Source organism: Denticeps clupeoides, chromosome 14 (genome assembly GCF_900700375.1).
Source record: "Denticeps clupeoides chromosome 14, fDenClu1.1, whole genome shotgun sequence".
Classification (NCBI taxonomy): Eukaryota; Metazoa; Chordata; class Actinopteri; order Clupeiformes; family Denticipitidae; genus Denticeps; species Denticeps clupeoides.
Genome location: NC_041720.1, coordinates 11163335 through 11451692, shown reverse-complemented (window position 1 = coordinate 11451692; position 288358 = coordinate 11163335). Strand labels below are relative to the sequence as shown.

Here is a 288358-nt window from a genome sequence, read left to right as displayed (position 1 = left end):
TCTCTGATAACAGGCGCAGTCCGCCGCCGACGGTCAGCTTGGACTTTGAAGCGCTGAACCGCTGACCGCAAGGCAGTATGTGCTCCTTCCCAGACCTGCTCAGCCCGCCGAAACCACTCATCCACTCGAGCCACCCCAGACTGTTCCCCATCCCAGGGACACAGAGGAGGCTGGTGCCCAAGCAGGCACTGGAAAGGAGTCAGGCCCGTGGCTGAGTGACGCAGGGAGTTCTGGGCGTATTCTGCCCACACGAGGTACTCTGCCCAATCGTGTTGGTTGTACTGGCAGTACGCCCTTAAAAACCTGCTTAACTCCTGCACCATCCTCTCTGCCTGTCCGTTGGACTGTGGGTGATACCCCGAGGTGAGGCTCACCGCAACCCCCAGCCTCCTAAAGAATGCCTTCCACACCCGGGAGGTGAATTGGGGGCCTCGGTCAGAGAGGATGTCCTCCGGGATGCCATAGACTCGAAAGAGATGTTCGAAAAGAGCCTCGGCCACCTGGAGGGCAGAAGGGAGGGATTGAAATGGTATAAATTTACACCCCTTCGAGAATCGATCCACGACCACCAGAACCGTAGTGTAGCCTTTCGAAACCGGCAGATCCGTCACGAAATCCACTGCTATGTGGGACCACGGTCTTTCCGGTATGGGAAGAGGCACTAATTTCCCGGCGGGTAGGCTACGTGGACTCTTTGTGGTGGCACAAACAGTACAGGAGGAGACACTGGTCTGCACATCTTTCTGTAACGAGGGCCACCAATACTTCCTGGCCACCACTTCTCCCGTTCTGCGAATGCCCGGATGGCCAGTAGCTGGTGTCGTATGGGCCCATTCTATCACCCTCCCACGAAAGTGCTCCGGTACATATGTTCGCTCTGGAGGACATCCAGGAGGAGCCGGGTGATTCCGGGTCTCCCGAATGATCTCCTCGTCAAGGTCCCACATGACCGGGGCAACAATCATGGAAGGGGGCAGAATGGGGGCAGGTTCTTTAGGGACCTCGCCTGCAGAATACTGCCGGGAGAGTGCGTCCGCTCTCCCGTTTAGCTTCCCGGGCCGGTAGGTAATTTTAAATGAGAAACGGGAGAAAAACAAAGTCCACCGAGCCTGACGAGAGTTCATGCGTTTCGCCTGCCGGATGTATTCCAGGTTCCGGTGATCAGTAATAACTTCGAAGGGATGTTGCGCTCCTTCAAGCAGGTGGCGCCACTCCCCCAACGCTGCCCGTACGGCCAACAGTTCCCGGATTCCCACATCATAGTTAATTTCGTCCTCCGTCAATCTTCGCGAATAGAAGGCGCACGGGTGAAGCTTCCCGGGGTTACCATGATACTGTGACAGTACCGCCCCCAATCCCACCTCCGAGGCATCCACCTCCACGACGAATGGCTTCGTCGGGTCGGGAATTTGTAGAACCGGTGCTGTGACGAACCGCTCCTTCAGGGCGCAGAACGCCTCTTTTGCAGCACCGGTCCACTGTAGCGTCTTTGGATGCCCCTGGAGGAGGGATGTGAGCGGCGCTGCCACAGTACTGTAATTTCTGATGAATCGACGATAGTAATTGGCAAACCCCAGAAAGCGCTGCAGCCCTTTGATAGACGTGGGCTCCGACCACTCAGTCACCGCCGTTACCTTAGGTTCCTCCATAGCGATTCCCGCTGAGCTTATGTGATACCCCAGAAATGTCACCTCCTTCATGAAGAAGGAGCATTTCTCAGCCTTCACATACAACTGATGCGTACGCAAGCGGGAGAGGACCGCCCTCACATGCTGGAGGTGTTCCTTACGGGTTTTGGAGAACACCAAGATGTCATCAATATACACTACTACAAACCTATCCAGCATGTCTCGGAGGACGTCGTTCACGAACCCCTGGAAAACGGCCGGAGCATTCGCAAGTCCGTAGGGCATCACCCTATACTCGTAATGCCCCGACGTGGTGCTGAATGCCGTTTTCCATTCGTCTCCCGCTCGAACACGCACCAGATTGTAGGCACTCCGGAGGTCGAGCTTCGTGAAGAAGGTCGCCCCCCCGGAGCCGCTCGATGGTAACGGGGATCAGTGGAAGAGGGTAAGAATACATACTTGTGATCTCATTAAGCCCCCGGTAGTCAATGCATGGGCGCAGACCCCCGTCCTTCTTCTTCACAAAAAAGAAACTGGCGGAGGCGGGAGAGCGTGAACGCCTAATATAACCCTGACGCAGGGCCTCGGCAACATATTCCTCCATTGCCCGCTGCTCAGGTTCAGACAATGAGTAAATACGGGACCGAGGAGGGTTTTTCCCTGGCAGGAGGTCGATTGCGCAATCCCACGGACGGTGCGGCGGTAGACACATCGCCTTATCAACAGAGAAGGCCTCGTGCAAATCCTGAAATTCGGGGGGAATGGCGTGCGCTTCCTGTGCCCGCGGGCTTTCGACCGTCGTCGCGTGCACAGGTGTGGGTGGAACAAAACACCGGGACGTACATGTAGGGGACCATGACAAAATGGTGTGAGTGTTCCAGTGTTACGTCCCCGGTCTAGGGTCAGGGACATAACAAATGGGACATATGAGTATAAACTCCAAAACGACGCAACAACACTTAACGCTAATCTTTTATTACAAACGAAGACATTTAAACAACAACAGAAACACAAAACAGGTCTGGGCAGTCTAAGGCCTATCTTCTCGTCCTGATACTTCACTTCACCAACAACAGTCTATCTTCCTCAAACACTCTCCTCCTCTTTTCACCAACTCTCCTCTTCTTCACCAAAGCAGCCACCATTTTGAATCCTCTTCCCGATTACAGCCCACCAATCACAGCAGGAAGTGGGAGGAGTCCAATCATGGGCTGATGAGGAGCCACCCTGCAACATTACACAGAAAGAAAGAGAGAGACACACACACACAAACACAACAGAAAACACCCATAGTCTGTCACGGGACATCACACCCCCACCACCAAAAATCAACGTACTATGTTGATTCACCCCAAAAAAAAACTAAAAGGCCCGTGACAAGGCATCAGCCAAAACGTTGTCCGTCCCACGTTTGTATTTAATTTCTAAATTGAACCCGTGCAAAACCAAGGACCAGCGCATAATACGCTGATTTGTGTTTTTCATCCGAGATAAAAACACCAGGGGATTGTGGTCAGTAAAAACTAAAACAGGTTGTGCGGTAGACCCAATGTATACTTCGAAATGTTGCAATGCTAAAATCAGTGCTAGCGCCTCCTTTTCAATGGTGCTGTAGTTCACCTGATGTTTTAAGAACTTTTTTGAGAAGAAGCAGATGGGATGATCAACTCCATCCGCATCTTCCTGTAACAGCACAGCCCCAGCTCCAACCGCACTGGCATCCACCTCCAGTTTGAAAGGGCGCTGGAAGTCAGGAGCAGCAAGAACAGGGGTACTGCAAAGAAGGGTTTTCACAGACATAAAAGCATTCTGGCATTCATCGTTCCAACTAAACTGTACTCTGCCTCGCAGCAGTTCAGTCAACGGACACACTACCTCCGAAAAGTTTTTACAAAAAGCCCGGTAGTATCCAGCCATTCCCAAAAATCGGCGCAGTTCCCTTTTCGATGTGGGAACTGGGAAGGCAAGAATGACCTGAATCTTAGCAATCACAGGTTTTACCTGGCCTTGACCCACCTCTTTACCTAGGTAAGTCACAGTGGCTTTGCCGAACTCACACTTTGCCAAGTTCAAAGTCAGCGATGCATCCTGCAGCCGCTTGAACACAGCTGTCAGAGTGTGGATATGCTCGGACCAAGTGGACGAATAGACAATAATGTCATCTAAATAAGCGTCGCAGTTTTTAATTCCACAAAGCACTTTAGCCATTAGACGCTGAAAAGTCGCTGGTGCATTACGTAACCCAAAAGGCATAACCTTATATTCTAAGAAATTATCCGGTGTGACGAAAGCAGAAATTTCAGAAGCTCGGGGAGTCAACGGAACTTGCCAATAACCACGAAGCAAGTCTAATTTACTGACAATACGAGCCGAACCAACCCTATCAACACAATCTTCCATTCGGGGCAATGGAAATGAATCGGGTCTAGTTACTGCATTTACTTTTCTGTAATCAGTACAGAAACGAACTGTACCATCAGGCTTAGGTACTAACAGACAGGGACTACTCCATGGACTACAGCTTGGCACGGAGAACCCATGTTCCAACAAATAATCAACCTCAGACTGCATTACCGTACGCTTAGTGGGATTTAGTCTGTACGGGTGCTGTCTGATTGGGGCATGTTCACCAACATCAATGTCATGCTTTAATACTGTAGTACATGACGGAACATCACCAAACAATGTCTTATATGTCCGAATTAAAATCATAACCTGCTCCCGTTCGTTAAGAGGCAAATGTGACAGATGTGCATCTAAGTTTTGTAAGATCACACTGTTGTGTAATCTGGGCGAAGACACAGGAACATTTCCTAGATGTAACCCATCCTCCTCGGGAGAATATGCATCCAGCACGGGCATAGAAGCCACGGACAACACAGCAGCTCCTTTACCTGGTGGATCTACATTGTCCTGTGTTGCATCACTGTCTCTCATAACGTATTTCTTGAGCATGTTCACATGACATACACGCATTTTACGTTTACGGTCAGGAGTGCGAACAACGTAATCAGTGTCACTTAACTGGGACTCAACCACATAAGGACCTGAGAATTTTGCTTGGAGAGCAGACCCCATTAGTGGTAATAAAACCAGAACTCTGTCACCCGGCTGAAAAGATCGAGAGACTGCTTTCTGATCATATCGGGCTTTCATAGACCCTTGTGCATGTTGTAAGGAAGCTCGAGCAGTAGCACAAGCATTATGAAGCCGTTCCCGAAAGGAACTGACATGATCCAGCACATTAGTCTCTGTCAATGGTTCAGCTACCCAGGCTTCTTTAAGAAGCTTGAGTGGACCACGCACGGTGTGACCGAATACAAGGTCAGCAGGACTGAATCCCAAAGACTCCTGAACAGTTTCACGAATGGCAAACAACAATAGTGGGAGACCCTCATCCCACTCTTTAGCCGAGGCTAAGCAATAAGTACGGAGCATGGACTTCAGAGTTTGGTGAAAACGTTCCAATGCTCCTTGCGACTGGGGATGGTAAGCACTTGATACCAGATGCTTTATTTGTAATTCCTCCAAAACTTGCTTAAAAAGGCGAGACAGGAAATTCGAACCTTGGTCCGTTTGGACCAATTTTGGAAGTCCAAAAGTAGAAAAGAACTTCACTAAGGCTCTCACTATATTCTTAGCCTTTAGTGAGCGTAACGGAACTGCTTCCGGGAAACGTGTGGCACTACACATTATCGTCAGCAAGTATTTAAAACCTGTTTTGGTACGAGGAAGTGGACCAACACAATCTAAAATTATCTTCGAAAATGGTTCGGTGAGGACAGGCACAGGACAGAGTGGCGCGGGTGGAATTGACTGGTTCGGTTTACCAGCCAACTGACAAACGTGACACGATCGACAATATTGAGCAACATCGGATTTCAACCCAGGCCAAAAGAAATGGCGCAAAATCCTGTTATATGTTTTTGTTACTCCCAAGTGTCCAGACATCACGTTGTCATGCCCTAAACACAGCACCTGAGACCGAAATTTAAGAGGAACCACCACTTGATATACTGAATTCCAACCTACGTCATCAGCAGTTGGAGGATTCCACTTCCTCATCAAGATCCCTTTATCCCAGAAAAAGGCTACCGAATTTGCAGTTATGTTGGCCTTGTCAACAACAGCCGAACGACACTGCGTTAAAGTAGAGTCTTTTCGCTGCTCCTGGGATATAAGCGTTTTACTTACAGGCAGCGACATTGTCTCATCACCATGGACATTAACAGCACGCATCCGCGGCGCTCCCTCTACCACTCCGCCGTCTGATGGCGCTGCACGGGAGACCAGAGGGTCAGAAACAGCCATAAACGTATCATACAAATCATCCGTACTCTGCCGGCGTGCCTGCGCTCGGGTGACTGCACAAGCAGGGAAAACTGACTCATAACCCGGCACCACTGAAGAGGGTGGAACCGCAGGGTTATCAATGACCTCCGGAAGGGGAAGAACTTTCCCTCCAGCCAAATCGTTCCCAAGAATAAAATCGATTCCCTGCATAGGCAGTTCGGGGCGCACTGCGACTTTGCACGAACCTGAAAATAAAGCACAGTGCAGGTTTACAACGTGCAGTGGCACTTTAACGATGCCTAATTCAATACCCCGCACCAGTACATAAGAGCCACAGAACGTGTCATCAGAAAAGGGCCAGACATTCGCTAAAACAAAAGACTGCGCAGCACCGGTGTCTCGTAAAATGCGCACTGGCACTGTACTACTGTTTCCAGCAGCTGCGGAAACTGTACCAGCAAGCACAAAAGGTTCATAGACAGGATCAATAATAGTGGGGACACTCACAGCAGACTGAACAAACCCAACCCCTTTTGGTGAGGATTTAGGAGGTGAACCGTGCTTCTTTAAGAGTTTTGGGCATTTAGCGATGAGGTGGCCGGTCTCGTGACAATAAAAACATGCGCGACCATCACTAAAGGAAACGGGCGAAGATCGAAATACGTTCCGATCCCGTCGGAAACTCACATCCCGATCTGGTTTTCGTGAGACTGAATAAAACACAACTTTATGAGTAAGCACGAATTCATCTGCGCAGACGGCTGCCTGCGCCAGCGTTGACACTTTCTGGTCGTTCAGATGAGTGGCAACAGCTTCCGGGACGCAGTTTTTAAATTCCTCCAAAAGGATTAATTCACGAAGCTGTTCCCACGTACTGACCTTACTGGAAACACACCACCGGTTAAACAAAGCTTCTTTCTCTCTGGCAAACTCCACATACGTAAGTTGCTCACCCTTCCTAGACTTCCGGAATCTTTGACGGTACGCTTCCGGGACAAGTTCGTACGCGTTCAGAATTGAAGTCTTTACCACATCATAGTCAGAACTCTGCTGCAAAGAAAGTGAAGAGTAAACTTCCTGAGCCTTGCCCACAAGAACACACTGCAGTAGCAGCGTCCAAACAACTTTAGGCCACTGTAAAGTTGTTGCTACTCGTTCAAAGTGACTAAAATATTTTTCCACCTCGTCCTCAGAAAATGGAGGCACCAGTCTAATATGTCGGCTGACATCGAAAACAGGGGTTTGCAACTCGACAGACAGGCCAGACTTGGAAGCTAATTCAAGTTCGAGACGCTTTAATTCTAGGTCTCGTTCTTGACGTTCACGCTCAAACTGGCGTTCGCGATCACGTTCTTCCAACTCCATTTGCTTAAGGTGCAACTGGCGTTCGCGATCATGTTCTTCCAGTTCCAATTGCTTGAGTTGTAGCTGATGCGCTAGCTCCTTTTCACGCAGCCCACGAGCTTCTCGGTCAGCCCGCAGTTTTGCTGCTTCAAGCTGCATCTGCTTCTCTTGCAGTGACATTTCCTTTAACCGAATTTCACTAGAGAAACTCTCGCCGGACTCTTCCAAGCCCTCAGCAGAAAGTGGACTACCAGATTTAACACATGGTACCCCCTTTTCCACCAACCCGACTTTTAACGCTGTTACTAATAAGTCTTTCAACTTTCTATCGGCGCTGGCAATGGGTATGCCATAAAAGTCAGCTACACCCAATAGCTGCTCCTTGGTTAACTCTGCTAACATCTCATCGGAAGGGAACTCAACAAAACCCTCAAAACCTTTTTCCATAGTGACCTGTAATTCTAATCTCACAACAAAATATAAATTGAATTACTTGGTGAACCCACCAAAACAAGGAGAAACTACACAGACCCAACCACGGCTCACTGGGATGTATACCAGAGTCAGTCTGCTCCTGTGGGATTCTAGGAACTCCAGCTCCTAATCTACCTAACCAGCCAGCTACCTAAGATCTAGCTAGTCTTCAGGGAAGTTACCAGTTTTAGGCACCTTTAAACGCAAGCTCGCAACATTTCCAGTCTCTGACTGAGACAGAAATGCTCGACGCGTACCTCCCCCTGGATTTTTCCCCAAAAATAATAAACCAAAACAACAAACAAACATAACAAACAGCGTCCGTTGGAAGGACCCGCTCAAGGCAGAACCCAGCTGGACAGCTCTACCTATCCAGAGTTCACCAGAAAACCCACATAAACAGAAAAAACTCAAACTTACCCAGATGAGAACAGTTGCCAAGGTCCACACAATATCCTACCTACGCGATAGGAAATCCCGGACGAGCCCCCAAAATTTGTTACGTCCCCGGTCTAGGGTCAGGGACATAACAAATGGGACATATGAGTATAAACTCCAAAACGACGCAACAACACTTAACGCTAATCTTTTATTACAAACGAAGACATTTAAACAACAACAGAAACACAAAACAGGTCTGGGCAGTCTAAGGCCTATCTTCTCGTCCTGATACTTCACTTCACCAACAACAGTCTATCTTCCTCAAACACTCTCCTCCTCTTTTCACCAACTCTCCTCTTCTTCACCAAAGCAGCCACCATTTTGAATCCTCTTCCCGATTACAGCCCACCAATCACAGCAGGAAGTGGGAGGAGTCCAATCATGGGCTGATGAGGAGCCACCCTGCAACATTACACAGAAAGAAAGAGAGAGACACACACACACAAACACAACAGAAAACACCCATAGTCTGTCACGGGACGTCACATCCAGTTTATGTGAGGGTTGTGTGTACGTAACCAGGGCAGACCTAATATTAGTTGGTGGGGGGACTGGGGTAGAACCATAAATGACATTTTCTCTAAATGAAACGGGGGAATGGAAACAAAAAGGGGGTCAGTCGCTATGGATAAGGGTTCGTCCCCTAACGGTCGCCCGTCCAGGGCTTGTACCGAAACAGGGGACTGCAGAGGATGGGTAGGGATATGACAAGTAGACACAACAGACCGTGCGATGAAATTACCCGCTGATCCGGAGTCTACAAGAGCAGGGAGAGAAACACAAGGATGGTCAGGAACACACACAGACACTTGTATAAGAAATTGTCCATTGTCATTGGGGGAGAGAACCTTTCTTGCTTGCCCCTCTGATCGGGGGCGCTGTGGGCAGCTGTCCCTCCAGTGAGCTGGACTCCCCCCTGACACGCCCCTGTCCAGAGACGCCGCCTCCTCTCCTCCCGCTCCACACTGGCCGTGGCGACCTGCATCGCCTCCGGGGATGGTGAACGCCTGTCACCCCTTGTCGCTCCGACCCGGAGCCTGACTGTGCCCTCCTCCCGGACCACTGCAGTCCTTGGAGCACGCTGGGGGGAGCGCCTTGGGCGCCTCTCACAAAGGTGGGCGTCCAGGTTGATGGCGAGGTCTATAACTTCATCCAGGCCCCGCCCAGCGTCCCGACACGCCATCTCTAGTTGGATCTCGGGCGCCAGGCCGGCCCGGAACATGGTCAGCAGCGCGTCCTCCCCCCAACCACTCTCTGCTGCCAGGACCCGGAATCGGAGAGCATATTCTCTCGCGGTAGACCTGCCCTGCTGGATGGTGTGGAGGCGCTGTCCCACGGACCGCCCCTGCTCCGACTGATCAAACACCACCTTAAAGTGGTGTATAAAATTTGCATAAGTCCTCACCTCTTCGCCCCCCTTTCTCCAGAGGGCCCCGCCCCAATCCAGAGCCGGTCCGGATAGTCTTTGCAGCATGGTACTAATCTTTTGTTGGTCCGTGAGCCCGGTGACGTCCGCAAAGTATAAATCACACCCCAATAAAAAGTTCTTACACTCTGCGGGGTCACCGGAGTATCGCTCTGGAAGACTAGCGACCCGGCGAAGGGGGGGCTCTGGAACCCGAGGGCCTTCTCCTGGAAGGTGGGGGGTGGGAGCTAAGGGGGGGGCCGCTCCGCTGGGGGGCTGGGCCAGCAGCTGCTGGACTGCTGTGGTGAGCGCCGCGATCTGATCCCGCTGTGCCACCACTTCTGCCAGGGAGTGGGTTAGCCTACCCAACTGGTGGTGATGTGCGGCCACCACTTCCTCCAGGGTGGTGGGGGGGTGATCCGGGGGCAGGGGCACTGATGAGCCATCCATCAAGAGAGAGAGAGAGCGATTCTTCTGTCACGCCGGAGTCTTGTTTGGGAAAAATGACGGATGGCAGGGTGACAAGGGGAAAACAGTTTATTTACAAAAACTAAAATACGTCAGGGAAAAAGAAAGGTCAAAAGTCCAAAGAACAAAACCACGGCGCCTTGCGCTGAACCGGGGGAAGGGGCGGAGTCCCACTCGACCCTCAGGCTGGTGCGGTGCTCGCCGGCGGGGTCCTCCTCACGAGCGCTCCTGCACAAACGACCAGGAAGGTTCGTGAGACTGGCACCCGCGGCTACACGACATGACACGGACACACAGTCTAATACTCTGGGGAGGGTGAGCGTGTTGGGGGGGGCGGAGCCGGCACGGACGTGACACAGGGCTTTATGACAGAGTGGCCCGACGGAAGTCTATCCTCAGTGGAAGACACATGAAAGCCTACATGGAGTTTGCTAAAAACACCTGAAGGACTCCAAGATGGGAAAAATAAAAATCTCTGGTCTGATGAGACCAAGATGTAACTGTTTGGCATTCATTCTAAGCGGTATGTGTGGAGAAAACCAGGTACTACTCATCACCTGTCCAATCTGAGTCCCAACAGAAAAGCATGGTGGTCGCAGCATCATGCGGTGGGGGTGTTTTGCAGCTGCAGGGACAGAACGACTAGTTGCAATTGGTCAAAGTTTCCAACCAGAGCTCATATATATGATTATTGGTTTATTGTGATTGACAAAAGGATCCACAAAACTAGCAGATCTGTATTGCACAGCCATCATTGGTGCTGCTGGGATACAAAGCGTTTCCTGTCTCCTGGCAGAAACCCCAGTTTCAGGCACATCACTTAAGTGTTTTGAATTTGTGCATGTTTTACTTGAATTGAGCTGAATTGAAGGCTGACTCTTGAATTCCTCATGGATTCTGTTTTTATTACCTACTAAAACATTTTTTAATTCTTTGCATCAGTGGCAAGTGTTTTGGTTACTGTGTGGTGCTGCAGTCATTCGTGCTATCAGTCTGCATGGCCTGAGAGGTATAAAGAACTTCCTCATCTGAATCTTGACTTGATATGACCTGATTAATTTGTGAATCAAACTGCTGAACTTTGGAGATGGTTTTTTGATTTTTCCTCCTGCAGCCAGTGAGTAAACTGCTCCACACTGTTCTCCTGCTGCTCGTTGAGTGATGTTTTTAGACAATTCAGGGCTTCATTGATCTTAGATGTCTTCATCTTATTTTTTCGGAGAACTTTTTGCATTTTACAATTCCACCCTCTCTCTTGCTTACATAGCTACTTCTGGAGACATAGCAACTCTTCTTTATATGTTCTCTGTGTTGTGTGCCTTGTGTGTGATGAAGGTGCTATTGGCAAATATTGGCGATTCTGATTATAATACACTTGTTACACTTGACACCGTTAATCTGTCCAGCGAATTTCAGATCAAATTCTTGTATTCAAAACCAGGCTGTCTGTGTTGACGTGACCAATGGACGGCACTTGTGTACCTGTGCTGCCTTCTAAGGCATCCTTTGAGTGCAACTTTATTTTGAAAGGTTCAAAGTTAGAGACTTTTAGCGAGTGCTTTTATTTTGTACAGGAAGTTGTTATGGGTCATATCCTGTTTCCTTATAATTCGTCAAGACCACACTAGAATTCAGTTGTGTGTAATCTGGGTCCATCGCATGTAATCCACACTGTAATCACCACAGATGCAATGTTGTGAGTACATAATTTCATAAATTAAAGTGTTAGGTTAATGTTAAAGGCATTATTTGTTTAAGAAAAGAAACGTAAATGTATGTTACAAAGACAATTTATTTATGATTGTTAAACACATACAGGATGGTTAATTTATGTTTTCCTGTGTTATAGTTTTCACTCTGTCTCTGTAAATAAATGAAGAGTCACAGTAAATGGCTTAAAAGAAAACTTACGACGACTCAAGCCATTATTGGCTCCACCTACTGGTCCCAGATGTCTGAAGCGTCAACGGCTCCCAGATGTCTTGCGACAACGGCTCACCACAATCCTATTAAATCGGCATGCAAAGTTAGTTACAATCTCTTGGTTGAAATCATACTTATCTTACGCATTCACTTTGTATGACTGAGCGATGACTACTCTGCCAAAACCAAAGTGAAATACAGGATTCAGTACCGGACCGCTTGTTATTTGTTTCATAGGCGAGCACCTCTCCGTCAGCTGGAAAACTGTGTAACGGATGACCCGCAACTTCCTTATGCTCAACTCGGATAAAACTGAGGTTTTGGTCATCGGTCTTAAATGTGCAAAAACAGAATATAGATTGGAGTGTGCTGGTTTCTCGAGTGTTACTATTTTATCACTGAAATATTTGGGTTTGACCAGTGATTTTTGACCATTATATTCAAAATAATTCCAGAAGCGTGTACTTCCACCTTAGAAATATTGCTAGGGTTAGGATGTTTCTATCCAACGCTGATGCATAGTACATTAGTACATTTATGACATCTAGAGTAGAATACTTGAACTCTGTTTTCTGGCTGCTCTGCTGTTTCCCTAAATAAGCTCAAACTTGTGCAAAACCCTGCAGCCAGGGTTCTTACATGCAGAGCTGGCCCGTGCCATTAGGCAGCAGAGGCAAATGCTAAGGACTGCATACATCCAGGCAAACAAACAAAACATTCCATTATTCTTAGAACTAACTAGTATTAATGTGTCTTAATATGAAAAGAACATGCTAACATGAATTTACCGGGTTAGCAAAGCCTATTAAAAAATAGAAGTAATAAATAATGATGCCTAACTTTCATATCAGGCCACCGCAGTCCACACCAACCCCCTCCTCTGTAAACAGGGCTCTCTTTACTCTGAAATAAGTGCGCCTAAAGCCTGCCCCTACTGGCCTAGACAACTGGCAATCAGAAAAATAGCAGTATGATATCTAAAATGCAACACATCACCATCAACCAACAATGAAAAGGCCTACTGAATTCTTTGCCTTATTCTGCTACTTCTAACGAACATTCCAAAACTTTTGTTGACCCCATTCATAGGAGCTTCAAGAGAAGATTCAAGCACAGAGTACGTCATTTTCTGTTTTAATGTTTCAACATATTCACAACTTGTTTGACACAAATAATGTTAACTTGACTGGTGTTGGAGAATGTTGCCCAGATAATTAGCATCAATTGTCAGTGTCTGTTGCCTAAACTTTTACAGTCATTGTCCTTTACTCAAAAATGCTACATCACTTCACAATACACAACAGGACTGCAATAACCTTTATATGCCATATTTCCTGGTAATCTAGTGCTGACCAGAGGACAATGGGTTCTGATAGAAAAGTTATGTATCATCATTATTATTATTATTACTACTTGTAAAGGAAAAAAAATCCATTAATGCAATTCTGCCCACCAGAAATGTCACAGCAATCCAGTGCTCCATATATAGTCTGCACTCCCAAGCCCTCCCCAAAAATCAGGAGCTACCAGCCTCAGCCAGGGCTTCACAAATGGCAATTGCGACCTGCGGGGTTTTTTTATGTTCTTTCCTTTTGTTTCTCCTGTTTTCGGCCCTCACGCCGGTTTGGTTATTGTTATCTTATAGTAATAAATCTTGTTTCCATTATGTCCTGCCTCTGCGCTTCTTTCCCCCCGTCAGTTCTCGGACGTGACAGAATGTCGCAGCCCAAACCTAAAGTGCAGAGTGAAAAGGCAGAGGACAACTATGAGGAAGAACTCAGACAGGTGGTAAGTGGTAGTAGCCTAGTGGGTAAGATACTCACCTATGAACCAGAAGACCCGGGTTCAAATCCCACTTACTACCATTGTGTCCCTGAGCAAGACTCTTAACCTTAAGTTGCTCCAGGGGGACTGTCCCTGTAAATACTGATTGTAAGTCGCTCTGGATAAGGGCGTCTGATAAATAGTGTAAATGTAAAATGTAAAAGACAGGGTGTCAGCGGGGGGTGCTGGAGGATTGCCCGTGGGGTCTGGGAGTTCCGTGGGGAGACGCGCCAGGACCGGGATTTCTATGTACAATCACCCCTCCCCTCTCCATAAAAGGTGATTATGTGGAGAGAGTGTCCTCCTTCAAGTTCCTCGGGATCTCCGAGGATCTTTCTTGGTCTACAAACACAACCACCCTAGTGAAGAAAGCCCAGCAGCTTGGAAAAGGGATGGAACAGGGTGCAAACCGACCTGTGTCCTTCTACGGAGTCACAATCGAGAGTGTGCTGGTGCACGGTATCCCCGTGTGGTACGCTGGTTGTACATTAGAAGAGACTCCAGAGGGTCACCAGAACAGCAGAGAAGGTGATCGGCTGCCCACTCCCCTCCCTGGTCTCCATTGCCAGCTCTTGATGTCTCTCCAGAGACCATCTCCATCCTAACCACCACCTATTCAACATACTGCCCTCTGGTAAAAGGTTCAGATCCATCAAGTGCTAAACCAACAGACAAAAGAATAGCTCCTACACAAGGGCAGTCAGAACTCTCACAGTGTGTGTGTGTGTGTGTGTGTGTGTGCAGATTTCTTCTGTACAGTCGTCTCACTGCTGCTATTGACTATGGCCCTGCGCAATATCTTGGCAATGTGCAATTACCAATTTACCCAATAGTTTCACTTATTTCTACTGACCAAAGCCATTATAGAAATTTGACTTTATGAGATTTAACATTAATACAGGTTCCCCTAGCCTGTCTATGATCCTGCAGTGGCTTGAAATAGTGATACAGAGAAATAATGATAGTGAGTACAGAGAGAAACAGTGGGTACAGAGAGTATTCAGGCCAAACTGAGCTGTTGGGGGAGAAGAGCCTTGGTGAGAGACGTAAAGAAGAACCAGAAGATCACTGTGGCTTAGCTCCAGTGATACAGTCAGGAGATGGGAGTAAGTTGTAGAAAGTCAACCATCACTGCTGCCCCCCGCCAGTCAGGGCTTTATGACAGAGTGGCCCAACGGAAGTCTATCCTCAGTGGAAGACACATGAAAGCCTACATGGAGTTTGCTAAAAACACCTGAAGGACTCCCAAGATGGGAAAAATAAAAATCTCTGATTTGATGAGACCAAGATGTAACTGTTTGCCATTCATTCTAAGCGGTATGTGTGGAGAAAACCAGGTACTACTCATCACCTGTCCATTAGAGTCCCAACAGAAAAGCATGGTGGTCGCAGCATCATGCGGTGGGGGTGTTTTGCAGCTGCAGGGACAGAACGACTAGTTGCAATTGGTCAAAGTTTCCAACCAGAGCTCATATATATGATTATTGGTTTATTGTGATTGACAAAAGGATCCACAAAACTAGCAGATCTGTATTGCACAGCCATCATTGGTGCTGCTGAGATACAAAGCGTTTCCTGTCTCCACAGTCATAATAGTTTTGGATTTCTCATTAGTTTATAGTTTTTATTTCGTTTAGATTTTTTTTTTTAAATTCAGTTAGTTTTAATTAGTTTTTAGAGGCAGATTTACTAGTTTTTATTAGTTTTGATATTTTGAAATTGCTTAGTTTTAGTTTAGTTTTTATTAGTTACAGTGTTAGTGTTATTTTTTTTTTTTTGTAAATTAGGATATTTGTCAGGTGCATGAATCAAAATCACCAGAATAGCCTTATCCATCTTAGCTCCGATAAGGTTCCTTTCCCATGATACCTGGCCTGGCTATCGCTTCTCTTTCGGGGGAGGGCGGGCGAGAGGCTAGCTTGTTCAGGTACTCTTGGTTCGCCTTTTTGTGTGAGCTTTTCAAATGGACTTTCAGATTCGTGGGGTTTTTCCCCTTGAGAAGTATTCCACATATTGTATCACCTGCTTCTACAACAAGGCACTTACTTTTATTTTTGCCACTGTCATAATCAAAGAAATCCCAAATAGGACTTTTTCTTCCGCTTTCTTCCGACTTTCGCTGCAGCCATCACGCTAGCCGGCGGCGTCACGGACAGACTATGGACACGTGACGTCACACACCACGTGTTACCATAATGGTCAAAAACCTGGCTTAAAACTGGCAGCGTGAAGTAAATAGATTTTAATTCATCCCTAAAGGCTTATTACAAAGACGAAAACGAAGGGCGTTTTTGCTATAATATTAGTTCGTTTAAGTTCGTTTTGTATACACACAAAACAGTTTCAGTTAGTTTTCGTATTTTTTTTCGTCTTTATTTCAGTTAACGAAAATGCTTTTTCAATTCTAGTTTTAGTTTTATCGTTCGTTTTCGTTAACTATAATAACCTTGCCTGTCTCCTGGCAGAAACCCCAGTTTCAGGCACATCACTTAAGTGTTTTGAATTTGTGCATGTTTTACTTGAATTGAGCTGAATTGAAGGCTGACTCTTGAATTCCTCATGGATTCTGTTTTTATTACCTACTAAAACATTTTTTAATTCTTTGCATCAGTGGCAAGTGTTTTGGTTACTGTGTGGTGCTGCAGTCATTCGTGCTATCAGTCTGCATGGCCTGAGAGGTATAAAGAACTTCCTCATCTGAATCTTGACTTGATATGACCTGATTAATTTGTGAATCAATCTGCTGAACTTTGGAGATGGTTTTTTGATTTTTCTCCTGCAGCCAGTGAGTAAACTGCTCCACACTGTTCTCCTGCTGCTCGTTGAGTGATGTTTTTAGACAATTCAGGGCTTCATTGATCTTAGATGTCTTCATCTTATATTTTCGGAGAACTTTTTGCATTTTACAATTCCACCCTCTCTCTTGCTTACATAGCTACTTCTGGAGACATAGCAACTCTTCTTTATATGTTGTTTCCATAGCTTCTTGTTGCTTTATCCTTGAGAGCAAACTATGATTCTGCATTTGAGTTATTCTCTTTTTCTTTGTTAACCAGGCAATCTCTTCTATAAGCATGTCATTGTTCTCCAAAGCTTTTATCTTCTTCTCATAATCCTCCACTTGCTCTTTTGCAAGGGACATCACTGTTTGAAGGTTCTCAATCACTTTCATCACCATGTTTCCGTCCTGCTCAGCTTGGTCGAGTTGCTTATTCAAGCTTGCAATTTTGTTTTTGTGACACTGTGACATTTCTTTCTGGTAGCTGCAACTTGGGGTTTCATCAGTTACCTCTTTTAGACAGTTTAGCTCCTCTCTCAATTTCTTTTTTTTATTTGTTGTAGCCTCCTTGAACAATTGCTTTTGATCTTCCGTTGTTTCTTCCAGTTTGCTAATCTGTTTCTTTAGAGATGTAATGACAGCCTGACCTTTCAACTCATCTCTGAGGTCTTCTAATGATTTTGTTTGGTGCTCCTAAAGTGACCTCAATTTGTTGTTCAGAAAGTATGTTTTATGGTGCAGGTATTCCGCTGTGAGCTGGGCCATCCTGAATGCATTAACGAACCCATTATCTAGGGGTTTGAAACAAAGTCCGCACAATTCACCTTCCATTTAGCAGTATGTTACCATATTAAAATGCTCCATAAGAGCTTTAATGTCCTTTTCAGACGCTATACAGTTTACATTCAGACATGTGAATTTACATTTATCAAACATCTCAGAACGTGGCTTAAAAATGGATACTGGAAGATCTAATACTTCTGCCCAATCAGTACACCATGATGTGGATGGCTGGTCCTCCATGTCAGATGAATCATTTCCATTGGAAATCATTTCCATTACTCTTTACTCGTACTGTGCATAGTCTTAAATAGTTTTTTTTTCTTTAAGAATAATTTAATGATTTAATCTGTTCTTTAGTATACAGAAACTTTTTTTGCTTTTGCATTAGACTATGCTAATCATCTGTAAGAAACATTTCTGTGGTGTAATGGAATGATTTGTTTGAATATTGTTCAATAATTCTACAGTTGTGGTGTGATTCATTCTGATTGCCTGCTGAATGGATGTACTTGCATGGGACGCACAGTAAAAACACATATAAAAAGTACATTTTGATTTCTAACTTATAATTTTGGAACATGTTCGCGTACAAAGAATTTCCTGAGGTTTGGGGCCAGTGAGTCAGTCTCAGGGCTGATAGCATTGAGGGAGCCACGCCGGATCTCCGGCGTTCTGACATGGCTGCAAAAATAAATCAATGAAACACAGGTTGGCCACCTGATCTGACAGCTTTCACTTTAAACCACACCAACAATAGACATGGCAGCCCGGGAATGGTTAAACTTTTTAGCTCAGAAGTCACAGTCATGGATAGATGTCCTAAACGGCAAAGTAATCATCTTTTTGTACTTCATTGTTCACACTGGAATAAAATGTTTGAGATACTGTATCTACGTTTTGTGTATTTGAAGTACGAACGTTTAATGATTTCATTGATTTTATATGTTTTAGTTAGTGGTGGGCGTTATCGGCGTTAACGTGCTGCATTAACGCGAGACTCTTATTGCGCAATTAAAAACGTGCTGCGTTAATGTGAGACTTTTTTATCGGCGATAAAATAATATCGGCGTTAATCTATTCACAAAGTTGGGTTGGGAGCTGGGTCTATACTACGCAAGCTATTATGCCGGAGTTAAATAGTTACATTAGATTAATAAGTATATTTCTTCTTTCTTGTGTCTTTTAGTTTCTTATTTCCTAAAGACTTTTATTTTGTTTTTGAGACCCGGTTCAGGTCTCTTGGACACATGGCGTTATTTCATTATTTCTTTCATTTTAATTTATGTACATATTAGGAATATTTTGTATCTTTGCGGGTGCCGCGCTGCTGCCGGGTGTCGACCAATCGGTGATGATAAATGATCCCTCGTGCCAAACCCAGACCAATCACTGTTCCGTTCACGCCCCCCTCCCCTTCCCTTCTGTTCTCTGTGTTGTGTGCCTTGTGTGTGATGAAGGTGCTATTGGCAAATGTAACGCAAGTAACTAGCTCGGGAAAACTGTAATAATATTACAATTTTCAGACGAGTAATGCCTTACACTACTAGTTACTGAAAAAAAAAATATTATTACAGCGTTACACCCAACACTGGTTATTGGGTCTGTCAGGAAGACAGACCATTTATTATTGTGCTATTAATGGCAAAAAAGAACATGTCTCACGTTAAAGACCGCCACGCGAAGACCGTCAAACGTAAAGAAACAACGGAGTGGTCAGGCCGAAGGCCTGACCACTCCGCACACGATGATATATTTTTTGCTTTGGTAGGTCGTACGGCCCGGCCACAAATCGGGTTAAAACGTGTAAAAAGTACCGTTTACCATCGTGCCGGGAACGCGTTTTTGGCTCCCTGAGGCTAACCGTTGAAGCTAGCGACCCGAAAATCGAGGCGGGGCCGAAGGCCTCGCCGAGTCTTACGATCCGACGTATGGGACGAGTCGGTGGCACCAACGGGGGTTTGGAAAACCCGGAAAAAGCCGGAAAACCGGGAAAAAGGCAATAAAAGGACACGTCTTACGTCCAAGGCCGCCACGATAAGACCGTGAAACGCACAGAAACAACGGAGTGGTCAGGCCGAAGGCCTATTGGTTGCTTCTTTGGGGATTACAGGAGGGCCACAAATCACGTCCAAAACATTAAAAGTGTGAAAAAATCTGGTTTCCAAGAATTTGCGATGAAACGCTTCACAGCACACACACGACTCTGATATCAAATCGTGCGGCTTGTCGTTACGCACGGTTTGACGTATGGCTCGGCTCGGCCGGATTTACGGTCCGCGCGCAATTAGCCAAAAAGCGTTTTCGGAACGCGTTTATTATTCTAGCCCAAAATTGGACTTTTTTGGAGTTTGTGTCCAGACGGTTTGACATACAAAGAAGATATTGATGTCGTCTCGTAGATCTCGCCAAGGCCGACGATTTGACGTATGGTTTATCGCCGTCTGACTTACGGATCATGCACAAATTTGGGAAAACAAAAAAGTGTAAATGGGCGAAAAAAAATTATTTATTTATTATTTATTATTTCAGCCTTTTTTCGGCAATTAATGCGGGTCGTACCGAAGCACGCACACCCGCGTGTTATATATCAAAAATTAGAGCTTTGTTGTGTGAGGTGTGCTATTACTTTTATAAGCGATCGGACTGGGCCTGGCCGAGCTATTAACGCTGAAACAGGGTCATTTCCCATTGGAATGTATTGATCGCTAGTTTTAGCATTGGTAGCATTTGTAAAAAAAAACTTCTTTGAAGTGATACTGCAGTACCACTGTAAAGAATTCCCATTTTACAAATTACATGCCCGCAGCTGTGACCAATGCCCGGACAGACCCATCAAAATTTCCCCTGGGGATTTTTGTTTCTAGTTATGTATGTTGTAGTAGCATGTAGTGTGTAATGGTATGGTATGTTATTAGCAACTTTCTCATGTCTTTTCGCAGTGGCAGTTTTTTATAGTTTCCCCCTAACCTCTGGTTCGGGATCATAATGATTCAAAAATCTTGCGTAGCTGTAACTGAATTACACTATCAGTTTGAGTTATCAGTGTATTTATGCTGTGAGCTGTAAAAGAGGCGAAACCTTCTGATGTGTATTTTAGTTCCTAGCCAGTTAAATTAAGCGTTTCAGGCGCTCATCTCAACGTCAGCGCATGCGGGATAGCAGTATAGAAGATAATTGGTAATGCAGTATTCAATCAGAGCATGCAATGGTCAATTCAATATTTAATCTGAGCATGTAATTTGATATTACATTTTGCAATTAGCAATTCAATGTGCAAAGTGCTGATGCAATCCTTAGTTCATTCCAAAGTATTTTGAATAAAAAAATAGAACAACAATTCACTGAATTGCATTGTTTGTTTTGCGAATTGTTTTGCAAAGTGTCAGAATCAAGGCGAGCCATTATTAACAACAGTAAAACTGTGGAAATTAATAAAAAAAACTCTCTCTCTGGAAGTTGCCACAGACCAATCAGAATTTGTTTGGCAGACAGACAAAGGCAGGGTGGGGATCTCAAAACAAATGGCTGGCATTTCACACCCCTTGCCATTTGAAAAGATATGGAAAACGGAGTTGATGAACCTCTACGCAAAACAAAGGTGCAGAAACGTCATGGCCCTGCAACGTCCCATCTTACACAACGTTACTTCCTTCCTGATCAAGGGAGCAGAAGTGAATTTGTTAGTGACAGCCCGCCTTGATGAGCGGTCTGACAGTTTGCAAAAGGAATTGCAATTCAGTGATTTGTTTATCTATTTATTATTTTAAAACAATACATAGATAATATTAGATAAATAATAAATAGATATAAATAGATATTATTTTGAACATTAAAATCTTCCATTGGGAGCAGAGCCATTATTACAAGTAGTGCAAGAAATTCAGCTTTGTTTTGTATAAACAGGTATGTTGTCTTAAGATACTGTTTTTATGCATTAATATGTGTTGTGTCATATTATTTTACCTGCTGGACCTTTATGTCAGCCTGCATGTCCTGAGACATAAATTTCTGAATCTGAATCTACACTTGATATGTCCAGATTAAATTCTGAATCACTTCGGGGCGTGGCTTTTAAATTTTGCTCTTGCAGCAAGTGTGTAAAATCTTCCACATTCTTGTTGTGCTCCTCGTTGATTGAAATTTGTAGACTCTCCAGGGCTTTACTAATATTAGATTTATTAATCTCATATTTCTTCAGAACCTTTTGCATTTTACACCTCGACATGATCTGTTCTTCCTGCAGCTGCTTCTGGAGACATATGACCTCTTGCTTGTATGTCCTCTCCATATCCTCTTTTTCCTTTATCTGCAAGAGCAAACTATTAACCTCGTGCTGATACTTCTTATTAAGGTCTTTAGTCAAACTGTTTTCCTTTGTTAAACTGTCAATTGTTTCCATCAGAATGGAATTGTTTTTTAAAGCTTTGTCCAGAGATTCCCACTTTTCTTTAGCATTTTTCTCATTCTCTACCATCAGCATTTTGTTGTTTTTTTCAGATTGTTGGAGTGTATTTTTCAAACTTGCATTTGTCTGTTGGAGAGAGAGTATTTCTTGTTATTTGCTGCTTTCTGTTTCATCAATCAGTTCTTTCATGTGATTTTTATCTTCTCTCCATTTTGTTCGCTTTCTTACAAAATTTTTAGTGGACCATTCTTCCTTTTCGGCATGTTTTCTAAGGTAATCATCCAATTTAACTGAGTGGTCAAGTTTCAGCTCTTCAGTCTTTTCCTCTATTGCCTTGATCTGCTTTTTCAAAGATGTAAGGACATCCAAATTTTATGTCAGCTCAGTTCTGAGGCCTTCATTCTATATTTCTTGGCACTCCTTAGCCAACTCAGTTAAACTCAATTTGTTGTTCAGGAATTGTGTTACATGGAGCAGATATTCCAGGGTGAGCTGGGCCATTCTGAATGCATTGATCAACCCAACATCTATAGGGCGATAGCAATTTTTGCACCATTCACCTTACAGGTGGCAGTAAGTTACCATGTTAAAATGCTCCACAAGTGCTGAAATGTCCTTTTCCTATTCTATATGGTTTACATCAAGCTGTGCGAATCTAGACCTTTCAAACTCTTTATAACGTGGCTGAAAAATGGATGCGGGAAGATCTATTTCTGCTACATCAGGTATAGGCCATGATGTTAACCCTGTGGTATACTTGTCCTCGATTCCGGTGTAATTATGTGTCGTGTACATTTCAGGATGGGATGAACCAAAATTTCCTAAAGACCTATTATATTCCATTATAAATTACTTAAGATTTTTTTTTATTGACTTTAAATAGTTGTGTTTTGGTTATTGGCAAGAATAATTTAATGATAATGATGTCAACAATTTCAGGGCAGGGTGGTTGATCACAATAGTGATATTGATAGTGTTACAACTACCTGGCTAATGGTGGCTGCAACATAAAATAGGGTTTGCAGTTATTCTGCAATAACGAAATATGACTTAGACTACTTGTTCTGAACAGGTGTTTTCAGTGAGCAGTCTGTAAAAGTTGTTTCATTTTGAGACACTGTTGTAAGGCGGTCTGAGAAATATTGGGCATGACACTTGAAAGTGTGAAGGAGGATTCCAGCAGTGACTTTGTAAAACTCAACGTCAGAATTAATTAATGAACTCATTACAGAAATGTTTATAGGCATTCTCTGTCTCACAGAAACACACCTATATAACTGCGGACAGCCTCTTTAACTGGTTCTAAATGTTGCCATTGTAACTGAAAACCAGATTGTCCATCCTCCTGTTCCAGTTGTCTCAGACCACCTCTTAATTACACTTAATGTGAGCATTTTAATGTTGTCCATGGTTTAACAACCATATTAGCCAACTGAAGCAGGACAGGCGCAGATTCGAACGGAAATTGCGTAGCCCGAAACTGGAAATATTCAGACAAGCCTGGAAGGACAGTCTTGTCAGATATTGAAAAGCTCTTTCCTCTGCTAAGTCTGCATATCTGTCTTACATTTACAGCATTTATCAGACGCCCTTATCCAGAGCGACTTGCAATCAGAAGTTACAGGGACAGTCCCCCTGGAGTTACAGGGACAGTCCCCCTGGAGCAACATAGGGTTAAGTGTCTTGCTCAGGGACACAATGGCAGTAAGCGGGATTTGAACCTGGGTCTTCTGGTTCATAGGCGAGTGTGTTACCCCTACTACCACCCCTGTCTTTTTTGATAGAAGAAAAAGATCACAATCCTTGGTGTTTATTTGACACCATTGCTAAATTTACCAGAACTAATGATAGTTCCAAAGAGCCTACAAATGTACTAAGGAGCAGCACTTACATTGGTTACTTCGACACTAAGATAAATCAGATGTGACAGAGCATTTTAGTAAATACCCATGCTGATGAAGATGACTATACTTATGTTTTTGAAAGCGTAACCGATGACTCTGTAACATTTGATTTATTTTCTCCAATTACACTTTCTGAACTTTCCTCAGCTAAGCCATCAACCTATATCCTCGACCCAGTACCTGCTAAAATACTCAAAGAGGTGTTATGAACATAGCTATGAGCAATGGATGAGTGAACTAAGCCCAAAAGCTCTGTGCTAGTTCTCTAAGACCGTAACATCTACTTCTAACAAACATTCCAAAAATTGTTGACCCCATTCATAGGAGCTTCAAGAGAAGATTCAAGCACAGAGTACGTCATTTTCTTTTTTAATGTTACAACATATTCACAACTTGTTTGACACAAATAATGCTAACTTGACTGGTGTTAGAGAATGTTGCCCAGATAATTAGCGTCAATGGTCAGTGTCTGTTGCCTAAACTTTTACAGCCACAGGATGACTGACATATTCTCACATTATAATCATGTTTCTCTCCAAAGCTGGATATGTCTATTTATCTGATCGCTTTAGATAACTTAATACTAACACCCTTCTCTCTTCATTATCACTCACTTCTATAATCTATAAATCCTTTAATAAATGTGAAGTGATCACATGGCATCGCCGACCCTTGTGAATTTCCCATCTGCCATCTGCTGATCCCTCCTGATAGTGGCACAAGCCCTAAGGACAGCGTGTGTGCACAGGTCTTACAAATATGACTGTTGACATGTGTATGTGGGTTGTGGACATGTAAATAGGGGAATTTACATTTAGTGTGTGTGGGAACCATGGAGACACCACAGGACACCATGGAGTAGATGTGCAGAACCCACTTCCCTGCATTCCCATTGTCTGTTGGCTCCACCTACTGGTCCCAGATGTCTGAAGCGTCAACGGCTCCCAGATGTCTTGCGACAACGGCTCACCACAATCCTATTAAATCGGCATGCAAAGTCTCACAGTCTCTTGGTTGAAATCATACTTATCTTACACATTCACTTTGTATGACTGAGAGATGACTACTCTGTCAAAACCAAAGTGAAATACAGGATTCAGTACCGGACCGCTTGTTATTTGTTTCATAGGCGAGCACCTCTCCGTCAGCTGGAAAACTGTAACGGATGACCCGCAACTTCCTTATGCTCAACTCGGATAAAACTGAGGTTTTGGTCATCGGTCTTAAATGTGCAAAAACAGAATATAGATTGGAGTGTGCTGGTTTCTCGAGTGTTACTATTTTATCACTGAAATATTTGGGTTTGACAAGTGATTTTTGACCATTATATTCAAAATATTTCCAGAAGCGTGTACTTCCACCTTAGAAATATTGCTAGGGTTAGGATGTTTCTATCCATCGCTGATGCATAGTACTCTGAAATAAGTGCGCCTAAAGCCTGCCCCTACTGGCCTAGACAACTGGCAATCAGAAAAATAGCAGTATGATATCTAAAATGCAACACATCACCATCAACCAACAATGAAAAGGCCTACTGAATTCTTTGCCTTATTCTGCTACTTCTAACGAACATTCCAAAACCTTTGTTGACCCCATTCATAGGAGCTTCAAAAGAAGATTCAAGCACAGAGTACGTCATTTTCTGTTTTAATGTTTCAACATATTCACAACTTGTTTGACACAAATAATGTTAACTTGACTGGTGTTGGAGAATGTTGCCCAGATAATTAGCATCAATTGTCAGTGTCTGTTGCCTAAACTTTTACAGTCATTGTCCTTAACTCAAAAATGCTACATGACTTCACAGTACACAACAGGACTGCAATAACCTTTATATGCCATATTTCCTGGTAATCTAGTGCTGACCAGAGGACAATGGGTTCTGATAGAAAAGTTATGTATCATTATTATTATTATTATTACTACTTGTAAAGGAAAAAAAATCCATTAATGCAATTCTGCCCACCAGAAATGTCACAGCAATCCAGTGCTCCATATATAGTCTGCACTCCCAAGCCCTCCCCAAAAATCAGGAGCTACCAGCCTCAGCCAGGGCTTCACAAATGGCAATTGTGAAGTCGCTCTGGATAAGGGCGTCTGATAAATACTGTAAATGTAAATGTAAAAGACAGGGTGTCAGCGGGGGGTGCTGGAGGATTGCCCGTGGGGTCTGGGAGTTCCGTGGGGAGACGCGCCAGGACCGGGATTTCTATGTACAATCACCCCTCCCCTCTCCATAAAAGGTGATTATTTACTTTACTTTACTTTACTTTATTTGGCAGACGCTTTTATCTAAAGCGACTTGGGAAGACACCAGCAATTCTCGTTCGATTTCTATAGAATATCAAGTATACAAACTAAGAGCCCTGATAAGGCTTAGACTTGTCATTGAAGAACATGCTCGGAGAGTGTTGGGTGCTAGACTAAGAAAAATTATAATGTATTTATACATTTTGTATTTGTTTGTTCAATGTGTATGCATGTGTATGTGTTAAATTTGTCTGTAATATTTTTGGAATAAGAGGGTTTTCACCTTCTTCTTAAAAGTGGTGATAGTCTCGGCTAGTCGTGTGGAGGAGGGCAGGTTGTTCCACCAGCCAGGGACAACAACGGAGAACAGACATGATTGGAATCGGAGACCCCGTGAAGAAGGAATTTTTAGTCTCCTTTCGTTTGCCGATCTGAGAGAGCGTGTAGGAGTGTATCTAGGTAGTAGTGTGTTGATGTAGGAGGGCGCAGTTCCATTTACAGCCCTGTAGGCAAGCATCAAGGATTTGAACTCAATGCGAGCAGCTACCGGGAGCCAGTGGAGGGAGGTAAGAAGAGGTGTAACATGGGTGTATTTTGGCTGATTGAAAATGAGACGGGCTGCCATATTTTGGATCATCTGGAGTGGTTTTATGGTGACTGCAGAGGCTCCAGCCAGGAGAGAGTTACAGTAGTCGAGTTTGGAGATGAAGAGAGAGTTGGAGAGTTTGGAGAGAGTGTCCTCCCTCAAGTTCCTCGGGATCTCCGAGGATCTTTCTTGGTCTACAAACACAACCACCCTAGTGAAGAAAGCCCAGCAGCTTGGAACAGGGATGGAACAGGGTGCAAACCGACCTGTGTCCTTCTACGGAGTAACAATCGAGAGTGTGCTGGTGCACGGTATCCCTGTGTGGTACGCTGGTTGTACATTAGAAGAGACTCCAGAGGGTCACCAGAACAGCAGAGAAGGTGATCGGCTGCCCACTCCCCTCCCTGGTCTCCATTGCCAGCTCTTGATGTCTCTCCAGAGCCAGGGCGATCATAAAAGACCATCTCCATCCTAACCACCACCTATTCAACATACTGCCCTCTGGTAAAAGGTTCAGATCCATCAAGTGCTAAACCAACAGACAAAAGAATAGCTTCTACACAAGGGCAGTCAGAACTCTCACAGTGTGTGTGTGTGTGTGTGTGTGTGTGTGTGTGTGTGTGTGTGCGTGCGTGCGTGCGTGCGTGCAGATTTCTTCTGTACAGTCGTCTCACTGCTGCTATTGACTATGGCCCTGCGCAATATCTTGGCAATGTGCAATTACCAATTTACCCAGTAGTTTCACTTATTTCTACTGACCAAAGCCATTATAGAAATTTGACTGTATGAGATTTAACATTAATACAGGTTCCCCTAGCCTGTCTATGATCCTGCAGTGGCTTGAAATAGTGATACAGAGAAATAATGATAGTGAGTACAGAGAGAAACAGTGGGTACAGAGAGTATTCAGGCCAAATTGAGCTGTTGGGGGAGAAGAGCCTTGGTGAGAGACGTAAAGAAGAACCAGAAGATCACTGTGGCTTAGCTCCAGTGATACAGTCAGGAGATGGGAGTAAGTTGTAGAAAGTCAACCATCACTGCAGCCCCCCGCCAGTCAGGGCTTTATGACAGAGTGGCCCGACGGAAGTCTATCCTCAGTGGAAGACACATGAAAGCCTACATGGAGTTTGCTAAAAACTCCAAGATGGGAAAAATAAAAATCTCTGGTTTGATGAGACCAAGATGTAACTGTTTGGCATTCATTCTAAGCGGTATGTGTGGAGAAAACCAGGTACTACTCATCACCTGTCCATTAGAGTCCCAACAGAAAAGCATGGTGGTCGCAGCATCATGCGGTGGGGGTGTTTTGCAGCTGCAGGGACAGAACGACTAGTTGCAATTGGTCAAAGTTTCCAACCAGAGCTCATATATATGATTATTGGTTTATTGTGATTGACAAAAGGATCCACAAAACAAAGCGTTTCCTGTCTCCACAGTCATAATAGTTTTGGATTTCTCATTAGTTTTAGTTTTTATTTCGTTTAGATTTTTTTTTTCAAATTCAGTTAGTTTTAATTAGTTTTTAGAGGCAGATTTACTAGTTTTTATTAGTTTTGATATTTTGAAATTGCTTAGTTTTAGTTTAGTTTTTATTAGTTACAGTGTTAGCTTTAGTTTTTTTTTTTTGTAAATTAGGATATTTGTCAGGTGCATGAATCAAAATCACCAGAATAGCCTTATCCATCTTAGCTCCGATAAGGTTATTGACTCTTGCAGCTCCGGGTGTTTTGAATTTTGGTTCGAGTGAAGTGGTGAACTTTTTGAAGGTAATCGAGTCACACAGTCGTGTAGACATTCCAGTCTTAATAAACATATTTACCAATGCTTCTTCTCATTTGTGGTGTTCCTGCATATTTACTAGCCAGCAGCTACTTGGTCGGCGGTGGAAGCAGTCCATTATGGATGCTGTCGTATCACGTTCCTTTCCCATGTTACCTGGCCTGGCTACCGCTTCTCTTTCGGGGGAGGGCGGGTGAGAGGCTCGCTTGTTCAGGTACTCTTGGTTCGCCTTTTTGTGTGAGCTTTTCAAATGGACTTTCAGATTCGTGGGGTTTTTCCCCTTGAGAAGTATTCCACATATTGTATCACCTGCTTCTACAACAAGGCACTTACTTTTATTTTTGCCACTGTCATAATCAAAGAAATCCCAAATAGGACTTTTTCTTCCGCTTTCTTCCGACTTTCGCTGCAGCCATCACGCTAGCCGGCGGCGTCACGGACAGACTATGGACACGTGACGTCACAGACCACGTGTTACCATAATGGTCAAAAACCTGGCTTAAAACTGGCAGCGTGAAGTAAATAGATTTTAATTCAACCCAAAAGGCTTATTACAAAGACGAAAACGAAGGACGTTTTTGCTATAATATTAGTTCGTTTAAGTTCGTTTTGTATACACACAAAACAGTTTCAGTTAATTTTCGTTTTTTTTTTTAACTCTTTATTTCAGTTAACGAAAATGCTTTTTCAATTCTAGTTTTAGTTTTATCGTTCGTTTTCGTTAACTATAATAACCTTGCCTGTCTCCTGGCAGAAACCCCAGTTTCAGGCACATCACTTAAGTGTTTTGAATTTGTGCAAGTTTTACTTGAATTGAGCTGAATTGAAGGCTGACTCTTGAATTCCTCATGCATTCTGTTTTTATTACCTACTAAAACATTTTTTAATTCTTTGCATCAGTGGCAAGTGTTTTGGTTACTGTGTGGTGCTGCAGTCATTCGTGCTATCAGTCTGCATGGCCTGAGAGGTATAAAGAACTTCCTCATCTGAATCTTGACTTGATATGACCTGATTAATTTGTGAATCAATCTGCTGAACTTTGGAGATGGTTTTTTGATTTTTCTCCTGCAGCCAGTGAGTAAACTGCTCCACACTGTTCTCCTGCTGCTCGTTGAGTGATGTTTTTAGACAATTCAGGGCTTCATTGATCTTTGATGTCTTCATCTTATATTTTCGGAGAACTTTTTGCATTTTACAATTCCACCCTCTCTCTTGCTTACATAGCTACTTCTGGAGACATAGCAACTCTTCTTTATATGTTGTTTCCATAGCTTCTTGTTGCTTTATCCTTGAGAGCAAACTATGATTCTGCATTTGAGTTATTCTCTTTTTCTTTGTTAACCAGGCAATCTCTTCTATAAGCATGTCATTGTTCTCCAAAGCTTTTATCTTCTTCTCATAATCCTCCACTTGCTCTTTTGCAAGGGACATCACTGTTTGAAGGTTCTCAATCACTTTCATCACCATGATTCCGTCCTGCTCAGCTTGGTCGAGTTGCTTATTCAAGCTTGCAATTTAGTTTTTGTGACACTGTGACATTTCTTTCTGGTAGCTGCAACTTGGGGTTTCATCAGTTACCTCTTTTAGACAATTTAGCTCCTCTCTCAATTTCTTTTTTTTATTTGTTGTAGCCTCCTTGAACAATTGCTTTTGATCTTCCGTTGTTTCTTCCAGTTTGCTAATCTGTTTCTTTAGAGATGTAATGACGGCCTGACCTTTCAACTCATCTCTGAGGTCTTCTAATGATTTTGTTTGGTGCTCCTAAAGTGACCTCAATTTGTTGTTCAGAAAGTATGTTTTATGGTGCAGGTATTCCGCTGTGAGCTGGGCCATCCTGAATGCATTAACGAACCCATTATCTAGGGGTTTGAAACAAAGTCCGCACAATTCACCTTCCATTTAGCAGTATGTTACCATATTAAAATGCTCCATAAGAGCTTTAATGTCCTTTTCAGACGCTATACAGTTTACATTCAGACGTGTGAATTTACATTTATCAAACATCTCAGAACGTGGCTTAAAAATGGATACTGGAAGATCTAATACTTCTGCCCAATCAGTACACCATGATGTGGATGGCTGGTCCTCCATGTCAGATGAATCATGTCCATTGCAAGTTTCTTGACCATATTACATCATAGAATTGTTTCTGTTTACTCTTTACTCGTATTGTGCATAGTCTTAAATAGTTTTTTTTTCTTTAAGAATAATTTAATGATTTAATCTGTTCTTTAGTATACAGAAACTTTTTTTGCTTTTGCATTAGACTATGCTAATCATCTGTAAGAAACATTTCTATGGTGTAATGGAATTTTTTGTTTGAATATTGTTCAATAATTCTACAGTTGTGGTGTGATTCATTCTGATTGCCTGCTGGATGGATGTACTTGCATGGGACACACAGTAAAAACACATATAAAAAGTACATTTTGATTTCTAACTTATAATTTTGGAACATGTTCGCATACAAAGAATTTCCTGAGGTTTGGGGCCAGTGAGTCAGTCTCAGGGCTGATAGCATTGAGGGAGCCACGCCGGATCTCCGGCGTTCTGACATGGCTGCAAAAATAAATCAATGAAACACAGGTTGGCCACCTGATCTGACAGCTTTCACTTTAAACCACACCAACAATAGACATGGCAGCCCGGGAATGGTTAAACTTTTTAGCTCAGAAGTCACAGTCATCGATAGATGTCCTAAACGGCAAAGTAATCATCTTTTTGTACTTCATTGTTCACACTGGAATAAAATGTTTGAGATACTGTATCTACGTTTTGTGTATTTGAAGTACGAACGTTTAATGATTTCATTGATTTTATATTTTTTAGTTAGTGGTGGGCCGTTATCGGCGTTAACGTGCTGCATTAACGCGAGACTCTTATCGCGCAATTAAAAACGTGCTGCGCTAATGTGAGACTTTTATCGGCGATAAAAAAAATATCGCCGTTAATCTATTCACAAAGTTGGGTTGGGAGCTGGGTCTATACTACGCAAGCTATTGTGCCGGCGTTAAATGGTTACACTAGATTAATAAGTATATTTCTTCTTTCTTGTGTCTTTTAGTTTCTTATTTCCTAAAGACTTTTATTTTGTTTTCGAGACCCGGTTCAGGTCTCTTGGACACATGGCGTGAGTTGTGAGAGGTGCGTGGGGTTTGTGTGCAAAACGTTATTTCTTTCATTTTAATTTATGTACATATTAGGTATATTTTGCATGTGTGTTTTTTTGTGAATATTTTTTTGTTCTCTTAATACTGTATATTGTAGACAGAGGTGCAGAAAGACGCAATGTGTGACGCGATGCTCTGACGCGACCTTGCTTTTTGTACAGAATACACTTTGCACAGAAAATCTCTTGGGTGTCAGCTCATCATTTGTGGTTCAAGAAACGAAATCAAAAAGTTACACAACGCAGAAGAAGAACTGCTACACTATGATGACTTTCACCTTGATATTTTAGCGCGGATGTATACCTAGCCGAATTGCACTGTAGGGGGCGAGAATGAGTCTTCGAACTGTGAAATTACCACATCAAACGTGACGTGGTAATATGGATGCAGCTATATAACTGAATAAACAGTTGGTAAACACAAGTCTTATTGAACATAATTTATTTTCATCACCAATTATCATAGTAGAACAGCTTTCTCAAGCAGTTTGTGATGCACTTTGGAAACAGGAGATGAGCCCCTGGTCTAATGCGCCACCCGGCTTGAGAAACCCGTTCTCAAAGACTTACTTTTAGTCATTATTTGGGTAGCGCACATATTCTGAATGCCTTCGGCAGAATTCAAATGAGCCATTTTAATCTAGATTAATGTAGATTAATTTAAAATATAGATTCATCTAGATTAATTTAGATTACTGTGAGATTAATCTAGATTAATTCCAAGATTACAGTAATATTAATCTAGATTAAGAAAATTAATCTATGCCAACCTCTAGTTTTAGTACAATGGAATGAAAATGCATGTATAAAATAGAGACTTTTTCCATCACAAAATAAGTATATGTACCACCTAGTGAACGTCACTAAAGGTGAAAAGAACTAAAAAAAAAATTTCATGATATTGACTAATTTCTGGATTGTTAAAGAGAAGAAATCATGTGTATCCCTTTGTTCAGGCAACCGCTTAAAAACAGGACTATTGTATCAGCTGGGTGCAGTCAGTGGCAGCAGTCCTTGACTGGTGTGGCAACCTATAAAAATGCATAATTTACCTGGATATTATTGGCCCTGACTGCTTGCCATACATGACTGCTCATTTACCGCGCAAGTAAAAACCTGTTTGGTTCAGGCAAAGATCTTCAGCCCTATCTGTGGTTAATGGGTCACCTGGTTTAACTCTAGGCATTACAGGAAAACTCTTCTCCTTGAACAGTCACCTTATCGTGGTGGAGGAGATTGAGAGCCTTATTGATCCTAGGAGCTATGTTGTCTGTGGCACGTGGTGCCCCTGGTAGGGTCTCCCATGACAAATTGGTCTTAGGTAAAGGGCGAGGCGGGAGCTTTGGTGGTCCGATCCCCGTACCAGCAAACTGGCTATTGGGACATGGAATGTCTCCCCTCTGGTGGGGAAGGAGCTGGATCTTGTGGAAGAGTTTGAGCGGTACCGGCTAGATATAGTCAGACTCACCACGACACATAGCATTGGCTCTGGAACCAAAGTCCTTGAGAGAGGTTGGACACTCTCCTTTGCTGGAGTTGCTCCGAGTGCGAGGCGGAGGGCTGGGGTTGGCTTTTTTTTAGCCCCAAGACTCTCAGCTTGTTTGTCAAAGGCACTACCTCCAACGGTCCATGAAAGGGGGGAGGAAGTCCATAAGGACGAGTGGCAGTTGTCCTGCACTGGCGGCATCAGGCCCGGGCCAAAGCACGGCTTGTCTGTGGGGGACCGGCATCCTGTCCGCCGTCCGCAGGTACCCGTCACTCCGGTCCGTCTCCGGCAAGCCCCGCTAGAAAGTTCGCTGCCTCCCTCATCTTGGTTAACGCCGGGAGCACCTGAACTGCGCTACCAGTCTCCTCGACAAGGATTCGTCGGTACTACCCGCCTACGGAATCGCCAGGGGGAACATGGACAGCGTGACAGATCCTCTCGACCCCATGGTAGTTTTGTAGGCTGCCGAGAGTCTGTCACGCTTGGGGAACCGATTAAAAACATGACTTGGATCATGGCGGGGAACTGGCGATTACCAGGTGCTTCGCTGAAATCCGGACGAGACGGCGGCGTCGGGGGACGTCCATACATGGAACCTTGAACATGAAACTGTGGAGCAGACGTCCTCCCGACCAACCACGGATCCCTGGATCTCAGCGGGGCATAGATCGTCTGCGTCCACATGGTCAGGTCATTCTGTCACGGGTGGGCTGGACATGGCGATGAAGGAGGACGCATTCGCACGATTTCACACAAAAGGGGTTTAATACAAACTGCATGAGACAAGGGAACATAAACGCACAATGAACCGACGGCGAACAGACATGAACAGGATAGTTTTATACAATTATACGAATATACACCAGGTGAACACGATCAGGGAACATTACACAAGACGAACATGAAACTCCGGTCCGGACTCCGGATCCGGAGTAACCCCTGCCGGTCCGGATCATGACAAGCTCAAAATACCCACCCTTTTTGGAGTCCCTGGGACGAGTGCTAGATAGTGCTCCAACTGGGGACTGCATTGTCCTGCTGGGGGACTTCAACGCTCACGTGGTCAATGTATAACCTGGAGGGGCGTGATATGGAGGAACGGCCTGTCTGATCTGAACTCGAGTGGTGTGTCATTATTGGACTTCTGTGCAAGCCGCAGTTTGGCCATAACAAACACCATGTTCAAACATAAGGATGCCCATCTGTAAATTTGGTTTTCGCCCATGGGGCCCGGCCGGGCCCGGCTGAACTGGATACATGGGCTCATCCAACTGTGGACCCACCACCCAAAGAAGGGTGTAATGTGGATCAGGTGGCGGTTTTCAAGAAAGGACAGAGTCGGCTTTTCCTGCTGAGGCGGCCCAGGTCTTTCAACGTTAGTAGGAAAATGCTGACCATGTTCTATCACTCTGTGGTAGAGAGTGCTGTGCTCTTTGCAGCTGTGTGCTGGGGCAGTGGGGTGAAGACAGCTGATGCAAATAGGCTGAACAAGCTGATTAAAAAGGCTGGTTCTGTCCTGGGTGTCAGACTGGAGACCCTGATTAAAGTATATGAGACAAGAATGCTGAAAAAGCTTCTCGTTATCATGGACACTCACACTCACCCCATGCATGCCTCCACGATGGCCCATCGGAGCACAAGAAGCAAAAGACTCATAGCCACTAAATGCAGAACTGACCGCCACAGGAAATTCTTCCTACCTGTAGCTATCAGATTGTATAACTCTTCCTTGCTCTGTAGGTGATTTTTTAGGCTATTCAAACACAAATGTTTTTTCACTCAGATGGTGCAATACTGCTCACCTGTATGTCTTTGAATGTTGCTGCTACTACCTTTTACTCTTACTCATTGCATAATCATTGTCACTTAGCACTATCTCTGGCATTTCACTGGATATAGTAATATCATTATTGTTATTGAGTCTTAAGCTATTTTTGATATTTGCACTATTGTACTATTTTTTGTACATATAATTTATTCCTCTTGTTCCTCCTACTGCATTGAGCATGTTGTCGACCAAAGAATTTCCCTCAGGATAAATAAAGTTCTTCTTATCTTATCTTATCTTATGTTATAGTCTTATCATCTGACCTGCTGCCATATGTTTTGGACACTCGGGTGAAGAGAGGAGCGGAGCTGTCAACTGATCACCAACTGGTGGTGAGTTGGATCAAATGGCAGGAGAAGATGCCACGGAGACTGGAAAACCCAAACGTATAGTGAGGTTCTGCTGGGAACACCTGGCAGAAGAATCTGTCAAGATGGTCTTTAATTCAAACCTCTGGCAGAGCTTTGACCACGTCCTGAGACCAGTGGGGGACACTCAGTCTGAATGTGTTGTGGCGGCTGTTGCTAGCTGTGGTCGCAAGGTGGCTGGTGCCAGTCGTGCTGGTAACCCCCGGACCCGTTGGTGGACACCAGAGGTTAGGAGTGTCGTCAGGTGGAAGAAGGAGGCCTATGGGGCATGGCTGGTCTGTGGGTCTCCAGAAGTAGCAGCCAGGTACTGGATGGCCAAGTGGGGTGCAGAAGTGGCATTGGAGGGGTTTGGTGAGGCCAGGGAGAAAGTCTACCGATTGGCTCCAAAGAGGTTCTGGCAAACATCGGCGCCTCAGTAGAGGAAGGCAGCAACTCGCTCATACAGTTTACAGTGGGGATGGGGAGCTGCTGACATCAACTGGGGCTATTGTTGGGCCGTGCAAGAAATACTTTGAGGAGTTTCTCAATCCCACCGACTCTCATTCCGATGAGGAACCTGAGCTGGGATGCCTGGGTATGGACTGTCCAATCTCAGGGGCAGAAGTTGCTGATGTAGTTAAAAAGCCCCGGGGGTGGATAAGATCCGTCCTGGGTATCTCATGGCTATGGATGTTGTAGGGCTGTCATGGTTGACACGTCTCTGCAATATTGCATGGACATCGGGGCATCCGGTGGAGTGGCTGACTGGGGTGGTGGTCCCTGTTTTTAAGAAGGGGGACCAGAGGGTGTGTTCCACTTCTCAGTCTACCTGGAAAGGTCTACTCCAAGGTAGTAGTAGAGTAGTAGAGAGGAGGGTACGGTCGATAGTTGAGTCTCGGATTGAGGAGGAGCAATGTGGTTTTTATCCTGGCTGTGGAACTGTCAGGACTAACTCTTTACCCATGCTAGGGTGATGGAGGGGGCCTGGGAGTTTGCCCAACCAATCCACATGTGTTTTGGAGAAGGCTTATGACTGTGTCCCCAGGGGCACCCTATGGTGGGGGGGCGCTCCAGGAGTATGAGGTGGATGGCCATTTGTTAAGGGCCATTCAGTCCCTGTACCAGAGGAGCGTTAGTTTGGTCTGCATATAGCTGGCAGTAAATCGGACCTGTTCTCGGTGAGGGTTGGACTCCACCAGGGCTGCCCTTTGTCACCGTTTCTGTTCATAACCTATATGGACAGAATATCTAGGCGCAGCCGTGGTGTGGAGCGTGTTGAGTTTGGAGCATCTTGTCTCTGCTTTTTGCAGATGATGTGGTCCTCCTAGTTTCATCAGGCTCTGACCTTCAGCTCTTGCTGGGTATGTTTGCAGCTGAGTGTGAAGCAGCTGGGATGAGGATCAGCACCTACAAATCTGAGACCATGGTTCTCGACCGGAAAAGGGTGGCTTGCCAACTCCGGGTCGGGAGAGAGGTCCTGCCTCAAGTGGAGGAGTTTAAGTATCTCTGGGTCTTGTTCATGAGTGAGGAAGAAGGGTGCAGGAGATCAACAGGCGGATTGGGGCATCACTGCGGACGCTGAACTGATCTGTCGTGGTGAAGAGGGAGCTGAGCCAGTCGATCTACATCCCAATCCTCACCTATTGTCATGAGCTTTGGGTATAGACCGAAAGAACGAGATCGCAGATACAAGCGGCCGAAATGAGTTTCCTCTTTAGGGCGTTTGGAGCTCAGACATTCGGGAGGGACTCAAGTGTAGAACCGCTTCTCCTCCACATCGAAAGGAGCCAGTTGAGGTTGTCTACTACTTGGGATGCTACCACCGCGAACCGGACCCTGATAAGTGGAGGAAGACGAGGATTACAGGAAAACTAATTATTTTTTAATTATGGGCAATAATTTGAGAAATTCAGATCCAATCTACGGCGGGCCAGATTAAAAAGGCCAATGGTCCAGATGTGGCCTGTAGGATGTAGTTTGCCCACCCCTGTACTAGCCAATAAGCCAATCAGACATAGGCAAGGCTGGACCTTTGGTCTTGACCAAACAGACTGACCAAACAGACCTAGTGGTTAAGGAAGCAACCTTCTGATTACGGGGCTGCAGGTTCGACTTCTGTTCCACCAGGGTGCAACTGAGCAAAGCACCATCCCCACAAACTGCCCCCCCGGGTGCCTGTCATGACTGCCCACTGCTCACTAAGGGTGATGTTTAAAAGCAGAGGACACATTTCGTTGTGTCACCGTGTGCTCTGCTGCAGTGTTTCACAATGACAATTACTTCAATTTCACTTCAATTCACTTTCACTTAAAGATTCAGTAGCCAATCCATGTCCGAATCTGTTTTGCATGCTGGCAACACAAACTGTAAGTCATGGACAGCACGGTTATAAAGCCAGAGGAGGAGACTAAATATGTCAATAAAGGTTGCAGCCAGTGGTGGTGGCCTAGTGGTTAAGGAAGCGGCCCCGTAATCAGAAGGTTGCTGGTTCTAATCCCGATCTGCCAAGGTACCACTGAGGTGCCACTGAGCAAAGCACCGTCCCCACACACTGCTCCCCGGGTGCCTGTCATGGCTGCCCACTGCTCACTCAGGGTGATGGGTTAAATGCAGAGGACAAATTTCACTGTGTGCACTGTGTGCTGTGCTGCTGTGTATCACGTGTGACAATCACTTCACTTTCACTTCAAAAGCTACCAGGAGGATGCTTTTGCACTTTTTGCTCAAAGAAGCTCCTATATGGAACCTTTGATGTTGTGGAAATGAGACAAGATGTCATGTAAATGTTTGTTATGTGACGGTAACTATAACATAATATATCATGTAGTATTGTTGACAAATAAAAAGTAGACTAAATATGGCTTACAAAATGAAGCACGTTAACCAGTTTTGTCGAAAATTTGACAATTTACTTTTTTTTTTAAGATGAGTTCGCAGCAACATGAGCACGTTAACCAGTGTATTTAAAGAACCATCTTGTCTTCAGATGAGCAAAGAGGACCCTCAACCTCAGGGAAGGGGATCTTTAAACCCAGGGCCTTAAAGTCAATACTTTATGTACAGTGTAGGCTGGATACTGGTCAAGACCTCCACAAACTTGTGCTTAGCCCAGGGTAAATAATAGTTCATTTTTTATTGTATTTTTTTTTTGCCTGTGTTTTTTTTTCTTCTTCTGCTTGCTTTGTTATTTATTGTGCAATTACAATAAATTTGTTTATGTAGTGAGATGATGTTCAAGCACTATTTTTTATTTTAAAAAAAAGAGGTGGAAAGTAACAAATTACATTTACTCACATTACTGTAATTGAGTAGTTTTGTAAGTAATTTGTTTTTAAAATAGGTAATTTTACCTTTACTCAAGTACATTTTTACCCAAGTATTTTACTTCACTACATAGCATGCTGATGGTCTTTCTCCAGAGACCTTCAATCGGATTCAAGTCTGGGCACTTACTGAGTCATGTAAAACTGTGGAGAACAGAGTAAAAACTCTCGACACACAAAAGTATTGTATTCAAACCACTTCAACTTGATGTTACCTGGCAGAAAGAGGCATGGCACAATAGAGGTTAAAAGGATGAACAGTTTCTTAATTTATTAACACCTCATTATTATTGCAGTTACATGTGAATATTGTATGTAAAAGGGTACCAATGTTACACAGAAAACCAAAATGAAAAGAAAGAGAAAAGGGAGAGAAAGAGAGAGAAAAGCCATGAGAAAAATAGATAAAATAGGAAAGACTCAGGTACTGTTCCCCTCAGCTCCCGATGGAAAACAAAATGGAAGATCCCCCAAAACACAAGTGAACATTCTTTATACATTTGACTCACAGGAAGTTGCTACAGACCAATCGGAATTTGTTGTTTCTGTCGTCACGCCCTCAGAGTCTCCCATCTGGGGAAGACAAAGAGAGCAGGCGATCTCAGAAAACATGGCTGGCGCTTCACACCTATTATTTACCAAATGGTCGCAAGAACAAAGCACAGGAGACCGACCCCCACGGACCATCACCACAAAGAGGTGTTTGCCTCTTCAAAAGGCAAAGTTGCATAAGTATCGTGGTCCTGCAGAATGCCCATCTTACAGACGGCCATTTGATCCCCTGCGACACTGATGAAACACTAATCAGGGTCCATGGGGATCACGATTGGTTCATGATTGTGCATCTGCTTGTTCGTTCTGCTCCTTCCTGGTCAGTTGGGAATTCAAATGTAGCCAGTGGTGGTGGTTCTGTGTCCTTTACGATCTTCAGGCATCTGAGATCACACTTGCAGGGAAACCTGCCTTCTTGACGGAGATCAAAAACAGCAGCAACAGTGGTTGGAAAAATAAATACAAATAAAAAGTCCCGCTTGTTGCCATGTGATTAGAGAATTACACCTTTATCACTAAACGTTACTATTTGAGATTATAGCATTGTTGAGGTGTTCAGAGGGAAAAACAGTTTCACATAAATATACATTCTGATCCTAAACATGATCATACTGAACATGAACATGAATATTTTAACTGTGCAATTTCCAATCCCTGATCAGTTATTATCAAATTGTTCACCGTGGGACATGTTCAATGTAATACCGGTAATCTAAAATGTTACAAATCTTGGTTATTACTGCTTACAGTTTGGTTTGTGAGTTCCTATATTGTGCCAGCTATATCTAAATGCCACATTGTAAGTGATACAGTCTTTAGTCCATGTTCATTTTATACCTTGTCGGAGTGGCTCTGGATTTAGAAATGCCTTGGTTTCTATGGTCCCGGGCGTTTTAGGATATGTAGATTCTTTTTATTTAAATGAAAGAACAGAGATTCTATTCTTCGCTATACAGTAAAATTCAGATAAAAAAAGAATTACGGTCGCAGATCCACATCCGAACAAAGGTATCACGTCGGGGTCACCATTTGTAAAACTGTGAAGAATAGAGTAAAAACTCTCTACACACAAAAGCACTGTTGTCAAACCACTTCAACTTGATGTTGATGAACATTTTACATTTGACTCACAGGAAGTTAAGAATTTGTTGTTTCTGTCATCACACCCTCAGAGTCTCTCATCTGGGGAAGACAAAGAGAGCAGGCAATCTCAAAAAACATGGCTGGCGGTTCACACCTATTATTTACCAAATGGTTGCAAGAACAAAGAGGTGTTTGCCTCTCCACAAGGCAAAGTTGCAGAAGTATCATGGTCCTGCAGAATGCCCCATCTTACAGTCACTCAAGGACATTCACAGAGTTATTCTGAAGTCACTCATTTGAGATCTTGGCTGTGTGCTTAGGGTCGTTGTCCTGATGAAAGATGAACTGTCGCCCCAGCCTCAGTTCAAGAGCGCTGTGGATTAGGTTTTCATCCAGGATGTCTCTGTACATTGCTGCAGCAATCTTTCCTTCTATCCTGACTAGTCGCCCAGTTTCTGTAGGTGAAAAACATCAGCAATGATGCTGCCACTACCATTCTTCACTCTAGAGATGGTATTGGCCTGATGTTGAGTGGTGCCTGGTTTCCTTGACCTGATGCCTGGCATTCATACCAAATACCAGAGAATTTTTGGTCTGAGAGTCCATTCAGGTGGCTTTTGGAAAACTCCAGGCAGGCTTCCATGTGCCTTTTATTAATGTCCCCATATTATAAAAATTTGACTTTGTGAGATTTAACATTAATACAAGTTCCCCTAGCCTGTCTATGATCCTGCAGCGGCTTGAAATGATGATACAGTACGTACAGAAAATATTCAGACCCACTTAAAATTTTCACTGTTTGTTATATTGTAGCCATTTGCTAAAATCATTCAAATCAATGTACACACAACACCCGATATTGACAGATTTTTTTTGTTGCAGATAGAAAAACTGAAATATCACTAAGAATTCCTAAGAATCCTAGGAATTCAAGCCACACGACTGTCTATATAAGACTTTACAGCTCACAATGCAGGTCAGAGCAAATGAGAATCATGGAACTGCCCAGAATCAAGGAACTGCCCAAAGAGCTCGGAGACAGAATTGGGGCCAGGCACAGATCTGGCCAAAGGAACAAAAAAATGATTCTGATGAGCACAGTGGCCTCCATAATCCTTAAATGGAAGATGTTTGGGATGACCAGAACCCTTCCTAGAGCTGGCAGTCCAGCTAAACTGAAATATCAGGCGAGAAGAGCCTTGGTGAGAGATGAAAAGAAGATCCCAAAGCTCAAGAGATGCAGTTGGGAGTCAACCATCACTGCAGCCCTCCATTTGCCAAAACCTCAAGTAAACTCTTTTTTTTTTCCACATTGTCATTATGGGGTGTTGTGTATAGAAATCTGAGGGAAAAAATGAATGTAATCAATTTTGGAATAAGGCTGCAACTTAACAAAATGTGGAAAACGTGATGTGCTGTCAATACTTTCTGAGTGAACTGTATATGCTTTTTGCCTGTGTATTCCATACACTGCATTGCTGAAACTGAACAAGAGCTTTATAGTCTAATTCCGTAGCATTCTGTGGGGCAGGACGCCTTTATTTCATTTCTTATATCAGCAGTCAGTGTGCTCATCTGTCAGTTTAGACAACTGATATATTTATGTTTACTATAGAAAGCACAAAAAGAACAGTTTGTTAATAAGGAATTGTTGAACATTTTCATAGTTTTGGATACTTAGATTTTGGCTTTATTTTCTATTTTTTAATGTTTGATTTGGACCTCAGTAAATTCTGCACTCACCGACAGTGTCAAGTCTCGAGGTCAGAAGGGCAAAGAGACGCAGATATGGGACATTTTGGGAACAAAAGGAATTTACTATAAATACATTTACATTTTACATTTACAGCATTTATCAGACGCCCTTATCCAGAGCGACTTACAATCAGTATTACAGGGACAGTCTCCCTGGAGCAATTTAGGGTTAAGTGTCTTGCTCAGGGACACAATGGTAGTAAGTGGGATTCGAACCTGGGTCTTCTGGTTCATAGGCGAGTGTGTTACCCACTAGGCTACTACCACCCCGGGTTCAAAACCGGCATTAGGGCCAAAACAAAAGGGAACAAAGGATAAAGAAACTGGGTGCTGCCTCACGGTTCTTGTTCATCAACCCTAAGTGGTTTCAGTTGAGACTGATCAGGACTCCAAAGTCAGAACCTGCTGTGATTGCCACATTGGCCCCTGGCCAATACAGGCGGACTTGTTCTCCTGTTATTATAAAAAAAATTTTTATGATATTATTGGAATAATTAGGAGGGTGAAAAGTAAGTTCCTGCATCAATTATTTTCAATTAACCTTCAATCTATCAGTAATCCATCTATTAGAATATATTTTATGAAAAATAAAATTCTTGGCTCTCAATGGTTTACCAAAAATTGTTTTGGATGTAGATTATTGGGATAGGGATTTATCACACCATTTTATTCTGCATTTTAAGATGCACAATTTTATTCCTCTCAATTTGAATTTATTAAGATTTTATTATTTATTGGGCTTTTTTATTCTCTGCCTCGGTTGTAATGATGTTGATTTCCATCCCTGAAGATTTTTTTTTTTTTTTTTTACAACATGCTCTCTAGACTTTAAATGGAAGAAATAGATAACACACCTTTTGGTTCGCAGTCATGGTCAATGATCATTTAAAATCCCTGCTTTTGTAAATTACCTGTGGGTCTGATAAAGCTTCTTATCTTACGACAAATGACATGCTCAGAAACATTTCTGAATTTTAAGACACTTTATTTACAACCTAATAATTAAGATACATTACACATACACATTTTTACAGGATCCAAATATATAGTTCACTTTTGGATGCACAGTCAAAGGCAAGCTAACTGAACATCATCCATCAAAACCCACTTGACATAAATCCCTGGTTGTCACTCTCTCCTGCATTCTGAAGATTTTTAAAACACTTTTTACTTAACAGCGTTGAGGCATGAAAAAGTACAATCTATTGCTGGATATTTTAGAAGGATTTTTCACTTAAATAAAATTAGAGCATTTTTGCCCAAAATACATAGGGTAACGTAGGGTTTGAACCCACGACCCTGAGATTAAGAGTCTCATGCTCTACTGACTGAACGTGCTGGGTGCACTTCCATTTACAGCCCTATAGGCGAGCATCAAGTTTTAAACTCAATCCGAGCAGCTACCAATAGAGCCAGTGGAGGTAGGGGAGAAGAGGCTTGACATGGGTGTGTTTCGGCTGATTGAAATTGAAAATGGAAAGATCAGAATCTCAGTTTTGGATAAGTTCAATTGGAGGTGTTGCTCAGACATCCATGCCGATATGTCCGCGAGACATTTTTGCTGCAATAGTGGTATCGTCTGGTGGGAAAGACAAATAGAGCTGGGTGTCATCAGCGTAGGAGTGATAGGAAAAGCCGTATGTTTGCATGATGTGACCAGGTGAGCGAGTGTATATTGAGAATAGAAGGGGGCCAAGGACAGAACCTTGTGGAACCTCCCCATGTTACCATGAAGGACCTGTCTTGAATATTAAAGGTGAACCAATTTAGTGCAGCTCTTTCAATAATTTTTTTAAAGAAAAGGAAGGTTGGAGACTGGGTGGTAGCTGTCCAGTACAGATGGGTTTAGTGTGGGTTTTTTGAGCAGGGGAGCAATGACAGCCTTTTTGAAAGCAGTGGGAAATGTTCCTGTTGTGAGTGAAGAATTTAAGACGTGTGTCAGAGCAGGTTATATGGACTGTAGGTCATATAGACTGAAGGAGGTGTGAGGGGATGGGATCCAGGGAGCAGGTGGTGGGGTGACTTGACTGGAGAAGTTTAGACACGTCCGATTCAGAGAGCGGAGTGAAGGAAGACAGTGTTCTGGTTTCAGAGGCAATGGCGGGATGAGGTCTGGGGTTAGGGGGTGAGATTTGTTTGCTAATGGCAGCCACCTTCCCTGTGAAGAAGGTAGCAAAGTCTTCAGATGAGAGAGAAGTGAAGGGGGGAGGTGGTGGAGGATTCAGGAGGTGGTTAATAGTAGAGAATAGTTTGCGAGAGTCTTTGCAGTTACTTACCTTGTCCTGGAAGTATCTAGTGTTTGCTGTAGTGACAGCAGCAGAGAAGAATGTTAGGAGAGATTGATACCTAAGTTGAACCAGGCACTTGGATTTCTTCCACTGCCTGTCAGCTGCTCTAAGATGAGTCCTGTGGCAGCGAACCTCATCAGGGATCCACAGCGAGAGTGGAGTCGCAAGTGTCGGTTTTGAGGTGAGAGGGCAGAGTCTCTCAAGGCAAGAGGTTAGTGTGGAGCAGAGGATGTCTGTGGCACAGTTAGGGTCCTGAATAGAGAGGACGTCTAGGGGGGGGAAAGCTCAGAGGAAACAACATTTGTTAAGTGTGATGTGGGTGGGGTGCATGCCAGGGGGGATAGTCTGAAATTAATAAAAGAGTGATCAGATACATGTAGAGGAATGACAAGTGTGTTGACTGTGGAGCAGTTGCATGTAAGTATGAGATCTAGTTCCAGCTCTGTGTGTTGCTGGCATGCTGAGAAGTGTGAGGTTTTCCTTGGAAATGAGCAAGTCTGTGCCCCCTCCCCTACCAGTGGGGCGGGGGGTATGAGAGAAGTAGAAGTCTGTGGAAAGGGCTGAGTCGTGGAGGTGGTACTTGGAGTTTGCATTCTGTTGTAAAAGCGTTAATGAAGTCAGCTTTGTTCTGTTGTATTCTGTTGGTTTTGTGCAATATCAAAGTGGCACCTCCTAATTTTTCTACATACCAAAAACCAAAGCATGATGCAGATCCTTCTTTCACGATAACCTTTTTACATTTACGGCATTTGGCAGACGCCCTTATCCAGAGCGACTTACAACGTGCTTCAGTTACCATCGATGAAGAGATCAATTCCGGTTCACTAGGACCCCAACTATGAATAAATCAATTTTTTATTCACTGTTGTAGATTCTGTACGCAAGTTCGACAACAAGAAAATTACAATTTAATCTAAATATTCTTTAAAGAGGAAGGTCTTGAGCTGTCGTTTGAAGGTGCTCAGTGACTGAGCTGTTCTGACCTTGAGGGGAAGTTCATTCCACCACCGAAGGGCCAAGACAGAGAAGAGTCTAGATGAATGTTTTCCTTTTACCTTCAGAGATGGACCAGGCAAGCTTGGAGTATACGAGGTGTAGTGTGAGGTGTAATAAGGGCTGTGAGGTAGGATGGTGCTACTCCATGTTTGGCTTTGTAGGCCAGCATCAGTATTTTGAACCTGATGCGTGCAGCTACTGGGAGCCAGTGGAGGGAACGTAGCAGAGGGGTGGTATGGGAGAATTTGGGAAGGTTGAAGATCAGTCGTGCTGCTGCATTTTGTATGAGTTGTAGAGGTCGGATGGTACATAGAGGTAGACCAGCTAGAAGGGAGTTGCAGTAGTCCAGTTGTGAGATTACTAAGGACTGAACCAGTAGTTGGGTGGCCTGGGTTGACAGATAAGGGCGGATTTGTCTGATATTGTAGAGAAGGAATCTACATGAGCAGGAAAGATTGCAGATGTGAGTTGAGAAGGAGAGTTGGTTGTCTATTGTTACTCCAAGGTTGCAGGCTGTTGCAGAAGGAGAGAGCTGCGAGTTGTCTAGGTAAATAGCAAGATCCCGATGTGGTGAAGAATCTGCTGGAATGAATATTAGTTCAGTTTTGGTGGGATTGAGTTTGAGGTGATGGGCTGCCATCCAAGATGAGATGTCGGTTAGACATGCAGAGATTTTAGAAGCAGCATGTAGATCAGAGGAAAGGAGAAGAGGAGTTGTGTGTCGTCAGCATAGCAATGGTATAATAATCCATGTGAGGAAATTACCTCACCAAGTGATCTCGTGTAGAGGGAGAAAACGTGAGGTAGAGGTGGATCCTTTCCAAGTCACTTGGTAAGATCGCTCATCAAGGTAGGAAGCAAACCACTGCCATGCTGAGCCCTGAATTCCAAGCCTCTTCAGGATTGACAAGAGAGTCTTGTGGTTAACTGTGTCAAATGCTGCAGAGAGGTCGAGGAGAATAAGCACAGATGACAGTTTTGCCAGAAGGGCCGTCTCAGTAGAATGAGCTGTTCTGAAGCCAGACTGGTTAGGATCCAGGAGGTTGTTCTGTGTTAGATGGAGTGATAGCTGGTTGTAGACACAGCGCTCATGCATTAGTACTGTAAACAGTCCAAGGGTAAGTACATGGGTCCATGAAATTAATTTTCAAATTTAAATGTGGCCCATACGGGGGTCAAACTTGCAACCTTGGCGTTATTAGCACCACACTCTTAACCAGCTGAGCTAACCAGCCTTGACCGTACTGTAAAGATTGAGCCTCTTTAAGGATATGTGTTAGAAATTAAGTTTCTATTTGGTTAAATTGAAATGTTTAAAGTGCGCTGTCCAGATGTTTGAGAATTATACACAATGAAAATCACTTTACAGCACTCCTTTCAGTTTTCAGCTGAGACAAGATCAAAGCACATGAGATTTCACGTTCAGATGATGTTCTTAGCTGTTTCACAGTGCTGCAATGTGATATGCTCATGGGAAAAGTGTTGCTTTAGAGAAATTTATTGTTGTCACATCTGTTACAGATAATTAATTTTTATTAATGTTGATTGAAAAAAATATATATTCAAGTAAGATTTTTATATCACCCAGTCCTACATATACATACTTTTCATGTTCATATGAATTGCAATGTAAGCGTTGTGTTCATGTTTGAAATAAATAACCAGGCACTGATTATTATCATTAGATCATTCATTAATTCATGACAGCAAAGTGGCCCTTGCAAAGGTAAATACTTAAAATACAGTTAATACTTACCATTTTAAAAAACGTTTTGATCGCAGAGGAATTATGAACTGGGTACATTTACATAGCTCAGAAGTGAATCAGGAACATTTTATGCATATACGCTCAGTTTTTTTTATGGGCCAAGCATTGCACAGATCAAGTTCAACAGCTTGTCCTGACGTTCACGTCACATGCATATGCCCTGGTTTACATCATCCTTTTATACAGATATGATAAATTGGAAGCATGGTTTAAAAAATACACTTTATTACAGATTTTTTTTCCAGAAAATGTTCCTGAGAACACAAAGATCACAGTAGATGCTTGACTTGCTTTGGAGTGGAGATTTGTGCATACAGGGGCAAGAGAGTAATCATCTCGGGCCCCCCTTTCCCTGTAAGGCCTAAAAGCTTGATCAGCATTGAAGTCACTTACATGAACAGCCACTTACATAAACTCCACAAAGAGGTTTATTTGTCCTTTGATCTTCCCTCATAGGAGTTACTCTCATCAGGTTTTGTGTCAGTAGTACTTCTCACAATGGCTTACAATAGCATATCCACACAGATTACTGATTGTTTAAATGGTTTCCACAACTATTGTTGTGATCTTCTTTTTCCTCAAAAAGGTATAACTAACACAAAATAAGTCGCAAATTCTACGCCAACATTGTTCCTAATCAAAATTTTGTTTTCTGATGACAAATAATTTGTTTTCCTGTAAGCCACCAGATAATAAGATACCCACAGCCATACATACTACATGTTTTGAAATTCTGGGTCAGAAAAAACATTTCTGAACCATGTTCATTGGGCTCCAAAAAAACAACATGCTAAATCGCACAACTGTCTGTTGTGCACACGTGAAGTGTGGGTGCAAACCCTGCCACGCAGCTTGAAACCCCTTTAGTGCTTTGCACGCTGAATAGCAGCCCACAGGCACAAACTGGCTCCTCCATTATGCAGAATGGAGAACGGGTTCACAAAGAACAGTAGATCACAAAGAAAATCAACATTTGTTCATCAACAACTTTGTATATTATGGAATGACAAATACATATACCTAGGCTATATCTCTACAACTGGCTACATGTATTGCAAGTAGCAATATACAAAGTTTTTTTTTTCTGATAAAAATATTCTTTGTAAATATAAGACTGTATATAAAATTAGAAAGGCTTATCAAAACAAAAAAAATAAGGGCTTTAAGCACAAATTCAAGCAAATGATCAATTGGCAGATTAACATGGTAAAAGAAACTCCCTTCATAATATACACAATTAAAAGTTATATCAACAGGATAGGAACAACGACATATGCACACATAGTAACAGTTCAGTTCAATCCAACAGTATTAAAACAACAACAAATGGCACAGCTGTAAACATGTCTGTTGAAACAAAATAATAAAAAAATTAAAAGGCAAAATTATTCCTGCTCTCGTCTAGAGGTGTCTGTTGTATAAAACACATTTTTTACCCACCTATACAACTAATATTGTAACAGTGTTCGAGAAGTTAATTGGCATCAAAAACTAAATTACTAGATCAGTATAGCTGTGTGTTTGCATAGTTTAAAGAATTTGCATTAAAATTGAAGGATTGTTAATTTAGGCTTAATTATACGAGTCTTCCTCAGAAATTTACATTTGTTTTTCTAACACATGTACATAATAGCACGAAACTGTTGAATAAAATTTTGCTCTTACTCAGAGCGCCCTCTAGGACACGACACGCGGTGTATATTCATTAAATAGTACAAGCACGTCCCTCCTATCAGAAACACTGAACAGGAAACTAATAGCTCTGGTCGTCTGTCCAGGGTAATGGTTGTACCTCACATCTCTACGACCATAAGGCATGTCTGCCTCTTATCTGAGATGGGACCTTTTTTTTTTTTTTTCCCCACCTCAACTTCCTCTTCCTGTCTTGATCTGCCGTTTAAAAGGAAAAAGGACCTCAACCGCAATATACGGAGGGACGAAAAAAAAAAACAAAAAAAAAAAAAAAAACAGACAAACAATACTTTAAGGTCTGAAGCACACTTTACATGTGCATCTGGATGGTTGGTTCAGGCAGAACATTTTTCAGTCTGTTCCGAGCTCAATTTCCCTGTTTCTGCCTTGCAAGAGTGCATAAATAACAATAAAAAAAAAAAAAAAAAAAAAAAAAACCTACAAAATATTCCTGCCTACTTATGCATCTCTCTAACATTTCTTTATAGCTTACACTACAGAACATAATTTACAAAAAAAGGTCTTCGCACTAGTCTACTAAGACCTCTTCAGTTTTAATGGATGTGATCATAGGGCCACCGCTGGATGAATCAGAGCCCTCATCCTTGCCCAGCTCGTCCCCATGTAGCCTGGGAATGCCCACTCCTAGCACCCCTACTGCAGAGTATGCGCCCTGGGTAAAACAGAGGTGCTTGATGACCTCGTTGGGGGTGGAAAAGGTCATCTCGCACACGTTGCACTTGTAAGGTCGCCCCGAGGGGCCCATGAACAAGGAATCTAAATGGCTGCCATCTTCAGCTGCGCAAAGTTCCATGCTCTGGCGATCCACCATGGTGTACGAGGCCTCGGCACCCTGGCTCACGCAGACGTGCCGGGCTGCTTGGTTGGCTCGGCAGAAGCTCTTGCCACATGCGCTGCAGCGGTAGGGTTTGCCCGTGTGGATGTACATGTGCTCGCGCCAGTGGCTCTTCTGGATGAACTTGCGGCCGCACGTGGAGCATTCATACTTGCGTCTCTTCACCTCGCGCTCCACGTCAACCACACCTTCTAGGTTGTCGATGTCTGCAATGTCCGACGGGGGAGGCGTATCGGCCTGGGACTGCCCAAGACTCGCTGATGTATTTCCTGGCATTATCAATTCGGAGTTGGGTGATTCTTTGGCTTTTTGCTGCTCTCCATCACTAAGTTCCACTAGCAAGGAAGAAGAAGCTGTGGCAGCAGACCCTGTTCCACTTCCGCCTCTTAGCACTTCTTCACCTTCTGACGTGGAAGGTTCAGCAGGGATCATGGGAGAAGATGTGCCACTGGACTCCCCCACCAACGGGAGGAGTGCTTGAGTATGATGGAGCAGGTGCTCCCGCAGTGCGGCCCTCTGAATGAAATGGCTGCCGCATATGTGGCACGAGTAGTGCTTCCGGAAGGAGTTCCTCTTTCTCATAATGCTTGGCTTGACGTGGAGGATGGTGGTGGCATTGACTGAATACGGAGACGTGTCGACTAGGGCCGCATCCATTTGGGAGTCCTCTACACTTGGAAGTATGCAACTGGTTGAGGCCTCAGCCTCTGTGTCCAAAAGCAACTGAGCGCTTTTAGATCTCTGGCCTCGGGGAGATTTAGCATCAGAGCCAACCACGTCCGAATCAAAAGTTGGCGTCGGCTGCCTTGGAGCTGAGAGGCACCCAGAGAGAGTGCCTTGCTGGTCAGATATCTGAATGCCATAGAGCGAGTTTGACAGGGCCAGGCTGGGCTCGGACTGGCCGTAGGTGGGCTGGCTGGCGAGGCTGGCCTCTTGAATGAGAGGGTAGGCGTGCAGGAACTTCACACCTTGCTCCAGTCGGGCCGGGTCTATGAGCTGTGGCGCCAGTTTCCCAGTGTACATCATGTTGAGGAGGTAGCTGAAGATATCCGGCTGAATGTCCACAGGCTTCAATCGAACACAGTCACTACGACACAGGAGTACATCAATTATAAGAGCATGTCTCATGACATCTAGACTGGATTCGTTTCTCAAAAGCACAGTTTACACTCATTGGATTTATTCTACAAATATATGTTTAAAATAACATGTCATGCTCTCAGAAATAGGATGACTGGAACATTTTAAAACTACGTGTGGTGGTTCTTGGAAACCAACACCACAGTCAGACAGGCACCGGTGTGGTCGCACGCTTACCTATCCTGGTGAATAAACAGCATTCTGAAGTAGTTAGAGAAGGCTGCGAGGACAGCCTTGTGAGCTTTGAAGAAGACATCTCCGATCGCAACCGTGCAGTCGCACAGGAAACCAAACTCCCTCTGCGCATTGAGCTGCTGCAGAAGGATAAGCCCATGGTTGGCTAGCTCCATTCTTCCACCTACGAAGACAAAAAGGACAGAGACCGAAATCTGCTTAGCGTGCAGTTGACCACAAGGGGTCCCTAAAAATGCCGCCCTTCAGATGCACAAGTAAAAATGCCGCCCACTTGAATAGAGAAATTATACACGGATGTCGGTATTGCAATAGTTTTGTTTCGAATTTGCCAAAAAAAATACAGTAGACACCCAGATAAAACAAAACAAATAAAATAAAATAAAAGCAAGATGACATTCTGGTGCACAGCTAGCAGAACAGCAAACTGGCTACACAAATCGAACCCTCTCAGGTCGCTCAGGGGCACGAAACACAATTAACGCAGACTGAATGAAAACACTAATTCTATTGCAATACATGAATCGAACATGACATCTAGTGTACCATCAGATCTATGTGACTATACAATCCATACTAAATTACAATCTGACTGCAAAAAAATAATTCAAACGTCAATACTGAACTATGACCAGAATCTTTTGTCAATGAAATACGAGTTTGATCATATTGAAGGAAGGATCATCAAAGGCAAAGCAAAGTGGCCGGCCAGCACGGACAACGGAACGAGCCGCAGTTTCAGGATGTCGGCTTTTGATGAGAGGAGAGAATGGTGGGTGGTTTTCTTATTGACTTCTTGGCTGCAGTTTCCGGAACTCTCCCCACAACTCAACCGTTTATCTCAGGGGAATACAAGAGGAAAGGGGGAGGTGTATTTTTAGAAAATGCTTTTAAAAAAGCGCACGCTCACACACACAAAAAAAATATATATATAGGGGGACATTAGAGGGTGCATGTGGTGTGGATCCCGGTAAAAACTCACAAAAACAACTTTAGTGACTTTCAAACCGTTGTAGTGACTTAATAACCCAAAGCCGTAGGCCAGAGTAACCTTGCCCTTCTACATAATTGCCATACAAAACTCTCGATGTTCGGAAACACCGCCTACAGAGTTATATATATTTGCGGCAGTGGTGGCCTAGTGGGCGAGAAAATGGAGGCGTGATCGGGAGGTCACCGGCAAGTTGGACGCCTGTCATGGATGCCCAGTGCTCACCAAGGGTGACACGCACACAAAAGGGCAGCAGACATCAGAGGACGACACAGTTCGTTCCCTGTGATCTTCACAATCCCATTTTTTTTTTTTTTTTTTTTAAACATGCCACTAGCATTCTGCAGGCAGCCAAGAATGCCTATACACACACACACACACACACACACACGATGTAATAATAACAGAATATTCACCCTAGCCTGTAGTTAATTAGTCTTATCAAAAAAGCACTGTGCAAATCCTGCAAAATAATACGCTGTAATTAATACGTTATATAGTATATGATGGAAGCGACAGAAAAAGTGCTCACAGCAATAGGCGCCAGTGAGGCAGCTGTCCCGCTGTAGCTCCGCCCACACCGTAGACACGTGGACCGGACAGCTCTCCCGCAGAGCCGAGCCACTTCCGCACTAGCTTTCCTCTCGGCCAGGGTGGGGGGGGGGGAATTTAAAAAAAAAAAAAAAAAAAAAAAAGTCCCCCCGAAGCCCGTATCGTGCGCGGCCCGACACGCCGCCGTCCCGCCAGTAAGTCCCGAACGCGAGCCGCCGATCAAACACGACGAGGCCGCCGCGTCCGCGACCTCCGGGCGCAGCGCGACGCGACGCGAAAATGAACGGCGCCTCGCGAGACGGACGCGCGGGGAAGGGGTGGTGGTGGCGGCGGCGGCGGCGGGGTCACCGAATAAATAAATACACGAAACTTTGGTCGCGGCGGAAACGCGACGGAGCGGCTGTGCGGCGGCGCGTTACCTGTTTCCGCGGCGCGGTGGCTCGGTTACCGGGGGCTCGTTGTCCGTCGGGCTCGCGGCTGCTCTGTTCCTCTCGAGCAGCAGCATCGGCGGCGACGGTCGTCGGTGTTTTCCGGTCGGGTTACGTTACAAATCACATGACTCCCCCCCCCCCCCGAAAGCGCCTAAAAACAGCGGTTGGGAGAGAGAGAGAGAGAGAGAGAGAGGGAGGGAGAGAGAGAGAGGGAGGGAACCCGCCGGCCGGGTCGCCGAGCAGTGAAGCGGACGGACTCTCGCTCCGCTCTCGGACGTTGGTCGTGACGGCGCCGCAGGTCACCCTCCCCCACGCGGGCAGCCGCGGATTTGCATATTCGGTTGGCGCGGCGCGGCGCGGCCCGGGACGGTTATAAGGCGCCATGTGTTCATGCGGCGCGTCGGCGGGAGGCTTTTATGCGCAGCCGCGTGGGGACAGACGGGAATTTTTATTTTTTTTTTGTAGTCGTTTACGGTCACAACAAATCTATATTCAGGAAAGCGCCAACAAACTTGTTTTAATACATTGTTCGTGAATGCACAATATAAATATTACCAAGAAATGAAGTCATTATTTGATTATGGGTGTATATCACATATAATATATCACACGGTGTGAACAATGTCATAATTTAACATATTAATATAAATGTAATAGGACGTGTTATTACATTGGGTTAAATTAATATAGACATTGTTAGTCCTCAATGACCTTTTTTCTTCCACCTAAATAGAGAAAAAAAAGGAAAAGTTGATCAAGGGCAATTAATTATGGTGAATATAATGGCTTTGGAGCCCAAGGCGTTTCACTGGGGAGAAAAAAAAACTGCCTAACTCAATTGCTTCCTGGGTTTGAGCTGAAGCCAGGGGAACAGGATGTGCGCTTTCTTGACCGGGAGGAAAACGAACATTCTGCCTGCCAGAAGAGTCAGGAAGTGTGGGACAAACCACACGAACAGACACGTTCGCATGCATTGTGGCAACATTTCCCTATGTCAATCTCTAACGTGCAGTTGCGTACGACAGTTCGCTTATAGCCATTCAGGTATTAAGTGTGTGTACAATTGTGACCGTGACTGGTGGTAATGTAAGGGTGGCAGTAGGTTCAAATCCCACTTACTACCATTGTGTCCCTGAGCAAGACACTTAACCCTAAGTTGCTCCAGGGGGGGACTGTCCCTGTAACTACCTCATCACTGATACTTGACAAATTCCAAAAGTAAAACGCGAGTGGAATACGATAAGCTGTTTTTAATTAATAAATGAAAACTATCATGTCCACTTCCCAGTTATAGAAGTTCAGGTTAAATAAGAGCAGAGAAACAAAATGGAAAGCTGGTCGTACTTTGAGCGAAGAAGAACAGTAGAGCTATTGAAGGTGGAGTGAGAAAGCGGGTGTGATTGGATTATTTGTTTGGCCAGGAGAGAAGCAAACTCAGGGCAGCGGTTGTTTTAAGCAGCTAATGATTACTGGTCAGTGTGATTCAATCGATGTTGCTTCGATCAGATTTAGACGAAAAACACAGTTGCACAGTCGTGCTGGGAATTTAGCCGCCTTGCATCAAAAATTTCTATGTATTCGTGAGATTAGTGAAGGTGAAGTGAATGTGATTGTCATACATTGCAACACAGCACACGGTGACACAATGAAATGTGTCCTCTGCATTTAACCATCACCCTTGGTGAGCAGTGGGCAGCCATGAGAGGCGCCTGGGGAGCAGTGGGCGGGGACGGTGCTTTGCTCAATGCACCTTGGTAGATCACCACAGTATTGTAGCACACCATGTAAACCCATAATTTTACAATAATGGGATAAGTTTGTAAATTAATCAGTGTTGTTCGAATATTGAAGTCAAAAACAATGAATGTAATGGAGCATAAATATAGCGACATTATATGAAAACATAACTCGGAACTAGAGATTGTTATTCTTTTTTGAGATTTATTTGGATATCTCGAAATAAATCAAGCTGTTTTCCTGTCTAGCATGACCAGGTTAGAGGCACTGAAATGAATTCAGATTATTTTATATTAAACATACAGATTTTGTGTTCCATGCGAAATGATTAATGTATTAGCTGAACACAACTGCTCTGGGGTGGAATCCATAAATGGTTTGGTTTTTGCCTTTGGTACTCAACAATAGGAAATGGTTTACAGGCAGCCAATGCAGACTAGTTGACGAAGTAAACTTAGGACAATTCTCTCTAACCACTGTGTAAAACGAGTTTGGCTCACTTGTGTGCATTACTGTAACCTTATCCCCCCTAGCTTCCTGTGGGCCACCCCAGTGATCGGCTTAGCGCCTCGATGTCAATAAAAAGCCCCCTGACTTGGATCTCTGATGGTGTGACATTACAGGCTGAAGCCTGAACCGATTCTAAACTGAAAGCCAAATGTCAGTTGAGAAACTGGCGCATGCAGCTTCCTGCTTCTTTGTTTCAGGACACCAACAATGGGCTGGCTGCTCTTGCTTTAACCTAGACGCTTTTAATCTCTGGCAAGAAGTGCATACACAGCAGGGGTAAAGCAACAGTGTCTCCGAGAGCTGGCGATGGGAATGTTTTGGTAATAATTAAGGTAATAATACATGATAATACTCGATCCAAATGCATGCATGAAGCCATGCCTGTATGCCCTCTGTCTGCAATATCATCAAAGAGTTGTCCTTTATTTTTGTATTTCTTTTTAATCATGCAAAATAACAGTAAGATTATTTATAGCGGCAAATTTCGAGTTTTTAATATAGCCAGTAGAGGGCGACGTACTTCTTCAGTGTAACCGTGTGCTGTGTTGCCAAGTCTTCTAATAACAAGCGACCCGTGGCTTTGTATTTTACTTATATCTATTAATGCCTTTCACGTAGAATGAGGCTGTCAAAATACTAAATTGTCCATAAAACTTAGAATAAGCAAATGTTGGCTCAAAAATGCGAAACGGGTGGTCTATGGGTTTTTATTTATGTGTATTTCTATGTACATATCTGGCCACATTGGGACGGGAGCAGACAGCTATGTGCAATATATATATATAAAAAAAATAGTAGCAGACCTGGGCTGTTTTTAAGTACATCTTAGAAGAAAATGCACAATGAATTCGAAAGCTTCTCAATTTTCAACGGCAAGGCATTCGTTTGCGTCAATCAACAAATAAAGTTTTATTTGAATGACGTCAGTCCGACTTCCTTGTTTCAAACATGGAGGCTCGTCCAGTGCCGTTCCCAGAGGTTCCACCGTCCCTTTCAGCCAGATTTGAGGGGTAGGTGCATTCAATACTTCTCGCCTCACGCCGTGCCAGTTCCGCGGGGGCGAAATGCTCGATCGTTCCTCCACGGCGGCCAGCTTGTGAAAAGAACGAAGTGCTGGGTGTACGAGGAGGCATTAAAACGTGCTGGAGCTCCAGCAGCACACTCACACGCGTGTTCACAGAATACGCGTCCTTTCTTCACGCAGGTCCTTCGCGTATCTGACGATACGGGACAGACTCCCCACCATCCTGACAAGAGCCATCGACACCATCCATCGCAACAAGAACAAGTTTTTTGAGGAGTATGGCGAGGTAAGGTGGTCGTAATGATGCGCTGATGGCTGTTTGCAAGCTCTTGTCCATTTAACCAACTCATGACCTTCTCATTGACTTAAGGTACAATGAGCCACGATAAAAGCTTCTCTTTTTTTTCTTTTTCTAGGAAGGGACTCAGGCGGAGAAGGCAGCCATTTCCTTCCTGTCCAAGCTCAGGAACGAGCTCCAGACGGACAAGCCGGTGCTGCCGCTGGCCGACGGCCTGGTGGACGTGGACGCGTGGAACCGGTACCTGCAGCGGCAGCAGGCGCTGCGGGTCGACCGGGAGCCTGTGAGCTGGTTCAAGTCGGCCTGGCTCTACATGGAGTGCTACATGTATCGCAGGATACAGGAGGCTCTGTGTCTGAAGTGAGCGCGCTGTATCTGCACCCGGTCGTCTGTCTCGCCACAGTTTGTTAAAAGTTAAACTGGCTCAAAGCTCCACACTTAAGCCGTGTAAGATAAGATATACTCAGGGTTCATATAAATAAATAGGTAAAGCAAGCACAAAAAAAACATGATTTGATGGTGCTATGTACATGATATGTGACTTATTAACAGACATGAGTTTAAATCATACAATTCGGCTCCTCCCATTTTTATGTTTTAATAATTACACACCAAAAAAAAAAACTTCTTGCAGTAGAGGCCACCATCATTACATTACATCATCGAACAAGCTCCACGTTCAGCGCACAGCACTGCAAGGTGCCAGTTTGAAAATGTGGCCACAGTGTTTATTAAAAGTACAGTGTAAATCTGGTCGGACAAAAATAGTAGTATAGAATATACTACAAAATACTTTCATGTGCACTCTTTGCATGTTTTAACTGACAGCAGAGTTGATTTTTTTTGTTTGTTTTTCAGTCCTCCTATGAATGATTTTGATGTGTTCGCGGAGGGGAAAACGCAGAGCTTCTTCGACTCTCAGCAGGCCATTATAGCCATCTGCACACATGTGCAGGAAGTAAAGAAGAACCTGAAGCCAATGTCAGAGGCGCTGCTAATGGAAGAGTTTTTGAAACTTCTACAGGTGACTACAGATGAACACATTTGTCTATAGATACCTGCACACAGTAACACTTCCATAACTCCTAGGGTTGTAGTCTCATAGAATGCAAATAATTAAAGATTTCTGTCATTCAGGCTTATAATCAAAACTTGCTTGACTTAAACTTATTTTGGAAATGCAATTAGTTACCATTACAAATTTATAATGTAATAGTAGTGTAACTATTTCAATTACCACATGAAAGCATTTTCTTTGATTATTTTTAGATGACATTTTGTCCTCTATTATAAGTTCCAAAATTCAGCAGTGGTGCAGAATTACAGCCTCTTTTGATAAGTCACACAATGAGATTTCCCCAGGACGCGCCATTTTGGTGTCTGTAGCTTTAAATGATAATGAGGTGGAGAGAGGCGGGACTAGTAGGAGAGCGGCCTATTGAGGTGAATGGGCATTTGTGGAAATGATGTCATGAACACTTCCAGTTTGGCGCAGACAGGAAGTCGTGTCCATGTTTTTCCAGAAAATGTTCATTTTTACATCCAATCACCGAGCATCTGCAATGCTTTTACAAGTTGTGTGTTTTTGCATGATGATCGGTGGAGAATTTTTTAGGGAAGGGGTGGAAAATTCTCTGGGTGAACAAAGCATGAGAAAGGGAAGGTAACCTTTCCACTTATGATTACATAAGGGGACAAATTCCAGATCTGACCGACTGAGCTGCCGCTTTTTGGAAGGTGAAGCAGAATGACCAAAACACTCCATAAAAAAAGCCACTGCAGGACCCTAGACAGGCTGAAGGAACTAGTATTAGAGGTAACAAAGTGAAATTTTCATAATAAGGCACCTTTAAGCATTTTGAAATTGTGCGACCTGGCAGTGTTTACCTTACAGCAGTACTAAACATTGAATACTGTTACTCTCCTTTCAATAAATTAATGAACTTGATTTTAAGGTCACCACGAGGTCAGACTCCATGTCTGTGGTGTGTAGCATCCAACATTTTTCTCCATCATACCACCTTCCTTGCTGTGTCATGGTAATCTGGCATGGTTGAATTGAATCATTATAATAAACATAAACACTGCTGATTATGATCCTCTCCATCAGAGTTGCTTCAATGGTTTATTTCTATTGGTCACGTGAATGCATAACAGCGTGCAAAGGTCAAACTGAACTGAACCAGAAGCCCCCCCAAATCGTGCAGCCCTGAAATAAGAAACCAAAAATATTGGTGGCTTGCTGCACTACAGGTAATATGAGTGTGGTAACATTGACAAAGGCTAATAAATAACAAAAATATGGAAGGAAAATAAATACATCAAATAATAAAATAATACTTAACATAAAATGCAATTAATATTGTATTTAGAATACAGTGTCACTGTCACCTCGATGAAGGGTCTTAAATTTGATGAAAGTGGACTTAGAAGGTCTTTAAGTCTTAAAACTGTCTTCCTTAAACCTGCAGAATCCCTGAACTAACAATGTCCCCCTCACAGAGATTTTTAAATAACATGTAAGGTTTTGTATACAATATTAAGATGTAACTAAAATTGCAATTATGTGATTGATTACAATGATTTTTTTTGTAATTGAATTACGTAACGCTCTGTATGTGTAAATCTATATGTGTGTAGATAATTATAGTTTTTGATTTGTTTTTTTTGCTTAAATCCTTGTAGTGGCTGTGTAACTAATAATATTTTTTTTCATACTCAGTGAAAGGCTTATTCTGTTACCTATTTTATTGTATGCGTTGCATTAGTAATTTTTTATTTTTTTTTGGTCATGTAATTCAGACGAATTGAAGAAAGTACTTGACATGGCAGATAACTACAGCCATTTAAAGTGAAATAACATAATTTTCACCTGAAATGACTTTGCCAAGTAGTGAAGGCAATATAATAACAGTCATTTTCAGCCGCCTGGCAAAATCTAATGTAGTCTGCAGTGCTGATGAAAGTGAAAATGCTCAAGGATTGAAAGAAATGTCTTCCCGTCACCTTATATAGCATTATAACAATTATAATATGTATATATATTTTTTTCCCCTCCAGGTTTCATTGTGGGGAAACAAGTGTGATCTATCGATCTCCGCAGGTCAGGAGAATTCTCAGAAGTCCAGTCCACTGGATTCGCTGGAAGCTCTAAAACCATTTATTCTGGTGGATGACTCCAGAATGGTCTGGTCCAGCTTGGTGCCTGCTCATCAGTTTAATGGAGAGGAGAAAACCTCTAAAAGAGTGGACATTATTTTGGACAATGCTGGCTTTGAGCTCATGACTGACCTGGTCCTTGCTGACTTCCTCATCTCTGCTGGCCTTGCCAAGGAGGTTCACTTCCATGGGAAGTCCATGCCGTGGTTTGTGTCTGATGTCACTTCCCGGGACTTTGAGTGGACGATAAGGCAGTTGACCGCTGCCAATCACAAGTGGATGTCCATGTGTGGTGGCCAGTGGAAGCGTAATCTGAAAGAGGGCATGTGGTCCTACCATGACCACCCTTTCTGGACACTTCCTCATGAATACTGTGACATGGCGTCCGATGCGCCAGATTTATATTCAACCCTGCAAGCTTCAGATCTGATCCTTTTCAAAGGGGACCTGAATTATCGTAAGCTGACCAGTGACCGGGACTGGGCCCACACTGTGGAGTTTGATCAAGCTCTAAGGGGCTTCCAGCCAGCTCCTCTCTGCTCCCTCAGAACACTGAAAGCCAATGTACAGGTGGGCCTGCAGCCAAATCAAGGGGAGAACCTGACTGCCCAGGAGCCTGACTGGATGACCAGTGGCAAATATGCTGTGGTTCAGTTCTCCAGCCCTCACAGGAAGTGAAAGGAAGTCTGTTCAATGTCCAAATTGCTGCTTTTTCATGCCATGTTTACTCTATGACTACTGATTTACATCTTGTGTCTATCCACTCAATTCTGTTCACTAGTTAATTCATACACTATTGATTTTATTATGTTTAAACGTGTTACATTTCAAGTGTCTGTGTTCGTTCTGGCTACATATCTTATACGATCTTGGTTAAATGACCTTAAATGATCCTGGTTAAAGTCTCTGAACAGTTGCTAGGCATAGATTAAGAAGGAGAAACATTCTTTAAAGATGTTTGCACGTTTAAATCCTATTTTAGTCCTGTACTTAGACATAATTAAAGAACATGTTCTGGTCGACAAATAATTCTACAATATTATAATTACCAGCAATAATGAGTACACAATTGTCAATTATTTTCTTGAGAATTCTTACAATTGTGAACTTGTACTGCACTTAGTGGCAGTTTGAAAATAGTGCCCTTTTTTCTAATTAATGCTTCAAAAATCTATAATTTCAAAAAAATCTGAAAAAAAAAAAAATCTAAGGAATATATGAAAATTAAAAATATATAGCACTTTGAATGCAGAAAGAAACAATTGTCTGCTAAATATGTGAATAATTGTAATGTCCTGTTTACTAGTATGATGTTTACTATTAAAAAGCATGCTTGGGAGTGGTTGCCTGACCTCTGCAGCTCAAATCAGGTTTACTTTTTCAACAAAGCGTACAGTTGTAATGTAAAAAAAATTAAACTATTTCATTAAACCAGTGTGTTATATATGATTCTCATTCGTATGTTTTGCAGAAGGAGTTGGATTGTGAATAGTAATTTTATTTAGAGGAGCGCTGCTGAGTGCTTGACCTACATGCTGGTGTGATTTTGTGATTCACCCTTAGCCTCCTTTTAACCCACCTCAGTGGCCTGTTTTTGTGAAAAGCCATGACGCTTCATGAGATGAGTGTTACCGTGAGAGCCTGCTTGACCTGACATTTTTGAATAATGACTGTTTATAGTAGGAAGACCTTATACAGCGTGGGTGGACAAGGTGATCTCCATCTGTTGTTTTACTGAACCTTTGACCATGAGCTTACTTCAGTCATTATTAAAGAAAATTATGTAACCCTATTAGCCGTTTGTGTTATTGGACTTTATAAGCAGAATGTGAATCGTGAATGCTTTTACAGCAGCCTCCGTGGGCACACCTCTCCTCCATAGAACATCCTTCACTTCCCAAATGAGTTTGTCGCCAGCTCAACAACATCCCTTTCTTTAGGTACGAACCATTGCGTTTAGGGAACATTACACAAGATCTGCTGTTGTGAAGTCGTTCTGACCAAGATATCACGCTTCACAGTTTGGTCATTGTCAGAAGTACTCGGATTCTGAAACCTGACCATTTTTCTTGCATCGCTTACATCCACCTCTTGACAGCTGCCCCTGTAACCACGTACTCGGTCTTCTTCACTTCACCTGCCAGAGGTTTTTAATGTTGTGGCCACTCTGACATGATTTGTTCCTGATTACACAATACACCAAAGTGTGGTGAACCTAACCTGACTGAGAAAGTCTTCAGAAAAACATTCTCATACGGCCATTTAGCTTTGAATTTCAAAAAGATTGAAACGTGGTTGACTTTGTTGACATTTCTTGGAGTTTATACTGGCTTTTACTTTTTACATTAAATTTTTTATTTCCGCCAGTCAGTACTGGAGTTTTGGTCAATCTGGTTTCTCTCCCTCCCTCCCTCTTTATCTTTGTACTTTGATTCCAGGGCAAAATGTTGCAGAATTATTCTAGTGTCCTGTTATTTAATACTTACAATTTAAATGCATTTTAGGTTGCCAGACCTCAGCAGCTCTAATCAGGTGAAAATTCTCTGAAAGGTGCACAGATTTTGTGTATTTCAAAAACAAAACATTGAAACATATGCAGGCTTCAACATAATGTGGGTCCATTGACCCGTGCTACTGTTAATAGTGACCTCTATAGTTACAGACTTCCCGTTTTTAATTGCTCTTGTCACCAGTCAGTACTGGAGTTGGTTTGTCATATTTTGATTCTTTTTCACACACAGACATCAAAAAGTCAGAGAAATGTGTACATATAAAACAGAAATTGGTTATTGCTCCCATCTGAACAATCGGCAAATAATTCATTTTATACATTTTTTTCATTCAAAATGTCTTCGAAAAATCTATTTCCTATATATAATTTCCACTGTAATCATATTCCAGGTACTCTAAAATAAGCAGTGACTCAGATGTGCATTTCATGGTTTCCTTTTGCTTGGACAGATTTGGCAGGAGGGGATTTTTTTTTTTTTTGACCTCCCACTTTTGTTTACCTGGTTACTGTGACCTCCCCAGATACAGCATCTATATCGATCCAGTCTTGTCTTTAATTTGTTTATCTCCCTTTTTTCCTTTTTTTTTTTGGACCGTGCTGTTGTGATAGCTTTTCATGAAGAACACCTGCCAGGATGGTAGAAAGCGCAGAGAGACAGAGGCACAAAAAGAGTGAGAGCTTCTCTTCTCACAAACGACAGCAAGGACACAGAGAGAATGAGGGGAACTGAAAGGGTTTGGTAAGCTTGCTTTTTATATATGTAAAAAAATATATATATATATGTGTGTGTGTGTGTGTGTATATATAAATTCTATTTTTAACAAAATATAATTTATGCCCCTGTATTGAAATTTTTCATTTATTATTTACATTTATATCCATTATTCATATTTGCATGCTACTTTTTTTAAATGTTTGCAAATGTCTCCGGTTCTCACTTCCTTACTTTTTCAGCATGATCCCTAATCATACTCAGGGATCTACCGTGTTTTGGTTGGTTTGGTAAGTTTGCGTCTGTAAGAGTGAAATAGAACAGTTGGAGTGGTGTGAGAGAGTCACCCCCCCAACCAAATGCACAAGTGTGTGAAAAACTGCATGCGGACTATTGAAAATGAGGGCCGTGAGGTAGGAGGAGTGTTCTTCCTAAGAAGGGGGGCGGTGGGCAGAGCCGCTGGGCGGAAATGATTGAGGGAGGAGGGAAAAAAAAAAAAGGAGAAAAGACTTTTTCTATCAGTACTGGCCCTGGCACTGGAGTAAATAATGCTGGTTATCTGTCTGTCTCCACTGTGATGCACGGGAAGCAGACGTCTGCGGCCGAGACGACCCACGTGCCGCCCAGACGACGGGTTGCCCAGAGAGACGGAGTTGTGGAGGGACACGGCACCTCCTCCACGGGACCCTCACCCCATTGCAGCGCCGCGGCAAGCATGTACCCAGAAGAGGAGTGTTTGAGGACAGGCACGGGTGGGGGCATCTCGACCAACCCAGACTACCTGGATGAGGGATATGACTACAGCACCCCGGCCCCAGCTCCCGTGTACAGCACCTCCCCGAGCGGGCCCCCGGCCGTGGGGTACTACCCAGCCCCTCCAGACTCCCACGGCCTGTCTGCTGAGACCAGCCACCAGGCCAGTGGTCCCTCCAGCCCTCTGGTGTTTGTGCCTTCCAGCCCCCAGCTGTCCCCATTTCACTACCATCCTGCATACCATGCCTCCCAGCAGGTGCCCTTCTACCTGGAGAGCAACACTGCCTACAGGTGAGCAGCCCGGTTACGTTTGTTTTAGAGATATTAAATATTTCAAATAGGGTGCAACGGTGTCTGCGTAACAAATGATCTTAATTGTGAATTTCTTACTAATTTTTTACTCCGATTATACAATAAATGATCTTCAGCTCTCTTATCTGTTCCCCTGCCCTTATTTTAGTGACTGTTTGCTGAGCTTTGTTTCCTAAATCCCCATTTTAGTCCTTGAGATGAGAACAGTAAATCAAAACCCGGTGAAGAACACTTTGCTTTCTTCACATCATATGGGGAAAATGGAACCATCGTAGTTTAATCTTCTTGTCACTGTAATATGTTAAAAATCATGGGGAGGTGATGCGTTGTGAAATACCCCGTTTTACAAGTAGGGTTAATGAAGGGAAATGGCAGAAAGGCTCCTGCTGGCTGCATTTTGCTCTTAGTGTTTGTCACTGTGTACCAGAACACGATTAGAACAAACATTTACAAAATCTCAAGAACGTCGGGTCATCAGAAAACAGTAGCGTGCCTTTAATTTTCTGGATTTTTCATAGACATCTGCTTCTTAAATATAATGTAATTCATGTAATTAGTCGTTAATAAATGAAAAAATCCAAATCTAACTGAAAGGGACAATTCAACTCATAATGGCGTTTGTTATCACACAAAAGGAATTTGGTTCTGGCCAGTTGTTTCTCTCAAGCAACACAATACAACATATCCTATATAAAAAAAAACAGTACAATAAAAAAGCACTATAAAATCCAGATATTTTTCAATAAACAGTCTATGGATTATAAACAACACAATATGCATAAAGTTCAACTGGCCATGGAGAGTAAAAATAAGAGTTATAATTTCTCTATAGCGACACTTTAATGACAAGGTGGGGCTGTGGGAAATGTTCTTGGGATTCCCATCGGTCAGAGTGTAGGAATTTTATCAATACGCAAAAATATTCACAATGACCAACAGGGACCAATGGCCCCATAATCAGAAGGTTGCTGGTTCGAATCCCGAGCCACTGAGGTGCCACTGAGCAAAGCACCGTCCCCACACACTGCTCCCTGGGCGCCTGTCATGGCTGCCCACTGCTCACCAAGGGTGATGGTTAAAAGCAGAGGACACATTTCATTGTGTGCACCGTGTGCTGTGCTGTGTATCACAATGACAATCATTTCACTTTAATTTAGGTGGCAGGAAAAAAAAAACATTTACATTTTACATTTACAGCATTTATCAGACCCCCTTATCCAGAGTGACTTACAATCAGAAGTTACAGGGACAGTCCCCCCCTGGAGACACTTAGGGTTAAGTTTCTTGTTCAGAGACACAGTGGTAGTTGTGGGATTTGAACCTGGGTCTTCTGGTTCATAGGCGAGTTGTTGTTTGAAACAAGTTAATTGTGAATTTGTTTCTGTGAGCTAATCATAGTCCCACAATGTGACAATCGGGTTGTTTAGCGTTCATTTTTAAAAATAAATGTGTATCAGGCTACAGTCTGTAAGAGGACATGGTCAACACTGTGCAACAAAAGAGACAGTGATCTTGGCTGTGCGGTCTGTGGGGGTGGTAGTAGCCTAGTGGGTAACACACTCGCCTATGAACCAGAAGACCCAGGTTCAAATCCCACTTACCTCCATTGTGTCCCTGAGCAAGACACTTAACCCTAAGAGCCTCCAGGGGGGGACTGTCCCCGCAACTACTGATTGTCAGTCGCTCTGGATAAGGGCGTCTGATAAATGCTGCAAATGTCAATGTCTAAACCTGCCTATAGGCCATGATCTCCTTTTAGACATAGCACTCCCGGTAAACAGCAGATAACAAAGCTGTGTCAGCACACAAATACCCCAGTTAGAGAAAAAACGGGGGTCGACACACACTAACATGGGCATGTCCCCATAGAACACAACCAGCAGGTAAAGGCGCAGCAGGATCTCCCCAAAACAAGCTTAATTGCTTGTTGGCCTGTATGTGGCATAGTGGGTCCTACCGGTGCTTTTTAATAATACTGACTTAATCATTCATTAGTTGCACAAAACCTAGAAATTCTGTAGCAAACACTGTTCTAATGTGGTTTCTTGATTTAGAAATTCATTTGTTTGCTGTTTATGTAAATGTTCTGCTAATTTGAAGTGAAGTGATTGTCATTGTGAGCTTTTGACCCATCAGAACCCATCAGCCTTGGTGAGCAGTCTGCAGCCATGACAGGCGCCCAGGGAGTCATGTATTGTAAGATGTAGGGTAACCCCCTCGCCAATGAACCAGTCCCAGGTTCGAACCACACGTACTACCATGGGTAATACCCTTAACCCTGAGCGTCTCCAGGGGGGACTGTCCCAGTCACTACTCCAGATAAGGGCCGTAATTGTAGTGACACTATTACGTCCCCCGGCCACATTAACCCCAAAATCTCACTCCAGGGTTTTTGGAAAAGTTGGCAGCCCTTTTCCTTGTGACGCCACCTCACCTACTTCCGTATAAGAGCGCGTCATACATGCGCCGGCGTGACGCAGACAACCAGCGCTGGATCATGGACAAGTGCAGCGCAAGCAACTATGTTACGTGCAACATTACCACTGCTTGAAACATATCGCTATAAAACGCGCAATAAACGCGCTGTTTATTAATAAACCGGCCTACGGCTCCCCCTTCAGAAGCTGGTGCGTATCTTCACAGAACAACAACTTTCTGAGAAAGCGCTGCTCCTGCGACGTTCGTGGGCATCGCTGATGCGCGCCGGCGTGTTACTTCGCTGTCGCGTCCGCGGCTCTGACGTCATGAGGTTTGGGGCGTGGACCTCGACTGTGATTGGCTGATGGCCTCACACTCCTTCCCGCCTTCGCGCTGCACCTGGACGCCTCGTGGCCGCTTATAGGCTCTGCAATAAACCCATCAGATTTCAGCTAACAAGGATTAAAATGCTCAAGTTGGGTTTTTTACGACTCCGATGGGTAAAATATGCACGAACGTTGAGGTTGTAGTTTTCTTAAATTGTGTATTTATGGAGTAAGAATTCCTTTAACACATTTTTACGACTGCTTGTATCTGTAAATGATCGGGAAGACACCACAACCTCATTTTCAGTCACGTAAAACCACAAAAGTGCAAATGTTTCTTATTTTTAAACCTTTTTTTAGGGTTATTGTGGCTCTCAAGTGATTCTCAAACTTGTCACAATGAGTATCATCTGTCCAAGTACTGACACTATGACCAGCATTTAAAACAGTTTAACTAGTTTACACAGGAGAAAATCTAATTCTTAATATGAATAATTAATTATTGACTGTCATCCACTGTCAACACTGCAAACACCCATGTGAGGGAACTACACTGTTCAGCACTGTAGATATGAAGAATAAAGACTAGACTGCAAACCTCACACTCTGGGTACCCCGTGTACCAAAGTTTATGAACAAAGGAAGTTGAGTCCTGTTTTCCCTCCAACCCTTCCTTAACAAGGCTCAGATGTTGGTTAATGGGTTAATCTTATTCAGTGAAACGTTTCAGAACGGGTGTTGGCTGCGACCAGCAGCACAGAAATAAAGATGTCCATAAAACCTGTTATTCCTTGGTGTTCGGCCAACAATTACAGAACATTCAAAAATTAACTGGCTCCAGATGAGACATCGGTCAACATGTCTGTTGCAAGCTTTGTCTTTGTTCCTCATGCTGGGCTGCAGATTTGGTGCCTTAACTTGCTACCTTTCATTTTCCAGTAGGTCAGCTATGCCCGTCAATCAGGAAGCTGCTGTGGGGTCTCACGAGAATCTCTGCAGCCCCGCCGACAGGCAGGAGCCTTTGACTGCAGGGCAGTCAGGAGCTTTAGATATGGTGAAGGAGACCCGCTACTGTGCAGTTTGCAGTGACTACGCCTCAGGGTACCACTACGGGGTGTGGTCCTGTGAGGGATGCAAAGCATTCTTCAAAAGAAGCATTCAAGGTAGCGTGATGAACATTAACTCTTCCACTCCAAACAGAATGCCTATGCTTACTGACAGTAAAACAAAATGAATAAAATAAAAGCAATAGTCATAGTAATGAACTGATTGTAGTTGCTTTTTTTCAGTGAAATATGGATTTATCCTTATGTATTCTGATGTCTATGATAGTTATTGACACCCTGAAACAATATGAAAAATGCAGAGAACGTGGCATTCTGGCTGGCGTTTGAGGCTTGCAATTGTCATTTGCTTGTTATTCAAGAACAGAATGTTCCTTATCCCGTTAATGTGTGGAGCCCTGCTGGAAATAAGATGGATAGAACATTCTCACTCTCTCTTGCTCTCTGTCCAACCATAGGTCACAATGACTACATGTGCCCAGCAACCAATCAGTGCACGATTGACCGAAACCGCAGAAAAAGCTGCCAGGCGTGCCGACTGAGAAAGTGCTATGAGGTTGGCATGATGAAAGGAGGTAAGAACAGCCTTTCTACTAGTTTCTGCTATGTCACATTTAAATGTTACATTTTTTTACAGAATTAATATAACGTGTGTGTGTTTGTGTATATACAGACACACATGTGGTAGAAATGTATTGTAAAGTTTGAAAGTTCTGCTTTGCAATTGAAATTGAAAGAATTCTGCATGATTCTCTGTAATTACCATCCAATATACACACTGTATGGTATGAAACTGAAAATTCACTGAAAGTCTTTGCTAACTTGCTAAGAAAGCAAGCACTTTGTGAAGCTGGCTTTAAATTACTAATTACTAATTAGTCTTAGTCATGTAATTTTGAAAGAAGAGCCGTTCCCTGTTTTTTAACAGGCTTCCGTAAAGAGCGTGGCAGCAGGGCCCTGAGGTATGAGAAACGCCGAAATCTACCTCGAGAGCGGGAGCGAGCCACCAGTGAGCTTCAGACGAATGATGAGATTAGAGCAGCGCTCCAAGAGGATGGGAGGAGGAACTGCGGCGGGCTAAGCGTGTCCCCTGATCAGGTGCTCCACATCCTGCTGGGAGCGGAGCCCCCAACCCTGTGTTCACGGCAGAAGCACAGCCGGCCTTACACCGAGGTCACAATGATGACCTTACTCACCAGTATGGCTGACAAGGAGCTGGTCCACATGATCGCCTGGGCCAAAAAAGTTCCAGGTGTAGTAAATCTATACATTACTACAAATAAAAACTTATAGTATTATTCCTCCCCAGTAATTGCTTTTATATAATACTCTAAAATAAATAGATCTAAATTTTATCACTTTGTACGTTTTTTTTTTTGTTTGTTTATTTAGTCCTGAGTCTTTACATGTCTTCTAACTTTATGCATGTATCTCACTACGCACGCCTTGTATCCTAGACAACAGCCTTGCTTAACTACCTTGGTCTTTCTGTGTCCGTGGCGACAGAGTCTGCATGGCAGAACTTCATGGCAGCAGTCCAGGCTGGGAGACCTGGCTCGTAGCTAGAATAAAATTACTATAGTCATCTTCAGGGTTGTAAATAGGACATTGCCCAACTGGACAATGATCAGTTGTATTTGATCGAAACGTTTTCACAATGCTACATACAATATATTTTTGTAGCTTGACAAAAGAGTCTGCTATAAAGACTTTGCTATAAAGACTGGAGTACCTGCCATAGGACCACAATACAACGTACACTCCAGAATAGCTGGGCTTTATGGAAGAGTGGTCAGAAAAAAGCCATTACTCAGTGTTAAAAATAAGGAGGCACGTCTTGAGTTTGCCAAAAGGCATGTGGGTGACTCCCCAAGTGTATGAAGGGAGGTGCTCCAGTGAGATGAGAGTAAAATCTATTTTCTTGGTAACCAAGGAAAGCCAATGTTTGGCGCAAAACACAACACATCCCATCACCCCAAGAACACAATCACCACAGTGAAACATGGTGGTGGCAGCATCATGCTGTGGGGATGTTTCACAGCAGCAGGGAGAGGGAAACTGGTCTGAGTCGAAGGAAGGATATTCCTAAATACATGGATATTCTTGAGTAAAACCTGTGTCAGTCTATCTGTGATTTGAGACTTAGACAGAGGTCCACCTTCCAGCAGGACAATGACCCAAAGCATACTGCTAAAGACACCCTCCAGTGGTTTAAGAGGAAACATATAAATGTCAAAGTTCAGACCTTAATCCAATTGAGAATCTGTGGTCAGGTTTGCTGTTCTCAAGTGAAAGTCATCCAACCAACATGAAGGAGCTGGAGCAGTTTTGTATTGTAAATGTAAATGAATCCTCACTAACTATTTTTGGAGTATCCTAAATGGTAGCCTTTGATTCGTCAGACATGTAGGTAATGGAGAAAAGGTGGCTGGAATCTCACAGTTTTCTTTACAAACTTCAGGCTTCCAGGACCTTGTGCTTCATGACCAGGTCCAGTTGCTAGAGAGCTCCTGGCTTGAGGTTCTCATGATTGGCCTCATCTGGAGGTCTATCCACAGCCCTGGGAAACTCATCTTTGCCCAGGACCTTATCTTGGACAGGTAATTAGCAGTTCTAAACAAGGTTGTTCCTTTGGAGTAGGACTGGAGCTAACTACTCTGTATTTGCTGATGTACTACTCCCAAAGTGAAGAAGTAAGTTTGGCCCACTTTGGCTTTGATTACAGCATTTATTCATTTCCATGTCATTAGTTAGATAAACGTTTGCAATGTCACAACATTCATAGATGTACTATTTATTCTGTGTTGAGGATGGGAGAGTTAACACTGTGTAAAAATCTCCCTAAGTTTAACAAGTTGACCGATATGTGAAAATCACATTTCATGCTGTTCCCAATCAGTTCCTGGTGAACCCCAGAATTCCTATTTTAAAATAACGTGACTGGTTCTTATAGTCAGGAAGTCAGCAAACTGTAAAGTAAAGCTGCTGAAGCCGCTCCGGATCCTAACACAGCCTCAGGCTTGTACAATGGGGCTCCCTTATGCTGATGTGCCCATCCCTCTGGAACAGGATCATTGATCGAGAGTCCAACCTTCCTAGAAACCTTCTTGTCCTACCTAGCAAATTAAAGACTCTTTTTCTGACAAGCCTCACTAACAAGTGTCCACACAGATGTTTAGTCCCAGTTCTCTAGGTTCTCATTGCATTGTGTGTGAAAGTGCTTTTACTTTCGCTATTAAACCGAGCTTAATATGATTTATGCTGTCCATTTCCGACTATTTTACTTAATCCAACGTTTAAGCAATGTCCTGTCGCAACCATTCAATTCACTGGACCGATCATAATCCAATATTAATAAGTTTAGCAATCTCCTTTGTTGCTTTTCTTTGCTTGATGTAGGCCATTAATTTGACCCTTTTGAGATACACAACCATGTCTGACCACAGATCACAGGTTCAAAAGCCACTTACTACCATTGTGTCCCTGAGCAAGAAACTTAACCCTAAGTGTCTCCAGGGGGACTGTACCTGTAACTACTGATTGTAAGTTACTCTGGATAAGGGTGTCTGATAAATGCCTTAAATGTACAGTGCATCCATAAAGAATTCACAGAGCATCAGATTTTGTTATGTTACAGCCTTATTCGAAAATTGATTTTCCTCAGAATTCTACACACAGCACCCCATAATGACCATGTCAAGTTTACTTGAGGTTTTGGCAAATTTATTAAAAATAAAAAAAGCAGAGAAATCCCATGTACATAAGTTTTCACAGCCTTTGCTCAATTCTTTGTTGATTAACCTTTGGCAGAAAATACAGCCTCAAGTCTTTGAATGTGATGTCACAAGCTTGGTACACGATCCTTGTCCAGTTTCACCCATTCCTCTTAGCAGCACCTTTCTAGCTCCATCAGGTTGAATGGGAAGCGTTGGTGCAGCCATTTTTAGATCTCCAGAGATGTTCAATTTGATTCAAGTCTGGCCTCTGGCTGAGCCACTCAAGGACATTCACAGAGTTGTCCTGAAGACACTCCTTTGACATCTTGGCTGTGTGCATAGGGCTGTTGTCCTGCTGAAAGATGAACGGTCGCCCTCTGGAGCAGGTGCAGGATGTCTCTGTACATTGCTGCAGTCATCTTTCCCTCTATCCTGACTAGTCTCCCAGTTCCCCACAGCATGATGCTGCCACCACCATGCTTCCCTGTAGGCATGGTAATGGCCTGGTGTTGAGCGGTGCCTGGTTTCCTCCAAACGTGATGACTGATATTCACACCAAAGAGTTCAATCTTTGTCTCATCAAACTAGAGAATTCTACTTCTCATGGTCTGAGAGTCATTCAGGTGCCTTTTGGCAAACTACAGGCAGGCTGCCATGTGCTTTTTACTAAGAAGTGGCTTCCGTCTGGCCACTCTTCCATACAGGCCTGACTGGTGGATTACTACAGAGATGATTGTCTTTCTAGAAGCTTCTCCTCTGTCCACAGAGGACATCTGGAGCCCTGACAGAATGACCACCTGGTTCTTGGTCACCTCCCTGACTAAGACCCTTCTAACTTCTACCACTTGATGACAGAGGCCACTGTGCTCATTGGAAACTTTAAAGCAGCAGAACTGAACTTTTCTGTAACCTTCCCCATATTTGTGCCTCAAGACAATCCTGTCTCGGAGGTCTACAGACAATTAATTTGACATCATGCGCTTTGACATGAACTGTAGGACCTTATATAGACAGGCGTGTTCCTTTCCAAATCAGGTCCAATAAACTTTTTTCCCCAGGTGGACTCCAATTAAGATGCAGAAACATCTCAGGAGGATCAGGGGAAACAGGAGGCACCTGAGCTCAATTTTGAGCTTCACAGCAAAGGCTGTGGTTTGCTTATGTACATGTGCTTCTGTCAGTTTTTATTTTTAATAAATTTGCCAGAACCTCATTCCAGTCTTATTCCATTTTGGAATAAGGCTGCAACAAAACAAAATGTGGGAAAAGCTGTGAACACGGATGCACCATGAATGTAAATGGCTTTTGCCTATGCTCATTCAAATTCAGATTACAACACTTTTTTTTGTTGATCTCTGCTGTTCATTTATGCAACTGTAATAAGATAACAGAAGACTTTATATACTTTTCATCTTTCATAAAAAATATTCTCTTGAAATAGGACAAAGTAATTATTAAAAAAAAAAAGTTGATTAGAATAAAGCCTGCTATTTGCCGAGGAGCGTCAGTGCTCTTTCAGAAAGGCCATGTCACAGGTGGGAGCTAATTTCGGTGGCCCCTGAGGGAACAGGGCCTGAATTGGCTTCCGAGGCTCTCCATCATTTCCCAAGCTGGGAGGAGTGAATTTAATCAAAACCATCAGCCTTAAGAGAGCGGAGGCAGGAGAGTGTCAGAGGGAGGCGAGGGTAGACGCAATTTACAGGTACTGCCTGTACCCTCCTGCTGGAAGTAAACAGTGGGCTCCAAGCCAGGATCCTTCTCCCAGGGAGAAAGAGACTGGAAAAAAAAAGTTTTTTTGGTAGAAAAAGCAAAAAACTGACCACAGACGTACAAACACCGCCACACTGTAAATTTGCTTTTTCGACGATGATCAATTGACATAATTGTGTTCCCTCCGCAGGAGCGAGGGTGAGTGCGTTGAGGGCATGGCTGAAATCTTTGACATGCTACTGGCCACGGTGTCACGCTTTCGAGCGCTGAAACTGAAGTCGGAGGAGTTTGTGTGCCTCAAGGCCATCATACTTCTCAACTCTGGTACGTTTTCTCTGGAATGTGAGACCCATTCAGGTGCCTTTTTAAGAATTCCAAAGATTGTCTTTAGCTGCTTAGGGTGTGTTTCAGTTTGGTTTATTGATCCTTCTCTTATAGAGGCCTTCAGTCTAGCCTGTATTAGCATCACAAATCGACTAAATATACAGAACAGGCCAAAAGTTTGGACACACCTCATTCATGTGTTTTCTTTATTTTCATGACCATTTACGTTGGTAGATTCTCACTGAAGACATCAGTGAGCACAACTGTGAATGAACACATGTGGAGTTATGTACTTAACAAAAAAGTAACTGAAAACATGTTTTATATTCTAGTTTCTTCAAAATAGCCGCCCTTTGCTCTGATTACTGCTTTGCACACTCTTGGCATTCTCTCGATGAGCTTCAAGAGGTCGTCACCTGAAATGGTTTTCCAACAGTCTTGAAGGAGTTCCCAGAGGTGTTTAGCACTTGTTGGCCCCTTTGCCTTCACTCTGTGGTCCAGCTCACCCCAAACCATCTCGATTGGGTTCAGGTCCGGTGACTGTGGAGGTCAGGTCTCCACTTTTTGTTAAGTACATAACTCCACATGTGTTCATTCATACAGGGAGTGCAAGTTGTATTTTTGAGGAATAATTTTATTATTGAACAACAACCATCTCAATGAACCCAAAAACTCATAAATATCAAAGCTGAATGTTTTTGGAAGTAGTTTTTAGTTTGTTTTTATTTTTAGCTATTTTAGGGGGATATCTGTGTGTGCAGGTGACTATTACTGTGCATAATTATTAGACAACTTAACAAAAAACAAATATACCAGTGAAACCAATATAACATCTCCACATTCACAAATATACATTTCTGACATTCAAAAACAAATCAGCGACCAATATAGCCACCTTTCTTTGCAAGGACACTCAAAAGCCTGCCATCCATGGATTCTGTCAGTGTTTTGATCTGTTCACCATCAACATTGCGAGCAGCAGCAACCACAGCCCCCCTAGACACTGTTCAGAGAGGTGTACTGTTTTCCCTCCTTGTAAATCTCACATTTGATGATGGACCACAGGTTCTCAATGGCGTTCAGATCAGGTGAACAAGGATGTCATTAGTTTTTCTTCTTTTATACCCTTTCTTGCCAGCCACGCTGTGGAGTACTTGGACGCGTGTGATGGAGCATTGTCCTGCATGAAAATCATGTTTTTCTTGAAGGATGCAGACTTCTTCCTGTACCAGAAACTGGCAGTAGGACTGGGAGTTGAGCTTGACTCCATCCTCAACGCAAAAAGGCCCCACAAGCTCATCTTTGATGATACCAGCCCAAACCAGTACTCCACCTCCACCTTGCTGGCGTCTGAGTCGCACTGGAGCTCTCTGCCCTTTACCAATTCAGCCACGGGCCCATCTACGGGCCCATCAAGACTCACTCTCATTTCATCAGTCCATAAAACCTTAGAAAAATCAGTCTTGAGATATTTCTTGATGTTTCAGCTTGTGTGTCTTGTTCAGTGGTGGTCGTCTTTCAGCCTTTCTTACCTTGGCCATGTCTCTGAGTATTGCACACCTTGTGCTTTTGGGCACTCCAGTGATGTTGCAGCTCTGAAATATGGCCAAACTGGTGGCAAGTGGCATCTTGGCAGCTGCACGCTTGACTTTTCTCAGTTCAGGGGCAGTTATTTTGCACCTTTGTTTTTCCACACGCTTCTTGCGACCCTGTTGACTATTTTGAATGAAACGCTTGATTGTTCGATGATCACGCTTCAGAAGCTTTGCAATTTTAAGAGTGCTGCATCTCTCTGCAAGATATCTCACTATTTTTGACTTTTCTGAGCCTGTCAAGTCCTTCTTTTGACCCATTTTGCCAAAGGAAAGGAAGTTGCCTAATAATTATGCACACCTGATATAGGGTGTTGATGTCATTAGACCACACCCCTTCTCATTACAGAGATGCACATCACCTAATATGCTTAATTGGTAGTAGGCTTTCGAGCCTATACAGCTTGGAGTAAGACAACATGCATGAAGAGGATAATGTGGACAAAATACTAATTTGCCTAATAATTCTGCACTCCCTGTAGTTTTGATGCCTTCAGTGAGAATCTACCAATGTAGATGGTCATGAAAATAAAGGAAACACATTGAATGAGAAGGTGTGTCCAAACATTGGCCGGTACTGTATATACATTTAAATGCAATCTTTTTTTTTGTAAGGAACCCACAATTTACATTTAAAATGTTTACACATCAGCCGACTTTGCATTAGTGGACCACATTTGAAGGACTCTATGCCATATCGATAGTAGAAAACTCTGTAGAGTTGGCGAGGAGCTTACCAAAACCACCTTGTTCATTTGGAGAGCAATGGCTAATTGGCAGGTCCCACAGTGTATTACAAAAAATGTCATGCACTTAATTCCTGTGCCAACAGGAAGTGGCAAGTAATATGGACTTTTGGAGTCCATCTTGGCAGATGCTACATGAAGTTATGTTTTAACTCATTGTTCCTGTTACATACCTGCACTTTGCATGTGTGATCTTGATGACAGTCACTAGCTGAATTAGTAAGGATGCTGTGTTGGGGATGCGAATTTCCCCACAGGTGCCTTCTCATTCTGCTCCAGCCATGTTGTGCCGCTGCGGGACAGCAACAATGTGCAGCGCATGCTGGACAACATCACAGATGCCCTCATCCACTTCATCAGCGTATCAGGGATCTCGGCACAGATGCAGTCACGCCGGCAGGCACAGCTCCTGCTGCTGCTCTCGCACATCCGGCACATGAGGTCAGGAAACATCACTTTTCTTTCGGCTATTAAAATAAGCGCTAGACATTCCTCAATCCATGAGATCCATCAATCCTCAATCCATCAATCCTGCTGAATTTTGGTTATTATCGCTGACCTCCCGTAGCAACAAAGGAATGGAACACCTTTACAGCGTGAAATGCAAGAACAAAGTGCCGCTGTACGACTTGCTGCTGGAAATGCTGGATGCTCATCGGCTCCACACCCCCGGCAGACAAGCTTGGTCACCGGGCGAGAGAGCGCACCCTACATCCACATCAAACCTGTCCACCGACTCTGCACCAAGCCCTGTGCCTGACTCGTAAAACCAGCTGGAACAAGTCGTGGAACCCATCCATGTCCATTTGGTAGCGGTATAACTTGGAAAGTGGATTTCATGCCTTGTATAATCCTGCCAGAACAAAAGTCGAATTTTATTTACTGGATGACAAGAAATCACGTTGGCAGTTTTTTCCCCCCAGACATTCCAAAGTCACCATTTCTGTAAAAATAACAATGATTAAGATCAGACATGGATGTTTATCTAGTATCATATTCATACTGTGCACTCCCATGGGATTTGATTTAGCCTCTTTTAAATAATGAACATTGCTAATTGCTCATAATTTGGTCATGAATGCTTTTCCCTGCAGAGTTTGTTACTCAATGGTTCAATTGTGTTGCACATTAAAAATGTTGCACATCCATAGCAAATATCACATATTTTGCTTTTAATAAAATAATGTATTTTAAACGTATGTAAAATAATAGAATTATTAAAAAAGTGACATGGAGACTTGATTTCATTTGATTAAGCATTCTAAGGATTGCGGTCGAATTTGGTTAGTGTTTTTAAAAGAACTGCCTAAAACTGTACAGGGTATTTATTTTTGTCTGGTACTGTTTTGGGTGTTGAACCGGCGACTAGCTTTTACTGTTAATTTCTGATGTCGGATCCATCAGTCGTTAAATTGCCGGCTTCGTGTTACTACGGCTTGTGTTTGTGAAGTGAAGAATGCTATAATAAAATAATTGGTATCATGTAAATGGTACAGAATTGACCTTCTTTGTTATCTATGTTTATATGCACTGCTACAGAAATAAAGAACAATTTCTTCAACTTTGAATACGTGGGTCATTCTTTTGCCTCAAATAAAGTAGGCAAAGTAAAGAGGGGTATCAATATTATCATATTCTGTACCAATTATTTTCTACTATTTGTGAAAGCAAGCACTTAACTTGTTAGATAGCTAGAACAAATTATCTAATAATTATTTTATAAACGGCAATTATTTTTTTTACCAATTTTATAAACGGCAATTATTTTATTTACCAATTCCTACAAAGAAGCAGCTGCAGCAATGCATTTGGAAATGCAAATGTCCTTTGTTTAATGTATTTAGCAAACTGTACATACATAAATAATGGCTTACATGAAGCGAATGTCATCAATATTTCTTTACAATTTCATCACATGAACACCCCAGTAATTATGATCTACCCTCCCAGCATGTTTTACACTGAGCCTATTAACATCGATCAGTGATTGCCATGTTTCATGAACAAGGACTGTGACCACATGCCAAAAAATATCCAATTAAATTAAAGCTAAATAAAAAAATAATTGCCATACAATGAGGCATCTGAAAGTTTAATTTACAAAAAAGAAAGAAAAAAAAACACATGAAAGTTACGTGTGTGTGTGTCTTCATTCTATTAATTGAATACCGAAAACGGAAATAAAATACTCTTCTTGGCCTAAAGGACGGTACCTGTAAGAACAGCTTGTGTTCGTTCGTGAGGTTTGCTCTGTGGCCGTTTGCTCTGCTTAGTGCTTTATCTCTCCCCGCATCGAACTGACAGCTATGCCAATTAAGTAGTTTTAACTTTCAATGAAGCAGCAACACTGAAATGTAAAGACGCGCGGTACAGTCACCTTTGGCTACCGATGTAGTAAAACACTGTCCTTTCACAAAATATCTTTATAATAAAAAAACATCAACATAAATAAAATAAAGGTTTCTTTTCTTTGTAACAAGTCTGTTTGTGTGGGAAGGGGAGGTGCAGGTCAGACAGGAGGGGGGCCGTTGGTGTATCGCAGCATGGGGTGAAAGGAGCGGGCGAAGTTGTTGGCGTGGGCACAGCTGTAGTCCTCCTCGGTCATGGGCACCAGGCAGGTCAGGCCCACCAGCAGCAGCAGCAGCAGCTGCAGGGGCAGCGCCGCCCTCAGCACGCGCAGCACGAAGGGCTGCGCCCTCGGCCCTCTAGCGCCACCCGGCGTCTGGGGGGACTCAGAACGGGAGCGAGCGGAGGCAGAGCAGACAGGTGACCTGGGAGGAGACAAAGCGGCCCACAGCGCGTTAACTCGCATGCCGCCAATGCAGCTTTACCCTCTATTTACCACAGGTATACCACAATCTGTAAACGTGCGTGATAGCAGGCACGGCGCTCTCTCCTTCCTTCTCTTATTTATTCTGTGCTCTTTGTACTGTCAAAGTTCAATGTCATCACTCGAGTTTTTTTTTTTTTTCCCCTCCAAGATGACTAGGAAACTGGAACACGGCGTTCCCGCTCGGCTACTGCTCCCTGCCTGATGTCCATTCCTCCTTCGTTCAGCTACATCCGTTTCCCTCCCTCTTTTAAACATGTTTTAACCCTGTGCAGCCCTGCCATCTCGTCACGCCATTCTACTTGATTTTAGATTTCAGATTGCAGTGTCCAGTGATTCCACTCTGTAATTCTGAATGGAATTAACACTCGTGTCTATGCATGTCTATGCATTGCAGCAATTGTTCATTTCCGCACTTCTGTAAATTCTTATCCATGATCAGAATACTATTGCACTTTTATACTCTTTATATTTGTTGCTACTGCAGCCTGTGTTACATATTATTATATATCATTCTACATTCTACTCTATTTATTGTCGTTTTATTGTTTTGCTGCTTATACCAGGTCCTGAGGAAGCTCGTCACGGAGAACAACCTGACATCTGGTGGCAAGCAATGGAGTGTGCAGCAGAATAAAGCAGCAGAGCCAATGAAAGCCCAGTAAAGAAACACCTTTCATTGCTGCCACAAGAATTTTGCAGCAATCCTCAACATGAAAGGATTACTTAATTCTTGCTGAATGTTTTTTTTTTTCAGGGCTGCTCAGCTGGGCTTTGACTTCGTTGAGAATGAAATGTCAACCCCAGCAGCCACCAGGGAGGGCTAGAACCAATAATAATGGTCAAAACGGAGTGTCCCTACGATGATCCCTACGATGATGCAAGCAAACGTGGGTTCCACCATGTTCCCCAGTGTTCTAAAATCCAGGAGAGAGGTACCTGCGGTGTGGAAGACTCGCTGGACGTCCTGCCTGAGAGGAACTACTTTTGCCACGGGACTGTGGTGCAATGAGCAGGGAGGGAAGGGGGGGGTGGGGTAAAAGAAAGAATAGAATGTTTCAGTACAGGCAAATAAAGACATAATAAAGCTTCAGATGACAGGAAAAACAAACAGCCAGGCATTCCGGAACGGGGGAAACAAACAAAAGGGGGGCATGGCAGGACAATCAAATACCAGTGATTCAATGAAAGGACCTAGGAAACCTGGCTTTTCAAGATCACAATGATAAAATTCAGTAAAATGTACCGTTCGCAACTAGAATGGAGAAAAGCCAGCCTTTCTTTATCTGAAGCAAAAAAAAAATGATGAATGATGCAAAAAAATGTTCTTTTCAAAAGAAATGAAAAGAAGCTGGGAACATGGGGTTGGTATACGAGCTAATCTATTGTAACATTAATGTCTGTATGTAGCGTTATTGGTTCCTGTTCATCTTTCAGCAATGGTTCTGTGAAGCATAAAGCTCAGAAGAAGAAAGCGTGAAGGGAATCAGGTTACCGATCGCAGACGACTGGCCACACTGAGCTCGGGGGCTACAGCGGCGTCTCCCTCTAGCGCTCTCTCCAGCAGCTCCAGGTCTGCAGCCACCTGCTTCAGGAGGAGCTTCAGCCGGTTCCCGATGACGTGCACTCTCTCCTGGGCCTCCAGACAGTCGCTGCCCTGCGCCTGAACCAGCAGCTGCTGGGAGAGTTCCTGCAGGGAGGATACCTTCGGCTGGGAGTCCTGAAGCTCCTGCTGGATTTGCTGGAGGCCCACAAGACCGAAGGATCGTGAGTAATGGCAGGGAACAAGGCCATGCTTTGTAAGGTTTAGGCTTGGCTAGTCTATATACGGCAGGATCTCTTTTCAGTCAACTGCAAAATACATTTATTTACAGTAACTATATTAAAAGGTTATCGTTTCCAGCATTAAAAAGAACAGGAGATGAAAGATCTACACTTTTCTGTTTTATCCATTTCTACATTGTTTGACAAAGAATAAAAAATGTTGCTATTGTTTCACTAACAGAGCTGAGAAACAATCCTACAGTATTATCCCGCAACCACAGACTTTGTTTTCACATTTTTTTCTCAAGTGCCCACCACTTTCCCTATGGGTTTCATCCCACTGATGAACTAGAATGTTTTAAAATGATAACAAATCACATTCAATCAGGAATAATGTAATTATTGGTATTCAGTTTTGTGGGTTTAAAGGCATACCGTGAGAGTCTGATGATTGGTGCGCAGCGTTTCACGGGCGAGGCCTTCTGCAAAGGGGATGACCTGGTCCCTCCGCCGGTCGATGTTCTCCAGCCACAGTAGCAGCCCATGACTCAGCTCATGGAATTCCTGAGACACAGACATTCCATTTGAAACACTTGGACTACATTCATACTGGAAACACCTTGTTTAAAGTGAATAGGATGCAACAAAGACAGAATTATTTCTAACAGGAAATGTTACTTTTTAACTGTAAAAGCAGGATTGGTGACAAAAATATATATGTCCCATAATCAACTAACGCTATTTTCTGCCCAACCCTGTCTATGAGCGTTCATCGCAGACTGTGATTTTTGCCGATTATGCGTGTACCTGACTCTGCATGAGCGCCTCCTGTAGAGATGTTCTCCACTCCTCCAGTGAGGCGCCCAGCCGGTCCCATCGAGTGTTCATATCCTTCAGCCTCCCCTTGAGTTCCTGACTTTCCTCTGAAGCTGACTGGAGGAACTCCATGCCTCTCAGGTTGATGGACAAGACTGCAGACTTATGGGTGTCCACAGCCTTTTGCAGATGCTGTGGGGGTGGGGATGAGTGTGTAAACATTGACAGTAGTGTATCTTAACCATGTGGCTGCACTGGCAGTTTAAAAATAAACCTGAAGTAGACAGGCTGGTAACTTGTCTACTGGTCTATATTTATAGTGCGGTAGGAACCCCTGACATACAAGTTGCATCCAAAAAATACCCACATTTTCACACTTTGAGATTCAAGAACCTTCAAAACTCAAAAAATCTCATGCAGACACACCCACCTTAAGCTTCCTGATCCTCTGCTCAATAGAGTGTATGTTGGTGCTGACATCACATCCCTTCAGCTGGCCTATCTCTGCCTCGGCCTCGCACAGCCAAGACTCTATGGCCTCCAGGTCAGTGGTCAGTTGTTGCCAAAGCTGCAGGTCCTGTTTCTGCCCAAGCTCGTTCCTGAGAGACTGAGCCTGGATCAGCTCCCATCTCTCAATCACTCCTGGTGCATGCACACACACAGGGACCTTCAGAGTGCACTCTTACAACATTTGCACGCCAGTTTAATAGAAATAATCTACATTACATTTTTGTTGATTTTACTTATTTTAAAACTATTGAGTGAAAGTAACATTTGGTCTACGTGGATTAATGCTTCATCACTCTCAAGACAACCGTAATCCATATTATTCACATACACAATAAATTGATGATGAGTAATTTGTTGCTTCCCTGGGTTTTCAGTAATATTACTTTTCTACTGTGATTATCTCTATCAGATTCTAAAAAACTGCCTTAAAAATGGCAAAATTAATTAAAAGGTGTATTTAGGTGTATTTGTAGATTTGTCTTGCTTCTTTTCTAGTGCTATTTCATTTAGAAGCGGTGATTAAATGTGACACTGAATCATTTCAGATGATCATTCCTAATCGAGATTAGCTAATTTGTTTACTATTCATCCTGTGGGGGATAATTTGTGGCTCTATGTATTGTTCTCCAGTCAGAATGTTTGAATTAAAGCCGAGTGAAAATTTGTTCCACTGACCTGTGCTCTGGCTCTCAGAGCTGTCAGGGTTGACAAGACCGGAAATGCCTTCTTCATAATCCTCCAACGATTCCTCAGCCCTCTTCACGGCATCAATGCTACCACGGCAATCTCCCAAAAGCTTCATCTTCATGGAAAAAGAGACACCGCTGTACTGTTATCCTTGTCCAGTCTACAGTCTAAACCAACTCTTTGTACGCATGCCAGTACCATTCTACTTGATCTAAACTAAGCGTCGCCCATGGACTGCATTACTTCTTTAGGCTACCTGGCTCAGATCAGGTACTCACATAGCCCATGTAGGAGGATTCCAGCTCTGGGGTGGAGGTGCTCTGCCTGCTCTGTTGAATCCGATACCTGTTGGCATCCAAAGCCTTGTCCAGCTGCTTCAGGTGGGCCTCTAGGTGCCCGGGTTCCCCTGTGTGGGTGGGTAGCAGTTAGATGAACAGGGTCTACATCTATTGCTTTTGATGATAACGAATTAAGAAAAAAATGTAAATCAAAACAAGCATGTGAAACAAAACAGACAAATGAGACGCATGCAATCAATGGAGTTCTGTGGTGAGTGCGGCTGCAAAACGAATGAGTTCACATAAAACGGTGCTTAGGGTGAGTCTATGAAAAAATACATTTTTGATTCATTTAGAAACAGCCCACTGGAGTGGAATGGACACACCAGTAGTTAAGTGGTTCTGAGTCCTGTTACAGCTTCTTATCAAACTAATACATTTAGACACATCTGAATTTTAGATGATGCTTTTACAGGAAAAATCTGAGTTTAATATGAAGAGTCTCAATTTGAAGAAAAGGAATGAGAACCACTGATGCCATCCTATGTCTACAGAATATATTCCCATAATGTTCTCAGTTTACTGGTACTTCCAAGGCTTGTATTCACAAAGCAACTGATATGGGATCAGGTCTTTCATTTTCCATAAGCAAAGTTAATTAAATAACTAAAGACATTTCTTCTCTGAGATCATCCCTGTGTCTGTGAATACAGACCCTGGTCTCGGTGATTAAATGTGAAAGGTTAGCGTGCGGTTCCCCAGCAGTTCCCGGTACTTTAGCATGCAGAAATGGTATTAGCATGCTGTGGCACATAGCCTACCAGAGGAAGACCTCAGAGTGTTTTCAGTGAGTCTTATATAGGCCTCAGGGCTCTCGGGAATCACTACATCTGTAGAGAGAAGGGTAAACGCATGAAGTATGACATTCATCACATGCTTGACTGGGATCTGGCCCACAAAGCTGATCTGCCGAATCCTGTTAGACTGTGTCAGTTGTCTGTTCTCTTTTATTCTAATGTAGTATGGTCTTGGTTAAGTCGATTCAATTGTTTCTGCCTATTGCTGAATTGCTGTTTCCTGACGGCTCCCATTCATTAGGCAAGAGCAGAATCCCCCTTTTTTCTAGGCTGCATTTCATATTCCAGGTACCCCATTTCATGTGTTTGGATTCCATTTCTATTCTGACCTAAATGCCTGTTTTTGGCATCTGCATTTGCTTTTAGATACCTTGTGTGTGAGAGTATTTAATTTCTAGTTTTGAAGAGATCTAGGAGGACTGCAGACTGACCTGACAGGGCTGCAGTAGCACTGCGAAGGATCTCTTCCTCGTCCTCTTCCTCATGGGTCTGCCTTCCCTTGTGAGAACCAATGGTCCGGCCCATAGGCTCCAGGTCGTAGTCATGATCCCACTCAAGTGGTATGGAGTCCACACTGGCGGGTGTACCAGAGCGGTCTGCACGTGCGGGGCAATTGGTTGCAGAGGTGGGTCGACTGGAGGCCTGAGGAAGGTGACCCTCACTCCAGGGCAGGTCGGAGAGGTCTGTGGACTCGTCCAGGTCCAGCTCACGGTCTGAAGCTTCCAGCTCATCATCATGCAGCTAAGAAGGAGAAATGTGGGCAAATGTTTTAGATCTCAAAGCTGTAAATCAATGAAGTCAAGACAAATCTACATACATGTAGAACATATATGAACACTTTTTTTGGTAATTCAATTTACATAAAAACAATTAAAATTTTCATAATTTCATGAGGTATATCTTATATTCATTATATTAATGTGAAAATATTGTCACAGATCCCATTCGCCCACCACGAATGCACAGCTGGTCACCACGGAGGTAGGACAGCATAAATCGCTGCTACCCGCCAGTTCATTGTTTATGCCTCACGACGCTGCTACTAGCTGTTTTCTTCCCTGAACCATGACCTTGACTCTGGTCCCCTGGGTTTATCCTTCTGATGACTTTGACCTGCTGTGTTTGACCTTTGCCCATCCCTTGTTCACAATTTTTCCCCAACGATACTGTCGGACTGCCCTTGCTGTTGCCAAACCCTCGTTGCCTGACTACGTCTTTCAGCTCACGCCTGCGGTTCAAGCAGGTTTGGCCCACCTCTCCCCCACCCACCATATCTGCGCATGCTACCTCCATCCATGCTCCTGACAAATATATTTTTTAACCCTTGTGTGGTGCTCACATATTTAGTAGATCCAGTGGAGAAGGGTGTACAGAACCAAAAGTCAAGGTATCTCAGGTTTAAATTATATTAATTTGCATTATTTGTCTTTTGTTGAATATATATTCACATATTTGGGTTTACATATCCTACTGCATATTAATTTACATATTCAAATGTTTGCACGTTCAGTTTTGCAATACTTTGTGCTACTTCTAGGCAACTACCTGAAACCTGTATACATCAAATTCACACACACTTTTAATTAAAAAACTGGTGAATTGATTTTATTTTCTTTTGAAATACCAAAACCAAATTCCTAGTGAGTAAATGTGTAGGCTTTGGACTTATGTGTTACGTCCCACTGAAATGAGTGTAAAGAGCTGTGATGGCCTAGCGTTTAAGGAAGCAGCCCCGTAATCAGAAGGTTGCCGGTTCGAATCACGATCCGCCAAGGTACGGGTGCCACTGAGCAAAGCACCGTCCCCACACACTGCTCCCCGAGCGCCTGTCACCAAGGGTGACGTTTTTTTTGTTTTTTTTTCACTTTCAGGAAGAAGAAGAAAGAAATTTGGTGGGGCCTCACCGGCAGGCGTGTGAGCTTCATGTAGTATCGCTCGATTCTGCCAAACACCTCTTGACAATAACGCTGTAGCTCCTCCAGCTCTTCCTCGATAACAGCAGCATCGAGGGGCTCGCTCTTTCCGATCAGAGCCTCACCCTGCCGGAATACATGCCCCATCTTCCCCGAGTTCAGAGCGATCTCCTGCTGGAACGCCTGGGTCATTGAGAGAGAGGCTCTTACATTCTCCTTCACAGTGATCTCACAAGAACATGGGCATGTAGATGAAGCAGACAAATGAGACAGAAATCCTCTCCTCACCCGGAGTTGTTTGATCTTGGCCTGAACATCACACTCTGAGAAGTGCTCAATATTGGTGAGCTGAAGGTCCATTTCAGTCAGCCACACTAGAATACTGTCTCTGGCTGTTTCAAACTCCTCCCTCTGGCCAATAAAGTGCTGAGGAACAAATATTAAAAAAAAATGTTGTTTTTGATCAAATTTGACGTAAAAGGATCTGTAACAAACTTACCTTGAGTCGCCGCAAAATAGACGCCACCCTCTTCTGCAGATTGTCCCACCGCCGGTTCCCATCATGCACCATTTCCCGCAGGCGACAGGAGGAGTCAGTGCGATTTTCTCGGGCCAACCGGCGGTACTGTTTATTTATCAGCTCTAGTTGGGTCAGACACTCTTGCACCTGACGCTGGAATGCCTGTAACAAACAAAAAAAACACACACACTTTGTATTAGTATTATGCTGCATTTCAAGTGAAGTTGCTTAAGTAAATAATGTGCAAACAAACACAAACACAATATTACAAACACAAACAAATCAGCATTGATATTAATATCAAATCATTAACTATAATAATATCACTTAAATTCTGGTTCTAAAACCAGTGTGGTGTTGAGCCACACTCAGAGCCACATTAAAACCATCAATAGTCCCATGAATTACGTGTTTTATGCTGATATGTAACCTGTTACCAATCTTGTACCAATATAAATATTAATAAATGAAACAATTTTGTGTCCAATGAATCTGCTGATGGTTACAAAAAAGGTCAACGAGTCGCTCGAGATTTGAAAACAACAGTCCTTGACAAATGAAGACCTCACTCACTCACTGTCCATAAAAGCTGAATCCTATTCAGAGTCACAGCTGCCGGAGCCCATCCCAGGACATTGGGCACAGTGCAAGCCCACTCAGGCCATGCACATACACACAGGTTACTCACACACTTGTACCTATGGCCAATTTAGACTTACCGAACCACCCAGTGTACAGGCCTTTGGACAGCGGGAGGAAACCGTAGAACTTAAGAGGGCATGCAAACTCATCATGATGCCCCACAATGCACAGTCAATGCACAAATTATTTTTATATAATAAAACATAGACTCTTTAACCTGTCAGTGAATGATATACAACACTGTATAAACAGGAATGACCTTACTGCCCTTTTCTCCACTGACCTGGCAGTGAAGGACACGTGCACGTGCAGCTGGTATCTGGGTCTGACCAGCAGAGTCTGGTCTAGGTAATACGATCCTCTTTTCCTCCCTCTCTTTCTCTCTGGCCAGTGTCCACTGCAACAGTTGTCAAGTATCAACTGTGCCGCCCTACCCCCCCACCCTGATCTTTCTCTCCTAACTCCTTCCCTCTGTTCAGGATGTACCTCGAACTTCTTCAACTCCTCTTTTGCAATTGTGTAAAGGACACCAGAAGAGTTGGGCAGGGCGGCTGTCCTCTCAGAGGCCTTCAGCCACTCCTCAAAGCGTGAGTAGTCATCCAAAAACTTCTGCCACAGCCTCCACGTCTCCTCGATCCTGATGTTACAGGAAACAGAAAAATAAAAAAATGTTTCATTATTTCTTTCTACATTTACTTTGGACTGTGTCTATCATCAGAACCCTGTCCATGTGTAGCATGGTCACTTGTACACAAGAACAGGTCTGAAATGGAACATTTACAGTTCTAGCCTGTACAACGTGGAGCGGCAAGTTTTTTTAATAAAGTGACCATTGAGAGTATATAAAGTATATAATAACACCTCACTATGATTTTCATATTACATAAGTTATACTGAAATGATCAAATCAACAAAGAACCAGTTTGATCTACCAGTATTACCATATCCTCACTCCCACGCAACTTACTTCAGCCTCCTCTCCATGGCGATGGCGCAGATGTTCCTCCATCGGCGGTCCAGGCCGCGTGTCGCCTGCTGGATGGAGTCGCATTCTGTCTCCGTGGCGCAGGCATCACAGTCGTGCAGCAGCACCTCACATAGGTTCAGAACAGAGGCCACGCCCGTGCTGTGCTTCTCAATGTCCCTCTGCAGGTCCTGAGAGACAGAAAACACCTGGAATTGGCTGCGCTCTATTCAGAATTTATTGAGCAAAATCATAAATGAGCACATAATCCTACATCCATGTAGATGTTCAACACTAGGCCTTCACCAACTCCTACAGTATGAATGTTCAGGGGTATCAGGCGGCGTCTGCCTGATAATGGTAATGTACATTGTATTGCAAACAAGATTCACAAGTCAGTAGTCAGACGAAATCTAATCAATATTCAAATGCCATTACACAAACGTGTGCACCGTTACACACTATGCAGAATATCCACTACCCTGCCAATATAAGAGGCAGACTATTATTGAAGATACAGTTGTTAATAGACATTTAAGAGCAGACCATACAAACTAGGTTTCTGAAAACACGAGGCAAACACCAGGTCTGGTTTCATTTTAGTCAGATGTAAACTGTATTGGGATATTCTGTGGTGCCTGTATCGCCATCTCCATATAGTGTAAAAAGTGTGTGTGTGTGTGTGTGTTGTACCTGCTGCTGGTGAAGTTTGCGCTGGATCTCCTGGCCATCACATGCCTCGTACACGATGGGTCTGGACAGCTCGGTCTCGATGTGGGCCAACCAGGAGCGCAGGCTGCTCATGTTCTTATCCAGCTGTTGGACAGCTACCAGTGTCTCCCTCAACTTCTTTACCCTGAAGAGACAGAGAGAGGGAGTAAGAACGTTATTCAAATTATGGACATTGACCTTCAATCAAAAGTTCAGCTTGAACACACACATCTGTCACATCTGTACTGTTCTACTACAATCAGTCCTAACAAACAGTCCCTCAGGGTTAAGTGTCTTAAGTGTCAGGGACATGATTATAATAAGTTAGGTCACTAGCCCACTATTTACCCAAAATGTTAATGTTAGCAATTTAACACTATTTAAATTATGATTTATTCAGTAAGGAAATTGATAAAGCATCTTGGTTTTGATGATAGAAATTAATAAGTAAAATAAAAGTGATACTGGAGCATGGAGTTGAGTACACAGATGTTTGCACACTGTGACTTGAGAAGGAAGGACAGGAGAAGGAAGGACAGAAGCGTGACTTTTTCAAAAGGGAAGGATTTTATCAAATACAAAATAAACAGGGACGAGGGCCGACAAGGAAACAGAAAGTAACCCAAAGGCGTGTCAGAAAGAAATTTTATAATATGGAGCTGCAGTGCTGCCCAGGCTCTTCTGTGCAGCAGTTGGAGCCCAAATCCAAGTTCTTATGCTAAGGGTGTTTTAAGAAAACCTGGACTTCGCTTCACCCAAACAGGCTGAACAGACAGCAGCACAATGCAAAAACAAAAAACTCAAGAGAGAGAAGCAAAGTAGACAAGAGATCAGTATGTCTGATCTCAGATACACTCTACGTGCCTCTCCTCGCTCAAGAATTCAGGAGGTGATAACCAAGATCCATGCAGATGCAAAACAAATAGATTTTCAACCCTCCTATAAATGCACTCTGACGACAACAACATCCACCTTCCTGAGTTCCGATCTTACCTACTGCCCAAGCATGCTGGCATGACAACGTTAGGGAATTCTGCCATATATGTCTAACAACTTGGTTCTCTGCCATTCTTATTCAACAGGAACGTAGATGATAGTTGGAAAAAACACTGACATGGGAAGCAGACTCTAATGACCTTGTGAACTGCAGGAAAACAACAAGCCCATTGTGACTATTTGCTTAAGTGTGTCCAAAGAGAAAATGACCATTTCCAAACCTCCAGCCGCAACAGCTGATTTCCCCATGCAGTGTTAACACTGCGATTTCAACTCGCTTATCAACACTACTATATTGTACATCTCAATAAATCATTAACACTGTAATTACAACCACTGAACCACAAGTTTCTGAGTTGAGAATATCCTGCCTGTTGACATCGCAGTCACATTCCGGAAGATCCAAGTCCTCATTGGGGCATCCTGCCATGTTATCTGTTCCGAAATCCAGCACCATCGAGCTCGAAACCTCGAGAAAATCCAAAGACGGGGGGGGGGGGTACGACAAGCTCCCTTCACTCTCGCCTGAGCGCAAAATAGTGGCTGAACTTTCGCTCTGCCCACCCTTGTTTCGGGCCAGAAAGGAGGGGTCAGAGGAGTGACTTGTCAACTGCTCTCAAAAAAAGGAGAGCGAGAGGGAGAGTCCCACTAAACACGTGTGACCCAAGAGGCGCCTGAGAGTGACAAGTGCTGCTGCTGCTAAAATAGACTCTTACAGTCATTAGCATGTGCCAGCAAGGGAGCTGGAATTTCTGTGTGTGTGTGTGTGTGTGTGTGTGTGTGTGTGTGCATAAGGGTGCTTTTTTCCAGTGGACACAATTCTGAAAATCCGACAAATAACCACAAATAACCACAAAAAACCTATTCCATAATTTTTCCATTAAAAAAAACAAAACAAAAGAGGACCCGTGGGTTAGAAAACAGTTGTCTGTGTGAGGTCATCATGAAATGTGTCATGAAACCATCACATGAAGTTCTCTGTCCTAAGTCATGTCACATGACCTCTAGACGGTCCAAAATGATAAACTGCTCTGCTTTAGTCACGTCTGCAGACCCCGCTTGTCAAAGAATGACAGTGGAACCATCCTGTGTGATCAGGGTAACATTTTAGGAACATTATTACTAATATTACCCATGTTGCTTTTCAACAAAACTCCTAACAATTAAAACTATTGGTAAATATAAGAAGAGGATTAAGATCTTGTTCATGTTTTATATATAATCTCTGGATTGAGAAGTATTTAAACAAAACTATTAAGAATAACATGAACAAAAATTCAAACCAGGGTTGGTTGACTGAAGACAGACTAATGCACGCAACTACGAAAATGTTCTAAAATTTTCTAAGCACTGTACACAATGTTGACAAATGTCACATTGTAACAGTCGTCACATGTATGTGACTTTAAGGTCCTCTCGCGAGAGGATAAAGATGGTTGTAGCCCATTCTCCTCGAAGATCCTCTCTCCCAGATCCTGCTAGTAACACTGTGTGTGTGTACTTATGTCTTGTAACCATGTGTATGCATGTTCGGTTTGTGTGCTAAATAAATGTGCCTGCCTCTGCCTCCCCATCCCGGCTCAGGAAGTGCACTTACAACATGTCAGTTCTTTTCTGTACTGATCTCTTCCGGGCTCATCACTTTGGACTTGCTTACTAAAACCACTACTGTTCGCCGAGACGGCACTCGCTGTACCACACGTTTATATTTATAGCTTACTTTCACTTTTGTCTGTGCTTAGAACAACGCACTGATTACATGCTTAATGGTATGGCTTGGAGAATAATTGTACAGTTGTACCGTTATGGCAGCAAACCTGGAATCCGTGCTCTGAGGAGACTCACCTGGCGGCGATGAGGTCGAGCAGGTGCTGCCAGCGTTCGCTGACTTTGCCGAGTTTGTATTGGATGTCGGAGGCCTTGCTCTCATGGCTGGCCCTGGCCAGCCGCTCCCCCATCTGCTGCAGCTGCTGTTTGTTCTCCTGGGCCACTGCGATCTCCTCCTGGTAGTCCTGATCACCAAAGTAGAACCGTCAAAGATTCAGAGTGACGCACCAAACACTGATAATGACAGAAACCTTGAATATTTTTAAATGAGAAAGTGCTTCAGAGCAACTATGAGATGAAACTATAATCTTGCATTTCCTGTTTCCTGCTGCACTTTATATGTGTGTATGTGTGTGTTTGTGGGAAAGTGTGTGAAGACAAATGCGAGTGTGTGCTCACCTTGCAGAGTTTCTCAATCATCTCCTCTATGCTGATCTCACCATTCTGGGAAACTCTGCTCTCCATGAGTGTGAGCCACTCACAAAGTTCTTTATTCTTCTCGCTGAACACGGCCCATTCATTCAGCTTCTCGCTCACCTGTTGTCTCCGGAGGGACAGCTATGAGGAAGGAAATTGTGACAGGAAACGTTTAGTTCACACAAATGAAGACAAAAAGTACGTGCAAGTACATATCTGCTTAAGACTTTTTATGCAGATGCTGCACCTCTCTAGATTGTTGTGTCTATTGAACAGATTCAACCCCTCCACAAAACAACTCAATGTTAATATTCACTGTGATCTTATAATAAGGATATGGTCCTGTTAGGTCTTATTGTCCCTGTCCTTGGTTGAGAAAATCTGAGATTAAATGTACTTTACAAAACGCATCACCCACGTCTCTTCCACACCCATAATTGAAAACACATCCGTTCTCTCTGTTTGAAAGTTTAAGGACTTAAACATTTGATATGGTGGTGCGAGAACAACCACTTGCTGCTGGTTGTCTGTCTCTGCTAACTTTTGGGTTAAAGTCATCTCCTTTAATGCATATGAAGCAAGACTTACATATCTTCTTACATATATGCTTAAATATGCTGCATATGTATTCTTCACAAAAGCATAAAACAAACATGTATATGCACGTGATTGTGTGTGTGTGTGTGTCCTGTATACCTGATGGCAGATCTCCTCCCACTGTCGACTGAGCAGCTCGAGTCGTTCCTGCAGCATACAGAGGTCATCGGTGCTCAGCACAACAGAGAGCGAGTCTCTCAGTTCTGCCAGCTGGGCCACGTCCTCCGTCCATCCCTCTATACTGCCCTCTAACTCCTGACACAAGAACACAGAAATAGTAATTCATCCATATGCTACACTCATGATAAAATACATACAGAAGCACACAACACAGAATAACTCCGCCAACTTAATCAACAGGGGCTTTGGAAAATAAATAATAATAATTTAATTTTAATTTTTTAAGGTGCTTTCTCTTTTGTGAAAAACAGGTCTAAATGGCTTTTTGAGGGTTAAAGGTTGCCAACTCCCGATCTAGATACACTGAAGTGCCTAAAGAGAGAATCGAAGTATGGTAATGGGAAGAAATGCCTTCCACACACCATGCAGCCCTTCTCTCAAACAACATATACTAAATTTTTTTTTTTAAAAAGGCATGATAATGAGGACAATGTCGAGTTGCAGTAGATGGTGCTCTATAATGCCAGGGAATCAGTGGATTTAGGCTAAACACTTCAGTCCTCAGATGCACATGTGTATGTTGAAGGTTTGACTTTGGGGGGGGATCACCTTTCACCATGTGAACACGGCCCATTCAACTGTTCGTTCAATTGTGTGGTTTCAATACATATTTTACATTCAAGTCATATCTGGTCACAAAGTGCAAACTATTTTAGGCTGCAAATTGGCATCAACTTTCAATACCAATCAGGCAACACTTGATCTAGTTTCAGGATTACAAAACAAAGCTATTTATGCACCTTCAATTAAAAAGGTAAGAGTAAACCTGCTCAGGCTATAACTACAAAACATGATATGGTTGTGCCATTGCCTGTCCCTCCCAGTCTTTTCTCAGCGCAGCTTGATTCCAGATGGACACTCATCTGAGCACTCGGAGCAACCGCATGCATGTTCTCATATAATCCGCACAGCTATATGCTTTTTCTTTGAAATCCATTTAAATCCACTGCATACAGCTCTGGAAATAACCAAACATTTCAACAGCAACAGACCTTCTTCAACATAATAAGCTGCTGATAATGAATTTTATTTCACCTATTAATTGGAATTTGATTCAAATGAATTTATATAACGTGCCCATCAATTGAAAAACAAGTAAATTGTTACATACATGGCACATAAAAACAATTTTTCTGTCAAAGGCCATATTTAATAAGTCCAATTCCATGCCTGACTGTATCTTTAATGAATAAAATGTGTTGAATGAGAGGTCTGTATGTGTGAATCTGTGGTAACAAGCAGAAGTGAAGACAGCAAGAGAGGTGTAAACCTTGCAGCGGATCTGCTCTGTGTGGAGCTCTTCGTTGTGGTCCGGCAGGGGCAGGGAAAGCTTCCGTTTGAATGCCCGCAGCTTCTCGTGAGACACCGCAATGCCCTTCTCACACCTCTCCCAGTCCTACACGCACACACACATAAAAAATAGAACCATTCATTAAAGCAAATTTACAGTATGCTTTTTTTCTGTTGCAGTCACATTAGCACCACCACTCAGGAGTGCTGCACAAATCTCTGCCTCTCTGAAGGGTAATGTGTGCTCTGAAGCCACAGGGTGCCAGCTGCAATGTATGCGCTTTTGCTTGTCTCACAGAAAGGCAGGTGATGTTCAAGCACCACATTTTCACCTGCTCAAGCTGGATACACAGTATCCTGTGCATGCAATCTGCGGCAAGAGTTATATAGCAGCAAGGTCAGTCAAGGCTATGCATGCAGAGCAGACACCATCATGAACAGAGTTGCAGCAAATTTATATACACTAGACTACATCTACTGCATGACATATGATATAAATATGAAAACCTCTGCAGTATTCTATAAGATGTAAAATATCATAATAAAGCATGCACAGAGGAAGCAGGTAAGCCCTATTTATAATCTGATAAACTGCAAACAAGTCAATACAGACAAATCGAGATCTTGACAAACTAGAGACATTACCACTGCCAAACAGGGTTGGTATAGAAACATGAAGTCAAACATATCAATGAAAGCCATTAATTCCCTTACAGAATCAATGCAAAGACTACAACATGCAAGCTATTATAAAAATGTATGTTTATAGTACCCTTGCTGTAAATACCCATTGACAGCCAGTTTATCAGAAATGAGAAAGAAAGCCGTTTGGAGAGAAGAGCCATCTTCTCCCTTGGAAGAAAATACGATGGATGCTCCTTCAGCTTGCTGCGTCAAACTAACAGAGCTGAGCCTCTCTCTCTCTCTCCTCCCTCCCTCCCTCCCTCCCTCCCTCCTTCTAACACACACACTCACATATACACACCTCACCCCTGAGTCAGCCGCATTCAATCTGCTCCTTCCCTGACACTCGCCACTGCCTCACATCTCAGCAGCATGTTGTTTTAAGCAGACCACATGATTCAAGCATGTACTCTGTCCGACATCAGTTGAGACTGCACTCCAATGGCGAAGTATTGCAAGACAAAATACTAGTGAACAATCTTGGCCTACCTTCCAATTAGGGTGGTAGCGGCCTAGTAGGTTAGACAGTCGCCTATGAACCAAAAGACCACAAGGTGGTCACAAAGGTTCAAACCCCACATACTACCATTATGTCCCTGAGCAAGACACTTAACCCTGGTCGTCTCCAGGGAGACTGTCCCAGTAACTAAAGATTATAAGTCACTCTGGATAAATGTAAATGTGACTTTTCACTAATATACAATTTTCATATTCTCAAACTCACTTTCAGTCCAACAGGACACAAATTTCTGTATAAAATCATATAATTCTATTCAAAATTAAGATCCGAGCAACTTTAAGAGGATAAAATCACCCATGGAATACTCATACAAAACCTTAACAAACAAGGCAGATCACATGCATGACAACCTAAACATTAAACATGAGTTAAGACGGATGACAAAATAACAGAATCCATTTTTAAAGACAAAAAATTAGAAAAGTGATCTGGCCTCACCTTAAGAACGTTAAGCAGCTCCTTCTTGCTCTCATCAAGTCTCATTATGGCGCTGTGCCAGCTCTCTTGTACCTCTGTGAGTTCAGCCTGAAGTGTGGCCTCCGCCCAGGCATCAGCAGAGAGTAAAAGTTGCCGGCCAGCCTCGATGGTGAGGATGTAGCTGCCCTGCTGCCTCTGCAGCACCTGTTCCTTCAGCTACAGGTGTAGAAAACATACAGAAAAATGGGGTAGGCGGTCATTTCTCATGACCATAATGTCATATTGCTCATTTTTAGTAGATGCTTAAGTAAGCCCCCTTCACATCTGTGGACTCAGAACCACTGCTTCCAAGAAAATCCGTCATCACTAATGTACAAGATTTCTATCAAGCTAGCAACTAGCAGTCAATACAGTTGCACAATGATTGACAGGCAGGAAATGTGTGTGACTGGTTTCCACTGACCATAACTTTAACAATTACTATGCAAAATATAAAATGATGGGCGGGATAAAAACATTACCTGTATCTTGTCCAGTGTGCTGCGGACCTGCTGCAGAGACAGGCTGGTCCCCTGCTGGCAACCCTCAGGCTTGAGTGACACCTCCCGCAGCCAGTGCTTGAACTTCATGAACAGCTCCCTGTAGCGCTGCCACTGGTGGACCAGGCCATCGATGATTCCTCGCCTCTGTTGAGCTCGCCTGACCACTCCTTGCCACTGGTTACTTAAAAGAGCCAGCTTCAGGCTGAACTCATCTCTGCAAATGTGATTGAGATTGGCAGGAATTAATAATAATAATCAGCATCATATTTTATATTTTAGGAAAGCATGTGGTCTAACCAAAAAACACAATAAGAATACAAATACATATATCTAATTCATTAATTTTTAGAGATGGTTGCGAATTTTTGAGTTACCTGTCGTCCACCTGACCCTGATCCAGCAGAAGGTGACCATCACTGATAATCGAGTTGAGGATCTGCTGTTGGCTGAGCATCTCTGCCTGAAACAGCTAAACAGGACAAAAAGACAGCAACACAGGGGCATTAGGGACACACCTCTTTTAGAAAAGGGGTCAGGGCATTTAATGATTTCATTAAGTATTTCTAATTTAATTTAATGCAAGTTTATACTAATGCATTGTCGAATAGTCAATAAAAATAGGCCAGTTGGATGTACACGAAGCTCCTTAAAAGCTTGATTTACATTGAAATCAATCAGGAAATTGACTCAATGGTATTTGGACACCTACTGGTGATTTGCAGTCGTGTAAATGTGTTGTTCTCACACTCACCTCGTGCTCTCGCTGCTGTTTCAGCAGACTCTGGTAATTCCCAGAAATCTCCCTGGCCAACTTTTCCTCAGTCTCCCCCAGGAAGCTCAGCCAGGTCTCACACTTCTCCAGGAAACTCTGCTGCTGAAGCTGGATGGCCTGAAGCTTGCTGCACAAACAAGACATGACAAAGTCATTAGGACATTGATGCAAAGCAGGAGGTCTGCCTACATTAGTATATACTGCAATATGTGTATAAGTGCTAATACATTTACATTTACACATTGATCAGACATGTCATGCTCAGGGAGTAAGTGGGGTTTGCGCCTGTGACTTTGAGGTCTTCTGGTTCATAGGTGAGTGTCTTACCCACTAGGCCATTATCAGCCATAGTATGGGAATATTTTTATTTGCATGTCGGTTCTTAGTATACTCTATATACAGAAGATCTCATTATGATGTATATGCTATAGAGTCATATGATTATGATAATTAATTATAATTACTATAATGACCACTGAAACAAATGTGTCACCTGACTGGGGTCTTAAAATTGCTTGTGGAGGTATCAAGGAAGCAAGGAAGTATGCTACGGTAAGTAGCTGCAGCAGATAAATACTTGTGTGAGAGCTGGCAGTCTTTTGGACATTTGACTATTGCATGTGTTAAATGTTTTCCTGTTAAACACAAAGATGGCATTTAACTAAACAAACTAATCACATTTCAGGTTCTACAGGTAAAATACTACAGCAAGCCAGTTAAGGAGGAAAAACTTTGGGAAAAAAAAGGGAAAAAAATGAGGGAAAAAAACGACTCCACGTGGGTGATTTTTATGCTGAAAGAGCTTGATTAAGTCCTTGTTTTGCCATGTGCTATATTTGTATGAAATACAAATATGTGTGGTAGTAGTGGGTAACACGCACACCTATGAACCAGAAGACCCAGGTTCAAATCCCACTTACTACCATTGTGTCCCTGAACAAGACACTTAACCCTAAGTTGCTCCAGGGGGGGACTGTCCCTGTAACTACTGATTGTAAGTCGCTCTGATAAGGGCGTCTGATAAATGCTGTAAATGTAAATGTAAATAATTAGTACTTGGTACAAAAGTTTAGTTTTTTATTTACCTAAAAGTATTCTAATAAAATATGGCACAAGACTGTAAATGACAACGTTGTACCTAAAACGTTCTATAATGTGGGCAGAGTTTGAAGACCAGCTCCTGTTGAGGCTCTGCATCCGTTTGATTTCCTTATCACTGAGAGGCAGCCTGTAACCCAGCTCATTCAAACGCTCCAGGTCAGGTGACAGGCTGCTGAGCTTCAGCATCTGATCCTACAAAAACAGAGAAGTTATGTTTTTACTAAAACTTTCATTTATGAAGACTGGAGTCATTAATCCAGAAAATGGTTCCTTTCTGGTACCTTCAGTTTCTCCATGCGTTCATGGATGGATGAAAGGTCTGAAGATCCCCCAGGATCCGGTTCCTTCAGAACCTGGTCTGCCTCAGCACACTGCTGTGTCAGTGATTCCAACTGCTCCATGAAGCTTTCATACTCCTGCACAGCAGCCTTGAAAGAGATTTAAATAATATTAATCTTCTCAGTTTCCAACCCTAAATTCTATTAAACATCATGATACAAATCTTGCTGAATTTGGCTTTTATATTGCCTTTTTCTTGCAGATATTGTTTATGGCCAAAAAATTGTTTTCATTTTTGTCGTATTACCTGCAGGGCTGACTGCTGTTTACACAGCGCTTGCTCCACTGTTACAAGGCGCTGTGTGAGTGACAGGTGGTCTGACTGGAAGGTTGCCACTGCAGACGGGTCCACCTGCTTCTTCAGCTGCTCCCCGACGTCATGTAACTGATGGACAGTTGACTGCACGGATTCTTGTGTCTTCAAAACATCCTGAAAATCAAATGCAACACAAGTTACCGGTAAGTGTAGTCACCACACCATGAGAAGAAGTCAGAACTACCAGGGTTAATCTACGAGAAAAAGGCTTCTGAGGAAATAAAATATACCAAAAATGCAGTAAAGGTCTATGACAAAAGAGCTTTCATTTGACTTAAAGCATGAACTTTTAGTCTTGCCAAACGTGCAAAGTTTATTGTCATGTATTCACCTATACATACAAGTCAGATCAAGTCAAGAGTCAGATTCATTCATCAAAATGAATCTTTTATTGTTAGAGCAAGCATGTTTCATGAAACAAAGTATTATGTACATAATATGTACATGTTTTTTTAATGACATGTTTTGCATATTTCTCCTACACTCACACTGCAGTCCTCGATCCAGGTGGTCACCTCATCTGCAGCAATGTCCCTCTCAATGGTGCTCTTGAGCAGCCGCTCGGCTTTCTCCTCCAGCTTTTGGACGCTGCTTCTGCTTTGGTCTTGAAGGTCTTGGTAATGCTGCCACATCTGCAGCAGTGCCTTGCTGCTCCTCAGCTGTTCGGAGATCTGCTCCATCAGCCCATTCCACCTGAAAAGCAGTCACACAAGTTCACTGACCCGACAATGACTGGGAAAATGTTTACATTTACAGTATTACATAGGGCAACAAAATGTATGGGAAACAGCCCACCTCAGGCTCACATCACACAGAGCGTTGTTGAGCGACTCAGCCACACTCGGATGACACTCTTTGAGCAGCTGGTGTGTGATGGAGCCAAACTTACGCAGACTGCTCTCCTGTTTGTCCAATTCTTCCTGCAAGGCCTGAGAGCACAGGACACATTCATGGCTCAATTCTCTTCCACAATCAAGACAATTAGAACGTTACTACTCTACCCTAATTAATATTACAAAGGAGTCAGCAGTGAGGCAGGCATCAGATGCTTGTGACCTTATACTGTGACAGGTAAATAATGCAAATATGGCTTATTTTATGTTCAAATGCAGATAAGAAAATTAAGTTAAGCTAATATAATTTAATTGTAAAAATAAATATTATAAGTACATTATTAAACGAATATGTTTATTTATTAAATGTATTATTTTAAAATAATGTTGTGAATAAATACAATCCTATTTATGTGGGTATATTTGAGTTTAAATAATGACAGACAATAAAGCTCTTATGTGGTGCAAAGTTTCTGCTTTAATTATTGCTAAATTAAAAATAAACTCATTTTGATAAAGTACCTCCAGGCTCTCCACCTGGGCCTGCACAGCCTCCAGGGATCCGGTAACAAGGCACAGGCGTGACACAGAATAACGACCCTCCATCAGGTACCCATTAATTTCTTCAGAAGCCCGTTTGTATAGGGTCCACTGTTCCAGTACCGCCTTCAGGCTCACCTTCATCTGCCCAATCTGACATCAGATAAATACCACATGATAGGAGAAATTTTAACAACAGAATCCCTTTATGGGGAGATTCCAGTTTGAACTGAAGAACTGACAGATGGGAACCCACCATGTGGTCCAGATTGGTCCAGGACTGGTTGAGGCCTTTAAGGGTCTCCTTGACAACTGTACAAGCATCTCCCTTCTTATCCTGAATAAGCACAGAGTCCCGTTCTTCAAATTTCTCGAGTTCCTTCTCTTTCTCCTTCATCAGTTCCTCCAACTCCTAAGAAAGAGAAAAAGGAGCAACTTTAAATCACGTCCTGCTTTTTTTTTTAATCATAGTAGCTCAAAAATGCTCTACTTGACAATTTACCTGACAGTCCTTAAGAATGTTCTGTACAGACGCGACATCCTCAATCCTGCACTTCCTCTTCAGCTTCTCCTCCTGCATGCTAAACCAAGTTTTCAAAGCCTGGACGCCATTCTCATGCTCTGACCAAGCTTCACGCAGCCCCTCCAAAACCTGGATCTACAAAAAAAAGGCAGAAGGCTCAGAAAAGCAGGAAACATTCCTGAGAATGTGGGTTATAAGAGCAATACAACTACCGAAGGAACTAGAGATAAAATAAATGTGATGTTTAAGGTGAACAGAACCTTTTCTGTGATGAGTCCTTGCAGTATCTGCCAGCGGCGGTTCATGGCACCCAGACGCTCAGCAAAATCAGTTTTGTCGCTGCGCTTTCCCTCCACATCCTGACTGCTCATCTGCAGGACTGACTGGTTCACGAAGTCAACAGTCAGCTGCTTACAGATCAAGTCTATTCGGAAACCCTAAAAGGAGAAAGGAATTATTGCAATTATGACTGAATGAATGTGTCCGACATGTTTCTAGCAAACTCTGTATTTGCTTCCCACCTTGTACTTCTGGAGATAGTTCTGGATGGTCTCAGAATCCACCGCTTCCAAGATCTTCTGTTGATCCTCGCTGATTACGTTCTCCATGAGAGTGATCCAGCTCATCAGTTCGGTAATGGCATGCCGGGATGCCAGCTTCTCCATCTGTAGCTGTGGGTGGTAAAAAACGAGTTCAGTGAACAAAACTAAACTAGACAAAAAAAATCTAATTAATTCGAAGCTCTGTAATTAATTAATCTTGTAAATTTTCGCAAGTTAATAAATTCCAAGCATGAGAAATGCCATGGGTGGCGTGTGAGTGTGTGAAATGCGTGTGTTATACACTCAATGTTTGAGATCTGATCAATCGTTAATCGGACTATGAGGAAATCGGGCACTGACAAAAGTTCCCATTTTCTTGTAATAAAAAAAGTGTGATTTAATTCATTATTTTTTATTATTTGTTTTCTAATTAATTGCAATTAATGTGTTTAATTCCACCCCTATTTAAAATATATACACAAAATATTTCACAGTGTATATAACAGTGTATATTTAAGACACATTGTATGTTCTCACATCAACATATTTAAAAGCCATCATCTTTGTTAGCTATGTACTCTGCCACCTGACTTGTTGAGACATCTGACCTGGTGAAGCTTCTCCTGGACCACCGGGATGCGTGTCAGCAACTCAGCCCACTGGTTCTCCACCTGAGCCATCTGTGACCTGAGGGCGGCCGTATCCGCCTTCTTCAGCCTCATCAACTGGTTTCCTGTGCTCAGGACAGAGGAACGCAAAGACGACTTTGCATCCACCTCTTTAGAGAAGTCCTGAGGAACATGAAATGCAGAGTGAAACTCCTAGCATGAAGGAGTTTAGAACAAACCATAAGGGACTGTCTGTCATTATTGCTCACCAGAAAGGCGTACAGGTGGTCTCTGACGGTCTCAAGCTCCTGAGGGACAGTGACGGACTGAGTGTTCCAGAACTCTAGCCTCTCCAAAGCGGAATGGAGCCACTGGCTCAGCTCAGCAGACTCAGTCTGGTACCTGAGAAGAGGGACATCAGTAACATTAGTTTTCAGCTCATGGTTTTCAGCATATTGTGTAAATGCAAACGAGACTAGAGATTTAAAACATTCTGGGAAAGTTTCCCATTTATGGATCATAGCCAGAACTTTTTGCTGACCTGCTCCAGTGTTTGAGGGTGGAGTCAAGTCGGTGCAGCTCCTTGTTGATCTTGGTGGTGCAGCTGAGCCAGTGTTCCCCCAGCTGGGTCAGCTGGTTCTGCAGGTCAGGGCAGCACACACACAGCAGTAGCCGCTTCCCGTCCTCCAGCAGCTGGTAGAGCTGCTGCTGTCCATCCATCAGACTAGCCTTCAGATTCTGGAGTAAGGAAAATCCTCAGCAAACACTAACCATCACCTAGGTACACACTGAATATTTAGATAATCAGGGCTGTGGTACCTGATAAAGTCCAATCCTCTCGTTCAGCCTGTCCTCTGTCTCCTCCACCAGTCCCACAGCAGGGATTTTGCACTCCACCATCTCCAGCTGCCTGTACAACTCCTGGTAGCTCTCCACCAGCTGACTCCACGACTAGGATGGAGAATCCAGAAACAAAAATGATTACAAACCAACGATTGGCACACAAGTAACCATCCAAACAGATCCCACCTCAAGGATACCCTCGAGCTCCACCCCTCTCTTGTGGGCCTGCTTCAAAATGGACTGAGCCTGAGTCACCATGTCCTCCTGGGCTTGCACCTCTCTCTGAACCAGCACCCCGCTCACCTTCCTGAAAAGGGACTCTGTCAAAACGAGATGAGTCTCCAGACCCTGGAAAAACTCCTGCAGAAACAGAAAAAAATGGACATTTATTGGAAAAAACTAAGCTAAAGCTAAAACTTAACAGCCAAAAAGAAACCAAAACCTTACTTTGTGCTTGTCCAGGAGGATCTGCACTTCAATAACAGAGCCAACGCTCATTTTCTGGTCGGCAGCGATTTTGTCCTGAGCTGTGTCCACCAAATCTGCCAGGTCTTGGAGGGTCCTCTCATACTGGGCTTTCAGTGCCAGGTTCTGGTTCAGTCCACTTCTCCGAGAGCCCACCATCTGAACCAGTTCCTCATAGGCATCCTACAGGCAGAGATTAACACAGAAATGATATCCCAGGTCAATTTGTATTGGCGAGGACTTGACAAGTATCCCCGTGGCTTCAAACGTTTAACATAATGCATCAATTTCCCACTTGTGGGACTAATAAAGGATCATCTTATCTTATCTTACTTAAAATGAAATGTTCTCATATCATGGCAAATTCATGCCTGACAGAAAATACAGATAAGGAAACAGTTTTTTACTTTCTGCTCGTCTCCACATGCTGAAGGGTGTTTCTGTGCTAAGGTAAAGATTGCGTGAGTGGTTTGTGACCACATCACCCTTATGTGAGCACATTACCCTTAGATGAAGCACTTACCTGCAGTTTAAGCAGCTCCTGTGAGGTGACCTGGTCCAGATTCAGTGTCTCGCCTCTGTTCCTTAGCTCCAGAACCTTCTGTTCAATCTCCTTGAGACTGTCTTCAGCCTCAAACACAGTCTGCATGGCATCACAGAAGCAAAACATTTTTCTCAGACATGTCACAAATCCTGTGTTGATGTACAGTCACAACTACAATATTATTGGAAACAGACTATTAGTAGCCTGTACAATCTTGTTGTTAACTGGATCTCACCTCTGCCTGTTTGGAAGCACATCGGTCCAGAGTACTGCAAATCTTTTGCTGCAGCTGGAATTTATTGTCACTGAGAGCTACAGACAGCAACCTGAGGTCAGCCTGAAGACAGGAGTACAACAATCAATATGGAGAATATTTAATACTCCAAATGTAATGTTTAGATAAAACATTTAAATGACTGTAAATCATTTTTTTGTCAGGACCAACCTGAACTGGTCACATGCTTATTCAAAATAATATACACAAACAGTATTCACTTTTTAGAGTAAATCTAAAAGTAGAAATATGCATCTTTTGGACAAACACATACCTGGAAGGCTGCAAGCTCCTGCAATCGGTCTTTTAGAGCCTCACATCGATGCTCCAATGTAGAGTCCAGCAGCTTTAATCTGTTTTCCAGGCCATCTAGGGTCGCCCCCATCATGTCCTCATCTCCTTGCCAGGACTCCTCTTCTGTTCTCAACACCTCCCTACAGTGTTGCACTTCTTCAGTCACCTCCTTCACTTCCTTAGCCAGAGCCTGTAGAGCAGAAATCAACAGAAAACTGACACAATGATAGTAGAAGAATCTGAAAAAACCTGTGATAAAACCTGTGTTGATGAATTCTATAATCTGTTCATTTTCATCTGAGCAGTCCAGTAATTCTATAGTATAGAGAAGACAAAAGATAACAGGCTTCTGAACTTTTGACCTCAACAGAGGATGGTTAATTTGAGCTCTGTACCGAATTGTATGCAGACAATACAGCATTATCTGGATTTCATGATCTCAATGTTAAAAACTGCCACCAGGGGGATGGTCTATACAAATGGGGTCTCACCTCTAGGTGGCAGAGGTGGCTCTCTGTGTCCTCAGACAGAAGCATGGGTCCCCTCAGCAGCTCGTTCTCAGCCCTGTCCAGCCAGGATGAGGCTGCAGACACGGCAGCACACAATTCCTCCTGCCTTTCCAGCATTTGTTTTCTATCAGTCTGTGAACATGTGTAACACACATCAGTTGTATTAGAATAGACAAATCAGAAATACAAGTATACAAAATCAGCTGAGCTCCTATGCAGAGAGCCCCCTTTCAGGATTATTAATATCTCTCTCTCTCTCTCTCTCTCACACCTCTTTGGATCTCTCCTCCAAAGCCATACTGAATGTCTCAAAAAGAGCCCTGGGAGACGGGCAGTCCTGGGTCAGAGGCTCACCCCGGAACAAGCCTCCCGGGCTGGACACCCGCAGGCAGTGGTAAAGCTGAAAAAGCAGGAGAACCTAGCTTGTTATATTGTTGTACTATTATATTTCTGTGAAAACCATTGGCATTTGTAGGTTATTTTTTTTAGGAAAGAAAAATGAGAATTACCGGGCTCTGCTGTTCCTGCTGCAATGTGTTGAAAGATAGTTTGAGTTTTACACTGAGGTCCTTGTTAAGAGTCTCCCATCTCTGTCTTATCACCTCCTGTGGGCTCAACACTTCCAGCTGGGCTGCTCCAGTCTCTGGTTCCCCTGGGCTGTCAAGATGAAGTGGGATTTAAATGAAAGTAGAGCAATAAAGCAATAAAAAAGCATGAATGAAATCAAGCAAGCAAGACAGAAACAAAAGCAGTAACGGCATCACACTAAACACATTTTCCACTATACTGTTGCAGGTACTGCTGCTGTTCCTAAGCCGATTCCCAATTTGGAATCTATGCCATGTTTTCCCACTGAAAAAATAAAAGACAACAGAACTTTCCAGTCCCAAGACCAGAGATGTGGGTCGAGTTAGACAAAGAATTTGCAGAAAGTGGCCTATTGAACAAATGAAAAGAAATGTATGTGTTCTGCCATAATTTCTACGTTTAGTAAGTGTGGTTCGTGACATGTTAGTGTTATCTCTTTATTTTTCATCGCAGCTTAACAGCCCAACAATGCCACATTCGTCTGCCAAAAACTGAGCAATTAGATGCCCCTGTTTGTGACAATAAAAACAAACATGGTCCCAAGGAGGGGAACCAAGAGACTTTGGACACAAGACACTAGGGGAAACATTTTGCACAGAAACCCTACCTGGAAAACGGTGTACGGATTTGTGTATTCATCAGCCAACTCTGCTAGCGACAAAACCTTATGCTCGTTTCCATACAGAGTAAGACGAGCTGGGAACACAATTCCTGAACTCCTCTAGGAGCATCAACTAAAACTGGCCCATTTAATAGTGGAACACCATTTATCAAAGAAAACCTCCTTCTCCCGTGCAAACCCAACATAAGGATGGCTAGTGTGTTTCCTGGCGCATTGGCGGTACGCCTCCGGAACCAATTTATATGCACGAACGATAGCACGTTTGACAGAATTGTAGTCAAGCCCATCACACAGCGGCACAGAGCATGCAGAGGACACCTCCTGTGCTCTTCCCACTAGCTTGCATTGCAGCAAAAGAGACCACACCTCCCACGGCGAGTGTAACACAGTCGCAATGCGTTCAAACGTGCAAAAATAAGTATCCACCTCCGCCTCTCTTGAAGGTGGTACTAGAGCAATGTGCTTACTTACATCACACACGAGTGATGAACATGGTAATGGGTCAGTACTTGCATTCGGGGGGCGGGCCTTAGGAGCAGACGCAGCCGCAGGATGCAAAATGTCTGTACCGACAGCTGCAGCCCATGCAATCTTCATTGCACGTAAAGGTTGGCTCCCAACTTCAGCGCAGAATAACCACCAGCACCAACACCAACAGCAGTGCAGTGGAAAAGGGACATGATAGAAAGGGTGAAACGTGGACATACGCATCATCAGTGGGTGTTGTTTGTTTACTCAGAAGCTCCTCCCCTCGACTAGCAACAGACTGCAGCAGCTTCTTCTGCTCTGCCAACTGCTCTTCCAGCTCCTATACAAAAAAAAGTCAATAAATAAATAAGCACTCTACATTTTCTATTATAAATAAGAATAACAGAGACTCTATGTATCTGTACATGCCTTCAACCATAATAAATTTACACAATAATAAAAACACACTGTATTTAAGAAAACACAGAGTCGAAAACACAGAGCGTACTGGGGAGGATTCAGAATGCAGAGGTGCTACACACCTTTTGTCTTTGTATGTGGTCTTGGTGCTGTTGGCTCCTGGTGGAGCGCGCCTGGCTCAGCCAGTCCTGCACATTTGGGCTCTGAGACAGGGAGGAGTCTGGTTCACCGTCATCTTGCTCCTGCAAGGAGCCCTGTGGGATGGAGGAAAATACAAAAAACAAATAGCAGTCAACGGTGAACTTCTATTAAGTTCTACCACATACAAATGGCACTTAAAAATACATAAATAAACAGAAATAACTGGATTGAACATTGTGAACTTGCAAGTGTTTTTTGCACTAGCCCCACTGTAGTGATCACTGGCTAAAATGACTTACGTAGTGTACACGGGTTAAAAAAAGCGATGACAGAGGGTTCACATTACAAATGCTTTGTTGACAGCCATTACACGCTTGTGAAAATCCTCTCTTCAGTCCTGACCCTCCACGTGGACTGGAACTGCCTACAATGGCACGTAGTGCGACAAGAGCCCATCAGAGCTTGTGCCATCCCTGGACAGGCTTTCAACCATTTGCGAGTATGTCCCGCATACTGGGACTCCCTTGTAGAAATCTCTTTGTTCACAAGAAGACGTTGCTGTCATGGGCTACAGAAAGCCTTGGAAAAGGCCGACAGGCAAAACAATAGTCCAGCTGTCTAGGGGTTGGAATGGACTCTTTGTCTCCCTACATAATAAAACAGCTCTTTGAGGGATGCGAGCAACACAGAAAAGCAACATTTTGCCTAATTTTCCCGGGCCAACGTAAGTCTTCTGTATTTGCTAAATAAACAGACCGAAGCAAGTAAGGACTGCTTTGCTAGTTATATCTTGGAGAGATGAAACTGACCACCCAGCCCTTTCAGTTGGTGTGTAATTACACCCTGAAGACAAACATTAATTATGTTTAGTGCATGAGAGCGTCAAGGGACATCAGAAAGGGGACAACAACTGGATAATCAAAACTGCCATTCAAGCATTCTGATGGGTAAACTGGTAAATGTGACATTAGTGAAACACTCCCCATGCGATAGATCTTGGAAAAATGGTTCTCCATCACTCCCTGTCTGTTATAGGGAGTGATGGAGAGGAGTAGCAGGGATGACTTCTCTGACCTGGATGTGGACCTGTTTGTCCTGTAGGATGCGCTGCAGCTCCAGCAGGCTTGCCTTCAGGCCTTGTAGTTTTTGGGCGAGCTGTTCAGCGTCGCCCCTGGTCCCCATACGGCCTTCGAGCAGCAGACTCTCGCTGTGGACACTGAGCTCCGACAGGCACACAACCTTCTGCTCGATCTCCAGAAGCATTTTCTGGGGAATGAATCGAATTTCATTGAAATATGTAACGGAGGTATATTACATCAATATAAGCTTATACCAAATATTTTAAGCATTGCTGCATGCTTAAAAAAGGCTGATAAATAGCTGTAAATACAGGGCATCGCTCTCAGATTTTATTCTCATTCTTTTATTTTAAATTTCTCCTCTTGGACAGATCCCTTTACTTTTATCTCAATTGAAATATTGAGAATCTTCTTCTGGTGTATGAGGGTTCTTCTAAATGCCCAAGACCAAGGGTGGTAATCTCTTTCAAGACGTTTCACCCTAAAAGGGCTCCTCTCAAGAATGATTCCCCATCTCTATTCAGAGCCTCACCACGACATTCAGAGAGGATTTGAAAAGACCTTCCTCCCTCAATTCCCTCCCACATTCCTGCCACGAACGATTTCCCCTCCCATGCTCTACGACTCAAATTGTCTACAATAGTCAACCACAAGTACCATGGTTAGGACCAGCCTACATCTTAGTTTCATCTCGAAGTGATCTGGTGATTGAGTATCAACTAGAAAACATAACTAGACATTTTACATCATAGCATAAAGGTGATTAATTAAAGTTATTGATCTGAAGTGTCCTGAGTCACTTTTCTGTTTTATTTCCCTCTATCTTATCCTAGCATAATAGTGTATCAGTGTGCACTTGAAGTATGAAGTATGGTAAACAAAATGGCCCATTTAATTTAGTACACTACACACTCAAATGTGATATGTCACTTGTGTTCAGCAAACCCTAAACATACTGACATGGTGGGAAAGGGGGAATATAAAATTCTGAAAACATCCTAATCTGAACATGAGCCATTCTTCAAGACTAGACAAATGGGGGCAGTGTGGTTTCATCTTTTTAATGTGCCATACGTCTCCCCTAGTGACACAAGGCAGTGGAGCAGACCTCTGCCCTGTGGGGGGTGTCTGTGCACTGTCATAGTAATCGTCTTTAACTGCATCTACATGGGCTCCCATGGTCGGGCAAAAGAGGCTAGGCACCAATATGGCTTCCAACTGCAGAGCTCACCTCAGATAAGACAGGATAAGGTATGCAGCAACTGTGGACTGCTTCTTCAGGAGATAATGATTACTGATTCCTTTATTTTTTCCATAATGAATAATAGTAACTGTGCATAATATTTTAGGATTTAAAATGTAAAAAAAAGTATTAACATAAATTAACTGATATGTCAACCAACATCCAGAGAATAAGGAGCTAGCAGCAGGTCTGCTACCTACTGAATGGCTCACTCTGAGGTCAGGGGTCACCCTTCCCCTTAATCTGAACACAGAAGCACCAATCTGAACATTAGTTTTCCCATGACAACAGAACGTGTGGGACGTGAGGCTGCGGCTCAAAGAGGAATGCAGGCAGGCAGCAGGGCACCTAAGACTGTAGTCCTCTAATCCCATCAGCCAATAGGATGTAAGAAAAAACACTCTTAATCAGATTTAGTGCCCATCTGACAGGCTAACTGCAGCAACACTGCAAAGGGCCAATATAAACAGATGGAGGAGTTCAACTGTGTATGTTAGTGGTTAAAAGTCGTGCACTTTTAAGAATTAATGAATTTTTTACGTAATGTTAAGTATACATCATTTAAAACAAACGTCAAGACTTCCTAATTTGGAGAATTTGATGACGGGTCTCTTACCTGGCAGTCGAGGAGCTGCTCTTCCATGTCCATATCTTGTGGGTGTGGCTCCAGGGCGGAGCTGAGGGTGGCACGGGTACTGAGCAGCCAGTGGTCCAACTCATCAGCTTCGCTGTGATAACGCTGCAGTGCCTGCTCCTGACGCTGCTCTTCGAGTTGCTCACTAAGACGCTCCTGAGGAAGGTGTCACGGAGGAAGGTGCAGGCACACGCACATGCACGCACACACACACACACACACACACACACACACACACACACACAAACAGGCAGACACACATATACGTCATACATCATCAACGATGAAAACAGAGGCACAACATTCTAAATTAAATCCAAGACACAAAACTACTAATTCAACAAAAAATGATTCTGCACATCACACTTTTCTCTCACATTATTTGGGATCGAAATCATTTGACTCAAATCCCTCTGCTATTTCCTGCACCATGTAGCCGTTTAACCGTTAAAGAGTTTACACAGCACCTCTCTGAGAGCTCATTAGCACTCAAAACTAATAACGTCTAAATCATATTTATTTAGAATTACTGTGATCATATGACCCTCATGTAGGAACATTTATTTTAGGACAGTTGTAATTAGCAATTATTGAACAAGCATACTTTAAATAAAGTATGATGCACACTCCTAAGTGTACTCACCACAACCCAAAAAGATTTGCAAGCTAATTAGCAACCTTTCATACTAAAACACAAACTGCAAATAGTAACAGCTGTGCACAATACAGCCCAACACCAATGTGTTCTGTATAGTGAAAGCTGTACAGAACACATATACACACACAATATAGTGAAAGCTGTTACAAGCACATTTGTAAATGTAATAAAAAAATGACATTTCAGATATTAATCAAATATTGATTTTCCTAAACAGTCAATTGTCTGAATGGCAAATGACATTCTATGACATTCTACACATAGAGAAAGAGATTAATGTCTCCAAAGCTTCAGGTTTGATTATATGAGGTTTTTACAAATCAACAGTGCTTTTGATATAAAAATATAATTATTGTTACTTTCACATTTATTATGCGTGTCTTTTCAGTGCTACTATTAGGGAGTTTCCAAACAATTTCAACAAAGTATTTCAATACTTTTTGCTCAGTGTTGTAGTTGCAGCTATTTGGAAGGTATTCCCAATAAAGTGGCCAATTTCCTCTGGAGGAGCATGTGGGGCTATCAGAGGCTTTTTACCTCCAGAAGCTGCCGTTTGCCCGAGGCCTGCATGCGGATGGTGGACATGCGCTCCCCCAGCACGGTCAGGGTGGACTGGAGGGCCAGCTGGTCAGCAGCGTCGGAGTCCAGGCTGTCAGTGAACAGCTCCTCACTGAAGCAGGACTGCAGGTCGTTAATCTCGTCCTGCAGCATCAGGATCTCATCCATCAGAGCCTTTCAAGAAGAGAAGTGAAATGGTGTTCCAAACAGGTTAAATGTGATATTTGCCATTTTAGTAATTGTCACAAATAAGCATCCTAAGCATCATAAAATCATATAAATGTGTAAAAAAGTAATGTATTGCATTAACAGAGAGCTCTGGTGTCATGGAAGTATGCTGTAGAACTGGATAGGACAAAAATGTATTTCCATTGTCCTCTAGCCAACCCCGTCTTGTTCCCACCCCCAATGTTTCTTCTCCTCTCTCTTCTCCTTTACCTGATGTGCAGCCATCTGGCTCTCTGGGCTCTTGCCTGGCTCTAGACCCTCGTTGAGTGCTGCTTCGATGGACTCCATCTTGGTGGAGATGGACTGCAGGGCCTCCTGGTAGTGCTGCTGGCGCTCCAAAGCCTCATATAGACTCTTCTGCTTCTCGCTTATCTAGAAACGTCGGGAAATACAGAAAGAGAGAGTTTTAAAACGTTTTTCCTCTCTGCCTATTTACATAACATAATGTCATAAACCATAAACCAATAAACCAACAATTAATACTATCACAGACATTCGACAGGAAGCTAAAGGCTAAAGTTTCGGTGCTGCACTAGTACTGTTAATGTGTGACAGCCTGTGTAAACACCAACCACGTTCTTCAGCGTTTCCCATGAGCGCTGCAGGTCGTCCAGGTTCGACGAAGCACACAATTCCATCGTCGGGTCATACAGCTCCTGCAGAGGAGCCCGGCACAGAGGGGCCCGACCCTACGAGAAAGAGACACTGTATATAAAAGCAGGATACAGAGAAGTGATTTGAATAACATTTTAATAAAATTTTGTGGCAGTTTTGACTAGGCAAAAAAGGATGAAAATTCCACATATCTCTAGATTTCTCATATTCACATTAGCGCACCAACCAGTTCTGCGCCAATGCTGAAGCAGTAAGTAGACTGTTCTGCAGTGCAGATGGTGCTTGGGAAGATCCAGGCTCCTGGTAGCACGCCCAGCGTGAAAACGCCCCAGACTAAAATCATGCATCCTGGTTGCATTTTACGGCACGTCGGCCTATCATGGTGCCACATAAACGTTCACAAGATACACACACAGCTGCACAGGCTGCTGATTGGTCCACCTTCACTTTTATCACCTTCAGCTACTGAAACCACAAACTTAAATATCGGCCTCTGTGTGAAAAAGTAATATGCGCTTCATTTAACCGGTGATGTGTTGTCAGTTCATCCTAAACAGAACTTTTTGCCTCGCTCACACACACACACACACACACACACACACACACACTGAGCGTTTACGCCAGAGGCTGCAGGGCGAGCCGCGAGAGCAGCTGCCATGTTCTTTGTTTCGTCTCACGTTGTCTCCAGCTCGCCTCTCTCTGCTTCAGCTGTCTCACTCGCTCGACTCGCGGCTGTTTCTGTGGTGGACGGTCTCTCGGGTCACTACCCCGGTGACTCATATCTGCAACGCTCTCCTTCCATCTCTCCCGCTCACGCTCCCCATAGGCCCCTGTTGTTTTTCTGCATTATGAAATCTTGTGCTATAAAAAGGCCCATGCAGCTTTTCTCACAAATACCACACTATCAAATTACGGCACCTAGTAATGGTCAAACTCTTTCTAATTTAATCCATCGACATCATCGTCATCTCTGGGGATCAAGCGACTGTAACTATGAATATAGACAACAATGCCACATACGTCCTCTTAACTCCTTATCCATTTGAGATGATAATGTCACTCTGAACTGTAACGTATGCATGCCTGTTGAAATTGCCGAAATAAAACTAAGCTCAGCTTTAGGGTTTTATGTTCCTGCTAATACGATTGAGAACGTTGAGGAATCACGATTCCAGATCGTGAGACTCTATGAACGTGATTACTTGCAGCTCGACGTGACCCTTCTGCTGCTAACAGGCTGGTTTATTTAGATTGGGAGATGGGGAGAGGGACAGAGGTGTCGCAGATGGGGACTGAGGTTAGGGTGGTGTGCAGCAGCGGACGTGAGTGGAGGCAGGGTGGAGGGGGTAATACCTGGTTAAGGGGGGCTTCAGCGTTAGGCACCGGTGAAGGGGAGCGGCAGGCAGGGGGGGAAGAGACCTCACTGTTGGTGCCCTCCTCGCCCGACTCTTCTGTGACGGGGGATAGCAGTGTGTGACAGCGTCCGGCTGTCATCTGGTCATGCAGTGCACACGCACATATACACACACACACACACACACACACACACACAAATAAACCCAATAAAAAAGAGAAGAAAAGAAAATATTTGAGGCGTGCAAAATAATTGTTTTGGTTCTCAGAATCCTTGAACTCTACCACAGTATCATGTTTTATTCTTTGTGGAAGCTTAAACTCAGTCTGACACTTGCGCACTGACACAGAAGTGTCAGAAGTGTTTAGAAGTGTGTGTGAATGTTGGATTTGAACAAGAGAAACGTAACATTTACATTTTACATTTAGACGCCCTTATCCAGAGCAACTTACAATCAGTAGTTACAGGGACAGTCCCCCTCTGGAGAAACTTAGGGTTAAGTTTCTTGCTCAGGGACACAATGGTAGTAAGTGGGGTTTGAACCTGGGTCTTCTGGTTCATTAGGCAAGTGTGTTACCCACTAGGCTACTACCACCCAATTCACCCAGATGACAGATTAACAGATTCTGTCATCTGTCTAGTCATTCTACCAATCAAGGGATGCCAACTCAGATTCATCCTTCGCTCTCTGTCTTATGTCTAATGCTGGTTTAATGTGTTTTTCTGCTATACATATGGACATATATACATATATACATACACATTGGAGTTTTGAAGCTTGTTAGAAAGACTTAAAAATAGTCTTTCTAAACATACACTTTAAGTGAAAGTTGAATGAAGTGATGTTTTCCTTTTTATTCTCAGACCCTTCAATCTGACAGGAAGTAATGAATCAGGTTGAGGCCCAGCATAACCTCACAATGTGCCGCAATGAGATTAGAGGAAGCAGCGCAGCCTGGAGTCATTCATCTAACTGCAGCGCAGCCGTGACTAAGAGTTTTATAAGCGCAGCTTAAGAGAAAAGGAATGGTCATGGCTGCACGCGTTCAGTCGCTCTCATGCACACACATACCACAAAGCCAAACCAGTCAGGGCAGGCGAAACACACCGAGTTAAGCGCGCTCTGCATTTAATGGCAGTTTAATATTCTTCCCTACAGCAGCATGCTAAAAATAGACCTCATTTTCAACAAAAGCCACTGCAGAGTCTCACATACACACACAAACACACACACGGAGCCGCTTTCTCTGCTCCTCATCTAACAGGAGTCACTGCATGCGCTTCACAAATGATAATATGCAACTTGGCTGTTTTTTTTTTTTTTTTGTCGGGGTCCATTTCTCATGATGCAACTCGGAGCAACCTAATACAGGAGACGGCTGGAGCGTTTTTTATGCTGCAGCAGAGAGGTTTGCTGCAACTAAACAATGATGCAGTCAGGGCTGGCGAACACCCTCATCCTGTTTCCTGGCTCTCTGAGGCAAACAACAACAGCACATGAGGAGATCTACTCTACTAGAGGAGAATATGTCCATGGAAAGAAGTAACAAGAATGGAGCTACAAATGGAGTCAAGAGAAGAGGGAGAGATATGGGGCATGACTTCAAATGATAGAGATGCCTGCTATTCGCAGCATGTGCTGATCGCTCACCATGACAACGGAGGGGTGTGCCGAGGGATGTTTGGCCATCTCCTCTTCTTCCTCCTCGTCCTCCTCCTCCAGCTCCTCCAGGCCATCAGAGAGTCCCTCCACCTCGCTGACGGACAGCAGCATGGTGGCATGCTTCGCCTTCACCGTCAGCATCTTGCACTTGGTGTTGAGGGATGAGATCTGCTCCTGGTAGCCTTTGATCTTCTGGGCCAGCTCCTGTCACAAAACATCGCCGGCACAGAAACCCCCCCCCAACAAACACTGCGTTTGGTACAATCCACAGACAACAGGAGGCAAATTAGTCCATGAGGGGGAGCGCAGGGGTTAATGCGGCACAGAGAGGTACCGGCACGCGCTCATCAGACCCATCGCTCTCGCTCTCTGTTAGAGAGAGAAAATGCACAAGGCCCGGCCGCTGCGTCAGGGAGTCTCTGAGCTTTTAGCCAATCACAGCCCAGCAGTGGCGGGGAGGGGTTGTGTGAGAAAGACAGGGTGACGGGCCAATCACAGCCTTCTCTGTACCGGCACACAAACACACTAGCAATAGCCTGCTGCATTACAGGAAGTGACCTCATCATGCCTGGCCGCTAGTCCTTCCCGCCATGTTTCCTTCCTGCTTTCTCCAACCAATCTGTGCCTGGCAGGTTCCTTCCAACAAAACAGTCAGCCAGTCGGCCGGAAGAATGAGGAGTTCAAATTACAGCCGCCTTGAAACCCCTCCCGCCACTCCTCGCTCGCTCACCCCTCCCATTCCCTGTCCCAGATGGGCCTGGCTCTGCTAAAGAGGTCATGTGACAATGTGGGGCAGGGGGGAAATGCAGCTATAAGCTCTGCGGGAAAAAACACGAGATACAGCACAGCTTAAATGGAGGCTGTTCATTCATACTCCCCTCTACTGCGTTTTTTGCACATGTCAGACACTAAAGGCCAGTGATATTACTGAAAATAATATTAATTTGTGCAAAGAAAATCTAACGTATCTAATTCAGAAATTTGGGGGATTTACATAGAGAACCTCCCATTCTGTTTATTTCCTTTCAATTGTGCTATTTGGGAGACAGAGGTGAACTGAAATAACTGAGATCAACTTTATAACTACAGTTATAACTATAACTAATGACCCCATATACTATGAAAGGGTATTTTACATATCATCTGAGTTCCTGCAGTTAAAATATTGTTTTTCATAATCAGACTAAAGACAGCATTTTTTATGAAGGGTTAAAATAAGGCACTAAACAGGACATCCTCAGCATCAGTGCTGATAATATGGTGCTCCTCCCAAATTGAATTCTGTTTGGCTGAGAACGATTTGTAAAGTACAGAACTGTATTACCGCCATGCAAGAATGAGAAAAGATGGAACAGTATCAGTACCAGTAACGTTTTGCTAACATTTATGTGTACAACCCAACACATTTTAAACCTCTTGTTAACTAATTTCAAATTGTGTAAATGAGTTTCACGCTATAGCCTAAAAAGACAAAGATTCATTTTCATGTTTTATGCAACAGCAACTTTATAATAAGCTAAGAATATATTATTATGGAAGAAAAAAACATGCTTTCATATTAAAATATGAAAAAGCATCTTGTTATAATAATAAAATTGTTATTACATGATAATGATTTGTTTTTCTTATTATGGCATGACAGTAATACGCTTCTGTAGCTCTACCCTCTGTAGAATTTGATTTCTGCAACAGGCCCTCACCTCGTGGTGGTGAATTTGAGCTTGGAGCTCCTGAATGTTGCTGGTGGAAACTGGTCGGCCCTGGATGACCCGGTGAGCCTCCTCGATCAGCCTCTGCAGGTTCCGTACTTCCTGTTCATACTGCTCATGCTGCACCACTGCCTCCTGGGTAAAAACAACACACTCTTTGTTTTAACATTAACAATCAACTGAACAGAACCCCTTTATTCTTGTTAAGAACTTAACAACATTAGCATGTACACTGAAAAAAAAGTAAACCGTTGCTGTTCTTTGTTTAATGTTTTTCATGCTATAGTAGTAAAAAAACATTATTATGCTCTTTTAAACTAAGCTGTCTAATTTTTTCCTTTTTACTATAATACTACACAGCAGTTTTTTTTATTTAGCCTGTGGTCACTTTTTAAGGTGTAGGCCTCTAAGAAATCTTAATGGTTTTTGAGCCAATAGGCATGCTTATTAGCATAAAGTAGAAAAGGAGAGTAAAGTTAAGACTGCTTAGACCCCAATCCTACCTCAATCCTGGCTCATTATTGTGGCATGTGTATTGTGACAACTCCACAGTAATAGCCATGTGAGAGTGTTTAGAGCTAATGCAAACATTTTACATTTTCAACTGTATTAGAGTCTCGGATTTAAGCCCCTGTACAAATAATTATTTGACCCCCTGATGATTTGTAAGTTTGTAAAAAATGATCATTCTCTAATTTCAATGGAAGGACAGTGAGAGTCCGCACATTAGAAAAAAGTTATACATTCATTTATAAATCAGAAGGCTCCCAGTTGTATTTTCTACAAGTAAGGAGCTGACATTGGGACCTTCTCAACTCGTTACCTGTATAAAAGAGTACATAGAAGTAATCAATCTATCCAGAATCCAACACCATGGCCAAGACCAAAGAGCTTTCCAAGGATGTCAAGGACAAGATTGTGGACCTTGAATGGGCTACAAGACCATTGCAAAGCAGCTGGGTGAGATGTGACAACAGAGGAACCATAAAATAACTCCCTCACTCCCACTCTCTTTGTCTTCCCCAGATGGGTGGCACCGGGGGCGTGACATCAGAAACAACAGGTTCTGATTGGTCTGTGACAACTTCCTGTTGGCCAGGGGTATAAAGGTCTGCTCACATGTGGGGAAGGGACTCACTTTTTCTTTTCTTTTCTTTTCCCAGCTGTCTTTCCATCGAAACCGGATCTTCTGGTTTTGAGTCTGCTCTATCATCTTATTTCTTCCCATGGCTCTGCCTCTTTTCCTCTATCTCTCCCCCTTTACTCTTTCTTCTCATTTTTATTTTCTCTTTAACCTTGGTACCTTTTTACATTCAATATTCACATGTAACTACAATAATTATTTACCGGTGTTAATAAATTAGAAACTGTTCATTTTTAACCATTGTGCCATGCCTCTTTCTGCCAGGTAACATCAAGTTGGAGTGGTTTGAATACAGTGGTTTTGTGTGGAGGGAGAAAGAGTTTTTTCTACGCTCTCTTCTCCCACACCACATGGTCTTTTTTACAGCTCCATGGCTCATTCCAACAGCAAATACATTTTTTGGTTTGTTAGTGTTCTGTCTCTCACTGTTCAAATAAACCTATGATTTAAATTCTATTCTGTATATACATATATTTCCCCGACGGTAGGAGAATATGTGCACTTTAACACATAAGCACACAACGAAATGTGCCCTCTGCTTTTAACCATCACCCTTGGTGAGCAGTGGGCAGCCATGACAGGCGCCCGGGGAGCAGGGTGTGGGGACGGTGCTTTGCTCAGTGGCACCTCAGTGGCAACTTGGCAGATGGGGATTCAAACCGGCAACCTTCCGTGGCCACTGCTGCCCCTGAAAAGGCCACCACTGCCCCTGACTAGGCCACCACTGCCACTGGGAGGGGATTACAACACCTTCAAGAATATATAAGAGGCCACAGGATGTTTTGGATGTTATGATACATGCATGTTTTATCACTGACCTGTAAGATGTTGCACTGCTGGATGATGGTGTGCTGAAGCTGGCTGGTCTCCTGCTGCAGGCCCTGGGCCGTGTGGCAGATTGGCAGGCTGGCCACTGCCTCCTCTGGTAGCCGCAGGGCGCTCTGACACTGTTGCATAGTCTCGACTTGACGCTTGAAATGCTCCATTTCGGTTAAAAGTTGCTGGAAAGCCAAAGTCAGGGCAAATATTAGATCACGAAGGTTCTTCACTTTCTGAGCCTAATCCTGTAACTATTCAGACATATACTGTATCTGAAAACAAATTAGTGTTTTGAATTCCTTGAGAAACAAACAAAAATGTTGTTTATGATCACAAATCATCTCAAATGTTACCTTGTAGGAATGTAGGACAGTCTGTTCAGCCATGCTCAGGATTTTAAAGTATGGGGTAAGATAGGGGCCTGTGTGAAGTCAATGGATATCTGATTTGGATCAAGATTTTTCACAGAGCTGTGAGATTACCTGTCTTTGTGCCAGCTGTTCCCGGAGGCTCATGCGGGCCAGATCTGGGGAGGTGAGGGTTAGCTGGGCCCTCTCCAGGGAAGTGTGCAGGGCTTTCACTTTACTTTCCAGTCGGCCCACATCCTGGAGACAAAGATGTAGGGTGCAACGATCAGGCTTCCAATACTTTCTTATAATCTAGATGTTAAAAATGTCACTTCTAAATGAATAAGAATTCAATTTTGTTTTTGATATATTTGGATAAATATAGAGAATTACACATGAAGTGCTTTCAAGTAAAAGTTTTAGAGATGAGTCAACTGATGAAACTGAAATCAGAAATAGTTCACTCTGACCTGTGCAAATAATGTAGTATAGACATGTTTTTTCTCTAAAACCATTCTCCTATGGATAAAGCCTGGATGTAAGATGCTTCGTTTTCAACGCAGACCCTCCACTAAGAGCAACCCCACCAAGCTCAGGTGATCAGCTGCTGATTTGGAATTGGATAGAATTTGTTCAAATTGCTCCAAAAGTTACATTTATCGTTGTCCTTTGTCCTATTATGTCTCTTTCATAAGGGGAGCAGCAAAGGGAGTGGAATACTACTGTCACTGGACTGTGCACACTGTTAGACTATTAATGATCACCTGAGCCTCTTTAAGGTAGGGTTGTAATGAACACATTTTGGCAGGGGTTCTGCATTAGACTTTACAGATTGTACTACTTCCACATTACCTCTAGATGGCACTGTGTGTCTGTTCAAAACAGTGCACAGCATCCGACACACACACACACACACACACACAGACAGAAACCTGTATGACGTGCCACCTAGGCTATATATCAAGAAAAGCTTGCACATACATCACTTTCTCAAGCATCTCCATAAAAACCTCGCACATACACCACTTTTCCTCAAGCATCTCCATAAAAACTCGCACACACACCACTTTTCCTCATGCATCTCCATAAAAACCATACGCATACACCACTTTTCCTCACGCATCCGCATACATTTTTTGCACATACACTACTTTTTCCTCAAGTATCTACACAAAAAGCTCGCACATACACTGAAAATGCAGTGTTTTATTATTAGCAAAATAAAAGATGGTAACTTTGGTTTGTTTTAAAAACAGCAAATACGGAAATATTACCTTAGCTGCATCCTGCATGCTGTCTAGTCTTTTCTTGGCCTTGTCCTGTAGCTCCTCAGTGTGGTGACTCAGATCTGCCACCTGCTGGACCATGACATCTGTCTGAAGCACCTCAGAAACCAGCCCCACCTTCTCCACCATTCCTTCAATGTCTCCCTGGAGGTCCTGCCACTCACGAATCAGTGACTGTGCACACAGACACAAGTAAGCAAGGACGTCATACACACGAGGAACTGGTTTTGTGATAGGCTGCCACCACTTTGCATCCAATTCAACCTACCTGATAAGCTCTGATTTGCTCATGAAGCTGAGCAGCGGGACTCCAGATGATGGTGCAGGTCGTGACAGCCTCTGCTTTCTGAACCCAATTCTTCACAAAGCCATGCAAGTCCTTATACTCTTCCAAGTGTTCTTCCGCCTGCAACAGTCAGCAGACATGAAAAAGAGAACAAAGCAGCATCTTAGATACTTTCATTAAAGTATCTTTCACAATTGAAATATTGTGATTATTTCATCAGAAGACATTTCGAAACAAACTAAATCCATCATTCATGAAAGACACCACTTTTTAGGCACGGCTAAGCTGTATGCTTGGGTATATAAGCTTACCTTTCGGAGGCGAGCAGACCAGCTCTCTCCCAAGTGTACGGCATTGCTCTGGGCATCGGCTACTTTAGCTAAACTGGAGCACAAGTGCTTGGAAAGAAGTGGGTTCTGCTCCCCAAACTCCTTAACTGCCCCGTCCAGCCCAACCAGAGTGCGAGCACAAGCGTCCAGCTCCTCACAGAGACACTATGGACGGAAAGACATGCAAAACAGGGGACGGATGAGATTTCTTGTCAAAGCTTCCACTTTCTTATTGTGAGTGCCTATGGTATAAAAAAACCTTTGTCTCTTCTTTGGCTACATCCATGTCTCTGCTCTTTGTTTTCAGCTTTGTGGAGATGAGGTTAATTTTCTCAGACAGGTCCTGAATCTGAGAGTTAAAGTCGTCTCTGATGTCTCTGGTTTGCTGCACCTCCCTCTCTCTGGCCTGAACCTATACAGAAAATGCTTTTTAATACTGTACATTATGACTTTGTTGAAATGTCCCTCTACAATCCATTACCTGATCCTCAGTAGACCCCAGTGCTAAGTTAAGCTCTGCCAACTGAGTGCTGATTTCAGAGGGGACTGCAGTCTGCAGGTCCTGATATTTGGCATGCTGGCGCTCTGCAATCTGCTCCACTGTGTGTCGATGGGACGCCACATCACTGTGAGCCGCCTGGAAGAGAAAGAGGGTCTCAATAATATGCTTCTGAAGTAACTTGTTATTCCACATTAGCCTATTAACAAAAGTGTACAATACATAAAAAATATTAAATTGTATTAATACCTCCAGGTCCAATAGCAGCATGTCAAGGTCGGCAGAAGGGCTGAGCAGCAGACCCCGTGTGTCCTGAATCCAGCCTTTCACCAGCCCCAACTCCCTCTCCACCTCCTCCCGTTCCCCCAGTTCTGCCTGCACCTGCGACCGGCTCACCCGTACCCTCTGAAGAAGGCTGGTGGGACAAATACATACATGTCTTAAGCTTAGAGCTACATATCTATTAAATATTGTCCAGTAAAACTGGATCATAAGTGTTTGGCTTTCAGATAAAAAGATCAAATCATCTTTTGTGATGGACAATTTTTAATGAAAGTGAAGTAGATTATAAGTAGTGTTAAACAAGGTTAAAAGCTATGGAGAATTACTTAAACGATCAAAATATATTTTATTTTATCTATACATTGGCTTGGAATGGCAGTGCTCTGGCCTTCCAGAAATTTCACAATGCTTGGAAAGTAAGATTCATATAGAAATTATCGTATTAATTATACACATATACACGAAGGCAGTAGTCTACCTGTCATAGCTCTGCTGGATACTACTGATCTCCTGCAAGCAGAGGGAGGGGTACGGCTTGGCCTCTGCGTCTGTCTCGGAGAGCAGACCGAACGCCTGCTGGCGCAGGAGGGTCAAGGTGGTGTTCTCTCGCTCAACCTCATGGCTAAAAGAGTCGTGGTACTCCAGTAGACTCTGCAATGCCACCCTAGAGGTGGCTTTCTCTGCCACGCTGTCTGGGATCCGGCTTTGCAGATCATCTGAGGTAGACCGAACCTTCGCCATCTAAAAGGAAAAGTCACTGAATCATTCATGTGTATTTTGCTTTTAAAACTCAAATTATTTTATATATATATATATATATATATATATATATATATATACACACACACACACACACACACACACACACACACACACACACACACACACACACACACACACATTCATTGCCAACGGTTTTGAGAATTACACAAATACTGGTTTTCACAAAGTTAGCTGCTTCAGTGTTTTTAGATCTTTTTGTCATTGTTAGACTGAATCAACTTCTGGGCCAAATCCTGACTGATGGCTACCCATTCTTTCATAATCAGTGCTTGGAGTTTGTCAGAATTTGTGGGTTTTTGTTTGTGCACCCGCCTCTTGAGGATTGACCACAAGTTCTCAATTGGTTTAAGATCCGAGGAGTTTCCTGACCAAGGACCCAAAATTTCAATGTTTTATTCCCCTAGTCAAATAGAGAAAGAGAGAGATAGCGAGATAGAGAGAGAGAGAGAGAGAGAGAGAGAGAGAGAGAGCGAGACCAGCAGAGGGCCACAGTGAGACATGAATACCAACCACTATCACAAGCTCGAGGTTGCATAGCAAATTAGTGGGTCAGGCAACCAGCTGACCCACAAAGTCATGGGTTCAAACACCACTTACTGTCACAGTGTCTCAAACTGTGGAATGAACCTGTGATTACCGAATTAGCAAATATCTAGTCTGCTCATTGTTTTAAACAAAATCTTATTCCAGTTCTAGGTTTTGGTAAAGCTGAAAAGGGTGCCAGTTCTTCACAGTGCAATGAAATAACTTCATTGGCCCCACAAACATTTGGACTCCTGTACCATCAGCCATCATCCAATCTGGAAATGTCTTCCAATATTGAAACCTTTCAATGTTTTTAATTGATTTGTTTAGTTGATTAATAAAATTAATAAAATGCTTTTGGTGTAGTTTATTTTGGTGTAGTTTCTTTTTCAGTAAACCTCTAGCCCCAAGTGATGTCACGTCCTCAGCTGGACAATAAAACCATTGAGACTGTTTGCTGACTTCCTGCCACATGATCTAATTTCCTTTGACCTACAGTAAGTAATAGGTCATTGCAGCACTGCTGAGCTGCCATTACATTTCCTCTGCTCTGCTGGTCTGATTATGGCAGGCCACTGGGAGTGAGCCCAAAATTACATCACAGACTTAACTAGACCACTGCTCTACTTAACAGTGACCTTGTTTCCTTATCTAAGAGTGACCTTATTTTTCAAACATATCTGCAATGTCCACCCGTTGGCTATTTTTATAGACCCAGTGTAACATATAGACTATAATCCAGCAACTGTGATGCAGAAATATTCAGGCCAAATAAATGGCAAACCAAAAATAGCCACTTTTGGGTATTCTCTTCACAGCAGTGCTACCGACACATCAGTGCTGCTGCACCTGGTGCCCTCCAACCAACTCAACAAAAACATGCCACTACTTTGTCAATGTCATTGAATGGGTCCCGGGCAGGCTGTGCATGTGCAGAGGGTGCCATATGTTAACACCACTCAAGTTTATCATGAGTTTTGTGATTAAAAATGACTACCGAAGCACTACCTTTTCACCAAAACTCCTCCACTCCTGAGCAGTGACCTCCAGTGCCCTCTCCTGGGACTGCAGCACTCCACACAGTCGGGTCAAACGTTGCCACGGAACTGTGGAAGAAAAGTCTGTGCCAGTAGAGATGCCAACCTGCTCCAGCTCAGCTGCTTGTTTTTTGAGCAAAGCCAGTTTGTCCTCAAGGCCCTCAACCACTAATACAACAGACTGATATATAACAGAGTGAAGAGAGAACAAAAGAGACATAAAAATACAATTAAAAATCAGTATCAGGAGCATGTGTTTTATGTGACAGGAAAAATAATGGCACAATGATTTAAAAAGTCACAATAAATTTACTCTATGGTTTTGGAGCTTGTCTTCTGAATCCTGAAGCGAAGCTGCTTTAGGTGTGGTGAAACTGGTCATTGTCTTCTCAACTTCATTCAACTGGCCAACAACCTGTTCTCTCATCTCAAGAAAGGAACTTTGCTGAGCAATGCACCTAAGAGCGAACGAAACAAAACCACACATTGTATACAGCAGTAATATTCTACAATCATTCCAAGCTAACGGTGAAGGATCAGCCATGTTACACTGAAAAAAGAAAACAATGTCTCAATTTAAGTAAAAAATTAAGTAATCTGTCCAAACTAATATTTTATAATTTGACGTAATGTGAATAAACCAACAAACATACCTCAGTAACATTATAGTAATGTAAAAAAAAAAACAATTCACCCATAAGCATAAATTAGTCATCTTAGTTTAAAAAAGCATACTAATATTTTTTTAATTACCATAATGAGAAAACAGATGACATTACACATTAAACAGATGACAGCTACAGTTTACGTTTTTCAGCGTAGAGGGACTGGATGAGCCAATAAAAAACTATAATCAAATTAACTATAATCTTGACCTACACTGTGGACCTGGATGAACCACAACCTGTCTGTAATCTCAAGGACAGTAGTCTAGAGAAATTTTAATAAAGAAGAATTTAAGATTTTTTCTATTTTAATTATGTCATACTCCACCTCTGAAAGATTTCCTGATGATTCTTTAGTTTCTCTCTGACCTCAGAACCATTATGACTCATGGCCTTCACATCATTTCTCAGAGTTTCCATGGCCCCAGGGCCCACTAAAGCCTCCAGATTGGAGCCCAGGGCCTTGATTTCTTGCATCCAAACCATGAAGGTCTGCTCTTGTCCTTGGATATCATTCAGTTCTCTTAATTTCTCCTCCATGTTCTCAAAATCCTCTTGTGGGTTGTCTTCAATGAAAGCTGTTGCCTTGTCTAGCCATTGCTGTGCTGATGTGACGATAGGGTGATAAACCTGGAGCAGAGATAAGAGCTGCCTAAGGTACATCTGCAGTAAAAGAGAAGTGAGAAGTGAGAACAGTAAATGCCAGTAACCCGAACAAATTGAAACACAGAGAGGTTTTAATGAAATTTACCTGTTTTGAGGCAAGCGTTTGCTGCACCTCTGATTCTAGTTTCATAATCTCCTCAACACTGGCGTTACAATCTTCAGGCCACTGTTCATCATGGTCGATGAATCTTTGTCTTTTGTTTTTACTTATTGCACCAACAATCCTCAACCTGGATTTAATCTCTTCCTGCATAGTTTGTGTCCTCCTCAGCTTGTCCTCAACTCTTTCTGCTGTCAACTCTGATGCATCTAAAGAACAGCTGAGGTTATCGCTTAATTTCTGAAAGAAGACCAAAGTCTTTGCGATCTCATTCTGGGGGGCGTCATTATGTACGACGTTACGCTCACAAGCAGCAATTTGCTCTTTCACCTCGGACTGAAGGCCTAAAATCTCTTTTTGCAATGCAGACACCTGGGTCTGGAGAAATGTTGTTTGTGGGTAAGGGCTAAGATCAGTCAGCTTCTTGAGACGGGATTCAACCACCTCCAGCGAGTCGACTTGAGCGTAAAGGCTGCCTAAACTCTCAGTAGTGCTGAGTTGTGAATCCTTTAGTTGAACCACCTCCTCCTTGACAGTCTTCAACTCAGTATCAAGCCTTTCCACCATTGTTTTTTGACCAGCCAAGGTTGATAGAGTTTTGTCCAGCTCAATAACTTTTTGTTTAATATGGTGCTTTAATCTACTGTGGAGGTTCACCACCCGGTCCACAACCTCAGTTTTGCAAGGTTGACCTATACTATGCGTCTTATCTGCCCTTAATCTCAGATCTTTCAAAGCTGAGTCTAAGTTTTCAAGGCCTGTGAGGAGATCTTGGAACTCACATTGCAGTCTTTGAGCATCTTCAGTTTTGCTGACATTCTGCTTCTCTAATTCTTCAGACTGCTCTTGCAGTTCCCACACTGCCTTCTTTGTCATCTCAATAAAGCAATCGTAGTTTCGACGTTCCAACATTATCTGCTGCACCCTATCACATTTCTCTTTGGCTAACACCAAAATGCCATTGTATTGCTGTGGAAGTGCATTGAGCTTCTCATCCAGGTAGCAATGGTCCACCTCATTTAAAGTGGGCAGTATCTCTTGCCCAGCCCTTTGCACAATAAGCAATAGGTTCTCATATTCTGAAGCCTGCTCTAACACTTGCTGGTACCTTCTCAAAAATGTCTGCAGCATTGCTTCATTTGCAGTCAGATCAATTTCAGGAAACGTGACTGATTCTGTCTGCTTCAGCCAATTGCATGTCTTGTCTAAATCCATCTTGAAGTACTTCCTGGCCACCAGTGCCTTCTCAAGTTCCTGTAAGCGCTGTGTGCACCTCTGGAAAGCATTCTCAAAAGTGCCTTGGAGCTCTTGGAGTATGCTGAGAGTCTCAGCCTTTTCCTCTTCTGTGGTGTCTTTCACTAAATCTCTTCCCTGTGCCCAGAGGGAGGTCAGCTCTCCTTGATAAGCCTTCAGGCTGCCGAGTATATTCCTGCATGTCCATACCTGCTTAGAGAGGTCATCTGGGAGGAGTGCTATATGCTTATGCATCAGCACCTTACCCTCTTGCTGTTGGATCCATTCAACTGCCCTGCTAAGAGCCTGGAGGAAAAGTGCCCGCTCTGTGAAAGCCTTGCTAAGGTACTTCCGCCGCTGGGTCACCTTGGACCCCAGAGCCTCCACCTCAGCTTGGGCTTCTTGAATGAGAGCTTGCAGCTTCCTTCTCTCACTAAGGCCCAGTCGTGGGGCCATGTCATCTGCCTCACTCACAACTTGCGTCAGGAGCAACTGCTTGGCTTCCAGCTCAGCACAAATAGTTAAATGATCAAACAAGAAACTCTGGGCAATGTCAGGTGGAGGACTGGTCTTCAGGGCTTCACTGAAAATAGGCTGCTTCTCTTCTGCCCACTCTTGAGCCTCTTTCAGACGATCTACAACACTGTATAGCTCTTTAATAGTACGAGAAGAATCCTGGATTTTCTGCTGGATCACTGCCTCCAGCTGGGTCCAGCGATTCTCCAGTTGGCCCATCTGCTCCTTCACCAGTTCCTTGTCCTCTAGGCTCAGTCGAGGCAAGACCAGCTGCTTCTGTTCCTTTAGGTCTTCCAGGGTACCTCGTTGCTCCTGCAGGTCAGCTGCCAACTTCTTCAAATCTGCCAAGTGCTCAGAAGTGCTCTCGCTGTCAGCCCTGTATAAACAAACAGATAATATCTGATGTGTGAAGCTCCATCAACCAATTCCTGCATTTATTTCAGAATTGTTCTACAACAAAGAAAATTTATGGCAGAATATGTTATGTACTACTTTTACCATTAAAAATGTGATTTTACTTCTTTTACACTTTTCTTTCATTTGCTGCTACCTATTTTCTTCCCGAATCTAAAGCAAATTATATTTATGATGGTTTAAAAATGGTCAATGAACAAATGTATATCATCTACACGCACAAAAGGGTTGTTTGTACTAGGTGTTATTTTAATAATAAATCCTATTGATTTTTTGAATATGAACAACACAGTGTATCCATGTCAAAGTTACAAAAGGAAATGTGTCTTTGCATGTGGAATTAATTCGAGAACAGCAAGGCACAATTCACCAAAAATGAGAAACTGAAGAAAAAAACCCTCCAAAATAATTCAAAGCTGTTTAATTGTTTTTATCTATGTACCTGACTAGGGAGTCCCATTCTCGGGACACCTGGAGAAACAACTCCTCTACAATGGCAACACAATCGTGGTAATCCCCACTCCTCTGCAGATCTTCCTCTCTTTGTCCAACTAGTTCTGCAGCCTTACGCCCAAGCTCCAGCCAGGCCCGACAAAGTCGACCAACCTCCGTCAGTTCTGGGGACTCTTGGCCCAGTGTCAATCTTCTAATGTTTTCCCTCAGTTGGGTCAAGTCTGCCTGCCGGGCTTCAAGCTCTTGGATGAATTCCTTTTTTTGGAAAGACAAGAGGAGTTTATCACTACACTATGTTACCCTTTTGTTTGCATATTGACGTGATGCCAAAGGCAATTGGCAAATGACAGATTATTAGTAAGTGACAAAATGCAAGTACTGGCATAATTCAGGGAATATGTAAATTGGATTTTCACTCAGTTGCATGTTTAGGGGTCATACTGAAGCGCAACAGCATGCAGTAAGCCATGTAATTATGAAAATGGACAGATCAATTCTCAAGACCGTAATTACTGAGACTCAAACAAATTGACTGGGCAAATCATAATTAAATGAACAAGACCTTATAATAAGACATGGAAAAAGCATGCAATCAATGTTTTATTCCTTAAATAGACAACTTTTTTAACACTCCCATCCTTCTATCCAAGTACATCAAGTAGTAATTTTCAATCAAGTACAGTGGTTACAGTGGTTTAAAAAAGTGTAAACATAGTTTACCTGAGACTGATCCAGGATGTTTTGAGCAACTTTGGTCTCCAATTCAGCAGGTCGTCTGGACAGATTCTGAAGGTATTGCTCAGCTTCCTGGAGAGAAACCTCCAGGCCAATCCTCAGGCCCAACATTTCCTTCCAGCTATTCGCTAACTCCTGGGAGCTCAGTAACTTCTCCTCAACCTGGATTTTTTAAAGAGATTTGTCTGAGAACATCTGCTTTAAGATTTTTTCTTTTGCTGCTTGGTTATCTTAAAGTAATATGAATTTAATACATGGTCACATTATCAACATGTTGAAAGAAAGTTGACATGATGGTATATTTGTGAACCACATTGTATGATTGTGGACGTTTGTGGCCTGCGCAAAGTATGACCCTTCACACAGTTACAGTCTGAACTTCATGTGCACTCTCAATGAGATCATACACTCACACACGAACACCTGTCAACCAAGGCTTGAGATGAACTGAGATAAGACTAGCAGGGCCCAGTAAGGCCTAAAAAATTATGCGGAGGTTCGGAATGCCCCTGAACAAGGCCCGACTGTCATAGCTGGATGCACAATGCTTAATTGTAGACTGCTTATAACCACTGCTAACTCAAAAGGCATATGCAGCCTGAAAAAGAATTACATTAAATGTGATTACATTCAGTGAACTCACACACTTAAACTCTATGGGTTTAACTTGTGTATGCATGAAGGAGCACAGATAAATAAGATATTTGATGGAGACGTATATAACACTATAGCACTATACATATATGCATGTTGAATGTTTTAATCTTGAATCTTGTAATCTTGAACACTTATTTGTATGCTGAAGTTATTGAAATACATTATGAATTGATCATTGTTGTATGCCTAAGCACACAAATGCACATAGAAGATACAGGGCTTGTCCTTGAGGCACTCAGAGTGGTGACATGTGACCAAAGATAAGAGAAATGTATAAAAATGAAAGCCCTGATGTGCTGCGGGGCAATTGTCTACAATGATTTCCTGTTGCTTCAATTTATTGATTGAATCTTCAGCAATTACTCCACCACAACATCATCCGTGATCCAGTGACGTACCTGGAGCTTGACATGTTGGATCTCAGTGGCCGACTCTCTCACTGCATTTTCTGAAAGGTCATATGTGGAGCACACCAACTGCAGGTAAGTGCTGGCCTGTTCTTGTAGGGTCCTGTTCTGCTTTACCTACACAGTAGCATGTACGAAGAGAAACTGTATTTTTAAAAAGGCTTTTGAAATTGTTGTAAAGATTTTCTTAGGCAAATATTACAAGTCACCAATATTGACAAGTGGATCATTGATGTTGAAAGATGTAAATGCACACATGTAATCATAAAATAATGCTACACAGACTGCTACATGTCAATCAATGATTTATCTGGACATTTGCTTGGGACTGCACCTGTTTGAGAGATTCCTCCAGAGTGAGAGGTGGATGTTGAGCAGGCTGCAGTTTCTCTTGTACTGTAGAGAGCCAGGCCTGGCACTGCTGCAGGGTGTCCTGAAGACATACATGCCTCTGGAGTTCTCGGTCCAGGCTCTGGTAGACCTGGTGAAAATTTTTTTTTTATGTTTAACATTTCTGTTCATTTAAATCGGGATACTAATATAGTGACTTTAGTATATTTAAATAGTAGTGTTACTGTAAAAAAATTTAAGCAAATTACCCACTTCAAAATATCCCAACCTATCCAAAACTTGGCTTAGTTCCATATCTAATAAAAAGGCCAATTTGACAGGTGTTGAATGTTGTGGCATTCTTAATCCATGCAGAAGGAAAATGGCAGACACTGACTGACATTCTTAATACAAAAGCTCTAGAGGCGGTGGACAGGCAATGACGGGAGAGTCTTGGCAGAGGGCTTGTCAGGTTGGCAGAGTCAGACACTTTGCTGGCACTTCAGACTGGGCAGCAAGGTGGCTGGATTAAGAGGCTGGCGCTACTATGGCAAAACCAGACAATGTTCCCTGAGGGGGGCTGGGCCCTTGTCGGGGGAGCACTATGAATGTACAGGACTGTGCTGAGTGAAATAGTTTGTTTAGTGACTCTGGGTTCAAAGAGTCTATTCACTGCTCTTTTGTACATCTGCAATGGCTAGTTGGCAGGATTAGAAGGGCGGTGCTGAGCTGGTGGGACCAAGCTGAATAGCAAAGGTGTGATTACTTGGCTGCATTCAATGGAATGAGAGTTGGGTTTTCTTTAATACAAAATGGAGCTGACGCAATCCAGCCTGTTTTTTGTGAATAGGTTGTTTAGCAGGTATCAAATATGCAGGGTCATTAAAAAAGAAAAGATCTTGGCACATAATGTTACTTTTGGGATTTTAGAGCAGAAGTGAAAACTGGCATAGTCTGCTGAATGGCAGTATACTGAAAAGAAGCATTAGGGTGGCATGTTAGACCTGAATTGGCAGAAAATGGGAAAGCTGGCAAACAGGGCATTACTGGCAGTGTTTGTGCGTGGGTTGATGCAGTGGCTGGGTTGGTACTCACGCGCTGGGCCGTGCTGCAGATGGCAGAATAACTGTCCCTGGTGCCCTGCTGGTGGCTGTGGACCTGCTGACGAAGCCGAGACTGGACCCGCTCGCTGCAGCCCGAAACAAGGGCATCTCCACTCTCCTTCAGCCTAGCCAGACGCTCCTCAAAACCGGCAATCTCTTCCATGATCGCCTATGATGAATCAAAATAATTATAATCTGTCAATTATTCTTAAAGAATGTTAGTAAATATAGTAGTAAGATGCCTGACTTTTATAGACATGCATGATGCCCATGTGCCTGATTTCAAACTTATCACACACATAGCTACCTTAAAAACACTGGAAAAGCATGCATAAAGGAGGTCATGTGAATCATCCCTAACAGCATTTATTGCTTTCATCATATATCATGGCCCCACTGCAATACCTGCCCACTTAGGGAACCACTGTGATGACCACACTGGGTACCTTGTGTCTGGCCACCTGCTGAGTGGCTGCCTCCAGGCTGCCCCCCTGCAAGGGGTCAGGGGTCACCATTCTGCTCGACATTTGCAACAGCCACCGTTCAACGTCCTGCAGCTCCTTAAAATACACTTCCTGTTCTTTAACCTGCTCCTCCACCTTTTGCACATTGACCTTGAAAACAGACATATCCATTTAGTGCATTTGTGTTAGAGTTTTTTTTAACCATAGTATTGCAAACTGTGGTTGATTCTCACCTTAGCAGCACTGCAAAGGTCTTTGTAGTCGGTCTGTAGTCTCTCTATGTTTTGTCGGATGGAAGGGCATTGAAAAGCATCTTGCAGGGATTGTCCCTTCTCCACCACTGACCTCACAGCTGATGCCCGGGAGAGTGCAGTCTGCTGCAGAGACTTTGAGAGAAGTCAGTTAAAGGTGTGTTTCAATGTCCATTATGTCAGAGGAAATACACAACATTTATTTGTATCTGATCCAACTTTTTCGTGATTCAATACAGAAAGGTCATAGTGGAAATCAGATCTCAGAGTGATAAAATGTTTTTAAATGTTTAATAAAGAACTGAATACAATTGCACTGCTTCATAAAAAACGTAAGTGTGATATGTTAGACATTGGTCTACCTTGTACTTGGCCAGCTGGGCCTTACGCTGGTAGAGTTCAGATTTCGGCTCTACGGAGGTGCTTAGCAGTGCCTTGGTGTCCTCCACCCACTGGGCCTGAGCCTTGTACCTGTCGTGAAATTCCTTATGGAGCAGCACACTCTTCTCCAGAGCACTGTGCTCAGCTCTCAGAGCGACTGTTAGCTCCTCGAGTTGGGCTATCCGGGACTCCACCTCCCCTTCTAGTCTTTCGGCTCCATGTGCATCGAGGAAGGCTGCAGCTCTTTCTGCACGCTCACGAAGGGCTTTCAGGAGGGCATGACCCTGGTCCATGTCACTTTGGAGTGTCTGGAAGACAAAAATATCTCATCAGATTATCACACACTAAAATAAGTGTTTCATTAAGGCCACCATGAGCTTTGGAATAGCATGATATAGCATGAATATAACCAATTATTGTATAAATATTTGTTTATTTTTTGATGTGCACCAGTACGTCCCAATTCACTTGCAATGAAATATTAGTGTTACTACTGCAGTAACATTTGCCAGTAACATTTCATCCAGGTATACATCATGGATGCCACAGCAGGACTAGACACTGAATTTGGAAAAAGGTAAAAAAAGTGGACCATTTTTAGAGTTCACTCTAAACATCTCATGGAAGCCTTTTCATGAATGGTGAGCTGGCAATAGCTCCCCCATAATTTAAAATATGGCAATAAAAAACAAAATGTAATGTTTGTATTTAGACTGCCATCACATAACCCTGTACCAAGGGTTTCTAAACTAAATAGATACCTTGTTTTTTACTTTTGTGAAGACCTTTGTCATCTGACAGTTACAGACAGCACTTTCTAATCATTTGAATTTGGCCAATAAAGGGTCTTGCAGGTTGTGAAAACACAACAAAAGAGGTGCACCAAACTCAGGCTTAAATCACTTTCCCTTCATGCTGAGCTTGCTTTTATTTTCGGGTTCTGTAACCTTCTCTACACACTGACCACCTGAGGCTTTTGGAGAGGGAAGTTCTTTGGCAAGGATCTCTTTGAAACCTGTCGGGTCCGCTGACACCTGCGCTGAGAGGTGCCTGGCCAGGCGGCACGAGCTGTGTGAAAGCAGATCCCAATTACTGTCTCCCATAAATGGGTCTGCAGCAGCGGGGTTTCCCAGGAAACAGGCGCTCGGCCCCCACCTTCCACGCGTGTGGTTCCTCTATATGCTATTGGCCACCTTTCATCTAACCATTGTTTCAGGAACGGAGGGAACATAATGACTCTGGGCTCTGCCATGTCTGCGGCTACCAGATCGCTAACTGCCTCGGTGCACAGTGTGATCCGACTCTACGCAACGTTAATAACCACCCATGCAGACAAAGGGGGAGTGACTGGGGTACAGTATATAGTGTGTCAGTATTCAGTAGGACATTGTGTCACAGCCTGTTCCTCTGGAAAAGCAATATCTGCAGCCTGATCCTTTTAAAGCTATCATTTCAATATTTCCATTATCCCGCTGTTAAGAATGCACTTTGGGGATTGCATTTATTGCAGCCATGAATTTGTTTTCTGTATTGTGCTTAGGGCTATGGATGTATTTGCTAGGACAGGACAACACATTAATGAAGTTGTAAATAGATTTTCATAATAATAATTATAATATTTAACACAATTAAAACTATGCACTATAAACAGGATTTACAAATAGTTGTAGAGCAAGTCTTTTAATAATTTGCACATAAAACACAATCTTCATGATGAATCCTCATGATAACGAAATTTATATGAAACTTCATATGTAAACATGATATTTTGAATGTGTGTGGACGTGCATCTGTGCCCGTACTTGTGCACAGACGGTCTTTCACCCACAGCGTCTGTGCACAGACATTGATCCCCAAAAACTGGATTATGGTAAAGCCTGGGCAGATGTGTGTTTGTGTGTGTGTGTGTGTGTGTGTGTGTGTATGATGGAGAGAAACTGAAAGAAACATGAGTCTATGAGAGAAAAAGAGTTTGTGTGTGCATAATATGAGAGTGTGTAATGGTGAGCGGCAAGGGCATAGCATCAATTACAGCGTCTGTCCCAGCAGGTTGCGGAGGCTCGGCAGTTCTTCATCCACCCGCTCGCTGTGGGGAGGCTGATTGGACGGGGAGGGAGAAAGTGAGAGGGGGAGGGACGGGGGGCTCAATCCAGAGAACTGCCTCCAGAGTGGCCGCCGCTTTGTCTTCATAAAGATTCGATCGATACTCCCGCTTCACACCTCCCTACTCGGACAACTCGCGGCCGGCCAAGTCATCCCAACACAGAGAAACTGTGCCAAATCTACTGAGGCAAATTATATTTACAACACTGTATGTGTGTGTGTGTGTGTGTGTGTGATGGCCAATATATTGTCAGCTTATGTGTTTTACTTGGCTCGCAAAAGTGAGCAATGGAAGATGAAATTAGGGTGTTAATTTAATCAACCTGATTTGTTTAATTTATGAATCTTTATTCTTCATTAATCACGTACAATACTTGTATACTTGTATAAATACTTGTAAATCGATATAGGTTAATTGCATGTCGCAATTATTCTATTATCTATTATCTATAAAATTCTAATATGTTTGCAGACAGCGAGTTTAAAAAAATTGCATCACCAATCTAGTAAGATAATTAAGCCTGATAATTTACTTGATGGTCTGCAATCACGCACCTCTATTTTCTTCATGTTTTTCTCCAGGGCAACACTGTCCAGTCCTTCACTGGTCACTGTGGCAGCAGCAAAGTTCTTCTGTGAAGTGTTCAGCCAGGTTGAAAAGACAGCACAAGCGACCTCAGCCTCTTCAATGCTACTGACTTCTTCTTCAAGCTGCTTGATGGTCTCCTTCACAAAGCACACAGAGTTGAATACATGAATACACACATGAGAGTAAGATCTGCCATATATCACATATATGAAATCCCAAACCCCATAATTTTCCCATAGTTTGTAAAAGGTTAATTAATATAGTTCAATTTTTGTTATAGTACAGGCAACAGTGCAATTTGCTAACTTCACAAACATCCCTATGTCAAATGTTAATAAAGTATTGATTTACTGATTGATTTAGTGTTTGTGCAGAATTTGCAGAATTTAATTACATGTATAGTAAAAAATACAGAAAGTCTACACAGCTTTGTTATCCTTTTGTTCTTTGAGCTCCAATCCAATATTGTTTTCCATCTGCAGACTTTGCTTATAGGGGGTCATTAATATGTTTACAGAGGTGTGTAAATCCAACGTCCTGAAGCAGAACTCCAAAAGTAAAAAAAATACAGCGTTACCACAGTGGTATATAGTACCTTATATAGTAAGTTTCTATACCTTTCTGGTCCTTACATACAGAAGATGTATCATTGTTACAAACAGACATTAGAGAAATACTTTTATTCTGGCTCAAGTCTATGATCTGGCCCAAAAGGAGCCAATATTGTAAAACATCTATTATGGGGAAAAATGAAAAGCAGAGTCCATTACACACTTGACTGTAATCCTAAATCCCATGTCCATTCAAATTCCGGGTGAGGATCCCCCCCCTCCCTTTCACATCGCGGCGTTTTGAGCCATCGCTCACTTGACATGCATATCCCAGAGCGGGCGGCTCCAATTAACGTTTGTGCTGAGTGCACACCTCTGCAGTAGGGCCCGAGCTGTGGTGCGGTAACAGCTCTTGACTGCGGCACATATGGCGGCCTGTCATTTTCCCACAGAATAATTACACACATCTCGCGGGATCGGGATGCACGTGAGGAGAGGTGTTAGAGCAGGTGTAAAAATCAATCCCTCCGTTGCCAAGGCAGCAGCGGCTCATGCCAGGCGAAAGATCGGCTCTCGTACCTTTTAATTACAAGCCTAAGCCTCAGCCTGAAGCGGCCATTGATTTCTCTCATGTTAGGTCTTCACACCAGGATGTAGGAAATGAAGAGGCTCAGTTTGACTGGGCTGAACTGTTTTCAAAAGGGAAATTAGGCTCATCTCTGTTTGGCAGGGGAGCAGCACAGTTTACAGAAAACAAAATTAACGGGAAAACTGACGACCATAAAAATAAACTATGACAGATGAAGGCTGACATGGGAGCAGGGATGAGATATGATTTGGAGATGGAATTTCACACGGCATAACAAAGTAGAACAACAATGCATTCAGTGTTTCCGGCACAAAAACAATGTTTTAGAAGGCAATTAACCAGGTAATTAAAATCTATTATTTAGAATATGGACCCATCAATCATGTTTCTAAAATGGCTTTTTCATTGAACACACACACAAATTCAAAACACCAAACAGTGTTTCAGAGTGTAATTAACCATGATGAGAAAGTAACTTGTTTGTAAGTATTTCTGTTATAAATGGGAGGAGCTCATTAGAATGATAGTCATGCTATAAGGGGTTTCTCACCATCAGCTGCAAGAGAAGGCTGTGGTAACGTGTAGTGAGCTGGGTGACTCTGATGCTGATCTGCCCGTTGATGTGGGTCTCTTCCAGGACCTGTTGGCCAAGTAGACCAAGGTTGTCGACCTCAGCCTGGTAGCGCAGAGCCTCTGCCTGAAACCGCTACACAGACAGAGAAAACAGTTTTGCTGCTATTCATGGTGCTCATGATATCACATGATCTCGCCTATAAAACCATACCTTTATCTGCTGTAGCTGAAGCTCTTTGGTAGCTCGGTCAGACCGCCTGTGTTTGCGCAGGTTGGTTTTTGACTCTATGTCCAGCAGCCACTCATCCAGGCACTGAAACCTCAGCTCCATCTGCCTCAGCTTGCTCAAGGCGGTGTCCAGTTGGGCCTTGGTCTCACTCAGACGGGTCTGGTATCCTTGCCACTCCCGCTGCACGGTCTCCAGAGCCCGGTCCTCGATCTGTGGGCTGCCCCATGGAATGACCCTCTCTCGGCTGGCCAGCACAGTGTTGAGCATCATCTGTCCCTGAGAGCAGTGGCTGCGTAGCTCCTGGAGGCAAATTGGTTTAGTTTACTTTACTTTACTTTACTTTACTTTACTTTATTTAGCAGACGCTTTTATCCAAAGCGACTTACAAGAGGAAGACACCAGCAATTCTCGTTCGATTTCTATAGAATATTGAGTTTACAAACTAAGAGCCCTGATAAGGCTCAGACTTGTCAGTGAAGAGCATGCTCAGAGATTGTTAGGTGCTAGACGAAGAAAAATTATAATGTATTTATACATTTTTGTAAGACAAATATCAAATAAAGGGTAAATAAATAAATAATTTCTTTTTTTAAAAGCTGTTTCCTTAGTGGTAATTAATATAACATATGTACAAGCAACATTACAAGCTGACAAAAACATTGTCGTTGTCAACCATTTCAACGTTATCCTTGTATTGACAATAAATATTTGATTCTGCTTTGTGAGTAATTACACACCCAGATGTACTTCAATACATAGAGCGATAATCCTTTAAAATCTTTACTCAGCAGTCAGCACCAACAAAAAAAAAAACAATTCTTCTTCTAGAATTGACCTGCAACTCCTTCAGTGTGTCCTCCAGAGCCGTTGTGTCCCCCTCCGAGTGAGAGATGCACCCCAGACTCTCCTGTTCCTGCTCCAGCCAGTCTTCAAACATGTGCAGACCCCGTTGGTACTCTTGGTGGGCCAAAACTAACTCCTCCGCCTTGCAAACAGCATCCTGAAACACGAGAAGAGTGCATCACTAAACACAAAATGCAAACATTTAATCTGTATAACAATATATACGCTCACACACACATATGTATGAATTACAGGAGGAATATTTGGGTAATTACCTTGACCTTGTCTTTGATAGCCACATATTGTACCTTTAACTTCAGGACTTCTGCCTGAGTTACAGCGTGCTCTGCCATGCTAGAGCCTTTAGAGGCGATGGTCTCCAAAGGACTGCTGTGACTCAAGACTTCTTCGTAGAGAAGCTACATGAGCCGGAGCAGATTGAAAACTCATTACCACCACACAAAAACTCATTACCACTCTCACTGCAGGTTTCTACCTGTTTTCAGCGAGACAATTATCCAAATTTAGGCCCTCACTGTGACATCAACCCAACCCCCAGCATCAATCCAGAAGGGCAGAGAAAAACAGTCCTATATAGTAATTTTTTAATATATGGATCATGCACCATTATTAAAAAAAGACTTGAGCTAAAAATATCTTTAATTAGGACACAACCCAAAGACCTACCACAGGGGAAAAAATGGAATATTAGTAGACAATATGAGATACTGGCAGCATACCTTTGCTTTAGCCAGATTTGCAGTCTTGTCTCTCATCTCTGAATACTGCCTGTCTGTGTTCGACAAAATCTCATCTACCCGTTCCATCCAGCTGACAAACTGGGACACGTCCTCTTGGTAACTGGTCCAGTGGGAGAGGGCGTCTTCCAGCCGGCTGTAGTCACAGAAAATGGTAGGGTTTCAGTTTCCCCTGGAGGGGGACTGTTCCTGGCTTATTTTTTTAACCCTCTGATGAATGGACTCACACCTCTTTTGATTTATCTGCTGCAGTTAGTGTCTAATGTCTGACCTTTTACACTGGATGGAAGCAGAGAGAATGGAGTCCCAGGAATCTTTGAGATCCTGGATCTGCTTGCGGACTCCGGGTACCCCTTCGGTGGAGGTGTTTCGCTGGACAGATTCTCCTCTTGTTATCAGCATCTTCAGTTCAATTTCTTTGACCTGACGTGTTGCAAGCAGGGCCTAGGGACATCACATGAAAAAATAAAAGATGGAAGAGGGCGATATGTCTGGGTTTCATTAGCAGACTAGCTCAGAAGGATTTATGACTGCAGAGAGGTGGGCACCAGCACCTCTAACTGCACCATCCTCTGGTCGAGAATGCTCTTGTCGCCCGAGGGAGCGTTGCAGATCTGCAGGACACGCTCTGCTTCCGAAACCCAGCTCTGCAGCTCGCACAGGCCCAGGGAAAACAGCTGGTGTTCCGTAACCACTCTGTCAATCCGCGAGGCTTTCTCCTAAAGAAGCAGAGAGGAGGATACCTACATGAACTGGCTGACCAACTGGCGGGTGTTGCAGTTCGCAACTTTTTAATTACTTGGCTACGTCTAGTCCACATGTTTAATTAACAGCTCCAGGTGGTAATTCCACACATAATGGGTCTTCGTACGGAAAGGGCGATCCAGGAATAAGCGTGAACTGAAAAATAAATGATCACCATGTATCATCTCTCGGAACTGTCATAGTCATTTAGAATGCGAAATGCCAGTGTCGCTGCCCATTGTACTGCTTTGCTGGCCACAAGCTGCCATTAATCACAGAGGATGCATCGAACAATGAGTGTACAGATTAGACGAAGGTCATTTACATCGTTAGGGGCAAATGGTTCAGAAACTATGGTGCGTGATGTCGAGGAAATTCCCATATTTCTTCTTCTCTGGATAAAAGTACTGTGAAGAGTCAATTAGGCTTGTGTTTATTTTTCTGCTCTATTCATATCAGACCCTAGACATAAGACCAATTAGACTGTAGCAAGAAGTAGTTAATGAGCTTTTTGCATGTTCTTAAGGGTGCATGGGTAATCTTGCAATCTTTAGAAATGTATTTATGTAAATCCTGAGCAAATACTTGACCTGATATTTAGTGACCCACGTGTTACGTCTATCATTGTGTGTTAGATTACTAAATTAACAGGAAATAAAATGCCCTTTAACCAGTCATCCTAACTTACATAGCGAATAAAATCAGTGTCAGAAAACTTCGCTGCAGTGTTCTGTATATTTCCATGGGAACTACAAACCAACAAGGACATTGAAATCATGAAATGGTATACAGCACACACTGAGGTGAGGTGTGGTCTGTTGAGTTGATGTAGGTGGGCTGGTTTACCTTGGTGAGGTTGCTCAGAGCCAGGTACTGTGCAGCGAGCTGGGAGACCTGGTGAACAAAGCCCTTCCCCGCTGCCTGGCCCTCCCAGAGCTGCTGGGCCCTGTCCCTGAGACTGCTCAACTCTGCCTCACGAGAGCCCAACTCTTCCAGCACCGACTGGGGTGAAAGGTCAGGGGTTTGGGTTGCATAAATGACAGGTATACAAAATGCCAAACAGCCAAATATCTAACACAAAACCAGTCACACCACACAGCAATAAAGAGTAGTTAGCATCGGTTATTTTAGACATGGAAGGGTTAAAATGATAAATAAGATGAGGAGATGCAGTTAGGGATGATGGATGCTGAGAGGAAGGCCAACGAGAGAGGAAGAGGTGTGGGGACAGAGAATGGGGGAGGACTGTGGGTTACGTGGGCTGAAACACATTTCAGGTGAGCCAGAGGGAATGTAATTGCTTGCAGCGTAGACAAAAGACCGGCAAAGGAGCTCTCACATTATAAACATAAAAAAAATGTGATTAGTTTGATAGATTTCCTTTTAGGTGTTATCTTTCTAATATTCCAACGCGTTTGTTATCTGTTTTTAGAGGCTTCAGCTGTTATCTTGTCCGTTAGAGCTTGGCTACAGCCCCACAGGAACCCAGCTCTCACAGAAGAGGAAATTAATTAGAAATAAGACAAAATCCACTAACTATTGTGTCAAAGTGCTGAATGGTCTGACTTAGCCAAAGAAATGTGCTTATTTGTCAAATTTCTCTCTATGCCTGCACCACTCCAGAGATTCATAGTAATACAATGCAGGTCAATGTTGCGCCCAAATTCAAGTCACCACATGCCTGTGCTTTATCTGATTTAATTATTATGGTCTTATATGTTGTATGTTGCTCATGAAAGTAATTTAAAATATTATTAATAAATCAAAATATCTATAATCTCGATTAATTCAGAATATATGAAATACCCAATAATAATAATAATAATATTTGGGAAAAATCCGTCCTCAAAGAAGGGTAAATCATAGATGCAGATAGGATTTTAGTGTGGTGTTGCAGTGCAGTTATTACCTGCAATTTGCGAAGCTCTAGTTTCTTGGCTGAGAGGTCATGGAGCCGAGCACTGCTCTCTTGGACTGTAATCGCTGTCGCAGACAGCCAATCCTGCAGAGGCTCAACACTCCCTTCAAAATCCCTCATCCGAGTCTGCAGGTTCTACCAGACAAAAACCCACACGTCGTGCACAACATAATAATCATGCTATTTAAAAAAGCATTCAACATTTAAAATGCTTTGTTCACAGTAAGCACAGTAAGCAGTTATTCGATAGCCTGTGTCCACAGTGCTGTACACCAAAGTTAAATTCTAGGACCATTTTTATTCTTAATTACTTATTATAATCTTAATTTGTTGATGACACCAAGGTCGCAGGTATAGCAGACAAGTTAGCAACAGTGACACTCGGCCGATAATTGCCAGGTCTACTTCACAGGAAAGAAAAAACTAAAAACAAAATCTCACATTTCAGTGCCATTTGATTATTACTCATTAACTTTAAAAATGGATTCAAAGCATCATCCAAACATCCCAGCGATAAAAGACACTGGTGAGAAAATGTGTTTACCTGTAGGGCAGTCTCTCTTTTCTGGAGATCAGACATCAGACTCTCCCAGTCCTCCCTTGCACCAGTGGCTTTGGCCTTGATCGTCTCAGCTCTGTTTGTGTCCACCACCCGACCTAGCTGCTCTGTGTGAGTGAGGACAGCGTTCAGCCGGGCGCGGCCCTGCTCCTCATCTCGCAGGAGCTCCTATGGTTAAAAAAAAACAAAAAAACAACGCACAGACCGTCGCATCACATCACAGGCCACTAACTGCAAGTCTGTGATTCTGGACCACGTGGGGGAAAGGGGAGCAAAAAGCCAACATCATGTCCAGACAGACACAGCCACACCACAAAGACAGCTAACCATCTGTCCACTGGGGACATCCTTTCTTTCTTTTTTTCACCCGACTGAGCTTGAACCCGACATTGACATGGTATAGATGCAATTAACTGTGACAAAGCATGTCAACGGCCATATTGGAGGCTGGTGGGGTCAGCCACGTGGAAACATTGTTCCACATTTACAGTATGCAGGAGGTGTAAATAAATCATGAATCTCTCTTCCTCAAACCTAAAAAAACACTGTGTTTTTTAACCATATATTAAAGCACTGAATAATTTAATCCGGAAGTCACCCTGTGATGCATATTTGTTAAACAAATGTGTCAGTTGTATATTCAGCCCTGTTTTTATCTAAAATAATAACAAAGGTTATGTAAAAAATCTTTTGTGTAATAAATGAAATGTATTTCACAGTGAAATACATCTTATTAAATAGCAGCACATTCATTTTTTAAATAAAGAACATAACAATATTTTCTGGTCGCTTTTGACAGGTATTTGAGCCAGCTCAATATGCAGTGCATGGCACTGAAACAGCAATATTCAGGAATATTCAATATTAACATTTATTATTGTTCAATATTTACATTTATTTTTTAGAACAGTTATAAGTCCTGTCTTTTGCACTATAGGACATATAAATGCAGGTCATTGAGAATCACACGATATTGTACATTGAAAAAGAACGCACAGTGAATTATTAAGCACAGAAACTCCAAAGACCCTAACTCTATTCTTCTTGTCTATAACAGAGAAAAACAGAATGAGTGGTGCAATATGGTTGCCAGTGTTCTGACTCTAAAACTAGCCTGTTGTTTTGCTTGCCAAAGCTCTTCTGATAACCTGCTGTGGGCCCATCACTCAACCTTTGGCTACAGTCCAGTCCTCCCGCCACCCTCTGACTCGGTTGTACCCAGCAGAGGATGAGGCCTCGGCAGGCCTGACGGACGGGCGGGAGCCTCTGCGCCAGGGCGGTTCTTACCTGGATCCTCTGGAGTGCGCTGGAGGCCTCCTGGACGCTCTGGGGGGCGTCAAAGCATTTGGCAGTGCTGACCTTGGCGTTCACCAGCCACTGCTGGAAGTCGCGGAGAGAGGAGCGAAAGCGCTGCTCCAGCAGCTTCTCCTTGTTCTGACACTCCCTGGAGGCACGCAGACTAAGACTGTGCGAAAAAAGAGAGGGGGGTGCGGTGTAAGTAAAGTTGCAATTCCACCATTTCATCTGGAAAGTGAAATGAAAATTTGCTAGAACCGGAGTTAAGCAGGAACAAGAAAAACCTCAAAAGAGAATACCAGATGAAATAACCCAAAAGAAGAGAGGAGTGCAGGTGGGATGAAGAACAAATGGTGAGAAAACGAATTTAAGAGGCCAGTGAAGGTCAGGCAGCTGCGGAGAGTTAAAGAGGAAGAGGCTGAGAGTCGCAGCGAGAGATCAGGGTTCAAGATAAGCATCCCAAGACAGGGCACAGCCGCTTCGCTGTCATGGATTTTCACTGGAGTATAGCGTGTTGGTGTATAAACATCTGATAACAACAGACGAAACACACACACACACACACACAGAAATTCTAATGAAGCTGCGGTAATATTTGTTTTTTGCTGTGACAGACAGAAATGCTAACAAGGGTGCAAGATGCTGCGCTGTCTGCTTCTTTGCTGATGGCTAATTTAACTTAGAAAAATTGTTTGACAAAGGCATGATCTATATTACACAATTAAACAAAACAACATGGCAGTTAATTACTGTCCAATTATTAATAATTCTCCAATTTCATCAGTTTTTTTTTTTCGTTTGTTTTCAGTTCGTTTCTATGAAACTATGAAACTACAGTTTTTACAGTAAGAAACTACAGTTCTTAACAATAAGATAAATTGTTTTATGAAATGAGACATCGGAGTAATCACATTTTGTCACTACTTTTAATTTAATGACAAATTCTATCAATCAGCGGAGCACAGGGGCAACAACAATAAATGAGACAGCATATTAACAGAATAGTAATGAAAAGCACATAACCAATTCAATCATAAAACCTTTATGCTTTATGCTGTACCAGATGGAATTGCAGTGACTACAAACACTATCAGGCCTAATAAGTAACACAAACATTGAAGTTGAGTGAGAAATCCTAATACGATTTTGAATATCCTCCAAAACATGTATAAATGCTGCTCTGAGATGCACAGACTGCTGTGTTATTTGCATCATGGATCATGGAGTCTGGGGTTCACTTCATGTATAAAATACTGATTTAAAATCATGGCTAATTTAAAAATGGAATTAAGTTTATAGAAAATCATGCAAAAGATGAAATGAAATGGAACTGAAGTGAAAATGTAAGGAGTAAAAGTGTCTCAAACAAATACAAACACATTCCATAACCAAACCCCTAAAGGGGGCTGGCCTCTAAATATCTGGTTTCCTCCTCTTCACATCTCAGTGTTCCTCTTAACCCCGACCTCTGACCCTCTAAACTGACGTGCCTCACCTGTTGTGCTGCTTGATGAGGGAGCTGACCCTGTCCGACTGCGGGCCCACATCTCTGGAGAAGGCGCACAGTTCGTTCAGCTGGGTCTTCAGCTTCTCCGCCATGGGCTCGGCCCCGAGCAGAAACTCTAGAATATCCTGTCGCGTGTTCACACACACACACACACACACACACAGATGCGACACAGTCACCTTCCCGATAACGGTCCACAACACCGTTAGTCATACACGCTCTCCCGCTCCCCTGGTCACTATAAAAGCAGTTCTGTTCCACACAGGCGAGAGCAGGAAGCAGCTCAGAAATGTTCCCGCTTCTCCAGGCATGCTTGACATTCTGCACGGCCAATCGTGCCTCTCCCCCTCCTCCGCCTCAGAGGGAGAGAGAGAGTGAGAGAGAAACGACGCTCATTTCTGACCTTGCTTCTGGTAGCACTTTTTTCTGTGCTGTATACCCTTCTCCTCTCTCTCTCTCTCTCTCTCTCTCTCTCTACGTCTGTCTCTTCCCTCTCTCACACTCCGACTCGTCCACTAATCTTCTTCTCCTCCGCTCGGCACAATCTCCTCCCTCTCTCTGCTTGCTCCAGCTCTGCCCTCCCTCTCTACCTCCCCTCCCTCCCTCCCTCCCTCCCTCTGTCAGATGCTGAGCGGTTGGAGACGCGCAAACAAGCGCGTAACACAAACAAGCCTGGGCGCAGGAAGCACAGGAAGAGGAGGAGGCGGAGTGTAACTGAGGGGCAACCACATTCTCCTGAATGACCCTTATTCAAAACCACTACGCCCACAAAAGTCACTATGACGTGCTGTGCATAATGTTGAGGACATCCCCAAGCCTTTATTTTTAGGACATGTGTGCTACACGTGCGGCTGCGGGAAGAAAGACGGATGCGAGAAGAGGTGAAACTTCCCGGCTGCGGGATGACAGACTAGAGCGCAGTTTAGCGTGTGAGAAAGAGGGAGGCAGAGAGAGAAGACAGGCAAAAGCTGCTGGTGCTGCCAGACTCCTTAAAGCTGCTTTACTGACTTAATCTGAGTCTGTGTCTGGATCCACACACTTTCGATGGATGTGACAGTGTGTGTGTGTGTGTGTGTGTGTGTGAATGAACTCTGTGCACTTTCATTTTATAACAGATTTACAACAGGAACAGTACATACACATATTCACAAATGTACCATCAAGTACAAATTCAGGATTTGTAGTAATAAATAGATGCAAAACAAGAAAGGACTAGTTATCTGTATCTTGGGGAGGTGGAACTAAAAACACTCACAGCCCTTTTATTTTGGTTCAATTATTTCTGACACCCAGAAGATGAATTGTAATCATTCTGTGAGTACGTGCAGAGTAGCACATGGGCCATCAGCACGTTACAAACGTGATCTCTGGAACAATCATCTAAGGACCACATCCATTACCAAGCTGAACATGCGGACGCATGATCAACACTTTAATTCATTGTGATAGGTTTGTGAACGTTCCAAATGTTCACTGCTGTAATGAAGTTTAAATTGTCACCACACAATGTCAAAAACAGATTGTTTTAGTCAACCTTTAACACTGTTGGAAATCACCCATCTGGATATTTAATGTTTTATTTTATGCTTATGGCTACGGAGCTGATCTCAACATGTCATCGTGGCACCTTTCTCTCCGTGTCTCTCGTTCACTCTGTTACCTTAGCGTTGCTCCATCCCTCCACCGCCTCCAGTTCGCTGTTCCTCCTCTCAGCGTCGGCCAGCCCCTCCCTCCACGCGTACAGCAGAGCTTCCAGCTGCTCCATCTCCTGGTCCAGCTGCGCCACCAGACGCTCCTGCTCCCGCTCCGAGCCCATTGCCGCGGCGACAGCGCCCTCCAGCCTGTCCCGCGCCCGCAGTGCCGCCCCCTCCCACTGCTCCAGTGCCCGGGTGAGGGTGCCCGCCTCCCGGTCCATCACCTCGCAGCCCGCGGCGGCCGTGTGCGCCCCGGCTCGCTCCGCTCCTCGCCGCACCGCACGCAGCTTCTCCCGGCCCTCCAGCACGCCGCGCTCCAGCAGCTCCTGCGGGTGACAGGGAGGGAAGCCAAAACTGGCGTGAAAAAACCGGGGAAGGGGACTGCGTGGAGCGTGCGAGTGGTGGGGGTCGGGGGAGGAGTTGCTACGGTAACTGCGGCGTCAGTCGCCGCCTGCCGTTACTATTTACGGCAGCAGAGCGCAGTCGGTGCCTCGTTGGACCTCGCCATCAGTCCAGGATGCACTTGTTCACCCCCCTCACCTCCCTATTTTCCATCCTCCTGTATTATTCGGCCCATAATCTGCCTGCTTCACACCTTCTAGCTTCCTTTCCATATCATTGCCTGCCCCTCCTCGCCCAACCTGTTTTTTTCACCTCGGTTTTTCACTGTTTACATCACTCCTCTCCCTGCCTCTATTTTCACCCTCTTCTCGCTCCACTCTCCCGCCTCCATGCAAGAAGAGGTGTTGCTAAGGAAGTGGAGGAGTGTGAAAAGTGCACGTGAGAGAGCGTCTCACCAGCAACAACAAGAAGTAAATTACAGGGTAGGGATGACTTGGGAAACACCTTGGTGTGTCCACACAAATTGGCTGAAGTGCCCATGTAATTATCTACCCGTTACAGGCACAAATACACCAAAAATTTTAAAATGCTCACCCAACACATTTTTAAAAGTGCGAATCGAGAGGAAATTGATATTTTCTCACATTTCCTCACATGTGCTGACACGTGTAGAAATCAAGATGAAGAAATAATGTATAAAAAACTAAGAATTCAAAGACCAAAAAAAAGGAAAACCTGATTTTTATTGGTGATTTAACAAGTGATTTGCTCCGAGGCAAAATTTGATTTGGATGGGCAGGGAGGCGGTTTTGAGCCACGGTGGATGAGAGCCCCTCCGCCAGCTCATTAGTATGGTAAGGCAGAGTATGTGATGGGCTTAGTTTGTGCCAATTGCTGGGATTAATTTAGCTTAATTGAACTATTACTTCCAGCAAATCCATAGGGAGAGAGAGTGAGAAAAAAAATCTTCCCATCAACCACTGTCAGTACAGCTTGCATTAATTAACTATTTTAGTTATAGTGCGGTAGATTAATAAATTCACAAATGACATTCATAAAACGAAAAAGTAAGAAATACATATTATATATATAGTAAACAGTAAACATACGGAACAGAACATACATTGTGTTTCAAAATTATAATTATGCTGAATAAGTTCCCAAGGGAGCAAGACAGTGAGACCTTGCATTCCTTCCTCACCCGAACTTTGGACAGCTTCTTCTTCACAGAGGCGGAGTCTCCAGATGAATCTGACCAGCACTGAAGCTCCTCCCTTGCCAGCATCAGCCAATCAGTGAGCTCCCTCACTGCCTGTAGATACTGCTCATGCTCAGTCATCACAGTGTCTGTCAACTTGACCCTTGCCTAAGGATGTCATGCAGACACAGCAATTTTAGCAACATTTATATCAATTAAAAACTATAATTACATAACACTATGTTAATGATATCACCTCCACAGCCACTGTGACATCATCAAAACGCGCCCTTAGCCGAGCCCGCTCTGCCTCACTGAAAGAGGGGTCTGCAGTGGTCTTGAGCAATTCAGCTGCATGCTGCTCCAGCCGTGACAAAGTCTCCTCATGGCCCCTCATCTCTTCTAAAAGAGATCGCAGTCGGTCCCGCTGAAAGACCTTTTCCTTCAGCCCAAGCTGAGGCACCAGGGGCGCCTTTACTTCCTTTTCCAGCCCCTCCAGCCACTGCAGCAGCTGGGTGCAGCCCTCCTGGTACTGATCCCACTGCGTCACTGTCCACTCCAGCTGGCTTTGAAAGGCAACAACACAAACGGGACTTTATAGTAACAGAACATCCAGATCTGGTAATACTTTAAAATAACCATAATTCGTAATTATGTATTTATCGTGTAGTTAATCTTTTTACAGATTAACAGTTTGGCCCAAATATACAAAAACCCAGAATAAACGATGACCCCACCTAATAAAAAATTCAAATTATGAAATAACGACATTGACTGGTATTGCTTTTTCTAGAGGTGTTGATTGCAAGACTTTTTCAGACATAAATCTGAGATATTTGGTGCACATTCTGATTTTCTAGGCTAAAAACTACTAAGTTGAGCATGTGTGCATTTGAATGTACACAATGCCAGATTAGTGCATGAACAGAATTAGAATATTTAACCCTTTAGCAGCTATTAGAAAAAGTATAATTATTCATTTGATAACAATTGTATTTTTAAACATTTCCTATGAAATGTATTAAAAACATTAAAAATGTATTATTTTCTGTATCCATTGGGGTGTAAGTTCTTCTTTGACTGACCATTGCATACGTACTAGCCCCAGGCAGAACAAGTATACACATATAACTCAATCTGCAAACACACACTGTGAATTCACACGTATTGCCCTGTCCTGCAGGTCATATTGCATAAATTCACCAATTAGATCCCATTCATCACATAGACAAACCCTATTAGTCAGCAGGATAAATATACCCTCATTATACTCTTGACCTGATTGAAACTAATAGCGCTGTGGGCTAACGGAGTTGTGACTCTGGTAATGAGTTATAATGGGGCTGTTCTGGGGGAAGCCCAGGTGGTTTTGCAATGGCTCATCACACAGACACACACAAACCGTCACCTGCAGCTCATTCCAGCCAGATGTGCAGTGCAGACTAATGCATGACTACTCTTTCATATCCAGCATAGATGCATGGGTGATACATTCTGTTCTAATTGTTTTACTATGATGCCATTGGGATAGTCTGATGGTGCATTATAAAATGCTTAGTGTAAATATGAATCTTTTTTTTTTCTATGACTATTTTTTCAGTTTTATCTTGTACTTGTACTATCTTATCTAATTATAGACATTTATGGCATTTGGCAGACACCCATATCCAGAGCGACTTACAACGTCATTAAAAACAGTGAATGTTGGATAATGTTGGAGAAAACTAACCATCACACCAACCCAGTACATGCAAACTCCAGTTAAAGAGTTAAGCATAGCAACACTGAATTTTGCAAGATCTACCCCTGGTACCTCAGACCGGTCATTAAAATTCAACTGCTGGATTGCGCGGCTCATTAATCTAAAAGCAAGGCAAAGCACTTGCGGGATGACTGTGGTCATGGGGTCACAGTACCTGTGGTATCTCATTGCCGTCATTAGCAGGGTGCCCCATGAATCCTCTACATTCTGTATCTGAGACGATATTGCTTCCCGTCCCGCCTTGCCGCCACTCTTCATCACAAGTTCACCCTTCCCCACAGCCATGTTTAACTTGACCTCGCCTTCACCCTTCAGCAGCAATACATCCTGTAAAGAGAGTAAACTACTGTTCATAGTACTAAAAATCAGACCTGGACAACAGAAATACCTCAGGTCAAACAATGAAATTATAATAAATTATGATAATTATATATCTGTGTGTGTGTATAGTTAAATGCTAACTGGTTTTATAGTGAAAAAATGACAAATACATTTATTTGCAATATTTGTTATACCAGTTTCACAAATACCAGAGAGTGATCTTCATCAGTCATTTATGAGGCTTATACTCTGCTATGTTAGGTAATACACAAGTTGGTAATAGCTATTGTGATATAACCAGCTAAGGTAAATGAAAAAGATTGTTTTCGTCATTGTGATACGTAGCACAGCAAACAGTTCACAAATGTGTCCTCTGCATTTAATCCAGTGTGTGAGGACGGTACCTTGCTCAAGGGGATCTCAGTGGCACCTTAGTGGTTCAAGATTTGAACTTACAAGCCTTCTTACACGCTAGGCCACTACTGCCAGTTCGGTATTTTATTTTCATACATTACACAACATTTCACACAGTAAACACTGTGCATAGCATTAATGACAGATAAATCAACCCACCTGTACACATTCTAGTCGCTCTTCCAGCTCTTGCTTACTGCCAACTGTGTTATCCAGGGGCGTCAGTCTGTCCCGCACTTCCTCTATCCAAACCCACAGGCCACACAGTGTCTCCTCAAAGGCCTGGATCTCCTGGAGGCAGTGCAGACGTTCTCTCACCCCAGTTAGAAGAGTGTGATAGGTGGACTGCACACGGTCTTTCACTCTGCACTCCTCACCAGAGCCACGGGCCCCTTCACCCAGGATGAATGAGTCATGACAGATGTGATCCAATGAGTTCCTACACAAGAAACACCTTTTTACTTTATAATATTTACAGATGTTAAATATTAAATGTTAAACATTTATCTTGCATTTTGGGTGGCTTGAGGAATCAGTGCACCTCAATACACACTCAAGACAAACAGACACACCTCCTCATGATAATCTCTCTGTGGAGCTCCTCCATTCTATCCAGCTCTGCACTTCTGTCAGGAGGTCCCTGTTGGCTGTCTCCCCACAGTGGTGGCTCAGTGTGCAGCCGCTCCTCCATCTGCTTCATCCAATTCTGAAGCCTCTCAACGCGGTCCTCAAACCTGCAGCACAAACAACCAACAAATAAATAAATAAAAAGTCACACAATACACAACTGATCGTTGTTTAACTTAGATTAACAGACCATTTCAAGATTCAAGATTCAAGATTGATTTATTGTTAGTACAACAGTATACATGGTATACCGTTTATTGAAATAGACCCCCCATAGTGCAATCATAAAAGAAAGAAAAATATATTAGTATATATATTTATATAGACACTAAACTAAACTATACTAACTAAAACTTTTGTGATCAGCCTTATGTGAATACTATGAAATGTGTGAATCACATTTTCTCTGTCAGTGTACCCATGTATGGCAATAGCAGTGGGCAAAAGTGCTATACAACATAACAACAACATGAAATATACACACAAACACAAAAAAGCAATGTGCATTTTAAATCCAATTCATATTTTAAATTGGACTGGACTGGACAGTTAGATGAATTAATTCAAACATGTAAAAAATCAAGAATACTGCAAAAATCAATGCAAACCAACGTTCAAGTATACATCACTTATGCCCTCACCCCTGGTGCAGCAAATGTGAATTAATTAATTAATCAATCAATTAATTAATTATTGGGCCAATGAACTCCATAAAATGCATCAAATGCATTTATAATATTGAAATAGAAAGGAAACAGAAAAGACAACAGAAATAAAAATGTAAACATTTATATTGTTATATGTTAATTAAATTGTAATTCAAACCAGATCACTCTAGATTTGCTTAATCTGTTACTAAGGGCAATGCTTCTTCTACTCTATTTCCTCACCCATTGAGCAGAGCTGCACTCTCTTCCAGACAGTGCTGGTTCTGTCGGCTCGCCTCCACAAAGCCTTCCCACGCTCGCTGACAGGAAGCCAGCTGATCCTTTACCTGGCCTGCCCCTATCCTTGGCAGATGGAGCACGAGCCGCTCACCCTTGTCCACCACCTGAGCCAGGCGTTGTTCCCCTTCTGTAACATGCTCCAGCACCCTCTACAAATAAATAGCATTAATAAATGCATGGGGCACAATGGGTTTTCATTTCTGGGTGTTAGGCCATGAATACCTTTAGCCTCTGTAGCTGATCAGCCATGACAGCAGCATCTCCTGATTGGTCAGAACAGCTTCTTACACTTACAGTCAACTCTGAGAGCCAGAAGTGGAAATCCTGAATCTGTTCTGCTCAGGGAATGGATAAGAGCATAACACATAACAGAGAGAGAGAGAAAATGTAGAAATGAATAAATGATTTTACATACTAACATTATGATTATGGAGCCAGATGGGCTGTGTGGGTGTGTCTACTAAGGACAGCTCTTAGTTGCCTTGGAAACCTGCACAAACAATCCTCCTGGGAATCGCTGGGCCACTGGGAAACTACAGCACAGGTGTGATTGTGAAATATCTGTGTACTTACAAGCACACAGTTAAGCCAAAAATACAATTCCATGGATGGGTGTTCTTTATCTTATAAGTGCCACTGGAATTGACCTGTGCATCAGTTCAGTTACAAATCTGTGACATAAGTTCATGCATAATGCAGCATTTGTGCGGGGTAAATTGGGTATATAGTCAAATCCACAACCAGGAATAAGGCTTTGATTTTACTGTTCAGACTACAGCCAGGATAAAAATAACAGCACTTTATTGTCTATTGTATTTAAAATATTCTACTATAATTTACTTATTATACTTTTTATACAATATAATAGTATAACTATAATAATGCATTGTGTTTGTTCTGTTTATTAAATACTAGCCTCTCTGTTTATAATACTGTATTATACTATTCTTATAATACTTACCATACTTACTAATACATTACCATTATATGTATGATTTATGTATGTATAAATTATCATATTGCTTGCTTTTTATTCAAATTTATGTAATAACTTCAACCACGCTTATTCATGATGCATCTTACTGACAGTCTTAATTGTGACTGGGACCAGAGAAGGTACTTTTTACTACATATTTCATATTGCAAATATATAGGAATTGTGGAAGGCACCCCTCCCACTCACCACTGAAGTGGTGCTGCAATGTCTCCTGTAGTGAGTTCATGGCACGGACACAGTAGTGTGCAGCTCTTTCGCTCCTCTTGACCAAGTCGGTGAGGTCTCTGCAGAGGTAACTAAGCTCTTGGGATGGGTATGACCTACAGAGCATGTTCAGAGTCTCCTGGGAAGATTCTAGACCAAGCTGGTGCTGTTTCAGTTCCTTCTGGACCTCCTGTGGACAAAAGAGTATCTTACTACACAATCTCTTTCATCCAGCATTTTATAAGACTAAAGGATTTGATCTATCCTAAAAGTGTTCACAGAGAGAGAGGGTGATTTCACAAAGTGAAAAAAACAGTGTGTGAATATGTATAAATGCATATTAATAACCAAAAAAAAAGGAGCATTGCAAATTTTATTCAAATGGAGCCATAGTTAAACCAATAAACAATATCCAGGTTGAAACTGGGCTAATGCAGTAAGTGATACCAGTGCTGCTCAAAAAATGTGAAAAATGGCCATAGTAAAAAAAAAAGTGTTTGTTATTCTATCTACTCTAGTCTGAGGCCATGTTTAGAGGAACGCTTTTGAGGCAGAACTGTGTTATGCTTGCAATAAGATTTGACAACATGAAAGAGGCTAACTTTCAGCCTGCTGAAATCCTCTGGGTCAGACGTCTGAGACAGTTCTGACAGGACGTCATCTGTGCTCTTCAGATGTGCAGCAGTCTGGGAAATGAAGTATTCCAGCTGCTGCTTCTGAGACCTGTAGTCCGCCAGGGACCTCCTTAACTGGGCATACAGCTCACGCACATGAGAGAGTTTCTTCTGCAGGTTGCACTCAATAACCTGTGGAGACAAACAAATGCTGAAATTGGTGGAGTAGGTATTTTATATTTTGCAGGGGTGCACAAATTATAGACCTTCAGTAAATATTTTATTATGAAAGGAATTTTCAGCATGCAGCTGATTTTACAAATGGCCACTTGCTTCATGCTTTTCGGAAAGCTTGAAAGAAACCATATATTAGTAATGCTAGAAGAAAATAGCCTAGATTGTTATATTGTGTAAGTACCTGTATATCACTGGGCATCTGTTTGTCACTTGCCAGCTGTGTAATTTCGCTTGCTTTCACCTGTAATGTCTCTATCTGCTGGTCCTTATCGTCCATCTCCTCCTGCTCAAGTAGGATGGTCATTAGTTTGAAAAAGAATTATAGGGCCATGCACACCAGTAAAAGGAAACAATCAATAACATTCAATCGAGCCTGACCTTAAACGTTGGTAACCACTCCTCTGTGCTCAGGCTAATCGCTCCTTCAGTAAGCTTAGCAATAGCAGAAGACGCCCACTGTTCAATATCTTCCTCGATATTGAGAATGTCCCTCCACAAGGCCATGGCATGCTTCAGCACATCAATGTTAGCATTTATTTTTTCAGACACCTAGATCGAGAAAATGTTAGTAGACATAAATATGTATTAACATGGTTGTTGTAAGAGAAATGTTTCGTTTTGTAAGAACTAATTATATGAAGGCTGGGAATTTATCTCAGGGTATCTGGAAGAGCAAAATAACACAATAGGAGTTCAAAATTGACCTATTAAATATAAATGAGCTGCTCTGCATTCTCATATTAGAAATATATGTCAGTATTTATTAAACTTTTAATAAAACAATATCCAAATCAGAATCCCATTTTGGGACTGACTGTCAGTGAATTTGACCAGCCAATGTAGTATTTGACCTGTCTGGATGATGTTATGGATCCCTGGCCATCACTAGTAATCTTACATCCAGCCAACGGTCCAGCACATCTTCCATTTCTGTCCCAAATACATGGGACGGACTCTCCGGAAGCTTTGCCATCTCATTCTGCAGCTGATTCCCTTTGGTGGTGAAGTGCACAAGTTCATCATCAGCTTGCAGCATTTTTGTCTTCATTGCCTCGTGCTATAAACAAATGAGGAGAACGGTCAGAAGACAAGCCCCCACATTGCCAAAACAAACTGATCTTTGAACAATCATTTTTAGCAGCTAATTCTACAGTTTCTCATTCAGGCACATTTCAAAACTCTTATTCGCATCTCCCCATCTTTCAGAGGACTGTATAAGGTACAGGTAAATATTATTTAATGTAATCAAAACATTTATACATTTATGAAAATTTTAACATTAGATTAATTAAATAAAAGCAAGTATTTACTACAAAATCTTATTAAATAAAAGCCAAATACTGAACACCAATTAAACCACACCACAGTTTAAAAATAATACATCTGGCATGGAATGGACTAGAAGCTCTAACCTGAGAGAGAGATTTTCTGATGACATCCAGGTTCTGAGCTTCCACCTTACATGCACCCACCAGCTCTGCCCGTTCCACCACAGTGCTGATACTGCAGCGCAGCATCTGGTACTCTTTAAAAAGCTCCATCAGCAAGCTGCAGCAGTCCTGACTGTTCACAAACAGACACATTTATCATAGTCAGCAGCAGATAATACTCTTAGTATTACCAATTCTACCAGCTGTAAGTACCCAGTTGTGCACCGCATACTGTATGTGTGTGGGGTGTAAATACTGTATCAATAGGCTTTATTCCAAATGGTCCTCTAGATTACGTATTTCATCTGATTATCTGATTATCTCCATATAACCATAAAGGCAATTACAATAATGAATTATTTGTTAAGAAAAAAACTGTAAATCAAAACTGTAAAATGATATCAGTAGTGGATTAATGGGATGGGTATAAAGCTTTAGCACCTAAATCATCTCCAGTGATCTTTAAACAGCAGGGCACTGAAGACCAATGGAAATAGATGGCAAGAGTGCAACAGTAAACTGACCTATGGCTGATGAGCTTCCTCACTTGCTCCCAAGTTGTCTCAATCTGGACCACCTCCCTCTGGGCCTCCCTGGACAGTTCTGAGTCTTTCTCGACCAGTTGGGCTCCTTTCTCTCCCAGCCAGTGCTGGATGTGCTGCAGAGCCTGGAGCTCGTCGTCCAGCTGATTGAAGAAGTGCAGCCTGAACAACAAGAACACTTATGAATGCAGTAAACAACATCAATCAGTGGCAAGCAGTAAGCATCACTGAGGTTATGCACCTATTAGCGTTGTATGTGTAATGATCCTCGCTCAGAGAGAGATTGCTGGTCCCGGGGCACTGATGCAGGCCCCGCCCCTTCCCGATTCCCTACAACTGGTTTCCCTCCGTTAAAGGAGTACCTGCACCAGTATTCTGGGTCAGGTACTGTTGGTCTGTCCCTCGCTGTGTGTGCTTCTGTGAACATGGTCGATGGGTTGTCGCAGCTGCAGGGTAGACCCTGAGCGGCCTCGCCCACCTGTCTTGTCGGAGTCAGTGTGACTCTGGAGTGTCGGATACGTGTAGATAAACTGGTCTTTGTTTAAGCACATGCACATGGGTCCTCCCCTTCCTTCACAGTATTACAACTATTTATTACTAACAAATGCGTGGACAGCATAACCAGTGCACGACCGGGTAATAGAATTTCAAATTTTTCTGAGCTGCTAGTGCACTCTAGAACCAGCAAGATCAGCAGGATGAAAGAGACAACAAGACCGTGGCATGGTGGGATCAAGCTCAAAATATTATCTAGAAAAATGAATGCCTGCTCACCTCTGTTGTAGAACAGGCATGCTGACCTCTTTGACACTCTGGCCCTTTTTGGCCCTCTCTTCCAGCTCTCCTAGATTTTTGATTAGCTGCTCCTTTCGCTGTCTGAAGGACTCCCACAGGGCACTTAGGGCTTCTGCCTTGCTCCATCTACATCCGACCGCCCTCTCCAGAGCCTCTAGCTCTTCACTCAGAACATTGACCAGTGCCCTGCAGGATGTTCTTGGCCAAGAAGGTCCATGCAGGTGTAGATGGGCTTTGCTGAGGCTGCCATCGAGGCACACAGACTGCACCTCCAGGTTGGACACATTTTGCGTTGCTTCTCTAAGAACCTTCTGCACATGCTCAGCCTTTGCACGGTCCCAGGTCCCTCTGCTTTCTTCAGTTTCACGAATTTTGTTGATCAAGCCCTGGATGCTTCTGTGGTTGTCCATGAAGTTGTGGAGCTCAAGCAGAGATTTGTCTCTCCACTGGATCAGACTCAGGGCTTTGTTGAAGGGATTCAGGCAGTCATCCATTCTGGCCTGGAATTGCTGAAGGTCTTCTGGTGCACAGTTAGAACAGAACACATTCACCCGCTTCTGTATGTCATCCCTAACTGTTGCCTGGGCCTGAAGAGACACTCCGTTTTCCTGAAACAATACTGGTTATTATAATACAGTTAATATCCTCTCTTGCTATGTCTGAATATACATAAAAACAGATACCTTAATCTGGTCAGTTGCTGACTGAAGGTCACTGACATCAACCTGAGACAAGTACTGAACTTCATTTAAAAAGTTCTCTGTCCATTTTGTGAGGTTCAGGAGATCCTCCTCAAATTGCTCCAGCTTACTGTAGTGAACCTGAAACTGCTCTAGCCTTTATAAAAAAAACAGACACATAATAATTAAAAACAACTTCACCCCAACTAAATATATGCTGGTGTCCATTGGACACATTAAATGCACACTACTAAATTTCAGAAATGCTAATGACAGTTGCAGGCAAACAAAAGAGTTCAGGGAGTTTTTTTCACACCTGCATTGTACATTTTTACTCAGCCAACTGAATCGTTTCTCAAGCTCCTGAAGGTCTTCTGTCAGGTGTGTAACATAAGCCTCTGATGCTGTGGAGCACAACGATGCCTGCATGGTCTCCAAATCATGAAGTACTGACTCATTGGAAGGCAACTCCAAAAGCAGGTCCTAACAAAACAAACAAATGAATGGTGTGGAAATGCACACATAGAGCCACATGCCACATACAGAGCACTCTTGTATTAAGAGTATCCTGTTTATGTTTTATGTTTCCATATAGGTAAAGGTTTCTCATTTTACCTCCAGAGTTCGGAGTTCATTTAGCAACTTGGTCTTGTCAGTAGACATGCACAGACTGTGGGGACTGCAGACAGACTCAGATCTGTCCATCCAACCCAAGAGAGTAGAGCGGTTTCTCTCATACCTAAACATCATTCTGCATGTCAGTTTGAGAATTACAGGCATGACAAATCATATTGGTGTGTAATTTTTAGTTAGATGAATACAAAATAAACACAGCATATCATTGTAATATAGTATTTGTACAACTGCGGTAAAGCAGTAGATTGGATTGAAGACTACAGACACACACACACACACACACACACACACACAATCACTGACTACAAATCTGTCCCCTGCTGATTTAATCGACTTGGTTCATGTATGACTGAATGGCCCTCACTATCTTTGTAGAGCTCAAAATGGAATCCTTAATCGACACCACTATTGGACAAAGGAGAACACTCAGACACACAACACACGTTTAAATACAAACTTACATTTGCCACAATGCCAGTAAATCTTCCAGCATAGTGACTCTCTCAGCAGCCAGTGCTGTGTGTTGTTCATGGGCCTGCTGCATGTCTGCAACCCGTTTCTCTGCCTGGGATTTTTCAGTCAGCCTCCTCAAACCCACACACAGACACAGCAGCCGTGGTTGCAGCTGCTGCAGCTCCTGACTGATTTCCTAGAAGTGAAGCAAGGATGTGTAATTGCAAATCATCACAATTACGTCTAATCTAATTTACTATATATATATATATATATATAGTCCAAATGTAGTTACTAGATCTAAAGGGACAGGACTCTAGACTAATTTTTCACACTGGTTATACTGTGTGAAAATTTTAGCAGGTTCTCTTTATGTTCTTTTTAAATCGCTGTGAACATACGCAATATTGACTTGTAAATGATTACATATCAGTCTGGTTAACAAAGTATTTGAAGCACAATTCTACAAGAAAAGTAACGTACTGAAATGTGTTAGTGCTTAAAGTGCTTCACTGAGCTGAAATTAAAACAAAATCAATGAAAAAAAAAAAAACTAAATTAAATGTGTAAGTGTTCTAAGGGCTTCAACTTTATTTTGTCTCTGCCTGCCTGTTTGCTGCTGCCTGTTGCTTCAAGGTAGTTGGGAGAATGAACACTTATGAGTATATGACTCATAACATGTGCACCATTGTCATACAGATCTCTGATTGGTTTAGAATGCAAAACATACTTAATATGTGTGGATTTGAACGTTTCCACCGAATGGCTGGGAAATTATTTTTAAAGTGAAAGTGAAAATGAAGTAATCGTGAAACACTGCAGCACAGCACATGGTGACAAAACGAAATGTGTCTTCTGCTTTTAACCATCACTCTTAGGGAGCAGTGGGCAGCCATGAAAGGCACCCAGGGAGCAGTGTGTGGGGACGGTACTTTGCTCAGTGGTACCTCAGTGGCACCTTGGCAGTTCGGGGATTCGGACCAGCTACCTTCTGATTACGTGGCCGCTTCCTGAACTGCTAGGCCACCACTGCCCCATCATTAGTCACATAATTTAAAAAGTAAGTCGTATGTGACCAAATTGGTCACACTCTAGAGCCCCCAGGCAAACCATTTTTGCTAAAATATTGTTTAATTGTTAATTTTATGGAATAATGTGAAAGAGATGCACTTAGGCTGGAAGAGACACAAACTATATTTCTCAAAAAAGATATTTCAAGATACCTTACCATATACTCATGAAGAACTTTGTAAGTCTCAGACGCTGAATCACAGTGGATGATCTGTTGGCTCAGTTTAATTTTCATCTCTTGCATACCCTTTTCCACCTTTTTTTATTTTACAAAAAAATGCTTTAGTTTGGAATATTCAGTAGTACATTCTAAAAAGGAAACAAGGATTGTCATTACCTCTTCCAGGTCACTGTCAAATTTCTTCTTGTGGGTGACATTATTATGCAGCTGCCCACCACGCAGCTCTACACCCTCCTTAAGGTCCTGCCAATACCTGCCAATCTGTGCCAGACGAGCTCTGATTCGCTCTGACTCACTGGGTGTAACAAACTGGGCAAGAGCTTCAGACTCCACCTCCAAACAGGTCAAAACACCCACCCTTTCCTCTAACTGTGCTCTCATAGTCTGAAAAGCACAGAAAGAGAAAACAAAAATTGTATACCAAAACTTTGGAGATGGCTTTGAGATTAAAATGAACCAAACTGAGTAAACCAACAAATTTTTCTATGACTTCACCTCCACTATTTTGACCTGTGTTTCCAGTGAAGAGGAGTCTCCAGCCTCCAGCTCTTTCTCTCGCTCACAAATCCAGGAGCTGAAGGTCTCAGACTCACTGCTGAAACGCTGCCACCACAACCGCATAACCTCCAGCTCCTCAGCTCTGAAGAGTTTGAACCACATCCATGTATTATTAAGCATAAGAATTACATTGACCTCATAATAATAATTACAATAACTAAGAGTGTTATTTACTTTTTCTTAATCCTGCTCTCTATTTGCTGGACTTGCTCTTTCACAGACTGGGATTGTTCTTGCAGTAAGTTCTGGTTTTGGCAACCCAACTGAATATCCAGAGCCATCCTCAGCAGAACATCCGCCTTAACATCAAATTCTCCGATCTGATTTTCCAGCACCTTAGCACAGTCAAGAGAGATAAGAGAACATTCTGGTTAGGGCTGCACGATTTGGGGAAAAAGACATATTGCGATTATTGAGATCAATATTGCGATATGCGATATGATAAAGGCCACTTGCTTGTATATCAATGAAAAGTCGCAAACTAATAGTGAAATGTTTAATTTCAAAGTGAAACATACAAACTACTTATAACAACCTGAACTGCCCAGTGCTTTCAAAATAATCACAAAAAACTCTTTACATTATTGTCGAACGACAAACCCTGGTAAGGCTAAACAACTGTTTTGATTATATTTGGCCATTATAAAATCCCGTATTATAGTTCTTACGTTTAACCAAAACGTTGTTTGGAGGCTGACTTGAACACAGGAATGCATAGCTTTGCTAGCTTAGCTAAGGTTAAGATTTGTAAACTGAGGTGAATTTCTTTAGAAAACCTTCAAAGTTTGAAAAAAGTTAACTAAACAGCTAAGAACAGTCTAAATAGTTAATGCCTACGTTTAGCCAAAACGTTGTTTGGAGGCTGACTTGAACACAGGAATGCATAGCTTCGCTAGCTTAGCCTAGCTTAGCTAAGGTTAAGACTTATAAAACGGGATTTTATAATGGCCAAATATATTCAAAACAATTGTCCCGCTTTACCTATGAAATGTAATCCCCCGGGATCTGGTTTGGAGCTTACAGCGGTTTGTATAGCCCCAAGCAGCACAAGAGTGATGCATTTTTTGCACTTCTCTCCATAGATATGTATATGCTTCACGCCACTGCAGAGCCTATCGCAATATGGCGGTGACGTTGACGTACGATGCAGCTCGTCATGCGCCGTCTACCCATTTGTCTCCGAATCGAAAGTCATGTGACCAAACACGTTACATCCGACTGAGATGTGAGACGTGAGATGTGAGACGTTCATGTAATCGCACAGACTGACATCGCGATTACGATTGCGATTAGATTAATCGTGCAGCACTAATTCTGGTCCTGGTTTATTATGAAATTGACTTTCCTTTGGTTTGTTACCTTGATGTGCTCCTGTTCAGCAGTGAGGCTCTCCAGGCTGCTAAACGTGAGTTCCTTCTGCATGACAGACTGCAAACTACAGAGATGCTGCCACAGTGCCTCACGTTCATCCTCAAAGTCTTGCCATGCAGACACAGTCACCTAAAACATAATTTGTAGTGACTCTCTGCTCCAGCATAATTTTTTTTGTCCTATTAACTGAATGCCTTTTTGGTTTCAATAAATGCCCATTAATGTTGACCTAATGGAACCCTGAGAACTAATTGTTCTCATTAGGGACCTACATAGAGTCACATACCTGCAGGTTCTCCTGCTGTACCAAAGCAGTATTCTCCATATCTCTGAGCACACTGTGTACTTTGTCCAGAATTGAAGGATCCTGACTCTGTGACCTCTGCTGCTCCTCTCTTTTTCTCTTGGCCTGCAGACGCTTTAATTTTTGCTAGTCACAAGTGGATAGAAAACCATTAACCGAGAGAACTTAAAAACAGTAATGGATTAAAAAAATCATGGTTCAGACTATTTATCAGACTATTCATTAGCTTAATTTGGTGACTTAGACATGAAACACTGGACTGTGTGGCTGATTTTGACTGATATATCATCCACGGTAGTATCTAAGCGGAATTAATACATTTATTCACTAGTTCAGAGGGCACCAACCTGGTGAATGAGCAGCAGCTGTTTGGCTTCTTCTACATTTTCGGCATTAAGAATCCTGGATATTTGCTCTTCAACCTCCCTCTGTTCATCAAGAGCCCTGCTCACTTCTTTTCTCAGCTCCTCATGATCATGTAACCCTGGCTCAGCTTTCTCCACCTGAGGTATGCAGAGAAAATGATGATTGTGCATTACACAGGACTATGCCTTTTATTATGTATTATGCCTTTTATGTAAATGTAAATAATTTATATACAGCTACATTAACAGTGTCCTTCACAGAAATGCACTATAAATAAAGAGACTACATGAAGCTCAACCCTTAATTTTATCTGAAAATCTCAGAATACACACACTCACCAGGGGCAGGGAGGAAAGCAGAGCTTTGAATTCACTACTGAGCTCATTCAAAGAAGCTCTCTTTCTCTCAGTTTCGCTCTTGGGACAAACGTCAGACAGCACCTCTAGGCGTGACCTCAACCACACCAGCGTCTCTCCCTGAGCTTTTGCTGCACCTCGTAGCACCTGTAGATAAGAGGGTGGATTTGGACAACCAGAAGAAATGTCATAAATGAAGGAACACTGTGAGCTATTGGTTTCAAGTGGGATAAATCAAGATCTTCCAAATAATCCAGATCTGAAAGGATTATTGAGGTTTGGGCCTTAATTATTGATTCTGAATGGCCACAGAGACTAATTTAACATACTGGGAATTACATAGACCTTCACAACAGTCATTTGAAAGCCACTGATTCACTTGGTTGGAGCAGCACTCCTCCGATTCTTTACATATGTAGCTCACCTGCACAGTAGCATTTAGCTGCTCGCTGTGGGCAGAGTCTCGAGCACTGTCTCTCAAATGCATAGCCTGCTGCTTCTGTGATGAGAGCCAATCAGAAAGCTCAGAGAACCTGGAAGCATAGAACCCAATATTAAAGTTAATAGAATGAAGTCAATTAGTGTGTAAGAAAGTAGACTCGTAACCAAAGGGTTGCGGGTTTAAATCCCGAACTGCCAAGGTGCCACAGCTTGAGCAAGGTACCATCCCAACACACTTGTCACTTTTACATGGGTGATACAAATCAAATCAAGAGAAAAATAATTCAGCAGGTTTTAACATCTCTCACCTAGACTGCCATTCACTCCACTTGTCAGGGTGCTGGAGAAGTTTGTGGTATGTGTTCTCCACCTGCTGTTTGACCTTAGATAGGCACGTGCTGGTATCCTCTAGGGTTTGGTGGGCAGAGTCATCCTCTGGAAGTTTCCTACAAAGTTCTTCCATGGTTTTCAGCCTGTGTTCACATGTTGAAAGATGACCTTTACCCTGGAAGAAGGCCTGGAAAACATAAATGCAATTTTACTGAGGCATGCGTAAAGGAATGCATAATTTTCTAGGTCTCTTCCGATTTTTACGTCTTTCTCACCTTGTGCTCTTTGATCACTTTTTCACTGCTGGCCAGTGACAAGGCTTTGTCTTCTCTCTGAAGCTCTGATCGGCAGTCATGAAGAAGAACCATCATCCGGCGCTGCTCTGACTCAACCCTCAGCCGCAGAAGATGCAGGGGTGCCTCTGTCTGTATATCCTGAAGGATCATTTGATCAGATTATTAGTAACTATATTAAATGATTACATTAGCCAAACACTTTCTTAATATTTGGTCATTTTACAATATCAGACTGCATTCATCAATTATTTAACTTGCCACTAATGATTCTGGGATCTTGTGCCATTCTTAAACTGTACACTTTTGAAAGTAAACTGTAAGTGTAGTATGTTAACATTTACATTTACAGCATTTATCAGACACCCTTATCCAGAGCGACTTACAATCAGTAGTTACAGGGACAGTCCCCCCCTGGAGCAACTTAGGGTTAAGTGTCTTGCTCAGGGACACAATGGTAGTAAGTGGAATTTGAACCTGGGTCTTCTGGTTCATAGGCGAGTGTGTTACCCACTAGGCTACTACCACCAATATAGTATAGAAGTATAGTATAGTATAGTATAGAAGATGCAGTTGGTGACTAAATTGACAATTTGGAAGATGGTATTGGTTGTGTGAATGTTCTTTCTTTGTTTGTTTAAGGCCTGGTGCAGACTGGCATACCTTCCAATGCTTGTGCAGTTTCCTCACAGTCTCCTGCAGGGCCTGCTGGTCCTCTTCAGGGAGGATATCAGTAAGATCATCACATGCCTTCAGAAACACACTCAGGACGTGCTGATCCAGCCTGCCAAAGAACTCCTTAAGACACAGAAACACACACACAAGAAATAAAGTATTAAAAATGTATTAAAATAAAAATATCAGAATAAATAATTAATAATAAAAAAGTGGGTACATATTCAATTTACCTGGTACAGAAGCTCAAGGTTTCTCTACAAATTTAATTACATCTAACTAAAAAATGTATGACATTGCTTATGTTTATAATTATGAACTAAATATGAATTTCACATAAACTATGGTTCAATATTACAGAGAGTGAGTGGTGCATTAATGTATGAGGCCATTTACAGCATGTTTTCTGTGCAGCTCCTCTGGATGTCCTCTCTCTCTTAGGCAAGCATGGGCGATGCGCAGGGCTTTCTCCAGCTCAGCTTGGGACTCCTCAAACCTCCGCATAAGGGTGCTGTTAGCCTCCGCAATCCTTCTCCACTCACCAGCTTCCTTCATCACTGCCTGCAAACAACAACCAAGACAGCGTCACTTAACACAAAATATATTTTTTATCCCATACAGAAATAAGTAGTAATACAATGTCATTCAGGATTTCTGTGAAAGTCAAGCATTTGAATAATCTGGGAAACTCAATCCCACATTTACTGATGTATGTAAAAACAAAGGTCAATGGAGCCCCTTTACAAAGGGAAAACATTTTAGAATTAGGCATTAATTCTTGTTTGATATAGTATAAGTACTACACTCCCCGTTAGTAAAATATTTCCTCTTTATGAATGTTAATGATAGATGACAGACCTGTGCAGTAGCCTGCAGTTCACCCACTCTCGTTGTTAGGAGGGACTGGTCAAAGTTCCTCAGGGCTTTGCTGGATCCATGTAGTCGGCGGATGGAGTAGTGGCTGCGCTCCACTGCCGACAAACACCGCCTACAAGACTGCTGCATGGACAGAAGCTCCTGCGGGAGCGCACACAAAACATAAAATTGACATATACATTGAACATCTGTTCAATCCCTAATCTAATTTCCCATAATTATCAACCATGCTTCTTTATTGTGTCCCTAATCCCTAATCTAATTTCCCATAATTATCAACCACACTTCTTTACTGCATCTTCCTCTTTGCTCCTGTAAACATATCTGTAATTGATCAACCTATGGTTCTTTGGTTCTTGTCTCTTTGAATGTTAAAGGTTGCTGACCCGTGGCATAGAGGATGCTAACTCCATGTTGCCATGGTATTTCTCCATTGTAGCTTTCAAACACTAATACCCAATGTGTGGTTCAATGCAACACTAACCTGATTCCTGAGTTTGTCATGTTTGGTGGAGGTGATGCTGCCGGCTTGCTCTACATGGTGGTAAAATGCTGTGATGTGCTTCTCCATATCTTCCAGCAGGGGGAGCAGCACTTGAGATTCTGTCACAACCTGTGCACACCTCTCCTTTATCTAGGTAGAACAATGAACAAGTATTAATCTAAATATTATATCATAAAGATTCTTGGATGTAGAAATTGCAATCGGGAAAGAGTTCATTACCATATTATGCATGAAATTACTACAATACAATGATGTAAGATGCTACAGTACAATTTTGTATTTGTGTGGGATATGTGAGAATGATACACACCTTGCTGAACCGCCCTTTGAGTGTAGTTGAAGTGGGATGACTGTATGACCTCTGTTCCTGAGAAGTATCCCTGGTGATGGAGTCAGCACCAGAGGCCAGTAATTTACTTTGAGCCTCCATAGCTGGGAACTGACGCGTTATGTCCTGTTAGTAAAATGCACGTTGAAAATGACATTAAATACGAGATACATAGATACAAACAAGTGTCAATATCATCACGGACAAAATAAGAATTCAAGGGCTAAGAACAAATACTATTACCTCAACATCCTGAATGAAAGTTCTAACGCTTAGGAAGGATACTTGGATGGGTGTGTTCAGCTTAGCTTCTGAACTGTCCAGAAACTCCTTCAGGGTCATGGCCACCTCCTGTTGCTTCTCATCTCTTTGCTCCATCTCATCAATGCAGGCGTACTGTCAGACAGCATGAAAGCATAAAACATACAAATGAATTGAACACTGGTACATTTAATTGCTATTTTATCACCAGAGAGCCTCAAAATGCCTGAATGATCTGAACTGGTTCTTTTTCGAGGTTAATATCCACTTTGAATAAGTGTCCCACAAGATGCCCACCAACCATGTCTGGATCTACATTTTTGTTGAATCTGGATTAGATTTATGCACGCAAATTCATGATATTTGCAGCTTGCTACGTGCTGATTGCCAAAAATGGACTAGATGGCCACCCTAATAGCATTGACATAATTAAGCAACAATCAAGTAAATACAAAGAATTAGTCTTAGAAAAATGGTCGGATCATGATCAAATGCGGTAGTAGCTTATTGGATTAGACACTCACATATGAACCAGAAGACTCAGTAACCCCACGTACTACCATTGAGCAACTCACTTAACCCTGGGTCTCTCCTGGGGGACTGTCCCTGTAACTACTGACTGTATGTCACTCTGGATAAGAGTGTCTGATAAATGCTGTAAATGTCAATGACTGCTCTTCCTATTTCTTGCATATAAAAACAATCTATGTAATAAACTTTGCCACAGCACACAGATTGCTTTGAATTGTGGAATTCTTTATACTATTACATCCATTTAAGTCATAATAACTAGCCATACAAATAAATAATGAGTAAAATTCAAAAATAATCACAGCAGACTATATGAAAATGTACCAAGACAGTGTTGTATTATAACACCTCAGTCAACCTGTTATGGTCTTTCACTCATGGGAATTACTTCATTACCTGCTTGACTTTGACAAACAGCTTCCTCCACCTCCCATTAAGCAGCAGCAGCTGTTGTCTAAGGTCCTTCACCACCGTATCATCACAGGTCTCAATCAGGAAGTTTCCTGCATCATTCATGGCTGCATGTTGCTCAATCCAATGTGGCAGGTTATGGAAAAACTCCTGAAAGAGAAGAGGAACAAGGTAAAATATGTGGAATTGTGCTAAATGTCCAAAATTCTGAACAGTGCTTACCCATCTGGTGTTTACTGGCAGGGTCAGTGTGTTCTGAGCATCCTCCAGCCAGGCCTGGAGACAGCTGACCGTGCTGCTGTAGCGCTCCCAGTTACACTGCACCTCATCCAGCATGCTCTTCAGACTGCGCACCTCCACTGACACACTACGCCACTGGCCATCAACTTCATTCACGAAGCGCCGCACTTCCACTTCAGCTGAAACACATACAAGCACGCATACACATGCAAACAAATAAATTTAATACTACAAACGAATGCAACTTGCACACCTTAGAGCATATATTAAAGATAGTGTATCTATTGCCATGTATTTAGTGCAATTACCTTATTACATATTAGTGATTAAAAGTCATCAGAACGTATGATAAAAAAGGCGTGTTTATGTTTCTACCATGGAGAACAGAGTCTAATCAACTGTGCTACCACAATGCCCTACACTTCATCAGTGCTGGAATGGCAAAAGCAATCACTGTAAAATAGGTGGAAAATCCATTTTGCAATCACACAGAAAAGATTTTTCTCAACGCCTTAAGATAAAACCTGCAACTGACCAATGGGAGCACGGAACACAGGCCAAAGAGCTTTGCCTAATTTGCAACTGTACTTCGGCTTTCAGAAACCCCATTGTGCTACCTACTATGTAGCCTGAAGCCTGCAATGAAAAGCAACAAGCTACATTTGCAGGCACCAGCGTCTAGAGACCAGCAAAGTAGAACATCTCCACTAATGGCCTGGGATTCCCTGCTGAATTCAGAGCATGGAAAACCTCATTTGCCCATTGCCTGAAGTGCGAGAGCGAGAAAGAGATAGGGAAAAGACCCCATAGAGGCAGGCTGATTGACTACCCGGCCCCATAAGGTTAGAACTGGCTTGGGGGGGCAGTGGGGGATCCAGAAGGTGAGGCAGGGTGTGGTATTTACCACGGTTCCACCCCCAGAACAGATCACACATACTGACAAAGAATTGAATATTTTGAACCTTTTTCATGCAGCGGTTATAAATACACAAAGAAGAAGTCTGAATTTATTTGTGTATATTCTGATGACATTTTTAAGACAATTGGGGAAAATATTAAACATTCAAAGCTATTATTTTTAATGCACACTCTTCATCCAAATAGCTAAAACCGTCTGTTTTTTTATTACAATCATGCACCATCTCTCCATTGATAGAAATTGTGTAAACTCTTACCGGAACCGTCTAACATTACATAAGCCTCAGCGGTCTGTTTCAATGTCTGGTGCAACGTCTTGTACTTCTCAAAAAAACACTGTTCTTCAACAAAAGTCTGAAATAATAACAAACAATATAGTTCATAGAAATTTTGCAGAGTAACAACCAGAACAATTACAGAATTGATCAGTACATACAACACAAGTAACTATACACATAAACTATACTACAATATATTACATGAATTAGCTGTGTTTCATGTAACAATGTTATGATAGTCTGTTATGATAGTCTAGCATGTTTGTGCATCAGCGTGGCAGATTTTATTGTAAGGATGTACATTGGTGTAGGATTTACCAACAAAAATTTTGCTAGCAGATCAGCCCCCTGTACATTATAGCATACAGGGAGTGCAGAATTATTAGGCAAGTTGTATTTTTGAGGAATAATTTTATTATTGAACAACAACCATGTTCTCAATGAACCCAAAAAACTCCTTAATATCAAAGCTGAATGTTTTTGGAAGTAGTTTTTAGTTTGTTTTTATTTTGAGCTATTTTAGGGGGATATCTGTGTGTGCAGGTGACTATTACTGTGCATAATTATTAGGCAACTTAACAAAAAACAAATAAATACCCATTTCAATTTATTTATTTTTACCAGTGAAACCAATATAACATCTCCACATTCACAAATATACATTTCTGACATTCAAAAACAAAACAAAAACAAATCAGCGACCAATATAGCCACATTTCTTTGCAAGGACACTCAAAAGCCTGCCATCCATGGATTCTGTCAGTGTTTTGATCTGTTCACCATCAACATTGCGTGCAGCAGCAACCACAGCCTCCCAGACACTGTTCAGAGAGGTGTACTGTTTTCCCTCCTTGTAAATCTCACATTTGATGATGGACCACAGGTTCTCAATGGGGTTTAGATCAGGGGAACAAGGAGGCCATGTCATTAGTTTTTCTTCTTTTATACCCTTTCTTGCCAGCCACGCTGTGGAGTACTTGGAGGCGTGTGATGGAGCATTGTCCTGCATGAAAATCATGTTTTTCTTGAAGGATGCTGACATCTTCCTGTACCACTGCTTGAAGAAGGTGACTTCCAGAAACTGGCAGTAGGACTGGGAGTTGAGCTTGACTCCATCCTCAACCCGAAAAGGCCCCACAAGCTCATCTTTGATGATACCAGCCCAAACCAGTACTCCACCTCCACCTTGCTGGCGTCTGAGTCGGACTGGAGCTCTCTGCCCTTTACCAATCCAGCCACGGGCCCATCCATCTGGCCCATCAAGACTCTCATTTCATCAGTCCATAAAACCTTAGAAAAATGAGTATTGAGATATTTCTTGGCCCAGTCTTGACGTTTCAGCTTGTGTGTCTTGTTCAGTGGTGGTCGTCTTTCAGCCTTTCTTACCTTGGCCATGTCTCTGAGTATTGCACACCTTGTGCTTTTGGGCACTCCAGTGATGTTGCAGCTCTGAAATATGGCCAAACTGGTGGCAAGTGGCATCTTGGCAGCTGCACGCTTGACTTTTCTCAGTTCATGGGCAGTTATTTTGCGCCTTGGTTTTTCCACACGCTTCTTGCGACCCTGTTGACTATTTTGAATGAAACGCTTGATTGTTCGATGATCACACTTCAGAAGCTTTGCAATTTTAAGGGTGCTGCATCCCTCTGCAAGATATCTCACTATTTTTGACTTTTCTGAGCCTGTCAAGTCCTTCTTTTGACCCATTTTGCCAAAGGAAAGGAAGTTGCCTAATAATTATGCACACCTGATATAGGTTGATGTCATTAGACCACACCCCTTCTCGTTACAGAGATGCACATCACCTAATTTGCTTAATTGGTAGTAGGCTTTCGAGCCTATACAGCTTGGAGTAAGATAACATGCATGAAGAGGATGATGTGGACAAAATACTCATTTGCCTAATAATTCTGCTCTCCCTGTATTTACAAAATCCATTGTAACTCATTTTTAATCAGTGGCTCAAATGTCATTGTACTACATAAAATGTTGTATTATATTTATCCTATTTAACAGATCAGTGTTTTTCAGTGTTGTGGCAGTCTCACTCACAATATAACTCTTTAGCAGCAGTTCCACAGAATCTCGCTGGCCATATTTGATGATCCAGGACTTCAGCTTGGACTCGGCCAGCTGGAGGAAAGCCAGCGTGCGGTGCTTCACCTCACAGAACTCAAGTTTACTCAAGTGAATGTGTACTGCAGCAGACACTTGGTTAAACCTGAATCACACACAAAATACAAAAAATAAAATAAGCGGTGGGCTTTTGATTTTGTTAGTAAAGTAAGCATTAAGACTGTGTGGTGTGCCAGAGTGTTGTGCTGAGAGGGGATGTGATATTTCTGACCTCTCAGCCATGTCTTGGAGCTGTTCTGGAGAAACTGGGGCTCCATTAACTGAACCATCCCTGTGGATCACCTGGAAGGTCTGTTTGTGTTCCTCCAGACCCATCAGAAGCTCCTTATTGAAACAATTTCAGAACTTAATAAGAGAAAAGCCATGTCTCATTCAGTCTCTTTTCATCGCCGTTCACAGAGAACTTTGTACTGCACCTGGTGCTGATGGCGTTTGCAGTTCAGTAAGTTTGCCGTCTCTTCATGTGAAAGATGTATGGGCATCTCCTCCCGCAAAGCCCCCTCAGCCTGGTGCAGCCATTTGCCCACCATACCCAACGCACCTGGCAATGCCCGATCCAGCTGAAGGTGCCAGTCTAACAGCTGAAGGGTAAAAATGAAAGACCTGTTTTAGTATGAGAGTCGCACAAAAAAAGATTTTTTTTTTCTTTGATTTAAAACGATATCTTCAAGATGCCCTTAAGGTGTTGGAATGGCACAGTCACCTAATTACACACTGTACAATGCATGACTGCACCCATGATTCGTTATTGGGGAAAGTCTAACATTTCTGCAGTATGCAGTGATGTTATTGTAATTCCGGCAGTTTTGCGTCGAATGAAAATGGGGGGTGGGGGTGGGGAGTCAAATATGTTTTATCACAAAAGCACAAAGTCAAGATGTGGCACAGCAAACATACTTAATACTCATGAGAAAGCACACCCACCCCCCTGCTGCCTGCCAGGCACAATCTCTGAGCATAATTATCAAGTGCGGGCATATTTAACACAGATGATTGAAGAGATGTTATTTGATCGTGGTTTCAGATAATGCAAAAAAAAAGACAAGGGCTGGGAATTTTCTCTTAGACAGATCCTTTTTGTCTACTTTGTCTCCTGTTTTTATGCAACTATCAGTTGTACTGCAAAATTGTGCTGAATTAAAGCAATACATTTTTGTTTGTTGACCACATATGGCATTTATTTTTGTCTCACTCTGTTGGACACTCGCTCCCATGCTTGCTTGAGCAAGGCCTGGTCAACAGTCAGCATCCCATCCCTCTGCGTAGACTGGAGCGCAGCCAATATGTGTTTCTTCCTCAGCTCATACTGGACACGCTGCTGCTTAAAAGACTACGAGACAGACAGAAGACAACAGAAAGAAAACATTTTAAGGGGTGAAGGACAATTGAGTTTATAACTGTGCTTCCTGGATGAAGAACAAAGTCCATGTATGATGTCTGATTTATATAAATAGCAAATAAATAAATAAAATAACAAGAACAAGTCACTTGCAATTTGTATCTACCCTTTTTGTTAGTGTCTAAAAATTTCTGAACATGCAATTTAATTAACTTTATATTGAAAGAGTTTAAATAGCAATGTTTGACAGCTTGAATGCATATTACTCTCTCATTTTATTTGACATAAACACACTCCTAGTCTCACATAGCGCAAACAGTGTTGCCAGATATCTGATCATTTCAGCACGCAATCGTCCAAAAAAAACACCACCAAACCCGAACAAAACTATCTGATCCTACTAAACGTGCTTAAATAAAAATTGGTTTCCACACATTTACCAAAATATCAAATCCAAAACCACCCAATCAGGCAACAATCTGAAGTCTCCTACCTCCTCTGTGGTTTACCTCTGGTATATCTGGTATCCCCTAATTAAACCTCACAAAACTTCATAGCACCGCCATGTCTTCTACCAAACTGAGCTTAGTGTTGAAGGTGTTAAAATATGCTGACTCCTGTCTCTCCTCTCTCTGACCTGGTACTGCTGACTGAATCCGCCCTCAGCCGCTTGGGCCCGTGCCGAGTCCCTCTCCAGCTGATCCAGCCAGGCCTTCAGCTCCCTCAGCCCTTTTCGCTTCTCCCTCTGCACAAAGGACGCAAACAAGGTGGATCAGCAATGCAGATGAACATGGGAGAGACACAACGTGATGCACAATACAATAATTAACAATAAATGTATCAAGTTGCATGGCATTTTGACCATTGTACAAACATCTACCTCAAAACCACATCCCAATGTTTAATGCCATTTAAACTGCCTCCTAAGTGATTACACAGCTCAGATATGCCTTTCTGATAACACATTAATTCACACAGCCTACAGCTACACTGCCAGCTCAGTTGGATTTGGAGAGGCGTCCCTGCTGGGGGGTGAGATTCTACCCTCTTTCAAAGAGAGATTCCATCCAAACGCTCTACAAGAGAGCAGAAAATCGGTCACAAAAGCTCTTCATGTGGGAGTTCCTAATCATTTTACACGCCCCGTATTAACCATTAACAAATGTCGATTGCTTTATAAGACTAAATGTATGCAACAGGGCCAATTCCCTTGACTGTACTCAGGACTTTTTCATATTTTCACTGATGTTTCTACCTTAGGGTAGATGGAAATTTTGTTAAAAACTGTCTTTCATCTATTACTTCTCATTTTTTTAAAGAAGTATTTTAAGATTGACATTATCAGTCAATTAGCGCAGACAATTTGGGATTTATTTTTTTTTAATGCTACTAATTAAACTAATACTGTCACACCATAATAAATCTTAGACCAGGCAAGGAGGCACCAACATTTCATACCTGCTGGGCTTAAATGTATCAAGGCAGCATCCTAGTAACCAAATTAAATCCAGAATCCTTTTTTTAAGTAGAAAATACAAAATCTTTTCCTCACCAGAGGCTGTCATTACCATGCAAATGGTTCCCAAGCAGTTGTTAGACTAATAGAAACAGTGAAAATGTAATATGATAGAGACACCCACCCCCAGTGTCAAAAGCTAAAATTGTCTTCCAGGGAAATTCCTTTCATAGATAATGATAAAGCAAACGACCCTGGCAAGTGCATTAATCCAGAGGAATTGGGAGATAATGGATAATGTTGGAAGAATGAAATGTACACGATTAGGAGCAAACAGATCAAATAAAACATGGGAAGTACATAACCAAAGGTGCTATGAGGACAAATCTAAAATGTAAATAAATGTAAATATTGTTAAGGTTGAAATGCATTTCAGCTATGCAAATACCTGGTTATTAAGGTAAGGTAAGAAATCATAGAAACATCCCATAACTTGCTTTATTTAATTCGTCAGAAAAAAACTTTTAACAGAACCGGCTGGTTTTCCCATCAATAACTGTGTTATTAACTATAATCTGAAAATTATTTATGAATAGTATTTTATTTCCACACCTGTAATCCATATATTAAAATCCCTAATATGACTAACCAATGGTTACTTACTTTGGGCTATTAACATACCTCTAACATTTCCTCAATGTCTCGAGGAGCAAGAGCAAGCTGCAGTTAACAGGAAGGCACGGTGACAAAATAGACACACACACACCAAATGAAAAGACATCAGTGAACAAAGAGAAGGTGTGGCATACTAGAACAGACAAAGAGAGCACATCCAAGTTATCACACCACAATACAGGCATGCACAAGAGCAGACAAGAAACAGGCTTTTAAAGTGATGGTTGATGTGATGAAGGATTGCTCTTTAAGGGTATTTTTTCCATCCCTTTACCTCAAATAGTTGTATATGAAATAAAAGCTTAATAATGAAAATTCTGAAGGGGGAAGTACAAAAGAATGCTAATGTGACAAATTATGTTATTTTAATTAGCACCCAAATTAGACTGATGAACAAAGTTAACACCAAAAAAACAAAAAGTTTTGCAATGCCAATCTTGAAGGATTATGATACCAGCTTGATCCTGGTGTAAAAGTAGAGGTTACAAGAATGAACATTCTCTGTAAGATTCTTGTTTGGTAAGAGCCCTACAGAGATTAGTGAGAGAAGAAACACAATTTGGTAGAAAACCTGCAAAATAAGAGAGCTTATATATATTGTCAAAATATATATTGAGTCCATTCAATACTTTTTTTGTTACTTTGAACCTGAGCAACATAAATACATTTGATATTCATTGTACAAGATAATATCCAGCATGTCAACATGTGTTCTCATTTGCATAACAATAAACATTTAAAACCACTAACCAATAATGCTCATTACAATATTTATCACTCTAATTAACCCAATCCCACAGCTACCAGTGCAAATATCAGTGTACACTCTTATTGCCAGACAGGAGAAGAAAAAAGATTATTAAATACTAATAACATATAATGGGGTGTGAACAAAACGCTGTTACCTCTTCTTTCTGTTCCTCAGTGTGCGCCTGTCGCTGATCAGGGTGATGTTTCAAAAACTGGGCCACATACGTCATTATGGACTTCTCGTCTGGCTTGTCCATGTCTACGTCTGTTAAACATGAAAAAAATGTTTTAAACAGTATAAAGCAAAAAAGTACATTAACAGGTTCCATCTGTCTAGAAATGTGGCACAATCATGTAGTGTTTGATTTTCATCAAGTATATAGAGATAAATACATGAAAATAATGCAAGGCACTACAACTGGGCTAGCTCCTGCACCAGCTTCCAGTTTAACCCCTTTAAAACCTCAGAAATCAGCACCACCAACCGCTCCTCTTGTTGTTGTCCGTTCACTAAAACTTAATGTAGTCCCCATATGCAATGACTACACGGAATGGGTTTTTGGGAGAGCTTGGTGGGGTTAAAAAAAACTTGCATATTAAACCAGACAACAGTCTGGTGCTAATAGCTGCTGGGCAAAGCTGTCCACAAGGCATCGGGGGAAGCCTTGATGGATGGTTGTGACCACACTGCCTGGAACCACATTGTTTTGCAGCGGTTCCATCTGACTTACAAGAAACCTGCTCATGTCTGCGACAAATTCCCGCATTTCGTTCTGAATTTCACTTGCATTTTGCGCAACATACTTTTGCTGGCACTGAGCATTACACTATGCGATGCCCATCTAATTATTAAAATGTCAACCTTCATTTGTCAGGCCTCATTGTGTGAAGGACTGCTAAGCCACGGCTGCTGCCATGTGGTTGGTTCCCAATAGAAATCACAGTAATTAGGAATTCACTGCGATTCCATGTGTAAGCGTAACACAGAGGTGATTATACAGACACCTCCAGGATTACTGGCATGGTTAATGAAGAAAAATGGTGATAAAAAAGAGGGTAAATGCAAATATAAATGTCTCCTATAGTTAATTCACCTTTGCTGCTGTTTATTCAAGGGTACCCTAGATTCTGGAGGTGAGTGTGTATCAAGTTCATTAAATATCCCAGGCACTCCAAAAACTGAAGAGCAATTTTCATTCATTTTGTACCTTTTGGGTCGAGCAGAGGTGGGATTCCAAGCTCTCTCTCTGCCAATAGGAAGGCCTCTTCCAGGTTCTTCTGGTTGCTTCTCTTCCATACCTGATCCATGTTGACCACGTGTGGTCTGAGAGTGGAGATGATTGCATGGAAAGCAACACCACTGCGCCAGCTGGGGCCAAAGTCCTTGACCTCAATACCTAATGGCCTGTAAATGTCATTTTAGAAACTGAATGTAACAGCACAGAGAAGACATAGCTAGTACCTGACCTTAGACATACAAATTACATACACAATTTACCCTTTAATTTCCTAATTAACATCACAAACGCCTCCCATAGCTTGTTAACAGTAGGTCTTTAAGAAAAATATTTATACTTAAGTACGGTGATACTATTTTGTGATATTATATAGATTTCCGAAAACATAACATACTATTCTGTATGTAATTTGTGGTTTACTGGAGCCTTATGGGACACTAATGCAGTCTTAATTTTTGACCAAAACAAAATCTTTAAAAGCAATCCTTATTTAAGCTATCATATTTTTTTGCTTTAATCTTACAAGTATGTCTCCCTGTGTACAGTATCCCAATATATCATAATATAATGAATTATAACCCCTGTAATGTTGCATCAGATAACGAGACCAAATTGATCAATTTACAGATTAATTAGAGTGACATCCAGAAATTGTACAAATTGAGTTGTTTTGGGGTCTAAGAAGTTGCTAGCTGCACTGCTCACAAATCAAATGATAACATTAGTAAGAAATCTTATTTACTTGGTCACTACAGCTTGGACCCATTTGAGCAGAGCTCTCTTGGCTCCACCCTGGAAGGACAGGCGTGGCTTCCTCTTGGCTGGAGAGCTTCCAGTATCCATGTGGGAACTGTCCATGGAGGAAGAGCTACTGCACTGAGCCTGCAGAGCTGGCAGTGTGCTGGTCAGCTCCTCTATCTGTGGTGAGAGGGGATTATAATAAAACCATACATGAAGTAATGCAGGTTACATTAAGACATTAGTTTAGTTTATTGAATTGAGCAATTTTTACCTGAAAGTAAAGTATAATGGTCCACACAAGTCCCAGAACTATGGATGGGCGACCATCAACAATATCTGTTGAATTGATGTTGACCAATTTGATCTGCCAACATATAATAACACGGATATTGTTTACAAACAAGGAAAAATTCTCACAGTTCTCACAACAATTTTCCAACACCCAAATACTAACTTTATAGAACCATAACCTACAAACACCCCTCAGGTACAGTAACTCAATACATCCATAACTATTGCTGTCAAGTGGCTTAGGGACTGTGATTTACATTTACCATTACCTACCAGCGACACTGTTTTAAATTAGCAGCATTTGAAATGCAGAAACAGGAGCAGTTGCATCATCTTCACTGCAACTGAAGATACGCTTTTGAAAGGACATTACATCCTTTTGAATAAGCAGGCTGTCACTTCCTCTTCTGGACGATAGAATAGCTAATGCTTTCCCCTCGTCATTTTGAGGCATCAAGCTCTGTGGCCAATATAGCATTGGCAGTCCAGATTTTTAATTTGTTAATTTACGTTTAAGAGGAGCTATTTATTGTTATTTATTCCTATTTGAGATGCAGATATAATATGATTAACTGTGTTTAGTACATTTAGTACACATGCAACATAGAAGCACAAGGAAGACATTTGGTGAAATGCTGTAGGCCATACTAACCGGGGATCCTCTATAGGCACTCTGGGAAAGGCATGTAAAAAAAGGAGAGATAACAGGCTTTAAAGAGACAGGTGGGATTGAAGGAGCATGTCTCGCAGATGAAAAACGTGTCTCACCACAGAGATAACCTCACAGTGACAAGCAGATTCATATCACTCACCCACACTGCAGCGTCCATCTACACACACACATATTTAAAGCATAGTCTGGGGTTGTAGACATATTAAAATACTACACATGAACATACACACACACACACACACACACACACACACACACACACACGTTGCTGTAAGCCCGTAAGTTCGGGGAGCCACTATAACGAAACAGCCTTTAAGCCCTGCAGAAAGGTTGAGGCTCATGGAGAGAGAGGCAGGCCTCTGCTTCCCACCCCCCATTGCCAGGACGGGAAGGCGCGTATAGATAAGACCACATGATTCACAGATACAGAACCATGAAACCCTAGAAATGAATCCCGCTGGAGTAGAGCGGCACAGAGACAGACGGGTTAAACCGACAGCATTATCCACACTTCTGAAGAAGGTAGGGATATGATTATGGGCTAGAGTGGGACATAAAAATAAGCCTAAGTACTCTAATACTATGTAATTTATGCCTTTGAGAGTATGGATGAGACAGAAGCAGACAATTGCAGATAAAATCCCTAATAAGTCGGAAATCTTGTACACATCTTTGTGCAGAGAGCATAATCAGGTTAGAGATGATACACACAGAGGAAACCTGGTTTGTGGGTGAATGCTATAAATCTCTACCTGTCCACCAAAACAAACATGATGTATGTCAATTTTATGTTAATGTACTTCTATACACAAACATGAGGAATAGTGTAAAATGTAGTGATGTGATCAACTTTTAACTTAAATTAAGTCAGAATTTCCCAAAAATATCAGGCTGCTACAGTTATACCACTCTTTTTTTTATCTTTACTGTTGCAAAATACATTTGTGAATATTAACAGTTTGAGTTATTATTCAAATAGTAGCTTAAATGTATCTGTACACAATATTAAGAGTATATTAACAGTATATTAACAGTTTGTCATATTATTCATATAGGAGTTTAAATTTATGTATAAAATATTACTAGTTATATATTAACAGTAACAGTTATATTAACAGTATATTAACAGTTTATGATATTATTCATATAGGAGTTTAAATGTATCTGTATAAAATATTACCAGTTATATATTAACAGTAACAGTTATATTAACAGTATATATTAACAGTATATTAACAGTTTATGATATTTTTCATATAGGAGTTTAAATGTATCTGTCAGTAACTGGAGACCGTAATGAGGCAGTGGTGGTCTTTCGAGTAAGGAAGCGGATCCGTAATTAGAAGATTGCTGGTTTGAATCCCGATCTGCAAAGGTGCCACAAAGCAAAGCACCGTCCCCACACGCTACTCCCCGGGCGCCTGTCATGGCTGTTCACCAAGGGTGATGGTTAAATCCAGCGGACACATTTCGTTGTGTCACTGTGTGCTGCGGTGCAGTGTATCATAGCCACTTCACTTTCACTTTTTTCACTTCCAACATTCAAAGCTGATGGACAATTGTGAGGAAAATGTATGTGAGGAAAGAGAATCAACATGGATTTGCTTCATTATTAATAAATATAAACAACAGAAACAACACATTTTGAGTAGAAAGTGATTTTGTTTCCTAGACAAAAGGTATAGCCTCAACACAGCTTGTTCTGCATTGGGTTGCACACAACAAAAGCACCCCCCCCCCCCCTCTCTCTCTCTCTCTCTCTCTCTCAAGGGATAAGGAAGCATAAAGGAAACATCAGACATAGACAGAGACAGAGATGGGAGGCAGGGAAATAAAGGTCATATGGGGTCGCACACAGTTGCTCTGACCTGAAGCCCTGCACCTGAGCTAAGCACCATGGGATTTTTGAGCTCACCCGTCTGCCTTCCAGGAAGTTTAGCGCCGTGCCCACGTTGGCGACCCAGTGGATCCGCTGCAGCTTGCGGCCCCGCTCACACGGCTGAGGGAACCCGGAATGCAAAAAAAAAGCACAGAACAGAAAAGGAATTGACCTTTTTAAAAATACACAACAACTATAAATAAATAAAAAGTGAATGAATAAATAAACCAAAAATAAAAATGAATGAATTAATAAACAAATATATGTTTAAATAAATCATTTTCCTCCAGTGACTCCCTCCACTGTCACATGCATATATTATGGATTTGGGATTTTTAATCAGAATATTAATAGAGAGAAAGTGCGAGTGTGTGTGTGTGTGAGAGAGAGAGAGAGAGAGAGAGAGAGAGGACAATACATCAGGACAGAGATCATACATGTTCTAGAGACAATAGAAGCTGGAACAATAAAGAACAGTTGGGAGAAGAAGAGAAGTAAAGAACACAGAAATCTGTAGTTGGACACTGATCAATACAACATTGCAAAAGAAAAGTCGCACCTCAGGCACTAAAGACCTTGCGGGACCTCCTACCTCATGGTATCTTTGTGTATGTGTGTGTGTGAGAGAGAGAGAGAGAGAGAGAGAGAGAGAAAAGGTGTGTCTTTTCTCCTCTGTTACCATTTACCTCAGCAAAAAAAAGTCATTATGCTCCAAAAATTTCCTCTTAAAATAATAATGTGTTTCATGTACAACATAATTTCTGCAAAAAATCCTAATTTGTACCCTGGGTGAAGCTGGTTTCTGCCCCCGACTGCCTCTCCTCATCCTTCTTCTGCCATCCAGAAAATTGAGCTTACCAGTTTCTGTCCAGACAGCACTTCCAGCAGAGCCAGCAGCATCACACCATCTTTTATGTCCTCAAACAGGTCAGCCACTGACAGAGGGGGCGTGCACTACAGAAGACAAGCAGCAATCATTTGTGGTTCTTCTTCTCATATCAAGTATTGATGCATCAAGTTTCATCTTTAAATAAGTGTTCTATAGCTGTTTAACAATATTTTTGATAAGTTGAATTTGTACTTATGCTACAATACTTACAATATTTTCTGAAAAAATATAGCAGTTTGGACTAAAATATAATGGAAATGGAAAAAGAAGATAATACAGACTTTACATGGACAGAGGTTCATGTATAATGCGAAAGAAAAAAATATTTAAATATATTATATTTAAACATTTACATACATATTTTGAAAAGAACATTGTATTTTTCTTGGTCAAAATTATTTATACTGAATAATGTCTTTTCAGCCTCATAGTTTTCAAAGATTGCAAGCTAATCGCTAAGACTTCAAGGATTTTTTTTTTCTTTTTTTCTGAGCAACGGCCCATTATCTGTGCTAAGAAGCACAAGCGAGAGCTTAAAAGGGGTCCCCAAATCCCAAAAATACGCTGATTCTGCGAAGCAGAGACCTTCCTCTGTTACTGCTGTACTGACCCAGTATGGACTGTTCATCCCAAAAAAATCCACACACCTCACATGTTCACCATGTCTGGATATCAAGGATTTCGCTCAAGACATGGTCACGTGACTGTGCTAAAAGGGGTTTTGGGGGGGAAAAGCTGCAAATGGGCAGTCATTTCAATCTACTTCTCAAGGAGATTAATGGAAAGAAAAGAACAGAAAGGAGAGAGAGAGGAAGTATATAAAAAAGGCTAAAAAGAAAGTAGAACAGGGACAGCCATGCGCACAGAAACTCAAAATGAAAAGACATAAAAAGAACTTAAGGAGCTAAACGCAGGAAAAAATGTTAAAAGAAGCTTACTTTTATTTTTTGATGAAGTTTATTCATACAATAGTTGTATTCATGTAATTTGTCAATCACTTTTTAATCTCTTGAGTTTCACTGTGCTAAGAGTGAGAACAATTTTAATTAGTATTAAAAAATTCATGTGCTAATTGAAGTCAAATTCACCTATTAGTTGGTTTGAATCCAAAATGTAATGAGGCTTTTTGGACTAATTACATGACCGGAAAATAAGGAAATAATATCCGCGCACTTAACACAGATGCAGGAGTCAAGAATAATAAATCAAAGGATTATCCAACTAATTACATGTGAGTGTTGGAGTGTAATAGAATGAACGTGTGGCTGCAGCTGCAGCCTGCTCTAATTCCCATACCGCAGAGTTATGTATCTGTGTGATGTTATGAATGGTCGTCTCATGTCCTATTTTACTTGGCTGTCCCTGTTCAGCCTGTATTCTTATTGCTGTCTGGAACAGCCAGTCTCTGATGGCTGGGCAATATGTGGAAAATCACCAGCACTGCGACACAAACATTAATCTCGTAACCAATTTAAATAGTGTGAATAAGGTGAAATAGCCTATAATAGCAATAATAACAGCATCTCTTAGACAATCCTGACATTTCATATACAGTATATACAATGAAAGTTCATACTATACAATCACTGTGAACACAGGATATTTGTGTCTATGTCTATATATACTGTATGTATAGTGTCTATACATTATATATTTAAGTAAAATCCAAAATTTCCCACCGTTCTGTTAAAAGTCATGTATGGCAGCAATTTAAGACAGTTTCTCATTATTATCCAGATTTGGTTACTTGAATGCAAGTAATAATTTGTCTGCAACACACAATGTGTCTTGGATTTTGGTCTAGATACGTAAAATACTAAGCACAATGTAACCCAAATTATGAGCCAATGTTTTAACCTGTGTCGACATGGTCTAGTCCCGACAAATTGGGGTAAATTTCTAAGGATGTTTGTGAGATTGAATTATTTGGGTTTTGGAGCTGTCGGTAATCTCTGAGTGTCCGGATACTGGCAGCCACCATCCGGTACCCTCACGCTGCAGCTGTCATGAGATCCCTTTAATATTGGGCCTACTATAATTAAGCTCTAACCCTGTCTGAGAGGATTTGTCAAAATTGTAATAGAGGTCTTCCTTGTTCATTCTCACCCCCCTCTTTTTTGACTGTTCTGCACGTATGGAATTTTACCACCGCATTGTGGTATATTATTTTTTTAGTAAAATAAGTGCATTTCATGTTTTATGACTCGCTAGACTAAAAATGCTGAAACATAGTCATTAGCAGTATAGTCACAGCAGTCATTTATACAGCAGCTACATATAACACACTATTTACAACACAAATTAAATCCACACCCTATTTGAAAGGTGTCAATGGTTGTCGGCAGGATATGTGTCCATAAAAATTCTAACAAAATTCAGCAGTGGCCTGTCTAAAATGGAAAATGCAGCTTTTAATTATTTCAGTTTTCAGAATGTAAAATCAACGCAACTGAGAGAATTCGGTAACACGAATCTTTAACAGAACTCATGTTTTTTGTCACACATGATAATGCGGATGTGAGAATGGCTTCCTCCCTCAGTATCTTAACAGTGCAACTGATTAGCATCGTATCTTCAGGAATGTTTAGCCAAGTATAAAAAAAAAAATGAAAACGGTTCTTTAAAAATCTTTTTATGTACAAATTTGTTTGTTAATTATTAGACTGCACTACATGAGATGTAATATTAAAGGCACTAATCCATGCCGCTGTAATCTCGTACGAGATGTGCCTTCCGCGCTCAACATGGCCCTAGGAAGCACATGTTGATCCTCAGCTCGGCGTGTCATGCTGTCAACCCGCCGTCACCATGGCAACGATGGCTTTGAAGAGAAAAAGGGTATCATGGTGGCAAGCTGGGTGGTGGGTTGGGGGGGCATCTTTTTAATCGGAGTTAAGGGATAGGAGAAAAAAAAAATCCAAGCAATTACCTTAAGAAGTGAAGTGCCTAAGTCGGTGTGCTGCCGCTAAAAGCTATTAAATTAAAGATAACCTTATTTTACAGAGAGTGCCCATATCCTTTCACTTAGAGGCACAGTCAGACACTCGAGCTGAGGCAGGGAAAAATTATATTCAGTCAGATTATATTCAGTCTTTGAGTAAACTGTCAGTCATTTATGCTGCATGTGTATTCTTTAGTTCTAAACAAACCATGAAATAAAAATGTTGGACGGATTTAAATGACAGAATGTGTTTAATTAAATATTACATATTTTATTCTAGATTAATTTTGTTCCATATTTTTTTAAATAATAAAATAACATTTCTAATACAGTTTTTAGCTCCAGACATGGCTTATTTCCTGTAGACAGCAACTTAAAATGAATGTTCTGCTCCATGTCACCAAGGATGAACGCAGCCACGACTGAAGTAATCAAATCAATGAAAAAAAAAATGCTTTGTGGCAGCCGGAAAGAAATGCCACCTGATCGGGCAGCAGGAGAGGGTCGTGCGCTCTTCACACACTAATGGGTTAAAGTGGGGAGAGGCTAATGCGCTTTAATACCATAATTACACACACATGACATCCCCGGGCATGCACTCCCATCCTGAATAAATGGTTAAATCAAGATGACTCCGGTGAATTTCATAATAAAACCAGGAGTATCTGCAAGTGTGATATTCTGCTCCACACTAATTACAGATTACACCGACTTGCTCAGTTCTGTTTTAGTGAATGAGGAAAAATAAAATATTTCTATTCATATGAGGGGAATGTTAATTGTGAAATTGGAAAAGTTGTTTTATTTTTTGGTTGAGGATAAATTCCTCTGTGAGGGGGTTACTCTGTCCAGTACGCAAGAGGCTTAGCCTGTGATGAAAATGGTTTTGAGCTGGAGAGTCCCAGCCAGTCTCATGACCAGCTAATGCTGCAGGAATCCAGCCGACCAATCCACAAAAGATGCGAGACTGGAGTAAAGTGGAGATAACAGGGAGAATTGTTAAATGAAGTGGCTTGTTTTTTGCTTCTTGCATGTTCTGTGTTGCTACTGCCGTGTCACCATGCATCCAAACCCATTAGAGTTTAACAGAACCCCTGTGTTTTCCTACCTTTGCCAAATGGGAATTGATCCATTTTGTAAACGTCCTCTTTTGCACAGCCTCTTGCTCATCTAGGGCAGAAGTTAAAGAAAATGCCACTCAGTACATGCCTGTTATGACAGGATTTATGCTGTAGATGAATAGATAACAATGTTTTTAATCATGACATGTATATATCAGTTTCACCAACTTACTTTATTCTCTTCTCAAGCAAAACGTAGATACTGTATCCTTTTAAAAACATGACATGACATCATCTGTATGGGTTGTAACTAAACACTCAAGAAATGTATTGAATATAATATTCATAATTATACTAGTAGGCGTGTCAAATATTAATACCCTGATATGGATATGACACAGTATAAAATTATAAAAATTATAATTATAAATAGTTTTGATGCATTATTAACAGGCACTCTTCATAGACATGATCATCATACCTGTCACTGGAATCTTATTAATTATTGAAACAGTCTTGATCACCATATTCAGAAATTTTAATGAAGCGAAATAACACAGACAAAAATGTTTTCCACATTATTGTTACCTGTTTTTTTTTTTCTTTTCAGTGATGTACTTGACTGAGCCTTGGTAAATATGCAGCATTTGAGGTCATCCATCATTAAAATACAGCCTGAGGCTTGTACCATGTCATATTGTTTTCTACAGACAAGCTAAATATGTGCATTGCATTGCTGTTTTACTGGGTTTTAAGCAAAACAAATCAGTGATAAATGTGTGAGACCACACATCAGAAAAAGCATACAGTCAACAAACTGGATTTGACGTCAAACGGAGGAGACCTATATGTTCATTAGTCAACCTAGTCAATCATTCTCAAAGCAGAGCTCAAATACGTCCCTTGATCAATACAGAGCCGGTATTGGATTGCCCAAGAAATTGCATCTCAACCCAAGCTCTAGCACTTGTTAAATTGATGAACGTAACACTCATCTGACTGGGTACACGGCAACTTTCCATTTCAGAGTTGTAGAGCACTTGTTTTTGAATTTAATTCTTCATCTATTTTCTTTGTTGCATGTATTTACCATATTTGCATTGAACGGGAATGCATAAGGTATATGAATAAGTGACGCGAAGCCATTTTACATTGTGAAAAGCTGCCCTCTAAGTGCACTGACACTCAGAAATCTGTAACCATAACTGCTCTTTTTAATATGCTGACCCCCCCACCCAAAATGTCCTTGAACTCTGACTCCAGCAGCAGCAATTTCCCTGAGATATCACGTTTGACACGGTATTTTACGCAGCCCTAACGACAACCAGTGACTGATGGATTACGTGGAAGTCGGTCACTGTGCCACACACTAATGTCGACAGACAGTGCGAGCGAGTGAGAGAGAGAGAGCGAGAGAGAGAAAGAGCGTGTGTGCAGTGATGGGGGGGGGGTCTGCGTAGTGCATTATGCAGTCTGCAGTCACACGCCCCACACGTTACCCACCACATCCAAATTTTTGTGAATTAATCGTCCCGATTGAGGCGGTTATGAGGAGAGGGGATCAAATATTGATAAGGCCAGGCAACAGAAATCCTGCTGCAGTGTGTGTGTGTGTGTGTGTATGCATGGTGGTAGACTCAGTGTGAAGGGGACAGGGTGACTTACAGCAGAAAACATTCATGCAAACACACATATTCAGAAACACACACTCCTCCCCAATTCCTGATTAAACCATCTCCAAAAATAACCACTGGGATTAATCAAGCCAAAAATCCTCTAAACACCCCCCCTGCCCGCAAACACACTCACACTCACACTCACACTCAGGGGTCTCGACTGTGGCATTAGATCCGCAATGCCGGCGAAACGCTGAGCTTCGGCAGCCGCACCTTCTGCTGCCGCGTCGAGCCCAACGTCCTACAGATGTCCCCCGGCCGGCCGGCCGCATCCCATCACCCCCCACACCGATTACACCGCTTGCACGGCCACAGAAACTCACGTCGCGCCGCATCCGCACGTCATCAATCTATTTCCGTCCCCCGCAGATGCTTACCGCGAAGGTGCTGGAAGAACCCCGTCATCAAGTTCAGGGCGGAAGCGCGCTCCCGTCGTCGAGCCATCAGTTACTCTTCGCTTTTCCCGTCCGTAGCCCTTCTGCTCATCTGACCGCAGGGAACGGACCTACCCGGTGAGGCTCAAAGTCGAATATAGTCTCCCCCAAGGGTGCAGACCCCCAAGATCGGTTGCTCCCTGCTGCAAGGATGAAGGTTTATGCCTTCCTCTTCATCCCTCAAATTTTCCACTTCCACGTCTTCACACCTCTCTGGCTTGTGAGTGTCAAGTGTGCGTCAGTGTGTGTACAGGGGCGTGTGTGTGTGTGTGTGTAGCACCGGCTCTCCTACTTTCTCTCTCTCTCTCTCTCTCTCTCTCTCTCTCTCACCCTCTCTCTCTCTTTCTCGCTGCTGCGTCTCCCTCTGGCTGCGGGAGAAATCCATTTCCCTCCCTTTGACCCACCAATCAGATTCTGTGGGAAAGGGTGACGTCACTACAGTCCTGCGAATTTAAGGGGGCGTGTGTGTGTGTGTGTGTGTGCCCAACCACTAAATCCTGCCCGCTGTAGCTTAAACTGATGTGCTGGAATTCCCTTAGATCAGCTGCAACTCCTCTCTCTCTCTCGCTCTCTCCTCTACATACCCGTGTCTTTTTTCCTCATGATCAGTGACGTGTCTTATTCCTGCACTGTCTGTCCCTCTTCTGGCTAATGTGCTTTATCGGAGGTCCTGTTTCTGACATAGCTGCCTGGTTTTTGGATTTACAGTTGTCTGGACCTAAACCTAGAAACCAATACTGAATCCCCATTCAGGCTATCAGGTCCTACAGATGAGAAAGCCCATTCATCATGTCACAGATTTTCTGTTTTATTATAGAGGCTCCCGAAAAAGGGGTTTTTAATGATGAAAGTCATTAATAACAAATGACACCTCTCATAAGCTATCTGTCTGCTGGTAATATCTCTTTTTCCAATCACAGGCTCCTATATTTGGTTTCCTCTGTGGAAGCCATTAAATGAAATCTTGATTATATTCTTGTCAGCCTCTGTGTTTGAGTGTGTGTGCATGTTAGAAACATATATTACAATATTAAATAAAACAATATGAAGTAATTGAAACTGAGTAGAATATAAAAGTGGGTAAACCACTCTTTACTCTAAATCCGAGATCATTTTTTCAAATTCATGGAACAAAAAAACAGGAATCGTGCAAGAAGTAAATGTATAAGGCTGGGCCGCTACTGTCCATGGTGCTGAACCAATCAGCACTGACAGCATGGATAATACAATTCTACCGTTCCTTTCATTTCTGGCATTTTCTTGAAAATAATCATTTAAAATAATGTTTTGATCTTCACAGCAAAGTAGAAAATCAAGCCTTAAGACTGAAGGACAGGAGAACAGTGAAAACCTGCCTCTTTAGGCACACTTGACTACATTATGTGTTTTGTGCAATCATTCGCGGTGCTAATGAGATGTACGTCAGGATGTGGAGTCCTTCACTGAAAAGCAACACAGTGACACCTAATGGTAAATAAAAACTAGGAAATTATTGAATAATAAAATTAAAACAGACATTTTAGTATTTCAACGCGGTTGCCTAATCACAAATGAATTTTTACATCTTTAGCACACAGCACTAGAAGAGGGGCAGCAGATCCATTTTACCTTTATGAGTTCCCTAAGGACACAGCTTTCCATTTGAGCATCCCTGATCCCTATCTGCTCCTCAGTATCCCATAATGACTTCACTATATATCAGTGCTAATGAATGCCTGGCAGGAACAAACAGGTGCTGGGAGAGAGCGAGAGGGAGGGATGGTCATACTTGGACGCGACCCCCCCCCATCAAACACACCAAAAACGGCATTTAATTCCTGCAAATGCTGTTACAGCCATGCACAAGTGCCGGATATATTTATACACCGCCTTAATGCATGTGGCTATTATGTCACACGGTGGCATCTATCAGAGGTCCGGAACTGAAGAGCACTTATACACCCTTCTGCACCCCCAAACCCCGCCCCACCCTTACAGACTTCCGCCGAAGCGGGGGATCTTACAAATGTAACACATCATCCACAAAGAGCAGCTCCAAATGAATCCATATTAGCATACCTAATTACACTGAATTGATAATAAGACAGACTGAATACGTTTTTTAGGGGGGAGGGGGACAAAAAAAGCATAATTACCCAAATGTTAACTTCTTTTTAGGAATACGGTTCCCCTTCATCAAGCAGATGTGGCATACAGCTGTTTCCAGAATGCCGCTCTGCTGTAGGTAGAGGGTCATTTTGTGAATTTTAGCAGCCAGATCAAGTACTGACTAATATCCACACACTGATCCCCCTTGCAAAGGCCACACTGTGGGTGTATGTAGCAGAGATTTCAACACAACAGAAGGAACCTAGTGGCTTAAAATACCAGTGCAGAAACAAAGATGCTTGTAGGCAACTCCAGACCATACAAGGGGACCTTTGCTGCAGATCACATAGGAAATATATAATATATTTTTTATATAAAATGGAAATATTATAAGTAAACCATTTAACAGCCTGTAAACTGTTGTAAGGAATGGACCAATTCAAGGCAAGATGATTATTATTCCTCTCACAATAACAGACCTTCAGGTCATGAATAGACTTTCATCAAACCACCAAATCATCCTCAGACTTTGTTGTCAAACCAGACACAAATTTAGAAAAGTAAAACAAAGAATATAAAGGCAGAAACATGTAGCATTTAACATTTAAGCAGCCTCTTCCATGTTGCATGGAAAATTCTTCCCAATTCACAGTTTCCTTGAAGAAATCTAATTATCTCAATTAAACTAATTAGGTTTTCCTCACAGACTGTAATTGAGCTGCATTCAGAGCAAACAATGAGCACATGATTCTGACATCTCAGCAAATCAAAAGCTCTGCACGTGCCTTCGCTGGCCTGCTGCCGGTTGTGGCATGTTCGCGGTGTCAGGTGGCCTTGCGCAGATGTTTCAGATGAACAGATTGAACAAAAGTAGGACCCAAGATTGGAGTATATTGTCCGATGACAATTGCAATGCTTGGAAGACCAGCAACGAGTCAATCAGAAGCTAATCGGCTGCAAAGGCCCGTGCAAATACAACCAACAAGTCCAATGAGGAAATAAAAGAAATCCAAAACACACCAGTGAAGGTTAACACCTCTGTACAGAGTTCTGTGTAATTTTACTGATTTCCTTGTGACAAGAAGAAGCGTTCTGCCATGGATGGTTACTCCAACAATCCCATTCGTGACCACTTTTAGTCACCATCCTATTATGTTACGTCCTTTCCCAGTTGTAGCATTCGGGCAAAAGATGAATTTGCATTTCAGCCAATAATCTGGAAATTGTGAAGAGGCTTCGGGGCAAACACTTCATTGTCATCAGCAATTGATATACAGTGCAAAAGTATTCACAATGCATCTGTCATGATCCAGTCCGGAAGGGGTTGCTCCGTTCCGGGATTCGGACCGGAGTTTCACGTTAGTCCTGTGTAAGACACATTTTCACCTGTATCTTATTGTATAAATATACTGTTTGTTTCTGTTCTGGTCTTTGTTATGTTACATGTTCACCAAGTATTCGGATATCTCCCCTGTAATGTTCTTCACAAATTAAACCCCAGTGTCGTGTGACGTCGTGTGAATGCGTCCTTCTTCCTCATTTTCTCCGTTCACCTGCCTCATCATGCCACCATGGTTGTGACTGCAGCCATGTTAAGATCTCTCCAGATTCTAGTCTGGTCTCTGGCTGGGACACTCAAAGGCATTCATAGAGTTGTCCTGAAGCCACTCCTTTGATATCTTGGCTGTGTGTTTAGGGCCATTGTCCATCTGAAAGCTGAATCGTAGCCCCAGTCTGAGTTCAAGAGCACTCTGGAGCAGGTTTTCATCCAGGATGTTTCTGTACATTGCTGCAGTCATCTTTCCCTCTATCCTGACAAGTCTCTCAATTTCTGCAGCTGAGAAACATCCCCACAGTATGATTCTGCCACCACCACGCATCAGTGTAGGTATGGTTTTGGCCTGGTGATGAGTGATGCCTGGTTTCCTTGTGACACCTGGTATTCACACCAAAGAGTTAAATTTTGCTTCGTCAGACCAGAGACTCTTGTTTCTCACAGTCTGAGAATCCTTCGGGTGCCTTTTGGCAAACTCAATGCCAAGAGTATTTTACTAAGAAGTGGCTTCCATCTGGCTACTCTACCTGGTCTGGTTGGAGGATTGCTGTCTATAGAGGACCTCTGGAGCTCTGACAGAGTGACCACCAGGTTCTTGGCCACCTCACTAACTAAGACCCTTCTCTCTTGATCGCTCAGTTTAGATGGCCGGTCAGGTCTGAGAAGTGTCCTGGTGGTTTTGAACTTATTTCTCTTATGCATGATGGATCACTGTGCTCATTGGGACCTTAAAAGCAGCAGAATGTGTTTATACCCTTCCCCACATTTGTACAGGGTGGTAGTAGCCTAGTGGGTAACACACTCGCCTATGAACCAGAAGACCCGGGTTCGAATCCCACTTGTGTCCCTGAGAAAGACACTTAACCCTAAATTGCTCCAGGGAGACTGTCCCTGTAATACTGATTGTAAGTCGCTCTGGATAAGGGCGTCTGATAAATGCTGTAAATGTAATGTAAATGTACCTGGTCTATAGACAATTCTTTTGACTTCATGCTTGGTTTGTGTTCTGACATGAACTGTCAACTGTGGGACCTTATATAGACAGGTATGTGCCTTTCCTAGTAATGTCTGCTCAACTGTATTTTCCACTGGTGGATGAATAAGCTGCAGAAACATCTCAAGCATTATCAGGGGAAACAGGAGGCACCTGAGCTAAATTTTGAGCTTCATGGCAAAGACTTTAAATACTTATATACATGTGCCTCAAGTAAACATTTTTCATGTTTTCATTATGGGGTGTTGTGTGTAAAATTCTGAGGGTAAAAATAAATTAATCAGTTATTGAATAAGGCTGTAACATAAATGTGGGAAAAGTGATGCGCTGTGAGTGCTTTCCTGGATGGACTGAAACCACTGTAATATGAATTTTCAGCACCTCCTACTGAAAGAGTCAAAAGTTCTTAACTGATATCAGTATATTGGTTGATGCATATCCCCTGGCTTATGAAAAATCATGGGTTTCCTCATGGATTGATAAAATAAAGATGAGGCATCATTCCAACCAAGTCATTAATAATTTATCAAAATATATTGTACAGTAGGCGTCACTAAATCATTCCTGTTCTCCAGTTGAAAGTCTACCATTTTGTTGTTTTCACCAAATACACATAAAAAAGGAAAGCTTGATGAGTTTACCTTGGGTCATATGTTAAATGAAATGGTTCTCATTAAGAAGGAACTAAATAAGTCCTTCAATTAAAATCTATAAGGCCTTGGGTGTCATGGGCAGTAGGATGTATATCCCATCTTGAGATCAAATAGAGTAGGATCAAAGCGCTGTGGGATCTATACATCAGCGCCGGCATCCCAGAGATGCGTGGACGCAGAGGAGCAACGTCGAGCCTGGGGCCAGGTCAGAGTTCATCCAAGCACACACTCTTTTGATCTAAACTACAAGGTCAACTAATGACACACCAGCCATTCCACAGCCTATGGATGTCAGTTCCAATACCACAGGCTATAAAGCCCCATGAAAATCTGTTTCAGCATGATAAGCAAGGGAGGTCCCTTTTAAATTAACTCTTATTAACAATGAAGTACTAACGATCTCTTGATGGAGCTGTGGCATGGCAATTAAAATAAAAAAGAAAATCTCACAATCAGTCAGGAGGTGACTGCACATGACGGAGCTCCTGGCACCAACAAAAGTCTAAAAGACTTTTCTGATCCCGATATTGGACGTTCAGCCATTTTCATTTTGGCATCTGTTAGCAGGAAAATGAAAACCAACAGAGGCTTTATTTACTTGTTTATTTATTAGGCAAGTTTGCTTTTTAGTTAAATTCCAAATGCTCATCTAAACAAATGATTTCCAGGGGCAAGCTGAATTGTAAAAAAAAAAACTATATCAACTAGGAATCAAGGTATAAATTGTAAATGTTATGCTGGTCTTTGCAAAACTGCTTTTCAGAATCAAAGCATGATTTGAAAAATCTTTATTTTACAGAACTTGTAAACGTAGCTAATATTTACATTGTATACACACAATGTCACATTTCGTTACATGTATCATTTGACAATAGCAGTAACATAAATTGTATGTTCCTATTTAACAACATGCGATTCCTGTATTGCGCTGGGACACTGGGGTTGCCCCATGGAAAGGTCACACCTAAATGAATAAAGTGATTTGATTGACAGCTCCACAACCGCACCATTACTGTGGCCTGAGCTATTATCACAACGCCCATCCAGTCGACATTGTTTGGGTGGGACCCCCATTGGGATTTTTCGTTCACTGATATGCCACCCTGACTGGCACTTGAATAGAGACAGGAATCGAGCTGTGCAAGCTTTAACAGTGAGACAAGTCACACCATCATGCAAAGTCACTCACGAAACACTGTGGGCTTCAGCAGCCGACACCCTGTCTAACAAAGCAAAGAGCTTTCATGTCTGTGGACATGTGACTGGTAATGGACTGAATACTACATATTTTCATTTGCATCCCAAAAGATATAATAATAGTCATGAGGCTGCACGCACTTTCACTACGACAAAACAGATTGTGTCAAGTCCTCTGAATTGCTACCAGCCACTGATCAGTGCACAGTTTACTATGCAAAGTGCATTGCACAATGCAGATAAAATGCATTGTGCAATACTTTCAGATTTGCTACTGAAATACAATTTGTCCATTATGAACACAGCGGAATTTTCACAAAAAGGACTAAAATTTTGCAACTGTTTATTTGCAAACGTAATTTTTCACATCATTAAGGTGAAGAAAAAACTCCAATGTGTTAATTTAGTCTACTTAAGTAGCCTACTTAATTTAACATCACACTGGTGATGCATTAAAGAGCCAACCACTTCAGATCACAAAGTCTCCATTGTTAGCGCTGAGCACAGGGAATAAAAGCCGACTTGATGGTTCAAGTGGCTGGTTACACTGGTACCGTTTTGGCTCAGTAGCGGCCACTAGCATGCATTACCTTTTGCACCGGAGTGCCATTTTGGGAATGGCAGCAAATTCAGGGAAGGTCAAGGTGACCGTCTGTTCTGGTCAGGGGATGGACAGGCCCCTGCCATCCCTGGCAGATGATTTTATGCTGGCATAATGGCAGGGAGCCAAACAAGAGCCCTCTATCAGGGCAGCGTGCCAGGGATCTGATGCAATGAGGTTCTCCCGAAGACTGCGTGACCTCCTTAAATTCAGCTTCACACCCAGATTCCCCTCCATTCAGACAAACACATTTTTTAGGTCCAAGTCAATTGGTATTTTCATTGTTGCCAGATTGGGAGGCTTTCAGTTTGGTAGCTTGTTGAAAGTAGATACTGATGAACTAAATTCTTATTCGAATATGTTGAGTAATCACTGCAATTAATTATTTATCAGAGAGTTTGGCTGATTTTTGCATGTGGGCTGCAGCATGTATCTGGCAACACTGCTTATGAATGTGAACTGAGTCTCAGAGCTAAAACAATAGGATGTACAGCAGATAACAAAATGTCTTTGTTAATTTGAATTCATTTCTAGAGGGAAATTATGATCCCCAGTTATTAAACCTGTGACACAGAGGGTTTCTTAACTGAAATTGAAGCAAGATACAAACATACCTGTGGGGAGCACAGTCAGTGGTTCATCTAATATGAATTAATCATAATCACCTCTATAATAATTACCTTTTGCCAAGACTTTGCATGATGTAATAAATATTGCACAATGTTATTGTTATCATCAGAAGGTAACTGCGAGATACCCTTCACCCTGAGTGAGAAATTCCCCATGTGAAAATACCATGACTGTATCTTCATAGCACCCTCTGGAATGCAGGGACACACATATACATATCTTTTTTCGAGTAATGAGAAACAATAAATGCTCAAATTCCTCAGCATATGGATGAGTTCAGCCTGGAAGACCTACAAAGTAGACTGGCCATTTTATGCCATATGGCACCGCTAATTGCTGCTTTTTCCCCTCTTTTTTTTTTTTTAAGTGAGGTGTGAGGTACCCTAAAAACTAGGACAAAGTGTTGCCACTCATTCGTGCCAAAGGAATGAAAGAAGCCGAACACTTTTTCTTGTTAGTTTACATTCACCCTTTGATGAACTATGTCCAGTTACAGGGACATATGGTATAAATTGGGTTTGAACCTGTGTCTTACCTGACTAGACTGCTGTTCCTTTTTGTTGCACAGATTTCATATTTGTATTGAACACAACTATCCTACAATATAACGAGTATTGCAGAATCGGCGTTATTCTGATAAGACCATCATGGCTGAAAATGTTTTGTGATTGTATTGAACTGCATTGTATGCAAATGCATTCGATACTTGACTGGGAATGCATCACATTAGCACATCAGACCCCCGAATTTACCAAATAAGTCTGAACCATCCAACAGGGAGTGGAGCACACATACGTACATATTTCAGGGGCACAGGTGTCTCTAAAAGAAAGCCTTTCATTTGCTATGGTCATTATCATATCAAACCGCATATCCATGTCGATCGCAAACTCTCCATGATGATGGAAAGGCCTTTCATTTCAGACCCCCCGGGACAAAGGAGAGGGACAGCTGACCAATCACGGTTATCAAACAAAGCGAAGCAATTAAAAATGCCGACATATTTATTACTACAGACTCAATATGGACGCATTTGCCAGTTATAAAGAATGCATCATGTGCCTATAATCCAACCAAAACATTCAACTAAATGAAGAGGGAGGCCTCCAGAAGAGAATCCAATTTTTTTCGTACATCCACACAATTCCTTATCATATGTTCAAATGAATATAAAAACTTATAGCTGCCGTTGAGAAAGAAGGACATTTTCTTTGCAGCAACATCTAAAAAGAAAAATCTCCTATATGTCTATTTTAAGAAGTACCCGCGGTGCTGTTGTGACAATCACGTTACAATTATAAGTGCCTCCTTGTTTGCAGAGTCTGCTTGCAACAATGGCTGCCTTTGTTGGCTGTCAGGTCCATCCCTGTAGCAGATGAGACACAATAAAATGCCTGTCTGCTGATGATTTTTTTTTTAAACTGCGATAACTACAGAAGAATTTAAGGAATTTCAGTCAGATGCTGGGAATAACAAAAACCAAGCCACATGCACCAAAAAAAAAACCTGTACCTGCATAAGCAGATATGTTTAGGCACCGTGTGACGATGTTGAACGATGGCTGCATTTAATGGCCCCCTCGTCTGAACAGCATCTTTTTAATTGCTGGTAAATATAAAATTAGACTCACCATGAAAACACACAGACAAATCAGTGTCTTAAAATATTCATAATGTCCCCCTTATGCTCCTTCTCTCTCTGATCCCCCCTGACGTAAGGAATGACAGGTTCCTGGGGTTTTCTCTCTTTTGATCATCGATATCGCTTTCTTTTCCAGGGGTTTGGTGCAAAAAAAAAAAAAAAAAACAATTATGCCAATTTGGACAATACTGTAAATGTAAACATGCTTAGGCTCATTAAATTCATGGAACCAACAAAAGTGTGTGTGAGTCTATAAGGGAGCGTATGCATTTTTCCCTACCAGCACATGTACGCACCAGCGTCCAGTCATTAAAAGACTCATCTGCTGCAGGGAACATGTCGCGGCCCTCTGATAGACAAGAGGGAGCGTTTATCCGAACGCTGTCAGCTATTTAACAGATTAGTTGTCCTCCACGGTGCCTCAATCCTCTCCCTCCCTTCCACTCTCTCCCAGCCTCCATCCGTGACGTCCTTCCTCAAGTCTCACAGTCTCCTGCCATTTAGCACCAACGTCTCGGGTTCAGCTGGTCCGATTGCTTTTATTTCGTGACATAACTTCTGCACACATAACTCTCGGGGACCACCAGCCATTTCTGAAGGGCATCTGACCTGCTGTCACTGCGCAGCTCCAGATAGATAATGCACCAGCTTACCCACAGTGCTATTTCACAGATAATGCTGAGTGTACAGCATGTACATGTAATGCTATATGAAAATAACTGTGCGTATATATATATATATATATACTGCGGTGTATATATTGCAGTGAAATGTGCATCACAGATTTGCTGTGTCATCCTATGACTGCCATCTAGGTCACCTTTTCAGAACGACTTGAATAAGCACCTACCCTGCAAGCGCTGCCCCTCATTGGCTATATCCTTCTGCGTACATCCATAGTACAGAGATGATGCCATGCTCCTGATCTGAGGTCAGCCTGGCGCTGATGCTCTGCACTCATCCGGGGCTTAAGTAGGTCTGGGCTCAGCGTCGGCTCTGGAGCCTCTTCATCGTGTGGCATCCTCGGTTGCACTGCATTTCTGAATGTTCCAGGTGTCTTCTGAAAGTCACAGGCTTCCTCGGGCTGAAGACGACAGAATCTCTGTCCATCTCTTCCTCTCGCCCCCTCCTTCCCTTCCTCTCTCATCCGTTAGATGCTGACGGATTACAACCAATCGAGGAGAAGCTCTCGCCGAACCCTCACCAGCTCCTGGCCAATGACAGCGCTTGTTACATATCCTGCACTGCCACAGTATGGCGTGTGTTCTGAATGAGAAATTAAATTCATCCCAACTCTGAAACAACATAGACAGTAACGCACTGAACCGGCAAATATATATGCATAAACAACAGGGTATGAAATATTTATTTCACCATTGATATAAGGTGACAAGGAAATTTAGGGTGGTAGTAGCCTAGTGGGTAACACACTTGCCTATGAACCAGAAGACCCGGGTTCGAATCCCACTTACTACCATTGTGTCCCTGAGCAAGACACTTAACCCTAAGTTGCTCCAGGGGGACTGTCCCTGTAACTACTGATTGTAAGTCGCTCTGGATAAGGGCGTCTGGTAAATGCTGTAAATGTAAATGTAAATCATTGATACAAATGTACATAGATTTCCATATTTGACTAATACCTGTACATTTTCTTACCAAGTTGCATTAAGAATGCATCTAGAATGTACTCTCAAAAGTGTCTTAAAGTGCCTACACTGAAAAAAGTGAACACCGGCTAAATATTAGTCAGTGTTCACTTTTTACAGTGTCTGTGTACCTTTCTGGGGGCCAAATGCTATTGCCTTAAGAAATAAAAGATGATCGATAATGCTCACTGGCTGAACTTAAAAAAAGATTTAAGTAATCTGTCACACCGAGTATTTTAGCATTGGTGTAATGCAAATAAACCAGGTTACAGCAGGTTTGGTTGGTTTATTTACAATGCTAAAATATTATGTGTGACAGATTATTTCGAAATTTTTAAGTTTAGCCAGTGTTCAATGCATTACAGTGCATTGCAGTGCATTTCTAATAATGAACTTATTAGAAAACAGGTATTACCCCCTTTTTTGTAGGTGTTGTGGGACATACAGTACAGGCCAAGAGCTTGGACACAGCTTCTCATTCGATGTGTTTTCTTTATACTCTTGACCATTTACGTTGGTAGATTCTCACTGAAGGCATCAAAACTATGAATAAACACATGTGGAGTTATGTACTTAACAAAAAAAGGTGAAATAAGTGAAAACATGTTTTATATTCTAGTTTCTTTGCTCTGATTACTGCTTTGCACACTCTTGGCATTCTCTCGATGAGCTTCAAGAGGTCGTCACCTGAAATGGTTCTCCAACAGTCTTGAAGGAGTTCCCAGAGGTGTTTAGCACTTGTTGGCCCCTTTACCTTCACTCTGCGGTCCAGCTCACCCCAAACCATCTCGACTGGGTTCAGGTCCAATCTACCAACGCAAATGGTCATGAAAATTAAGAAAACGTCGAATGAGAGGGTGTGTCCAAACGTTTGGCCTGTACTGTATTTTGTTACACGTAACAAATTACACTTACCCTCGCAAAAAAAACCGCATACGTTATTCAGGAGAGCGCGAATTCTAACTGAGGAGATAAAAAATTGCTCCGCTGACTCAGGCCGTTCGCTGCGGCGACGCTCCGCGGTGACCTCTGCGTGAGGACCACGGGAGAGAAGCGCCGAGGCGTGGAGGGATGCTGGATGGAAGGCGCTGCGGGGTTGTTCCTTGAATAAAACCGACGCGTCCTTCCCTTATCTCGCCGGCGCATGAAGCCCGGTGTGCGCGGTGCGTGTATTTCCCGCGCTTTAATCGCGCCCGTCCCAGTCAGCGCTTTTCTGCAATGCAGTCAATAAATTATTATCTACATGGCCGAGCTACGGGACCCATTATATATAAATATATATAAATATAAATCCTACAGTGAAGAAACCAGAGAAAATAAGATGCGGTTTGTTACAGTGCTGATTAAAAAAAAAAAAAAAAGTGTCATTGTTGCCAGATGGAGATTAAAAAACGCGAACACCGTGTGTTGACCTTGACCGTATGGCCGTATGTTCGAAAGTATGTATTGGGACTGTGCAACACTTATAAATCAAAATTTTATTGAGCCTATTTATTTACTGAAGCAAGTTAAATATCGTATTTTTATCATATATATAGTATAATAATAGATATTAAGTGTACATATAGCTCACCAACAACGAGTCGCTAGCAAGAACTATTGCGCCAAATTTTACATTGAATCAAATTTAAATCCGTGTATTAATTTATTCCTATAGTTTGTTATTTATTTCCACATGCAATAGTTTTTTAAAATAATAAACTGCTACTTAAAACCTTGCCCTGTTAAACTAACTCTTTACAACATTGCCATCTGGTGTTTAGATAAGAGAATACACTTCGACGTAAAATGAGCAAATTTATACCAAGACAAGGTTTACACGTGCCTTCAATAAACATTTTATGTGTTAGTAGTTATGTAGATATGCTATGTATTTATTTATTAATTAAATATCCATGTATTGATTTGAACATGAATTTGTTTTTATGTTTAAAGGTGTCTCAAATTCAATTAATTCAAAGGAATTCAATAGTACAATATTATTATATTAAAAATTACTTAATGAATGTTTGAGAGCATTGGTCTATTGCTGCTATCCCAATGTTTGCATATTACTGTGTAATACATATTATTACTGTGTAATGCTTCGATAAAGTTCACGTCAGCTTCATTCTCACAGCATATGAAACACCCAGGGCAACAATCACAGGAAGTTCCAGTCATGATTTCTGCTCCTCCAGTGCGTCTGGAGCCTGCAGCTACTCAAGATGTCATTTATCTTACCGACACTGTTTCTCTGTTACTGATATCATGCAGAATTCACAGGGGTCTTGGATGCGGCTTGACGTCTAGAGGTCCTGTGTTTTTTGCAGAGCTTCTGGGTTCTTATCATGGCCAACTGTTTGTACTGGACCACTGTGAACCAGGATGCGACCTGGGCTGGGATAACATAGGCACCAGAGACCTGAAAGGGGAGCAGATCCCTGGAAAGGTTACAGGGCTGGTGTGATAGACCAGAAGGCATCAGCATATCAGTGTTACATTTTTTTTAAATAATTAAAGTAAGCTGCATCTATTATCCAGCTTTTGAAAGTCACAAAAGTTCTGTGAAAGGTTTCACTTGTGTCGCTGTAAATTAAGTAGGAAAAGAATGTCAGGTGTCAATAATGTGGAGGTTTATGGAAAAAAAGTCATTTTTATGGGGAGGTTAACATTGTGCACCACTAATTAGGGCACAGGAGCGAAAAACGATGGTGAGAGGAAATGATTTTGCGCACCCTGCTCCCCCTCCTCCCCGCCCCAGGAACACTGTCCGGCCAAGATAAGAGCAGCCCACTGCTAATTTTAAGCAGAAAGACAGGAAACGTGACAGCGAAGCCCCCCCCTCCACAAACAACATAGCCGCGAGCCTGGCCTTGGAGGGGATCCTGTGTGGAGCAGGGCTGATCCGCCTCACAGCCCGAGAGAGGGACGGCAAGGAAGGAAGAGAAGGCTGCAACCGAGGGAGGGAGCGAGCGGTGAGGAATTCGGCAAAGGTAAGGAACAAACTCAGAATGGGAGGCAAGATTTTTTTATTTTTGGTGGGGAAAGTGACCGGGACCAGAAGTGTGGATGTGAACTGATGCCACTTCATCTCCCTCTTTCTTGGAACAGGGCGAGCTATGGCTGAAAACAACACCGATCCAGTGCTGGAATTGCTGAAGTCGTTTGATTTAAGTGAGATAATTTTTTTTTTCTCTTTTTATTTAGTCTCTCTCTCTCTTGCACACACAAGCACGTAGACACACACATACACACAATCCTGTGGGTTTATGCTGAAGCTTGTTTGTCTGTTTAATGCTTGAGGCATTACTGTTGAGGGGGGAAAAAAATCACGGTTTGCTGGCCAAAGAGCAACATCTAGCAGTGCCGTGGCAAAAACTGTCACTAAAATATCTAAAAAAAAAGAAACGATGATGACTATCTGCGTTTTTTTTCTTCCTCCCGTTTCCATCCAAAAAAATTCCAAATGTCTTTTCCAGATGAATCTGTTTTTCCTTCTTTCCCCTCAAAGAGCTCTGGGTAGCAAAACAATGGGGTTTAAAACTAAATGTTACGCTAACAATTTGCTTCAATTGTTGGAAACTCCAGGGACGACCAATCTAATTTTAATGCATTACACTATAAAATATGATAAAATACAACTCAAATTACCAGAAAATTCTTTATAATAAATGTCCAGGAAGCTTGTGTCCTCAAAATTCACATAATGAATTATCACACAGACCAGTGTGGCATGGAAAATATTGTGTTTACGGTTCTAGGGGTGGTAGTGGCCTAGAGGGTGAGACACCCGCCTATGAACCAGAAGACCCAGGTTCAAATCCCACGTACTACCATTGTGTCTTGAGCAAGACACTTAACCCTGAGTGTCCCTGAGTGTCTCCCTGTAACTACTGATTGTAAGTCGCTCTGAATAAGGGCGCCTGATAAATGCCATTAATGTAACCATAAGTTGTCCTTAGAACAACTATAGAACAACTCCATTTATGTGTATTTTATCAAGTATTTTATCAAAGTTATACAAAAGCTAATTCTGTATTAATATGCAAAAAGGCTCTTTTTCTCATATCAGTATGGTATTAAAGTAGTAAAGTATTAAAATATTCATAATCAATAAAAGAATGGACACTGTATGCTACACGATGACAGTTTGAAGATTGCTGCGTTTCCTAGAATAGTAACTTCTGCAGTTACTCTTATTCTGCTTTTAGAAAAAAGATTTTAAAACATTTGTTTTTTTTTAAGTATTAATATTTTAATTACCCTGTGTTTTTTTAGAGGACCTGATATTGGCTTTCTGCCTGTCTATCATTGTTGGTCTGTTCCTGGGAGCTCTGGTCTACGTGGTCATGACCTGGTTGTCCCGCCGCAGGGCATCAGCCAATATCACGCGCCTGCCAGCTCGGTCATCCCGCTCCACCACTCGCTCAGCCTCTCCCCGCACCCGCCCTGGCTTCAACCGGAGCGGCAGCAGCGCCTTCGACCGCCGCAGCAACAACAGCCTGGCCAGCGCGGCCTTCAGCATCCACCGCCAGGCCTCGTCCTCCCCGGACCAGATAGACAGTCTGGGACGCAAGTCGAGCTTCCGGGCCTCCACTTTTCACCCTCTGATCCAGTGCAGCCAGATCGCTCGAGATGCTGAGGAGGGGAGCCAGACCACCCTGCCTACAACCTCTGCCAGTACGGATTCAACCATCACAATCCGCCCCACAGTCACCCCACCCCGATCCCGACCCAGACCAGAGTCTTTCTGGAGTAACAGCAACCTGAGGGGCTTCCATGTCACACAGACGCCACCTCCAGCATATGAGAGCGTTATACGGGCCTACCAGGAGACGTGTACATGAGCCAGGAGCTGCTGCACTGCCACCACACCCAGAGGGCCTTCTTTTCCCATCAAGACCAAAGATAATAACTTTAAATAATACCAAAACTATGGTATTAGGCCGTGAAGATAATGATTTTTTATGGGCATTTATGTATGAAATGATGTCAGAGCGACCTGTGCTCTTTTAACATGTTTTAATAATCTGTTTTTATGTAAATTAATGTCAGAATAAATTGTGCACCGTGCATTTAAATTGTTTTTTTAGCAGAAAATCCAGATTTGCCATGGGTTTTTCAATATTTCAATTTTATGTAGTGTTCTAGACATGACATTTAGCCCTGAACAGCCCGTCTGTTCTTATATTAGAATGCAATTTCGCCCGAATGTAGGTTAATCTGGGATGTTAGGGGTCGCGTCTACTTGGCGATTTACGGTATAAAAAACGCGGTTGTAGTTCTATGTGAATTACGGCAAGAGCGTGACGTGCGATGCGTGGGATCGGGCATTTCCGTGTCATTTCGTACCGCATAGCGCAGTGAGTCAATGGAGGCTACGCGTTTTAAGAAAACCAACCCTGTCAGTAAAGGCGTCGTAGCTTAGCCGTATCCTAAGAGGAAGGTAACTGCGGCGGAGTCACGGCCGCGTTGGTCGTTTTTATGCTGCCAGCACGGGCGACGAGGAGCAATGTTGTTAGCCGCGGCTAATTTGGGCGAAAACTTTTTAACAACAACCCCAACAAAACGTCCAAAATGTGTCATTTGCGTTCTAATCTTTAATCGGATCCAATCTGCTAAAATCCAGTGTGTCACATCTGAACTGTCTCTTTTGTAAAAAGTTACACCAATAAATACAGAGCTACAGGGATATTTATTATGTAATTTCGTAGTAATCGGTAATTATAGTCGACAACATTAATCCACGTTGGTCTAAAGATGTCCCATGCCTGCATCTCATGAACAAATTGTAACAGGCTCCTGTGGTTTTGCGGCAGTTTAATCGCAGGAATAGATTTATGCTGAATGCATAAAATGTGATCAGAGTGGTGTAGGACAAATGAAATAATTCACCCCACATTCCACAAGTTACCATTAGACACTTTACTCTTACACCAAAGCCTGTCAGTACTGTGACCTGCAGTGCGACTTTTGGCATTCCCAGATGTCTGCTGCGGCCTGGCACATGATCCGCTGCCGCAAGCTGAGTACAGCGAGCCCGGGTGTAAAGAGGGCGCTTCTGAGGAGCAGCTTGAGTAAGTTTTCAGATGGACCCGGGACCCCTGTCTTCGCTTGCATGCGCCATCAGTGAAAGCGAAGTTTCGCTCTGCAGAAGGCACGACGTAACCTGTGATGCTCTCGTGTCTCTCTTTGATTTCCAGGAAAGTTTGCGAAAGTGACCGGGACTATTGTGTTGGGGTAAGTGATTGTGTCTTGCTGGCCAGGCTGTAAATTCAAATTCAAATTTTATTTGTCACATACACAGTCATACATGGTATGATGTGCAGTGAAATGCTTTCTGCAACTGCTACAGACCACAGTATTGCAAATGTTGCAAGTAAACAGTGAACCAATATGCAAATATTGCAAACATAACCAAGTATTACACTTTTACGTCTTTGACATAAAATATGTGTAACTGGTAGGGTGAAGGTGTGCAAATGAGTTACAGTTTTTACAATGTTTAAGAAAGAAGAAAGAGCCATAAAAGAAAGAGCAGTAAGGACCTAAAAAGCGCAGAGTCATTTTGTGCAAGTGATTATGTGCAAAGTGGTTTTGTGCAAAAGAGTCCGGAGTGATTGGAGGTGAAAGTGCAGATTGGAGGTGAAAGTGCAAGTGTGCAAGGTGTATGTTGTTCAAGCATTTTGGTCCAAATTTAGAAGATGCTGTAACCCAGAAAACCCGCTCGGTTTTCATTTTAGAGCAGTCAGTAGGGACAGGGACAGCTTGTGTCCTCATAATTCACATATGAATTATCACACAGACCAGTGTGGCATGGAAAATATTGTGTTTACAGTTAGAGTTCTAGTGGTGGTAGTGGGTGAGACACTCACCTATGAACCAGAAGACCCAGGTTCAAACCCCACTTACAACCATTGTGTCTTGAGCAAGACCCTTAACCCTGAGTGTCTCCAGGTATGACTCCCTGTAACTACTGATTGTAAGTCGCTTTGGATAAGGGCACCTGATAAATGCCATTAATGTAAACATAAGTTGTCCCCCCTGGAGACACTCAGGGTTAAGTGTCTTGCTCAGTGATCCTGGGACTTTGTGGTCTTCTGGTTCATAGTCGAGTGTGATTCAAATGCAGTGCAAAATGTTGTTGGAACCCTGGTGCAGTGAAGCGCTCTTTGTGTCTGTAGGGGCTGTGTTTTCATCGCGTACGAGGTGGTCTCCTTGAACAAAGCCCTCACCATCGACACCCAGGTCATTCTGCAGGAGAAGCACAAATCCTACATCTACTTGACCCCCTCTTCTTACAGGGATCAGGAGAACATTGCTGCTGGTACTTTCACTGCTTTTCGTTCTTCCAAGTTAAAAATGCTAGTGAGTAACGGGACTGTACCCCATTTCTAAGGGGGCTTAGTTGCTTATTTATTGTACATGTACATGATAACATGATCAAATCAGTGTCCTTAGCATCATTAATCCAGTTAACAGCACAGGAATTACATTCACATTCAAATTTTATAGCATTTATCAGCCGCCATTATCCAAAGCGACTTACAATCAGTAGTTACAGGGACAGTAATAAATTTGGGATTCAGTAAGGAATGTAGGAATCAGTCACTGGGTTGATGAAGCCCACTGGTAAAAAGTGCAGAACGTTACATGGTTTATAAAAAATAAAAAAAAATCCAAAGTTCATAAATGGGGCGATGGTGGATGCTCTTTGAATACCCTGCACTTCAGTGCATCTGGCCATCTGTGTGTACAAGGTCTCACTCCAGCGCGCCATGCATCATAGCGGGAAATGCCGTATGAGATCCCATTGGCCTGCGCATGGCGTCCAGGTTGCAGATCATGTCGCTTTTCCTCTCCCTCTTTCCTGGCTGCTCTGTGCAGTTCAGGGTTGTGTTCGCTGCTCTCACTTCCACCGGTCAAGGATGCGGTGTGCTTTCACATTGACGTTCATTGAGGAAGCATATGCCACCCTGTCCGGAAATTGATGTTCGAGCTTCTTTTTTTTCTTTTTTTTTAGTGGCCATACATTTAATATGATGTGTTTGCATTAATGCATTGCCTCTAATAATTTTCTACTGATAATATATACTGTTCACTGCTGCTGTTGAAAGAAATACATAGAATTTGTAAACTGGCACTAGTCCACGTGTTTAAGTTGACAGAAGAATAACTCACATCTTCTCTTGTTTAGGTCTGACTTATAAGGCCAGGAAAGAGCTGCACAAAGCAGCGAGAAGATTTCTGGAAATTTCCTCGCGAGTTCTGCTTCAGCCACTTGATGGTGAGATTTAACATGCGCATGTAGCACATTTTATATACTGGATTATGTTTAGAAACCAGTCATTTATGTGTTTTGTTTGTTTGGATTTTATAGCCACGCACCTGAGGAGTTCAGGTCTGCAGCCAAAAAATACAATAGTTCTAGAAGCTTGGAAGACATGAGTAGAGCTAAAACCTTTTTAGACTGTGAAATCGGTTTCTCTGTGCATGCGTGTGTCCAACAACGTCTGTGGTCATGTTTCGGTGTTCTGTTTTCTTACCTCAGAGCATTTAAGTCATGTGGACGCAGATCCCCATGAATGTGCACTATGGGTGCTGCTAAAGAGAACCCGCTCACCCAATCAGGCCGTGAGGCTGCGGGCCGTCCAGGAACTGGCGCACAACCTGCACTGGCATGGTAGGCGTCTGCCACCCCCTTATGTTATAAGGAGACTGTGAGAAGGAACATGGCAGAGGAACGCAGAGTCCCCTACGTATTTACAAACGTGGCTAGAATGCTCAACAAATGTGTCCATTTATCAGTTCCCTGGTATTTCTGCAAATCCTTAAAACATATTAATATCTTGGAATACATCAATTCCAACTTAACATATGAACGATAATAATGAAAATGAAGTGACCCATGATTCCAGCATTAGAAATCATATAGAATTTGGTGTATTTAGATATGTTTGGCTTTTTTTTTTTGTATGACAGATTATCAGTTTCGGACAGCAGCTCAGGCTGTAGACCAGCGCACAGTGGTGGGTCTGGCGCGAACCCCTCAAGTGGACCTGCGCTTCTTCCTGTCCCCACCAGCCCTGCCTGAGCTAGAGGATGTGGGTATTATGGCCACGTGTCTGTGAAGGTGTGTGTGTGTCTCTCTTATTTTATTTTGTCTTGTTGCAGGGCATATCTGTAGAAGATGAGCTTCGCCACCTTCTTGCGTCTCTGCCCCAGTCGGAGGTGGACCAGTGTGTTCAGTACTTCACCTCCCTTGCCTTGAGAGAGAGCAGCCAATCACTAGCCGCACAGAGGGTAGGACACAACACACTCCAGACCCTAATCTGTTGACACTTGTTTACAACATGTACCTTTTCCTCATCAGTCTTCTCTTCATCATGTTTTTCTGGTTTAATAACAGGGGGGTCTGTGGTGTTTTGGGGGGAATGGGTTGCCTTACGCCCAAAGTCTGACCTCCATCCCATCGGAGAAAGTAGAGTCATTCTGCCTGCAAGCCCTGGTGCAGCACTCCAGGGTGAGGTCACCTTCTTCATATGGTCCTAAGTGTGTACATATGTTTTATATGTATTGCATTTTTTTAACCCTCTGTCCAGGTCCCAAGTCACTGTGATTACATAGTGGCAAATGGCGGCCTGCAGCTCCTGCAGAGGGTCTACCAGCTTCGCAAGAATTCCATGAAGATTCAGAGGAACATTGTTCGCGTCATTGGAAACCTGGCACTCAACGAGAATAATCATGCAGCCATAGTGCAGTCAGGTGACCATAATCCAAGTGCTGTGCCGACTTGATTCAGCACAGCCCGGGCCAGCCTATAGCTGCTGCATCTGATGTTTCCCTCTGGTAGGTTGGGTGTCAGTTTTGGCTGAGATGATGCAGTCGCCCCACATAATGCAGGCATCACATGCTGCACGAGCCTTGACAAATTTAGACCGGGATGTCGTGCAGGAGAAGTACCAGGATGGAGTCTACGTCTTACACCCACAGTGTCGCACAAGGTACAGACCTGTGCATTTGTGTCAGTGCCATGACAGAAAAATTGACAACTTTTTTTTTTGTGCCTAATGCTTGGTTTGCTATACAAGGTACTGCAAAGCATGTTCATTCGTTGTGAGAAAATAAGCATGACTACGTTCATTTTATGCTCATTGTTCCACCATTCATCTGCTTAGAACTCGTAATTACGACATTTCTGGTTTCTCATTAGGGTTGTTCAGGTGCAGAGTGGAATTACAAGACAGTGCAGCCACTGCTAGCTGCTTAGCATGCTCACTTGCAAAAATGTCTTTGCAACACAGAAGGTTGATGTCTTGGATGTAATGTCAAATCTGTTATCTCTTCACATTCTGGTTTTTAATGTTTTTTTTAATATGGACTGTCAGAACACATTCACCTTTACAATTCATAGTAAATAGCAGATGTGTTAAAATAGATGAATGGCAAGTTTTATTGGCTGCACACTCACATGTAGGTGTCTGCAACAACATAGCCGTATAAATTGTGGAAATGGTCCATGCTCCATGCTTGTAAAGTGACAGACCCACAATTCAATTGTGCATGATTCACCATGGCACCATTGAACGTGAAAGTGAAGTGATTGGCATTGTGATACACAGCACATAGTGACACAACGAAATGTGTCCTCTGCATTTAACCATCACCCTTGGTGAGCAGTGGGCAGCCATGACAGGCGCCCGGGGAGCAGTGTGTGGGGGCGGTGCTTTGCTCAGTGGCACCCCTGATTGTGGGGCCGCTTCCTTAACCACTAGGCCACCCCTGCCCCTAAACACCTCCACGTTACAGTTCATTTTTTATTGATTGACCTCCCTATTTTAAACACTCTTCTAATAAGAGTTGGTGGTGTCCTTCCTCCTGTTTTGTGAAATGCCGCCCCAGCCAGCCAATCAAAGCAGATGTGCTTTTTGTCCACGGACTCCTGGGAGCTGCTTTTAAAACATGGAGGCAGAAAGATTTATCCGAAGATGACAAACCATCCGCGGCACGGGAGGATTATACCGAATGCTGGCCCAAGGTATACAGGCCTCTGTCTGTGGCTGGGTTTATGTGATGTCCTTCTACACCTTTTCCCATTGATCCTCTGTTCTTTATCTACTCAGACATGGTTGGCCGCCGATTGTCCCTATATCCGAGTTCTGTCTGTTGAATATGATACTCATTTGAGTGACTGGAGAGCCAAGTGTCCAGCTGAAAACCAGAGGTCAGTTCTTAGACACACACACACACACACACACACACACATAAATCTATATTACAGTACCTTTTTCAAATGTGTGCTTGTGTGTTTGCTCAGAAAGTTGTTACGGTTTTGTTAAGCGCAGTTACAGCCCAGCTCAGCCCTTTTTGTGTTCTACAGGAAGTCCTTGGCATACAGGAGTCGTGAGTTGCTGGCGAAACTGAAAACAGCTGGAGTTGGGGACAGGCCAGTTGTCTGGGTTGCACACAGCATGGGAGGTTAGTGAGTCAACTTTTCACACATAATGTTTGCCCATCTGTTAATCGACTGTTTTCACTAGTTCAGCTCTTTTATAAGACAACAGTTTCTCACTCTGAATGATCTTTTTTTTTATTAAACTTCACAAAGAAATGTGAATGCCTTTGTCAGGACTGTTGGTGAAAAGGATGCTGGCAGATGCATCAGAGGATCCAGATCTGAAGTCTCTGCTAAAGAACACCAAAGGCGTTGTGTTTTACAGTGTCCCCCACCGTGGTACCTTCATGGCTGAGTACTCAGTCAGTGTCAGATACCTCCTCTTTCCGTCCATAGAAGTCAGAGAACTCTGCAGAGGTGATTTAAGACTTCATGAGATGCATCATTCTTCACCTGAGCTGTTTTGCTATACATTGTATTTTATGTACGTTTTATTCACAACAGATTCACCCGCCCTACGGGACCTGAATGAGAACTTCCTGAACATTGCCAAAGACAGAGACTTTAAAGTCCTCAGCTTTGTGGAAACTCTTCCCACAACTGTTGGGCCTATGATCAAAATACTGGTTGTTCCAGCACAGTCAGCAGGTGAGGTTTTTTTACAGGTTTAAAGGGGGTGGCCTAGTGGGTTAGACAACTGAACCAGAAGACCCAGGTTCAAATCCCACCTACTACCATTGTGTCCCTGAGCAAGACACTTAACCTTAAGTTGCTCCAGGGGGACTGTCCCTGTAACTACTGATTGTAAGTCGCTCTGGATAATGGCGTCTGATAAATGCTGTAAATTTCTTTTCTTTTACAACTGCATGTGAACCAGGCAACCACCATGTCACAGATTCAAACCCCACCTACTCCAATTGTGTCCCTGAGCAAGACACTTGACCCAGGGCATATCTGTCTCTATACTCCTGTTTAACTACTCTTTCCACCCATTTAATATGTCTTCTGTAGATCTTGGCATTGGGGACCTCATCCAAGTGGATATGGACCACCTCAACATCTGCAAACCAGAGAAGAAGGACTCGTTTTTGTACAAGCGCAGTTTGCAGTTCATCCAGGAGGCTCTGAGAGGCTTTGCACATTAACCCAGAGCAGCCACTTTGAGATGGTGCCACATAAACATTTCTATTTTTTAAATGTATCTGTAATTTAACTATGGTGCTAGCTAATAATATCACCCCTTCCTTATTACCGTGTAATGTCTACTACATGACTACTGGACAGGGATTTACCTTTATTTAATAGTTTTTTCTCCCACATATAACTGTTTACAGTATTAAACAATGTTTTTGTCTTGCTTTCTCATCAAATCTGACCTCTTCAAACCACTGTGTCCCAGATGTTTACTTGCAGTTTCCCACCATGCCACTTGCCTAAAATTAGAAGCACTTGCTGGTTTTATTTATGCTACTTTAACCATTGAACGCCTTGTTCGACCCCCTACCTCAGGTGCACATCAATGTATTGTTGTTTAGAATGGGGTGGTGTTTGTGTTTCAACAGTATTGTCTGTATAAAGATATGTTTTACTTCTACTGACGTGTGCAGTCGATGGATGCTCACTGCCAACAACTTAAATAAAGTAGCCGAATAACTTTTTTTTTTTTTTGCATATTTAATCGTTGAATGTGGATGACACATGTCTAATTAGGAATTTATATCGCTAATCCCGAAGCTATCCAATGTGCGATGCAGCAGAGCGTCGTGGGTCAAGGGACAGCGCTTTTCCTCCGCGCCGGTAGGTGGCGATAACGCATCTCCCGTCCCTCAAATCCCCGGTTCTCCACAACCGGAGGCGACCAGCGGCTGCGCGTCGACCTGAATGCACGGGATTTTGTCGCATCGTGTCATTTTGCGAGCTTCGCACCAAACTTTCGTTGCAGCCCTCGCGTAGAGAAAATGGTGAATGTGCTGAAAGGAGTGCTTGTGGAATGGTAGGTTGAATAATAAACGTTCCTCCGGTAGCGTGGCGAAGTGGGGACAGGGGTGACAGCTTAAATGCCACAAATTTAAGCGCAATCACCTCTCCGTGTCGTGTACAGTAATGAAAATCCGATTGTCGGCGGCTCCGTCATCGCCGCCGCGAGCCAGTTCTGTTCGTATTTCGTGGCTGCGGTGGGTGACGTTGTGATGACGTTGTGTTGACGTTCGGCTGCTGGTCGCTCTCTGCGTCCCACAGCGACCCCGCCATGAAGCAGTTCCTCCTGTACCTGGACGAGACGTGTGCGCTGGGGAAGAAGTTCATCATCCACGACCTGGACGACACGCACGTCTTCATCCTCGGAGAGGTGGTGCAGATTCTCCAGGAGAGAGTTGGGGAGCTGATGGACCAGAATTCCTTCCCCATCACGCAGAAATAAGGAGCCAGATTTAAGTTTTCTGCAGATACATAAGGATCTGACTCTGTACATTACTAAATGTGCTGTTGGTATTGACTGCATGTGATGAGCATGTTTTTTCTTTTGTGCACTTGCGAGCATTAAACTGTCAACAATAATATTCTGAATTGAAAATACAGATGTATGAGGTTTTTTTTGTTCCATTTGGGGGGGTTGGTAAAAGGTCTCTGCATTTAATAAGAAAACTCGTAATGAGTGAAAAGTGTGCTACGTTCAGTACAGGCCAAAAGTTTGGACACACCTCATTCAATGTGTTTTCTTTATTTTCATGACCATTTACGTTGGTAGATTCTCACTGAAGGCATCAAAACTATGAATGAACACATGTGGAGTTATGTACTTAACAAAAAGTGGAGACCTGGACTCCACAGTCACCGGACCTGAACCCAGTCCAGATGGTTTGGGGTGAGCTGGAACGCAGAGTGAAGGTAAAGGGGCCAACAAGTGCTAAACACCTCTGGGAACTCCTTCAAGACTGTTGGAGAAGCATTTCAGGTGACGACATCTTGAAGCTCATCGAGAGAATGAAGAGTGCAAAGCAGTAATCAGAGCAAAGAAACTAGAATATAAAACATGTATACTCTCCTTGCAAGGTGGCCAATGTAATAGCTTAACAGCGATGAGCTGAAATGTTCGTTAATTTTAATGATTCAAAATGGTTCATTGTTTAATGGTTCAAATGTTCAAAATTTCAATGGTTGTCCTGGTGACCACTGGTCGTAAGCCGCTCTGGACGAGGGCGTCAGCTAAATGGCACAAACTTAAATGCACTCAGGTCCCCATGTTGTTCACGAGAGTGGGCTGCAAAGTAAACGAACAGCTTCGAATGTGCAGATCCTTGTATTATTTCCAGCGCCTAATACCGGGACTTCGCATTGAAGCCCGAAGCCTCCTGTTAAAACAGCCTAGAACTGCATTTCTTTGCTTGCACAGAAGGGGGCGCTGCTTGCCTGCCACATGGAGTATATATGATGCATGCACGACGAGGCTGTTCATTGACGCGAATTATAGATTTGTATGACGGGGATCGGAGAGTTATCTGCCTCGGTCTTATTGTGGACCTAGGCTGAGTTTATCGGGGCCTCCAAGAACGGAAGAAATCTGCAAAGGGCTTTTTCTCCAGAAAAAAAACGTTTCTATTCCGATCTGACGATTCGTGTCCGTCCAGATTTTTTCTGTAAATCCCTTTTTATTTCAATTGATTTCCTTTGTCCGTTCATTTTAAACGCATTTCACGGAACGAGCGGGTGCTCCTCCTCGATCATGCGCTAGATGGCGCAACGCCCTTAAATTGTAAAGTTATCGGCATGAAGAACGCCGGCGAGCATCTTAACGCAGACTACAAGTTCACTGTACAGTTTAACTCGTATCCTTAACACGCACTGGTCTTCGGGGTTTAATCCAAGTGAATGAAGTTTTATTCTCGTGCGTGTATTAATATATACACACACACACACACACACACACATATATATATACATACACACACTACAGAACTGTGTTTATTTCCCATCGTTGCGTGATCGAGAATTAGTCTTTGAATATTTGTATGTATACTGAATGTTAGAAAAGAAGAATGTTCTTGAAATATTTGAAATTTTAGTTTTGAAATATCTGGAAAGTTGAACTTTGTTCTTTTCTGACATTAAATTGGCCGTAAGACAACCAGGGTCCGACTTGTGTGAAAGTTGGTCGGGAACCGCGGTGACGTAGAGAATCAGGTGACGAACTTTTTTTTTTTTTTTTCCTCCAAACTTTTTTTCTTTCTTTTTTTTTTTTTTGCGTCTGCGCGCATGAAGACTCTTATAAGCGGCGCAAGTTTGACAAGTGGGGCTCAGTTTTCTCCCCGGTCCCGAACCTGGATTCCAACGGAGCGGGCTGACTGCTGCGGAGAAAGGGGTGCCGGAGAAAGTCCGTGCCGGACTCTCCTCGAACTTCTCACGGACTTTCAGGTAAGGAGACGCGGGCAAACTTATTATTCCTAAGAGGTTAGGGGGAAAAAAAAACACAAATACGCGTCAAGATAAAAAAAAAAAGTTTCCCATCAATTCGAGTTATTAATATAAAATATTACATCTTGAGGTGAGAAAAAGTGAACTTACATCGACAAAAAAATCTAATTACGCTTTATAAGAACATAACACTTATTTAAAACAAGCTCTGTGGAAGAAAACTTTATTGACTTCTTTAATTAAACTGTCGATTCTCCGTGATTTTTTATATATGTATATACACACACTAAAATCGACTTACGTCGCGTACAAAACGTTTACTTATTGACTGCACAGGGAAATTTTTAGCCCAAAGTAACTCCCATCCCAGTGAAGATCCCTCACTTGCAGAGGTCACAGGGCACGTCCACCGTTTAAAGGACCAAAAGCAAACGACACGAAGTGACACTTGATGTTACTTCAAAAACTTCAATGTGTTTAAGTGTTCATTTCTAAGCATGCACTTTAATAAAATAATATATATATATATATACACACACACACACTGGGAGAAAGAATCCTGCAGTACAGATTTGGCCCAGTATGGGGCTTGCCAGGGACAGCGGGCAGATCCACCGGGTCTTACTGAGGCTCGTGGGGACTCAGGCGTCTCGGTGCAGGTGGGGATGTCCCGTGTGCGACATGCGGGCCAAACTCCCCGAGAAGGAATGAGAACCATCTTTCCTCAGATGGACGCGAAGTTTGGCACCGTCGTGGCCCTTCGGGTCCGAAGCCCGGCCTGGCGTTTACAGCCACGCAGGCCCCTGAGCCCCCGCCACGGCTCTCCCGCGCTAAGCTGTGGATTTCATTATCGCCTTCTCAGGCGCTCGGAGAGAGCTGCGAGCCCTGGACCGAGGCTCGATGCTGGTCGAGTGAGGGTGATGTGCGAACAAAGAGCCGAGTGAATCACGGTCGGCCTCCCTGGTGGGGAAGACTTGTAAAAAAAAAAAAAAAAAAAACCTCCTGCGCTTTTGTTCTTTTTTCTCTTCCTCTCTCTCTCTGTCTTTTTCATACACATCTTGCATTTTATTGATTCTGCCCTGTTGTTTTCCAAAACGCCGCGAGCTTGTCTCTTGTCTGATAGTCCACATCGAGCGATCAAGCAGAATTCACTGGTTCCGTGCCGCTTACCTGGAGCCGGCAGCGTTTAATGGAAATGCATGAGCCGTGATCTGACTACCATTACTTGTGGCAACATGACCTCTTTTTTTTTTTTTTTCTTGCAAGAATGGCTCTTTTATGTTTATAGGAATGTTCAAGCGGACTGCTGTGATGAGAAGCAGATCTGGAGAAGGAATCGAACGTTTTTGGCATCTTGGGCCCAAACCATAACTACCTGCATTAGTTTTGCCCTTTTTTCCCTAAACAACAGACTTTCAGAGTGATCAGGTCTCAGTTCGACTGATCGGCGAAGGTGGGTCACAGACCACGAGACCCTCCATTAAACCCGCTGTGGTGGATTAGGGTATGGGAGACACGGCCAGTTCCACTAGGCGGCATCTTGCCATGAGCGCTTCAGCTGCCGCACGAGCAACACGAGCACGTTGGAGCCAGAAGACGAAGAAGCGATGCTGAACGCAGTGAAATTTACATTTACAGCATTTACCAGACGCCCTTATCCAGAGCGACTTACAATCAGTAGTTACAGGGACAGTCCCCCCCTGGAGACACTCAGGGTTAGGTGTCTTGCTCAGGGACACAATGGTGGTAAGCGGGATTTGAACCTGGGTCTTCTGGTTCACAGGCAAGTGTGTTACCCACTAGGCCACTACCACCCACTGTTGAAATGCGCTGTTCCGGTCATGATAAGTGGGCGAGGCAACGTTAAAAAGGCTTGAGCGTGTTAATACTGCCACAGCTCAATGCTCTGAGCCTAGCCAGTTCACACGTGTGCAGGTGACAAATTTCAAAAAAGGTCATTTACACTATATGACGCATGATGCGTCAATCAAGCTGTGATTCGGCCCAGAATCCATGCTAATTATCTAGTTAAGCCAATGACAATGCAATAAGAATACACAGAATACACTGAATGACATGTTGGGGACCTTCAAATCATGTCGTTAGGCCATTAGGGCATTGGGGGCCTAGCGATTAAGGAAGCGGACCCGTAATCAGAAGGTTGCCGGTTCAAATCCCGATCTGCCAAGGTGCCACTGAGGTGCCACTGAGCAAAGCACCGTCCCCACACACTGCTCCCCGGGCGCCTGTCATGGCTGCCTACTGCTCACCAAGGGTGATGGTTAAATACAGAGGACAAATTTCACTGTGTGCACCGTGTGCTGTGCTGCTGTGTATGTATCACATGTGACAATCACTACACTTTATTTTATTTATTCACTTGCATTCAAATTAGTATTTTTTTAAGTTTCTGTCAAATGTCCAGTCGCCTGGACGTTTCTGTACGTAAATGTGTTTATTTTGTGTGTGATGAAGTTAAGACTTTCGAATTATCTGATTGCAGCTAGTTCTCCCCCAAGATGGGTGACTGGAGTGCTTTGGGGAGACTCCTGGACAAGGTACAGGCCTACTCGACTGCGGGCGGGAAGGTCTGGCTCTCCGTCCTCTTCATCTTCCGAATCCTCGTGCTCGGGACCGCGGTGGAGTCGGCGTGGGGCGACGAGCAGTCGGCCTTCAAGTGCAACACGCAGCAGCCAGGTTGCGAGAACGTCTGCTACGACAAGTCCTTCCCCATTTCCCACGTGCGCTTCTGGGTCCTGCAGATCATCTTCGTGTCCACGCCGACGCTGCTCTACCTGGCCCACGTCTTCTACCTGATGCGGAAGGAGGAGAAGCTCAACCGCAAGGAGGAGGAGCTGAAGGCGGTGGCCAACGACGGTGGGGACGTGGAGATCCCGCTGAAGAAGATCGAGATGAAGAAGCTGAAGCACGGCCTGCAGGAGCACGGAAAGGTGCAGATGAAGGGCGCCCTCCTGCGCACCTACATCGTCAGCATCTTCTTCAAGTCGGTGTTCGAGGTGGGCTTCCTGGTCATCCAGTGGTACATGTACGGCTTCACGCTGGACACGGTGTACAGATGTGAGCGCCTGCCCTGCCCGCACGTGGTGGACTGCTTCCTGTCCCGACCCACGGAGAAAACGGTCTTCATCATCTTCATGCTGGTCGTGTCCCTGGTGTCGCTGCTGCTCAACGTGATCGAACTCTTCTACGTCTTCTTTAAGAGGATCAAGGACCGCGTGAAGGGCAAGCAGAACCTTTACCCTGCCGGAGGCACGCTGACCAACACGTCCAAGGACCTGTCCACTTCCAAGTACGCCTACTACAACGGCTGCTCGTCACCCACAGCTCCGCTGTCCCCCATGTCCCCGCCGGGGTACAAGCTTGCGACAGGAGAGAGGACAAACTCCTGCCGCAACTACAACAAGCAGGCCAACGAGCAAAACTGGGCCAACTACAGCACGGAGCAGAACCGGCTGGGCCAGAACGGCAGCACCATCTCCAATTCCCACGCGCAGGCCTTCGACTACCCCGACGACACCCACGAGCACAAGAAGCACCCGGCGGCGGGCCACGAGATGCAGCCCCTCGCCCTCATCGACGCGCGGCCCTGCAGCCGGGCCAGCAGCCGCATCAGCAGCCGGGCGCGGCCGGACGACCTGGACGTCTGACCTGACCTCCCGAGGCAGGGTGGGAGTCGGGGTGGGGGGTGGGGGCGGGGTCACGGCGCCGGAAAAGCAGAGAGCGGAAAAGCACAAAGAGCTGACCTCAAGTGCTAAGGGCCAGATGGGGGTTGGGATGGGGGAGGGGCCATTTCCACCTCTCCCCGTTCCCGTTCACTGTCCTCACTAGAGACTCTAGTCGACACAGACACTTAAAAAAAAAACAAAAAAAAAAATGAAATAACAGTGCTGGAGGTACTATCCATTAATGATGACACTGAAACTAGTGGAGCTACCAAGCCTTAACAACAGAACATCATCACCGGGGTGGCTTTGCCAACTCCACGACCCCTCATTTCGCACTGTGCCTTGGTGGAGTATTTGGTTCGGTCACACACACACACACACACACACACACACACACACACACACACACACACACCCACACACAATCATAAACAGTGATTTTGAAAACATTCTGCACTTCTTTAATTAACAGTACAGCTCATTTAGTTTTGACTTCTGCCCCCCCCCCAGCCCCGGTCACGTAACTCTTCTCAATGGCCTCAAACCAGTCTTCTTAAACAGGGTTTGTGGGTAGGCTACTACTAACGATCGTGGATTAATATTTATTTATTACTAAAAGTGTGCAGGACATCCACCACTAAATGATGATTAACTACTGCCCATTGCCGTTTCCACACCAGTAGTATTTAATGTAACTAAACCCTGCATATTTATTGACAGTAATCCAAATTACAATTACAACAGTACACTTCTCAAAACTGTAAGAGGTTTTTGTTCAGTGTGGACTTTCATTTCCTGATAAACTTTGAATTTATGTGGTGTCAGTCGTGTAACTTTTTTTTGTTTTTTTTTGGATTTGGGCAGACATTTTTGGTGTCTGGATTAAAGCTGCTGTCCAATACACAGCTTTTTTTTTTTGCTTAATTGTTAGGCTCTTGTTTTTTTCTCGTTTGAAAGATTTTTTTTTATGTGGGGAGAAGTTAAAGTGAGTATTTTGTTGTTTTTTTTGTGCGTGTGAGTGAATGTGTTTTTTTTTTTTTCTCAATTCAGTGTAATCTTTTGCTGCTTGAGAAATAGAATTTTTTAGTACTGTAAATCAAGCTAACTGCATCACCAATGTGAGTTTTTAGAAGACTGCTTATAGTGCTGGACTAATATTTAGTCAAATATATATTAAAACAAGGTATGCCAGTGTAGCATCTTACCAACCCTTACTACATCAATTTACAATTGGACAGTTCTTCTTAACTTTGCATCATAGAATTTTGGTACTCAAACCACACCAGTTAAATTTTTATGATTTTTTTTTCCATCTAGAAAGGTGTTTGCACTGAACTCAGAACTTGGCTAGAGTGTAATATGATGCAAAAGACAGAGACAAATAATAAGCATGGTAATTATACTAATTTATTTTTACCACACACCGGGCGAAACAAGACAACTACAAAAAAAAAAAAATACACTCACACGGAACTTTTATATGACCCAAATTTCTTGGGCCCTGAAATGGTCAAGGATAAACACTTGTATTCGAATGAGTCCGATTTAGTTTGTATATCTGTTGGGTGAAGTGTGATGAGGAATTAACATTCCATACAGATCCACTGTTGTACAGTGTGCAAGTGCATGATAGCAAAAAAAAAAATATTTCCAGAAAAAAAATTGTTATTAATCATGTCTGTGGGGGAAAAAAAAAAAAAAAGCTATTTTAACCAATAAAGATTTTTTCCTTTCTTAATCTCTTTGTTGGTTGTTCATTCATGGATGCAGTTGCATTGAGCAACTAACGGAAACTAGAAGGCGGAAGGCGGGTGTTGGGTGCTGTAGCAAAACCCGCCATTAATTTTTTCAGTTTATTGAGAATAAATACTGTCCAATGTTTCAACACCAGCCTCCAAGAAGAGAAAAATCCGTAGTGGCCCTGTCTACTCTGAGATCTGCTCCGTGGAGCACGTGGGATAAGCCACACAGCCTGGAGCTGAACTTCTGGCGGACGGCCTGCGGCAGGGCCAACGTGAAGCCATGCCAGGGTGTCGTTAGGATCCTGAAGTCTGATAAGGTTCACATTTATGTTTTAAAATGCCCCAGAAACGTAGAAAAATTTTTACCATATAAAAAGAATCTGCGCTTTCTCCCTTATCCAAGTTTCCTATTTAACCTTTCCACATGGCTAAATAAAACCATATGCTTGGGCTGAAGCTGCAGACCACATGTAGCCGGAGCTGAAAGAAAAAAAAAAAAAGCGCAAAACAAAACACAAAACAAATATTACTTTGATGCAGCGCTTATTAATCCACGTTTAAAATTCTCCATAACTCTTTTATTGGGACTATAACAAGTACTTATTCCAGAGACAGGAACATGTAATTATAGTGTAATAAAAGTGATTAATTAGCTTGTGTTCTACAAATTATTGTCGGGGTGGTAATAACTTTCACCATCTGAAAAATACAAAAAAAGAAAATCACTTGATAACACATTTAGTCACTTTTATGTATCTAATAAGCCCATGAGGTGAAGCGGGCTGAACTCGTAGGTTGTGCAGTATCCACGGATTCTAGTTTCTAGGAAGGATCCAGACCGGCCCCGCTGCCTGTGTATGTTCAGACGGCAGAGAGGTGCGGGCGCATGTTTCATTGTTTATTTTTGGAAGGAGCGAGGACAGCTTTACTGCGCAGACGCCTCGACCGCAGCTCCAGGGTGGTGCAGCGAGTCCGCCGTTTAAAAAAGCTGCGAACTTTGACTAAAAATGGCAAATCATCTTTTCGCTCTGACGTCGGCCTAATAAAAACAGCTGCTGGGCCGGCTGACAGCCGCCAGGCCCCCGCCAGCAAATGAGTTCTGAATTTTTCTAAGTGACATTTTTCTAAGTGATGCTGATGCTCTTGCGCTGACAGAACACGGTGTGGTGGAAGGAGCTCAGACGCGTTACACTTTACCTAAAACTGTAACCATTCCTATCAAATGTGACACCATAACAGTCCGATGGTGGTGTGCTGTTCTCCCCTTACCTGAATCCTGTATGAATCCGGCTCTCAATTGGAGGCCACATCCTTCTTAGGTTGCGTTTGAAGGCCGAATGCATCACAGTGACATGACAAGGATCTCTGAATTCAGAAGCTCCTTCAGACATGGTGCACAAAAAAAGGGGTTCTTCTGCCGGGCCTAGAACCTTCGGAATGAATGAAAGCTGTTTGCAATGTGCTCCAGTAGGGGTTGTCTGGTTAAACAGGACAAAACACTTTCCTATTTCCACAGATTATATCCTGCTGAAAAAAAATGACCAAGTGTAGGTGGCCAAGCAGTTAATGAAGCAGACTGTCAATCGGAAGGTTGCGGGTTCAAATCCCAAGCCACCAAGGTGCCACACACTGCTCCCCAAGGCACCCCTCCAACCCCTTTAAAGGGAGAATGGTGACAGGTACAAATCCTGGTGTGGAATGACCAACCAACCAAACAGAACCTTCCTGTTTACATCTCAATGGTCTTTCAAGTCATAAGCTGATACCTGTTTTGAAGTCACTCCTATACCACATCGATGGACTGTAAACCTGGACACTGCCTCCTTCTCAATTTCCCGGCAATCCTTGGGCGCAACTCACACTGCACTGCGTCTGTGACCTGACATGAACAACCCAGTGCTGACCTCAAAAGCTCTTTACAAATCAAGATCGATTGAAATTAAAGTAGGCCAGGTAGACATGACACATGTGGCAGGCTTTCATACATGCAGGTCAACACCATCAGGCCAAAAAACAAGGTACAGGTGTAAACAAATCCGGGTCAAAGGTTCATGCGGGTGCGGGGTCGACAAAAAAAGATTAGCTTTTATCCGTTCTGTTATTAAAGTTAGGTTTTGGTTCTTTAAGGATTCCATCAGCATGTGTCATTATTGTCAATATCAGTATTACCAGTCCAAAATTAGCTCACTTGCAATGAATGTGCAAATTAAAGGTGCTTTTTGCAAGAGGCAAAGGGAATCAGGAAGTAAATCATAAAAGTTTATTATATTTTGGCAATGAATAATTGGACAACACTGTAATTTGTGCAACATGCTTAAGTTCAAGGGATGATGCTGGCCTCTGAGCAATTACATCAAAGATATCAGGAGCTGGGGGAGTAAGCAAGTAGCCCTCTATCATGACCTGATCTGGTTTTAAATTTGCATTAAGATGCTAAACCTTCTGTAAGTGATCATTATATGGCACTTTTATGAGGCATCAGACAAGCAGTAATGCAATTGGGGAAAAAAAACGCTAACATGTAGGGTTACCTCAGTCCACTCCTGTACATTAAATGCAAATTTCTTGTAGCAAATGATCTTCCAGGGGTCAGTTTTGATCAGCCAGAGTGCAAACCCAGTCTTTGCACATAACCTGTAGGAAGAGGTGAAAAGTTTCCATGTTTTGTCAGAGGTGAATGGTATTTGTGTGTGTGTGTCAGTGGTGGGCAGCTCTGGACAGGCTGTTTTTGGCTTGTGCCACAGCGTGCGGATATCATGCACAGTCATGTTTCCTGAAAGATCCACACACACTCGCAGCTGTTTATATAAGCATAAGTAAAGGAAAACAAGAGGATGCTTCCAATTCTTAAACGGCAAGAGTGGCTGATCTCAAATGATGTCTCAGCTTTCGCTGTGGTTAAAAACTGGCTCCAGATCCAATCCACTTTCTTTCTGGGGAGGGGGGAGAAATTTTCCACTGCTGGATTCAGACTCTTCGGGTAGGAGAGGAAGAAGGGGCCGCGGCTTTATCAAAGAGGCTCCCAAGATGTTTAATGAGCTGAAGAACAGACGTGGGGCAGGAAGGAGTGGTGGGGGCGTTGAGGTGGTGGTGGGTGCTGATCCCCTGTTGCTGTGAGAGTGCTGTGCGCTGCAGAATCGGAGGAGAGTAGGGGCCGTAGCGGTGGAGCAAGTCACAATAAAACAAATAAAGCGCAGGGTTCATACAGTGTCACAAAAGGCCCTTTACATGTACATGTGTATCTCTTTCAGATCCTGCCGCGTCAGCAGGATGCACGCTGTAACGCAACAGAAGGGCCTGCGGTGCGTCCCAAGGCCCCCCGTTTCCTTCCTTTGAAAAAGGCACAAAAACCACAGGAGGTGAACGTTGTCCTGCTCCAGCCGTACGGACAGCTGTTCCGGCTGCCAGCATCTGAAAAGTATGCAGCTGACAAGACAAGGGATGCCTGTAAAGTAATAATATGAGTAAGTTAGATATTCATTTCCATGCCTGTCATATAATCACTATTGTTCTTTTGCTATCAGCCATCATTATAGACAGTCGCCTTTCATTGGGTCTCTCTCTCTCTCTATTTCCTGTTGGTGTCTCTCTCTCTCAGACAGACGTCTGCGCGCGCACGCACAAAATATATCATATTTTGTGTGCCTTCATTTCAAGGCACATAAACCACTGATTGCTAAAAGCTGCATCCCACGCGAGGCCTTTGAAGTCTAAGAACAGCACATGACATGGTTGGAGGGGCACATCTGCTGCTCCCAGTGCCACATGAAAGACGGAAGAGCCAGAGGACGGGACACCAGGCGAGAGAGAGGGACCAGTGCGAGATCCAAGATCCTCGGCTGACAGCCGTCCGTCGAAAGTCGCCGGTGAATCACGGGTGGTCAGGCTCACTGCTCACATCTAAAAGCATAGAAGGCGCCGGGTGTCAGGCCAATATGAGTAAACACAAGAAATTGAAAGCTTACGTAAGACATGAAGACATGACGCTGACGCGATCCACACACTCAGACAAGGGCAGGGAAATGCAGTGACGCGTACTGCCGCTCAAAACGGCAAAAAAAGCCTCCGACATGTGGGATGCATTAACTTGTGGTCCTGCCACTGTCCTCCCACTACTGAATTACCCCTTCTGACCTCTGGTTTCATAGTAATTACACACACACACGCCATTTTTCAGCTGTGTCCGAAGCATCAAGGTCATTAAAATATTTGTGATGGCAGACACACCACCATCTGCCTGAAGGATTCAGCACCGACCCGTATGACAACAACACTTGATGTAGGGTATATTCAGTAGTTAGATGAGGAGGCAGATGCGGTTTCAAGTGTTGGGTAAAATTATACCATTTGTTCAGAGGAACGTTCAGAGCAACAGTCCAACGTCAATAGCTGTTTGTGTTGGCATAGGCTAATCATTCCCACACTTGCGCTCAAAGACGAAGAACTGAATGCCTTTCTGACACTACCCCATCAGAGTAGGTTTTTTTTCATTCATCCAGATGAGACCATCTTTTCCACAGCAGGGTCCAAATCTGGTTAAAAAATATGACAGAAATTCTAAGAATCGCAAAAAGAAACCGCCATGGCTAATTGAAACCATTGTTTACTCAAAATATGCTGGAGATTTAATAACCTTTGGCAAACATGGTTATTTCAGGGTGAGCAAGGCTCGCTGTTAGTTATGAGGTGAGGAACTGGACGTAACCCCGTTTAGCATTTTAACCAGTCTGTTGAGGCTGCCACCACCCTACCAGATAACATTTCATGCAAATCTCATTATGAATAGCATTGTGTAGTTTTCTTGGTCTTTATTTTTATTCTTGATGCTTGATTTTGGGTCCTCCTTCAGTGGACCATATATGCTTGTTTACATACACTAAATCGTATACACACCTTTATACAATTTTCCAATTTATTCCAAACCACTACAGACATAGCCACAACCTGGACTGGGGCAGTGATGGCTTGGCAGGTAATGAAGTGGACACATAACCGAAGGTTCAAATCGCAACAAGGTGCCACTGTGGTCCTCTTAAGCAAGGTCCACTTTTCTCACTTTCATAGCCGCACCCTCAGAGCTGACCAATGGCAGCTTAAGCAGAATTATTTGGTTGCATTGGTGGCAGTGTGATGTCATTTAACGTCAACAACACCATGCTTGTTCATATGTATATAAACTGTGTGTTTACACACAGTTCCTCTTGTGGAGGATCTCTGTGCTTTATGTGTGGTTCAGCCAATCGGTGAACACTTATGTCACTGGTACAGCCTAGTTTGGCAGTTTAGGCCCTACACTGAAATAGAAGCAAAATATGCGTTCCTAGAACTACAGTCTTTGCTGGTTTCAGCTGTGCAAACTCACCAAAAACAGGAACGTATGCCCTAATAGTACTGAGGCCTTATGTCTTCTACATTTACATTTACATTTACAGCATTTATCAGACGCCCTTATCCAGAGCGACTCCATTTGTTCAGAAATATGTCATCACTTACAATCAACAAAATGAGACAACAATCAGGCATATGTTTAGAAATGTTCAGTTCAGGAAGGATGCAAACGCACAATTCCAAACTAAAACTACATTTATTTCTTATATAGCCCAATGGACTTTTACAAGGCCTATAATTGACTCCCCCCACACTTTTCTGAACCTTTCTGCACACAAGGAAAAACGCTGTCAGAGAGGAAGCCCCTTCTATGTGTCAGTGCAGGGTTAGTAATGATTTGTCCAAGAAAAAATAGTCCAAAAGGTGTAGTATGTTTGGAGGTACTGGACAGAGTAGATTTTAGTCCAGTGTCATTGTGTACACTGCATGTCAATTATAAAGCTACTGGTCTATTTGAAGATCCATGAGGCTTCAGGTGTTAGGGTGTTGGTGGCTGTGATGACCTTCTGGTACATTTAATGCTTGTACATCTCATCAGCAGCTCAATGCCAGGAACCAGGATCTAGAGTAACTCAAGGATTTAATGACATGACAGGAAACAGGCAGGGAACACTCGCCGGGTGACAAGACTCATACATGCATGAAGACTACAGACATTTGGGAAAATGTATACTAATACAACAGGTTATAACACTCAGGGGCAATCAGGCACATAATGGACACAAAAGAGAAGGAAAACCTGGCCCGGAGTCCCAGGACCAGTTCGGGTCATGACAGTACCACCCCCCTGAGGAAGGGGGTGGGGCATATCCAGAGGGAGAAATGTCAGGGGCATCCAGGGGACCACAGTGCTCAAAACCAACGTCCAGCTATTCTTGCACTCCCGACATCTTCCCCAGCCACCCTATGTCACAGGACCCCGCAGGGCAGACCAGTCTGCTGCTCCATGGACACCACAAGCTGGGACCGGAAGGTGAGCGTCGGGACCTTGCCAGGAACCGGTGGGCTTCTGCATCATCGACCTCCATCAGGACTGTACGCGACCGTGGCACAGAACATTAAAACCGAGAGCCCGTCACAAAGCCTGGATGGGAGTACTGACTGGTCCTCTGGAGTGGAGGGAAAACCGGAAGTCTCCCTGCAGGGTGGAATTGCCTGCATCCTAGGGATGGTTCCTGCATTCTGTCACGCCCTGCAAAGGACGCAAACACAGAATTCCAATCATTTAATGATGTGAAAGGAAACAGGCAGGGAACACTCACCGGGTCATGAGATTAACACAGGCACAAAGATTTGAGACATTCAGGATACATTCATACTAATACAACTGCTCCTCGGGCGCCTGCATGGCTGCCCACTGCTCACCAAGGGTGATGGGTTAAAAGCAGAGGACACATTTCGTTGTGTATCAGTGTATCACAGTGTATCACAATGACAATCACTCCACTTTTTCACTTTCACTATAACACCAAGAGGCAATTAGGCACACAATGGACACAAAAACAGAAGGAATCCTGGCCCCGAGTCCCAGGACCAGTTCAGGTCGTGACAACCCCACTCCCATAACACACCGTTGAAGTCTGCTTTCGTGTTGATAAATTTAACGTTACTTAAGATGGACGATTTACGCACATATTAGCAGCTCTGGATTTGCAGTAGTAACGTTGATAACGTCAGATATACTTCAGTGCTGAGGAACAGCAGAAACACTGCGAAGTGGAGCTTCCCTCAGTGGCTGCCAGCATAATCACTGCACTCTGCAAGCATGACACAGTACCTCTTTAAACCCCACAGACACATTCAACAAACAAAGCTGAAGTATATGTCCACAAATTTCAAACCAAGCTTGTTTTTCTTTTCTTTTTCTCCTCCCTTTCCTGTAGCGAAAAAACAACAAGAGCGCCCTTCCAATGCCTGTGATATCAACTTGGCTGATGATTATTGAAACAGACGAGGGTTGACCGCGTGTTGGGGTGTTTGGTAAACTCCCATTGAGCGCCACAGGATATTAATCTGTTTCAGTTGATGAATAGTTGTTTAAAATAAATGGCCATGCTTGAAATGCCATGGAATTGCCATGAGGTTTTCTCATCTATCAGAACCCGTTGCTTTGGTGAAAATCCACCACGTGAAAATCCACGTTGTCACTCTCTTATCTTCTGGTATAGACCTTAGTCCCAAAATATGCAGAAGTGGCATCATATTATGGCCTGGCCTCTCCCTTCATGGGTATCCTACCATAATCCCAATCCCATGTAGAATGAAGTAGTCAACCGATGATCCTTCATCACACTTGGTTTTGTGCTGTGATTGCAGAGATGGTCTTAGGCGTCCCTGTGACTCTGTCAGTAGCCTTGGAAAATGGATGGGTGAAATAATATCTAAACAGGAACATATTTGCATCCAATAGCAAAGAGTGCGGCCCCTTCGGCTTTCAGACGGAGGGGAGTTTTTAGAGACTTTAGGTGGCGTTTGAATACTAATGAGCCCAAGCAGCGGTGAGTGCACTGTTTTTCCCATCAGGACATCAGCTCACGTTGCTGGGGCCTGGGCATGCAGCCAGTCAGAGACGAAAGAAAACAGAAAGTGAGGAGAAAACCTGGAAGCCCCTCATGCAAAGAAGACACTGTCTGGCGAGGAAACTGAGCAGGAAGTGGATGGCGAACGTGTTTCCCAACAATAACTAAAGAGTCTTTCTACGTAAAAGTGGCGGATGTAGACGCTGTTAGATCCTGGCAACTCTACCAACATTGCTAAGTGCTCTTTGAAACAACAAAGCTTTATAATGTTGCTAAGACCACCATTATAATCTCCAAATGAACTTCTTGCAAGGCTGTCGCAAACATGTGGGCAAAGTAGGCAACTGCCTAAGGTGCCCAAGATGAAAGGTGGCCCTTGAGAGCTAATATTCTACAGTAAACTATGTGTTATGCATTTATGTGTGTTATACATTATACACCACTGGAATACGTGTCTTCACTACTCAGTAAGGGACAATATACAAACTCCTGGAAGCAGTCTGTATTATCTAAAAGGCAGTTCATTCGAAAACACCAACATCACAGAAAGACGGAAATACACGATATGCTGATATGTTGATTTTGGTTTGCTTTCTGCTAAAAATGGTTAAAAATTGTAATAGATTCTTTGATATCTTCAAAATGCTAATGACAAGGTCTCATATGACCAAATAATTATCTTTCTAATAACACAAGACATACTCTCTTTGAATCCAAATACATTAAATAAATCAGTCTCTTAAATCTGGTGGTTTTAAACCAAATTTAATTAACAGAAATATACAGAAAGATCCCACAAATAGCAATCCTAACCCTCAACAACATTAATGTTATTTGTCACCAAGGAAAGAAAGGACCCAAGCGTAGGTGCTTTTACATAAACCAGATTTATAAATACAGGACGAACAAACACATAGGATTCTGCTTGGTTAAAAGGAGTGAGAAATGGAGAACGTTAAGGCTTAGTCACATGGGAAAGGCTCACTAACATTCAGCTCATGTACAACACCCGAAAAACACGACACTCCAAACCATATACACATTCACAAGACCCTCCAGAGTCCCACCGACTCTGATACGATATTGTGGCCGATGTCTGCACATGGTCTGCCCGGTGGCCCTGCCAGTCCACTGACCAGACACTGTAGCCCGCTCGGGGTCCGCACCAGCCCATCAGACACACGCACACAACTCACTCTCACACCACGCGCACACACAGTGATGGACAGACCAGCAATACCGGACCCAGAACACTGGTGCAGGGACTTCTATAAAGGAGAGAAACCAGGTGTAAGGAATCAGGACGGGCGGGGCCTGCACCCAGTGCCCGGGACTGGCTATCACGGCCAGCTCACGCTGGATGCCTTGGAGGATCGTTACATTATTAAAGCCCTAATTGCATGGAATTAATATGTGATCATATGTCTGGATAGTGTCAGTTAATGGGTTAAAATGTAAAAAGTGCATGAATTAAAGTTCAGATGTGATCATAACACAAGGCTGGGGCCGTTCACATACTGATGTTTCTACAAATACAAATGAAAAGCAGACACTTGGTGTTTTTGTTTTTTAATTCTTTACCGTTCTACCTTGGGCCAAGTTCAGTGAGTTCTGAAAACAGTCGTGAGGTTATAGAGCTACTGTCCAAATGTGCCTCAGAAATCTATTCATGTTCGGCCAGCCAAATGGAATCATCAGCCATTGTTTTCTGTCGGTTTGTTTTCCATAACCAACTCCAAGATATTTTCACAATGGTCATGGTGATCTTCTGAACCCTGCCCTGATGGGCACTGGACATTGCTGCAGCTTTGTTTTACCACCAAGCGCTCCACATATCTGCATAATCCCTGTTTAAACAAAAAAAAGTCCTAGCCTATAATAAACAAGGCATGACCAACATCATATGCTTTCCTCCTTTCGACTTTGCAAATGTGGAAAGGCAGCACCGCGTCACAATATGGGGAAAGACATCAGCAAATCCAGGCCGGCAAGAAGAAGCCTAGGAGCCATGCCAGACCTGAGCAACAAACGACAAACAACAGACTGGGCGCTAATTTGCAATCAGCTCACCGAGAGCTCTTTTTAAGCTTGGAAACAGCACAACATCTTGCTAAGCAGAATGGACTTTGCCTTCTCTGAAATAAGGCCCTCAGACAGCCTCGACAGGCACTGTGGTACAAAGTGATAGACAACTGAGGAAGAAGAACGCGATAAACGCAGAATGTGTGTTAGCAGATGAAACTTCAGATTGTCTCGTTTTTGTACAGTTTGGATGGACAGTTAATGGCTTGTCACCGTGTACAGCGCTTGGCATCTGCACGAACATGCTCCAGGATTAGAGTCTGAGGCAATGTCGGACGCAGAGAAGGATTGGGAACGCGGTAACGTGCACACACTGAACGCAATCCCCCGCTAATGATGGTGGATGAAGAGGTTGCTACAACAGACCTGCGTTCAACCAGCAACGGCTGAAAATCTTATCCAATCCTGCTTTTGTTCTTAACCCAGCATGCATTGCACCTTGGCCTGAAAAACACATTTCTCAATCCGAATGGTAAGCAACCATTTATGGTTTATCGGGGATATTTCGGAGGCACCGTGTAGCTCGCAAAGTGTGGGCAGTTGTTGCGACGTCATATTCACCAGTTCACCAATTTCCAAAAAGTTTACGTTTAGTTAGTTAGTGGATGTGGTATCGGAATGAATATGTTTGTGTTGTCTGCTGATGGCTCATGAACACAGTAACTCACAAGCAAAGGCGGGGCTATGAATGAACATTGCCACTATTGGCTCCTCCCATTTGAAACTTTGTTTTAAAAAAAAGACCAAAAAATGTACATACCGACAAAAAGAACTGGTTTGGTGGTCAACGTATTAAACCAAACCATATTTTAAAATTTCTAAACGTGCCTGTAAAAGTGGTGCTGTCTTACATTTGTGGTGTAGACATGAAACCACAAACCAGTAGACGGCACCCAAATTCAATATTTATCGTTTTAATAATGTCTGGAAAAAGACTAGGAAAAGGGGTCATCTTGTGTTGGCGGCCCTCTGCCTGTTTGTGTCTTGTTGATATCACAGTAGCCCTGTACGCTCCTGCTGTCCGATTCAGCCGCTTCTCCCTGCCCACCTCCTCTCTCCTGACCCGCGTGCTTTAAAGGGATTGCCAAGATCTGGTCCGTTTTAGGAACGGGGGGGATTTCAAAGGAACACATTGAAATCTAGAGGCATGCATGTCATCAGAGGTGCTTACTTATCCTGCCTCGTCCCCCGAAGTCCAGCAGTTATCTCCACAATCTTCTGAAAACCCCAATGACATAAAAGGCCGGTCAGCTGGCCAACACTGCGCGAGTGAACAACGGTTGAAGTAGTAAGTGCCTGGTGTGCGGATGGTCCGTCACTCTGCCGCAGCACTCTCCTGTGGTCTCCAGGTCTCCTGTGTATACGCTCTGCAAGTCACTAAAATGTGCAAAGTGTGGTAACCATAGCAAAGTTAAGCGTCAACAGACAAGTTGTTTAATTTGGCTGTCTTCTTTTTCTTCCAGTGTTATGCTCTTCCTTCCTGTCTGTAAAAGTCTTTTTCTAGCAGTGCATCGATGCGCCTGCAGTCTTGACCCGGACTTCAGAAACGGCCATCTCTCAGGTCACCGGTGCTTTAATCATGGTGTAATGACATCGCGCACTTTGGAAACAATGGTGGCGGCTGAAGCTGGCAGAAGCTGCCTGGCGAGGCTACATACAACATCGTGTGATCCCGGCATGCAGCGAGATCTGGTATCAATTAGAGTGGAAGGGTTTACACCTATGGTGTAATTATCTAAAATTTCAATCCCACATGAAAGCTCAGCTCTCCGCAGTTCAATATTTGTTTAAACATGAATAAAAATGACAATCATAAGGATAACCAGCAACAACAATGTGCTGTTGAATTATTCAGTGCTGTGCAGTTATGAGAAAATAAATTTCACTTTAATGTTATTACATTTCTTTTAATTACTTTGCGAGACAGAATGTCGATAAAAAGTCATTGAATTCACACATGACCTTTGACTTTTCTTTCAAAAAGCCTGCAATAGATAACAGGTCAATTTGCAACAGAATCAGAGCTTGAATTGTCTTAGTTCTGTGTTTCTTTCTAAGCCACGTGTGAACACTTGCATGCGGCCTCTTAATAAGGTCACAAACAGTTAATCTGACAAATCGGTGGGGAGACCATTTCTGTGATTTGCATACCAAGGTATTTGTCAATTTGTACAAATAACATCTTTCCTTTTTGCTAGCCTCAGCAATAAATAATGAAATGCAAGGGGGTTGAGCATTTATAAGCTGTAATTACTGAACTGCTTAGACTCCGTCGCTCAGACGTAGACATGGGCTAATAACCCTTTGCATGCGTTTTACTGCCCACAAAACAGCTTAATAAATGGTAGCTGCCTGTATCACCTGCTGCGAGAGCTTGGCCCAGCGCAGAGCCGTCCTGAAGGGAGTCAAGAACACATCTCGAGAGCAGAGCTCACCAGGGCTGTGCAGATGTCCCCCTCCCGTGGGTTTACAGTATTATTTCTGCTTTATTGGTCACATACACCTGGGTGATTATACACGTGTTTATGGTACAGCTGCGTTGCTGTCTTTAAAAATGAGCTAATGCTGAGTCATGATGGAAAGCAGTAATATTCGATGTTAGCCACAGGATATAAATAAGGTTTATTTGTCAGAAGGAAATTTTTTTTGAGTGTAGCAAAATGTGAAACATAGCTGTATGACTGGTCCAATACAATGTCAAATACAATGATTATTGACATAGATCTCAGCATAAATATATATTCATATTATTATTGTTATTAATAATATGTTTCATTATTATTGTTGTTATTATGCACAACTATGCACAGGTCAGAGCAGTGTGAGCTGTGTCCCCACTTTTATGTCAATGTCACTTTGACATGTACCACCTTCCTAAAGATAGTTACAGATCACATAAGTAAGATAAGATAAGATGATCCTTTATTAGTCCCACAAGTGGGAAATTTACATTGTCCTGACAGGAGGTGGACAGTACAAGATAAGAGCAGCAAAAGACAACTGCACAGACACTATGTCGCCAATATATAAAAGTTGTACAAATAAGCAAATAAATAGTCCTAGAATAGCAAAATAAAACAGTGAATGTGAGTTGTAAAAACAAATAAAAATTAATATGTCGGTATATACATTGATATCGACCCCTAGACACATAAACCCCTTCATGGCAGCATAGTGGCATCTTTCAGTAGTGCAATGTGCCCTGCAAAAATGCAAAAATGCAAATAAATAACAGGAAACAAAAAAACTGTGCATCCCTCCAAATCAGGGAGCTGTTCCTGAAGGTTTATGCTGAACTCTTTCTTATCAGTCACTCAGGTTAATGAGCATCTCACGAAGTGGCTTTTGATGGTGACATCACTCAACAAGCCTATTCAAGGCAGGATTGAGGTTAAAAGTAACCTGGAGGACTATTATCCAACTTCCCTTCGATTGAGAAAGTTCTGTGGATGCAGAAAGAAACGTATCTACCTTAAAGAAAGAAGTCCAGTTGCCATGACTCAACTTTCAGACAACACATGGATGACTGAGAATCTTCACAGACAATAATGAACAAAACAATCATGAAGATTTTTTTGTTATCATGAATATGTTTTTTGCACTGGATTCTTCAAAACGGCCTCCATCTTACTCAAGTTCTTAGTCAAGTTCTTGACTGGTAGTGTTTTTATAAAAAGAAGACGTTAATCTAATTAACACTTTGTAATTAACATCATGACTACTCACCTGATTCAAGAATGAAGGCAAGATTCATTTTCTCAGTATTGCATTTTCTCTCCACTCTAGTAAAGGGTAAGGCTTTAAGTAGTGATGGTTAATTAAAACCATTTGTCATGCCCTCTCACAAGGACAAAACGTGGACTAAACGTTTTTAGGGGCTTCGAAAATTCAAATATTGCAGTAAAGATACATTTTTAGCCTTAATTAATCTGAGAATTGAATTTAATGAAACACAATCGATGCAGGGGAGCATTGCCTCACAGAGGCTGTAAACCTCAATGCACGTCCACGGCCACATTCACCCCTTCCTGAATTGTAAATTCTGTCTACTGTGTTTTAATTAAGTGTCATGTGGGCGAACGTTATGGGGTTTTAAATTGGTGGTTAACCAGCATGGCGGCACTTTCTTTCCATTGTCCTTAAATGTATTGTCTGCTCCTGCTGTGGGATATATGCAGATCTTCAGCAAGCAGGATGACAACTTGTTACATCATCGCACAGCAAAAACCAGAAGCTGGAAGCTAGACTGTGAAACCACGCTGTGCCATGCTGCGCCACATAATTCACACAATCAGTTTTCCCTGATAAGGGATGTTCCAAGTTTTTAACATGAAAGCCCCAGTCACAGATCATCAGCGGACACCACAAACACAATCTCTGACATATCCGCTACCAAACCAGCCATACAGATCGATTATCAGCACTTTTTCTCATTGGAGATTCAATGAATATGACACATGCTACATCCCCCAAATCAATGGAAATCAATGAAAAATGCCTACACCACTTCACCTAGCCTTTTGGTTTGCTATCATAATATCTTACTCAACAATTGTCAGATTATGAACTAAAAATGTTCAATAAAAAAACACAGTTGCGTTTACAGCATTTATCAGACGCCCTTATCCAGAGCGACTTACAGTCCCCCCCGGAGACACTCAGGGTTAAGTGTCTTGCTCAGGGACATGATGGTAGTAAGTGGGATTTTAACCTGGGTCTTTTGGTTCAAAGGCGAGTGTGTTACCCACTAGGCTACTACTACCCTACAATGCAGTAGTGTAACAGGCTACGCAAAATCTACAAAAAGCAGACAATCAAGGTTTAATGATGCATCTTTTTGCATCCCTTGCATAGGGTGGTTGTAGCCTAGTGGGTAACACACTCGCCTATGAACCAGAAGACCCAGGTTCAAATCCCACTTACTACCATTGTGTCCCTGAGCAAGACACTTAACCCCGAGTGTCTCCGGTGGGGACTGTCCCTGTAACCACTGACTGTAAGTCGCTCTGGATAAGGGCATCTGATAAATGCTATAAATGTAATGTCAATGATCTTCTTCCAGTGAGTGGATTTGATTGAGGTTCTAGCCTTTTTTAACGTTGATGACAATGATTTTTATTTTTTATTTTCGTCGGTCAGGACAAACAGTAGAGCGCTCACGAATGGACAAAGCAATCAGCCTTTGATTGCCTGAGTCATCCAGGCACTTATAAGAGCAAATTGCGGTAATGTCGCACACTGCTGGCAAATCTTAAGGCCGAATCTTGTCTCACACAGACTCAGGGAAATAACACAAGAAAGGTAATTAATCATTTTGCTGTGACACACGGTTTGATTTGTCTGCGTTATGGATGAAACAGTCCACGTTTTACGAAAGCGTTGACTGTATGGCATTGACAGTGTTTCGCTGAGTAGCTTGTGGTGATGGCGATCTCCTCCACTCAGTCCTGCGTGCCTTTAGACTAAATGCTACATACAGCGGATGTCGTAGTTTCCAAACAGATTCCAGTTCTTTTGTGATCTTTTGTTTTCCGCGGATGCAGTCATTATGGGACAAATTCAAAAGAAATGATCCCTTTTACGCTAAATGCTTCTGTCTGTTGTGCCAGCCACTGACCTTCTCTGGTGTTTGAGGAAGCCCTTCTCAGGAAAAGCGGACCATCCATCATCCTGACAGTGATATTATCACTGGGCCCTTTTTTCCCTGCTAGGATTTGTTTGCTTTGCTTGTGAAGAAGGATCTCTGATCTGTTTCCTCAACAGTGGGGAACCCAGCGTGATTCATTTCGAGACTCCTGACATCATAACACATCTAAAATGTATTATGCATTTGATTATCAGCTTTTCCAGCGTACTGGATGAGTATCCTCACCTCAGCCAATCTTGGGACTGGGTGGCATAGCTCTGCCTGAAAAACAGATCTTTTTCATTTTCAGTAAACTCCCAGATCTAGATCTATACTGGAAGCCGTTTATTTTAGCCTTATTCGTCGCTTCTACCATCAATGTATTTAACTGTATTCTTCTTATGTACAGTACAGGCCAAAGGTTCTCATTCAATGTGTTTTCTTTATTTTCATGACCATTTACTATGAATGAACACATGTGGAGTTATGTACTTAACAAAAAGTGGAGACCTGACCTCCACAGTCACCGGACCTGAACCCAATCCAGATAGTTTGGGGTGAGCTGGACCACAGAGTGAAGGCAAAGGGGCCAACGAGTGCTAAACACCTCTGGGAACTCCTTCAAGACTGTTGGAAAACCATTTCAGGTGACGACCTCTTGAAGCTCATCGAGAGAATGAAGAGTGTGCAAAGCAGTAATCAGAGTAAAGGGCGGCTATTTTGAAGAAACTAGAATAAAAAACATGTTTTCAGTTATTTCACCTTTTTTTGTTAAGTACATAACTCCACATGTGTTCATTCATAGTTTTGTTGCCTTCAGTGAGAATCTACCAACGTACATTTACATTTTACATTTACAGCATTTATCAGACGCCCTTATCCAGAGCGACTTACAATCAGTAGTTACAGGGACAGTCTCCCTGGAGCAACTCAGGGTTAAGTGTCTTGCTCAGGGACACAATGGTAGTAAGTGGGATTCGAACCCGGGTCTTCTGGTTCATAGGCGAGTGTGTTACCCACTAGGCTACTACCACCCTGTAAATGGTCATGAAAATAAAGAAAACACATTGAATGAGAAGGTGTCCAAACTTTTGGCCTGTACTGTATATCTGTTTGTCCTTTTATGCCTGTACAGCACTTTGGTGCAGTGGAACTGCTGTTAAAGTGCTTTAGAAAAGTTAACTTGACTTGACATGCCTGCACCTCTGGGGTGGATACTGCGTCCAGCAGGAAACTTTGCACATGACCTGCTTCCAGCTCTGTAAACATGTTACATAAGGAAATGTGTACTCATCAAGCGACGTGCTACAAAAGGCATTGCTGTAATGTTGCAGTAATGTTGTTTATTGTTATATGATTCTACGATATTGCCGTTGATGTACTGAACACAGTGATGCACAGTGTTAATCACTACTATACAAGAATATGCAAATTAAGACAAAGGTGTGTAAATAGAGTTTAGAAGCAGATCTAACAAATTTATTATGTTTAATGATGCGGGATGTCTGTGTGATAGATGTTGATGGTGCTACGGGCATGTTCAGGAAGCAAACAGGCTGCTGTGTATCTGACTAGCCCACTAGTTAATGCTAGGTAACGTGGTTAAACCAGTTCTTCTCTCTGTCAAATGCTAATGTGCCTAAAGATAATGCAAATAGGGGAACGTCCTCTCAAATTCTGTAGTCCCAAAACTACCCAAAGGCTACAAAATTCTTCAAATGTCAGGCAGCAATATCACAATTATGAGTTCTAGTCACTTGTACTTTACTGTTTACTACCTGGAAATTAGATTTCTCTTATGGTAGCCGTACGGGTTAGTGAGTGATGGAGTAAAACTGGGTAACTGGGTTGCAGCTTGTTTTAGGTGTGGTCTTACCTGGCATAAAACCAACCCTCTTGACAAAACTGGTTTTAGGTGATATGACCTGCATGAAAATATACCTTACACTTGACACCCCCGCTGTTCCACCAACTTAACAAGCCCGTCAACAGTGTAATCATGCATTTTTTTTGGTTTTTAAAAAGGGCTGTCAGTTTGATTTTATTGTGCATCAGCAGTTTCCATTTAAATAGTGCAGTAATCACCTTTGGACCACTCTGTTTATGGCTGCCTCACAGCTTTGTTTGTGGAGGAGGAGATCATGGACTGTGGATTAATCCTGAACCTCTTTTTACAACGTCTAGACTAAACTCATGCAATCCGCTGACGTTGGTCTAGTTACTAACCACAGTCTGCCTGATCACCTCTAATAACAAACTGCCATAAACACCTCCCACACAGCTTCTCCATGACCATAAAAAATGTCCTTCAGGTGATTTCTGTACGCAGCACTTCAAAACTCCAATGGATGGATGTCACAAATACTCCTTTGTTGCATAAATACGTAATTATTCATTCTCTTGCAACATTTGCGACAATGCAGCAATACATTGTTGCAAAATAGGCCTCAGTGAACATGAACATCGTCTCAGAAGATTCCTCAGGTACCTTCCAGCATTAAATGTTTCAAAGATAAAACTAAGTCCGTGAAGAGCCATTGACAATGCACTGGCCATTTACGGTGCTTGAGTAGGTGGAGATCTATGGGGCTTCTGACATCTCGAGGGGGATCGCTGAATGTTTTCACTGTGTGGAAATGAATTTGTGTTCAAACACATAACACCGCTAATCCTTACTCCAAACATCCACGCTTGCTCTCTGAGTGGTGGGGCTTTACGGCTGGCATAGCGCATGCTTGGAACATTTGCTTTCTCCAGATATACAAATTCAGAGTGTGGGATGGCCTTAAGAATTGGGCACTCTGCGCTCGGGGTAATAGTACTAGCAAGTTGTGTGCTTCACCTAATATCTTAATCACATAGACGTCCATGTTATTATTCCATTCAGTTGCTCATCCAATTTTAGAGGAATCATCGGGTGCAAGGCATTTCAAGAGAACATTCAAAGAGTTTGGAGAACCCAGGCCAGGACCCATCAAAGGAATAATTAATTGTTGCAAGATCATCACAGCAACCATGCAGTTTACAAAGCACCATGCTGTCCACTGTGCTTTACACTCTAGCCAAATGCTTACTGTTCTACACGACCGACATATGCTGGGGTAAAATAGACCATGCCTTTGGGCTCACATGGTCATTTTTTCACAGTAAATAGGTCATCACCATCGGGTAATAGAATGCCTCAGGCTTTTTTCAGAAAAACTACAGTGCGGACACAATGCATCCTTTTTATGTAGTCAAATGTCTTGCACTAATGACTGATCACCGTCATCAGGACATAACATGTGCACTTTAAGGAACTTGTACATGAATATTTATTGGTTTTCTCAGACAAACATTTGTACCTTGAGCAGAGGGAATAGACATGGGGCAGGATGACTCATTTCGAACTGGTGCAATATACTACTCTAGTTAGCTAGTGCCAGGTACCAAAATTGAAGTAAATTTGTGCCATGCTGATAGGCATGGGTTAAATCATCCAGAAGGAGGAAGTAGTGTGCTTCATTGGGTGCCTCCTTTTTTATCCTCTTGTTTAAAAAAAAAACAATTATGAAAGATAGGTGATAGAAATAATTACTCATAGAAGAAACTGATAGTTGTTTCGCTTTTTTAGACACAGACAACCATCACTGTAAATCTCAAAGACTCCTGACCTTACACTGGAAAACTATATATAAGTATAATGCCTCACTTATCACCAGGCCAAAAATGGTACCAAGGTGCCCTGAGCAAAATATCCACACTTTGTCCTCTCTGTCTTCCATGCATGGAAGATTTAAAATTGACATTTTGTGGATAAAAGGCAAATTGTTACGCCTTCATATTCATTCACTGCATAACTGCATGCACTGACAGCTAAAGAAAAATCAAAGTGACGGCCCATTCACTGTCCCTGCGAGACGGTGAAGGATGGTATTAGGTTCTGTGTTATTTTATATCAAGGACATTGCTATGGTTAAATAAAACCATGAAAGACCTAAAGTTATTGATGCTTGTTTCATGGTCCAAAAGTGGCGGAACGGGGAGGCAGAAACCACTTCAAACACAGCAAACTATGCCTGCATCTTGTAATTATGTTTGAAATGTGGTGAGTAGAAACTGAGATTTCCAATAATTTGCAAAGTCTTCTGAGATACAAGTCAGCTTCACATGGTTCCACTTTACAAGCTTCAAGAGAAACAAACAAATTGCACCTCATTTGGTCCACCGGGGTTTATTTTTTAACTGCCTCTGGCCTCCGCTAAGGCGCTGCCGGATCAATAGAGCACGTTCAGACTAATGATAAGACAAAAACCCATTGCTAATTCACCCAGCCGTTTTGTCAGCAGTATGGCAAACGTTTATAGGGGATGGAAGAGAGAAAGAGGAGGGGGGTGACAGAGGAAAAAAAAAGGGTTCGTTAAGAAGCATATTTGAGGATGACTGCCTGAGAACAATGAGAAACCCCATGAAGCTGAAGAAGACAATCTTTGCCTTTGCCCTCCTTCAGAGAATAAGGGGTGGGGGGCACTGACCTATACGCAGACATATGGGTCATCTCACATGTACAGTAGAGCGGAGGCTTTTTACAGGATGCGACTGGGGGGAGGGGAGTGAAGTCAGTGTATGAGTATTGTTCCCCACGGAGGGATGTGATGTGTGGGATTTCAGAGGGAGCTGGGTTCGGTCCCATGGCTCTGAAGCACTCTTTCATACTGGCCCTTTTATAATTCGGTATAGAGTGCTGTTTGTTCGGCTGTTCCTCACATGCGGAGCCAAGCAGGCTGGATGGAGGGCACCCATAAAAGGCTGACTGGGGCCTGGCAGCAGGCTCTCTCCCTGTAATTGGTCACTCTTAACAGGAGGCTACGGCTCAAAGTGAAAAGACTTTTGGACGGTCGCTCTCCAAGCCCCCTGCTGGCCCCCATACTGCATCTCTCAGATACAGAGGGAGAGAGAAACCCCCAAGGAGCTAAACACTGCACTGCAGTCAGACTGTGGTCACGTTAAACACCTACAAATGAAAATTTGCCCTTGATTCATGCATGCTGTACTACCATCTCAATGTCTTCTGGTAAACTGCACCGCCATATCTCATTTGTACTTTATATCCTGTACTGTACCTTCGAATGTTACACTGTTTAATCAGTTTTAGCTATTCAATAATACCGTCAGAAAAAGGCACATTTGCATGCAAATATGAATAATAATAATAGATTTTCCAGAACTCCCAGGGGCTGGGCTCACCCTAATCGCTCTCACTTGATGCTCGCTGAGCAGGGGCAATTAGGCCCTATTGAGTACAGAGAGCAGCCGCAGGATGAGGCAGCTGCATTAATGTGGAAATTTGTCTTACCTGAGTTCGTTGCTTTTGTTCCTGTCACCTTGCTCCCTTTTCGGCCATCATGCCTGTTTCTTTTGCGTTCGAATACATCCCTTTTGCGCAGATGTCTCTGTGCTTCCTTTCCCCTTCAGCTCTCAGTCGTGACATAAACATTCAGTGAGAATCACGGCAGATCTTTCCTTGCTTGAACATTCAGAAAATACGTAACACAATGGCTGTCAAAAGAGGTAAAAATTTCTTTACTCTTCTTCAGCTACATTATGAATGTATTAAAGGCCGTAACTAACAATGCGTTGCACTGCTACAAAGTTTATTGCCTTTACACAAGCAATGGCCATGTCATGCTGAAAGTTTCTGTGAAATCATAAGGAGATGTCCACCTCTCCTCTCGAGTAAAAGCTATTCTGAAGGCGCTGGTGTGAGATGGGGCGGCGGGTGTGATGGATGGAGGAGTCTGTGAGTAGGTGATGCTTTGAGCGCTTTATCCGTCTTTGAAAGTAAACTGACCATAAGTCTTTCTCCTCTGTAATGGCCACTTCAGGTCTCCCTCCATGGCTTTCCAGCCCCTTGAGAAAGTTCCTTTGTAAACTGTGGCCTCCACACCGAAGAGTCACGGGGAGCTTCATTAGTGAAAAAAAGGCAGCAAAGGGAAAGGCAGGGTATTCCCACAAGAAGTCAAATGCCTTCTTCAGTTTTCGAACTAATCCAGTCTAATTAACACGTGATTTCTGCACGTGATTGAGAAAAGAGATGGAGTTTAAAAAAAAACAAAAAAACAGAAAAGACATTCATCTCATTTCTGTTTGTTCTGTTTGAATTTGCAATGTGCCTGTGGCACAGTAGGCATAATATTAAGATTTCACTATTTCTAATATCCTTACACAGTATACTGTATAAGGATCACAACTTTCCTTTTAAGAAAATATTCTGATGGTTATATATTTAAAAAATGATTGGGTACTGAGTTATTAAAATAACAGTAATAGCCTGGTTAGTAGTGAAACAATTGAGGGATTTCTATGATGGATGTTTCAAAGCACTTGTATAAATCGCTCTGGATAACAACGTCTGCCAAACGTAAATTTATACACTAATCAGCCATAAAATTATTATATGTTATACAGATAAAGAAAATGTGCCTTAACAGGACATAACAGATTCTCTTTCATGGACACATTTTGTTAGGTCCTGATCACCATAAACCAGGAACATCCCACAAGAACAGAGCTTTTGGGATGCAGTGACCCAGCCATCTATCCAACCCATTTTGGCACTTGCATAAATCTGACATATACAGTTTAATATCTTGTAGGAGAGAAGAAGGAAGACAAACATGAAGTTCTTCATGTCAGAAGAACAGCTGGACTGAGTAGCTAAGCTGGGGTAGACATTGGGAGAGACTGATTGGTCCCTGCTGCCAACTGCTGCTATAATTACTTGAAAGGGGACACAAACATTTTATAGGCATGTCCCAAAGTGTTAACAATTCTCTAAAAAAGAGATTTTTTGTGACCATTTGGGGAAATCAAAACTGTTTGCTCTCTTAGCACATGTCAGGAAAAGCCGCTGTGAAATGTTTAAGGAGAAAAAACGGCTTTGAAAAAAGACACTCATTTCATAAATTCATCATGGCAATATTGCGTCATGGGTGCATTGTTCAATGCTGGTGTGGTCTAGTGTTATTTGAGGGGGTTGTTTGGTTGCTGATGCTCTCCCAGCAAGTGAATGAGGGAACATGGCTGTCAACAGGGACTATCCCAAAGTTTAGGAGAACTTGTGGCTGTGCACGTCCACCCAACAGCCACGTCCTTGGCAGGAATGCTAATGTCACACATGCTGTGGTGTGTTGGCCAATAACTGAACACCAAGGGTGCAGAAAAGATTGATGTGATGAAAAACAGGGTGAAGTTTAAGAACAGGGATATAGCACAATAAGCACATGTTACATTTAATGCATTTTCATGGAGACTTATTAAAGATTGTTTTTACAGCTACAGATCTGAAACCTTTCCCACATTATGGTCATTAATATCTCACACAGCGTCTCCACCACCAAACAAGAGATTGGCTTTTGGAAAAACAGAGTCTGTCCCAGTGGCATTAACAACATGGTCTCTCATGGTCTTGGACCGTGTGTGGAGTTTGCATCCTCTCCCCTTGTTGGTATGGGTTTCCTTTGAGTTCTTTGGTTTCCTCCCACCACCTAAAAGTGAAGTGAATGTCACTTGTGATACACAGCAGCACAGCACACGGCGCACACAGTGAAATTTGTCCTCTGCATTTAACCCATCACCCTGAGTGAGCAGTGGGCAGCCATGACAGGCGCCCGGGGAGCAGTGTGTGGGGACGGTGCTTTGCTCGGTGGCACCTCAGTGGCACCTTGGCGGATCGGGATTCGAACTGGCAACCTTCTGATTACGGGGCCGCTTCCTTAACCGCTAGGCCACCACTGCCCAAAGGAATCAACACTAGGTGAATTGGTGAATGAATTGTTTGAAAGTGTGTGTATGTGTGTGTGTGGCCTGCCCAGTACCCCAGGATGGGCTCATGACAACCTATACTGAGACACTTTGAGACTTTCTATGGCCATCTCTACTGTATATGAGTGGGTTATTTAGATTTATGAGACGTTTTAAGAATCTATATAGTTTTTAACATTAACTGTTGCTGTTGCTGTTTTGGCATTTCAAATCTGCCGGATAACACCAAATTCTGCACAACAGCCTCTATCTGCACCGCAAAAAGATGAGCAAGAGACTAATTTGATCATGAAAGCTGACCATTTATTTAGCTTTGCATGATTCTTCTGGTGTTAATTCTTTTGCAACAGGATGTTGTAAACATGTCTTTGAAAATCAAATTCCTCTGCAAGATTAAGTATTATGCGTGTACATAAAATCAAACCGAGCGATGAGTGTTTATTCTAAAAAGACAATTAATACATACCAGTTGTAAAATAAATTAGCTGCAGCTTTGGGAAACTTGTGCACACAGATCAGGGTCTCTAATGGATGCAGACATTCTGCACAGCTTAGAGACAGAACCATGCTACCATGAACAACCAATCAGGTGCCGGCCTGCTTATCTTGGCCAGTCAGATAGAAACAGCGTAATTGCTCAGGAGGAAAGGCTCCCGCACAGCTATTTAACACATATCATACAGTTATTGTGCAATAGCTGCAAAGCCCTTATCAGAAAGCATTCCTCTTAAGACAAACGTGACTGAAGAGATCCCTCTATTATGTAAAAATGCAGAGCTTCTATTAATCACTACAAATTTTCTGTACCATGAGTCAGGCTCCCAGACCCCTTACCGCTCCCAGCCAGTCCAGGCGCTATGACACAAGCCTCTGAGGTGTGACTGACTGTTTTCAGAAAGAGTTCCCATGTTCTTGATGTAGGGGTCCATCATTGTTCATGCTTCCAGTCAGGAAGCCGCAGGGCCTTCTTGTGTTTGTGCCGATGTGGGAAAGCGGTTTGGGAGACAGAGTGTTGAGATCAACAGGAAGTCCAGGCGGGGTCATTCTCGTCCACCTCAAAACACCTTGTCTTGTGACGTGATGTTCTTATTTTCCCTCAGGGGGTGGCAAGGCTACACAGCAGTTACAGCAAGCAATAGGAAAATCTGATCAATCTGTAAAATCCAGTGTACTAGATATTCCCATAAATTTGAGAGCAAATAAAATTTCAGCTTTCTGTATTTTTTCCTTTTTTTTAAAAAAAAAAAAAATGTTCCTCAACACACCATAGATAAAGTGCATTTGACCTTGGTACCGTAAGATCAATGCCACTTAACCCATTTACAGTGCAGAATGTTTTTATGGCAACATAGGTTGCTGTCAACCTGCCACACTTAAGGCTTGATAATTAGTGGCAAGAACAGCCACAGCTTCAGAGAAGTTCATGAGCATCCAACATATTGTGTTCTGGATAAATTATTCAGTGGATGCAGTCAAATAAAGTGATGAAATTTTAAAATATTATTCTCCCAAAAGCTACGTTTTTTGTGGTGCAGTAGTAGTAGAATTAAATGTTCATATTCGTGTTTCTGTCTGATAATAAAAGGTGTCATAAGCGGTTTAAAATGGGAAATAATATTTTATTTCATATGGCCACACTCAGCACATCATGAATTACTTCTATCTTTCAGTCTGAACCATCAAAGGAAGTGGGTGGGACAAACATCAGCCACATTTACATTTATGGAATTTAGAGCCCTTATCCAGCCCAACTTCGGTAGTTACAGGCACAGACGTTTCAAAAATACTGCCATTTGTTGCAATGGAAGAGGAGGACATCAGATGATGTGCCAGCAGTATGGCTCATGCTTATATTGAGCCCCAGCGTGACAGCTGGGCCAGTGGTGTTGAGTGTGTTGCTCTTGCTGCATATAGAATTTTGTCTTTTGTGGCCCATATACGCATGACATTTAGTTATGTCTGCCACACTGAAATACATTAAATGTCATGCTGCTTTTACAGCACAAACAATCATTGTTTTGTGTATTTGAACCTGTTTTCATTTGAATCGGCAGCGGCTAAGCAAATATTTTAATTGCATTTCCAAAGCCCGTTAAAGAAGAAGCCAAATGTGAGAACGGTTATGAAAGTAGAGAAACAAATGGGGGGTGGGGAATGTTTAGAATGTGCTTTCTTGGCCCTGGAAGCTGTAAACAAGTTCATCTTGACCTCAGCAATGCTGTGTTTGACCCATGGTCTCACAGCACACGACCCGACTTCCCTTTCCCACAGACCGCTGCTAAAGAACTGGAAGAACCTGCGTGTGTGTGTGTGTGTGTGTGTGGGGGGGGGGATGGAGGGGGAGGTGTCACCATAGTATATGAGCAGACTGCTGTGTATCAGTTTCTCAGTATACATGCAGATACTTGTGTATGTGTGTGCATGTGGTTGTCCCCATTATGTGAATTTGTGTACAGTGTACAATTTGAGAGTACAGTGGGGGGAGGTTCCTGGATGCAAAAGTTCAAGTACAAGTTGAATTGTCATATGTACAGAGTACACTGTACAATGTACAGTGAAATTCTTACTTGAATACTTTCCCACAACCAATTAATGACAGTTAACCAATTTAACAGTGCCACAATAAACGAATACTTTAAACAATAAATCTGGACATCATTACCTACCTCATACTGTCTTTCTTGCACTATAAGCTCTTTTGAAAATCTTTAGTTGATATTCTTTTTTAATTAATTTTACTTCTATTTCTATTCCAAAGAAATAAGTTCGGAATTGTGTGGACAGCAAAATAAGAATTTCATTGCATGTAGAAACGCTCATTTCTACTGTACATATGACAATAAATGCTTCAAAATGTTCTTACTACATGCTACTAAATTGCTTTTCTTACTACCTACTTTATTAATAATATTACATATACAAATAGCAACATAAAGAGCTATAAGTACAATTTGGACTATCCCTAATTTCTCATAATTAGGGACATGCATTGGGAGTCATAAAATTGATTACCCTTGTTATAGTGCATCACTACAATTTAGAGGATTTGGGACCTTTTTTCTTACACTCATACACCCACAGGTCAATGCTGTCTATGTGATGACCCCAGTTTTCTCCTTTTCCTTATGAAGAAAACTTTACACTTATCACATTTATTAAGTCTAAAAGGTGTGTGAGCAATACAAAATATAAGATGACGTGTGAGGAGCTTACTTTAGTTTTTTTTTTAAAGTACATATATTTAAAACAATGTGGTTAATTAAACTGTTTTCTAAGATGTGTGAAGATGTAAGGCTGCAGGAAATGTATTTTTTTTCTCGAGGCCTGGGAATTGTCTGAGGTTTTACTGAACACGTCTCAAGTTCCAGTTGTGGTGTTGACATAGCTGTTAAAAAACAGTAATTGAACAAGAACAAGATGCTAACAAAGAACATGTGCTCAGCATGTGAGCTAGCCTAAGATTAATTAGACATATTTTTGGGCTTTTGTAAAGCACAAATGGCAGCAACACCTTAAATATTATTAATTATTATTATTACACCCCTGACTTAAATGTCTTTACAATGTGTGGCCAGTGATATCCTGACAAAATTAAATAACATTATGATCATTATTATGGTTATTATTGATAACAATTATGCAAAATTTTGCCTATAATAGTGCAAAAGTCTCATGACAGTTATCCTGAATTGCACAAAAAATCTCACTATAAAGTGAAGTGATTGTGAGACACAGCACAGCACATGGGGACACAACAAAATGTGTCCTCTGCTTTTAACCTACACCCTTAGTGAGCAGTAGGCAGCCACGACAGGCACCCGGGGAGCAGTGTGTGGGGACGGTGCTTTGCTCAGTGGCACCTGAACCAATAAAAATGGTTTATTACTCTTAGGATTTACATGGTCAGATGGAGGGGAGGCCTCTATCCTGGATTTTGTGCAAATACACCCATTTTGCCATGGATAACCAAAGATTTGGGCCATGGATCCAGATAGCGTATATTTTTTCACAGTACACCCCCTTTTTTGGGGCAGTGGGGGCCTAGCGGTTAAGGAAGCGGCCTCATAATCAGCAGGTTGACGGTTCGAATCCCAATCCGCCAAGGTGCCACTGAGGTGCCACTGAGCAGAGCACCGCCCGCACGCACTGCTCCCTGGGCGCCTGTCATGGCTGCCCACTGCTCACTCAAGGTGATGGGTTAAATGCAGAGGACAAATTTCACTGTGTGCACCGTGTGCTGTGCTGCTGTGTATCACATGTGACAATCACTTCACTTTCTTCTTCTTTCTTTTCTTTCCTTGTAAGTTGTATGTGCAGGGTAGTGTTTTTAGCAAGAGTCTGGTAACAAATCTTGACAAGTTCATTCAGAGTAAGTGATGAACAGAGATTTTTTTATGAGGAGCTTCACCACTTAGGTGTGAGTTTAACATAGGAGTGTTTTCGTGTTTGTGTATGGTGTCCTTTTGCCCTACTTTACACACACACATGCACACATGCTTTTGGAGGACACAGCAACATCAACAAAAGAACAGACACCTACCGCCACATCTGGTGTGTTTACCAAGGCCAAGTGGCCAAGCTGGATGACCTCGAGACAAATAAGAAAAAACACAGGGAAAGTAACCATTACCGTCTGGCAACACCACTTTATGCCTGTGGTCAAGAGTCCAGTTATATGGCTGCCTGTCAGAATATATTTCAGTAGCATTTTAAATAGAAATAAATTGAGCTTAGATCAGCCTAGATCATCTCTGATTAATTAACAAATTAATCATTTTCCCCACCTTTGCTCTGTAATGGCAGCATTCCTAATGTGATGCAATGGAGACTAGGAGACATCAGTGCTGATAAAGATCTTAATGGAATTAAGAGCTGTGTGTACACATTGTCACATTATGACATCTCCAATTTAATAACAGTGGGTGATTTGTGTTACTTGAGCTAAATGTTAATGTAATTATTCAAACGCAAGTTACTCTCCCCATTACGCAACTTTGGTTAGACGATGAGACACTGTTTTTACAATTATGGCAACATTAAAAGGCGAGCAACAACAGAAAACATCCGTGGCTGCCAAAATCACTTTCAGTCTCCTGGTAAACACGTGATATTGTTTTAATCTGATTATGTCTTTTATGCTAAGTTGGATAATTTGTTTGAGTTGATTTGAAGCCCAAAGTAAAAGGTCTGGGGAACTGTATGTACCAACAGCAAAAAGGAGTCATGGAAACAAACACAATGTTAAAGAGCTTTCTTTATTAAAATGACTTTGTGTGTATTATAGTTGGTTTGACACCACCTGATCACATGACTGAAGAGATTCAAGAATTTATTTGACTTCTTACACACAGAGAAATAAAGTTACACACAGGGCACAATATTAAACCTCCAGGCACAAAACTGTTCAATTTCAGTTGATTGTACCTCAAAAAGTACAAGACAGGTCTTTCGTGATACCGTGGTATACCTTTAAAGAACATGGTTTGGGAAAGTACATAGTTGTACCCACGAACCTGCACCACATGATCCCAATTAACCCCAATGTTCCAACAAAAATGCTTGTACATTGCTAGATTTCAGCTGTGCAATAGTGATCTGTGGATCTGACCAATTGTTTGTAAAAGTATGTTTGTAAAAGTAATTTTTTTTCACAGCAGCATAACACAACAAAGAAATGTACATGAAAATCAATGACAGAAAAAAAAAACAGCGCCTGACTGACACAGAAGCGTATAGCTCAGTGGACTAAGACTCTGAGCCTGTTTGTTGAAGGTTGCCAGTTCGAGCCCAGCCTTCCCATGTCTGTGACTCCTTACGCAAGCTCCCTTTGGTCCCTTTGCAGACCACTACATCATACTTATATGTAAATATAATTTCAAATTACAGTCATGACAGGTACACAATTGTGCCTTAAATGGTACAGATGACTAAGGTACAAAAAAGCACCTGCCAGGATAGATATATTATTGTTCTTCAGAAGGGTACTGCCCCAGCGACAAGCATTTGTACCCATATATATTCACACAGTGGTACTTCCATTTCTCTGTGTGTAGGCATTAAATAAACAAAAACAATATTTCTAAAATCAAGCATTAATATTAACACCACCAATAGATTTTTGCTGTAAATAAACAGAATGAAAAAAAAGTTTATATTTATATCTTTCTTTTCGTTAATTTACTCTTTGAACCACGCTTTGAAGAAGTTTTTGATGTCATTCTGCAGCACTACCTATTTCCGACGGAATAATCCAAAACACACAGTTTACTGCAGCTTAATTGCCTGGTTTTGCCAGCTTTGCTTTGAATTTTTACTTTTAATAACCTGTGCCCACCAGCATTCCTGATGCTCTTTGCGTCACACATGTTGTGCCCATTGTTTCTCATGTGCCTCAAGTGTCTTCCTGTGGGCCAGCAGGGAAATGAGGAGCACTGATTGTGTGGAGTTTTATCTGCGCTGCATGATGTACAGCTTAATTACGAGGGGCGGAGAGCATTACCGGCCCTTTACTACTTAAGCCAAGACACTGAAGCCTGTGGCTAACAGCAACATCCTATTTCCTCCACCCTGGACTTTCAGTTTCCTTTTCCTGTGGGAAAATGAAAGAAAAGTTTGGGTTTAGCAGTAATAGATGTGACAATTTTACATCAATCTGATTGTAGGGAGGTAGTAGCCTAGTGGGTAACACACTTGCCTATGAACCAGAACACCCAGGTTCAAAGACACTTAACCCTGAGTTGCCCCGTGGGACTGTCCCTGTCCCCTGGGACTACTGATTATGACTAATTGTAACTTTATTATACTGCCTATGAGTATAGAAGAAGCATTTTAAAGTCAACAACATGATGAGTACCAGTTATTTAATGAAGAGATTAAATAACTTTTAAATTTTATTCCAATTTTTTTTTTTTATTTAAATCTTCCTGCATCTGGGTTCAAGGGTGGTAGTAGCCTAGTGGATAACACACTTGCCTATGAATCAGAAGGCCACAAAGTTCCAGATTCAAACTTCACTTACTACCATTGTGTCCCTGAGCAAGACACTTAATGCTGTCTGTCTGTGGGGGGACTATCCCTGTAACTACTGATTGTAAGTAACTCTGGACAAGGGCGTCTGCTAAATGCCTTATGTGTAAATGTATCTCATCAGGGTTTTAATAGCCTCATGTGGTTTGGATAGTATTTCAGGAAGGATGCTCAGAAACCAAGAGGAATGAGAAGAATTTTTTTCTTTTTCTAATTGAATGAACTGGCTTTACACGCAGAGCCACATGTCACATGATGGCTTGGAAATGGCAGCATGACAGGAAACCAAATTGGACACAACAGAGCAAAAGGGTCCACCCGCTTCACATTATTGCATCACTGAGCAGAGCAGACAGTTCTTTTTTTTTTTTTAAGTACGGTCACCAAGACTCACAAAGTCATATTGAAACAACCATTGTCCAGCCTGATGAAAAAAAGAACTTTCTGCTCTGCCCAATGATGAAAAGATTAACTGATGAAATTAACCTGCGTAATGCTGTGTTCACTCTAATTTAGTAATTTCAGACGACCAATTTTACCATTGCAGCCAGCATTTACAAATGGCTCCAAATGATTAAACTGGCACGAGCTGTGCTGAAACATGCACAAGGCAGCAACACAATATCTGTTCCCTCGATCGCGTCATTGAGCCATTAAGCCGTTTCCCTACTGCTTGTTTGATGCTATCGGAGGTCTTTTGGCACACGTCTCCAGCAGTGTGAAATGGGCATGTGGCAAAGAAGGAAAGAAATGGAGGCCGACGATTGTGCATTGAAGACTGTTATTTAAAATAATTTACATAGTGTACATAGCGCACTGACACCTTTTAAATCCTTAACGATATGACAATGAACTCCAACTTTTACGTAAACCTAAAATGATAATGCAATTATTAAAGTTTTTGCATGTGGTGCATAAACATCCTTCAACCTCCTGTAGATAAATATAAAAAATATTAATATTATTTTCTCCCATTAATAGTTTGCATGTGTAAATTAAATTGCTTTTTTACACGTAAGTCTGCAGCTAATCATGATTGATAGATTGTTTGTTCTTTTGTGGCTAGCGCACTTAGAAATTAGAACTTATTAAAGCCTCTTGTGAAAAATATACACAACTCAAAAAAACTCAATCAAACTGTCCACTTTTGGAAGCAACGCTGATTGACAATCAATTTCATATACTGTTGTGCAAATGGAATAGACAACAGGTGGAAATTATAGACAATTAGCAAGATGTCCTCAACAAAGGTGGTTCTGCAGGTGGGGACCACAAACCACGTCTCAGTTCCTATGCTTTCTGGCTGATGTTTTGGTCACTTTTGAATGCTGGCGGTGCTTTCTCTCTTAGTGGTAGCGTGAAACGGAGTCTACAACCCACACTATTGGCTCAGGTAGTGCAGCTCATCTAGGAATTACATAAATGCATTTCATTAACATAATTATTGCCACTATACTACGGTAAATAATGTAGTTTGTTTTTCTCCCTAACCAAATTTAAAAGGTTAAAACATGATCTATAACGGTACTTATGGTAATTATATATTTGTAATTCATTAGAAACTTTGGTTAAAAGTTTAGTTAAAAATGTGCAAGAAGCACTTCAAGTGTACCTTCATGTATAATGGTGCATTATGCCGGTTCGTCACAAACAAAAGCTGAAACAGCAGTTTCTCCAGGCGTATATTACACTATGTAATGCCACCTGACCTGCCTGAGCTATTTGGAGTTATTGCCAGGATGATCCCACTTATGGGTGGCTGCGGTCCCACACCCTGTGTCTTGAACTAAGACCCATGTTCGGGAAACCAGTGAGGCAGACCTTGTCTACTATACGCAAGCGTGTCATGCAAGCATAAAACATTTGAGAAAGTTAAAAACATAAGAGCAGCGTAGTTGTGTCGGTATGCTGTTGAGACTTGGCCGGTTTTGTCCGCATTTCGACCAACATCTTAATGCCAGGAGGTCAGCTGCAGGCAAGCGTAAAATTTCATGTCACCCTGTAATCTGGCAATATTTCCATGTAACAGCTTGACAGTTGGCAGGAAAAGAGCTGATGACATCCTTTTTTTCCTAATGCCTGTCTCCACTGGCTTGTCATCTGCCGAGGTTTATCATCGGGCGTCGGGGCTGTTTTCATTTAGACAGAAACATCCTAAGGAAAGATCTTATGTCCTGTGCGTGTGCCACGTCCACAACATCGTCCCCTCTGCCAAATTGTTATTTGTGGTGTTAAGAAATCTGGTCCTCCATAATTCTGCCTCATCACATGGTAGGCTCCACAAAGCGCCATTTAAGTGTTTAGGCTTGAGATTGTCCATGTGCTTTCAGTTTGCTATTTTTAAAAGAGGTTTATCCTCATTGAATTATTCATCGCTTGTGTCCCTTTTGACATAGACAGTCCTGGGATCAGACCGTCATTTACGAAATGAAAAAGCTAGCACTTTTCAGACAAGAGCGAGACGTCTGATTAGGCCGCCACAGTGAAAACAGAAGAACTGTAGCGTACAGACAGAGATAACAATTTCCATCACCACAATAACAGTCATTGTCAAAAATATGAGGGTGGTAATGATGGCTCTGTGCGGAATTCAGTGCTCGCAGGTTTAGGGCTAATGGTAGGTATGAGCGGTGTTGGTGTTATGGGTGGATCACGGCCCCGTGCGGCGTCATTTGGAGTCTCCCACGACCACCCACACCCATGCTGCTGCTACCGTGTCATTACTGCAGACAGCCAGACACAAACACAAGCTCCCATCTCCTCACCTGTGGGAGTGTGGCCATGGGAGCGTGGTGTTTTCTAAAGTAGGCCAGTGTGCCCAGTTTTTTGCAGGTGACCACCGTATGTTGTGGAGAATCAAACCTTAGTTTATTGCAGAACCAGGGACGTTCTGCTTTGTCATGAGATGATTATTATGAAAAAAAGGAATTGTAGAAGCACTACATTAAAGGGTCAGGGATTCCCATGAAATGTGTGTGGGTGTGATATATATGTAGTATGAATATTCCATTCACCATTCATTAACAGTGATGTCCAGCTACCAGAGTCATTTACAACATTAGCACATATAGTGAGGACTTTTGATCTATTTGACCAACAAAACAAATTAATTTTTATTATTTTAAAATTAATTAATGATTAATTGTCACTTGTGACACATCACCTCACAGCACCCAGTGCACACAATGAAATGTGTCTCCACATTCTTCCCTGAGGGAGCAGTGGGCAGCCATGAAAGGACATCGGGGGAGCAGTGTGTGAGGACGGTACCTTGCTCATGGGGACCTCAATGGCCCCTTGGTGGTTCGCGATTTCAACCCGCAACCTTTCAAATATGGGTCCGCTTCGGTAAAGCCATCTCTGTTATAATATGTCATAGAAAAATGTGTTTAACAAAAATACAAATGGCCAAGCCAACAAATGTTTCTGAATATTGATACAATGTTCAGTTTTGTCTAGATGCAACAGTGTGGTTTCCAAATTTTGAGTGCATTTCACACTAATACTTCCATGGAAGGTAAAATGTGACCCCTGACTGACCATTAGCTGAGTGCACCAAGGAGCTCCCCATCAACTGGTGGGACCGTATTCTTCGCCACGGCCTTGCTTCAGGATCTGTGATCATGGACACAGTCCTCCTGCTGAAATTGCACGTCCCAACTCTGCACTGCCCACTTTTCAGGGATCAACTAAGGGGACAAATAATTTCAAGAATATGTTCCAGTTCCCATTCCCATGTTGGTCAATAAAATTGTTATATATAATTGTTAGATATGAGATAATATACGATCAGATGAGGAAAAAAACAATACTGTCATGGCCAACGCGCCTCCAGCCCGCTAGAGGGCACCTCACCAGCCTGGGAGATGGCAACCCGGAAGAGGAAATGGAAGCGGGCGGTGGCAAGTATAAAAGGGAGGTAACACCAAGGAGACAGGCCCGCTCTTTGTATGAGTTAAATGAGTTGTATGAGTTTACTCGCCAGAGACGCTAGCTCTCTTACCCACGACCTACGATAATTGAGATTCCCGTAATACGACCTTCGCCTGCCCACGACTTCGAGAATTGCCTGATCCCCTGGAAACCACGAAAGGAACCCCGACCGGAACTTCCTGACTCCAACCTCTTCCTGCCCCTGACCTTGAACCTACCTGACCCCTCGGCTAAGACGGGATTCCATGCTCCCCTACCTTTCTGCCGCCCAAGACCTACTCCCGTCCTCCCAAAGATACCGAACCATCCTGAAACCCGCCGTCTTCCGGTTCTCCTCTGCCCCGGTCCTTCCCAAAGATCCCGAACTGACTCCCCGCTGCGTTGCAGCGCGTCCATTACTTCCTCATTCCTCGCCGGCCAGGCGTCCCCGGTCCTCCTGCCCCGCTTGCCCAGTGTCCTCTACCGGTACGACGGCTTATCCCCACGCCCAAAGTATGTCTGCAAGTGCGTCATCGAATTCCCCTTGTGACAAATACAAATAATGAATAGAAATAAAAAAAGGTAGAATAAAAGGCATAATAAAACAGAACAAAACCTATAACTATAAAACAAATATAAATGAATCTTAAAATTACTTTTTGAAGGACATAATCGGTGTGAGATTGCATTTTATTGTTCTTTCTGGATACTGGAATGATCAACTACTAGAGTTAATTCCAATAACATAATGCAACTCTTGTTATTCCTTTAATGCTCCCCAGAAAACCGCGAACAGAGGATCAGTGCAAAAAAAACCTTTTTTTGTTAGATTGTCTCTTCACTCTACAGACCTGATTTACAGACCACCAATATATGGAGACTGAGATGAATCCACTCGTCTTTCTGAGGTAGGACCCTTACCATCAATGAATCTGGACATGAAGTTCATGGTTCATCACAAAATCTAACGCTGTCTGTCGTTGCCTCAGATCAAGCATGTTTGTGTCCAGCTGTCTGAATCCATTTGCTCTTGCTCTGTTTTAGAAAAAAGAAAAAAAGAAAAGAAAAGAAAGGAGAGAAATACCAGTCTCCAGGGCAGTGGTGGGTGAAAGGCGCTTGGCCCGCTCTGAAAGGCGCAGTAATAACACGGCTCCCCAGCGCTGCCACGGGCCCGTGGAGACGGAATAATCTGCGGCGAGGCCCAGACAGTGGACATCACATCTTCCGTTCCGCTGGCCGCGCTGACGCGGGTCCGTGTTGTTTTACTGTGGTCCTTGCTTCCCGAGGCTTGTGTACACACGGTGGCCTTTTACCGTCACACGCTGAGACCTTTTCCCCACAGCTGAACCCAACTGCTTCTTCATAGTTTTCAAAACTATAGGGTCATAGCACCGCTATACATTATTCAAACACCATTAAACACTAAACATTGCTATAGATAAATTGAAAACAATCAAAGCAGCTTCCATTTTTACATTGACCTTTCGAATTGTACAATATTTCTGTTTATATAGTGTCTTGAAGAACATCTGCAGAGAAATGAGCAGAGACACAAAATTACATGCACACACACAACACCACCCATAAACACTGGATTCACTAAACTAAAGACAATCAGATTATAGAGTTGAGTTCCAGTCCCTCCCTTCCTCCCTCACTCCCATCTTTGTCTCCGGCTTTCTTGCAGCTCACAGTGCAGTGTGCCACGGTGACCTTTTCTGTCACTTTCCCGAAGGACATCCTGTGAAGGAAACAATGGGAGAGAACAAAGCTGAACAGCGGTTCCCAGCTCATTGTTCGCCTCACAATGGTGGCGAAGGGTTCAGGCAGTCGTGACACCTGTGTTCCACACACTCTGCCTGCGTTACACCAACAGCCACCAAACTGCTGCCAGGAAGTATAAGAAAATGAATGGGTTAGCCTGAAGACAAGGTCAGGTTTTTATGAGTACAATTCATTCATTTCACTTTGAAATATTACAAAATGTAGTTTTCTCTGTACGTTGTTTTCACAAATAAAATGTAAAAAGGCCCGTGTTATACAGTACAGGCCAAAAGTTTGGACACACCTTCTCATTCAATATGTTTTTTTTATATTCATGACCATTTACATTGGTAGATTCTCACTGAAGGCATCAAACTATGAATGAACACGTGTTATGTACTTAACAAAAAAAAAAAACATGTTTTATATTCTAGTTTCTTTGCTCTGCTCTGATTGCTGCTTTGCACACTCTTCATTCTCTCGATGAGCTTCAAGAGGTCATCACCTGAAATGGTTCTCCAACAGTCTTGAAGGTGTTCCCAGAGGTGTTTAGCACTTGTTGGCCCCTTTGCCTTCACTCCACGGTCCAGCTCACCCCAAAACATCTCAATTGGGTTCAGGTCCGGTGACTGGCGGTCAGGTCTCCACTTTTTGTTAAGTACATAGCTCCATTTACATTTACGGCATTTGGCAGACGCCCTTATCCAGAGCGACTTACAACATGCTTTCAAGTTACCATCGAAAACTCCACATGTGTTCATTCATAGATTTGAAGCCTTCAGTGAGAATCTACCAATGTAAATGGTCATGAAAATAAAGAAGGTGTGTCCAAACTTTTGGTCTGTACTGTATATTAGATTCAGGTGGTTCGGATTCGGATTTGGGGATGTTTTCAGTTTAAACGTTCATAAAAAGATTGAGAGCAAATTAAAGTGGTCCTGGAGTGGTCGCAATTCAAAAAACCCCATCCACAGGGCACGGATGAGCGGATTCAAAATGTATGAATATTTTCTAAATCACAAGATAGCAGCAAAATTACACGACCTTCAGCCACCAAATGACTTTTGGAGCAGTCAATCTGTTACTCCAATACAGTAACCTTGTACTGATAGCACTGAAGACATCCTGCTAGTTTGGGGTGCCCAACTTCTAACTGTTTTCATTTGGCATCCTCCAAGTTCCAGACACACTGCTCACCAAGGGTAATGGATAAAAGCTGAGAACACATTTTGTTGTGTGCACTGTATGCTGTGCTGCAGTGTATCACAATGACAATCACTTCACTTTCACTTCAAAGAGAACAAGAGAAGATGAGATGAGCTCTGATTTGATTCTTCAAGAGGTTCTTAAAGCTAGAGAATAAAGATGCTGTTCTAATGGTGATTAAGAGCTTGTTCTCATCTGGGAACCAGACGAGAACGGACTAGACTGGGGCCTGTAAATTTGACATTCCATGGAAGAACAAAATGACATTCCATGAAAGAACATAGTGGTCTGGATGGAGTATAATCTATTATAATTTAGTTCAGGTACAGAAAGCAAGTGGCATTCACCATTTATGCAAACATCTGCATGGCCATAGGTTTCCATCGGAGGGCTCAAAGTGGCACGTGTCCTCTTTGGTTGACTGGAAACCAGACGTGCCACCGCATTCTGGGCCATTTTCGGTAATACAGACATCTCGTGGCGGTTTCAATTACTTTTCAGATGTTGCAGTTGACATTCCCTCCCGTTAAAAGACGTGTTCATTGTTCTGCGCCCAGACAGTCAAAGGCAGAAAAAGGGCCGCTGTGTTTACAATAAAAAGCTACAAACCGCAGGTAATTGTGTCCAGAGCCGCGTCTATTTGTCAGCACATGCTTGTGAGTAAACAGTCACCTCTGGTGCAGGGTAAACACAGGCAGGCCTGAAACCAGACGACTGAGAGGGAAATGTGAAGGGAAGGGGGGGACCGCACAGGCACTCCCCCACTGCTCTGACGTCACTGTGTAAACTCGCTCAAAGCCTCCAACCTCACAGGGAGCTACGAAGCCAATCATTGGCCCTGCTGATCCTCTAAATATCCCTATTCTTTGGGGGGGTGGGGGCACCCTGGAGGTGGAAATGTTCTAATCACTTGCCAGGCAGGGGCACAGAGTGTAAAAGGGGTAGCCGTGGTGGGAATTGATAGTGAAGACTGTAGTTGCTGCCAGAATGCCGTTTTTACATCGTTTTTTTTTTTATCTCAATCACAAATACGCGCGTGCCTCAAAAACCCAGACAAGTCCAAAAACCTGAGCGCTTCTGTTCAGGGAAAGGATGAGGTCTGGTCGCCCTAACTTTGGGGTGCTATGCCAACTTACTTAACAACTTAAAGGTAGCATATGCAAATTACACTACATGTTGCAAACAACTGTTTTCTGACCCCAAGAGGCTTCAGATTTCGAAAAGCTACTGTAATTGATCAAACTGATTAACAGCTCTGGTGGGGGTGGCCAGGCGGGGTGGCCAATCAGATTTCACCCCCAAGCCCCTGGATCTGAAATGGTCATTTCATTCGTGAAAGATCTGAAAATGGTACCACAAGGAAATCATCTTCTTTAAATAGAGTAATGATGGTAGCCAGATGCTCATTTTAAGAAGCTTCCTTGACATTACATTCCACTGTACTCACTTTCATACTAACCTTAGATTTAATACGATAGATTATCTATCTAGCATGTCAAACCAAGAAAACCTTTTCACAAAGTAATCATATTACCAAAGCTCTAAACCACCATTTGAAACTGGGCAAAATGACTTCTGTACGTCTTCCATACACAATCTAGGACATGGAACTGCCCTGTCTACATATCCTGTGTTACATTGAGATCCTTACTGATCCTGATGGTTGATTTTGGTTTATTTTAACCTGTGATCAGATTTAATTTAGGGTGGATGTGGGATTTAGTTCTACAGGTGGATAGTATACATCACATTTACAGCCTGGTAAACCTTCGCAATGTGATCCCTGGCCTGGATAAGAATGGACTGTTCTTCTCATTTCATAAAATGTCTTCCAATCATGTTTGATAAGTATTTCTTCTTTTTTTGTGCCCACTGTCTTTACGGGTTGCTTTCTAATGCTGAATGTGGGTATTAGTGATGATAGCATGACAATGACAATATAGGATTAGTCCTGAGGGTACTGTTGTGGTCTTAATTACAATATCTGGTCCTTAGGAACACTTGAAAGTTATCAAATTTGCATCACATTGCACGTAAGTTCTGGAGTTTACATCAACAGGCAGACAATGTTCCTCACACTTGGTGATTTTAATCAGAGTCTGGCAAACCCTTCCAATCATGAGGCATTTCCCAAACACCAGACATGAGGACACGAAGTTCTCCCGGTATCTTTCCTTTTCTAACGTTTGACAAACCGCTCGCTAACCCTCAAACTTGAAAATAAAATAAGATTCAGTAAAGGCTCATATGGATTTGACTTTGTCCACTCCTATGCTGCCAGGTGGACGGCTATCAGTGAAAACAAGCTTCAGTGGGTTTCACACGGAGTTCCAATTCTCCAGGCCGAAAACAAAAACAGACATGTGTTTGGAGCTTGAAGTGAAACCGCAGTTTTCAGTTACGGCTCCCTCCTGTCCCGCTGTGCCCCATGCCGCCCTGAACCCTCTCGGGGTCTTGGGCAAACAGTGTTGAAACAGGTGAGAGGCGGCGATGGGCCTGCATGTGTGATTCCCACAGCGGCCACGGCCTTAAAAAAACACCGGAGCCCAGTTGTAAAGCTGTGTTGATAATACCAGAGCTGCTAATGACTGTGGGGGTCTTGCCGATAAAGACGCCCCCTTCTTTGAGCAATTGTTATTATTTTATTTACTTGCTTATTATTTTAAAACATCAGCTGATTGTCATTTATTGCACATAACCTAAAGTCAGCAGAGGTCCAGATGTGTATTCCAAAAAATCCGATTACACATTCAACATTTGAATAAAAATGAATGGAAGTATCCCCTCAATATGCATAGCAATGTACTCAATGTACTGAAATTACAAAGTTAAGTTAAAGAGGATAATATACCAAACTACACATATTTTGGCCAAAGATACACCACAGACCAGAAATTGTGGCCCACCCTCGGACTCTAATGATCGTTTTTCTGGACATTTTCTTTTTTCTTCTTTTTCCTTTTTTATGGTATTTCTCTCCTTTCTATTCTTTTTTTTTCTTTTCTTTTTTTTTTGTGCGCTCATAGTAAAATTCTGATTCATCCAGATGAAGATATTTAATTACACGCAGTACACAGTTTTTGGGATCATAAAACATAATTGTTATTAATTAATGCTATGGTAAATAAGCAATTTCTTATGTCTTAATCAAAAAGGGATGAAGGTCAGAGGTTACCAACCTTTCCTGGTTTGGTGAGATTGGAATGAAAATGTATTGTGTAAATATTTGCTGTCTTCATACATAAATCACCCTTACTGCTAGCCAAATCATAGTCAGGGTCTAAGAGGGCATCTAAAATATTTTTTTTTGTGTATGCGTGTATTTGCAGTAAAAGTGAGTTTTTTTAACTTGTGTTTGTGTGTGTCAAAAAAAACTAAATGTATGTGTGAGAGAAATTCCAAAGTTTTTCACCTGTCCAAAAGTAAATGACCCGTTAGACGACCATTCCCATTGTTTCCATGGCAACGACTCTGGAACGCTGTTGTTTTTTTTTTTTGCCAACTAATCCCATCTTCTGAGAAGAAAACTGCTGCTCCAGTCAACACTGTGATCCTAAATGCATACTTACACATACAGATTCCAGGATTCTTTCTATGTACATATCAACTTTCATTGCTTAAATATTGTTGGTATAATCAGCTATAATTGTATATACTCCAGGTTTCATTGCATATTTATATAGCCTTTTAATGTATTTCACATTTTATTTTATATGTTTTGGCTTTCATTGTATATATTTCAGGTGTTGTTTATTCAATGTATACTACAGGTCATTAAATATTTGGCTCTGCTTCTCCAGTGTTGGTTAATAAAGTGTGGAGACTTGTGCGAATATCTGAATTAAAAAAAACAAAACATTATATTCTCTGTATATCAATAAACTTTCAATTAATAGATTTTTAAAAGTTTGTTCTGCAGCTTGTGTATTTGTGTTGGTAATACTTTATAAGTATTTTCCAGAGGTGTATCTGTACGCTGACATAAAATGCTTGAATGAATGGACAATGATTAATGGTTGGAGGACTTTTTTTTTCAATAAAAATATATTGCACCGCCAAGGGGGCCATTACTCGCCCCTTGTTATCAGCAGGGGCTTCTGCTCTAGTGTTAGAGATTAGGGACGGTTCAGTAGACATTTTCATGAAAACATGACTGAGCACAGAGGCCAATCACGAACAAAAACACAGCCACTGCTATTCAATACAGGGTATGGATATTAGATTTTGCAATATAAACAAATATTAGAAAACCCTAAGGGTGGGACACGTAGCGCAGATTGAAGGTTTGAAGATTTACAGCTTTGAAAAACCAACTGAGGCTTTGAATTTGGGTAAATTGCATGTGAGTGTAGTGACTTTGTATAATATTAGAAGAATATTAGTGGTGCTAGTCACCAGTGTGCAAGTGGGGCATCACATTTTGGTCACATTGGATAAAAATGTCTTTCAAACGTAAGTAATGTAATGAAATCATCTTTTAATTTGTGACAGATGTCACAGCTGTGAAAATCATGTATTGATATGCCTCCCTGACCGTCTTTCTCACACAATGTCTTGTTACACGTCCCCACCCGCCTCTATACAAGAACAGAAGGGGGCACAAAGACAAATAAAAAGTATGCCATACATATGTTCAAAGATTTCAGTGTTCATTCTTCGACAATTTCTGTTCTCTGCTTCTACCAACAACTTACTAACAAATCATACCATGCCTAGTTACCTAGTTTACCTTTAGCGAATTTAGTCAATCCTAGATCTGTCCTATAAATTCAGAACACGCCTCACACGTACAATTCAACTCTCTATGTTTTTAGCTAATATGCATACAGCTGATTCATCCTTTTGCATTTGAGGGTTAAATGTCTTGCTCAGGGACGCAATGGTATTAAAGGGGGGGTTTGATTCTGTGACTTTGTGGCATTCTGGTTCATATGTGTGCGTGTGTGGGTGTTCACTAGGCTACGAACACACTTTCCCCTCTTCCACTCCAGTTATGTCACGACTAAACACTTCTAATTATGGCTCAGACGATTTCCCCGCACTTTTCTGTTTATTTCTCCTCAAAATGTTTGTGGCATTGGATCATACATGCTGCATGACTCAACATAACCCTACAGTAAAAACTAAAAGGCTGTTTTGTTACCCACACAGCTGCCAAAGTCCATTTTTCTTTTAAACCATGCAGTAAATGAGTCTAACACAGATTTATGCAATTGAATGTGCATAGTTAATCGGCAACATGCATATTTAGGTGTAAAATATAGGTCTGTTGCCTACAGTGTCTGTAGCACAAATAAAAAAATAACGTTGAACTTTTTATTTGCGAGGTGAGCATAAGCCATTCAAATTCATTTATGCAAATTTTCCTGTAAAGTAGTTGGCCAACCTGTTGCCTGATGCCAGCCAATGAGTCGTATAATGCTGGTTGTCACTCCTGTCCTCCCTGCACGCCAGTGTCATTCAAGTGTCAACATGATGCGTATGTGTGAACGTACAACTAAATGCTACTGTGTTAATTGCATTTTATTTTTGTGATATTTTTGTGATTTGCAGAGATAAATACTTCATCCATTAATAAGTGCATATTTCCTACTGATTATAGGAATGAAATTTAAAACAACCTTTTAATATAAGTAAATATATTAATGGATCGCAAATCAGGAAGTTTTCTTTTAACTTCAGCAAAGCCCAGCACGTAGGATTAGATGCAATTGCACCCAGCTTGTCCCTTAGCAGCACTGAGAGTCTGGCAGAGATCACGGATCTGCTCCACAGATAGCCTTCATCACAAGGATGCTAATGGGCTCCCACTTTGACAACGATCAGCCTCGAAATTAATGTTTCTTTGCCCTTTCCCAAAACTGCCAGCCAGGTCGTTCCCGCTCTTATCATCCCAATGATGTTCTGTGATAACATGCCGGTAAATGCTGACGCATTACTGAAGCTTGTGATCAGCTTGGCCTTTTCTTCTTTAGATAAGATGGGCCATGGTTTCAGGTAGCTCAGGGTGCCAGTTAGACATCTGCAAATCGGCCACTGTTATCAAGGCAATATATTGTTTTTTTTTTTTTACTGTAGAGCCTTTGGGCTTTTCCTAAAAAAGGTTCCCTTTGTGGTATGTCAGGAAAGAAAAATAAAAGATTTCTGTCAATGTCTATCTACAAGGCAAGGATCAGGTACATTACTGCCGAAGATCATGAACGCTCTTTGAACAGAGATATATATGAAGCTTGATCCTTCAACAAAGTAGTAGATTCAAAAGAGCCAGTTATCACAAAAAAAAAGACTATTAGCTTTGTACGTGGAATGCAAAAGGAAATGAACTCTTCGTGCAATGATGAAATGGCTGAGCCTGCATTCCCAGGGAATCACAAGCAATTTCACTGTCCTCACGATGTCACGCTAGCATCACCTGTTTTTAACTCAGTCAGCAGCCGGGTATGAAACACAGTATACAACAAGGCGAGCATTTGCAAAACACAAAGCTTGGTGTTTCTGTCTTTGGAAGGATGGAGTCCATTCTTCATAAATAGAAGTGGTGTCTTCCAGATGGTGGTTGAGCTGCTGTTAGATAAGTTCGCTTTGGTTGAGAACTGCTAACTGAATGATCTCTGGATGGGGGACATCATCATCGTCGTCATCCTGGAATACCCAACAGGATTTAAAAGAATGGTTCATCAGCATAAATATGATCACCAACCGTTTTTGGGGGGACAAGTGGATCCTTCCCAAAAATGTTATGTGTCATCCATAAATTGTTAATACAGGTTGCATGGTGTCATGCTATCTGGTGATGTTGTGTCACACCTCAAAGGTTGTGAGTTCAAACCTTTTGTGGAGGTTCCATGCTCTTCCTTGCTTGGGTTTCTGGGTTTCTTCTTACTGTCCAAATGCATGCACCCTTGGTGAATTGGAGACTCTGAATTGTCCGTACGTGTGAGAGAATAGTGTGCGGGTATGTGTGTGTGGTGCCCTGCAGAGGGCTGCCACCCCGCCCTGCGCCCCAGCTTCTTGGTAGGCCTCTGTTTATGTCAATATTTACATCACATTAAAAATCCAGCGCAATTATATGCACTCAGTCCAACTGCACTCATTCCTGGTTAATGGACCTGCCCCACTTACTGTAAAACCAACACACTCAATTCCGCCCAAAGCACACACAGCCTAGCAGCGCTGCACATGGCAACAAATATACAATTACGCTCGGCTCCGAGAAGGGGGTTCCACCACACGGGTCACTGAGAAGGACTTTGAAGTTGGGCACAGTTGGGTACAATTCACTTTGTTCCTCCTTAATGACTTAATGAAGTTGTGCAGATTGGTATTTCACATAAATATCTTCGGTGCACCCCATTATTTCAGCCATTTGTGAAAGTCCTTACCAAAAAGAAATAACCCGAAGAGGGTTTTCCTGCTGCACATTTGACTCTAAAAGACAAGAACAGGGCAGCAAACTGAACAATGTTAAATGACATCATGCGCAAGTCTGTGCAATCGGCAATGTACTAATTGGTTTCAGTTGTCAGATATTTCTTCTTAATGATAGTCATGAAGTATTAGATCTACTTGTTAATAAATACACTGCAAGTCTTTCAACAAATGCATTCATAGATTATTATGATGTTACCAGGTGAGAAGCGCTGAAAGCATCTGTCCTCTGCGTAATGTTGGCTTGTAGATTTTCAAAACTTCTGAACCATTTTTAAAAGTGTTACTGAACATTGTATGTGCAATACATCACCCCAATTCTATGTTGTGCTTTACCTCACTCAAAGGGTGTCATGACTATGAATGACTACATTTATGGCGTTTGTCCAAAGTGACTTACAATCAGTAGTTACAGGGACAGTCCCCCCCTGGGTGTTTTGCTGAGGGACACAATGGTAGTAAGCGGGATTTGAACCTGGGTCTTCTGGTTCACAGGCCAGTGTGTTACCCACTAGGCTACTATCCCTAAAAATCAAGTGCCTGACTATGTAGTCGTTATAATAAAAATGTGTCTACACAATGCAAAATAGAACCAATTTTCTCTCTGTCTCATCTCCCTGTCTCAACTGTGTGACAACTGCGTTCGTTTTAGAACTCGCCTCACACCTTTCTGTCTTTCAGGGCAACGCGGTGCCCCACCCCTCTACCCCCACCCCATTCCCGGATGAATGTGTGCATGAGTGCCGCCCTCAGAAATAACACAGGCATTCCTCCCCGCGAGTGAGTAAGAGGGAAAGCAATTAGCACATATTAGAGAGACTGGAGCGTGGCTGTCAGGGCGGAGGTGAGCGTCGCTGAGCCAACTTTCACCAACACAGGCACAGGTGCTGCCCTGGCTGCTCAGTCCTCCCACGGGGGCTTTTGGGGGATAAATACATCACCTTAAGCTCTCAGCCTGTGATTATTCCAGTCACATGACCCTAAATGTATGTGGGTCAGTGTGGGATTTAAGTCTGTCGTCTGTCAAAAGGCCTGTTTTAAGGCCTATAGGCCCCATTAGTAGTGGTGTAAGACTTTAAGCTTTGAACACAAGCTGACTACATTAAAAAGGCACAATTTTAGGCCAATTACGTTTGAAACCTCCACAATATGCTGAATAGGTTTCGCCTAGCATCTGATATTTATATCTGTGTGTGTGATTTAATGGCATAATATAATCCAGACCTTTTTAGTCGTGTGCCCCAAAACCACAGTACACATAAAAAAAAGAAGTCATTTTGCTATAATTAACATCATGCTGCGCTTGTGGTGTCTTTAATTACACTCCTTTCTCATATCTGGTAAGGGACCGCTCCATCCATGAGTAAAGAAAAATATGATAATCATATTTTTTTGTGTTATTTTGATTCAGTTTCAGCATTTAATTTACCTTGTTGTGTGTTTGTGTGTGTCAGTGCGTGTGTGTGTGTGTGGTCTCTGTTTAATGGCTTCTAGTTTCCTCCTTGTGACCAAAAAATAGTTCGATAGGGTCCAGCTTCACCATGTGGTTTTTAATTCCTCTCAACCATTCAGTGATGATTGTTTCCTGCGGATCTGGTCAAGATCATCCTGGAGGACACCGCCGAGACAGAAATTTTCAATTACAGGAGAATGGCGACAAAAACAATAAGTATGGCTGCCTGGGTAGATGGGAAATGAGTTTCTCAGTCAGCGTATCCCACATTCCCATTGTTAGGCCCAAATTGCATTGCCTCAGTTTAAGATTACATTAGTTTAACTTTGTTGTCACCAGGTTGCTCACAGTCTCTTCCACGTTTTGTGCTCGCCTCACAATGTCACCAAAATGCCCCCATGGTGTTCCTCCATGCACTTAATCTGCTTTGCCTTTCTCACCTGTCTGCATGTGTAACCTGTATTTTCAAAGCATTTTTCATTATACAGAAAGTAGTTTTAAAACTAGTTTTATTTCGGTGTATCTATCAAAACATTTTCCTTCTGACCAGCTGATGAAAAAGTCCACTTTCTCGAAGCAGTGTATGCTTTTGCACAACTTTTTTTCTCCAGGGGAGGGAGGTTTGCTGTCCATGTGCAGGCAGGTGTTTGGGTGTTAGTTTCAGAGGGTGGCTGGGAAAGAGCCGCTTTCAAGTGACCCCAGTCAGCATGCAGCTCTGAGCCAGGAGATAGGCTCTGTCCTGGGGTCTTCTTTTTTCAACATATTCATTTCATTCCTCCCAGGATTTCTTCAGAGTCACGTTCAGAGAATCTTTTGGTTAAAATGCTGTACTTTTGCTTATACAAGGCAATTCAAGAGAGGCAAAGAAAAAGATAAATGATCTCTGGTTCCATTGCAAAACTCATGCTTTAAGATCAGTTTTAACATTTCAAGGGGATTCTTATATACAATTATATACAATTCAGTAATTTATATAAGACAGGTAAGGACTGCTAATATTAGATAATTACACAGTAGTCCAGGGTAAATCATTTGAAAAGTTAACAGAATGATCAATAATGTTATCAGTAGGTTTCATTTATGTTCATAACATAAATGAATATATATATATATATATATATATATATAGAGAGAGAGAGAGAGAGAGAGAGAGAGAGAGAGAGCCAAGTCTGTCCTACACGACTGAGGAGCTCTAGGTATCATGTAAGCCACAACACTCCTTTAGCAGCAGAAGGTCTTACCCTCCTAGTGTCTTCAGTTCAAACTATTTTTTGTCTTCATCAAATTGAATAACTTAGTGTTTATTTCATATGAGAACTGTAACAATGTTTGCCTCAGGTATGAGCTCATATTATAAGCATGTCTGTGTTTGCATCTGAAACATCTGCATCAGAGTGGCTTGTTGCATGTTGCCAGGGGTAAACATGCATATTTATGAGACATGTCTGAGATTCTCTGTGTGGGTGTGTGGACCTGATGCGAGGCACTTGATGTAATGAGAATTGAGGGAGGAAGATCAACAACATGAAGATTGGCTGTAATGTTTGCTATGCCTCATATCATATGGGTATTTATTAATATACTGTACACCACCACAGAGGCCCGCATGTTCCAAACAAGGAAGTCTGGTAACCATGCCAATGAAAATAGTGCCATTAAGCCACATCAGGCACATGTCACCTACCTAAGATTCAGTGCCATGGATAGATAAATATATAGATCCCCAATGGAAATAAGATTATATTCAGCACTTACCCAACATCTATAATATGTGAGTGTTTATAAAGTCATTCATCTCTGTTTTACGTAAATCAACACCATGCATATACTTTTCCAATACCTATTTATATAATAAATATAATATAATACCAATACCATACCATATATAATACTACATTTTAAACATTCAGGATAAACCTTTGAGCTTTGTAAGCATAGTTGCTGACATTTACATTTATGGCATTTATCAGACATCCTTATCCAGGTAAAACTGTTCAGCAGACTAATATAAGCACATATACTCATCATGAAAAAGGACACAAAAAGTATAAAAGTTTGAAAACACACTAGCACAACTTTCAGAAAAAATCAGTAATATTAAAATATGTTCAGAATGATTTGGGAGCAAAATGCATCAATATCAACTTCTGGTCTCAACATTCTTCTCAAACATGGTGTGTACATTTGTAAAAACGGCACATGGTAGTGTTTGGTTGAAACTCAAGGACCATCTCCAGACTGCCTGCTCATGGACGTGGTCCAGGCTCAGAGTGAAATGGTAGCCCGGAAGGTGAGGTCTGAAGAGGTTGGGCTACTCATGCTCTCGTTGCTCTTCCCTAAACAATAGTGCACTCTACGGACTTGTGAGAAGCCCTGCCAAAATTTGACAAAGATCTCCAGTGTGGGGCACGGTTTTGAGACAAAGTGTAAAGCATTGCTCGTAGACTTTTTATACCAGGACTAGAGAAGCCTGCCCAGATCAGGCAGAATCTGATTAGGATGAATTCATATTCATAAAAGTGCTCTAGTGGACACGCCCTAGTAAACTGTGTTTCTGGCCTGTAATCTGATCCAACAAGTGTGCTCTACATGACTTATGGGACTCCTGCATCTTATATGCAAAGAAAGTGGCTAGATTGATGCCTAGACAGTATGTGATTCATTGAAGCAAATGTCTCAGTGTCTTTTAAGAAATTCACTGCCCTTTTCCTTCTTGTTGATACTCATCAGGGAGGTGGAACGATACTTTACTAATACAATATCAGCCAACCACAAAGTCTAAAGTCACAGAAAGTCACGAAAGTCACATCTTATGCAGGGACACAATTGTGTTAAGTGTGGTTTGAACCTTTGAACTTTGTTGTGATCTGGATCTAAGGCATTATAATAAGGACAGTATGGGAAGCTGGACTACATACAAATGTACATTGTAAATAAGGTCACATGCAATATACTGTACTGGTTTGCACAAATGAGAAAAACACATATTCTGATTTAGCTGAAGCTATTTTTTCTCTGCTCTTTAAGCACACACACACACACACACACACAAAACTTTTGGACACAAGGCACAATAGGAAAAAATATTTCTCAGAAATTATTAACAAACCTACCTGAATTCCAATGGCTAAAATGTGCCGTGTGAAAACTAAATATAAATGTCTAATTGCTTGCTGGAGCTGAATGGAGCCAACCCAGAGTTCAATTGGATAAGAGGTGTTAAGGAAGGCAGTCTGCCAGCAATACTGCGGTGAGCTCTAGGACACACAAACACATGCTCACTCACACACACCCACACGCACACACACTCACACATGCTGTAGGGAAATCTGTGGGCAATATGCTATGACTTCACAGCAATTTACCTGTCCAACATAAATGCAAAGTATTTCCATTGATATTTTGCAATTCACACATATACATCTAGTGGCCGAAACAGAACCTGAGATGACCCTTTACAGCAGTGTCATACCTACTTTATAGCAAACACCAGAAATAAAATGGCCTTTTACTATATAATAAAAATAATGACTGAACAATTGGTGTGAAATATAGAAGACATATTTCCTTCCTTCCGTAGACACAAAATGTACAGTAATTGAATAGTGATCCTTTATCATTATGCTAGCAAAATTAAACTGTGATTCAGGCCCTTACAAAGAGGACGAGGCCTTCATCTTTCTTCCTGGCCTTGTCCAAATGACAGTAGGAATAAGTCTGTCTCTGGGCATTGGTGACTCAGCTTGACACAGAGACCAAAAAAAGAATCCATTCTGGATTAAACTGTCACTCTATGCCATTTGTCATCGAGTAAAGGGGTTCTAACAATGTCTAACAATTATAATGCAGTCTGTATTTATGGCATTTAGCAGTTTCAGGGAGAGGTCCCAGTGCAAGCACTCACTCCTCAGTGAGGGAATCAGCTTTGATGAACTTTGTTGTACTGATTCCTATCTGCTACAAATTCTTCTAGTTGGCGTGCTGAGATAAGGGCCGTGTTTACATTTTTTGTGCCTAACAATGTTTTCAGTACCACTTCCTACAGTATAGGGCTAAAGATATCAACGGGGAGCTGATGAAGCTTCAGCTTCAGCTAAACATTCAAAGATGCATCCAGTCCAAGCAAGCAGTGCTCCAAAACAGTACAGCAATTTTAGCTTGGCCCATGGCCGTGAAACTTGAAATAAGCCCCTAAAAGTGTACAATTATTTGTTCATTTCCCCGGGCGCGTCCATCTTCAGTTTCCGACCAACAAACTGTTCAGTATCAGGCGAGCTAACAATCAACTGATTTACCGCTGATGTCAGTGGAAAACCAAACAGAGACAGCCAAGACCTTGTGGAATCGAAGGCAGGCCATAGACTGTCCCCATGGAAGAAGACTCCTCCATGAGCATGCTCCGGCGAGCAGGCGGCGGTTTCACCCTCGAATGGGTCTGTTGCAGATCCATTCGTGCTACTATTCTATCAAGAGCAGATGCAGCACCGGCGAAAAACAAGAGGGAGGAAAAGGAGAAAAACAAAATAACACTGCTAGGGTAATCAATTACTGGAACAGATATATATCTTCCTGTTCCCTCAACGAGATTCATGTTTACCCCATGCGTCCCGTCCTCAGCTCAGAGCTGTCCAGTTAAAGAAATGGCTTTCATTATCCACTGAAAGGTATCCAGCAGGAACATTTATTCACATGGTTCACATGAAATGCAGCGAGGCTTTATTTTGCTTCCACAGGCCAAATTGAAACCTGCACATCAGAGAGAGTGAGTGTTTAAATTAGGAAGTCATAAAATGTCAACATGTCCAAGTGGGTTTTTTTTTTTTTTTTCTTTTCACAATCACATTAAGGCAGCCCCCTCTAGTGGTGCATCCTTAAATCACAAGCCTCCGCAATTCGTATTTACATTTACAGCATTGATCAGAAAAGCCATTATCCAGAGCGACTTACAATCAATCTACCTGGGTCTTCTGGTTCATACTATCGGGTTCGACTATCTTACCCACTAGGCTACTACCACCCTATTTATGACCCTGCAATGAGAGTTAGGGCTAATCTTTTTCATCTTCTTCTTTCATCTGCTCCTGTTAGGGTTGCCACAGCAGATCAACCTGTCTGGCTGTCGCACTGTTGAAGTGGCAAATGTTTTATGCCGGAAGCCCTTTCTGATGCAAGCCTCCCCATGATAAATGCTGCTGTAAATGTACCCAGCCTCAGTGGCTGTCAGTGGCTGGGTTTTATTTACATAATACTGGTAGATTAGTCTTGAAATAATCTGTATATATTTTTTTTAGATATATTTAGCTGTTTAGAGTTGATGTGTACCAAGTGTTTAATAAGCCTAATGTGAAATACAAATGCACTTTGATGCCTTGTCATATATGACTGATGGTCATGTTATCTTACCTCTGTGGTGCAATAAAATGTTCAGCATATGAGAAACCAACACAAGAATACTTGACGTACCTGACATGTTGGCTCTCAGTGGGCTTCTCTGCTGTGCTGGGCACTTCCGGATAAATTTCAGCATTCAGGTTATAGACTGTAGGAGAGTTACTGAGGTCAGCGGTGTGAATAATATGCTTTCTGTGACCACAATGAACATTTTGCAGCAGCGCCGCCCTAATGTGCAGCAAGGCCAGGTGGTCTTAAGATGGCCTCTCTCAGAACCACTGTTTAAGACTTTTGCATTTGCATTTATGGCCTTTATCAGACGCCCTTATCCAGAGCGACTTACAATCAGTAGGTACAGGGACCGTCCCCCTGGAGCAACTTAGGGTTAAGTGTCTTGCTCAGGTAGACACAATGGTAGTAAGCGGGATTTGAACCTGGGTCTTCTGGTTCATAGGCGAGTGTGTTACCCACAAGGCAACTACCACCCCAGACTTCATCTGTACATTTAGAGGTCACTTCCAAGAAGAAAAACAAAACTACTGTACAAGTGGCCCGAAGGGAGAAATGTTTCCTTTTAAACAGCAGCAAGTCAAAGTAGGTAAAGGATGAATATTGTAATCTCTGCATTTTATGAACTACTGTTCATGTTGTGCATGTCTTGGGCTACACAGTAAATTCTATTTAATGTATGTTTGAAGTAATTGCCAGATGGAGCTGTGATGGAGACTATTAAACCTCAACATAAAAAGCCAAAACAGGGAACAGTGTGGGAGCGAGAGATCCAGATGCACAGCAGAAGCGATGGAGACCTTGCGTTTTAATGAGAGCGATTTCTGTGGGATTTCTGCACTAATTACAACCTCCTACATCAGACTTCCACATGCCTTCTAGTTGCGGGTCTAATGCTATCAAATACAGAAAATACAGAGTGAGTTGGTGGGTGGCTCAGAGAAGGCCCATCGTACAGCCACACACAATGCTTGGGCACAACCCAAACATTAATAATTCTAAAATGTGCCAAAAATGATTATAAATGTGTGCTAATCTAAATGGAATTCTGATTGACATTTTGCTGAGAGGAATATGACTGATAATGTGGCCAGATTTGACTCTTTTTTTTTTTTGCAGTAGCTGAATATAAATATTTCTTTTTACAATTGAAATAATACACTCACGTACATAGTATATTGTGAGATGTTTATTCAAATGTTATTAACATTAACAAACTATTAGCTAAACCTTCTGTTAGATTATCCTCACCATGAACCAGCACAAGTGCTGTGGTTGAATTAGTTAACCATTTTCAAATATTTACATTGTCCAACATTGTACCCTTTAATCACCCTTTTTTTGCCAGACACGACATACAGGATACAGCTGTGACTCACAAGATGATGGAGCAGCTGCAGATAACTGAGCTGCATGGCCATGAGCAAATCATAACCCAGTGTGCTATTCACTCTCCTTGAATGTTGTAAAAAAAATCTCCACTGTACAAAAGTTGAAGGGTATTACTGGGATATGGCCTGAGAGGCACTGCGAAAGGAAGTCAAGACATTATGATTTCATGAGAATGTGTTTATTAAGCATCCCCAAAAGTCTACTTGTCTATTCTATGTAACTATGAAAAATACTAATTAAATTTGGAAGTCATGCATTCCAGGTGTTCTGGCCAAAACAGGTAAGAGGATTTTTTTTTTACATAAAGTAAGCCAGACTTTGGTCTCCAGGTCGCTAATTCCTTCTCTTAGTCATGTAAATAAAACGAATTAGTGAGTAGAACACCTTGTGAGAAGATAATGATGGCTGAAATGATACAATAGCTCACTTTTACTCTAAGTGCTAACCCCACTGGGCCAATGACTGCAGAAGTGGAGCTTACTTTTTAAGACACTGGCTCACAGTGATCTGCTATTAAAGACCAGTAAATCAGAAATGCGCACAGAACGGCTTCCATCCACCTAAATTGCTCTAAAAAAATATCACACCCCTAAGCAGGCTGCATGCTCTTTGCTTTAAGATTTGCATTAGTTTGCATTAAAACACAGTTTTACTGAAACAGAATGTACATTTCTGCATTTTCACAGTGTGCCATGGTTCACACACTTACAGGTTTAATGGAATTTCACCTTTTCTCTGAAAAATAACCATTTGAAGACGAGGAAATGCTGGTCACAATCATTCACTAGTACTCAATTACTAGAAAGTACTTTAAATTTAATGTCAGTTCTTGCGTCTCTTTAAATGAGTTTTAGAAGCTTTAGAATAGTAAAACCTACAGGTTGTGCACCGTAGAAACACACCGTAGGCCAAAACCTCAGAGAGTAAAAGTCAGATCAAAACAGCCATTAGTCGAGTGACATAGCACCCCCCATCTTACTTACTGTCAGCGCGTCTGCACCTTGATGCTTAGGCACGGTCTGGAGTTTCTGTAAACATTTACTCATACTTTTCTCAGACTTCACATGGAACATTGAATTAGCCGCCGTCGGGCTATTTTTAAAGCGATTCACAGAGGTTGCAGTGCGAAAACAAAACTTCGGGGTGAGGCGTGTTTACGTTCCTCAGGTTGTACTTTGAAGGCGATGCAGGGATGCTAACGTGGTGTGCTCTTGAGAAGATCTGAGGATCTCAAGCCACGAGCCACATAAAAGGTGAGGTGTCCACCCCTCTGCAGCTGTGAAAGCCTGGCAGGGTGAGAACATGGTCCGCTGTACGCACCATATACCGGCCTACGTGTTCAATGTCAAAAGCAGAACATGGGTGCTAATAACATGTGCGTGATATTTGCACATCTAAATGAAAAATTATTACCTAATTGTAATAGAGAGAGGGGAGGCATGAAAGAAAGGGCACGAAGTGTCTCATACGAACTAATACAATCCTATTTTAGTTGTGATTTGTTTGTGTGATTTGCTTGTGTGCTTGTGCCCAAGCAAATGCACTTTTTTTACACTGTTGTGGAAATGTCCGTTACTTATATAAATGGACACACTGCAAAGCTTCAAAGCACACATGGTAAGACTTCAAAGACAGCGATGCCAGGCAGGTCGAGAGATGAGTATCTTCATGCATCTCGAGTACTGAATGGAAAAGGGCTGTATATGGAAAAAATGAAGCGGCCGATCCCAGGAAGAGGACTAAAATGCTTGAGGGCAAAATTGCCTCCTGATTAAAAGCTTTTAGATAACAGAATAAAAAAAAAACTCTGAATGTCCTGGCAACCAAGATCTAAACACGCAGCAAATATGCCAGTCTGGATGAACAGATGTGTAAAACCACTCTCCTCAGTACTTTTTTGATTAACACGTTTAAAGCTCATAGGAAAAGATATCGAATGTATTGACATAAACGTATTGAGAATTACTGATACAGTACATAAAATGTTATGCACTCAGAAAAACAAAACATATTTGAAATGCATGTGTAAAACATATGTTCTGCATCATAATGTGTTTATTTTTCTGGGTGGTGAAATTGTCAATTCCTTTGTGAATATCAACATAAATAAAATAAATTATTATAATTCACATTATATAAATCCTGTGTAAGTGGTCTCATCAAGCAAATGGATTTCCTGACTAATTATATAGTAAAGTCACTAATATTTGAAAAAGTTACAGTCATGTTGAAACATCAACATGAGTAGTATTACACAAATATTATTTTTATTGGCTGTCATCCACATCTGCAAAGCGGATTTAACTGTTTTCTTTAGCACACAGCGGATTCTAAAAGTAATCTAAAAGTGTTCTGTATTCTAAATACTGCTTCTACAATGGACTGAAAGAAATACTTCTGAATGCTGAATATGTATTTCTTTGCACCCAAAATCAGATTATAATCATGTCAATATTACATAAAGTATATCTGAATACATACATGCGACAGAGTCATTTTATTGTACAGAAGTACTAGAGCAACCTATGAATCCTGGATTACAGCAATGCATATCACTGACTGTACATGAACAGTTTATATGACATTTACAACAAAGAAAACTAGATTTGTTCCAAAGCTACAAATGTGCTCTAGTTCACTGTAAATGAGATGGAGCTGCGAACACAAATATGGATACTTCTGAGTTACAGTGTGCTCGCTCTCTTTACTTTACTTACAGTACAAAGCAGTCATAATTCCCTGTAATCACAGAGCATTTATAGAATTAGCAAGGATAATCTCGTTGCAAACTATAAAACAGGTCATTAAAATCTATTATGCTGTCAGAAGTGGGCAGCGCCAAATCGGTCATTGCAGTTTAACAACACCTTATACCAGAAAACCAGAACATTTCATAATGCAAATGAATGTAAATGCGGCTCAAAATAAACACAAGTGGAGCTGGGGTTCATTAAACTGTTGTCCACAATTCTGGATCTAGCCGGTCACTTAGGTCCACCGGTGCTTGAGCAGTTTATTATAATGAGGGGACGAGTGGTGCCGGACCACAGCAGAAAAAAATTGGGGTCTCAAAATGGCAGCAACAAAGAGCCCTGTGTTTTCCGATCAGCTGATCACACAGAGCAACACAACCATAAGTCTACAGTCCACATCCTTCGCCTTCCTGAACATGATCTTGGCCACACGAAGCACAAAGAACAAGCATTCCCCAGTTTCTTTTCCGCAACAGAACAAAAAAAAGAGACGTTTTGTTGTTATTTTTTTGCTGTTTGGGAGCACACTGAGGACATGGACTTCCAGTCTGCTTCTATTGAGGCCCTCGATTTCTTGCAGCCATGCCAAAACCAGAATGAAAAGCTTATTTTGCACTCTCATTGAGTGGCCCTCTTATCCGAGAGCCTGCCTAAAGCTAAAGCCTAAACCTGAGAGGGTCTGAATATTACAGTGTTATGAAAAGGCAACACAAATCATACACTGGCTCAGCCTGCCTAATGCCTTCGTTATTTTTTTCTCATTTTGCATTACAAACAGCTGCACTTTTCAGGCCAATAATGTAACTGGAAGACACAGAACCACAATGGGATGACACGGCACAGGAAAAATAAAAAGGATGCCCCGTTTGTAATTAAAGCGCAATTTATCTTCCTGCTACAACGGTGGAGATCATTTCCCCCAATCCTGTCCGTTTGCGTTCGACTTGCTAAAAACAAATTGGGCGTTCCGTTTTTCTGCGTTGGTGCTATGGAAATGAAAGATGGATTTTTTTTTTTTAAGGGATTTATAATGGTTTTGAAATGTGCTGCACGGCTCTGCTTGTTTGTTTCCTGTAATTTAACACAGCTGAAATGCGGTTCCTGGCATGGGGACGTGTGGTATGACTTGTTGAAGTCCTTCTAAAGACCTGCCTGATATTGCACAGACACGGGCCCTTCTTGTGACCCTGCGCTCTCCATGTTCACAACCAACCATTTGCCAGGACTATTTGCCAGGACTATTCGCCATTCCGGTACTTTCATTTGTGCTGATTTTGTTTAGGAATTTGGACTTAAAAAAAAAAAAAAAAGATTCTGAACAGTAGTTGGTCAGGCCAAACAGCCGAGGATTTTTTGTAACGTAATAGCCGAGTGTTTTTCTCGGAGTTGTAAGCAAATCACATGAGACTCGGAGCCAGTGGGAGGGATTGTTTCGGGGCAAGAGTTTCTCATGCTTCTGAATGAGTGCTAACCTGCAGAAGTGTCCTCGCATGGCCTTGTCCATCACCCGGGCCGCCTGGTCTCTGCACGGCCGTTCCAACTCCGACCCTCTTCCACGCATGGCGCAGGAGGAACTCGCGGGTCTCCTCCTGTCCACGGCAGTTTAAAGAAGAGGAGACAGTCAGCTGGCAGGAGTTCAGACGGACCTATGTCTGCCAGCCAGGCACTGTCTTTAGCATGTTCTCTTTTTTGAACTCTCTCGGGATCTGATTCTCTCGGTGTCTCTGTCACTTTTTAATCTTTCGTTCTCTTCATCTTTTGATTGGACTCTCTCTCTCTCTCGCCCACCCACTTGTCCTCATTCTTTACTTACTTTCAATCATTTTACCATCTCCCTCCCGTTTTTCTATTCCGCTTCACTCTTGGGGCAGGTTGCTAGCCTCCAGGGGCAGCAGAGCGGTGCAGGGAAGGAGCCGCTTGTAAAGTCCTGTCAGCCGGACATACCATTCAGACTGGCATGCTAATTGAAAACAGCACCGTTCCCTGGACTTTTTTTTCACCCCCTTCCAAGAGTCCCAGAACACAGAGCGGTAACAGCTTGAAAATAGCATTGTTAGGTACGCAATAAACTAGTTCTTTATACCCAATTTAGCCTTTTAATATATAGAGACTTGGTGCGTTCCCCTGGTTCAGCATATACCAATAAAATGCAGCGCTATGTGGCAGGCAGATAGAATGAATAAAGGCTGCAATGCCAGGATCCCATTTCTTTTAATAGTCTGATTATTTGGTGCTCTTACATGAATGCTGCATGAAAGCCTGCCAATGCGCTGTACCTTTGTTCTGTCCAAATGTTGCAGATGTGACACAAGCATCTCAGAAGCGGCTGTTCTTGGGTCACATAGGTTAAAGGTCGAGGAGGTCATTTTTAAAGCAAACGAAACAGCAATGCAAATAAAAAGGGATCTTGTTATATTATATTAACAATTAATACAGATCCAACCAAACATGCCAACACATCGACATTTGCACAAATTTGACCGATAAGCATCGTCATTTCAGCGCCGTTCAGCAAAATATGAGTTCCGCTTCTAAACATGGGCATGCATACATACTGTCTGGAAGGAAGGTAGTTCATTTTTTTCACTCCCATATGCAAAATGGCAAAAATACATTTTTGCCAATTTAGTCACTCAACTAGGCATCTTGAAATTGTGCATGAGTACTTTTATATGTTTTATATTTTATACGAATGTATACATTAGCACATAAGTACACCGCATCATAAACTGACCAGCACTGTATGCATGTGCACACTATCAGGACGAACCTGTGCCCAATCGGGACTATGCAGTCTTTGTGAACCCTGCAACTGTTGTGTTGAGTTTTGAGTTCTGGCAATCGCCACACGCCTGCGGGCTTTCAATTTAAGTTCTCCCCCAGTTCCCCCTGTTTTGGGCCATCCATCATGGTATTGGATTCTGTTATTAATAAATCGCTGTTTTCATTATGTCCTGCCTCTGTGCTTCCTTCCCCCATCAGCTCGCCGACGTGACACACACAAATCAGGAAGGTAGCACAGGTAGACAGTAACATGATCATATTTATGCCTCGCATTTACCATAGAAGTTATGGTGTTATTTCATCCAGCATTTAGTATTTGAACATATGTGAGCACTGTGCAAAAATGGAGCAGCAACTGCACTCATTACCACTCACATGACTGTGGTGAATGAACTGCATTTAGAAGCATCTCTGACATGACACAGCAATTCCAGGGTGCACAGAGGGAGCCAGACAGCATATAATTTACAGCTAACATAACTGCAGAAAACCATATAATGTGCACAAGCCTAAATTACACCACCAAAGCGCAGAAGGAATCTGTCACTGGTGACAGCTGCTGAGTAAGGTGAGGAATCTCTGCCAGAAACTGGGAGAATCCTGTGATGAGGCAACTTTAATGCTAATGATCCTGGGCGATTTGCGCAGCTGTCTGTGTTACAGCCTCGCTCCTAAATATTCCGAAATTCACCGTATAACACTACAATCTGTTTGTGAGGCCAAAAACACCCTACACTACATTTTTTGAAGTCATTCAATACATCAAACTGCTAACTGTTGACAGTGTTGGTTAAGCTTGGACATGGCATTCAATTCCATTGTGTAAGAATATATTGAATAGGACATTGAATAAGTTTTTTCATAGTTAAGAGATGTCTCTGTGCCAAACACTGATAAAAGATATCATGAAATATGTGGATATTGCACTGTATTGGCGCCATGTTGTCTAGAACATGAATGTATGACCAAAACATGTTCTCAGTCTTTTTATTATTAATTATATATTTACAATGATATGATAATATTATCGGTTCTACTATTAGTACAATATAAGTGAACAATGGTTAGTAAGCTAACTAGCTAAACTGGCATTCTAATTCAGATTTAATTAGTTAACTTTAATTAGCCTTTGCTGTCTAGTTTCACTAAATGGAAATGGATTGAAATCAGATTTGAAAAAAATAGCAAATTCATATTAATATGGCAAAACATAATTACCTGTGAAAGTTGTAAATATAGCATCTCTTGCTATATTAATCATGTTGTCTATAAAAAGACATAGCTAATATATATATATATATATATATATATATATATAGAGAGAGAGAGAGAGAGAGAGAGCGAGAGAGAGAGACTTTTTCTAAAATTTTTATCTATAGCAAGATGTTAACTTTGAACCTACAAGTGAATAGTGACAAGTGTAAAAGAAATCATGGATGTAGGTTGTAAAGAAAGTAAGTAGTATCTCCAAACCAGCTGGTGGAGTTTAGTGTTTTCCCTGGTCTGACACACCTGATTATCAAGCCTTTTACATAGGCTGAATCATGTGTTTTGGACCGTGGAAAGCACCAATCTGTGCTTCATTTTAAATGCTCCAGGACACTGAAAACCTTGCACTGTGGAGGCAACTGGCGTGATTCTGGGTGTTCTGCCCCCATCAGGTTTCACTTGTGGACTCTACCCATCACCTCGCCCAGAATGGTGGTCTGTTTCCAGTTTGCAGCCATTCCATATTCCTGGACGTTTCCCCGCTGCCAGAACCTCTATGCTCTCAGGTTTCACTGACCCCAAGGCAGGACTCAGCTGAGTAGGCATCAACAAACACTCAACACCAGTCAAGCAAAATAGGGGACCATGGCAAAACACTGGGCAGCGTAATGAAATCCCCGACCCCTAACCCACCCAGACAGATGGTAATACTGCCCCACAGATGTTAATTGGATAATGCCACGTTATTATGTCAGTTTCTGGCAACATGTTAAAGAATGAATGCTAATTTGTTAAATATAATAATGCATTCAACCTGTGTGGTAAAATGGCAAGAGGTCTGTGGGAAAATTGCATTAGAAACTTCTACTGGCTTGTTCATTACTCTCCAAAAAGCAGCAGATGCAGCATGTTGAAGTAGGTGGCAGATTCACAAGAAAGCAACAAAGGGCGTCTATTTAAGTTGGGACAAACTGAAGGATTGAGGTAAGCACTGCTGGCAAATATGTTTATCCTTTGCATGCCTCATTCTGAGACTGGGTGCATTTTTGTTTTCCTTTGTTTGCAATGGGCAACCTAATTCAATTTTCATTGGTTTATGTTGGCAGCCCACTCACCTTCTCAAGAAATAGCATTTTTTGCCTTTGATTCTCTTCTGAGAAAATAATAGCTTTATTTTCACTGCAACGTCTGACAAAAAGACCCATGTGCAGACACACTGTTGTGTGAACACACACACACACCACACATACATGGCCATAATGCAGTGAGTGGTACAGCAAACTGGTGATTCATTCCAGAGCTTGTTGTTCTTTTACCTTAGCAACCACTAGCAACACATGAGCAGAATACTAAACTGTACTGAATCTGACACTGTGCCCAATTACAAACGAGAGGGCATTAAAAGCATCGCTTCACCAATACCCACACATACCCTGCAAACAAGACACACTAAAAAATCCTTTCTATGGCTGCCTAATAGCAGGTCTGTGTAGCAAGTTGTCCCACTTAAAAAGATGAGAGTTCTGTAATTTTCATCACAGGTACACTTCAACTGTGGGAGACAGAATGTAAAACCAGGGAGCTGTCTAAGGACAAAAGGAACAAGATTGTACATCTGCACAAGACTGGGACGATCCAGTCTACAATAGGCAAGCAGCTTGGTGAGAAGAGGTCAACTGTTGGAGCAATTATTAGAAAACAGAATCATTGACAATCTCTCTGGACCCTGGGGCTCCATGCAAGATCTCACTGCGTGGGGTAAAAGTGGTGAGAAAACAGCCCAGAACTACACGGGGGAAACTGGTCAATTACCTGAAGAGGACTGGAACTACAGTTGTCATGGATTAAAATCCTACAGTGCTTGAAAGGTCCCCCTGCTTAAACCAGCACATGTCCAGGCCCATCTAAAGTTTGCCAGAGACCATCTGGATGATCCACAAAAGGAGTGGGAGAATGTCATGTGGTCAGACGAGGCCGAAATAGATCTTGTGTATTGTGGGGGCAGTTGCATCCCAGGAACACCATACCCACTTTAAAGCTTGGGGGTGGAAACATTATACTTTGAGACTACTTTTCTGCAAAGGGGACAGGACGACTGATTTGTATTAAGGAAAGTATGATTGGGGCAAAAACCTCCTTCTATCAGTGAGAGCATTGAAACATGGCTGGATCTTCCTACATGACAATGATCTTAAACACACCACTCGAGTGGATACATAAAAAGCTTTAGAAGACCTTTCCAGACCTCAATTCAATAGAAAATCTGTGTCCAGCGACAGCCCCAAAACATCACAGATCCTGAGAAGATGTCCATGGAAGAATGGACCAAAATACCAGCTGCAGTGTGTGCAAACCTGGTGAAGACCTATAGGAAACATTTGACCTCTCTCTCTTTCAAGGTTACCTTGGTTGGCAATGAGAAAGGTTAAGTATTGAGGTGAAATTTTGCTACTGACCAAATACGTATTTTCTGCACCACCACATATTTTCTGTCTATCACAGTTGATGTGTACATTTGATAAAAATTAAAGAACTCGCTCATCTTTTTTTAAGTGGGACAACTTGCTGCCAAATACTTTTTAGACCCACTGTAAATGAATGACATTAGTAAACAGAGTGTGTTCTTATAGCAAAGTGCACCCTAAATAAGTTGTGTCCCAAAGGACTTGCTTTTAAAAGACAGACTGACTGACTGCAGCAGTGATTGAAAAGAGGCAGTGAAAGAGATCCTATCAGTTCATACATGCTGCTGTAACGTCTGAACTAGCTCGCTCTAGGGCAGTAGTTACCATACTTTCATGTCCCTATGCATGCCTTTTGTGGATTAGAGTATTTTTGCACATACAAGGTCCTTGTGACTGCATCATATTTATCTTCCCCACTCCCTCAATGCTCACAGGGCACTGTGTAGATGATTGCGGGGTTGAAACAGTCTCGTATCTCGGAACATACAGCTTGTGTTTCTGTTGGGTGTATCACAATGGGCTTCATTGGCGGAAATAATTACACACCACCCACAAGCAAGCAATTCTATCTTTTTGCTATCCATTCATTTCAGTCACCCTTGAAGACTAGATGTGACATTAAGTTGAAGTTGACATTGAGCTTTAATGTCATTTCAGCTATATACTATTGAACACTCCCCATGTACTGTGTCTATTTTAGCACTTTAAAAACAGAGCTCTCTTGGGCCCAGGAATAATAGTGTTATTTTTTACTTAAATCAAAAGGCCATGCTGTGGTCTGGCATATTAGAGGGAAAAAAAACTCACAGACTGTGCAGGAGCCATAATGGAAGCTATGCACTCCTGCTTGACCAAGCCACCTTCTGGCAATTGGTTGACTATCCACATTTTGGTTTTAAATCTCTTGCCATCGCATAATTCAGGCTCTGTCTCTGTAACTGTGTGATTTTTCCCCCCTTCACGGCTCAAAAGGAGAACTGAAATTTACTAAATGTGTAATTTTAGCTCACAGTCTGGTTCACTAGTTTAAATAAACATACTTTAGCACAGATCAGAATAGTAGCCTGGCATGAAATTATGCATATTAAAAGCTTAACAAGTTCAAAATCTGTGATTGTTGTCCACTGACTCATGCATTAACCGAGACCCTATTGAGGCACTATTTTCAAACCACAGCACTGCACTTTACGCAAGGGGCTTGGTCACTAATGTAAGGTCAGGAGTACCCAGGATTCACATAAATAAACTGGTGAAACACAAAAGAAACAGGATCTTTAATGATGTGGATGTGATGTACTTATGGTTGTGGGATTAAATAATCCAGAATGAAGAAGTATCATGCATGAGAGCTGTCAATCGTTTGGCTTCTCCCATTTTAATGACAGGTTGTGTATTGGGAGACAGACCTAATAACACAAAAGTAGAGTTAGCGTCTCTTCTTCAAGATACAGGTTACTAAAAGTCTGATCTTTCTTGTTGCATCTATTTACACTAGCAAACAAGCCCTATGCTTTGCGCATAGTTCTGCGCTTAGTGCCAGTCTGAAAATAATTCCAGATGAGTTGATTAGAGATCAGTAAAAACAAACGCTGTTTCTCCTGAATGCACAACGTCACTGATCATTAGCAAGATCTCCTCCTGTCAACTGACACGACAACATGACCAGGCTGTTCGTAGCGTTTACGTTGTACAATGAGGCATGTGCTCCCGCTGCAAATGAAGGGTATCCCTTTTTTTTCTCCGCTTTTGGGCTTCTGGGGTGTCGGCCAATAGTTACAATTATGCACGCAACCAGTAGAGACTCCTGGTGTGCTGATGTACTCAGTGATCTTGTGTGCCGTTTGAGTCAGTGCCGAGGTTGATGACACAGCAGGCAGCGGCCGGGCAAAAAGTGCCACAGAATCACTCCTCCGATCAGCTCCAGACCTCGAACCTTTGTGAAATGCCTGGCATCATCAGCAAACCTCACTTTGACTGGACACGGTGGGACACCTGCGATTGTCGCAGTTTTTCTGTTCGAAAGCTGACCCTGCGGTGAACTTGGGGTAGAATACTGACAGGCCAAGATGTTGGGGTTTGGGCTCCGGATGGACGAGGCAGTGGGTTCATGGTATTCGGTCTATCTGCTCTCACCACATTCGCAGCCTGTGGCCACAAAGAGAAAGGAGAAAAGATGCAGCAGAACAGAGGGGGGAGAGTGAGAATGTGAAAGAGTTCATTCATTCATGAGTTCCTCTTTTCTTTCGTTCATTCAACAGTTTGACTAATTGTGTGTTCATTGATGTTCTTTGGAACATGAGTGTCAACAAAGAGGTCTGGTTTATAGCAGGATGTATTATGAGCCACACGCATGTACGCCCATTTCATAACCTCGTAGTCATTCAAACCAACAACCCACCACACACCACACTCTCTCTCACTCTTTCCACCACACTCCTATCCTCTTGCACTCAATCTTTTTTTGTTCCAATTCTCCTGTGTTCCCTCTGTCCCATTTTCTCCAGGGTCCAGGGCAGTTCAGAGCCCCTTCCCCAAGGTACACAGTTCCACCAGCTATGCCACAGCACCTCAGCTATTTGTTTCAAGATGTTGTCTTCTGCTGTGACCATCCAACATTCCATTATAAAGGCCGAAATGTTACGTAAAGAGATGAATCATTTCTATAAATGTTATTTTAGACTGAAGCTAAGGCCAACAGGGATGACTGAGCAGCTGGGAACTCCCCCCCAAAAAATGCTTAAGGTGACGAGTGAGGGACCACCCATTGTAATGAACTTCAGACATGCTAGATGCATGTGTCTGCCCACTTCCTGTGGCCTGATGAGCAGGAAGGGTTGTATGGATGACAGGAAGTGGCCGGGGCACAGTCCCCAGGCCTCCGCATCTGATGTCAACACAGCAGTAACACAGTGATTGGGGTGGCTGTACTACTTCTTTATTTTTAGCTAGATAATTACGCTGTTTTCTTTGTTTATTTACATTTACATTGTTTATATTACAATTAATATAGCAAATTTTATATACTGTGCTTATTGTTGTCTACATTAACATGTTTTAATGGAAAAAAATGACAAATCAAATGAATGACTGATTAAAAAAAAGATCTATTATAAATAAAATATATTATTATCGTACATAATATAATTAATAGATTATTTTTAACATGTTAATATGTTAAAGCTTCCGACGAACAAACTAGAACAATCTGACAATAGTACACATTAAGAGTGCCATGGAGCCAGTTGCCAACATATCAACAAGCTACCGCTACTAATATCATTGTGTGTTTTCATGGGCTCTTACAGACATACTGTTCATGATTTTGGGCTTAACAAGAAATAAATGTTGTTGTTGTTGTTGTTGTTAACCACATCAGGAGACATCTCCTCGTAGGCCCAGTAAAGGAATTCTGGTTAACCCCTGTGTACTACTGTTCAGGTCTGTGTGTACCCAAGAAAAGGTATTACATTTTCTTGATTTGCCAATTTTTTCTGTGATGAACATATAAAACATTTTAAATCACTTCACACTGTACAGACTTGACCTTCAGGTTTAATTGAGACTACCAGATTAATTAAGCCCTAGCATAGACCACATTAAAATAACAATTTTATGAATAATATTAATATATTACTATATGAAAATAAAGGATTCTGGATTATCGCTGTCATTTTTTGTGTGCCAAAGGTCACAAGGAATGAAGAAAGGCAGGGAGCGCCCATCTCATTTTCCTCTTCCACAGACAGGATAAGAACGGCTGACTCAGCCAATGGCAGGAAGATGACAGGCAGGCTGAAAATGGCAAATTTTCAGTCTTCCCATCTCCAAGCCGGTGACATTCAAATTTGGGTGTCACCAACAGAGTGTGTGGCAGTGTGTAGTGTGTATTCAAGAGAAGGGAGCATGAGAGAATAAGGGAGGAAGTGCATGAAATCTTGCCAAGATATTAAGGAAGCAATCTGTGTGTGTGTGTGTGTGTGTGTGCGCGCTTCTTCTCCTCCTTCATTTGCCTACGACTGCGTTGGGGTTGGTGGTGGGTGACCCAGATGAACGTAACACAGAGTCAACAAACTCTGTCCCTTGTGTCTCCGATTTAATGACGCAGAGATGAGAAAGTTTGTGTGTGAGCTGAACATGCCGGGCGGCCCCGTAATGAGAGCACCATTCATTCGCTGAGCTTCCTTTTACCCCCTCCTTTCCTGGGATGTTAAAGTCCACTCTGCATGTGCTCGCGTTTTGAGAGGTGGGGCTGAAGCCACAGGCAAATCAGTCCCTGGCCCTCTACTGGCCTTTTCTTAGAACTGGCACGTTTTAACGTTCTTGTCAGAAAGGATGAATTTCAATGTGTTGGTGTAAACATTTATGGTTTCATAGTAATCTTTTTTTTTTTTTTTTAGCATGATCACGTCTAGAGGTGTCTGGCACCCAAAGGTAGTCTTTTTGGGGCTCTGCAGGGATACGCTGTAGCTGCCACCTGATCCTGATCTAGTTTCTGTAGAATATGATAGGATGGATGAGTAGTTTTCTAAAAAGTTTGTATTTCAGTCGTTCTTTTTTGCCAGTTTGATTCAACTAGTTTGTACTCGCCTACACTATGGAGGCTATGGAGACTAGGATCGAATGCAGATTCTGATTCATCAGAGTCACTTTTCTTTACCTTCACAACAGGTTTGCATAGTACTGCATAAGCAGCTTCATCAGATGATAATTAACACAAGTGGAAAAAGCATCCAACAAGTGTTCAACATAGGAGCTCTTTCAGCAATTTTCTCTACAACCTTAAGGTGGTAGAGAAGCCAAGAATGTCAAATGCACAGTTTGCACTTTAAAAGCCCGAAATATCAAACAATTTGTCCGTTTATGAAGTTTCAGTGTAATTAATAACCTCATGTGTGCTATGCAATTGTTTTACACATTTTCTGAGTAATTAATAAGCTCATGTGTGCTATGTAATTGTTTTACAAATTTTCGGTGTAATTATTGACCTCATGTGTGCTATGTAATTGTTTTAACTCTTCTGTTTCTGTTTCTGTTGGTGTGCAAAAAAAAAAAAAAAAAACTTGACTAGTAGTGAAATATTGCAGTACAGCGGTTCCCATCCTTGCAACCAGAGATTGCTGGGACTGGCTTTAGCTCCCCCACAGCCCTTACTTAGATAAGTAGGCTTGTAAAATGTGTGGCTGTAACCACACATGCATTTCTGTGCCCGACAGTGTTACCACAGTTAGACTCTGTGGCGCCCCTAGTGGTTACACCTTGTCAGTTTGACGGATTACCTCCTATTTATTAGAGCAAGCCTGAGGAGACACAAATCAAATCTGGGCCCACACAGTAGACTAAAGAGGCATGATAGCAATTGTGCTCAATTGTGCAGTGACACGAGTCCCTTTAACACTTCACATCCTGTTCTGAATTATAAACAGAGCCCCTTACGGGCAGCAGCAGAGCCTGCTAAATCTAACCATGTGTCTCACGCTAAAATAAGTAAGTTACTCATTTTGACGAATGGGAAGTATTAGATACGGGGGAAAGGATAGCGTTTGTCACTGACAGTATCATGGGGACATGTCACAGACGCCATTAAGTAAATACAAAGCTGGTGCATGTAATGACATAATCAGGAGGGGGAGGTTATTATTTGTACAACTGAGTTCTTGTAGGGAAAAGTGGATAGAGAAAGGTTGACTGGACTAAAAGCAATTTTTTTGTGATGTATAGATAATAGGGTGGGTCTGTTTGGGTGCATTACTTATGAAAATGGCTATTTTATTCCATTCCATTACAAAAGTACAAATGAAACGAGCACAAATAAAAAAAAATTGTTTTTGTGTTGTTTGATGGGGGTAAGGTGCATTACAATTTGGAATAGCTAGAAACAAAATATACAGATTTCGCTGTAAATAAATAAATGTATAAATCTACTAATAGTTTTATATTTCATTATTTTTCATAGCCTAATTTGAACAAATCATTTGTACATGTATAAGCTATATCACAATTATTGTCTTATCTTATATAGCTACATTTAATAATAAATGAGACAACTAAATACTAACTATAACTAAATAAGTAAATGTTAGTAGCATTAACTACTTTAGAAAACTTTAAGTACTTAAGATGTACTTAGTGTGGACACTGGGAAAAAGTTTTCTTGAATGTTATTGCAGGGTCAGAGTAGAAGTTCCTAATAAAAATTTACTCTGTGACATTGACAAAATTAAGTGATCTTGAATGACCCCTTTATTAATGATGCAAACTGGCTCCTGGCCTCAGAAAGTAAGATTTACCTTACCAGAGTTGAAACTAATAGTATGCAAGTGTGTGTGGAAGCGCCTAACGCACAAACCATCCTAACTTTATCCATAACGGGTGCCACCATAATGGGTAATAAACATAAATTGCTCAAACATCCATGGCATAATGGCATCACAACTCTACACAGATCAACCATCCACGGCAACATTCAAACCTGAAATCCCCATCACTAACTAATATTCTCCATATTTGGTACTGCATGAATGTTCCATCGTGGTTTATTTGTCATGTATTCAGGTAATACCTACTTTACTAACATCAATGACACAAGTATTAAAATTGAACTGTTATTTTATAAACCCCAGGAGCCCAGGACAGCCACTGAAACATAGTTTTCCAGTCTGACGCACACACGGAGCGCATGGAAGCTCACATGTTCATTTTCACCGCCACGCCATCCGCCAGCAATCCAGATGTGGCTCTTCCTGTCTGCTGAGTTCTAGCAGGGTGCTGCCGGGCGCCCTGCAGCTCAACACAAAAAGAGAACAGCAAGTGAAAACCCCTCGCTCCTAAGCTGCTGAAGCCATCATCTTCACGTCTATCCAGGCCTGATACGTTTGAAATGAAGCAAGCACCTCGCTAAAGCTGTTACAGAACACGTGCTGGGACGAGGACAAGGAGTCCTCACAACCATCTGACCGTCTGCTGGCCGTGCTAACGTCACACCGTGTAAACTTGCGGCCCTTCCTGCGCCTTCCCCAAACAATCAGTCACTCGGTCAATCAATACCCTGATAGGCCTGCTTCCTCTCGCATCAGAAAAAGGGCACGTGTGTTCGCGACTGTGTTTTATGTCAGATCGACAGCCACGCTGCATTCCACCCTTCATCCTGTTTGTGTGTGTGAGTGTGTGAATGATGTCCAATTTCTCTGGTCTGGTCTGTTGAACAGACTTCTGGTGCTCTGGGTTATACCCAGTGCATGTACTCAGACAAGTGTGTGCAGAGCAGTTATGTTCCTTGGCCTAGAAACAAAGGTGCAGACAAGGTGTGATATTGTTCTTTATAGGTTTGTACCCATAAAGCATTGAAATTGTGGCTGAATTGTCCAAACATGGTCCAGTCTGAAAGCTGTTTTGTTTTCCCACTTTTTTTGGTCTCAAAAAGTGAACACATTTCTAATAAATCATGAATTTTAGACTGCAGTGTGTGCTGAACAGGGATCTTCTTAAGTTTATGAGGCAG

General features: G+C 42.5%; 8 protein-coding genes and 2 long non-coding RNA genes across 19 annotated transcripts; 7 read left to right on the top strand and 3 right to left on the bottom strand.

The window, feature by feature from the left end:
* The first annotated feature begins 11529 nt into the window (after positions 1-11529).
* Positions 11530-13615, top strand: LOC114803211 (uncharacterized). Its single transcript, XR_003751896.1, has 3 exons — positions 11530-11749; positions 11903-12079; positions 12214-13615. It is a non-coding gene; the product is annotated as an uncharacterized LOC114803211 (long non-coding RNA).
* A 35296-nt stretch (positions 13616-48911) lies between these two features.
* On the bottom strand, positions 48912-52917 carry zbtb2b (zinc finger and BTB domain containing 2b). Its single transcript, XM_028953558.1, has 3 exons — positions 52724-52917; positions 50747-50927; positions 48912-50516 (listed from the first exon to the last, which is right to left on the bottom strand). Exons 2-3 carry the CDS (start codon positions 50917-50919, stop codon positions 49103-49105), a joined length of 1587 nt encoding a protein of 528 aa, XP_028809391.1. The 5' UTR covers positions 50920-50927; positions 52724-52917; the 3' UTR covers positions 48912-49102.
* Positions 52918-54639: 1722 nt separating this feature from the next.
* dcph1 (damage control phosphatase 1) lies at positions 54640-61250 on the top strand. The gene is made up of 5 exons (XM_028953559.1): positions 54640-55992; positions 56187-56292; positions 56423-56664; positions 57163-57328; positions 59365-61250. The coding sequence occupies exons 1-5, from the start codon at positions 55931-55933 to the stop codon at positions 60139-60141; spliced, it is 1353 nt and encodes a 450-aa protein (XP_028809392.1). The 5' UTR covers positions 54640-55930; the 3' UTR covers positions 60142-61250.
* A 1973-nt stretch (positions 61251-63223) lies between these two features.
* On the top strand, positions 63224-76745 carry esr1 (estrogen receptor 1). Its single transcript, XM_028953617.1, has 8 exons — positions 63224-63731; positions 67436-67659; positions 68019-68135; positions 68489-68812; positions 70022-70160; positions 73177-73310; positions 75906-76089; positions 76217-76745. The coding sequence occupies exons 1-8, from the start codon at positions 63265-63267 to the stop codon at positions 76413-76415; spliced, it is 1788 nt and encodes a 595-aa protein (XP_028809450.1). The 5' UTR covers positions 63224-63264; the 3' UTR covers positions 76416-76745.
* Positions 76746-77455: 710 nt separating this feature from the next.
* syne1a (spectrin repeat containing, nuclear envelope 1a) lies at positions 77456-196932 on the bottom strand. Of its 8 annotated transcripts, XM_028953075.1 has the most exons (145): positions 196640-196932; positions 184368-184429; positions 180288-180383; positions 179466-179549; positions 177530-177550; positions 176858-176950; positions 176588-176763; positions 175816-176012; positions 174763-174872; positions 173864-173902; positions 172364-172471; positions 171580-171717; positions 170804-170968; positions 170599-170711; positions 170304-170472; positions 168231-168327; positions 167038-167234; positions 166801-166965; positions 165856-166008; positions 165595-165738; positions 165264-165413; positions 164762-164920; positions 164300-164464; positions 163892-164026; positions 163211-163369; positions 162914-163122; positions 162589-162697; positions 162147-162311; positions 161790-161945; positions 161425-161568; positions 161127-161267; positions 159942-160102; positions 159705-159849; positions 159366-159593; positions 159186-159284; positions 157966-158153; positions 157484-157607; positions 157185-157351; positions 156872-157025; positions 156168-156796; positions 155376-155555; positions 154834-154984; positions 154320-154478; positions 153800-153970; positions 153603-153704; positions 153173-153376; positions 152553-152760; positions 151592-151704; positions 151313-151518; positions 150368-150529; positions 149955-150234; positions 149215-149387; positions 147555-147864; positions 147302-147466; positions 145725-146084; positions 144053-144189; positions 142549-142726; positions 141247-141429; positions 140694-140837; positions 139631-139786; positions 138595-138759; positions 138312-138484; positions 138023-138176; positions 137558-137701; positions 137275-137439; positions 136422-136739; positions 136188-136343; positions 134464-134634; positions 131787-132113; positions 131407-131559; positions 131156-131323; positions 130702-130878; positions 129611-129757; positions 129268-129393; positions 128198-128374; positions 127467-127732; positions 124847-126986; positions 124424-124758; positions 123744-123888; positions 123402-123611; positions 121564-121826; positions 121053-121218; positions 120786-120941; positions 120564-120716; positions 120287-120469; positions 119958-120095; positions 119678-119863; positions 118539-118661; positions 118056-118238; positions 116085-116228; positions 114373-114588; positions 112721-112861; positions 111325-111441; positions 110963-111124; positions 110504-110698; positions 109291-109464; positions 107427-107618; positions 106334-106465; positions 106031-106131; positions 104623-104770; positions 104385-104513; positions 104096-104245; positions 103585-103794; positions 103272-103373; positions 103016-103135; positions 102475-102675; positions 102214-102387; positions 102004-102135; positions 101726-101922; positions 101454-101586; positions 101185-101367; positions 100556-100705; positions 100295-100471; positions 100014-100169; positions 99768-99923; positions 99494-99664; positions 98934-99067; positions 98627-98831; positions 98070-98252; positions 97765-97911; positions 97521-97675; positions 96362-96509; positions 95985-96079; positions 95590-95824; positions 95090-95284; positions 93428-93553; positions 92077-92232; positions 91363-91521; positions 90982-91148; positions 88123-88285; positions 87433-87620; positions 86952-87102; positions 85803-85985; positions 85592-85729; positions 85295-85486; positions 83822-84131; positions 83355-83423; positions 82534-82661; positions 82244-82370; positions 81489-81700; positions 81050-81250; positions 80678-80806; positions 79974-80219; positions 79418-79476; positions 77456-78419 (listed from the first exon to the last, which is right to left on the bottom strand). In XM_028953075.1, the coding sequence occupies exons 1-145, from the start codon at positions 196704-196706 to the stop codon at positions 78158-78160; spliced, it is 26217 nt and encodes an 8738-aa protein (XP_028808908.1). In that variant the 5' UTR covers positions 196707-196932; the 3' UTR covers positions 77456-78157. The 8 variants fall into 8 exon arrangements, with proteins under 8 accessions (XP_028808908.1, XP_028808910.1, XP_028808911.1 ...); XM_028953077.1 differs by lacking the exon at positions 83355-83423; XM_028953078.1 differs by lacking the exon at positions 112721-112861.
* A 3351-nt stretch (positions 196933-200283) lies between these two features.
* myct1a (myc target 1a) lies at positions 200284-202498 on the top strand. Its single transcript, XM_028953358.1, has 3 exons — positions 200284-200410; positions 200529-200591; positions 201696-202498. Exons 2-3 carry the CDS (start codon positions 200537-200539, stop codon positions 202262-202264), a joined length of 624 nt encoding a protein of 207 aa, XP_028809191.1. The 5' UTR covers positions 200284-200410; positions 200529-200536; the 3' UTR covers positions 202265-202498.
* Positions 202499-202691: 193 nt separating this feature from the next.
* On the top strand, positions 202692-210471 carry serac1 (serine active site containing 1). 3 transcript variants are annotated; one of them, XM_029002892.1, is made up of 18 exons: positions 202692-202863; positions 203404-203494; positions 203621-203657; positions 204602-204744; positions 205615-205704; positions 205798-205818; positions 205969-206100; positions 206400-206521; positions 206592-206720; positions 206827-206940; positions 207020-207182; positions 207271-207421; positions 208320-208455; positions 208541-208641; positions 208798-208895; positions 209047-209229; positions 209317-209460; positions 209824-210471. In XM_029002892.1, exons 2-18 carry the CDS (start codon positions 203404-203406, stop codon positions 209955-209957), a joined length of 1989 nt encoding a protein of 662 aa, XP_028858725.1. In that variant the 5' UTR covers positions 202692-202863; the 3' UTR covers positions 209958-210471. The 3 variants fall into 3 exon arrangements, with proteins under 3 accessions (XP_028858725.1, XP_028858727.1, XP_028858726.1); XM_029002893.1 differs by having other exon boundaries at positions 202723-202780; XM_029002894.1 differs by lacking the exon at positions 205798-205818.
* Positions 210472-210652: 181 nt separating this feature from the next.
* Positions 210653-211386, top strand: gtf2h5 (general transcription factor IIH, polypeptide 5). The gene is made up of 2 exons (XM_028953376.1): positions 210653-210805; positions 211051-211386. The coding sequence occupies exons 1-2, from the start codon at positions 210771-210773 to the stop codon at positions 211229-211231; spliced, it is 216 nt and encodes a 71-aa protein (XP_028809209.1). The 5' UTR covers positions 210653-210770; the 3' UTR covers positions 211232-211386.
* Positions 211387-213068: 1682 nt separating this feature from the next.
* Positions 213069-218415, top strand: gja1b (gap junction protein alpha 1b). Its single transcript, XM_029002964.1, has 2 exons — positions 213069-213222; positions 215726-218415. The coding sequence occupies exon 2, from the start codon at positions 215742-215744 to the stop codon at positions 216888-216890; it is 1149 nt and encodes a 382-aa protein (XP_028858797.1). The 5' UTR covers positions 213069-213222; positions 215726-215741; the 3' UTR covers positions 216891-218415.
* Positions 218416-248027: 29612 nt separating this feature from the next.
* LOC114763594 (uncharacterized) lies at positions 248028-252779 on the bottom strand. Its single transcript, XR_003742360.1, has 3 exons — positions 252635-252779; positions 252365-252454; positions 248028-248657 (listed from the first exon to the last, which is right to left on the bottom strand). It is a non-coding gene; the product is annotated as an uncharacterized LOC114763594 (long non-coding RNA).
* Between the last annotated feature and the right edge of the window lie 35579 nt (positions 252780-288358).

Excerpts from the sequence above, each read along its gene's own strand:
- myct1a (XM_028953358.1), top strand. The coding sequence starts at position 200,537 with ATGGCTGAAAACAACACCGATCCAGTGCTGGAATTGCTGAAGTCGTTT. Across the intron at positions 200,592-201,695 it reads GCTGAAGTCGTTTGATTTAA|AGGACCTGATATTGGCTTTC; the intron begins GTGAGATAATTT and ends GTGTTTTTTTAG.
- gja1b (XM_029002964.1), top strand. The coding sequence starts at position 215,742 with ATGGGTGACTGGAGTGCTTTGGGGAGACTCCTGGACAAGGTACAGGCC.
- serac1 (XM_029002892.1), top strand. The coding sequence starts at position 203,404 with ATGTCTGCTGCGGCCTGGCACATGATCCGCTGCCGCAAGCTGAGTACA. Across the intron at positions 206,101-206,399 it reads GCACAACCTGCACTGGCATG|ATTATCAGTTTCGGACAGCA; the intron begins GTAGGCGTCTGC and ends TTTGTATGACAG. Across the intron at positions 206,721-206,826 it reads AATCACTAGCCGCACAGAGG|GGGGGTCTGTGGTGTTTTGG; the intron begins GTAGGACACAAC and ends GTTTAATAACAG.
- gtf2h5 (XM_028953376.1), top strand. The coding sequence starts at position 210,771 with ATGGTGAATGTGCTGAAAGGAGTGCTTGTGGAATG. Across the intron at positions 210,806-211,050 it reads AAAGGAGTGCTTGTGGAATG|CGACCCCGCCATGAAGCAGT; the intron begins GTAGGTTGAATA and ends TGCGTCCCACAG.
- esr1 (XM_028953617.1), top strand. The coding sequence starts at position 63,265 with ATGCACGGGAAGCAGACGTCTGCGGCCGAGACGACCCACGTGCCGCCC. Across the intron at positions 63,732-67,435 it reads GAGAGCAACACTGCCTACAG|TAGGTCAGCTATGCCCGTCA; the intron begins GTGAGCAGCCCG and ends TTCATTTTCCAG. Across the intron at positions 68,136-68,488 it reads GGTTGGCATGATGAAAGGAG|GCTTCCGTAAAGAGCGTGGC; the intron begins GTAAGAACAGCC and ends GTTTTTTAACAG.
- syne1a (XM_028953075.1), bottom strand. The coding sequence starts at position 196,706 with ATGGCATCATCTCTGTACTATGGATGTACGCAGAAGGATATAGCCAAT. Across the intron at positions 118,239-118,538 it reads AACAGCTGGCACAAAGACAG|CAACTTTTAACCGAAATGGA; the intron begins GTAATCTCACAG and ends TTGGCTTTCCAG. Across the intron at positions 97,912-98,069 it reads AACAGCAGTCAGCCCTGCAG|GCTGCTGTGCAGGAGTATGA; the intron begins GTAATACGACAA and ends ATCTCTTTCAAG.
- dcph1 (XM_028953559.1), top strand. The coding sequence starts at position 55,931 with ATGGAGGCTCGTCCAGTGCCGTTCCCAGAGGTTCCACCGTCCCTTTCA. Across the intron at positions 56,665-57,162 it reads CAGGAGGCTCTGTGTCTGAA|TCCTCCTATGAATGATTTTG; the intron begins GTGAGCGCGCTG and ends TTTGTTTTTCAG. Across the intron at positions 57,329-59,364 it reads AGTTTTTGAAACTTCTACAG|GTTTCATTGTGGGGAAACAA; the intron begins GTGACTACAGAT and ends TTTCCCCTCCAG.
- zbtb2b (XM_028953558.1), bottom strand. The coding sequence starts at position 50,919 with ATGGAGCTAGCCAACCATGGGCTTATCCTTCTGCAGCAGCTCAATGCG. Across the intron at positions 50,517-50,746 it reads CTGTTTATTCACCAGGATAG|TGACTGTGTTCGATTGAAGC; the intron begins GTAAGCGTGCGA and ends CCTGTGTCGTAG.